Source organism: Rhea pennata, chromosome 4 (genome assembly GCF_028389875.1).
Source record: "Rhea pennata isolate bPtePen1 chromosome 4, bPtePen1.pri, whole genome shotgun sequence".
Taxonomy (NCBI): Eukaryota; Metazoa; Chordata; class Aves; order Rheiformes; family Rheidae; genus Rhea; species Rhea pennata.
In genome coordinates this window covers 17,192,716-17,481,073 of record NC_084666.1, presented here as the reverse complement: position 1 = coordinate 17,481,073, position 288,358 = coordinate 17,192,716, and the positions used below count along the sequence as shown (strand labels likewise).

Genomic DNA, 288,358 nt, shown 5'->3' with positions numbered 1-288,358 from the left:
TTTACAGAGAAACATCTATTTGTTAGAGGACAAAAGAATAGGCTTGGTGGAGAGAATGTGATATGTCTCAACCACAATAAAATATGGCTCATGTTTATAGAACATTCTTCACACAAAAAGTTATACATGCACACATAAATTCTCTCACTATAAACTTTCCTTTCCTCCCTGAAAACAATAAGAAATTAAAACACATTTTTCTATGAAAGAGTTTTAAATGAATGTTTCATACAAGGGAAACAATCTTTGCAATTTTCTTTGTCATATTACTGACTGCAGATGCCCTTTATTCGGCTCTATTTTTATCATTGTTTGGGGAGTTCTGCCTTTCACTTTAATACTTAGGCTCATCCCATTTCCAAGCGGATTAGAAGGGGCACATCCATTTTCACAGCACAGTCCCACATTGCTTCAGAAAACCCTCCACCACCCTGCAGAGTCCTCCACAGACTAGCAACACATGGGGAGAAAAACGAAGAAATGGGACTGTCTGGCCCAGTAGTGCTCAGCTAAGTCATTTGTCAGGATTTTCAAGGAAGTAGCAGTTATAAAATATAACAAATGACAAAGGGCACTAACCCGGAAACTTTGACCTCAGGAGGCCTACTTGCATGAGTAAGGATTGGGCACCACAGAAAGAATTTTTCAGTTAATATTTAAACTATCTGCAATGTGTCACCTTAAAATAAGAGTCTGTGTTGCCAGTTGTCATTTATCTTCTCTAAGATATAAGTTTGTTTGTTTGTTCTCCATATTATCCTTGGGTAATGACCCCTTGGAGATGATCTCCTTTCAGCACCATCTGCTCCCAAAAAAGCACGTTCATATATGTATGCTTTTTCCAGTCTTCACACGCAGCTAATGCTTTCCTTTGGCATGATAATAGGGTCCACAGACAGGACTGATCATGCTCAGAAAGGAGAGAATCCATAATCTGGTGAATTTATTGTTGGGTATTTGAATATTGGCTGGTAGTAAAGAAGCACTCACTGTGTTTTATGCAATATTTAAAATTAGTGGTTCAACTATATTATTTTTTAAAATGCTATCCAGGAACCTATATCCACCCTCCTAAGTTTTAAAATTCTGTGTAAATAATACTGATGTAATGTATTTGAGAAAATAATATTTGTCTGGAGAGCAACCTACTAATTTTGCCACCTTTACAATTGCTAGTGCCACACTTTGATTGAAATATCTGTCTAATTTAAAGAGGAGCATTTCACAGCAGAAGCTGACATTCAGGAGAAGCAAAACACATGAATATGACCTAAGGAACATACTTAGCTAAAAACTGATCTTGTTCCCAAGGAATGACTTCATTAACAGCAGGTTTGGAAAGCAGGACCCCCTATTTGACTTTATTTGCTTCTTTCAAACTTGCAGGCAAAGTCTTGTAATTCCTTCCAGGTATACACACCTTTCGTAAGTCAGCTTTTTGTTTCGGTGTATCACAGCTATTTCAGGTACCATGGAAATTACAGAGCTCTACTGCAATTATATCAATTTAAGAACAAAAGCTGTTTTCAAACTGACATATTTAAAAAGTAACACTTTGTGTAATTAACAAAGCTGTGAATTAACTACAAGTTATTTTTCTTCTTTGAACTAAATTATAGCTTCAGATAACTGTATACTGTTTCCACTTAGTTCCATAAAGTACATTTATATACGTGAGTGTACTGTCTGGAGTTTTAGTAGCAGCCATGTCTCATGCTCTTCATGGTGTTTGGGCATGATCTTGAGATTATGTTCCAAAGTCACTCTTTCTGTCGGATTACTGCGTATCTTCAAGATATTCAGCAGACTGGCAGTGAAGTCACCACCTCATCTTTTCTCTTTGTTCTGTTAGCTCAGGTATTCCAAAATTAACACAGAGGAGGCGGAAAAAAAGAAATCTCTAAAACAATGGAATCAGTTTGCCAAAGCACAAAATGGAAAATTACGGTTAAAAGGAAAAAAGTTTAAAACCACCATGACTCATTTTTCTCTCTCATCCCACGATTCATTCTCATATCTATGTGTGGTCTACAGAGACCACAGAAGAGTTCCTGCCTACACTCATGTTTGCTCATGTAAAATGTGGAAAACCCAACTCTCTCTCCTTACTGTTGTAATACAGTATAATAAAATATTAATATCTTGTGACTGTGGAGCACTAATCATCAGCAAACTTGGAAGCATTGTGTGTAGGAAGGAAGAAAAAACCACTACCGCCACTGGAAAATTTGTTATAATTGGCCTAGCTTTGAGCCGGCACCCCAGGAGTGGACAACCCCGCTCCCGAAAAGCCTGCAAGTTTCCATCCTCCCCCCCTCGTGAGTCAGACCCAGAATCTGTGCAGCCCCAAGTGACTGACCAACACGAAAGCACAACACGGTTTTGCAGGGTTGGTGTTCTGCCATATGAGCCTGTTGAAGCAGTTTGCCCTGCAGCTGCACAGCTGTAATATCCGATAAAAGGAAGGGGCCTGAGAGAGATGGAGGGACTGGGACTGCCCCACTGCAAGATGGACCTACAACATGAAATCCCACCCTGAGATATAAGAGCTACAAGGTATGACTTAGTAGTAGTACCCAAAGCAGAACCTCCTGGGTGCTGGTCCAGATCTCCAGCTTCATGTCCAAGCTGTTTGGAGAAGAAACTACAACATATATCATTCTAAGGGAGAAGAAGGCCAGATCAAGTCTGCTGTAATTTAGGCAACTAGGTCCTTTGCTGAGAAGGCATGTGCTTGCTATTTAAATGCTTTCCTGACTGCAGCCTGGATGAACTTCAAAGACAATAAGCTATCATGGGAAAGGAAGTTGAGAAGGAAGGTGCAAAAAGAAATGGTGATGTGGAAAGAGCCATAAAAGTCATTCTATCTCTGATCTTCCTCCACAAGGGAAGAGAGAGAAAAAACAATTCAGGTTCCCCCATTTATTGCTAGTCTTTGAATCTAACTGCAATGTTTTATCACACTTTTTAATCTGCCGTGAATGCTTTTTAAACCCCAGTAAAATACTCAGCCAACAAAAGTGAGTCTGTTCTTCCTCCCTTTGCAGACCAGAGTGTGCAAAGCGAATGAACACCGTGCACCATGCTTCTTTGTCTTTCCGCAAAAACTCAGTGAGGTGGTGTGGAACAAGTGCGTGACCTTCCTTCCTTTCTGCCGTTCACTTCAAGTGATTTGCAGCTCTGTACTGGCATAACTGTTGCTCCTGGACCTCATGGAGCAGAAAACTCTATTGTTCATAGAATTAGAGTAGCCACTATTTTTTTTCTGCTCTAATTATGTGCTTTGTTTTCCTCTGCCTCTCATCCTCCTCCTCACCAGATCATGCATATTGTCTTGTACCAGTTGAAATTACTGGAACACAAAATACTAGCAGACATTTCACAAAATTATACATTTACAGTATATGTCCCAGCTTTTTAGCATGGGTGACAATGATGTACTTTAGTTACAATCAAGAACATCAACAGATTGTATTACAATCTGTCACACATTCTCAGGAGGGAGAAATTGGCAACTCGCTACACTGAAGAAGAGTAATCAAGCATCTGGAATATTACAGTACAAGTAGATTTTATATGATCTGACTAGTTGAAGCAATTTATAATAATGACTTTTTAAAAATGAGCTTGCCAACAAGAGGTCTCTGTAACAAGCTTATGTTCGTATTGACACCAGAATATTTAATGCATGTGTCTCTCTAATCAATAGCATCTCTTGTCTGCTTTACTAATGACAGTATTCTAAATTACTTGCACCCAAAATAGATGCACATTACAGGCAAAAAGTATATATATATTTGTGCTACTCAACAGTAATACCTTATTTTTGTAGGTGCCTAATGCTAGAGAAGAACTTTAAGAATGCTCGGTAAGCAAAACATTTGTGTCATTTTCTGCACCATTGGCAAGCAAACCCTAATTCCTTTCTCTCATGTGAGGAAAATGATATACTGAACAATATGGCAAAAATAGAAAGGCTGTCAAAAATAATCCAGAGAGGAAAAGAATGTCCTCTGGTCTCTTATCGCTCTGAGCTTGGACCATTACAACAGTTTCTTTTGTTCAAAGAGAAGCGATGAGAAAAGAATCAAAGAAAATATGAATATGATGTTTAGTTCCTGAAAGCACAAGTTACTAATGTTCTGACTGAGGTGTAAAGCTCAATATAGTAGTCTATACTGACAGGGATCCCAGGCAAAAAAAACTTCGCTAAGCTGCTTCTAAAGCTTGTATCCATCAATCAATTGCTCAGAAGAAAGAAAGGAAAAAGCTGAAGAGAATGCTATGATTGTCTCTAAAGACAAAAATATTTTAAAAGGGAGGCAAAATCAAATTCAAATTACTCTATAAAATGGTCTAAACATATAGCTATGGACAATTAGAATTATTTAAATAAAATTAAAATTATTTCTATCTTCCAATCTTCCAGTCCTGAAAATATGTATATAAAGTGGAGACTTGAAATAGAAATTTCAGAGTGGTCTTTAAAAAGTATATAGTTCATGATTAAGATCTAAGTATATAGTTCATGATTAAGATCTATGACTAAGAATTAAGGTCTAAGTCACTTTAAACCTAAAAAACTGTGAAATGTATAAGATGAATTAAACAGTTTCAATTCGTTACTAGGCTTAAAGGTAGATATCTATCTTAAAGCCACAGTCTGGCTCATATCTCACAACCAAGGACACCCGCACAGCCTTAGGACTGGGAAGAGCAGAGAATTAGCTAAATGAAGGATCTGGAATAGTCATATACCTCCTACAATGTTCTTGCTCCTAGTCTGCCTTATTCTTCTTGGCCCCCGAAACAACTTCATCCCAAAACAATCATCAAAATCCTTGCTGGGATGAAGACATGAAGACAGAGCTGCTATACTCTCCTCCTCTGTGTCTAATCAATTGAATTGTAGTATTCCATTACTTCTGTTGGTCAGTCAAGCAGAAGGAGAGGACTTGCTGAGGGATACTGATTTCTTTTTCCCCACACTTTGGAGTGGAAAAGCTGGAAACAGACACACACACACACATACTACAAGATTACAGAACTTTACTGGGTCTTGGGGTAAAAAAAAAAAAAAAAAAAAAAAAAAAAAAAAAAAAAAAAAAAACATCCTGACAAGGAAATCTTCATGTTCATGCCTGCTGTAATATATTCACAACTCACTAGAGAGGGAGACCCAGGAGGGAGGAGGTTCCTCTGATCAACAGCCAGACTTTCATTCAGTGCTTTCACTCCTACCATACGTCCTGCATCCTGCAGATCCTTTCATAGTTACCATCCAGCATGTGTGTGTTGGTTCCTCCCAAAATCACTGCACCAGTCTCATCAAGAGCTACAGATTTAATTTATGTTTCTGAATTCCTCTTCTGCCTTTCTTGGAGGTGTCTCAGTACTGCTAGAGTAGGTGCAGCTTAAGAAGCACCATGGTCCTCAGGTGAAACCACCACTGTCCCCTTTTAGATTGCCCAAACTCCACCTTCTTTCTTGGATGAGTTTCGTTAGGCCTGTTCCTATGAGCAGATGATCCCAAAGAGGCAATGGAAACCCTAAAAGGCTGCTATCTGTGGGTTATCAGGCTGAAGGAGGGAGACTTCAGCCGTAACACTGAGTTTAACACAAGCTACTGCTGTGATATTTAGGTACAAAGAAGCACAGGCTCTTTTGCTGTCTCACGCAAAGACTAAAGATCAGAGCAGGATCTTTCCAGAGCCCCTTGGAGTTATCCAGAGGGAATGACTCACGAACAAGGGTTAAAATCCACTCTTAGGATTTAAGTGTATTGATCAAGGATAACTGGTCCTTAAGCTAGCAAAGTAACATCCTTCGGACCATTCTTTTTAAAACCAGTTGTTATCTGCTAACATTGGCAAGCAGTCTGGCTAACCTGCAGGCGCATTCCTTCTCCAGTGCTTTTCTCTAATGTTTGTTAGTTTGCCTATTGTTCTATTTAAAAATTTGACACAGCTGCCAGTTCTGACTCAGACCACTGACTGCCTACTCAGACGTAGAGCTCTCACCACCTACAGACCAATTTGGGGCAGTTTGCAGAAGATTAGGGAGGAGGAAAAGAACAGCAAAAGCACAAGGATTAAAACATCTGTGCTGAACGAGAAGCGTGTGGAGAAAGGAGGTTCAACGCAGCATGCTTGGGAAGAGTAGGCTTCAAAGTGACTGGGTATGGATGCCAGTATGAACAGTGACAGTCTCAGCGATTTGCCAGAAGAACTGACACAAGCCAAGGGGAATAATGAGAGGGATCATGCAATGCCTAGGACATCTGTGTCTCATGTGAAGGCTGCAGTGAAGCCTGCCCCCAGGAAAAAGGACGAGATACTGAAGTCCTGACAGAGGGAGATTACTTTTTTATCAAAAGATCAAGCTACAGTAGCTCATCTTTTTATTTGTACAGTCGGAAGGGCTCCCCAGGGATAATTCCTGCTCTGCACCGTTGCCAAGGAGGAAGCCCAGCACACATGACCCTCTAATGAACGTTCCTCCCCCACTGTTAGGGAAATGTGGAAGAACACCAGTCAGGTCACGATAGCTCCAGAGGCAGAAGTAACACCTATACACACATGAAGGAGCCTGGCAGCTCTCTAGAAGAAAAAGCTTTCGTTATGGAGGGAAGCGTGGGTAGCTGCCTGAAAGGCAGAAGGTCACAGCATAGGGTAAAACGCAACTTCTGCATGGAACAGCTTAGGCATGACTGATAGGGCTGTGTCAACAACGACAGATACAGGTGAAGTTTTATCTGCCGCTGCACTGCTTTGGAAGCATCAGGACAACAAGCTATCAACAAGCTACTTGCATTTACTCAGAGGGAAAAAAAGAATGAACACCTCAAATACAGGGGCCAAAGAATGGAGGGAAATCTTGGGCTGAAGGGCAAAAAGGCAAGATGTGGAGCTCTTAGGATACCGAGAGCAGTAGTAGAAGAGTTAGATGAGCCCTTTTGTTTTGAGGCTGGGAACAGAACACAACAAAAGGGCTGAGATGTGATGGGGTAACACTAAAACCTACAAAGTAACTTTAAAATCTGACTACAAAATATTATTTGTGTGAATTTTATGATGTTTTCTTTCAGATGAAAATGAGAATGAGGGGTGTTTGATTTGATTTTGAGCAGGTCTCACAGCTATTAATGAAACTCTGCTGTTCAGTATACTGGAACCAACTTAAATATTCTGATACCTCACAATTTACATAAATATTTCCAAAACCACTTTATTAGAGTTTGGAGAAAAAGCATAATACATAAGCATAAATTCATTTAATTTCATGATTAGTTCCATAATACTCTTTCAGTAAATGTCCTCTAAAATATTTTATGTATACAATGAATTCTTCCTAAAAAAGACTTGACTGCAGCATGATGTTTGTTATTAAATATTTGCAAAGAAGAGAAAAGCTGTTTTTTTAATGTAGAGGTTGGTAAAGTGTGAAAATGAAAGATTCAGCCCTATGAATGTGTGTTGTATAAGTTTTTATGGAAGGGAAAGGAAAATCTTCTAACAATGTATTGTTCAAGAAATCTACCAAAGCATTTCATCTTTTGGTCATTTTAGGATATATTACTTGATATAGCAGCAAAACTGCAGAAAGGTAGATTTGTTAACATCTTTCACGCAGTTTTATCAAAATCTAAATGCTGAATATTGTAACAGTTTTTCCACGATATGTGAAGGTGTAGAAAAACTGTAATAAAGTCTCGTTATTTACAGAGTAGCTCAGCAGTCCTGCTTACCTAAGGTATTTTCATCTTATTCCATTTTTTAACAGTTGCAAATATAGTGCTGATTTTGTAGCTGATATAGCAAAGGACAAGTCCTCTTCAGCATTATGTCAGCTAGTTGCACTTAAACTCATTGAGAATGTATGTTCAATCTGAGTGTATTCTTGATTATTACCAGAACTTGTGCCTTTCTACACTGACTGCAAAATCACACCCAGCTCTGTCAGCTAACGAGTATTAAAAATCTCATTTAGGGAGGATAATATTTCTGCTCTTTCAAGTTACATTTCTTTTACCCAAACAGAAATTCCTTGTTGGGTTTCAAAAATCAAGCATATTCTGATATTTTATGAAGAAATTTCAGGTACAGGAAGATACTACCACATCTCTGCGAGACGTGAACTTGTGTTATTTTTGCTTAAAATAAATTCTTTCACTTTGCTACATTAATTCTCTGTATTAATTGAGAATTAATTAATTGCAAATCAAAACAATAGAGCTACCTCATTGTCCCTGCAGCATTTCATTGCAAGTTCTTCCCTCCTCTGTGATCACATATTCCCAATGAAGTATCTGAATGAGGGATGTGACTGCTGGGTCAAAAGCTCAGTGCTAACTAAGTCCTGATGGCCACATGCTTATGCAAGCACGGACATTTTCTCTGTCTTCATCTGTTACGCTCATACATCATGCTGAGGACATCAAGCCCAAATCTGTTCTTAGAGACACCAGGGTGAATCTGAAGCTGTTGTTCAACATTCAGCCACCATGCTGCATGAGCTGGCTCCCATTATTGCCATTCCTGCTACTCATTCTCAGCTGGGCATCACCCCTGCAATGAAGAGGGGCAGGGGGACCAGGTAATGACTTGTAGGGCTGTTGCTCACCATCTAGGTGCCCAGGTAACTTCATAGGTACATCTGTGATTCACCCCAGAACTGCTTCAAGATAGCAGAACAGCAGTAAGATCCATTTTAGCTGCTACAACACCTAAGACACTTAGACAACTGAATAATCTATCTTTCACCTTTCTGAAACAAAGCCATGGTTCCTCACTAAGGATAAGAGCAAAGCAAGTATCTGGAGCTGTGGCTCCCAAACACTTTAATAACAGATCATGCTCTAAATACTTTTAAGGACTTTTACCTACACTTCTCATATTTTATATTGAAAATAACATGAATACACAGTAAGGTTGCTGTTGCCAGTACTTGCATTAGTGGTCCCCATAGGACATTCTGAAAATCCATACAAAACCTTACTGAAGAAAAGAATGAAACTTTCCAAGAAACACAGATTTTTTTCGTTCCTCTTGCTTTCTTTTTCAAACTTGCCAAAAATTCTATGTTCAAAAGCAAAATTTCAGAGAGGTTTTCCTGGTACTGATGAATTTCATTGGGAGGTTTCAAATTTCTATTGGTAATGAGAAGATCACTCTGCACTTAATTACAGAGGTTAGAATGCATATAAAACAGATAGCAAATAGGTGTAATAGCTTTTGTCTCTGCTGCAAGAACAGCCTTTAAAAACAGAGTATTGGAAATCCTTCAATTATATACATTTAATCAGAAAATGCTTATTCATTTGAATCAGGAAAGAACTGTCTTTGGAAGATCTGACTGGAAAATTACATGCAAAAAGTTTAGGAAGCATCAAAATATTTCATCCTGATACTTTGAATGTTTAAAATTTTCCTGACCTAAAAAAAGTTTAGGCCTATAATCATTATAAAAGATTTTTATTTACAACATAACTGAAGTCAAGTCAGGTAAAGGAGAAACATCTGAACTTATTAAAATAAAATATTACAATTGACTTGATCTGACTATTTTCCAGATTTTTGAGGGTGAATATTTTCGGAGATTTTGGTATTTCATTCCTTTCTTAAATAGGACATATTTGAGGCTCCAAAAATTTCACAGGAAACAGGCAAGCAAACAAAAATCACTTTCTATCCAGCAGCAATGAAAATTCATATCTTAGGGAAAAAACTTTATAGATGTTTCTCCTTGGCCTGGTGAAGGACTACCAAAATGCTGTGTCAAGCTCCATTTTACTGTGGCACAAAAGCATTGCGAACACTCCAGCTGTCCCTGGCACTCATTGTTGTGTGTTGATACTGTAAAGCGCTCCGATTTTTTGTTCAAGACTACTTTAAAAAGCAATTATAAAGAATACTATTTTTGTGCTTTGAGTAGTCTTCCATCAATGAAAGTTAAGATTTTTTTTTTTTCTTTTTAACATGGATGCTATGCAAAAGGGCTGACCTTGCTGCTTCATAGCTCTGGAAACAATAGATTTGCTAGTTCTCTTTGAAAGAATAAACTAGCTATAGCAAACACGGACTTCAAGAGGCTTGGGTACAATCAGCCATTATGCATGCTAGCTACTGTGGGTGCTTCTGAGGTCCCCAGTGCCACAATATACAAGAGTCTTGTGATGTTTAATGTGTTTATTGTTTAAACAAACATCCTAGTGAAGACAAGAAATAGAATTACAAGAGGCTAAGGTGCAGACTGACAGAGATAAAAATGCATATGAACAACCTGGGTGATTTACTGAGGCCCCTAAGAAGATGAGGTTTCTAAATCTATTGATTTCAAAGGGATTGGGTACCTGAATTTGCTGAAACTATCTATCAGTAACTATATTCACAAAGGTATTTAAACAGTTTAAACAGTCTTGTTTAAATTCCTGACTCTCACTTCTTTTAGAGGGGATTTCAGACTAGATTATGCACCTTGCTGCAGCTTTTTGGTAGACGCTAAAATAGGCCTAAGCAATTTGCCCAGGACCCAGGGCGAATGGCTGACCTGGCCCGTAAGTTTTGTGTGAGGGTTCCCAGCCATCGTTCACCCCTACACAAGTCCCTTTTTAACAGAGATGTCCATGGAGCAATGGATTAAGCTAAACTATTTGAAAATGTACACAAGAAGAACGTGGCAGAAGATCCTAGAAGACCACTGTATTTGGTATGTGATAATCTGGCTCACTGCATAAAAAGGGACACCAAGAATTGCTGGCCAGGGCAGCTTTTGCAATAAGAGAAATCAGATTAAATTGGCAGAAAGACTTGGCTGATATAACTACAGTTTTCAGCTGAGTGCTTGCTGCAATTAGGATAAGACTCCATGGCAGATAATATGCAAATAATTTAACACATTGTTTATTTAGTTTGATTTTCACAGATTCATACAGAGATTGTCCTTTTTCTTAAAGAAAAAGAAGGAAAATGTTGATTTTTTTAATGATTTTATGTTCTGGCGAGCATATATGTTAGATATATATAACAAGTTCAAGCACTGTCTCATTTACAGGTAGACATAACAATTCTGTATTCAAGAATTTTTTACATTAATCACTGCATATGTTAAACTGGAAGTTGTGTCGGATTCACTTTGTGAAGTTGATTCAAAGAAGTAAAAACACATTGCTTGCAGTAATTGTTACTCTTAAACAGATCACTAAAACTGGGGCTAAGAGGGACTATTCACGTACCAGAGAATCAAAAACCTCTGGGATTTTTTTTTTTTCTTACTGAGTGCTTCTTTCTAGGATCATCTGGAAATGTTTAAATGTAAACATCCTGTTTGCTAATGCAGGAACAAAAGACATTGGAAATGCCTACAGTCCTTTCTGCTCTCTTCCTGTGGCACATGTTAGCCAAGACTTTCATCTTTAATTGCAAAGCTTGTGTTTGTAATAGGCTGCAGAAGTGGCTGCTGGCCCGCGGGATACACAGCGTAGGCAGCGCGTGGAGTGGATGACACTGTAGACCTTTCAAACTTGCCCTGGTTGCTCCGGATGGCAGGGCAGGATGATCACCTGTCTGTCGACCCAGGTCATCATTCCCAGGCCTCTATGCATGGGCACTTCCCACTTCACGTTTGATTGTGAACTGAATATTCTCGCATCTCTCTCACTTGTGGAAGAGATGGCTCCTCACACAGCGCTTTCCTCAATCTTAGCGCTCAAGCACTCGTCAGTGAAGATCTTCATTACAGCTGCTAGACCAGCTTTTTACTTTTTTTTTTTTCTACAGTGACTGCTCTCACAGCCCCTGAAATCAAAGAGCATTTCTTCATTTTCTTCAGTAGCAGCTGATGCAGGACATTTGAATTTGATTCTCCAAAATGCTGAACAGACTAGCCCTACTCTGGCAATTCATATAAATACCTGTTTAACTCCAAACCTGTTTATAGTCACAGACCTCAAAGAAAACTTTTTTCTTCATACGAATAAAACCCATGATATTCATTCATTTCAGTAAGAGCTGCATATTTTAGTGAGAGTATTCATGTAGTGTGCTAAAAGCCTGTAATACTCCTATAAGTACAGCACTATAAATCTTGGTGATCATGCCAACTCAATGAATAGCCTCATGCAAAAAATGAAAAAAAAAATGCTCATTTACTTAAACTAGTGGATCTCAGTCAAGTTCAAGACCTAATTGGTTTCCTGTATCTTGAACTTCATTACATTGTGTACATTCTGTTTTTCAGTTCTTCAACCTCTGGAAATTAAAAAGTAGCATTCAGTTTAAAATAGTGTGCTTGTAAAAGAAATGTGACATGTCACTGCTACATCTTCACATATTTACAGGCTATATCTGTAGCTTTCCCAACTTAATTCTTGGAAAAATAGGAAGATATTGGTCAAAATGTATTTTTAAAATTTATTTGCTAATTTTGCCCTGTGAAGCATTTCATTCCGCTGCCTGTCTTCCCTAAGTACAGAGGAGAATTAATAGTATGCTGACTAATAAATTGGTAAGATTTTTTTATAGTATATATAAATATAAGGAAAAATATACTGGGGTTCCAAAGAAGCCTGCAGCGATGTAACACTTCTGTCAGGGCACACACATCCTCTTCCATCTATCAGATTAAAAAGTATATGCTAGCTATGTAAAAAGAAATCTTCCTCTGCATCCTAGAAAGAGAGCTTTGCCATAGAAGCTTTCTGCTTTTTTGACAGCTTAACCCAAATTTATGTGAACTTTTTGCTTCAGTGACTGCTTAGAAGTGTGGGAAATATATTCGAGCAATGATCAGAAACTATGTATGCTTGCTTAGAGTAAATTCTATCAATGATGTCAGGAATTCTTTTGTTTGGTGCATTCCCAAAGATTCCTATCACCTTGCTAAGTTTCTGTCTAAACTCTATTTTTAACTTCTTTAAAGGTGGCAATTGTAGCTTGTTACCAATGAAACCCTTTGGACATAAGAATCTGTATTTGTGTGCAGTTTTCGAGAGAACTGCGTTTGACAGAAATATGTGGAATTTGTAACTGCAAACTTCACGTTCAGCTCAATTAAAACATAACATATCTAAGGGAAAAATACATGTAAGCAGATGTCATAAAAATTAAAATGCCTTTCAAAGGGAACGTCCTCTGCATAAATTCAGGTAACCCTTGAGAATAAAACAATCCGCATTTCCTAAGTGGAATGACAGCAATAACAGTATAGCTACCAAAGTTTCCATTTTTGAATGATTTTTGGTGAAGAAGAAAAGAAATCTGATAACATAGAGCATGCAGTAATTATGGATTCTGTTCTATAAAATGCAATTATAAAACAATAAAATATATTTACATGTTCATTTTTAAAATCATAAGCCAAATTTTTCAAAAACTGAAATATATTGAATTCAGTAAATTTCAAAGTCCTTAACACAGAGTCAACTGTATGCAAAGGCTAATATTTCTACAGAGATACAATGGCATAATAATAAATAAAAACTACAACCAACTATCATGTATCAAGTCAAAAATTACTTCCTTTGATTATTTTTCAACAAGTATAAAAGCTTTGAACAAACTTGTTAACCTCAGGAGACATTATCTTTCATGAAATTCTCTCAGCTTCCCTGTTAAACTTTAGATAAAATCTTTTCTCATCCCCCTCCTACTTGCCTTTTACAAAAATGACACATCTCTTCACACCTTTGCCTACCCATTTTTCCCACAAACCCAGTCTTTGATAAGAATTACTGTTTAAGTATCACGTTACAGACACAGAAAAGTCATCAGCTTTACCACTCATCAAGAGTCAGTAAGGCGCTGATCTTTGGGAACGCTATGACCACCTTGACCTGATTCACTTGGGATTTTCCCAGTGTGTTTATAATCCCCATGTGTAAATTTCTATTCAGATTCCTCCTAATACAAATGACTAAAAAAATTGTTTAGCTCCATCTTCTCTCCTTTTAGTCAGACAGTTCAGGTTATTTTGGACAAAAGGGAGGAACAGCTCTAAATTATTCTTTCAGCAATCATTTTCTTCATCATCTGAAATCCAAACAGATTCCTTATAGGGGTTGGCAGGAGTGTGCTAGCAACACGTTGTAAACCAAAGCTTAGTGTTGGAGCCAAAAAAACTTCTTTATCTCAGTTATATGAATCTGAAGCTGTCAAAACAAAAATATTTCCTCTCAAGAGACATAGAAAGTAAAAAACGCTTTCTGACTTCTCCATCCCCTAATGATTTAGAAGCATGAGAAGATATTCTTTCATTCACAGACTTCTGCAACTGTTAATTTTCAACATCTATTGGTCACTGTACTCAATACAAATAGTCTTTGAATATTCTCTTTCTTTCATCTTCAGGCCCTGCATGAACACATTTCTGCAGGTTAGGTCTTTTTACAGATGGTTATAGCTTCTTCCCATTTTTCCCCTCTGCCAAGTAGTGCGTAGAACAAGGACTGTGTAAAGGCTCACTGAATTGATTACCTAATTAAATGGTCTGACATACAGTTTGCGTTCCTACATGAGCCATAGACAATATTTAAATTACTGCCAACTTGGAGGCAAATCTGGTAGGGTCTCAAGGTGGAACATACAAGTTGCCTACATTGAATCTCCAGAGTCTGTGATTAATAAGAATGGATTTATATAAATCATAGCAGAGCAAAGTCTTATTTTTCAGCCAACTTAACAACAAATTGCTAAGAGCAATACTACTGCCTTTCCTTTTTTCTTTTTTTCTTGTGTGCGTGTGTGTGTGTGGGCGGGGGGTTGTTCTCCCTTGCTGGAAGTTACCAAGGCCTTACTCACACCTGGTGGGACTCTCACAGCCCCATACCCTCACCAACCATCCCTTCTGCAGCTAAGCATCCGTCGCAGCCAGTGGTGAGGGAACCAGCAGGAGCCCTCCTCCTGCCTCCTTGTGTCTCTCAGGACCTGCCCAGCCCACAGCGAGACTGCAGCTGCTGGCACCTTCCAAAATAGCTGTAAACTTGGAAGTGTCATAAAAAGTTGGTATGGAGGATGTGGTCAGTTAGAACGAAGCAAAGCTATCTCTGTTATTACCTCTACTGATACAGATGGGAAAAACAAGAAGTTTGCATGCACATGTATCTTTCTTCTATTAAAACTGAGATCCAATGTCTATTATAAATTCAACCAAACAGTGTTGAACTTGTCTTTGGGTACCATATGAATTTGATACCCATTTGGTACCATCTGGGTACCATAAGAATTTGCTCCAAACATTCATCATTCTGAAAAATTGAGTCATTAACACCTCAGCATTTTGTACCTTCTAACGTACCTTCTACTTTCTTCCTTAAATCAGCCCTCACTTAAACACAGAATTATAAACCAATAATCTCAAATACTTTCCAGATATATCTCAAATTAGCATTGTATTTTCCCCAAAACTGCACATAATATTAGATGGTCTCCAGCTAAAAGGAAGAATCAAGAGCAGCTGTGATTTGGACAATGAATGAATCTAACGCACTTGTTTCTAACAGATGCCAGTTAACTCAGGCAGAGGAAGTTAGCTAGGAAGCTGTGATTTTAGAAGTGTGAGAAGTTCTATATTGTCACATTAAAAACAAAACACATAAATGAAATGTACAGTTCACAAAAGTGGAAAACAATATTTTTTACTGATTCAAAACTGAAAAGCTAATATTGCAATTGTAGGAGATTGATGTTTTGCTAAAATAACAGATCATGTCTAGTTTTTGGGATATAAAATCTGCAGAATGAGAGTTTCAGAATTAACCCTAAAACAGTAATTGGAACTCGCCAAGCAAAATCACCCAATCCAAGGTAAAGTTTATGCAGGCCAAATAATATGCTGACATTATGGGTACTATCAAGTGCCCAAAAGACTATAGGAAATGAATCTTGAAGCACACAAGCAGACTTACTTCAATTACAGACCTACTTCAATTGAATCCTCAAGAAGAGCATGAAAGCCACTTGGCCAAACCATACAAACCAAATTAAGGTCCAGTATTTGGCAGAAGATGCAAGGCTGTACAGACAATGAGAAGCTCAAAGATCACTTCATTGGCACAAAGTGCAGTATTGCAGCAGCAGAGGACAGTACTGACAGTCTAGCTGCACATGAAACATCAACTTTAAATCGGTGCATGACCCAGTACGGTGCATGACACAACATGCTGCCAAAGGTAGGCACATTAGTGTCAAAAAAGCATAAATTTTAGAAGATAAATAGATAGCACTCAGCACTAGCTGAATACTAGCCAGGTTAAGAAACTCAGTAAATGTAATCTGTGAGTAAATAAATCAGAAAAGATGTAATTTGAAGTAGTACTCAAAGGGAAAGTATCTACTAGTATATTTAAAAATGAGTAAATTGACTGAAGGAAAAGTGGGCTAAAACAGCCTGGGAAAGTTTAAAGGTATCTTCCAGGAGGACCTTCTTCTTCTTGGTGTACAGAACACAGGTAATAGAGCCCAAACTTTCCCTAATTTGTGTCCCTTGATCCCAAGGGGAAAGAATATGAGAGGAGGCTCATTGTTTTAGGAACCAAGGAGCAGATAAAAAAAACAGTGAAATATTTGCATGTGCTGGAAAAATAATAGAATAAAAAGACAGACTGCATTGCTTAAGTTAAAGAGTAACGTCATTTAGGAGTATTTTCTGCTACTTATGAGATATCTTTCGAGAGATGGCTAAGGTTAATTTTTTTCTGTAAGAGCTGCATTGTGTATGTGCTAGTAGCTCCATTTTCAGAAATGCTGTGTACATTTGTGTATATTCAGTTTTTTGGGGGTCACTCACACTGCCATCTGTATTGGGCACAGCAGCCAATAGGCTGAAAGTTCAAGAGATACATACATATATGTATGTACACATATACGCACATATGTATACATACCTACATACATATATATACTTACATATATATTTGGCTATGTACATTTTATGATATAGGTGGCACTAAGATTCTCACAAAGTATATTTTTCTCAAATAAAACATGAGAGAATATAGCCAAAAGATCTGAACATCAATGAAAAGGATCAGAATTGTTGGGTTATAGTGTAGAAACAAAAGCGTAGGCTCCATGTTGGGGAAGAAATTCGCACAGCAAAGCATACAGGTAAGATTGAAACTGTGAGGAGTAACCTGCACCATTTTACAGACTAAAGTCTTATCTTCTTGCCTAAATTCTCAGTTCACTGATAAACACTGTGACATACAGTACTTTTGAAACATTTTTTACTTGAGTAGCTCCAACTAATCAAGCAATTCAGATTTGTCTTAAATGACTGCCAAAGCTTAAGAGTTGTTTACATCTCCATCAATCTTGTGTCATCCATACATTCTATCATCAATTTTACATTTACTCCCTCATATCATTGCTGAAATGTTGAAAAACATTGTGCCTAATACCAGTCTGTGTAGTACCTCACTAGGAAATCCACCATTTGATGATGATTCACCATTGGCAGGCATTTGAAATCTGTCATTTGCCTAAATCTCAGTCCACTTATCAAGTGCATTTTTACTATAAGTTAATTTTTCACCAGAGTATTGTTCACTGTACTTATTGTAAAAGTCCTTCCATACTGTCTAACTACAATAAACTTTATGTACTAAACTTCATATTCAACGCAACAAATAAATTAGACTTATTTGAAATTATTTATTTTCTTAAAGCTGTATTAACCAACTAATTTGTATTCCTATTCTTTAATGTTTTTATGTTTTATCTTTAATGTTTTTAGATGAGGTTCTTCACATCATTTCACTTGGATTTGATTTCAGGACAACCAGAATATAGTTACATACCTATCTCTTTTGCCCTTTTGAATTACTGGCACAAATGGTGTCTTTCAGCTGTGTGGAACTTCCCCAGTATTCAAATATTTATTAAAATTACCCCTAACAGGCTAGATATCTTAGACAATTCTTTCCAAACTCTAGATTCAAATTATTGAGGTCAACAACAGTATCATCTCTACTTATTTCTGTGAGAAGGCTAGAAAGTTCTTCCTTGTTTTGGTGTGATACCTGCATATCATCTTTTCCAAACAGAGAGTGGGAACAGTTGTTGAACATTTCCTGAGTAATTATTTTCACCTTAACCATGTCCTATTTTGTAATGGTCTCTTCCATTAATAGGATCTCCTTTGTTCCTAATGTATTTGAACACATTGTTTCTATTATGCTTTTTATTGGCAGACATGACTTTCTTGTGATATCTTTAGTTTCTTACCAATTTTCTAAGCACTAGATTGAAGATCATTTCTATCTGTTTTGCCTTTCTTCTGTTTTCATAGATTGTTTTTCTACTTCTAATTGTTATCTTCATTACATCACTGAATCAGGGTGAGCTTTTAAGCAAATTAGTCTCTTTTCTAATATAGAGTTACGGCTTGTAAGATTTTTCTAATGATTCTCTAGACAGCAGAATGCATATTTTCTAACAAATCTTCTTAAAAGAGCCACATCTTTATTTAACTTCCAGTTCAGCCAATTTTATCCAGCAAAATGATATCAAGGTAGAGGTGCTTCATGGTGAATTCATGTGTTAGAAAATTACTGCATTTGATTTTTAAAACCTCTGACAGTAGTTAGAAGTTCTGGCTTCATAAATTCTCCTATACCTGCTTTTAAAACTAAGCATTCTTCTTCCTCACCATGCTTTACAGTCAGGTGTTCTCTGTTGGTCTGTAAGAGATTTCCTTCTGTGGGTATATTTGTTGGCCTTTATGTGGAGTCCTCAGTCTTCAGTCCTATGCTAGAGATACACCAAAATGTGCCTATTTACTCAAATAGTAATTTAAGTGGCAAATGGAAAGGAAGGGGTTGCATGCAAAAGCTCAGTAGACGCTCTTGAAAGTGTTTATTACTGTAAACTATGTCACTGTGCTATGGTTTTCAGATATGGATGCCTAAAGTCTGGCTCAGTAATAAAGCATGTAAAAAGAGCTATAACCAAGAGATACGATATCTTGGAAGGACTGATCATTAACAGAGCATGTTTTTTTTCAGGTGCCTAGGCATGGTTTACTATGCTTATTTTGGGGGGAGTTGAGTTTGAAAGTTGTAAGCAGTCATTATTCTCTTCACTTCAAGACTCTAAAATTAGTCAAGCACTTGTAAATATTGCATGTTTCCTAATGCAAAACAGAAAACTCAAAGTGTCAATGGACTTGAAATACCAATGATCCCATGTGTTTTGGCACTCCTCAAAAGGATTACCTTTGTCACGTTCTCACTCAACATCAGCAATTCCTTCTGCAGGGTAACCAAGATCACGGCAATGTCACTGAGTTCAGAGCCTGGCCTTGTCCATGCTTACCCTGAGAAATGAATGTAGCAATTGTGATTTTCAGAATAAGAGCAAGGGTCTATGACTCTTCTGACAGAAGTCCTGGTGCCACAGACTGCATGCAGCTAAACTGGATGGCCTTTAAAGGCACTTACCCAAATCATAGAATCAATAAGGTTGGAAGGGACCTCTGGAGATAATCTCGTCCAACCTCCCTGCTCAGCAGGGTGACCTAGAGCATGGTAGACAGGGTTGCATCCAGGCAGGCCTTGAATATCTCAGGGGTACATGCATTTCTCCTAGTTTTCTGCTTTCTTAATGGAGGGAGGACCTACTTATTTTGAGTACTATGAGAATCTTAGGACAAAAAATTTCTGTACTCAGAAAAGGGGGAAATACATTGCTCAGTTAAATAACTGAGCTATAACTTCCTTATATCTCAGGGGGAGGGGTCCATATTATAAAAATACATTTTCAATATTGTCAAAGAACCTTTAGCACAGCTTGTTCTGCCCGACAGTTATTTGTCATTAATTTTAAATATCACTTAAGTTACAAATCATGTACAGAATAGCAGAATAACACAGAATAGAAGCTCATAAGAAACATGTTCCTCCTTAGCCGGCGGGGGGGGGAGAAACTGTGTGTGTCACTTCACTGCCTGTAAAACTGATGTAAAACAAGTGCAGAGAGAATCAGATATCCTATTAACAGATCATGTGCAAAAACAGAGTATATCAATGTTAATTACATTTTTATTTCACATTTGTATTTTTGAGGTGTCTTTCTGACACCTCCCACTGATGTAAGATGTTGTTCATCATTTGCAGGAGAGTACAGAGTTTTTATTCTTTCTTCACCTCTTGGCCTTGCCAAAATGTACAAATAATCATGCCAAAAAATGATGATCTCATGGAAGACCAAAACCTTTTTTTTTTTAAATAAAAGTGGATATTGTATATAGTTTTCTTTTTACTTGTTTATTAAAAACTGAACATACAGATAAAAGGAATGATGAAGGACTCATACATACTTATTTTTCAAGTTTTCACCTGCCTGATTTCAGCTATTAATTTGATCTCAGCAAAACAGCAAGTCTTTGGCAAATATAACACACAATTAAACTGTATGACCTATTTGTAACAGCATTCTTGCATACTTGCATTTTATTTCAATTAGTTATTTAGAGTTATAAATAAATGGCATGTCTTCTCCTCTCACCCCAGGCAATCAGGTAAACAAAATCTAAGGCTAATTATGCTGTGTTTTCCTCCCTCATGCAAACTCTTTTAATTGCTCCCATTCCAAACTCAGTAAAGTGCAACCAAATACTAGCATTAGAACAAACCAACCAATAAGAAAAAATACTCTCGCTGTTACATTCTGCGCTCTGTTTTTCACCTGGCCATTTCATCATCTTTTGAGTGTGAATCCTTGTAAGTATATAAACAGCCTGAATTTGTACTCAAAGGTGACCAAAAGTATAAGCTCCTGTAGTCTGCATTTTAAACATGATTACACAAACTCCACTTATGCTATTTAGTGTCAAAAAAGGATGAGATCATGCTGTAGTTTAATGTAATATAGTTAAAAAGTCAATTAACTAAAAGATACAAACTCATCAGAAATCAGGCTTCATTAGTCCCACTGTTCACAGAATTACTTATTTAAACATACAGTCAACTGTCATTTATCCATGAACGCTTTATCCAGATTACGAGTTTATTGTGCCATGAATAAAAAGCTAGCTTGATCTGATAGAACTTCTTAGTTCAACCACAGCAACAACCAAACAGAGACACATTAATCCCAGGACAACTCTCAGAGATACTTCAGCTCCTTTTACATGATATCGGCACAGAGGCTGTAAACTCGGCAGCCCTGAGTCGGCTCCTGGAGAATCATTTCAGTGCTCCAGCATCGCACTTCTCAGCACTTCAATTCCAGCATAGCTTCTACATGTGCTTCATAGTAGCATGTGAATGCATGGAGCAAGCTCCAGCCCAGCAGCCAGGGTACCAAGGGATATGATGAAACAACACCTGATAAACAAAGCCAGTATGCACCCAGAGCAGGGAATGTCAAACTAGAGCTAAATAACCATTGCTGAAACCAACCTAAGGCCCAAGTGACTCCAAACACATTGTGCTTTTCAGTCAGTTCCATAATATCCATAATATCTAGCTATTTCCACTAGCCTAAGGCTTCCTAGCCACTCTTCTCTAGCATAATACAGACTTGACTATGGCCAAAACACAAAAAGCCCAAAGTCCCTTACTATGTTAATTGTTAGTTGTAGGTGTTAAAATCACAAATAGTGATGTATATTTCTATTCTGTATTTGTAATGAAGCAGAAGGACATGTTACATCCCATATGATGTTAAGGATGCAACAGAGAGTTTACCATCTGTTGACAAAGAAAGATGTGAGGGAGCGTTTGCTAAAATTAATTATTTCAGACAAAGCTGGATAACTTGCATCCAAGATCCTTGCAGTAAGTAGTCGAGGTGCTCACGGGAATATTATTTTTAAGGGACCCTGGGTTATTCTAAAGAGCTGGAAGATTCTGAAGTTCCAACATGAGCAAGCTTGAGGGGAAATTGGGGACTCCAACCAGGAATCCTCTCCTACAGGGCAGGAGGGCTCCCGCACCCAGTGTTTGACAGCACACGTTGCCAGCGGGGTGTAAGCAGGGGGTTATACGGAAGGGCAGCACCAGGACTGGTGCAATGCCTCTGCTGGGCTGTCTCCGCACTTCAGCTTCTCACCTGTTTTGGGGGTTGGCAAGGGAGCAGCAGACAGGCAGATCCTCCTGCAATGCTGCTTCCAGGAACTGGAAGGAGGCCAAAGCGATGTGCGTGGATCTGTGACGGGAAATGAATGAGAGGAATGAGACTTAGGAACGAGAGCCTGGGCTCACTTTAGCCGCTGGCAAATCCACACCTATCATGCATAAAGAGAACTGGAGAACAGTAATGCCAGTCCAGCTTTCACGTAGTGTTTATTTATTAAAACACATGCTTCGGAGATTCAGTCACCTTCTTAATGGCATTAGAAAGATTTCTCTTACTTTCCCCTGCAATACACAACTAACAGACACGTTCAAAGGGGCAATAAGCTTTCTTTTAAGATATATGATATTGGCCAACAGCAGATGGGACACGGGGCAGGTATACCTGTTCCCTTTCCTACCATACAATACACTCTTTCTTAGCATGTCTGACAGAAGTATTCAGCTTACATGATCATATTTTTATTACTAGATTTGGAAGGTGTGAACTTCCTCTGCTGCTTGCAACAGGTCATCCAGGCCTGCCAGTATCAAGAAATGAAGCCTTGAGTATGGATAACATCTGTTGTCCTTCCCTTTACCAGTACCATTGGTAACACCATTGTTCAGTCTTCTGAGGTCTGGAATGATTTTCTCCAACTGAAGTCTTTGGATTAGAGAGGGAGATCAGTGTGCAGTATAAAGGCTTTGATATAAAGGAAGACACAGTAGATAATTAAATGCTATTCAGGCTGATCACCTGAAAAATCTGACTTGCATATTCCTTACATGAAGGGAGATATAAGAACTCGAATTTAGAAGAAAAATAAGATAGAAATACACTCCCCATTGGGACTATGCCATGGACTCAGAGACAGAATGAGTGAGTATTTCATAGATTGAATATTATGGATCCCTAGACCACTAACAGAAGATATTCTACAGAAAAAATGCTAATTCACCAGGTAAGCATTTTTCTAAATAGTAGACAGAGTGGGAGAAATTCATCCACCTAAACGTAGGTGCCAATTTTAGTGCCATTTTTAGATGTTCTACAGATTTAACACTTGACTGGCTGGTAGATCCTTACCCTTCTGGAGTTGTAGCTAAAAGCAACAGGGAATCTAAAATGAAAAACAAGTCCAGGCACACGGATCCCAATAAGCAGGAAAAGTCCATTTAACAATCATAAAGAGTTTTGGCTCTTAAATATTCCAGTTATTCCTCAGAGACAAGCATGGATTTCCTGTATGCTAGAAATGAAAGGGACAAAGTTGTCTTTGAAATACTTTTTTTGTGTTCTTTTCCACAATTTTTGTAGGAGTTTCATATTGAAAATCAAATGGCTAATTTAGAAGGTGAAATCTATGTCTTGGAAAATTGCAATGGGCTACCTAAATTATGCCAGTGGGTTAGGTAAATGGCCCAGTTTTAATTGAGATAAATCAGTCAGACATCACAGGACATGGAATTAAAATTGACTGATACAGACAAAGCAAGGAATAGTATTTTGTTGTAGTTGTTGTTGTTGTTGTTGTTGCATTGCCTTGCATCTGCTTATAAAGCCAAATGTGGTATGAAAATAAGTGATGATACTGTACAGGACAGAGTAGATTAAAGCAAAAGACAGTATTTTCAAGAATATAATATGCATCTACAAGTAATTCTTCACTGCTCCTGGAAGCGTAAAGCACTGGGTTAGTCAGGAGGCAACAAAAATAAGCCCCCAGCAGCAAGCTATGCCTTAAGTTATCCTTTTTCATTTTTGCTATTCTAATAATTTAGAATAGCCCTGAGAAAACACAGCTACCACACACGCCAGAGTGAAAGCACAATATCATAAACATTGAACAAGACAGAAACAGCAAAGTTTGATTGAAAAAATAGTAGGTTTGATAGAGAAGGAAGATACAGGGCAATCCATTACTTGCTGTATCGCTATCTTGTTCCTTACCTTCCACTTATGAGGAAGAGGACAGATAAGCAAGTCAAGTCTGACAAGTCATCAAGCAGACCATTCGCCAGATTCACTCTTTTCTACAATTCTGGCTGCAGGTTTGTGAATGAGTAAGAAAAGACTACCTGAACTGTTTTGTTTCACACCTCCATTCCTCACGTGTTCTCCTTCTATGGTGTTGCAGAGCTCAACAGCAAAGCAATTTTCTTTCCCCTGTGGAGCTCGGTAGTGAAATCTTGTTTGGTATGTCTGGATTCTACAGGACAGAAATATTCCTGCTTTTAATTTGCTTTCTCCTCTTCCTGCCTTCTGTCAATAATGGGAGCCCCTCAAGACCCCCTGAGCTCCAGAAGGACGAGGAGTGTGCACAGAGTAGCATTGCCGCGGTGCTTCCAGAACAGAAGAGGAGCACCGTCTCTTTTACCATCTTGGCCCTACTGTTGCACAACCAACAAGCGAACAGGGGAAGGATGTTGTTGATTCAAGTGGTCTATATTAGCATATCACATGCAGTACAAAATCATACTTTCTGGCCAATATGCGCATTAGCTTTTCTTCCAGTAAAAATGTGTCAAAACAAGAATAGGGATCATCTAAACTGTGATTATGGAAAATAATTCTCCATATGATACGATTAAACCTCCCATTCAAATATTAATTATTTAATGACAACAGTAAAATTTCAGGTATGTTTCTAAAACCTAATTAACATATTTCATGTCCTCTGAACTACAGTTTACTTTGTAAATATTTGCTAATCTAACAAACATGTACTGCCAGTCTCATGTCATAATTCATACAGATAGTAAAGGGGACTTCACGCAATTTTGTACTGTGACTTCCGCATTTAATTAACTCCTTTAATCCGTCAGAATCCGAAAGGTTTTTCCCTAGCTCTTGTGTTTTTGCTTGTGTGACTAGAAGGCTCTGTGTACCATTCAGCACAGGTCAGCTTACTCCCTCTCTCATAGCAACCAAATCCTGGCTACCTCTGAAGTGGATATGCAAAATGGGAGGGATTACACATCATCTCTCACCTCTTTAGCTTACATGCACAGAATGCCACAGTTCTACTCAGAATATTTTTTTCAGTGCTGACTGTTTTTAGTGTGAGGTTAGTCAATTTGCTGTTAGTGACCGTATCTATTCAGTAATAAAAATACAACAGTAATATAACTAGCCTATTTCACCTTATTCTTTCCTATTTCAGTAAATGTCATCTGGTATTTTTTCCCCAAATTCTAAATTTTCCAGAAGCTATGCTGAAAGAGTACAAACTTTTAAAAATCTAAGTACTATTCTATATTCTATTTCTTAAATAAGAAAGCCACGTTCTTACCTACATGCTTTACTTTGAAACAGCCTTGATGCTAGCAGTTTCCTGCACTGATATATTAAACATTATGTTGTATGTGGTGGCCACTTTTTCTGATACAACATAACACTTTTTGCTAACATAAGGTCCAGTTCTGCAACCCTGATTTGAGCTGTCCTCATGGGAATCTTCTCACTAATTTCAGCAAGTCTATTTGCACTGGTGCTATTCAATATTCCACTCTGGGTTGCTGAATCAGACCATTAGCAAAGATGTACAGATGTATGCCATTCAGCCATAGGCAACTTGAACTTCTATATTTCTAAATTAATGAGAATATCCTGCATCATAAATAGCTCTTATCTTCCAGAAAGCTATAAAACAATGAGTACCATCAAGATTCAAACTCTTCCTCTTTCATTATGGAGTCCATAGTTTCTCATTACACATTACTAAATTTTGTCGGGTGTCCTACAGTCAGAATGTTTTGTCACGAAGTTCGGTGGTAGTAGGATCAGCACGTCTACAAGACACAGCTGAAATATCTCCTCAACAGTCTGGAGGTTCTGAGCTCTCTTCATTTCTAACAAAGTAGCATTAGCTAGCAGTGGTGAAGCGTTCACCAGCTCCCAGTAGCTCTTAGTCAGTGAGACTATTTATGACAGCAGAGCGAAATGCGAGCATAAGCATGTGCAGGACGAGAGCTTTTGCAAGAGGCTGTGCAAAGAGCACTCCTGACGTAACATCTCACTCCTCAGGGCAGAGGAAGGCAAGGTCACCTGCACTGTGGGCCAAGCTGTAATGGAAACACTAGGAAAATAATTGAAGTCAGTGGTTCTTTGACCTAATGGTAAAAGGAAAAATTAAATAAATGAGCCAGTTTGGGGTAGTAATATTGCCAAAGCCAGTTTCCTGCATTTCCGCTCGTCTGCATGGCTGCAGTGATGTTTCTCTTCTTTTATCTAAGTAAAAATTCCAGTTTGATAGCTTTGCTGGAAGGAGAATATGAGAAACAGGAGGCCCGCTGCAGCTGAAGGGAGAAGGAAAGATCAGGACCTTCGGTCTGATTACAACGTGCATTGCCTGAATTTTCCTTTCCCTCTCCTTGGACAAATAAGAGTGCTTCTAGTCTAGGTTACCATAGTTTCCAGTTTCCTTAGAAACCCCTTTGAGAGCATTCATGTGTTTGTGTCAGCAGGAAGGGGTACGAGGGGCACTAAAATGGAATAAAAGCCTCTCTGATTTGGGGAGTGAAAAATCCCAGATTGTCTCATTAATCAACAAAACAAAAACAAGCTTAAAACAAGCAAGGTCCCACTGGAGATCAGCTGAAGTAATTATGACTGGGCACAATTTAAATCATGATACGACCAAAAGACAAATTTGTTCTCAAGCCAGGACCATTTAGAGTCTCCAGGGTAAACCTGGAAGCTGAAAAGAAGAAAAATACACTTCTATTTTCCTTGGTATGTGCATTTGGAGCAATGAACCCTGCCTTGCAAGGACGCTTCCTTTCTAGAGCTTTGGTGTGTGGTGGTTACAAAGAAAGTTGTTACCCACTGGCAGAGCCCTGCTAGTGCAGGGAAACGAGATCAGCAACTATAGCACTGGTATTAAATGAATCTATTCTTCTAGCAGCAACTTTGGTGATGATAGGATTTCCAATTTGTAGAAGCTGAAAGAATGAGAAGTTACAGTTGGAAGAGTTTCAGTTTTTGTATGATAAAACTTACAGCTCTTTGTATATAAAAAATAGTAGAGAGATGGAAAACAGGTGCATAGATGAGAGTAACGCAAAGAGTCCAAAGCCATTAGAAGGAGACTAACAAAAGCATTTATGAATTTGTTTGGTCATATTTCCCATTGCTGTTCCTACACTGTCACTTACCTGTGCTGCTGATGGCTTGTTGGACTGTTAAAGGCCGTAATGGCAAAGCTCTGGATACAGTTTTTCTAATTTTTGGCTCCTGTGCCAATGGCTTTTAACTTACATAAGAACAGGTTGCAAAATACATTCTTTGAGGCTTCTCTGTTATTTAGAAAAATCTAACTGATTTTTCAAAATGAAAATAAAAAAGAATGACATTGAATGGTTAAATATCTTTAATTGGGTTAGTAGTTTCTGTAGGTGACTCATAATCAGCCTTTTTCTACATTTCAGAGGTGATTTATTGATTGGATTTCCCTTAATTCTCCAGCAGAGCTACACATGCCGATATTGGCCAGTGTATTGCCCTTAAACTGTTCTTTGATCTTACTTTTGTCTGATGCTTCACTGCCTTGAATCTTGTAGAATATTTTCTTCAGTAAAAAGTAAGAGGAAAATCAGAACACCAACACTGCATATCATCTGTTTTGCTGAGAGGAAAATAACTACCTATTCCACATCAAAACACAGTCAGGTCCTTTCCATTTAGACAAGTGCCACTAACAAACACATGAGATCACAGGGCATCACTTGAAAGTCTGATTCAAACCTTAGTAAAGGCAGTGGGAGTCTTTCTATTTAATTTAATAAACTTTAGATCAGAGCCTGAATAGCCATGGCTTTTGTACAGTCAAGATCTAAACCAACTTCTGTTGAAGTCAAAGAAATCTCTTAATTAAGAGGCAGAAGTGACTCCTCAGTGACTTCCAACATTGTTCTTGAAGAGTAAAAAACTGTAAAAATGAGACTGCAGAGTAACACAGAAATAAATGAAAACACCATTACTGCAGTTTATTTCTTATTTACTGACCACAAATTCTAAAATTCAGCTCAAATGTAAAAAAAAAAAAAACCCTTTCCTATAAGTACTGTAGTTTGTCTGTGTGTAGACTGCTAGGAAAATTGCCCTCTTCACATCTAAACAGTCTGGAGTGTAAGGACTGTTTATAGTTTGTGTATCATTCTTGTTTCATAGACTGAAAAAACTCATGAATTAAGTAGGTTTCTTTTAACATAAAATATTAGTATAAGACAGTGTTATAGCTAAGACTATAATATTTTTAGAAGGGTATGTATTGTTGCATATTAATAAATTATCTTCTTAGTAAAGCGGGTTTGTGATCTTGATGTTTGCTACTTAATAAGATAAAACTAGTGTTACTATTTTCTTCCATCTTCTCATTCCTTCTTTTAATACAGACTTTTAGGTTTCATATGAAAAAAATACTGATCATTCTTTATCAGACAAAAATAACATCACTGAAGTGCTATTACTGATTAAGAACTAGCCCATAATAAAAATAGTCTTGCATAAAAATTAGTAAAGAATCATGAATTAGATATCATGCTTATAACATAGTAATACCACTTACAATACATACATTGTATTCATCAAAGCCACAAAATCATATATAAAGTATCCAATGCTGTACATCACCAGAATGCCTCTCTTACACAGGTAAGACTGTATTTCAAACATCTTTCCTTAAAATATGTTTCCATAAAGCCTTCAATCAGAGGATTAGTAAATCCATGCCTACATTTTCACTTATAGGTATGCGATTCCAGTGCCAAAAGACTGTGGTTATCAAAACATCTGATGGCATTTGATAAGTCACATAGTCCAGGTCTCATTGCAGCTTCTAGCAAGTGACGATGCCCCCACAACACACGAGATGCTAATGACCACACTTAGTGACAACCCCAGCTAAAGGATCTGGAGTAATAGAGGCTTAAATAATATCTCAGCACTCAGGATGTTACCTCAAGCCAAGGCTTAGGCGAAGTGATATGGGGAAGTTTTCATCAGCATCATCGAGCCTTGAAATTTGACCATAACAATATCACATCATCATGAAAAGGAGCCCAGGGGATAGTCTTCCTTGGTACATGATTGCTATTTTTAACAGTTCTTATTTTTGAGTGCTAGGTGCTGGTACAGGGAATCACTACTAATCTGCAGTGATGAAGTCAAAACAGCAACTTTGTGTGATACTGATATGAGCAGAAGCTGCCTGGTAAAATCATTGAGCACCCGGTCGGAAAGGTGTCTCTTCTTGGTCAAACGACTTGTTTTCAGTAACTCATGTGATTTGTTCAGGTTCAGAAACAACGAGGGAAATTAGGGAAGAAATTAGAAACCCATAGGCTCTGTGTGCTTCCTCTCTCTTAGAATGAGAAGCGCTGAGCTTCCAAGATGGTATTAAATAGAGGCATTGGCAGTAGCACTAAAAAAATCCCTACTCCTATACAGTTAATTAGACTTATTACATTAATTGAAAAGCATTCAGAACTTTGATCTGAATAAAGGGCCACCTGGGAAAGTGGCCAGCCAGGGTACCGGAGAGGGACCCACAGCGCGCCTCTCCTCGGCCCGCTGGAGGCAACGGGCGCTACCTTCACAGAGCGGCGGATCAGTGAAAAGTTGTCAAAAAGTGTTGCTGAGGAGCCTTCTACCTATTTTAAGTAATCGTACGCAGTAGCAGTAATAACTATGAAACAGGTGGAAAGGGAAACCCTTCTAAAGGACTTTCAACAATTAAGAAGCAAGTAAAATACCTTCTTCCAAATATGAGGGTGTTCAAGGGGCAGTTTGATAATGGCTAAATGCTCTTCAGGAACCAACTGTGCCCTCTTGCATGCGTTTGCAATGCTCAGAACACTTTTAATATTCAGTTATTTAAAGAACAAAGCTGGGAAGAAAAAAGAGAATAAAAAAAGAATAATGATATATAACAAATAAAAAATAGAACTAATTTTCAAAATAGAACACATATAGAATCTGATGTTCTATCCACACGATGAAACTGACCTCTACGATGTAGCAAACAGAAAGAAATAGGACTAGAATGAAAACATTTTTGATAACTGGATCGTTGAATGTAAAGACATGTTTGCTCAGCTTTTCCTGGGATTCCACACTAGAGGAAAAGATGAGAAAGAATAATGAAGTACCATGTGAAGACCTACTCTTACTAAAATGCAAAAATAGAGAAAATCTAGAATTACGAGTGCTGAAAGAGAAATTAGAAATTTTTCATTTGGATTCAAGAAAACATCTAGTTTATAGAAAATTGAATTACAATGTGCTTGTCTTAAGGAATATAAATGTATTTGAATCAGAAATTATGATTATCAGTTTAAATATCAGGGTACAAATGTAGATTATGCAAGTATCTTGGTAAGCCAAGGTATTTTGGAGGTGATAACAGAATTCATACTCCTAAATAGCTCTGGCATATTTTGACATTTTTTTCAGTACAAGTTGATCCAAAGTTGACTGTACATTGAAAGTTAACAGCAGCACTTAGTCATCTGACAAATATATAGTTCTTTCATAGCATAGTTCTCTTCAAAGCATTTGTTTTCTGGCATAAGTTGATAAACTGCTGGAGAAGATTCAGTTCTTCTGGGAAACACTTTGAAATAGGAGATAGTGTTGAAAGTGTGTGAAAAACAAAAACGTGAACCTGAAGGTTCTAGTTTTATCATGTATTGGTCAATCTAGTGAAGCTATCTTTCCATAAAACATTCCCTTTTTTACAGCATTACATACTACAGAGTTTGTTCCAATGTTCTGAATTCTGTCAGATAAGATAATATAGCAACTGAGACTGTCAATAAATGCCATAATTCATTATTATAGTGTATTTGCTCTGTTTTTACTCCTTTTTTCCTCCCATATGTATGTCACAAATTAGTCTAATTATAGATATCTTATAATAGGCATCCTTATCGATTCATGTGTATTATCTTTGCCTTCTTGCTACTACAACTTTTCTCTTTCATAACTACAGATAGTTTTATGACCTGTGCTCTTTTTGAAATAATGGAAAAAATTGGAATGCATGCATTTTTCAAAAACTGATGTTTGAATTATTAAATAGAACTCTATTCCCATATGAGTTGAAAGACAAGAAGAAAATGGAAGCAGTCTATAATTTAATTATAGTACATACAATAATAATCAGTTGTTATTAGCACCACGATTTTTATTATGATCTGCAAATAAAGAAATGCCCCGTTCACTACAGTCAGGCATTGTGTGACTCACAGAGCAGGACTGGGTCCTTCTTGTTTGTGTAAAATTGGTGCTTTTTTTATTTCAAGTACTTAAATCTGGTGATACTGTGGCACTAAAATTCTTGTATCTGCACATGACAAATATGTGGCACTAACAGGTACTCTAATTTAAAGAATCTCTAATTTACAAATAATTTATTTTTAATCACAATTGCTGAATGTTTCCTAGTAAGGAATCAGAAACAGTATTTTATTTCTAAGTGATTCTTGTTTAATTTGTAAGCTTGTGCCGTTATGTTGAAATTAAACACCATAATCTCAGCTCTCTAGTGATGGAAATTTGCTGATGATTACAGATCTTTAGACAGCACTCAGACAATTAGAGAAGTAGATTGGTCACACAAACCTTTACAAACTAGAAAAAATAAATTCTGCTCTCAGTTACAGATGCTTTGAAATACAAGAGTTGAACTCCAGTAGCATCAGACTGAGGACTGTGCTAAGCACTGCACATATATATAGTGAGAAGTCTCCATCTCAGCCATCTTATCTCCCAAGCAAAGTCTAACAGCTACCTGAAGATTCCCATTGACAAGATGAATGTTCTGGTGACCATAAGCAAGGGGTGCTAACACCCTTTAGTGCTAAATACCCCTATGAAATTTTGAAAAATATAAAGCTTAACTATTGTAGCTGTAAATTAAAGTAATGGCAGCTGAAGAATACAGCAGATAAGTAGAAAAGCAATGACTGGTAAGAAAGATGTCCCCACTCTGCTGAAGGGCAAATAAAAGTCTACTTGTGGCTCTGCGTGGAGAAAGATACGCAGCTTGGGAAATAGCAATAACAGCTTCCAAACATATAGCTGGATCTGAACATGTGGTGCCACTAACGCCTAGAGCTTATGTACATGATTAGCATATGAATAAAGTAATTAACCAATTAAAAGGGTATATGATGGATATGATAATCTATAGGATTATGTCTAAGGGACTGGTTAAATATATATGAAGGAGAGATGTAATTTAGACTCAAGTTGCTGGACAATTGACACTGTAATGTCAATGATGATCAAGCAGCAAACCACTACTATGCTTTTCAGTTGCAATACAACCCTAATAAAGAAAAACAAGTGATGAATCAGATGTTAAGTCAGTTTTTGTAGGTGGGCAAGGCTGAGCAACTCTGATCCCTAAAAGAGGTGGGATCAAAAGTAGACTTAGCCCCTGGGCAGTCAGTAATAGTCTCTCACAGAGCCCATGAGCCCTGTAGGACTGGGCAAGTCAGGATAACCAGCAGCAGTGGTCAGAGGCAGGTGTGGACACATTCAGTGCCTCTTTTTCACTCATCACCAAACCCAGGGAATTTCTGAAGAAAAACATCTTCATATCCTAGACTGTATACTCTTTTTTGCAATTTTCACATCCAGAAGAGGACCCAATTCTACATACTGAAAATAGCTGCCAGCTGCCACTGGAATTGGAAGAGATACTACTTTTCAGATAAGATAAAGTTTCCTTTTCAGTTAAAGAAACTCAGTGAAGGGTACCTGAGCCATATGTGAGAACAAACTCCAGATTTGAGTCTGCACTCCACTGCTAATATACAGCAGGAATTACAAAGCTGCTAGCATAGCAGCTAGGTTACTGATTCACTGTAACTCATGCTACAAGTCCTACTGCTTTCAGTAAAATAGCTTTTCTTAAGGCTTTAGCTCTCAAGCTGATGAGACAAAATGAGACTTGCACCTTTCCTATAACCAAAACAATGATCTCAAGCTCTCATAGTTGCAGAGTCATTCTTGAAAACATGACTCAGGTGCACCTTGTGGGTTCAGAAAACATAGTGTAGGCCAGTCATTTACAGAGCTGCTCTGCAGCTGCAGAACCATTGGAAGAGTCCACCCTAACACCAGCATAATATCCCCAATGCTTTTTTCTCTTCCTCATCAGACAAAAACTGCAATTTGATCCATTGCTAACTTAAAGAATTCCATACTGGTCAGAATAAACCCTCCTACCTTGTCTCTAGCAGGGACCAGCACACTCTATTCAAGCTTGGCATCAGCAAGCACACATATAGAAATGCTCCTATTCCTTATTTTTATGTTCTGGATTTGCTGATAGTATTTGTCTACAGAATTATACATTTAAGCTATGCTATCATAAATTAAAAAAATACAACTATTTCTAATTTCTTCAACTTTCTTCCATTAAAATTATATTGCCAATCTAAATGCTTTCAGTAACATAGAAGTTTTAAATTACTTTGAGTAAGATCGCAGTTAATCTCTGTATGCAGAAACTGAGCTCTGTATCACCACTATTCCACATCTTGTAGGCACTCTGTCAATAGACTCATGATTATTCCTTCATTGTGAACAAGAACATTTACAGAAATGAAAATTAGAGTTTCTCTGCTTAAAAAGAAGAAAGTATTCTCTAGCTAAAAAAAAAAAAAAAAAAAAAAAGTGAGCATTTCACCCCTGGAAAAATATGCATTTCAGGATACGGTCTTAATAACAAGCCTAGCCCCTTTCATCTAAACATTTGTTTTTACACCTGTCATACAGGACTAAATATAGCCTAATTCAGTTCTCTGCCACCATATGCTGCCGGTTTCTGAGCGCAGCAAAAATGTTTTATTTTTAAGAGGTTCTATGCAAATTCCAGCTGCTAATAGCACTCATTTTTATATTCAAAAAGGGCTTACTGCTTTATGTAGATGTTTAATTTCTACTTGTAGTTACTTAAAGTATATTCAGACATCAAATGGCACTTGTCTAAATCTTATATGGTATATTCATCCTGTACACCTGTGAAAGGCTCTTGAGAAGAATAAGGTACAGCTAGCTAGTCACAGAAAATGTTTAGTTCATACTAAGCAATAAATTGTGAAAACATGTGAGCCACTGCTAAAATTCAGAGCCTCCATATATTCGATCCTTACTGATTATGCCTCCTCAAATAAAGTAAAAATTATGGTCTTCTATTGCACAGTTCCACAGGCAAAACAGAGCATCCTGGAAGTGGGTTATGGGATGCATGCCTCTCAGCACTCAGGACAAGACTCTTACTCCTAACCTGTACCAGCAACCACCTTTTGGGAGGAACAAAGTAAATCCGTAAGTGGACACCCCTCTGCATGTAAGCCAATACAGTAACTTCAGAAGAGCAAGCCTCCAGTCAGCCCCCCAGAGCAGCAGTACTGTGGAGAGTTAAACATGCCAGACCCCAGCAATAACATAGCACTAACACAGTGTTCAAGGTCTCTCACCCCACTACTCCCTGCAGGAAAAGATACAGCCCTTTGATGCCTTTACGCTTGCTCATGCCTGTTATGAGCTCAGTAAAGGGCCAAATCCTAATTTAAGTCATTTATCTCCATTCTGATTCAGCCCAGCTGTTTTGTGGGTCAAACACTTTCACTGAGGCTCTCAACTCAGTCCAGATATTGCCTAATCTCAAGTTTTCAGATCTGGCTTGTGTCACCTCACAGACTTTCCCCAGCATCAATGCAGTCTTTTTCTCCAAGGAAGTTTAGACCAAGTAGAAAAGCTAAGTTGGTTTTCTGTGCGTAGAAAAAGAGGGTAGGAGAAATGTTGACACTGCTATATCCCATAAAAAAATATTTCATTCATTTTGCCTCAGCTCATCTCCAGTAGGTCTTCACAAAACATTTAATATTTAATGACCTCTCAGACAATTGTCTTTTTTTTTTACTAATAGACCCTGAATCAGGAAAACTTTTTACTTCCTGCCCAAGCTCATGCCTATTTTAAAGAGTGCCTTTGTACCCTTCTGGAATACAGAGTTTTCTCCAAAACAGTGGCCATCACAACAAAGAGGACTTGGAAGATCAGCGTGACCATCTGATAATTTATAATCTAGGCAGGGATGGTACTTCTCTATAAACTGGAAAGAAACACCTGAACATATGGTAATTCAAATTCATAATACTGCTTGGCATTTCAAAATCCTGATTAATCATTTTCTTCAGTAATGTGGAAGCCATTAGTACCCCAGCTGAAAGTGACACTGCAGCTACGACGCTTCGTCAAACCCACACCTCTGTTCTTCCCCCTAAAAGACAATCAGCTGAACGAACAGAAAAAACACAGAAAGCTTAGAAAACCCAAAGAAAAGAAGTTCAAAAACTTTTGGGTCTGTGCTTTATCTACAGGAGCCCAACTTGAAATATTTCAGTGGGTTTTGATTTTCAGCATGCTCTGACTTCCCTTTCTAACGACCAGCTCTCGTAGGGCAAGGCACACCGCACAGTCACCATCCATTAGTTATTTTCAGAACTCCTGTCCAGCGATGGTTTAGGTTTTCTTAGCTGTGTGGCTAAGCTAACGATCACCCCGCAGGAGTCGGCTGGTCTTCTAAAGAGATGCATTGCAGGATGATTTCAGATTGTCTCTGCTTGAAATTCAGATCAGGCGTCAGCAATCAATTATATAAAACTGTTAATCCAAAGCTTGTATAACTAATGTGTAACCATTAACTTGTGTAACTTATGGAACAGTTACATCATCCTATTTTGCATTCATATTTTTCTACTTTATGTAATTATAGAAAGTGACACAAAAAGACCATCAAGTAGGTACAAGATACACAAAGATATGTGCTGGTATAAAAAGGTTTTATTGGCACAATTCTGGGAAGACTACATTACTCACAGAAAAGTTACAAAAGTCTTTCTTAGAAGTCCCAATAAAATCTTCTTTTCTCTCCTTCCCCACCCTTTCCCATATACTTGCTAGTACAAAATTTTTATGCTGTATTTTGGAAGGGTATATTTTATTACCTTTTCAGTTTGGGCTTATTCGTCATTCACCTAGTTTACCCATTATTCTATATCTGTGAAAGGCTTTCAACAGCTCTGTATACATACATACATATATAAATATAGGTTATTTCTTCAACATATCCCTCCTTTATGTGTCAGATAAAAAGCTAAGGATTTTTAAATATTTTAGTTCAGTTCTGAAAATATTTATTGCCAGGTCGTGCTGTTCTGAATATATTATCTTGTAAAACAGAATAGCTGGAAATACATAGCTTATTGCATTGGACTACTGGGATTCCAGACTCTCGCAAAACTAAAGCATTTGCACTAACCATCCTTGTTAGAGAGTCATCAGTCATACAATCAAAACATGCTTTTATAAAGATAATCCTTTTGATCCATTTTGAAGTTTTGCATCTTACAATAGAGAGCATGGGGTGATCTAGCGAGTGGGCAGAACATGAACAGCCAAATGGTGCTGCAGAGTTTGCCATGAATTTCTTGGGACCAACCAGCCAGACCAAAAAGACAATCAGGAGGTCTGTGGAGCTCATTACAACAGCTGTCTACAACAGTTCAAGAAAGAATTAGATATTTGGGGATAAAGCTTCAAATTTATAATAATTAAAGATATTTGAAAACTTTTAAATAAAAAATTAGGAAAAAAAAACAGATACTCAGGGTTTAAGCCAATCATTATATATTAGAAGTTAGGATGGCACTTCCATGTGGGAAGTTTTTCATTTATTGGAGAGTTTGTTGTACTCAATCTATATTACCAGCCCCTAGATATTGGAAAAGCTGGGTTACAGGTTTGATCCAGGGTGCGCATTCCACTATATATGTTTTGTTATTTATTACCTTCACAAAGTATCATAGCTTTAAAGACTGAAAATACAAAAGTGATGCCTAAACCACCTAGCAAAGCTAAAAAAAAATCATAAACAGTATTTCTTAGTTATACTGTTGGGTTATGTGCGGTACAGACGAATTCTTCCAAGACGGCTCATAGGTCTCAGGCAAAGACTTTGCCTCCTATAAAACTGCAGGTGCCGCCTTCAGTAAATATTAATAACAGCGCTGGAGAGGGTGCCACAAGCACTGGGAGCTCAGTTACTCCCACCCTCCCAATACAACACAACCTTCCCTGTCACATCTCCTCCATATCGTTTGTTCTGAAAGCTTCTTACAAGATGCAAAGGACTTTATATGTGAACGCCACAATAACACAGGCAGAGCAGAGTGTGGTTACTCCCTTCTTGCTGCTTGCTTTCTGGACAGACGCAGTATTTTTCACAGCCATCAGGAAAGCTTCTGCATGCTTCTGAGCACTCGCCACGACCGACCTTGCTCAGGCCACATCCCCACAGCTGCTCTCCTTCCACTGCCCTCTGCAAAGCCCTTGCCAACCACAAACTACATGATGGCAGCCACCTTTACTCCTAGGAATAATTAAAAAAAAAAAAAAAAAAAAGTGGAACTTCTCAATTGTTACAGAAGGCTCCAGGTCAAATTCTGCAGCGAAACGGGGCTCAGGCACCACTTCCCCAGGAAATGCCAGCAAGTGCTCAGCACCGGAGTGCACAAAGCCGGACCCAGGCTACTTTTTTGCTGTTCTGTCATTTTAAAACATCTTGTGAGCACCAACAGCCTCAAAAACTTAGCTTAACAGAGGCAGAAACCGTGCACGAGGGTGCCCGTTCCCCATGCAAACCCAGCGCAGATCGGGGACTGTTCATTTATCCCGAGCGATGGTCTGGGTCCCCATCCTGGCGGGCGATACCCACATCAGCACACCCAACGTGGCATCTGCCAATAAGCGCACAAAGCCGGGCAGGGGCACGGGACCGGGACCGGGACCGGGACCGGAGCAGGTCGGAGCCCGGCTGCCTTGAGCACACACAGGGCGCAATTACTTAAGGACAGCGATTCAGCAGCGTTACACTTTGCACTGCCTGAGAAATATCCCTTGCAACAGTGGAAACAAATCAAGCCTGAAGTGGTTATTCAGCACAGAAAAAAATCAGAGCTATTTCTTCTAGCATGGAAAATCAAGGCATTTATTTCAGCACCTAATTAAGGGTTTGGATACCCTGCTCTAAGTAGATTTGTTGAAAAGTTTGGAACGGTGATCCCTTTAAATAACCAGGAGTTAGGGATTTAACTGCCTTTGCTTCTTCCAGGTATTATCTTGCCACCGGATTGTTTTCAATGATCGTTCACCATATGCCATTAGTCCTCCAACTGTGAGAGCTATTGCTTTGCGCTGTTTTCCTGAGCAACCTTGCTAATTCCCTACCGAAAGATCGCACACGGGAGCAGGGCTAGTGACGCCGGCCGAAGTCTCTCAGGTCGCAAAGGGAAGACATTAAGGAAGAAAAGGGCTGTGGAAACCTCTCAAGGCCAGATTAATAGCTGCGCCTTTCCACGTGAAACCAGAGATTTTGAGATTTCCATTAACACCAACTGTAACATGAACTTATAGACAGAAAAAATATGAAGATTTTTATATTTAAAGTCACTTGAAGGGAAGAGACAAAATCATTTGATTTGAGAGGTAATAAACTAGCAACACGATCTCTAAAATAACATCAGCAGTGTACAGAGGGGAAATTCTATATATTTTTCCCTGCTGCTTATGTGTAACTGTAGTGACGATTTCTTAGAGTAATAGGAAATGAATGAGATTCAAAATGCAAAAGAATCAATTAATAAAGTTAGGAGGTTTATTTTTGACTAAAAATGTTATTAGCCCAATACCAAAGGTTTTTACAGTTGAATAGTTTGTAAGCCGAAAAAAATAGAACTCTATCACTGCTTTCTGACCTAGTTTCCATGGTCATGGCTAATTCGATCTTGCCTTTCATATCTCTCTGTCTCTGCCAACAGACAGATGAGCAGTGGAAGAACAGAAGAGGCAGGTTGGGTTAAGAGGCCAGATCAAGGCAAATCATGGCAAATAAGAGACTGGAAGATTTCAGAGGCCTAGTCACTAAATAAGCAGATGATTACTCTTATTAAGATGAAGTCAAAGGACATTATTATCACAAACATAATATGTCTCATAAATTGCCCCAAAGTGTCCAAGTAAATGATTACATGGATAATGTAATGTCTGGAACAATTATTATACCATTTACAATATCAAATCTAAATTCTACAGAAAGTTAATCAAGACAATTGAATAAATATTTTCTAAAATGTGAATAAAAACGTGAATAACAATGCAAATAAATATGTTGAAAATGACACTTCAGCCCTAATATGGAAAAAACTGAGTATGTCGGAATATTTTAACATTTTCTAAAAGAATTTTTGTTACTTTTTGCTTAAGAATTATGGATTTGTTATGAAACAGAAGCAGTTTTTCGGATGTAAAATAGTCCAGAAAACATATATTTAATTTCTATTCCATTGAAATATTTTGTCTGAACAGCATAAATAAAATTTCAAGTTATCACCATTTTTTCCCCAAAGAAACTCCTTTCCCCATTCCTACCATAAGCCCTCCCACACCAATTTTATTCTGACTTCTTTGTAAGCGGATGAGGTTTATGTAATGGCACTGTTAATTGTCTTCCCTCTTTGTCTTCCAACTTTTCATGCCATTGATGAATTTCAAAGTTATATGAAGGTACAAATTTCTGCAACTCTGAGAATCACGAGCTGCTTGGAGGAGAGACACCCAAACTAGTGTCCTCCTTTAAGGCATGACAGCATAACTCCAGCAGTTTCTTGCTGGCCAGCCAACACAGATAGTCTAAGCCAGCCCCTGCATTAGCTGCTACAAACCCAATCAAAAAGGTAGGTTGCATAGAAATGGTTTAGGAGTTAGAAAAATAAAGGGGAGGACAGGATTTTAGCACATCAGGATGGTCTGTGAGGTGAGAGGATAGAAGGGATTTAAGACACAGATCAGTAGGAACTGGTCTCCATTAGTTCACATCCCCTTTTCCCCCCTATTCAGCCCCCAAACTGAAGCAGTCTTTATCTGCACACTTCTAATTAAATCTTGACAAATTGTTATGTGCAAACTACATGCAAGAGGCCCAGAGTCAAGCCTTTGAATAATTAGATGGTCTGAAAGAGGTATATCTGACATCTAATTACTTTGCCCCGACTCTGAGGCTCTGCATACAGTGACTTTGGCCCAGGTATAAAGGGAGCAGGAATCTGCAGGAATCCACGGCACCAGTAATGGGTTCCTACAGCTTGGTCTGCACGGTGCAGAAGGTGTGAGCTCCACCTAGCTCCTGCGTCTTGGCTGTTTGATTGCCCAGGTCACACAAACGTGGCTGGACCACACCATGGCCCCTTCGCAACCAGCCAGGCTCTGGGAAGGGACCCGGATGGGGTGCAGGGACAGATGCTCCCACATCTGGAAGCGCTTCTGGATCCTACAAGAGCTTACAAGTCACTTGTGACACTCAATCCCAGTGGCCAAGGGGAACAGCAGAGCTTTCTACCTGTTAAGCTTCTGCCATGCTCCATCTTTGCCTCATTCTTTTAAGGAACATGTTGATGTTTTTAGTCTTTGAGGCACTAACTGAATTTTGTGCATTTCAGTCATGACTGCAGGAAGCTACAAAACATGCTCTAATCAACTGCCCCAAGTCCTGCTCTCCTATGCTGAGATTTCAAGGGGAGATGTGAGAATCTGACCCATAACCATGAAATATTAGCATCCATACTATTATTCTTTGTAGTTTTGCCGAAATCAGTTTATGTTTATTTCTTCTTGCCTGCAAGCCTGTCTTTCAGAAAACTGTCAGTCTTGAAAATAACAAGCAGTCCTAAGGATTCCTTTCTCTAATTTACTATATTCCTTTAACAAAGGAATTGCTCCCTTAGCAAAAAATACGGATAAAAATACTAAGTTCTTACTTTTTAATGGAGCTATTGAAAAGGTGACTAATTTTCATGAAAAATATTTTTCTAGGGGATATACTATGATGGCAATTTTTTAGCCAGCTCCTGACGCCAAAAAAAGAAAGAGGAAATAACAGAGGTATTGCCCAGCTCCACAGTTAAGGTTGTATTCAAAAGTTAGATCTTCACCTAAATTATACATACTTGTTTTCACAAATTAATAATCACAAATTTGAAAAAAAATAGTTCTTCAGATGATGACAGAATTAGCTATACAATTCTTAATTTAAACAATAATCATTCATTCCTGTGGCCATTCTTTTGACCACACAGAGAAAATAAAAAGTGGGTGTTCATTTCAATGCTGCATTCAGTTTCAAGGTTGCTAATAAAATGTATTTCTTTGAATGCAAGAACTGGAGCCATTATTTGTTTTGTCTAACTCTGACATAGATTTACCTTTAATAAATATTTCATTATAAAAGAAAACATAAATAACTGGAAGGAATTTTGGAAATTTATAGGAAAATATAATTAACAGAATTTCCTATAAAACAGAATTTTCTATAAAACCCTTTAGGACTGCATTTTTTAAAAAATATTTTTTCTTTTTTATGCTATACTTCATTATTTAGGTGTTGAAACTTCCTTAGACATCCAGGAAATCTGATTTAATATTAGGGTTTTGTTTTTGTTTTTGTTTTTTTTTTTTTTATCTATGGCTATCCAAAGGTAGAAGTGTGCAGGACACCAGTGAAATACATAGTTACAGCTAATGTACAGAGCTTGCAAACACTTACACATGAATAACTTTACCTATACTTAGCAATTCAATTGATATTAAAGTGAATTAGTCAATGTGAGTAAAGTTGTTCATACACTTTTGCATAATACCAGCTTACAGCATTTTCATCTACTTCAAATATGCTTTTGAAAGCAGGTTCAGCTAGGGAAAATATGAAACAAATATAGCAGAAAGAAAGTTTGCCTTTGGAAAAAAATCAGTGTCTTTCACAGTCCTTCTTAAACCAAAGAGATTAAAGTTGCTACTGTCTGTTATTGAGGAAAAAATAATTATTTTATAGTTTTCTGCTTCTGTACCTTTATCTGAACAGCTTTGAAGCTGTTCTTTTTTAAGGAAAGAAAAGAACATTTTCCCTCTCTCAGGACAACTGGAAGAAATTTCTGTTGCCTAACAAAGTACAAAGCTCAAGCTCAGAAATATTAGATAGATATTTATTAATAATTTTTAACTTCTACTTTACATAAGATATCAGTATCCTCAGAGATCATGTCATCTTTGTAAACAATAGAAATTTTTCATATATTTCGGTATTGCTGGAATGGTCTATTGAAAAAAAAATGTTTTATAAGTTCTCTTATACAGAATATGTGTCATTTTCAACTATACAGATATAATAAAACATTTATTGCAAAAATCTATAGTTCTTCACTGAAGGGAATTATGAATCTTGAAAGGTCAGCTATAAATATCTTTTCTAATGCCTTTGTGACCGAGAAGAGCTTCATAATAATGACTGCAATCCTTGTCTGTCCAGACTTTCTTTTTCAAGGAAATCACAAATTGGTAATTTCTATGTGTTAAATTGATTCCTTTAATTCCCTTCTTTACAGGTGCTCTGCAATATTCTTTCTGAATAGCAAAAGGAAAAAAGTAAATAAATTGTTTATTATGCTGCCTCCTATAAAAGCAGTACCTGGCATCAGCGCAACGTAGACTGAAGGACTTTATTAAATTCTTCAGGAAAAAAAACAGTTTTGCTTCAACATGTGAAAAAAAAAAGTGAAATATTTCTGGATTAGTATGGAGAAACACAGGAAAAACAGATAAACAGGTAAGATTGCTATTTTCTTTGCTTCCTTTCATAGGCCTCACCCATGAAATGTGGTTTCCAGCACCAGAACAGAAGTAAAACAAGTCCTGAAGGGAAAACAGGACTTGTTTATGTACCTTGCAAAGCCACAGTCTTCAGTGTTTTTTATATGAAATCCACAATAATATCAACAGATAGTGAAGCTGAAGGCATGACGGAGTTCTAGTGCAAGCGTATCTCATCTGACATTTTAAGAGATACAGGCAGCTCCTAGGGAGTATGGTTTTCTCTGCTTATTTGGAGCTCCCCTTAAAGTTGCTAACCAAGCAAGGCGCTGAAGCGTGGAGCCTGGTAAAGCAGTGCAAGGCTCACACAGAGTATGAGAACGTCATCGAATTCCCAATACCTAGGTTTTGGGGTTGGTTGGGGATTTCTAATTATCGTCCTTTCAGTCTGGAGTGTAAAAACATCACTCATTTCATGGTAACCAGCAGAAAGAAATAAAGTGACCTCAGTGGAATGAAAAGCTGTGCTGTTCACAGTTCTTGGATTTCAGGTGTGCATAGCAATGCACGCCACCAGGTCTACCACCAACTCTTTCATATCTCCTGAAAGACAGCTTGTGAAAAGCAAGTTTGTGGGAGAGGAAGGGAGGATGGAGAGAAGATACCAGCAATCAAACACTAATGGTTAAGACATTAGGAGATTTGAAACACCATATCCTGAAAAAGAAGGCTGTCTAGCCAAACAAACCCCAAAACCCAAAGGGAAAAAAGGGTACTGGAATAGTGTTTGAAGGAGCCACCAGTAAGGACGACCTCTGTGAGGGCTGAGTGATCGTTGACCACCTGTGATGCCAGAAACAAAAAGGAAACTCCATTTATAAAGGTACTGTCTCCAACCGGAGCTGGCATTCTGGACATGTGAAAACGACCAAGGAAGTACAAAATAGCACTATGGCTTGTAAGTAGAAGCAACAGGAACTACAAAAAAGCCATTAACTCTTACCCTTTTATCATAGATGGTTTTGAGGCATTTGGTGCATGCTGCTCTGTTATAGAAATCTGAGGGTTATTTCATGCCCAGGAACTGTAAAAGGGTCCTCATTTTAAGAGAGTCCTAAATACTGAACTTTCCAGTGCTCAGGCTGATGCAGCAATCATTCATCCTGCGCTACAGCAGCCGGGAGCGCAGTACAATGTTTCATGTCATGACTCCACAATTAGCTTAACCCAGTAGATTGGCACTACTGCCTGAACGGGTTTAGGTCCCCTCCCTTGAGCCAGCACTAGTGCTCAGAGGACATGCAGTGAACCACACAGACGTCTCACCCGACATGCAAATTACATTTGGGGGGGCCAGTTTAGTTACTACCTAGGTCAGTGTCAGACCCAGTTCACCTTGCAGCTGTAGAACTGGTGATGTCTACTCGGGAGAAGGGGCAAGAGGGAGCAGCTCAGGTTGAGCCCTTCAGTAGCAATGCTGGTTTATGCCAGATTAAATTCCTGGTAGATCCTTAGGTAATGGTTGCCACAGAAAACCTTAAAATCGGGAGAACAGACTGACATCTACTGCAGCTTTGCGTAGGATCAGTGACAGCGATTCCTCAGCCATCCCTGGCAGCTTCTTTCCCTGCTTGACACTTTCTGTATTTTTTCCTGTTATTTAATCTACTCAGTTGCAGTAATAAGACTTATTCCAGCCTCATCAGTTAATGAGAATTATTGCCCATTGTCATCTTTATTAAATCTCTCCCTTTTTCTAAAAAACAGTCGTGCTTCTTACTTCCTTCCCCAGAGTTGAATAGGGCTAGCTGATATCCATTGTGTTTGCAAGAATAGGACATTGGCTTGATAATTATGGATGAAATCCCTGCCCAAATTAAATCAAAAGCATCTCTCTCTTTCCACTGCTTTGCCATTTCGATTAACCTGTCGTCATTTCAACACAAGCGCTCTGCAAAAGGCACGCCGAGGCTCGACTGCTCTCCGTGGAGCAGGCGCCACGGCTCTTTGGGCCGTGAATTCCCCTAGTCACTGAGGATTTGTGCAGCGCCCCCGCCCCACCACCCCGCGGGCACACCCGTGGTCCCTCTTGCCCTTAGACCAATTTAAAGACACATGGAGAATTTGGCAGACTATTCCAGTGAAGTGAGTGCAACCACGGGAGCTCGTAAGGGCTTCGTGAGCCCGTATTCCAAAGTCATAATACAAACATACAATTAATTAACTAAACGATGAAGAGGAAACATAAGAACAGTTTCCTATGCCTGGGGAGTTAAAGAGCCGAAGGCTCAAATGGTAGCTTTAACTAAGCATTTCTTTGTTTTTGTTAAGACAGGTTGTTTTATTTTAATATACTTTCTATATTAAAATTAATTATAATGTACATTGGATTCTGTGCTTATAATTTGTATTTGCTGCTTTATGTGTCACTCACTCATTAGTTTCCTAAATAACAGGGAACACACTTAGTCAGTTGGCATTTTCCAGTGTTTTAATTGCCTGCTGTGATATAATTATTGTGACATTTTGGGATGTTTTTAACATCCTGAATTAAACATTCTGACATCCCACAGAGCACTTCATGAAAACAGTCCAACTGTATTCAACTCATTAGGAGTCTACAGTTGTCCTTTAATATTAAAAATATTTTTGACACAAAAAATGCAGGTAAAATTAAAGTATTTAACAACTTATATCTTATGTCAGTTTTCATTCTTAAAAGAACATAGTGGTATTAAATATAATGCAAAAATGCACAGCTCTCAATCCTATTTATGGCATGAGTTTGTAGAACCGACTCACTGCATGAGCACATAGATCAGATTTCATACGTAATTTTCTTGGATAGCTACTTAAAAAATAAAGTGAAAATAAAATACAAAGCTCGGTATCTGGTGAATTCTGCTACATCTGTTTTAAACTATCAGTTAAAATAATGTGCTCGTTTCTCTTTAACGAAAGTTATGAAATACTGTACATTTATATCTTTCAAAATCTAACATTTCACAGAAAAAATAATTCATGACATCTAATATAAAATGCTTTGACTTAAAGATGAGAATTCAATTGCTCAAACAGTAACTGTTTAGGGGGTAAAACAGGGCGAACGACACCTGCCAAATAAAGTTTTGTGAGTTAGCTCCAAAGCGGGCGTAAGGAGGAGTCCGACAGATCTAGACAAGAAACAGCCATCCCTCCGCCTCGTTCTCCTCAGCCCCTTTCCGCCAGCGCCCTGGAAGTTTCCCAGCCCGTGCTAGGGGAGCGCGGACGCGGCAGCCTCGGGCCAGCGCGGCGCCCCGAGGTCCGCCCCAGCCCGCCAGCGCCCGCGCGGCTCTCGCCAAGGCGCCGAGAGCGGCCGCGATCCTGCGCCCCGGCAAACCCCCGTCGCTGCCTGCTCCCCGCAGAGCCGTACACGAGTTCGTGCGCATTTCTAGGCCTGAATAACTATTTTTCTGTCTTTACTGCAGATTGAGTTAGTCTACAACACTAAAAAATTGGAATTCAACAGGTTTTTGTTACAGGCAAAGTCTGACAATTAGAAATAGAGGCAACACTAATCCTGAAGTACTAGGCTACAAATCTTATTCATAATCATACATATTTATACCAAAAATGCACTGGACTATTGAGTGAACAAGATACCATCTGCGCAAGATGAGTGATGGAATTAAGACCTACAGTTTTTGTGGCAAGCCAGTACTTGCTAAATACCAGAACTGAAACCACAAGTAAGGAAGCAACAGTAAACAACTCTGTATTTTGTTGGTAGCAATTTGATAGTAAGAATATAAGAATATAAGAAGTAAAGGCCTTCCTATTTCTTAATCATAGCACAGGAAAATCTTTTAAATCAAATCCATTATCTGACACATGTGAAGAAGATGACGTTATTACCGAGAGCAGCGTGTGCAAAATTAATGTCCATCATAGCCACGGCTAGAAGCTGGAGGGAGAGATAATGGGGTTATGGCCAGGGGACGAATGTGCAGCAAGGATGTTACTTTTATGTATACGATTAACTGTCTCCTCCATGAGTTACAGCTTTACTTACATAAGTACTCACTTACTTTATATCTTATGGATCGTAAACAAATGATTCATATTGACTTGAGCACGCCTTAGTGTATTTACTGCAATAAAAGGCCTGAAATAATCCCAATGATATGATCAAAATCTTCAATAACCAACTGACATTTAGTGCTGACACTCCATCCTCATGACAAGCCTCTGTGCAGACCTGAGAAAGGAGGCAAGCAAAACTTTCTGTTGTTGAAAATTAAGTCTACACCTTTCCTATGTCTTTAAAAGATTTTTTAATGACTTAATTACAACTCCAAATAGTAGATATGGGCTTTAGCAGCCATAGGATTTGTGCTAATAGCAAATACCCTGTTAACTTAGATAAAACCAGTTTTCTTATGGAGCAGCTTGTATTTTGAACCAAAAAAACCCAAAATTACTACAAATAATACCGATAAACTCACATAAATACAGTCTACATTTATAGTCAGGAGCAGATCTGCACTGGTCTGAATGTATCTCAGTTCTGAGTCCATTTTCGAATGTGTTACAAGAACAGCGTAAGTGTCCAAAGAAATATTGACCCTACCGAAGCTAAAAGTCCTACTACTTCATCATAGCTCCTGTTTGGCCAGACATCCGAGCTAAGTGCACTAACCCTCCCCCCATTCAACACAGTGCTCGAGCACATGCTTCATGTGGCTGAATCTAATGTAGACTTAAGCACCCCCTTACAGCGAGATTGCTGATATGCTGTCCCAAATTTGCTTCCCCTTCTGCTTGTAACTGTTGCCAGGCAGGAAGATGGTGACAGATCACTGGAAACAGCAAAAGATTACTCAGAACATCTGATTCAACTGTGCATTTTTAACCACAAAATCTGAGGGGATTGAGGTTTTTAATTTGAAATATGATCAGCTGACACTGCACTCTGTTGTGGTGTAATATTAAAAACCAAAGGATACATCAAAGAGCTGGTAAGTGCCAGGAACAAAACTCCTTAAAAAGGCTTTCCAAATGTTTCAGGATATCTATTTTGTAGGAATATCTATTAGAAAAATTATTTTTTGTGCTTATGTATCTGAGAAGATGCTAAACAACTATCTTTTTGCTCTCTTAGAAAATGAACACCTATCTATCTAACACAAAGCCAAGTGTTCTGGCAATTTCATTCATGACTTGTTCTGAGATGCTATGGAATTACTGTTATATCCTTACTTGCATAGTTCGTTCAGATATATTGAAGTGATACCTGAGGTCATGAGTAAAATTTCTCTCATACGTCAACGTTTTCAGTTGAAGTACTTCACTATTAATAAATTGGAATTGGATCATTATCTTTACTGAAGGAAAATTACACTGGGAGCACCTACATTAGCATTTAGTTCAATCAAAAAATAGTGTTTTCAGGCAAGTCTCCCACGCATCCCATGTACCATGCTTCAGTTCATGTTATAGAGTGGAACAGTATAGCTGTTTAGAGTGGAAAAGTGTGGGGTTTATTTTCAGATAAAAATAAGCTAAGAGATAAGCCTCAGAATCGTATGTAATGTGGTCTGGCCAGGAGCAGATGCTCAGTCCACAGAGCCAGCAAATCCAAAGTAAACCTCCAGAAAACATGAATAATGAGGACATCAGACCAGACCACTGACTGTATAACTCTGCCAGCCCCACGAGTCAGGTCACACTTGCTGATGTGGACATAGCCATTCTGTCCTGAAAAATGTCATGCAAGGCTTGATATTTAAATGTACAAATCACTGAAAAAATAAGACTTTTAAGAGAAATCATAAGTGTTATGGTGACTGAAACCAATGGCAGTATGTTCTTCTCTTCTTACACACTAAGTAAGCATTTAAGGGAGGATCTCTTCCTCCCTTGCTAGTGGTTCACCTCCTAACTCTGTGGGTTTCCCAAAATATCCGATGATAAGCCATTCATGAGATTTAAGCTTCCTTGTTATCTCTGACAAATCCTTCCTGCTTCTTGCCAACGTGTCTTCACTTCTTAAATAACCAACCCAACAAGGTGAGGCAGACTCCACTGCAGGGGTTTAACCCTCTCCCTCTCAAGAAATATCTACAACACGAAAAGAGTGAGTAATTTGTGGGGAAAAGAGTTCTCCATCCCTCCTACCGATGCTGTGACACCATGCAGAAAAGCATTTATGATAAATTGGATAGGAAAGGGAGAACTCAACTCTGAATTATTGGTCAGGACGTTTCTGTTAAAGAAGGGAATACTTCATGACAGTCCATGGGTAGGGAGTTCCAGCTCCTATAGCAGAAAGAGTGATCCCTTGCGTTGGTTTCAAAAAAAAAAAAAAAAAAATACAACTACATTTTGCCAGGGGCCTAATCCTGTGGTAAATGTTAGGTATGCTCTGTGAATGCCTCCAGATCAAGCTGCTTAGAGGATTCGGTAGAGAAACAGTTCCCAGCTTGCTGCCAGACTGAAGCAGGACACAGGCAAGCTCTGAGCAGCCTTGGACGTTCACAAAAGCAAAAGTCCAGCAAACTGGACCTTTAAAGTCAAAGAGGCAAAGAAAATAAAGTGTATCTAGAAAGAAATGGCTACTGAGCAAGGTCTTTTTGACTCTTATTTTAGGGTCCATGATCATACACCATTTATTCGAGCTAGAATCCGGGTCCTCTGGTTTTGGAGTATATTACTACTTTCTCTATAAAAGAAACAGCAAGGCCTTGGGGAAGTAAGCGGAGGCAAGTCCTCTGCCGAAACTAGAGCAGAAGGCGCACGCTGCGGCCGCGTTACTCGGCTGGCTCTATCGGAGGCAGCTCGAGCGCTGGAAGCAAGGCGGCGAAATCCCTCGAGCGGCCGGCGGCGGCTGCGCTTACGGGCTGAGCGCAGGTCCTCCGCGAGCTGGTGTGAAACCGGCTCCGAGGGCGCGGGGCTCCGCCGCAGCCAGCAGGCGCAACGACGGAAAGCCGGCCCGCGGAGCAACTTCAGGTACGCGCTTAAGTTCACTTCTGATTAGGCAAGCGGGTAAGTGGCTGCTCAAAGTTAATCACCTACTTAAGTGCTTGCCTGAATCACAGCCACAGACTGGTGTAATAGACGACTGTATCTTTATTTAGACTCCATTTTAAAATGCTATACAGAAGCAGGGAAGGAAAGTATTCAGATTAAAGCAAGGGGGATGAAGCTGAGTAAATTCTACCCATGCTAGCATCATGGGCTTTCTTAATGTTGTCATGCCAGTTTGACCTTTATTTAAAAAATTGTTTCGTTTTGCCATTTGAGATTAATACGCTGAGCTATAAACTATTTTTGAAAGGAAAACATTTCTTCCTTTCCTCTTCCCCCCCATCACACTATAACAATAGATAAAGTTGTTAGATTTGCAGTAACTCTGACCATAACTGTTCGGTATATATGACATTTTTCTCCTGTGCCCTCATCCTGGTGAAGCAGCCTTCTAAGGCAAATTTTAATAGAGAAATAATTTAAGTACAGTTTACTTAAAATGTTCATTTTTAATAATGAGAACTGCATTAGGATGAAACAATTAAATCAAATGAAAAAAGCAAAAAAAAAAAAGTAAGTCAGAATCATTACAACCCTATTGATCATTATAAACAATGGAACATTTATTTCTGAAAACTAGGTTAAACACAGAACATTTTATGTTTATTGAATTCACAAAAAAGCTGGTCCCTACCTTTGCATTTACTAAACATTCCCCAGTATACATCATAAAAGGTAGAAATAATATTGTTAACTATTCTGAATAAATCCCTGGTTTTAGTAGCTAAAGTTTATTCTGCTCACAGGAGAACCCTGAAATCCTGAATCAAGCCAGACACAGTTACAACAAGAGCAACTACTAGTTCAAAGTTTGAGCTTCACTCTCTGACTTTTGCTCAGGTTGTTAAATACTTGCTGTATTTCACGACACAGGTAGCAAAACCACCCCTGTGTAGACTGCGCATCAAATGATTGCATGTGGGTCTTTTTTTTCCTGTTAGGCCAAAAGACACCATACAGTGCCTCAGTCTTCCATATTTTAAACCAAGCTTTACTGAAAATTCACTTGTGAAAGAATCCCAAGAAATGCTTAGAGGATTACAGCTTAAACAATTATTTTGTAGATGTAGATCAGAGCAATGACACAAGGGCACAGATATCTTTACTCTTTACCTATATGAATTTATTTGCAATCAGGCAGCCTAGGACGAAATTTTTGGCAGAACACTAGAAGGAGCAAGTGCTTGTCCCTATAAATGCCTTGCAGAATCAAGGCCTAAGCTTACTCAATAAAGAACCCAGATTCGGCCAGAACCTTAAAGTCAGGCTAGTTTCATCATTCGTAAACATACGCACATCCCAAGTCCTATAGGTTTATAATCCCTAGAAATGGGTTTCATTACATGAAAAAATAATAGAGTAGAACAAACTAATTATGTAGCTAGGAATTAAATTCCAAAATACTCACATTCAGAAATATTAAGATATATTTTTAAAAAATGATTTGAGAACAAATCTGTCCTGCAGACCATTTTTCTTACTTACTCAGTTGAATAAACTCTGCATACTCACACGAAGAAAGCTATCTTCTTTTCATTGCCTCTAAGTCTTGACTTTGTGTGAGTGTTCGCACTGCTGCATGTTAACCACAGCTCTTTTACAAATTTGTTTCTAGCTGTGCATGCACTGTGCCTTCTTCCTCAAATTAATCTCATTCTCCTAAAAAGAAAGACATCTATTTTATCCATTTTATAGTGAAAAAATTATTTCTTGCCTTAATCTTTCATTTCTAAATTTTTTCCCAGTTAAGAATATTTAACTGCTCTTAGAGAAATTATCTCTCTCCCCCCCTGTGGCTTTCACCTGACCAGAGGATAACAGCTGGACAGTATAAATAGGCAGCTATCATGTCTGTCCTCAGTTAGAGCCTTATTAGTAAAACATAATTTAGGATAAGATATGAACAAAAGATTTTATTGACTGTGATTGTAGGTCTAATTATAACTCTAAACTTGGGTTATCAGGTTAGGTCAAACTCCAAGATTTGTTTATTTTCCTGATTTGTGTCCTATCTCCTCTGCTAAAATGTGTATCTCTTAGAAGAAGGAAGTACACTCTTACAGTGCACTTGTAAGTGCTCTGTATCACTCATTTGGGGAATGATTAGCTTGTGTTTCACATTAGTAAGTGCTCTTACTTGGTAAGTAATTGAATATATTCTCTCTCTCTCTGGTTCTTTTCTATGATGGTATGTTAAAATTTTTAGGGTCTGTATTTTTTCTTAGCAAAGATCTCCTGATTTTGCCTCCAAAGCCCATAGGATGTGCTGGAGATGGGAGCACTGGCCCTGTTAGAGAGAAGCTAGCAGCAGTGCAAGCAACCTCTCCAAAGGTACCATGTTGATACATGCTCCTCCTCCTCTTGAGAGAAGCAAGAAGCCTCCAGAACACCGCATATTTGAGGAAAGGTGATTTCTAGTCATCTCTTCTCAAGCAATTTTGTTGAAATGAAATGAAATATTACTAAAGTGAAACCTTGAGAAGCTTAAGTAACTTGGGAGTTTGTGTAGCTTGTACCAAGAGATCTCCTCATGGCCTCCTCCTCCTGTCATTTCCACAAAGAAGCAAACCTTGTTCTCAATTTATAGCAAAAACACCTTGTCAGAATGACCCTTACTTTCACATGCTTTGGTTGAATTGGTAAGATCTACAATCATCTACCTCTTTAATTCTTTCATTGCTGTAAGAAGCAATACTGCTGGCGGGGGGGAGAAGTGTTTAATAACCTGTTTCAATGTTTCTTTCTTTTGGCTTTCATTTCCACACTGATCCACACTGGTTTGTGTATATGTGTGTGTATGTATATGTGCATATATATATGTATATTTATACACACTGCTTTGTTTCTGAGAGAGAAAAATTACCTGCAGGTTATCTGGATTCTGCATGGAGGTGAACTGCTTATGCACCTCTAAGGGCTATGTTTTTGGTGTTATATAAACCAGCATTTTAAAGGAGCATATTGTCATGAGAAGACTTGTTTTAATGAAGTTCTTTGCCCTAAGGCATATTATTGCTTGATTAAATACCTCTAACAAAGAGAAAATATCTTTCCGGATGACCAAAAGGAAAGAAAACATCTGTTTTCACATGTCTAAAATCACTACTGTCATTTAAGCTTATCTTTTTAGATAAATCTATTTGATCATCTTTTCTGCTTCTTGTGGGAGAAGCAGATGTGATCCCAACTGAAAATTTTAGTAGTAGATGGTAGAGTAAATTCCCATGTTGGTTAAAACGGTTGCTTCAGATGCTGTATGAAGGGTCACAGTGAAGCATACAAGAGAAAAACAAAATCAGGTTAGACATGATGTCTCAAACATTTCAGGTACATCATAAGTTTTTGAGAGGTAGAAAATGAAACAAGGGGGAGAATACATAACTTTAACTGAAAAAAAAGTCCTTAACAAATACTGAATTTCTGATGTTCTGTCTAAGTTTAATCATATAATATTACTAAATTCAGAAGCCCAGGCTTTCAATGGTAAGTGAAATTCCATGCGTTTTTTATTAAGCATTTTCCACTCTACCTTTTACATTTTGGAAACAAATTTAATGCTCTATTTAGTTACTGCTCTGCATACATTAAACTATATATAAAGTTATTGGTTGTTGAAATAATGAGGGAACAACTTATAAGTTATGGCATTATATAATCTTGTATTTGACTTAGTGTTGAATGATGTTTTATAAAAAATATAGTACAAATTTTTAATCCTCATTTGAAGATGTGAAGCAGTTGACAAACAAAGTGGTTAATAGGGAATCACCATTAAATAAAGATGTTTAATAGGCCTCAGTAGGGGTTGATAGAAGACTTAACAGTACTTGATGTTTTCAGAAATGGGTTGCTAAACTGATATTTTCCTTAATGACCTGAAACTAAACAGAAAATCACAAAGATGAAAACTTGCATCTGATGCAAAGATTGCCGGAGCTGTAAATAATGGGGAGAACAGGCTTATTATATGGGGCCCAGCTTAATAAATGTGGGTCTCTGTATAGAAAAGTGGAAAACTAATCTTCTAGAGGAAGAAAAGAAATGCACGCGGTTTCTACAGAGTGGGAAACTCTGCTCTAGGCAACAGGAATCAAAAAAAAGCCAGGGATAACAGCACAGAACAAACAAGTTCCTGCAGGAAGGCTAATGGGATCCAAGCACAGTTATATTCAAGCAAGGCTTTAACCAAAATAGCTTTACTTCCATTAACTCACCATTGAGATTTTTTTTCTGCTTGCTCTTATTCTTCCTTTTTATTTTTTTAAGGGCAGAGAGAAGCTTTGAAAGACATTGAGACAGGCCAGCAAGAATCGCCCAAAAACAAACAAACGAACAAAACCTCAAACTGAAGAATGTCTTAATTTGTGACTCTAATGTATAAATACCTCTTTACTCTCTCTCCTATTTATCAGAGGATTAGTACTATATCCAAAATATTTCTGATGTATTGTATCTAACCTGATTTTTTTTGTCTCATCCACTTAATAAATTTACTTCGTGTTGAAGCTTATTTCCTAGAAGAAAGTTGCCATTGTTTATCTGCTTAAAAAAAAAAAAAATCTGAAGACTAGCTGAAAACCCTGACAAATTTTGATCATAATCATCAGATATTTTTGGATCAAGAGTGATGCTCCTGAAATGAGGCCTTTATGTCCTCGTAACAAGGGCTGGGGAACAGGGGGTGGGAGGGGAAGGAGCAGCTCTGCCAGCTGGTAGTGTTTTCCTTCCAAAATAGTCTTGGACGTTCACCCAGAGAGCTGGACACATTATTCTGCTTCCTGGGGCAGAGGCTACGCACCTCCAAGTGCCGAGGAGCACCTGGTCGCTGTCATGCCACGGGGGGCTTAGAGTGGCATGCGCTGGTCTGCCTGCCCACTTGGTACGGGTTAGTTAGATCTTCTCACTGTACCGATGACTAGCTGTGCATCCCTGCAAGCAGGGCCCTGTGGTGGGGGCTGATCTTAGCTCAGACTTCTGCTCCATTTTCCTGCTCCGTTTGTTTCTCTGGTTTCTTCTAGGCTTTCTGTCCTCTACTGCATGGATGATTACCATCTTATCTTGGACTTGTTTCTTGTATGGTATCTACTGCATCGCTTACATCAGTATTATTTGATTAGCAAACTAAGATTTCATTTCTGTGAAAGAAATAAAATGCATCCCAAATCATCTGTTCTGCACAGAATGATATAGGTAGTATAATACTAACATTTAATTTTGAACTCTTTTTATATCAAGATGTCCTTAGGCAATATTGATTTGTTTTCTGAGTCGCATATATACGACTTTGTGGTAATTTTAATCAGAAGCATACTCAGGTACTCAAATTTAACAATCAGGCCACAGATGGCAGTTAATCTAGTCTTTGACCAAATTAATTGCTTTCATAATTGGGTACACATGGAGCTGTTTAAACATTAAGCACAGTGTTCTTAGGTATCTTTAACAAAAGAAAGTATGGATGCTTTAACCAAAAGCTTTGAGCAACTGGGAATAACAGGAGCGTGTGTATCATCAGAAGAAACAGTGCTGTGGTTGCATTTAGCTCTGCAGAGAAAAGAAACGGCAGGATTTGAATTGACATGTTTGGCTATATTTGAGAAATGTTTTGTAACTGCACAGAGGTAGGAAACTTGTTACTAGTATTACTTCATTAGGCATTAAGAATTAGCTTAAATGTTTGGGAGATAACATGTTTTATGAGCTGATTGTGCCTATGTGGAAATAAAGGAAAAGGTGCTCTAGTTACCGCTCGCACAACCTTCCTGGTGCAGAAGTCTGCAAACTCTGCCGAAGCTCTGAAAAACTGAGCCAGGAGGTTTAGTGGGGAGGAATCTGATAACCAGGGTGATAACTTGACAGCTGTGCTGTGGGGGATCTGTTAACCACTCAGGCACCAGAGCGGTGGGTTTGTGCTGCTGAGTTTGTACATTTATGTAGCACTCTGCAGAAGTTGTATGTGTATCGTAGCAAGTCGTGCTGACCTCGACCAGTTTCTACCTGACAGGCCGGTTCTGTCTTAGCTTAGTTTGGGGGACATCAATTTTCGCGTACACACTAGCTAGCTACAGCCCTAGGCAGCAATTCCCTAGCAGCAGCCCCAGCTTTTGTCTCACAGGTCGTGCCTTGGAAGGACACGCTGCCAAAGAGAGAAGCATTTCCACTGGAAATCCTAACAGCTCCAAAAGCACAGTAAAAGCTGAGTTGCTTCATGGGCTTCTGGTGCCGATGTTCGAGGTGGGAGCAGTTAGGGGGTTCTTATGCCAGGACCCTTTATTTCTCGGAGGAAGGCACTTGACAGAAAAGCATCTGAAATCAAAGTGGCTATGAAAGAGGCTATAGAACAAATTGACCAAATAAACAGTGAAGAGTAAATCACCAAGATTTAAGTATTCATGTGAGTTCTAAAAGAATTCTGAATTTAAACAGCTGGATCGCTAGAGGAGGTGGAAAACCTCTCACATAACTTCCCTGGAACCTGAGGACTGGAGAGAGCAAATCACCAGTAGTGTTATTTTGAAAATAAATAAAAGTAATTGAGACCAAAATCAAGATTGAAATTGCTTTGGATTTTACAAGCTTACAGGATTTCTGAAGCTGAGCTTTTAAAGTGAATTTAGTATTTGTAACTAATTCTATTCCAGGCTGTTGGTCTTGTAAACGGTGAATAGTGATAAAAGGTCACAGAGCTGATTTTAACCAAGTCACATGTTAGCTGTACTTGTCCAAAATATGTGACTTTCATTTTGTATCCTATTAACTAAAGATATTACCAGCATCTCCTTTGGCTTTCTAATCTGAATGACTAGTCAAATCGCAATGGAATATATTTTATAGCTGTAACACCAGGCTGATAAATGTTGAGAGAAGCTGATGACAAGAATGCCTAAATGTCTAAGAATTAAGGAACTGAGCTCTGCGGGGGCAAGGAGGAGGCTTATTGTGCTGCTATGAAAGTACTTAATAGTGGGAAACCCTGTCAACCAAATCTGATGAAGCAGTGATAGGTAATTGGCTTGAAAAAAATATTAATTTCTGTAATACTTAAGTCTGTGGTTATTTTGGGTTTTGTTCTGCTTTTTTTTTTTTTTTTTTAATAATGTAACGCTACAGTTAAGATACAGTCCCTGCCTTAAAGAACAAAGTATCGCCAGCTTTTTGAGAGAGATTACAAATTCCATTATTTCTTTAAGCCAAAGATTGTGGAAGTGAAGACACGAGGCTCTTGGCTTTGAAAGAAACTCTAGCTGTAACAGTGCAGAAAAGCTTGAAAACATACCTTGGTTTGACCCTAAGCTGAAAGGCAAGAAAAAGTGCACAACAGAAACAAGTACAATAGAAAAAACTGTTCACAACTCACTTATTTTCGCTTTCTTCCTTCAAACTATATTAGATCTGGTGGGTTTTCTGGTAATATTTAGTGGGAGAGCACAGATTCATTTCTCAAAATCCGAATCACCCCCTGCAGTTGTCTTACGTCTGGATTAGAGCCTTGAGGGCTGATAAGGGGGAGAGGAGGTGATGCAACAGCCAAGCAGGTGAGACCTAAACAGGCTTCAGCCTGCAGCAAAACTTTAAGGCTAATAAGCAAATATTGCTATCAAATATTACAGTATTTCTTGGAACTTAGTTTAAATCTTCTTTAATATATCTAACTGTCAGGTATACATGTATTAAGTTGTGAAACAGTCTCTCAAGGCAAATGGTGGAACTCTAAACAGTTCAATTTTAAACACAAGGAGGGAAGGGAAGGAAACAAATGTTTGCTCTTTCTGAGGAAATGGACTTGCATAAGATAGAGAACGAAAATATTAATTCCACAAGCATCTGAACAAATGAATAGTTGAGAGAAGAAAGGCCATCCAGGGATGATCAAATTACAGGAAAGGACAAGAGCAGCTTTACAATTTTTCTAATGATGATCTGCAGTAGATCTACTCTGCCGTCTGCCTATGTCAGCAGGATCCAACGAGGAACTGTTCAGTCTGTCATATTCTGCCTACTGTGACTTGCTTTTGCATTAGCTGAGAGGATTATTTGATATAGTTCCAAAAAGGAATACTTAATGTGAATCTATAATTGTTATGTTAATTTGTTTGAATTACCTAATACAAAAATAGTCTTTAAAAATTAAGTTGAGAAGCTGTATGGTCAGACAAATTATAAAATCAAGTTTTAAAAATTCTACTTGAGAAATGGCTTGAAAAAAATCATTCTGTATATTTGATTTGAAAATCTAAGCATGAAGGACAGGTACAATAAGAAAATATCTCAGTTACACTGAATCTATTAGCAGCATTTGCAAAATAGAAATCTTATTTTCAGTCTTTTCTCAGCACTACTAAGGCTGATTAAAATCACATGAGAATATACCGACTGCGAATGAACAAAAATAAAACGAGCATAAGGCCAGAGCACAGTAAACTCAACATCGCTGTGATCTAGTGAATGAAATAGTTTAACCAGGTTCTTATTTTCAAAATATTTTGGGTTTGAGATATTGGATTGCTTTCTCCTTAAATTTACTGTATGGGTGGTGAATTTCATCCACAATATTTCTCCTTTCTTTTTCTTCTACCTTTTTCAATTTGAGATGCATAACTTGAAAATGAAAGAGAATTAATTGGTGGCAAAGGAGGGAGAAGGGAGCTGGGTGGAGATTCAGAAGATAACATAACCTAAATGTGGATAATTCAGCTAAAAGACATGTAATACATAAAAATGAAGAAGCTTATCAAAATAATAAAAATATTTGTCCTAAATCAAACCAGGAAGAGCTCTGCTTTCAGAGGTAATAACTCTGCAAGGGATGTTGCAGGAAACTGCTTTACTCAAGTGACCGGTGAGCCATTCAGCCTAATTTCCTGCCACTTCTTCTGGTGGATGCTGCTTAGACTGGCTATAAAATAGCAGCCACAGCTGGAAACAGGTGCGGAGAGGCCTCCACATCACGAATGTGCGCGGTAGAGGATACAAAATCCGATTACGGGAGCAGCCCTTCCTCCTCACGCAGCCTCCCTAAATGCTAATTAATCTGTGGTCCGCAGCAGCAGAACCAGCAGCCCTGGTAGCGCTTAGCTTTAGCTAGTACTTAGCTAGCGCAATTGCAAATGTCATTTGTGATGACAGTAAACAGTTCTTTGTCTCTTTAATTATAACATAAGTTTGGATTACAGGCGCATGCTCTGACGACTGGCTCAGTATTTCATGTCTATCTCTAATATTAAGCTGCAATTAGTGATCTATTCTCTGTGGGTTTAATGGCAGTATATTTTCAGCTGCAGAGTTGCTCTGGTGATGGCATACTTAAATTACTTAGCCACTTGGGAAACTTTAGAGAGAGTGAGTGAGTGACATTACTCAGCTATGTGGAACGTAGGATAACAGTTTAAATGGTAGGAAAAAAAGAGCCAGATTTGATAGATAGAGCTATGGAGATGTCACTTAGGGCTACATATAGGATTTTTCCTTCCCTCTAAATTTAATTGTGATAGTGAAATAATGACATGTTAAAAGAGCAGTCTAATCTACAGAAGACTAATTTCTTATTTTTTTGGCATTTGAAGCTGGGTGCCTTCATTTACACACCTTTTTCTGCCAGGCTGGCACTGAAACATATATCATCTTCAGAAGAACACTTAAAGAATAATAAATGTTTTAAACTAGCGCTGATCATGAATTATATTTCTAGTTGCAAAGTGTTGTTTTAAAGGATTTTGTAAAATCAAGCCCTAGAACGTTGTATGTAGTTTGTATGTCAGCAATTTAATTTCATCTTACAAGCCTGTCTTGTGTTGTTTAAGCAGATATAAAACCTTATTTTTCCATCCTTAATCTTCACTAAAGCACATGTCTGTTTTTAAAAGTGATTCTGTAAAGTACCATTTTGGATTCCATTCTCATCATGGTGCTCAGCTCACCAAAAAAGGTGTATTTTTTTCCAGCTCTATTGGGCTTATTCAAATGTATTGCAGCCCCCATACACATGTCCACTTGCTCAGTAAAACATGTGGGTGAGGAGACCAAGACCCTTCTGCCACGTCCATGCAGTGTGGCATAGACTGGGCCACTAAAGCCGAATTCATACAGCCTGCAGCCCACTCTCTAGGGATGTTGAAGGGGAAGTTTTAGGCCATATGTTATATAATGCTCTACTGTGCTGTATTCTGGCTGCAGCTTGCAAGCACCTTGGTGCTATGCTGTCAGATTCATAAAAGAAGGGAACGCTACCACTGGATGAGAACGCAACTTCTTTTTTTGTTCAGGAGCCCACAAAGTGCTTCCCACTCCTGTAAAAAGAAAACTGTGGAACTGGGTGATAAGAGGCTTTGTTATGAATCCTCTGGCCTCCTGCAATGTTCTGCAAACAGTTCTAGTCCAACCTTGGCTAACTGCCTAAGGAGTTATTTATTTTAAATGCGTTTGGAGGAAGGGATTTAGGAAACGGAGAACTTACCATGGCATACTCAGACCTATGAATAAAAGAAGTAGAATATCAAAATGCCAACTGTAACTTTGTAATGCAGAAATAATGTGAGGTATTTCCTCTTCCTTTGCAAGCATTCCTACCTCTGAAGAATAATCTATTACAACAGGAGTCTGAGCATGAATCTATTCCAGAAAGCAAGAATAAAGCGCACACAATATCATTGTAGAGATAAAAAGTGAGGTATACAGTTCAAATAGAGGAGGAATGAAAATGGAGAAACTTGGAAAGCAAAAGGATAGTAGGAAATATTTGGAACATGTTCAGAATGACACCAAAAAGCTCTGAGCAGTGCAAGTTCTTGCACGGGCATGGGAAGGTGCAAAACACAGCAAAGATATTCCACAAATCCGTGTCACTCTACTTCTGTCTTTAGCTGCCTGCAGCAGTTTGAAGGCAGAATAGCTGGTTGGTCTTTGGGCCCTGGAAAACCTTTTAAAAAAAAAATCTGCTGGGGAAAGAAGTACAAACCAACCTTTCTCATGCAGTATGTCAATGCATCACAGTGGAAGAGAAAACAATAGGAGACTTACAGCCAAGAAGGGTTGCTATGTTGTATGCATTTCTCTAGCTTGTGTTTTACTAGCAAAATTTTACTTCATTTGGTGTATTTAATATTTTGTAAAGAACATTTACTTCTTGATAGTTAATAGGTCTAATGCTGTTCTGAAATCTCGGCTTGAGTGTGTTTATTGAAAGTATGTGCATGTTTAAACACTGCTCATTGGCTGCTTAACTGTAAGAAAAGAGGAACTGCAGCTATACCTAGCAGATTTATTTAAGTATTTTAAGACTAGAATAAATGAATAAGGTAACACCCAGTCTCCCCAGAGCAGCTAACACTGTTATATTCTGGCACTAGTTCAGGGGGTTCTTTTGGAGGCAGAATCCTCTTTTTTTCAACCCTCTAGATGAACTTTCCACTATCATGCTACAATTAAAAACAGATTAATTTTCTATACAGTTCCTTGGCAGAGCACAGTATCACCAGACACTTAACCTCTAAACAATAGTGATAAACTAAGATCTGAAAATAAACTATGAAAATTTCACTGTATACTTTGAAGTCCTATAAACTGAAAACTCTATTCATGCTATAGTGAATCATGTAAAACAGAGTGTGCCTATTTTAGAGCTGTTTACCACAGATTTTTTTTATAATGCTTGCTTGCTACAAGCAAGGCTAGTTTGATGCGCGGAAGTGGTATCTCTATTAAATGAACTAGTATAGTTGAAGCAGACAAGACATGAAGAATATTGGTGTTCTTGAAAGCTTGGCTGCTTTTTTCCAAGTTAATTAGATGGCCTGATAAAAAAGACATCTGCTCATATAAACTTTGTTTTACCTATTTAGATCCTCACAGCTTTAAGAGTGCTACTGCTAGAACATATGATAAAAAGCATTTTCCCCCTCTTTTTTTAACTTCCCTTAACAAGGGATAAAGATGTTTGGGGAAAGCAGTCGGCTGCCTGCAATAATCAGGTTTCTTGTACTCTAGGTCAATAACGTGGGCTCACGCATAGCACGGACTTTGTGCTGCCGTTCTGCTTGGGGTAAACGTCATGAATTTCCTGGTACTTTTCCCTAGAAGGAGATTCAAGGGGATGTTTTTGATTTAAAAATGTTAATGTGCACTTATAAATTCACCTTGGCTCTATTTCTTTTAATCTGTGCACATATGCTGAAAGGCCCCAGAATCAGCCAGCACTGGAGAGATTCACAAAAGCCATTCCCTGTAACCGAGAGCACGATTTCTGATGTAAACAAGTCCCTTTTCTATCTTTGCCTGTAAGATATATGATCTTAAGTTACAACCTATATGGACATCATCATTTGTGAATTATTTTGCATTTTAAAGCTGGAGCACAGGAAGATGAAAGGCCTGACGCTCCTGGACCTGGAAGGCTTGCAACTCCTAGCTCTTCCCGGCCACCCCAAAGCCAACGAGTAGACCTGAAGTTGCCTGGCTTTTCCACTCTGCTCCAAAGACCATCCTTCCAGCCATGTGTGAAATGGATTTTTTTTTATTGTTAGTACGTAGCTATCTTTTTCCCTATTAGAGCTAATGACAGTACAAGGAACTATGTTCAGGTATACGACTTTAGGCATAAGTTTCAAGGTACAGTGAGCCCCTAGCCTGGATCTCTGCAACTAAGTAAAAAGGTTTTTTAGCTTTTTTTTTTTTTTTTTTTTTTTTTTTTTTTTTTTAAGAAACTCTGGTTTTTAAAGAATTGAATCACATTGATTGTGGTTGTTATGCAATTTTAACTGTAATCTTTTCACTTGAGCTGAGCTGCTTGCCACCACAGGCAGGTAAGCAGTAAATAAAGAGCAGTCCCTCTAACAGAGCATTTCTGTTGTATTGCTCTACAGCTTTGGTTTAGTTTCCTTTGCTGGAGGTTACTTTCCCCCTTCATTAGGGGAAAAAGAATAGGCTGTATATCGCACTAGGAATAGCGTAGGTGTCTGCTGGCAGCAGGTGAAATAGTAGATGCAGTGGCAATGCTGCCTGAAACTATACAAATCCAGCCGCAGTGGCAAAAGATTTATTGTTCCTCGCTGTCTACCCTTATCTCCCTTTTGGAGGTTGCCATCCTTCAGTGGTAGTGGCAGAAGTCAACTTGCACTGGCTATTTAGCCATGGCATTTCACACTACGGTGTGCCAGTCTAAACCTCTGTTCATGGTATTTTTGCCTGTGAGCCTGTGCTTTTCTGCATCTTGCCAGAGTCCCACAAAGCTGCTATCTGTGCTGGCTATCTGTTCACCATAGCCTGAAGGTAGGCATGAGATGATGTCTGAAAAAGCCTGTTGCTTTTGAATAGGTCTACTCTTTTAGCACCTGGATTCTAACTTCTCTTTGGGCAAGCAGCTCTAGAGCAACTTAAATATGAGTACAAATTCTTATTAAATACGAATATGCATGTGACTATAGAAATGACCACGAGAATTCAAAATACGCCTTCGAAGTATGAATAAGCATATTTACATCTCTGAAGAAAGCTGGAGGGTTTGCTTCTCAGAGCTCCTCTTACAGAAGTTATGTTTTAAGTCTGTTAAGGCCTCAGTGATTAGTGAGGAAAAAAAATTACAATTTTAGAAAAAATAGAAAAACAGACTATATCATTGATTACGTAAAAAGGACACTTTTCCTCCATTTGACCCTATTAAAGAAAGTGGCATATCTCATGAGCATCTCTGAATTCTTTATAATGTACTACGTCATTGGAAAATGGATATTGCAAACAGGTTTAAGTAGTCACATATTGGCAACCTACTGCCTGCAGTGATTGTTAAATAACCCTTGTTCAGTTTGGCTAGATCCAGTGTCTAAATGATCACATTAGCGTCTATGGTGAAACCTCTTCTACTAATATTTTTTTACCCTTTTATTTTCTGCTGTGATATATCTTCTAAGTATGTATAATCATCTGTAATATTGAATTTTAAAGCTATCAAACAACTCACTATTTAACCCTTTTCATTTTAGAAGAAACGTTGAAAATTTCTACATGTACAAATTGCATTCCTGTGAGAGGGCGAGCTCATCGTTTCACTTCAAGATAGCAGCCTGCAAAAGGCTTCCTACAGGGCTCTGAGTGTTCAAGTTAGACTGTTTTAATTACACTTCATCCCCACCCCCAGTTTCCACGAAGCAGTACTTATGCGACAAAGAGCCAGGCAAAGCTGTCTGTACAGGAGTGAATTTCACCTTTGGGGATTAATTATAAAGAGGTTTTGGTGATGAACAGTTTTGCAATGTTTCAATAAGATAGTTAAATCTCCCCAATGTGCATTTTAAAAAATTAATTCAAAATGTCAAATTTTGATGGGGATGTGGTATCAAACCATAAGCTTCTGTGAGTACTTTATTTTCTCTTTACCCCAAATTAAAATATCATAGATGAAATATACCATAAAGACCACCAGTAATAATTCCTGTGGCTTCAGACAAAATTATACTAGGCAATGCCCTCAGAACCATTTCTAAGGAACCGACACTCCGATCCCACAAAAGCTAGCAAGGACAGGCAGCTCAAGTGAACTAAATCAGAATTACTTCTCACTGCCCAAGCTTCTCGTATATATCAGTCTTGGAGTCCTGATCCAACTCTTGTGCAGATAAATGCAATCACTTTAAAAAATCAAGTACCAATCATGTACAATCAAGTACTGGAACTGGCAAATCATTTTAATAGAGAAGAAGGAAAACCAGTACAACTAATCTAAAAATAATACCCCTGGTGGTTGACTAAGCATGATCCTTGGTTTGCCTGGCTTCATTCTGCATTTGGAAGAGTAAAAAATCTAAAAGAGTTATTCAAAACCCAGTCTCTATCACTTGTCTGATATCTGGCAGTATTTTCAGAAGCCCAGGAATTCAAAATCTGTTCAACTATAAAAATTCATTTTGAAACTCATCTCCCTCTTTCCTTCTCTTCCCTCAAATCTGCCCAACTTTGTTAGCCATGTTTGTTTATTTTTTCTTTGATGCATAGAAAAAGTCTCAAATGTAGGAACTGTGAAACGAAAAGTATGCCAAATGAAAAACAAGAAAGTTTTTTTAATTCTCCTTTCTTTTAAATAGGAACATTTTTGTGTCCCTATGAAACTACGATATAAGAAACTAAGGGATTCAGTTAGATGGATAGTATTTAAAATTATACTATGTGTTGATTTTATGAAACTCAACTATTTGTTTTACAGAGGTGGTGGTGTTTATTTTGGTGAAAATTCTTCACAAAAAAGATGTGACCTAACATTTATTACAAAACTTGTTTTCCACTACAGTGGAAGCAAAACCGATCTTTATGGCTGTGCTCTAGCGGCAGTCCCTGAATATGCCCTTCACACACAACATTACTTTTAAGAAATTCGAAGGGAATATCCACAAAGGCTTGCATGAGAAGCAAGTGTACTACAAATTTTGTTGCATATCTTGCAACAAAAATATTTTTTATAACTTTTTCTTTACAGAACATTGTTAGTTTAAAACTGAAGCATTTTATCCAAATAAGGTTATGTTTTATTTTGTGTAGGTTTTTACCATGCCTTACCGTGGTTTTCTAAGGTTTTGCTGCCTCTCTTTGAGGCAAGGCTGGGGGCTGTGTTGCTGTTTTGAAGATCAGTGCAAATAAGAGTGCCAAGGTATTCACAACAGATCGGGGGTGAAGAAAGAGGAAGCAAGGCGACTGCCAAGCTGCTGCTTGCTATTTATCAGAGCTGGCTGCTCTGATGAAAAGCTGGAAGAAGCAATAGGCTGTCTTTTTGCCTGCACTTCTAATCTTGTCTTTCTCCTGAAATACTCCATTAAAAGCTTGTAAGGGCTCCATTCCCAAATAGCCCTACTTCTGCTTTCACCTTGTTTCTCCGTAGCTATGCAGACGGCTGAATCAGTGGGGAATAATTTCCAGTTCCTTGTTCAAAGTTGCGATCTATTTGCATTTGCGATGCAGTGTCACTACAGCCCCACTCACTTATCCTCTAGCACAAGAAAAAAAAAGCGTGTCTAGATAGGGGTGGCACATTGGGGGGAAGGAGGGAAACAAGGGCGTTTCCTGCTTCCTACGGCCTTATTAAATCCTGGTTGATATCGCATGTGTCACGTGCGAATAGGCACAGGATACACCATTTTTTGCTGAAACACCAGGCAGGAGGGTTCTGAGGAAGGGGGTGCGGGGGAGGAAGAAGCTCTCAAAGATGCACCAGCATCTGAGAAAACGGCGAGATCTTGATTTTCTGTCTAGGGAATTCAAGACTGCTAATTGCTCTCTTGCAAGCATGGATAGCAGTTGTCACATTAGCATGGTACCGAGTGATGTCTCGTGCAGGAGTCTGGAGGCACAGACTGAGGATGACTATCTTTGCAACACAGTGAAACCGACGGTCCAAATGGCTGTCAAATGTTTGGAGTAATCCTATTTGACATTTGTGTGTTAACTTTCTTGCGGTTATCTTAATCTGACTTTATTTCTAAAGTAATTCTTGAGTTGACAGTAAGCTTTCTCATGCACGAGTGCAGGTACAGAACTAAGCTGGCTGACTTCTAGGATTCATGCTGGTCTTTTCCAAACAGGGGGTGGGAAATAACCTTGTTCCACACGACATCCTTTCTCACGTCCTCTCCATTTTTGACTCTAGGTAATCAATGAAAAATAGGCTAACGGCATACTCGCAGCAAATGGTCTGGTGAACTGAGCAGAGTAGCCTAGACAACTTTTGAGGATCTCCCTTTGAGTAACTTTGGCAGGGTGACCGAGAAGGCAGAGCGTTACACCTTTGCTCGTGATTTAAGTCAAATCGCTGCGGGCGGCAGCGCAGTGGAGAGCGGTTCCTGCAGCACGGTACCTGGCTAAGAGCTGGCTACTAGCGAGGCGAAGTATCTTCCTCCGGGAGCCCAGTGGAAGTCCCTGAATAATTAAGGGCGGAAAGGCGCGTTTTCTTTGTTTAGTTTTGTATTTTTAAGGCGTAAGTTGGCAGCAGTGGCGCCCCGGCGGCGGGACCGGGGGGCCGCCGGAGCCGCGCCCGCCTGCCGCCAGGCCAGGTGCGGTGCGCAGGAGGCCCCGGCCCGCAGGTCGGTAGGTGACGGGGCCGGGGTGGGACGGTGCCCGCTTTTCGCCCCGGGGCCGCGCGGTGCCTGGGACCGGGCTGCAGCGCTGGGAGCGGCAGGGCGAGAGCCGCGCGGCGGCGGCGGCGCTCCGCTGCCGGGGCGCCTCGGACGGCCGGCGGCCCCCGCCCGGCGGGGGAGGCTGCGGCCGCGGAGGCGAAACGAGCGGCGCGGCGCGGACTGCAGCTCCCGGCATGCCCCGCTGCCGCCTGCCCCGCCGGGCCGCGGCGCGCCGCCCTGCGGGGCTTGTAGGCCCAGGGACACCCCCGAGAAGGGCCGGCGCGGGGGGAGACGCCTTTCGCCCGCTGATGGAACCGGCCCAGCGGCTTGGGGCGAAGTTTTTAACGCGGAAGGCGCAGCCGCTCGGCCGCGCCGCCTTCCTCGGGAGGCTGCGGGGGCGCCCCGTCCCCGCCCGCCGCCGGGGCGGGGGGGGGGGGCAGGGAGCGGGCGCGGGCCGCCGCCGCGGCGGCGGGGGACACGTGTCGGCCGCCCCGCGAGCCGCGCGCGCGCTCCCCGCGCCGGATGCTGAGGGGGGCGCGCGGGCGCGCGCTCGGCGGGGCGGAGGGAGCGGCGCCGGGAGAGCGCGCGGCTCTTCTGGGTGGCGCGCGCGCTCGTATGTAAATGAGCGGGCGTGAGGTCAGAGGCAGATGGAAAAGGGAACAGACAGAATGGCCGCCGCGGCTCCCGCTCCTCCTGCCGCCGCCGCCTCCCAGTGCCGGAGCCCCCGCTGCACGGCGGAGCGCAGGGGAGTCCGCCGAGAACTCGACTCCTGGCGGCACCGGCTCATGCACTGTGTGGGTAAGCGAGGGGAGGGAGTCGGGGCGCGCTGGCGGCGGGGGGAGGGGGAGAGCCGCGGGGCGCGCGGGTGCCGGAGCGGGGCTCGAGGGAAGCGGGGCGGCGAGCGGGGTCTCCGCGGGCGGACGAGGGGGGCGGGCGAGGCCTCCTGCGGCCGGGTCTCTCGGGAGGGCGGAGGGGGCCGTGGGGATGGAGGAGCGGTTCCGTGGCCCTCTTGGAGCGGCGGGGAGCGGGTGTGCGGGGAGAGCGACGGTCCGAAGCCGCCCCCGGCTCGCGGAGGGCGGCTGGTGCGGGTTCAGTTAGGGCGCCTCGATGCCTGCCTTCGCCGCCGACCTAGACCCTTTCTGGGCTCGGGTCCTTTTGTCTCGGCTCCTCGTCGCTTGCGCGACGAGTGCCGGTGGCTGCCCCCCTTCTCCCCCCCTCCATCGCGAGCGCCTGGGGGGCGGGGGGGGACGGGGGAAGGGAATCCGTGCGTGTGTGTGTGTGCGTGCGCCTTTAAGAGGGAGCCGCTCCTGCACTGACGGTTGGGATTTGAAGTTTTCCCTCCCCCCGCCTGGAAGTTGTCATGGCGACGGCAGTTCTCCCCTCACTCCCCCTCCGCCCTCCTCCCGCGGGGGTGCCCCGGCGGGTCTCGGGCCGCGAGGTTCCGCCGGGTCACGTGGCCGCCCCGCGCGCTCGGGCGGTCCCGCGCGGGAGCGCCCGGCCGCGGCACGCGGCCCCCGCGCGCCGGCGGTACCTGTGCCGCCGCAGGCCTTGTTCCGCAGCCTGGCCGCTGCGGGAGGGGGCAGCGCTCCCCGCAACGACTCTGCCCTCGCTTTTCCTCCCCCTTCCTTCAGCAGGGACGGCAGGCTGTCTTTACGGAGTGCTGGCATTTGTTACACGCTCTGTCGCTGCGTTGCGAGCCGAAATCGTTTCTTGCTTTGGGCTTTTTTTTTTTTTTTTTTTTTTTTTTTTGTCGAACACTTCAGTATGTAGAACTACTTATTTTCATCGTTTCAACACACGCTTCCCTTCTTAGGGGAAAAAAAAACCCTCCTTAAAAAAAAACCCTCCATCTTCAAATAGTATTCTAGTCTCAATGCTGATCTTCTCTGATGGCTGAGCCGTGAAAACATACTTAGATTGCTGCTTATCCTCTCAGTTACATCTGTTTAGTGTTCCTGGGTGAGCTTGAGAAAGATCTAAGTAAGAATATCTAACAAGTAGGTATGTTTATGGTTACAGGGGTTTAACTTTGTTTATGGCATTTTCATGCTTGGTAGCTGCTTCATGCACATATGCTTGTTTTTGTGATGTTTTTAAAACACCTGTCATAACACCTGTGTATATGTTATGGTACCTGTGTATGCTTGCAGTGTCTTTTTAATCCTTAAAGTTGTGAATCTGGTTAGGAAGAAAATGTTTTTCTGTATACTCAGATGTGATGTAATACCTTTTGTGTAAAGAATGCAAGTTAATTAGAATGTTTGGGGCGGGGGACGACTAGTTCATTGGCATAGATGCTGTGATAAACTCTTAAATCTGACGGACTAATGTCTCTCACAAATTATGTAAAGACAAGCTTTCTTATAGTTCTGGTTTCCTCTTATTTAATGATGTTTCATTTTCTAATTTAAAATGTTGACTGCTTGAGAGTTTATGACTTAAGGGACTTTCAGGTGGTAATCATATGCCAACAGTTGTACTACAGGAACACAGTTCCATAGCATGACCAACACAGAGACTGCAAAGCATTGTAATCAAGGCTCTGTAAGATGGAACTTCATCATACACTAGATCCCCTGCTCAGCAGATCTATTATATTTAGCAAACTTCTTTGAATTTGTTTCTTGGATTGGTTTTTTAACTGAGATTTGTGAAGTGTAAAATCAGAACATAATTACTTAGGTTTTAAATGGGTTCCACTATGTTCTTACTTTATGCTTTGTTTCCTATTGTATATTCCTATTGTGGAATAAGTTATTTAGGATATGACCTCTTTGTATCTCTGTTAAGCAAAGTGCAATTAATAGAAAGGAGCCTCATATATATGATTAGAATCTGCTGAGGAGGAAGAACATTTGTTATGGTTTAATAGCTAGTTGAGACCTATCTCAATTGAGAACTGTTGCTTGGTATGCCTGTTGAGCAGCCCTTATCTGAGAGAAAGTGTAAACAAAGTGGCAAGTGGGTAGTTAGGATAATGGAAGGAGTGTGTTTATGATTTTTTTTTTCTGTGCTCCTTTGAAACTCCTGTAGTACTAACTTCTGTAAAATAACCTTATTAGCTCAAGTAACCATTTCCACTTTGGAAGTTAACACAAACTTTGACTTTTCAAATCTTAGATGACTGAAAGCAGTTAAATGGAGAGTCTTAAAAGTTTCACTAGTTGATGTCTGAATTTGGAGGGGTGTGAATATGAGGGTTTTGGTGTAACTTCTTTTTCCATCCTTCTCCAGAGTCGTACTTCTATAGCAAAGCGAAAAAATGTGGTCAAGTAGTAGAAGTCCCAAAACTTATCAGTCTTTTTTTTAAAAAAAAAAAAAAAAAACTCATCATTCTACTCTTAATTTTAGAAAATGCCTCTTTTAATTTGAAAAACATTTAAAAAGTGGTATGGTTCTGTTATCTGTAATTTGTCAAGCATTATGTTAAAAGAATGAAGCAAAAAAGTTAGGATGTGTTATATTGTTTCTGCTGACACTTTGGATGGATGAACTGTATTTTAATGTCTTATTGGTACTAAACTTGATATTTGTATTTCTGTGGTATAGTATCACATGAGCACCTCAACACTTTCTGTGAAGGATTCCTCATTCATTTACTTTATAGAAACGATAAATTGAGCCAGATAGAATCTCTCAAAGATGGTGATTGCACAGCTTGAGGCTCATAGGCAGCAGATTGTTCATATCCACAATAGTGAGACTGAAGACACCTGAGTATGATTTCTGTTTGCTGTATGCTTGAGGATCAGTGAAGGTAAGGGACTTCTGTTCTAAGGGCTTGACTTGTGCTGAGAAGTGTCTATAGTGTGTTTGGTTAAAATCTGTTTGCAGACTTTGATATCTATATGGGCTTAAGAATTAAAAGTTTGGTTTTTTTGCCAACCTATTATGTTAATTAGTGACCTGCAAAATATGATTTAGTCCCAAGAAAAATGTTCATACATCTAAAGAGTTCGAGAGAGGAGCAGTGATTTCCATTGGAATTGCTGATAACTTAATTACTTGGTGTCTAAATGTATTTGAAGGCTTCAGGCTATATTTGAATACCTATTCAAGATTTTTGTAAATACATCTCATTCAATACGAAATAGCTGTTCAGATGGTAATCTTTGTGTGTGTGTTATGTTGTGCACTACTGTTCCCAAGATGCCTAGGGTCCAGCTTATGGATGTACTTTAATGCTGAGGACCTAGCTTTTCACATGACTCTGACCAGAATTTAAAAACTAGATGCTCTTTGAAATCATCTGAAGAGCTTGATTCTGTTGGTATTCTTACAGCATGCATAATATGTGCCAGCAACTATTATTTACAGCAATGTTTGCTGGTATGTTTTGTCCTAGGTACTATCTCTGTTATTTCACTAACAGCAACAAAATACCCTGATTCTAGACTCTGTTTATGAGAGAGTCTCTAAAACCTCAGGGTTTAAGTACCTCACTTCCCAGCAACCAAGTTGCACAGTGTTTTAAATTTCAAGATATTTTGGAGATGAATATCAGAATAGCTGAAAATAGTGTTACTTTTTGATTTAAAATTTACATTGTAAAATTGTCAAATGCATTCTATGGTACAGAGCTATAAAAAGGTAGTCTAGCTTTATTCTCTCTCCAGCCTTAAGAAGCAGTGTTTGTGTGGTCTGACTGTGTTCTTCCAACCTCACCAATTTGCCTGAACTTTACAGGTAAAGTATTGTCAAATATATTAAGTCCTTATAACTTTCATGAAATGAACTTAGACAGAGTTGGGGCATAAGAAGTCTTCAGTGTGAACTTGCACTTTTTATTATACTAGCAGAGTGTCTTATGAGTGAAGATTGGCACAGCAACTTGACTTTTTAGTGAAAAGTGCAGATGACTTCAGTCATCTTAGTTGAAATTTTCTTTTTAGGGCTTTGCATTGTGCTGAAGTATTTTCAGAAATAAAGGGTTTAAATAACATCTCAAATACTTTTTAAAAAAGTAAATACATCATTACTTGGTAGGTTGTTTTTTTGTGTGGGGGGTGAGGTTTTCTGTGGGGTGTGGTTTTTTTAGTGTTTATTTCAGATCAAGGGCATCCATTTGATAGGAAGTAGCCTTGATATTACTTTCTTGTGAAAAATAGATCCTAATTTTGATCAAATTTGAGTTTTCACATGCTTGAGAAACCATGCTGTCTCCTATACTTTTCATGTCATTTCTCTGTCTTTTTTTCCTCTAAATTAGAATAAACAGGTGTGTTCAGTTCTCTGTTTTGGCAGATCTAGACCTTGGGCTTTCATGTAAGGGCAATCTGTGCATTGGTTTCTTTTTTTTGTAGAGCATTGCACTAAGACTGTGGGCTGGCTTTGAAAATATCTTCTGCTCCAGCTTACTGTTCTTGAACAAATTATCCCTCAAGTTTACTTTCCAGGAAAAGCAATTCACACCAAACAAAAGATTCATCATATCTACTGCGTTTGATATCACCTCCACGCTTACAATGCTCCTGTGTTAATTGCTTCATATCTTTATTCCCACAATATGCACAGGTATTCTTACTTTCACTGTGGCTGCACTGCAGCAGGTTACTGTAATTTTGGTCATGCTACTGCAATTATAGACAATATCCTGTAGCTGCCACAGTGCTAGTAGCAGAGCTTGTTATTTCACTTTAAATCTATGATGCTCTTGTCTATCTTCCAATGATTATGTTGGCTCAGTGCTTTATCTCTCAAGCCACTAACAGACTGTATGCAAGAATGATGTGAAAATGATGCTTACTTGAACTCTTTTTGCTTCCCTGGCACTTCAGCTTCTTAGCTGAAGCAAGCAAGCAAGCTTACTATTGCCGTAGTATGCAACAGGATGGGCAGTAATACTGGTTTAAGGTATTCCTATGCTGCTGGTATGTGTTGAGTTGCAATATGAAACTCTTCCTGTGACTCCAGCATGAAACAGATTGTGGAAGTAATCTGAGTGTTACTACAAGTATGGTGCTGTTGGGAAGAGGAACAGGAATTAAATTTGGATCAGAGTCATAGCAAAGCTTCACAAGCAGTTATTGATGCAGGGAGGAAGATGCTATTGTTTGGGGGGATAGCTTAAACTGGTATTGCAGAAGCTGATATTCAAGCCAGAATTATTGTTGAACATGTATTATGAAACCACAGTTTAAGGGGAGTGTTGTCTTGCAGCATCATCAAGTCTAATACAACTGTTATCAGAATGGAGAAATCACAATCTTGGCAGTATGTGCCTTCTGTTCATATGCTTACGTTGGCACTCATCAGACTCCTCTCTGATCTACTTTAACTCAGTAACTGGTCAGATGGTTCTTTGTTGTTGAGGAGTTAGTGGCTTGCAAAATAACCTGATTGATTCTAGTATTAGTGCAAGGAAAGGGATGAGATGCATGGCAGGAGCATGATGAACAATAGCAGAAATATAAACCTTTCAACTGTTTTAGCTGTCTATGGCACTATTTGGCTGATAGGAGCAGAAAACACAGTCCTAAATATGTAATTCTTTTTTTCCTCTGAACTGGCTTGGTAAACAAAATAGAAACAATGGTCCAACTACTGTGTGTATACATAAATATGTATGTTGCTGGAAGTTGCTGGAGCCTAGCACATTGACTGTCTCCAGGTCAAAAGAGAAAATGCATAGGATTTGTTTTGTTTCACTTAATATTATCTTTGTTTCAAATACGTAGTATTAGAACAACTTCTTTTCAATGCTCTCACAATTCTTTTTGTCTCACCAGCTTCCCTCTCAAGAAGTGGTAATGGCCTGCTGCTCTCAGATTGTTTTTGAAGGATTATCTTATGTTTATGTTTGTATTTGAATCTTGAAAGGATTTTTTTTTTTTAGCTCAGAAAATAGTGCAGGAAAAATAGAATAATGACATACAGAGACTTAGTTTAAAAAGGAAAAAAATTCTATATGTATAGCAGTTAAAGTTCACTGATCTCTTGGAAATTTGCAATTATAAGGATGTATGGACCGTTATCCTATGAAAGGCAAAACTGCTAACAGAAATCCATGGACTATGCAGGATGCAAGGAAACTTTTTTGAATTCTTTGTTGGAATAGAAACTTGTTGCAAGTGTACAAGTAAATGTACATGTTTTCAGTAGTGTGGGTAAAACTTGTGATTATCTCTTTGGTGCTTCATATGTCTACATATTAGTACATAATAGAAGCTGTTCAACTTTTGTTTCAGGAACTGCTGTAACTTTTGTCAATATTAGATGTAGATGGAACTTTTTTATTGTAAAAAGTAAGCAGCTATCCTGTAAGAAGGTACTTTTTATGACTGGCAGTGATCTGAGAAACAGTCTTTTTTCATGGTAGACACTGTAGGATCTCCTTAAGCTGAAATGTCTGTCAACCGGAAGAAGTGGAGTTGAGGTATTTGTTGCAACTTGCTCTCCATTATTTCCTTCGGTTGACGCTGAGTAACTCTATACTAACCATTGAACTGTGTAACTTTGCACAACACAATTCTATTCAATTTTTCTTTCTGAACTTGCTGTACCTTTGTGATCCCTGTAGATTGGCATGATCATTCATTCACTGAACTGCCTAAACTGGATTGTAAAACTAATTAGCTTAAAACTAACCTGGAAAACAGGAAGGAAACATAGCAGGAGGAAAAACAGGAAAGAAAAGGTTAGGTCTAGTTTAACTTGGATCAGTTTCCTAATCAGGTTTACTACACACCATTTTTTTTCTCCTGATGAGTGAGGTATGAGCAGCTTCGCTAACGAGACTTGTTTTTAGCAACTCTGCCTCTTTTAGCAGCAGCGTTTTGTAGGTTCAAAGTCAGCTGAAAACTAAGTTGGCTGAATAGGATCCTAGTAATCCTGTCATCAATAAATGTTTTCACTTGTTCATCTCTTGCAGTGAAACTTGCAGTGATCCAATAGTGAACCGCTTTTCTGTTTTAAGTTTTTTCTGGGGGCCAGCTGTGGTGTTTCTGGGACTTTTTGGTGGCCTATGTTTTCTGTTAGCTGAGTCTCCTGAACTGACTTGCTATGGTAATAAGCAGTAATAGTTGTGTAAAGGAACATGTCGTGCTGGTCAATGTATTGGATCCATTTATGCCATTGAGGAGCTGTGTTCCAGCTACCAGAAAGTAGCCAGGGCTTGTGCAACCTACAGCTGGAACAGGAAAAATTAGTTTGTCTTTCTCTTCTCCCTTCCCTCCACTTTTTTTTTTTACTAACCACATTATATTAGTGTTCTGAGTAGTTACAATGGATCCCTTCTTCTTAAATATGACTGAAGTATCAGTTGTAAACAAGGTTGTTATTTTAACCTTTAGAATTCAATGTATTTATGTAGAGTGTAGAAGTCAGCCAGAGCTTTAAAGACTTCACTAACTTGTGATTCTTTATGCTAGTTAGGACCACTGTCTTTCATGTTGCTCTTGAACCTTGTTCTCCTCCTTGCGTTTGGAGGGAACTTTGATAAGATAGGTTGAAACACTGATAGAGGAAGCAAAACTTAATTTTTTGTGATTAACATCTCTGGTATCAAACATCTGAAAAATAGGTAGGGAGTTGTAAATTTATGCTACCATATATATTCCAGAAGAGATTGAAGGAGTGCTAATTAATTCAATATATTTTTTAAAAATCTTTTTTTTTTAAGAGACTAAAGCTATTATGTGACGTATCTCTTTGTCATTATTAATCTACCACTTTATCCTATTGTAGTTGTCCTATCTACTAAAGGTGTGGAAAAGCCAGGAAGATGGTAGAAGAGGCTGGGGAAGACTTGACAGTAATGGCTCATCTGTTTGAGACCATAAGGGGCACAGATGTGTTGCAGAGAGTAGGGGACTCTGGGTGTGTTTCTGTAGCTTCAGAGGAAAAGGTGCAGTTTCTTTCTACATGGTGTGATCAAGTGAATTTAACTTCGTTAATCAAAGACCTGTGCTTCAGGTCATCTTTTCTTGTTGCCATTTCCACTTTTGACACAGACCTTGTACATGTGTAATATCTTAGGAAGCTGGATTAGCCCCTTCTTAGATGTTTGATTCTGCTCAAAATTCTGCTGACCTCTCAGCTACTGCTTTTAATTACATTGGGTTCTCAACATCCTTCCAGACCTGTGTCACCATAGCACCGCTTGATTATTATTGAAGTGTGTATTGGGCAAATGTCACTAGATGTGAATATATATGTCTGCTGATAGAAGGAAACTCACAATTTCCAGCTTCTTTAAATCATCTTATTTAAAGGCTAGTTAAAATCCTATATATAAATATTAGTTTTCACTGTCATAATTCCACTGCTTTACAAAACTAGCTAGAGTGCATTTCTAGTCTGCTGAGCCACAAATAGGTCAGAGGGCAGTAATTAGACTAAAGCTGAATATACTGCTGCTTTTTGTACCTCCTGTTAAAAAGCTTTGCAGATGGTACTTTAGTATGTTTTTAAAACTTAAAATTTAAGAACTTAACAATTTTATGCCAGGTTAGAAGTTTTGCACCAGTAGTATTCTGGACACTTTATGGTTAATAATTAACTAATATTCTTGCCATATATAATGTTGATTACAGAAAACTACTTTAAAGAACTCCAGTTTGTGATCTTAGCTGTCAGGTTAGCTGACAGTAATAGAGGGCTTGTCACAACAAGGGCAGGTTAAATGTGAAGATTTGACTAAGTGTAGCCATTAAACCCCTAACCTGAGGCGGAGAGTGGATTATCAGATGACTACTGCTTTATGACCTGTAAGTTGGATGCAAGTCATTCTGGTGTTATGCATCCCTTTGATGCAGGAAATTAAAAATAGGTCTACGTAGGATCTACTATTGCCCTAGAGTGTCCTGTATTAAGACACCAGTGCCAACTATGCCAAATTCAGTCTCAGTATTTTGCTTTACTGTCAGCTGAATAATTCTGTGACTGTGGACTTTCCTCTGATTCTATTCCTTCATTTTCCTTATACCGCCTAAACCACCCTATCTTACCATCCTTCAAGTTTCATAAGCGGTCATTTCCTATCTGAGTCTGAAAGCTTCCTGTTTGTCTTTGCTTCTAAACTTTTCCTCTTATTTATTGTCAATGACTCTAATTTTGACAGCTCTCCATCTGTCTCTACGAAGAATTTTCTCTCAGCTTTTATTCTTCTGTATTTCTGTCTTGAGGGCCACCAAGAACATATTTGCCAAGGCAAGTTGTACCCTCCATCTCTGAGTCCAAGAGACTTCTGTGATCTTCCTCTAAGTGTCTAATCTCCTCTGTTTCTTTGTTTATATATTCCTGCTAGATATCCCTTTGGTGCTTGAGAGAAAGGAGTGTGATCATTTATACCACCTTAATCTGGACATTCATTCCCTTATGATCTTGTCAAGTCAAGAAATCTCTTCCTCCCTTATAGACTTCCAAATAACTGTTCTATAGTCATATAGAAAGACCTGGTTTTTGTTTCTAACGCTTCTTTTTTGGAAATGTTTCCAAAACTCACTCTGGTTAGAAGTATTAGAATTTCTAGCCGAATTTTATCCTCACTTTTTTATGCTGTTGCAACATTGCCATTTATCTTTTTTTTTTTGTTTTATTTTGTTATTTATTCCTGTTTAGGTATTCTCTGCTATTTCATATAGCAAAAACTTAGCATTACTGAGTAATAAGCAGTAATGATTCCAATCCAAATGGATGGATTTGTATTAAAACAATTAGTTCAAAAAACAAGTGGAAAAAATACAAGCCAGTGCAGACTGTTAGTACCTGATATTGTGCCAAGTTAAGGTATGCCCTATGGTACAATCCCAGCTGCAGAGACAACTCTGCAGCTATAGTAAGTTCTCTTTTCCTGTTGTCTGTTTGAGTAGTCTTTCCTTTGCTCCTGTTCCAGTTTGAGTGGATTCCATGGTATCATTCTAAATACTATTTCAAATATAGTCAGGACCATGTTTGATAGAAATCATAATAATCTCTCTCTGTATCATCAGAAGAGTCCTATGGGATCAAAGCAAATGTCTATCTAGTTTAGCATCTTTTGTCAGCAGCTAGTGGTGAAAACTTGGGGGGAAAAATGACTAATACATAGTATTTTTGAAGTATTTCTGTGTTTTAATGACTCTGTTCTTCATTTTGGGGAGAAAAACATTTTTTTTACCTGATAACTGATTTCCTGGATTATTCTTCCATAAATAATAATTCAGCTATATCTGGAGTGAGAAACCCTAGCCAACACTTCTGCAGTGATACTGAGAGAGAAAACTGAAAGGGAAACCCTTGCTTTGGTGTACCTTGAGGAAACTTACTTATTTAATGTCTGGTATTTCTTAATGTCAGTTACTAAAATTTATGGTTTTATATGTTTGAATATGTCTCTCAACTTGTCCACTGGCTCAGGGAGGAGGTTTGCTAGCCTGAGCTCATCTTTATGTAAGGACTTTCCTTATTTTGCTGCACGTAACGTTGTTTTGAAGGTTGATATTTGCAGTGACTTGAAGTTGTTCTTGGCTCTTCTGTATTTTCTAAGGAGATGACAGCATCTTTTGAGAATCTCTTCTCTGAGGGATCAAACCATTTTTTAGAAAACTGGTATTAGCCAAATCTCTTGGACTGTAGAGCAACTACTTGTGTTATCAAGGACTTCTGTCTATTTCCTAGGTATGAACAGCGGATCATTTACCTTCTGCTCACCTTGTCTGCTTCAGTCAACCACCACAGCAATTTTTTGCTGTCGCAAACTTGGAAGAGCCAAAGCAGCATCTATTCAATAATAGTTGAATGCAACTCCTTTTAGAGGCTTGGAAGGTGTACTCGAAGAGTTGTAAACTGGCCCTTCCTTTTGGTGTAGTGTTGCACTTCTCCCCAGCAAGAGGGAAGTTTCTTTTAACAACCAACTGACTTGATTGTGTGTGATACAGAACAATTATAAGCTGGAAATGAGATGGACTTCTTAGTAGTACATCTATATGGTACTCTGCTGTTTTTCTCTTCCTCCTCCTCATCCTTACAGATCAGGAATAAAAGCTGCATTGCTGTTTGCATGGGGTATGAGTAACTTTAACATACAAAACTGGTCAAGAAGTTCAGTACTCAGTAAGTTCCTTCATATGGCATTGGCAGAACTGCGGAATGCAGATTTATGTGGTTCCTGCAGGAGTTTTCCTCTTACTTGAAATAAAAAATTGTATTCACACCTTTCTTAAAAATCATATTCCTCTGGTTTCTTGACCTTGCAGTTCAACTGGCTTCCCTGAGTGGTTTCTATTGGCTTTCTAAATTGTTCATGATTTGGGGGGGGGGGGGAAGGGGGCAGTGAACAGAATCCTACTTTCCTACTTGCAGATTTGATCAAGGTAGCGAAGTTTCCTGTTTTGTCTTGCTTGAGACTTGTCAGAAGCAATAGGATATTCTTGAATCAAAGAAACACACTAGGTTATAAGTGGATTAGTGAAATCTGAAGATTCTGCGTTTTCTTACAATTTGTGGTCTTCCAGACTTTTTTGGATGGGGGGGAGCTGCTTAAATTGAGTACAGGATTTGCAACGAAGTGGTTGTTCTAAGGCGCAGAATAGGTGCATAACTATTCCTTTTCTAAACAATATAAAATGAAAAAGTATCTACTTCTTTAGAAGAGTCACAAATTTAGGACTCAATTTAGGATCAATGTCTTTGTCTGGAAATACACTTTCAAAGCAAAGGAGGAGGTAGTGCTGGAATACAGGAGGAATGGATTGTTTCTAAATCAGGATAGCCTGCTGTATTTAAACCTATCAGTCTTGTGCAGGAGCTCTTGTCTATGTCTCCCCATGTATTTAGAGTCCTGTCACCAGGTACTTGAAATATCTGGTTTTCCTCTGTCTGCCTCTCCCCCAAATTTAGGTTGGACAGTTATTAATGTGAGTTTTATGGAAAGTAATTAGAAATTAATTACAGTAAAATTAATAATTTGATTACAGAATATTTCAGTAAGTGTGTAAGAGGTATAGGGTTTCATTTTCGGACTACATGAATTCTGTTCCACTCCAGATGCAAATTTGAGTCCAGAACATTGAAACTGACCATTTGGTGTTTTCTTGCCATCTAATGACTGGGAAGATGTTGATCAAAAGTTTATACAGATATGTGCTAATGACCTTAAAATTCTTTGTTGAAGTACATCCAAAGCTAAAAGCAAAAATGAGACGAATTTGTTTTCCTTTTTCTTTTCTGTTTGACATCTATTATCTGATAAGAATGCCTAAAATTTTTTCACAGTTCTCCTTGTTCAGTCTTCAGTGGAAAATAAGGAGATCTAGCACTTCTAATAAAATACTGAATGTTTAAAAACTCATATACATGAGTACATGTTCCTGTTAGCCAGGTTATGCCATGTTCAACAGAAATAACTGAATTTCTAAGATACAAGTTGCAGGTTGATTGTCCATGACATGTAAGTACGTACCACGCCTCCACTTACATGCATTGGGCATATTTAAGAACAGATCTGAAATCACAGTTTACCTGAATTTGGGATTCTTCCAATCCAACTAAAGTATTTAAGGCAGCACATATTTCTATTCTGAATCCTAAGAAAGAGTCTTACAGAAAAAGTGTGGTTAATATTTCTTCCTTCAAGGAAAGCTATTGCATAGGTATGAGCAATTCGGTTTTGTTGACCTAGTTGACAGTGCCAGCTTTGATTTGACTCATTTGCTGAACCAAATGGGAGTAGCATGTCTGGCTTTTTTTAACCAGTCATTCTTAAAATAAGCTTTAGGTTAAAGTGGAAGTATATGGTTTAAGTATCATAAAATGCAGAAAAATAAACTTTAAAAAAACCCTATCAAATTAACTGTCAGTTTGAAAGGTACACTGCATTCATCTCCTGATGAAGTTGTGGTGTGTCCAAGCTTACTAAAAATGCTTTTTGATAAACTGTTTCATAGTTTGTATGTATTAATAACATTTTTTGGCAGTAAATACATTTCAAGTCTAGTATTAATAAAGGATGAGCATATAAAGCTTCAGTTTGTTTATAGGATTGATAGTTTGTTTACTAAGTGATGTTTTGGCATCCAGATACCAAGATACTGATTCTGTAGCTTCAGTAGATGTGGAATAAGTATTGATTTCAGTGAACTGCCATATGAGTGCAGTCTAGTTGCAGGTTTGAAATCCTGTAGTTACTGTTTTATAATGGAGACTGACAAATAATCCCTCAAAATAAAGGAGTCGGATCTGCTGGGGGATAAGAATAGTTTGTTTGTTTGTTTTAACTGCATAATTTCTGAAACAACTTGTGTTTTGGAGGAGAAACAAGCCCTCTGAAATGATTATTAACAACAAAAAAAAAAAACCTCCTGAAAATTTACATGAAGTTGAAAGTCAGTCTCTTCAGAAAGTCCATTTTCTTGTAACTGATGCCTGACAATAAATTTAACATGGAAAGCTTCTGAAACCTTGAAGGATCCTAAGCTTCAGTTTCTCAAAAGCTCATCAGACTTGGAATGTTTTGAATTAAATATTTTTTTGGCTCAGTGAGCTGGCATTTTCTGATAACTGTATTTTCTCCAACAGCTTCCAGCCAGCTTCTCTTCCTTAGCAGAAGGCTTCATGTTCTTTAATTCTGATAATTCAGGAAGCATGCCAGACCTATTTATTCATTAGTTTACTGCTAAACTTCTTTCCAGATGCTGGTAAGATGTGTGGTAGTAAAGTGATGTTGTGACCTATTTATTTTTACAGATTTGCTTATGGACTTCACAGAAAAGTGAAGAATAAGTGATCATTTGATTAGGCCTTCATGAAGAAAAGAAGCTTTTGTCTAGCAACCCTGAGCTTTTTAGGTAAAATAGGTGAACTTTTTGGTCCTCTTTTGTACCCTAAAATCGTGATTAAGAAACGTGTGGTTGCTTCTCTTTTAGTCTGGGGAATAGCTTTCCTTATGCTGTGTAAGGACATATCAAGCGTTTTTTCAAGATGGATGGTAGCTTATTAACACTGACTTATTTTGTCTGGATTTTCTTCACTAAGGGTACAAACTATAAACTTGTAACCAGCCCAAGTTGTTACTAGAACAGTTCAGAGCAACATATGGTATCAAGATAGTATTTTGATGTAGTGCTTTGAACAAAGAAAGGTTGGGTAATCTTCAGTGGCTGAAGAATTTCTAACCAACACTCACATGAAACATACTTAAGGTGCCTTGGAGCCATTAGCAGCCTGTGGTCAATTCTGTGTTCTGCTGCAAGGCTGGCCAGCTTAAGAAGACCCAAGAAATGGTGAACACAGAGGTAGAAGTGACAAAAGACAGTTCAGCTGGGTATAGGTGCCTTCTGTAAGGACATTTTTCTGAGATCACTGTAAGGGCCTGATGCATCTGATTTACTTGGACTTGAATTTGATCAACTTTTTCCTGAGTAGTTCTAACTTTTATCAAGGAATAAAGCCATGTGTCATGTAACAGGCAGAATTCTCTCAGAGAAGAATGTTTGCTGCTTTGATGCTGGTCACCGCAAGCAGCAACAGAAAGTCGTACTCCCTTTGTTGACTTGCAGATACGTAAAGGTTAATCTTGATGTCCAGTAAGATGCATACTAACTTCACGTGAAGGTAACTTTCCCTGCGTGACAACTGGGATTATACCACTGTTCAAAGAAAGATTTTTTTTTTTTTTTAAGAGAAAACTGGAATTAAATTCTACTAATTGTCACTTAAGCGCTTTCCTTTTCCTTTACCCAACAGCAAACTATATTTGGTGTTTTGCTTATGCTTCTCAAATTACAGATAATGCCTGCATCTTACCAAATATCTTATGCCATTTTCCAGATTAGATCTAACTTTAATTTTAGCTAGAAGCTACAGTAAAAGGTGTTAATGCCCTCCCTCTCCTTATTTACAGGGCCACAAGGGCAGTAATTCTTATTGGCCCAGAAGATTACTGGAAGTGTAGAGATGCTTTGTTTTTTAATGAATCTCATCTTTTTTACTGTGGTTTACAAGTACCTGAAAAGTTGACGTAATCTCTGATTTAATGCTAATTTTGGTCTCAATTTACGAATCTTAATGTTTCTGTCGGCTGCCACACTTCTCTTTAAAATAAACAAGTGAAGGGGGAGAGGGTGGGGAACAGGACATTTCCTCTTTTTGTTTTGCCTCTGAGGTATGGCCAATGCCAGTCTCCCAGCACTGGAGGATTATTCCGTCTTTGCATTCTACTGAACTGCTTAATGATCTAACTGGTTCTTTTGTCATATATACTCTTTTTGAAAGCTATATACGTTCATCATTTGCACCTCCTGAAGACAGCACCATGTGGAGGGTTGAAAGCAAGAGTTTTTTTTGTAACTGAAAAGCAGCCTATTAGAACTGAAATTGTTCTGTAGTCCCGTTTCACATCTCATTGGCAAGTGTGTGCAAGTTCTGGTTGTCTAATCTCTCTTTGCTGGCAGCAGCAGCAGTGTCCTCAATTAGATTAACTTTTGGAGTCAAGATTTGCATTAGAGGAGGACAAATATCTTTTTTAGCTATGATTCTGAATTTGTGCTGGAGTCTAAATAGAGGATTTCCTCCCTTTCACATTGGAATCTCTGGTATGTTGGTTCCTGTTTGCTTAGGGTTCTGAATCAATACAGTAAAGAAAACGAGTGTATTGAGGTAAATGTTTTGGAACTTTCTATTCTGTGAATGCTTTCTTTGGTGCTGTAGACAAAAAGTAGATACAAGTTGGATGAGTATCCCTATACAGCCTTCTTGCTATTACATCCCCTGTGCAAAAGGTGTCCTGAATTATATATGTTCTTGCAAGGGAAATGGACTATTTCTTAACTGAGAATATGTCCAGATAAGTGTCCTTGCTTCTGTTGCCATGATCTGTGTCTTGCTGTTCAGAATATCCAAGTTAGCTTATTTTTTGTTACTGTTTGTATGAATGGCAAAGTTCATTTGCTTTTTTAACTCAACACCTCAGTGGCTTCATAACATTTATAAAAAATCTACTAAAGCAACAATAAAAGTTTGGAAGGAATCTAAGAGGTTAGTTGTGGACTTGATAGTTACATAAATAAGTAAACAAAACCAGACTTAAGATATGAATACATCTTCCCCCTTTGTGTGTGTGGTGGTGGGGGGGGGCAGGGAGAAGGAGAACAGAGGTAGAAGAAACTTGAGTATCAGCATCTCGAGCTACTGTCAGATGTTCTGCTCTTTACTTACAAAATACGAAAATAACTCTCCTATACAAAGTTTTCTCCTTTAACAAATAAGGGAGCTGCTGTTTGTATCCTAATGAGAAACAGATAGATAGATGTAATAAGAGTAGAAGACTGATGTAAAATTTTTGAAAATGTCCAATAGTTAAGTTAGTGCTACAGAAAATTTATGGAATGCTTGCTAAGTCAATTGGGAATAGTCTGACATACCAAATTAACTTGATGATGGACAAATAATAAATGTATCTATTCTTAAGAGGTTTCAAAGTTTCTGATGTAGATTTTTTTTTTCTGCGTAGTCATTTAGAAGCAGAAGACCACTTTTTTTTTTTAGAAAAGTGTCCCTCTGTAGTGTTGAACAAATGGAATACAAGGAACACCTGTAAAATAGCTGGGGGGTTATAACTTGGGAGGTTGTAATTTTATATAATTAGAAATAAAAAAATGATAAAACGTATGTTCTAAGCCCCATTCTCATGAAAGCAGTAATCTGTAAAAAAAAAAAAAAAAAAAAAAAAAAAAAAAAGAACTTCTTTCTTTGTGCCTTTCTAGAAAGCCTAAACAAAATGCTTCTTCCTGCTCTTGTGTAGTAACTTCAGCATTGTTGGCACAAGGAGAGTTTCAGAGTACTGTTATCAGTGAAGGTTTCAGCTGGTATTGTACCTTGCTGTGAAGTTATTACTACTTAAATAAAAGCATATGGGACAAAGGAGGCTAGTCATTAAGGAGAAGGTTAACCTATTGTCTAGGACACTAGTGTTCATAGGGCCTGTCGTCTTATCCTTGCTTGTCCATAATTGATTTCCAATGTGACTTTAGTTTCTGAGCCTCCTTCTACAGTTTGTGTGATATTTATAGGTCAGGAAGTACTCCTTAAAATAATAGGTTGCGGGGTGTGATTTCAGAATGGGAACAAAATTTATATGAAGACTACGTAGTAGTGTTTCCATGGCCAAAGGAAAATGCAGAAGCATGGATTAAACTTCTAGCTGTACTCCAGTTTCTTTAGCACTGAGTGAAGTAACAATACCATAATAGAACACCAAAAAATAAGTTTCTTTTTAATGCTGTGTCTGGCAGTAATGAGCACAATCTCATTAAGCTTAATCCTATTCTCTGGATTTTCCTAATTACATTTTAAAGACCATTTGTTAAATTTTACAGTCCTCTAAGAATTGAAATCAGCAATTATGAACCTATTTTAACATTACAGCTTTGATTCAGAAGGCAACATTAGTGTGCTAAACTTCATATTGCCTACAATGTGCAGACTTTTTTCTCCTGTAACTTTTTGTTCCATTTACTTTGTTTAGAATATTGAACACAAGAACTCAAAACCCAGCGGCAGATGTAGATTTTCCTTGATGATGCATGTTATTTAACAGCTCCTTTTTTGTTAAACTGGGGAACAATGATGCCTTATTTTATTTAAAAAGCTAATAACTTATTTGCACTTTAAACAACTGACCTTAACTCACCTAATAAAGTCAGCAAATCATGTGTTGTAATCTTCAGAACTTGCTGCTGTCTAAAAATTAACTTCTTACCAGAACTTCCATCTCTTCCACTTCATGGCTTGCTATATTATGAATTATATTTGAATTTTTAAATATACAAAGATCTTACAGAGCTTCAAGATCCTTTCTTTCCCCCCTTCATTGCCACAAGAGGCTGCAATTTTTTAACATAATCTTGTTTCAATATAGTAAATAAAATATTCATACATGTGTCCATCAAAGCAGTGTATAGCACTCTTACACTTTGTCTTGAATGAGAATATGCTGAAGAATGGGAAAAAATGGAATTTGATTTGCAAACACTAGCTATGTACCAAACTCTACACATAATGTACAAGAGCAATGTGTATTTTCTAATGGGGAACCTTTCAGAATTAAGGTGAAAAATAAGTATGAATCAGATAAGCAATATTGTTACTCATGCATCTCTTCCATTTGAATTTTGTATGTCTATATAAATGACACCTATCATCTCTGCATCTGGAGATCTGAACAGAACATTGTCTTTGTGATCTCGATAAATACCAAATCAAAAAGTGAATGTATTCATAAATATTTTCACTGAAAGCATTTTATCAGTCCATTTGCTTTTTATCTTCCTAAACTGTAAAAAGCTACAGCGAACAGGGGACAAGTATAAATGATGGGTTTTCCGTGGTAACTTATGCCAGTTGTATGACTTGAAGTTGAATTACAGGATTTTTCCTCACCAGTATTTCTGCTTTTCTCTGTGGCAAAAGTGTAGTAGGTAGTTACATGGATTTCAAATTATCCTGTTCCAAGTGATGTAGAAAAGTATCAGTTGTAATTATTGTTTGCCTGAGTCTTGTGAGTCTCTCTTTCTTGAGATTATTTAGTAGTAGTGTTATGTCTTAGCACTGAATAAAAGAGAAATAGGCATACATTCTTGTATTTTTGCTTTTGATGCTTTTAATAAAAAAGGATTAAGTTAATTTTTACTATTTTAAATAAAATGACTTTTAAAAAAATAGCTAAAGCACTGAAATTGGATTGCTACTGAAACGTAGAACATATAAATGAAAAAAGAAAAAGGTGACTTGCAAAGCACTGAGTTGAGGGAGGATGGAAATGTATCTGCTTTTATTAAGTGGACATTTATTTGAGAAAGAAGATATAAATACATGAATTAATATGGCCATAAACAATACTAGGAGAACCAGAAATGAATTTAGTGAAGAAGGTACCAAATCAAGCATTTTAATTTAACCTACATATACTACTGTCTTCTTTCCAACTGTATAATAATCACCTCCCCTATCTTCTGATCAGCCAGCTGATGCTTTTGAAAGCAATACTCAAATGTCAGCTTCAATTTATTATGTGACATTTGTTCTTTTTGGCTGTTCTTGTAACATATGGTCTGAGTTGTTTGAAGAAATTTGTTGAAAACATTTGCAATCTCAGTTGTGATCACCTACACGATAGGAAGAGGGACGAAGGAGAATACAGTTTGACATGGAATTAATTTGGGATTTACCAGGAGGTTAAAATAACTGTTTCCTCTCTAAATGCTATCATGGAAGTTCAACTTGTGGAAAAACAATTGCTAATGTACAACTGAACTCTTATACTTTTTATTTTTGACCTCAATCTGTAAATATGGAACATTGTAATTTAGCAATTTTACAAAAGTTTACCTAGGCCAGTCATTGTATTAAAAATACTAAGCCTACAGTTGTGTGATTATTTCTCTCTAGACTTGGTGCAAAGTGTTTTTGGCCGGAAAAAAAAAATAATAGATGGATAGCTCCCACAGTGGCAAATACAGCTCAGCTGTACTTTACTAGCCTCTAGATTAAACAGGGGGAGTAGCCTTCATAGTAATAGCCACACTATGTAAAGAGTAGGTGAAAGATGGTTGTAGTTTGATCATGCAGTGAGGGACAGTTCTCAGGTTCCTTGAATACCTCTCTAAAAGTCTGTACAACCTGCGCCACCTGGGAAACTTACATGGAATGCATCAGTTTAACCATTACTCTGTTTTTCATAACAGAGAATTTTACAGCCTGTACTTCATACTTCTATCACATACACTTTCTATTAGATACACTTTTAAGATGTGGCAGGTACTACATAGTTGACAGTAATAAAATGATATAGAAAGCTGAAATAGATTGTGTCGCTCTGTGAGCACTTGAAAGCTAGTTTTTCATTAAGACTTTAAACAAAAAGAATCTAAGGATTTTTATTTTGGATTTAATAATTCTGTTTAATGTATGGAGTTTTTTTTTTCTATGCAAACTGGCAGAAGAGAGGCTCAACAGAATATTAAGTAAGATAGCGGAATACTTCACGGAGTAACTATGGCTGAATTGCTCAATAATGGTAGTTACTCTTACCCTTGCAGTTTCTTTGACTTTGTAAAGAGTTAGTACAATAGCTTACCTGAAACAGGACCTTGCCATAAACCCTGGCCCAGTTTAAAACTTCAGGTTTAGGCAAGGTAGTAAAACAGCCCTACCTCTAGCTTTATCATGCCTTAACCCCTGCACTATGCCCTCTTCCTCCCCCCCCCCCCCCCCCAATGTATACAGTAGAAAGAAAGAGGTAAACAGCAGGTCCTGATTTTGGCCCACTCCTTTGTGAGCAGCAACTGTGAGAACAGTTGGTCAAATGTCTCTGCTGGTTAATAGGTATACCAGCAGCCCGGAGCATGTTCCACATGGGTCCTAAGTGAGCCTGATGCCCTGTTAAGTGTTTTTTGACATTAATAGTAGTAATAGACTTTTATCCCAAGCTGTTAATTCCGCTTCCCTCTTTTTCATGAGGCTGCATTAACAGTGGATTTTGCAGCTGCTCTGTGCTGAATGGTAAACTTAGATTAGTTATTGGCTCCTGGGTAAGACAAAGACATCTTTATATGAAGTAAGTTTGTGTACTGCTACTAGTTAATACTGCTGGGCCCCCTGGCCTTTCTCTTACTGAACCAGTTGAACAGAAGATTACACTGTCATGTCAATACAGACAGAAGCAAGCCATGAGATTTTTGTCTTTTTAATCACTTGGGAATTTTCTGTGTTCTGACAGTTGTTTAAAGATGATAGATAGTTGCTTTACAGTGATAACAGCTAGTACCCTTACATGCCATCCCATCTTCTCCTATGGACTTCTGCATGCAGTTCGCTCAACTGGTCCACACCTTGGTTTTCCCCTTGCAGGGATAGTACTTCATGCCCTCCAGAGTTTGTCACTAGTCACAGTGGCATGGGATGCCTGAGAGCAGACCTTTGCCAATATAAATCATTGGAAGAGAAAGCACAAAGTACTTCACTCTTTGTCATGGATGTCCTACCTCATTCAACAGTGGGATTTCCTCTTGCTTAGTCATCTTCTTGCATCTGCTGTACCCGCAGAAGCCTTTTTACTCTCCACATTCCCTCACCAGTTTCAATTCCAGTTGATCCTCGACTTTCCTAATTTCATCCCTGTATATTCAGGCAATGTTTCTGTTCCAGCTCCTGTATACTTCCTTACTGACTTTGAGTTTGTACAGGAGTCTCCTGTTCAGCCAGACTGACGTGCTGCTTGCTTCATGCACATCACAGTGCAGTTTTGTGCTCTGAGGAGACTCTCCAACAGTGAGTCAGATCTCCTGAGCCTCAGATTCTTCCTTGCCTCTTCCACTAGACCTCCCCCCCTACCCCACCCTCCAAGAGCTTACCTACTAGTTTCTTGAACAACCAAAGTCTGCTCTCCTGAAGCACAAGCTAATTATTCAGCTACTCACCTTCTTCACTTTTCACAGGATGTTAAACTATTGTCTCATGGCTTTTGCAGGTAATAGTGCTGTCAGCTGTCATGTCCCTGCTCAGTTCTTCCTTATTAATGAGTAGCAGGTGCAGCAGAATGCTTTCCCTATTCAGCTTCTCTACCACTGTCATCAAAAGCTGTCCTTGAAGTACCTCAGATATCTCCACAGTTGCTTATGTCCTTATGTTCTTTTTCAGTAGATGTCACAGTAATTGATACTCCTCGTGAGAATTATGGCCCGTGATTTTGTAACGTTTTCCTGGTTTTAGAAGGCTTCATCCATTCCCTGTTGATTTAAAAGTCAGTAGCAAATACTCACCATGATATTCCTCTTGTTGCTGCCCCCTCCCCCGATCCTGATCCATAAATTCTCAACTATCTTACTGCCTATTCTATAGAAAAGCTCCATTCATTCAAGCCCTCCACATAAATTGTAAACCATGCCCTCTTGCCTTCCCAGTTTATTTCTTCCTAAAGAATCTGTATCTGTTCATTGCCGTGCTCCAGTTGTGTGAACTATCTCACTGCATCTCTGTAATACCAGTGAGGTCAGTTATGTATTTTGACTTCCTTGTGCTTGCTGCTCTGCTGCGTACATTCATATAGGCTATTTGGGATAGGTCCCTGCTTATGCAAATTTCTCAAGGGGTATGTAGGAGACTCTGTGTTGTGCTGTCCTGTACGTATACCTTCGCAGTCTCCACTTCCTCATAAACCATGTTTGAAGCCCACCTGACTAGGTTAGCAAGCCTGTTAAAAATTATGATTTGCTTTACTGAATGGATTCTGTCACTCACTATCAGTCCTTGTTAGGCAGAGAGTATCCTGTTGTCATAAAAGCTGAAGTCCTGCCTGCAGCTGTGTAGCCAGTTGTTCACCCTCAGGATGTGTTTGGTGCTTTCAGAGCTTTTCCCCTTGATCTACATCTGGGCCCTAGAACCTTTCACCATTGTCCCTGCTGCCCTGTAGTTAGCTTCGATCTACTGAAGCTGTGCCCTGGCATGGTTGCCATATACATGAGTGTCAAATAGTGTTACTACAATTGCCAGGTGAACCTTAAAAGTCTTTCTGTACCATCCCAGGTCTGGGCTCTGTGCAAGCAGCATACCTTTTAAGACAGCAAGTCTGGCTGATGGGGAGGTGCCTCTGTTCCCCACACACAGGAGTCTCCAACCATTATCAGCTAATGCTTTCTTTTAGTGACATGGGTGACAATCCATTGGCTCAGATGCCAAACCTGATGCAACTTGTTCCTCCTCACTTATTGCCTGGGCTGTATAGCTTTTCTGCACTCTAATGTCTATCGGCGGAAGAAGAGAGACCCCTTCCTATTACTGGAAGTCACAGCTTCTAGCCTCCCTCATCCTCTAAGGAAAGCAATAGATTTAATAAAGGAGGATTGTAAGAGATGAGTTTTAGGGCTCTAAATGTCATCAATCCTGCTGAAAAAAGGAGCAGAGGAACTTAGACCTTGTAGAAAACTGTACAAAGTGGAAAAAGAATACATTTTTGCTGGGAAAACTTTAGAATAAGCACTGGAAAAAGGCTCTGTGTTTTGAAGTCATATAAATAAAATTTAAAAGAAAGGATCTAGTATCCAAGGAGAAAAAAGTAAATATTCATGGTGAGTAAGTCTAAATCATAATGTCAGGGGTAAGTTCTGGGAGAATTTGTAGGAGTATTTTCACTTTGGATAGGTGAGATGAAACTAAATTTGGTAAATTAGCGGTGAAGCGGATTGGTGTGTCCTTTGTTCAGAAGGGGGAAAAATATGCTAATTGTCATCCTTAATACAAGCTGTATAGAGATCTGAAAATAGCAGTTTCTTTAAGGAAAGCTTCACAGAGCTGGATTTTGTGTACTGATGTTTGTGCATAGACAGAAACGGGCAGTAGGACAAGCAAGTAGTAAAATAAAGGCAGAAACAAGAAACGTCTTCTAACCCCTCAAAAAAAAAAAAAAAAAAAAAAGAAGGAAAAAACAGTACAGCTGTTAAGAGGTACAGGGAGTTTTTTCAGTGCTGACTGGAATTGTAAACAAATTCTCTATTTGGTTTATAAAGTGCAGAGTAGTAGGAGTTGGTATATGTTCCTTTGGAATCAGAACTGTCTCCAAGAGATTCTTCACACCAATGGTGTTTTTACCCAGTGATAATAACTTGCAAGAGCCTAAATATTGGCTAACTGCTCACTAACATGGCTTGCAGTATAATGTTAATGAAACCAATTACACATATAGCGTATTTTGTTTTGTCACACCTGTGTTTTAGAAAAAATTGTTTTTTTTTTTTTTTTTTTTTTTTTTTTTTTTTTTTTTTACTTCAAACTTAATCTCTTTTGCTTTTGTGTTGTCCATAATTGTTTGAAGCCGGAAGAATGGAGAATTTGTGCAATGCTAGTAGGTGAATTTGTATTAATGTTGTGTCTAACATTGATGGATAGTATCTTAAGGCAACTTTTCGTGTACACTTGTCTTGAATTTTTGCTTTTGATTTTTGAAGGTTGTATTTTCAAAAATCTGTGAAAGGACAGCATTTCTGTCAATTAATTTGTGTTTCTGTTCCTGCATAGTACATTTATTAAAAAGAAAAGAGAAAAAAAATCTATACTTACAGTGCAAATCATAGATTCATAATAATTACAAAATATTGAATGTAATTGTGTAATGTGAAATAATGTATTAATACCACTATAATTGTATGAATGCAAAATGGAAAGGCTAATTTTTAAGGCAGTATGACTAATCAAGCTAAACAGCTCTTCTGTGTTAAGATAACTTATCTGCTTTAGGATTTTAACATATATAACATGTTAATTAGAGTATGGTAGATATTTATTCCTCATACTAGTATATACGATCTAAAACAGTAAGTTCAATGTCATTTTGTGATACAACAGCAGTACATTGTGTTGTTAGAGGGCATCACAGCTGATGAGCAAATTTATAATTCCAGGAGTTTTTTGTTGATGGTAATTGTTTCCTGAAGATGCTGTCTGTTTTATGTAGCGGAATGATAAAGCAGGCTCACAAAGTACTATGAAATAACTACATCTTTAATATAGATAGGTCTTGAATATAAACAATGAGAACATCTGAATGCTGCTTTGAATTATCCTCTTAGTTGAAAATAGGCTTATTATTTGGAAGTCTGTAGGAGAAAAGAGAGGACAGTTGGAAAATGTCTCTATATTGAACTAAACTTCCTTTTTATTATATTGAAGATGTTGTAAATTCTCACTATATTTCATCAAATCACTTGGATCTCCTCTTCAGTTTTATTTATCCATTGGTTTGATCTATCTTTTCCCTGGCTGCAGTGATTTTTCCCAAATACCTAACACAGACTAGCTGGTAAATCTGGAAAATAATTGGATTTATCTAATCCTCAATTTTAAAACGTTTTTGTACAGATATTCAGGACTAAAGAGAGAACTGTTATGACGTAGAAAGCAAAATAAGCTTTCTTTTTTACATTTATAGAACTATTAGCCTATTCAGATTGTGCTGGTAATCTAAAATGAGAAGTTTTTGCTTTCAAAGTTTTTTGTTTTGTAATATATGATCCTACTTCTCAATGTAGGAAAGACTATCTCACTTGAGTAGAGCTATGAGGTTAATCCTTCCACCTTTAAGATTCTGTGGCAGTTATTTTAAGTCTAATGAGGTTGTTGGGGCATGGCTTAATAGGCTGATTCTGTGCAGATGGCAGTTACTTGTCGTGTGTTTATCTTCTAATTCTGTTGAACAGTACTATAGAAGAAGAAATAAATATTTGTGTGATAAGTGCAACAATTAACTACTGCAGAATTTCAAAATATTTGCTGCCAGTGTTCTCTAATTTGCTTTCTTTTAAGAAACTTTTGTTTTACTATTTTAAATGTTTCTTTTGTTTTCAGGTTTTGAAAGTATTTTAGAAGGGCTTTATGGACCAAGGCTACGAAGAGACCTCAGTTTATTTGAAGGTAAATAAGCCAGCTTTTAGTGCAATGAGCTTTGTTTTACTAGCTCTTCTTTTAGTTAGTTTTCAGTTAGAATTCAGCATGTACTGAATTCTGAAAAGGAAATCTTCGGTTGTTTTCTTTCTTACTTGTTTTTCATATACGACCATATATTGTTCTTGTCCGTATTGTGCATGTACAAGGTAAAATTGTAACTAGGTGGTATTCTCATGCAAGGAAATTTTGAATAAACTAAGCATGCCTGAGTAGGTGCATGGAAAGATGTACTTTTCTGGAATATTGCATCCCCTGCTAACAACTCTTACTGGACAATCCTTAGAAAGGGAGGACAAGAGGTTCAGCTTACTTTCAACATTAATCAGGAAAAGGAAAGTTATGAATGTTACTTTGTTGTTGTAGTTGTCTAGAAAATTAGGGGTTTTTTTGCCCTTTTCTTTCTTTTTCTTTCTTTTTCTTTTTTTCTTCTTTTGCTTTTTTTTGCTTTTTTTGCCTTTTTTTTGCTTTTTTTTTTGCTTTTTTTTTTGCTTTTTTTTTTTTTTTTGCTTTTTCTACCACCCATGTACACCTATCCTTATCCTATATGTTTTTGGTTTTGCTGAAATAACTGCTAATAACACCTGACTCTTTAATTAATTAAATTAAGTATGAGATGACTTATTAGCCATTGACAAAAAATTGCCTTGAAGTGTTAAAAGGAGGCGTGCTGTCAAGTTCACTTTCATAGCTTATAAGAATTTTCCTTCTATTATCAGAATGTCCCTTTGCCTACCTTTTCATTTCTTCATGATTTATTTTTTGATAGTATGGTTTTGTAGAGCTTGTAACTTGTATACTGCTGGTACATGAGACAGTGGCAAATACAGTATCTGTTTGCTTGAAATAGCTTTGGCATGGTTTCTTTAACTTAATTACTGTTTTATCCACTTCTCATTATGCAAGTTCCTTGGCCTGTCTCATGTGCTTAACACAATATTTTCAAGGGAAAGGGGAGAACTTGAAATGCTATTTTACTAGAATTTTAAGAATATGTTTCTGCCAGTTACAAAGCTAAGCATGCCAATAGAGACTTCTAAAGCATTAAAGATATGTGTAAATGTGGGCTGAAGTTTATTTTCATGAATAGTACTCCCATCTGCTGTGATTGAAACAAGCATGTTTTTGCTTTGGAAAGGGAACAGGGCATTCTTAATCTTGTAATAGTGTACAGTATCTTTTTTTTTTCCTGTTTGTAATTCCAGTGGATTGCAAAGTTTTAAGCTTTACATCAATTACTGATTAAAGTTTAATTATTCCTTGATATCAAGAGGTATAATTTTGAAAGAAAATTAAGGGTGTTTTCTGTCTCTTATACTGTAAGGCTGAAAGCAGTTTGGAGATTTAGGATGCTAATGACCAGAATACAAATGTTAAAGTCTGATAGTGCATAATACAGTGTTATATTACTTCTTTGCAGTTGTTGCATGTATATATTTGAGCTGTCTTCCGGGAAAAGTTTTAGTTTAGTTAGTATTCGTTATTGAAGAATTCTTGTGACATTCTATCTTTCATCTCCATTGTTCTATATATGTTGCCCAAGTGACTTTGGACTGCGCTGTTGACTTTTATACTACAAGTATAAACTTATGTTAATCTAAAATGTAAAGTATTAAAACTATTTTTTTCTCCTGTTTGCAAAAATGCCAGTAATGTGTCTGAATTTCTGAGCAGTTGAAGCCTATGTCCATATGTTTGACAGATCTGTTGCATTTATTTTTCTTCTGGAGCAACTTGAGAAAAGAGGAAGGAAGAGTGTTAGGGTGCCCTCTTTGCCTCACTACTTTTGATTCATGTTTGTAGATAGAGTATTTATAACAGTACAGAGCCATCTTGGAAGAGATTGTTAGGTTTTGTACAAATACGAGCAGAGGTAGTCCTTATAGGATGTGAGACTATTTCTAAATAGATATCTGAAGTGCATTATGAAGACTTAACAAGACTCTTAAGTAAAATTGTTAATCTTCCCCTGTTGTAATTTAAGTGCCATCTTTCCATTTTACAGATGGTGAAACTAAGAGACAAAGTAAATAATAGTGCTTCAGTTAAGAAAATGCATGGTTGGTAGAATCAGAACTAGAACTTTAGACTCTTAGCATCATGTCCAAATCACTACATCTAGTAAGGTCTCTGTTTTGCTTATCATAACCACTGAACAAGTACTATCAACATGCAGTGTTAATGCCTCGTCAGCAAGAATATCTGCTTCTTTAAATAAACCTATGACGAATTATATATTTTTCTTACATAGAGCCATGCAAGAATAGGAAATTGGCTGAAATACTGGCCCCTTAGCTACAATAGCATTTTTCCTCTTACATTGTTGATTTTATTTATTGTTCATAACATAGTAAAAAAAAGATTAAAGGATGTGAAATTTAACATGTCTGTGTATTAATTGCTGTTTCCTCTTTAGTTTTGTCCTGAAGTAGTTTGATCTATAGATGAAATTATTGTGCTTAAAGATGCTTGAAAGAAAATAAATTGTAATGACAAACCCAAATGCTAAAAGGTGCACTTCACTTTTACTAGGTTGGGTTTTTCTTTTGTTTATTTGTTTTACTTTTGAATAAAAAATATCTTGTGAACTCTATAAGCTATTTTACTGAGAGCAAATGAATTTAATCAGGAATTTAAACAGCCAGCTATGACAGCAAATAGTTACCTGAAGATGGCACGATTTTTTCATTATCTCAAAGTTTTTATATAATGTGTATGTAGGACTAAGTTGTGCTTGCTTAACTATTCTCATCACCTGCATTATTCAGTATCAGCTTCTCCCTGAGTGTTTTGTCAGTGCAGCTTCTGGTTGCAGTGGTGTCAAGTTCTATATCCTGGCATGTGTCCTTGGTCATGCTCTGAACTAGCTTTTATGTCATTGAATCCTTAGGGCTTCCAGATTCTTTGTTTATACCCATTTTTGACTAAGTGGATTCACATGTAAATTATTATTTTTATATTCTACTTCTAGGTATTTAACTAAATTGTCAGAAAGCTTCTCCTCTAATCATCTGGCATGTGTGTAATTTATCTTTTGGGTAAGATTTGGGGAAGGAGGTATTGTGTTCTATTACTGACAGAAGGAAAACAGAATGATGTAGAGAAAAGCAATGTTCTTACTTTTACCATATTCCCTCTGCCAGGAAAAAATAATTCTTTAGAGAAGATAAAAGGTTTATTTTGCAGAGAGGAATGATTTTTTTTTTCTTAGGTTGTTCTGTAGCAGGTATTAACATATAAGGTAATAGTGTGAAAATTTCTATTAAGAACCCATCTTTAATATTGTTCAAGTTTTTTATGAAATTAAAAAGATGAAGGAAAGTGCAAAGCACCTCAGGAATTCTAATGTGCTTATTAGGAATCAGCAGTGCCATATAAAAAGGAAGGGGATGGTTTGTTTGGAATTGTGACAGATAGCTGGATAATTTTGGGGAGGTTAAGTTGTAATAACGTAGAAAGTGTTGCAAAGTGTGAGGGTAGGATTTTTTTTTAACTGTCTTACATTTAGATTTATTTGACAATTATTTCCTATTTTAAGAGGTAAACGTGGAAGCTCTTCAGTGCTACAGGTATCTCTATTAATTTGTGTAATTCAGGTTGGAAGGGACCTCTAGAGATCATCTAGTCCAGCCTCCCTGCTCAGCAGGGTCACTTAGAGCATGTTAGACAGGGTTGCGTCCAGGCGGGCCTTGAAGATCTCCAGAGAAGGAGGCTCCACAAACTCTCTGGGCAACCTGGTCTGGTGCTCTGTCACTCTCACAGTGAAGAAATTGCCCCTCACATTCAGGTGGAACTTCCTGTGCTTCAATTTCTGCCCATTGCCTCTTGTCCTGTCACATGGGACAACTGAAAAGAGTTTGGCCCCGTCCCCTTGACACCCTCCCTTCAGGTACTTGTACACATTGCTAAGATCCCCCCTCAGTCTTCTCTTCCCCAGGCTGAAGAGGCCCAGCTCTCGCAGCTGTTCCTCATAGGGCAGATGTTCCAGCCCTCTGATCATCTCGTAGCCCTACGCTGGACTCTCTCCAGTAGCTCCATGTCTCTCTTGGACTGGGGAGCCCAGAACTGGACACAGCACTCAAGATGAGGCCTCCCCAGGGCTGAGTAGAGGGGCAGGATCACCTCCCTCCACCTGCTGGCAACACCTCCTAATGCACCCCAGGAGACCATTGGCCTTCCTGGCCACAAGGGCACATTGCTGGCTCATGGTCAACTTGTCATCCACCAGCACTCCCAGGTCTTTCTCTGCAGAGCTGCTCTCCAGCAGGTCAGCCCCCAGCTTGTAGTGGTGCCTAGGGTTATTTTTCCCTAGGTGCAGGACTCTGCACTTGCCCTTTTTGAACCTCATGAGGTTCCTCTCTACCCAGCTCAACAATTCAACAGGACTGCTTGAGGAAAAAATGGGTTGGGGAAACAAAGGATTGAATAGCTTAAGAAATGATAACAGAATGCCAATTTTGTCAAACTTCACCATCTTATTTTTAAAAATGGAAATAATTTTAACAGCCTTGTATTAAAAGACATTGATTTCAAGCAATCCAAACCATGCTAACCACTAAATGCTCTTTGCACAGTCTGTAATAACTTCTTTTGATGGACTGACTAGTGTTTGAGGATGTTAGCATAATTTTTATCAGCTGACCCTAATGCAAGGTAAAATGCTGAGAAGAGGGAAATCACCATGATCCTAAATTAAATGCAACTAATAGAAAGTGTATTTTGCTTAAGGAGCTATCTCTGCCTCCAGTTTTCATGAGAGTATGGTTGTCAGTCTGTTATCTGACTAATGTTGGTGGCCTCTGTGGTGTATTTCCTGTGATGCTGACCTGAGACTGTTGGATGCCTGTAGTTTGGCATATTTGGTATATCTGATATATCAAGCAGTAATCCTGGCACTTATCTTTAGGAATTTGCTTTTTTCCTTGGGTAAACACTGACTTCAGGTGAGGAAGAAGGTTTTCTGAGGGTAGCCTTTCAAAAGAGATTTGTGGTACCTAAAGTCAGTTGCAGTGAGTCTAGGTCTTAAAGCTGATGTATAAAACTAGCTAAGGACTGAATACAGAGGCCAACATGGGTAAGGTTTTTCTTTTTTTTGTTTTCCCCTCATGTCAGTGAACCAGAAGAAACAGCGCTTGTGCACAAGGACTTATTTGACTTCCTGTGCTGCTGCTGAAACTCTGCAGAGGTGAAGGAAGATGTGTACTGAGAGGACAATTTGAAGTAATTTTGTTAGGGCAAAGAGCTAAGCCTTTCTTCTTTCTCTTCTGTTTCTCCTGTAACCTTTGACTGCTAGGGGACAATCCCTTACAAAATGTTTAGGCTTTCTCTTTTAGTCAAAGTATTACAGTAACCACTGGAGGAGTGATATAACTGCTCTTTTTACAGGTAACAGCAATTGTTCTTTTCTCTCCATCTTCCCCATCTTCCAAATATTCTTTGGCTATGATCCATCACCTTTATATTTTGCACTTTTATTCTGGCAATCTTGCTTAACCCCCCAGGCATTCTTAATATGTTATCGTATGTTATTTACAGTTCTTTGAATAAATTTATTTTCATACAGAGCTGACAGTTATCAAATGTCGCTTGTATGCTGACACAGAAGGATTGCTCATCACTTAGATTCTTAATAGTAGAACCGAGTGTACTTCAGAATTCCAAGGCAAAAGAATTTCTGTCTGAATCTGAAACCTGTCTTGGAGCTATGCTCAGAATCCCAACACTCATAAATGGATTTATTGTGGTTGCAAAGAAAACTATGAAAACATGAACTCATTATGAAACAGTGTTTTTTTTTTTCCTTTTTTCCTTTTTTCTTTTCCCAGACTGCAGACATCCTGAAACAATAGCTCTGACGGTCAGAGACAGCTAGATTAATTCAACAAAAATAATTCATTATTGTTCTTACTGTACAATCAAGAAAATCCTGTGTCTGTTTTTCTTGATCATCAACTGTCAAACCTGTCAAAACCTTCAGTTTGCATCCCTGGGAGTATGTAACAGGTTGTTAATACAGAATTCTGTTTTAAGTTAATATTTTGGAGCTGAGTAAACTAGATTTGAGTAATAACAGATGTATTCAATGCAGAGTTACTTGGGTTATGTTCGTGTTTAGCTTAGGAACTTACTCCCCTGCCCAGTTTCATTTTATTTCACGTGGAAAGTGCAGTTAGATGGAGTTTTGCTTTGTTGTCTTGATTCTCCTTGCCAGTGTGCATATCTGGGCATTCGTGACTACGTTTGTGTTGTGGTTGATTTTTGTCTTTGTACTTTGCATATGGAAGTCTGTGACCTTATTAATTAAAATGTGTTGTTGACATGGATACTGATGTGATTAAATAAGATTGCCCTTGAATGCTTCCTTTATTGAGATTGCAGAGGATATTTTTGTGTAATTGCTTCCCTCATATAGGAGCTTTTATGAGAGATTTACAATATGCATATTATTCCCTTAGGAAGTTTAGATTGGAAGGTATCATAATGGTGTAATATAAGTATTGCATACATTTTTCTGCACTTAATGTGGGCAGCTTAACTAGCAGCTGCTCAAGACAGGGGTGTGCAGGAAAACTAATAGAGTATCAGATACTCGTATCTAGAGTAGTGTGAATTTGGAAAGAAACACATACAAGCAGGTTTGGATTATTTAGAGTTTGGTGAGTTATCCTGCCTTCATGTGCTGTGTGGATTGTTTTAGGTGAAAAGCATGTACTACTGATAAGCTGGCAAAAGCTCGTTCTCTCAGGAAGTGGCCTCACAACTTTAGCTGTGATTGAAATAAAGCATGCTGCAGTTATTTGAAGCTACTAAATTGGAATCTGTCACTAGTTTCCTGCAGAGAATAAGCTTTACCTTGATTCCATAAATCACACTATCTACCAGTGGATTTTCAGGTAAAATTCTGATGCAACCCTGCAAGTTTTATCCCTTTAAAAGTCCTTAACCCTTCTCTCCTTAACAATATCCTTAATGACTGGGTTACAAACATGTAGGTATATGCTGGTAAAATTGTCTGATACTAAGCTGCGTGGTGTTACCAATGGAGAGAAAACTATGATGTTGTTTTGAAAGTAGATGACCTCAAGAACCTCCCTAACAGAACAGTGATTGTAATTTAGTGATACAAAAAAGAAGGAAACGTATTTGGGGATTACCAAGGAAAGAATATTTAAAAGCTGTAAGCATAGGAAGTAGAAATGACTGGGATGGAGAGAGACCTTGGTGTTTTAGTTAATTAGGTTCATATAGGTACTGTAAGAAAGGTATTGCCAGAGCTTTAAGAAAGCTTTATGCCACTGTAAAAGTAAAAGCAGTAAAAGAAAGACATCATCTTGAGACCTGGTTAGCTGTGTTGAGGAAACAGAAATTCAAATGGGAAGAGTGCAGAGAAGATGAAGACAGTGGTGATTGTATCGCACAAGAGAGAGAGAGGTGGACTGGATTGGCCTTGCAACATGAAGGGTAAAGAAGGGATAATGGTATTCTCTTTAAATACATCAAGATGCTAGATACTTAGGAGTGATAGCTATTTAGGTGTAAGAACAATGTTGTTACAAGAGCAAAATGGAATAATTTGTCATGAGTAAATTTTAAACAAGAAATTAGAAGATGAATTTTAACTACTAGCACAGTCTGTTTAGGAATATCTTTACAATGATTGTTGGTTTGGGAAGACTGGAGTATGTGGTGGCAACACTGATTTCTTTTAAAAGGGAGCTTGATAACTTGATTAAAGAAAATATATTGGTGGGCAGGTTTAGCTCAGTTGAGTAGAGCATGGTGCTGCTAATGCCAAGGTCATGGGTTCAATCCCTGTATGGGCTACGCTGAGGGTTGGACTAGATGATCTCCAGAGGTCCCTTCCAACCTTGCCATTCTATGGTTCTATATGATGTGCCTTTTACAATAGGAGGAGACTGGACGTCATCTAGGTGATGTCGTTAAGTCCTGTATTCTCACTAGGTTAAAATCTGCCTTCTGATGCAACATATAATGTATTTTAAAGTTATCTGAACAAATCAAGTTTTACAAGTGAACATAAGAGTTTTGCTTATTTATAGAGATGGTACAAAATAAATTAAAATATTTTAAGTACAACACAGGCAGCATAAATAGCAAAGAGACTGTATCCTAATTCTATTTTAGCTTGCTCATAGGCTTGCAAACTTTTGTTGAAAGCAATAATAACTGGTATTCAGAGCTTTATATGCTGTGTTCAGAAACTGCCTCCAGTAACTGTGATAGGCAATCAATCAAAAGATATGGCTTTACTTTCATTTTAAGGCAGATGCCTTCTCCTGTTTGAAAAGTGAGCTGCATGAACCAAATTAGAAGTTGGAAATATCTGAAGAATTTCGTATTGTACAAATAAATGCATGTCAGATTACTTTTTAATACAGTTAAGAGAATTATAGGATGTATATTTTGTTCTCAAAATCTATTTTTGCTTGTTTAAAACATCTAGTTTTTTTTTCTTCTTTTAAGACTGTGAGCCAGAAGAGCTAACTGACTGGTCTATGGATGAGAAATGTTCGTTTTGTAATTTACACAAAGAAACAGTCAGTGTAAGTATGAATGTGCTATCAAGCATAACTCCTATCACCAAGTTTTTGGTCTGAAAGTAAAAATTAGAGATTTGAATTTTGCAAATAGGCTGATATTGCATTTTGGCTCTAGAAAGTTTGGTTATGAGAGGTTTTTTTTTTTTTTTTTTCTCAGTAAAGAGGTGTAATTTTCATGTTTTCTAGGATCGTGCATCAGTTATCGGTTCTTCACAGTCAACGCCTACGGAGGAACTGTCATCTCAGGGCCAGTCCAACACTGATAAGATTGAATGCCAAGCAGAAAATTATCTAAATGCACTCTTTCGAAAGAAAGGTAATAAAAGCATGTCTTTTACGTTGCTATCTGGCAAATCTATACGAATGAAATGATTTAGAGCTGATTTTCATTTTTAACTAATTCTTATTAATCTACTGAATGCAATTTCTTTTTTTCGTTCTTTATTTCTTTATTTTTTCTGAGAATTTTTATCATCTTTAGCTTCAGCAAATGAAGCACTACTTATCTCTTCCTTATTGTCGTTGCTGTTAGTCCTATTGCATTCTATTTATTATTCTCTTGAATTCCTATTTGTTTTTTCCCATGAGCTACACTTTTCTCTTGACATCAATTTCAGATGCCTTTCTCTGGAATTCTTTAGCATTTAAACATTTTTTGTTCCTAAACTGCTTTCACTTTTAGTTTTCAACAAGAAAAGTTTTTTAGATGAAACCATGTGCCTTACAGATTTTATAAAGGAATTTTGAATCTTCTCATTTCTAAGTTCCTATTTCAGATACATGCAAGTCAGTGACTGAAACTTCTTGTCTAAAAGTAGTCAAGGAAAACGCAGAGTTACTGAATTCTGTGCTCATTCTTGGTGCTCTCTAAGTTATTGCAGCACATGAACCAAGCAGACTTGTCATCTACTCTCATTTAGGTCACTTGGCAATAAACTAGTCACTGTCAACAAAGGTTAAAATACTCATTCTCTACAATAAATTTCTGTGTGAGAAATGTGAATGTGGTGGTACTCAGTACTAATTCAACTTTCACGAGTTTTTTTTGATCTAGTAGGTATATTTGGATGTCAAAATAGATAAGTAAGACTTAAGTGTGGCAGTTCTCTCTTGTTCTAACTTCAAGTAGAGAGAATCAGTTATATTCTCTTTCCCCTCATAGATGGAGGGAAAGGAGAAGATATTTTTTCCTTTTGCCTAGGTGTAGTATGAAGAGTGTACTGTGCCCTTGAAGCTTGAGTGAGTAGAATCTTTTTCTGTGTAGGGCATGAGTCTGTTCAGTCTAGAATTTGTTTAGGGCTTAAAAAAACATTTAAATGGAGCATTTTGAGTCTATGTTCTTCAGTTTTACGTCCAGTTAATTTCCATTTGAAATACAATGTTCAGTTAAGTTGCTACCTCAGTACTTCAGAAACTTTTATTATACTTTAATCAAGGACCCAGTTGCATGGCATCTCCATAGGGAATATTTTAATAGGTTCAAATTTCTCCTTTCTTAGCTTTTTTTCCTGATCTTTTGACATACAGAATTTTTCATGATTGGCTAGTTTCATGCTTTGAGTGAAGATTCTGTTGAGGTGTGGTATTAACACATATGCTGTTGTTTGACTCTACTTGAAAGGAGCTTTTATCATGGGAGAAATGAACCTTAGTATAACCACATCTTGTCCAGACTGAGTTATTTATGTGAAATTTCTCAGCAAAAGGGTTTATTTTTTACATCTTTCTTGTGTGTTTGAGTCAGAAAGGTTTTGTCCATTAAAAAACAAATAAGAAAGTCTTTTCAGGTTGTTTTTGTTGTCTTCTGAAGGACTTGTGAATTCTTGGGTAAGTGGTAGTTTGCTGAAGAGTTTTGTAGGGTTATTACTTCAGGTTAAGTTTCAGCAAAGTCTCGTAAGTTGTTCAAATATTGGAAGGTGAAGAGGAAAAAATTGTTGTATCAGTAAAGAGCATGTGAAGCCAATTTTTGAGGTGTTTAGTAATAGTAATTGTCCTGGCTTTGCAGGAGGAAGATGAAGAGCTTTATTAGTTGCAGGGAGTTAACTCTTTGTGTTCTTTGTGCTTTTTGAATTTTATATAGACTTTTGAGACCAGATTCTTAGGAAAAAATGTATTAAAAATTTTCTTGAAATAATTGTTTAACTAAGGAATTGTTATTGTATCTGGCACTATAACAGATACCATTTCAGTCTTCAAAAAATTAAGTTCATGGTTTGTCATCTTTGAAATAGAAGTAATACTTTCTTTCATTTCTTTTGATTGTAAATTCTTCAGGATCATATACTGTCTCCTGGTGTCATAACCAGCGCAGTTTCATCCAGGGCCTCTAAGACCAGCTTCTAAGACTAGTGAATGAATTTGTGAATTGCATTTATTGGTCTCATTTTAATTATTTTTTTATTTTCAGAACAAGTTAATATATTGTTGGGTTTTTTAATGTGCAGATTGTTTTTCTGACATCATGAAGTTAGTGCAGAAGATCTCCAGACATGCAGCAGTGTTGTAAATATTGTTGTCTACTGAATACAGTCTTCAGGCATTCATAAATGAGAATTGTCTGTAGAATCCCAGACAGAGATAATTGATCTTTCCTTTGACGGGGATGATACAATTACTGCCAAGATGGGTGAAACTGTTGACAGGGTAGAGGTAGTCTGGAGAGAGATCATTGGATCCAAATATGTCTAATGTGTGCAAGTTATTTTATGTTTGTGAAAGACTAGTTTGGTAGGTAGTTTTTTGCAGGAAGTTCTATCCTCAGCAGAAACTTCAGTAAAGCTGCAGTAATTTTTGTTACCTTCTGTAGCATCTGATACACTGGTTGTTTTTGTTAAACAATGTATCTGAAAACCAGCTGTTTTCTGCATAGGTATGCCATCCCTCTTAAACCACTTGGGTGCTGTAAGCAGAGTTCATTATTAGAATTTTCTACTTACTTAAAGTCTATCCATTTTCTTTTGTTGAAGAGTCAGTTAAAAGAAAAACTATAATATGCTTTAAAAAAACCTTTTTCTTCTTTGTGAACATTATCAAATGTGGCATATATGATCATCATTACATGGCAGAGCTAAAGTTGTTTAAGAGCTTTATCAGATATTTTGGTGATTGAATTTTATTTTTCTGGGTTTCCAATGATATATACTATATGTTCTTGGAAGTTTCTTTTTTTCTGTGTGATATTAATGTGATCTCTTAAACCCAAAAAGTCATTTCACATTTCACATTGGTGAATCAGTTTACACCTTCAGGACATGATCCATCAGGAAGAGATAGAAACATGAAAAGCTTTTGTATAAATTAAGGAGCTGATTTACAGAAGGAAGGGGATAAAGTAAACTTGGATCTGCCTAGAGAATCTAGGAAACTTTTCAGATAGTATCATGTTACTAACAACACAATTATTTCCCTTTAAGGTTTTTGAAGTTTTTCCTTGTTTCTAAATGTCTCCCTCATGTTCCAGAATATTTCAGTTCATACCTATGGCATTTCTTATTCCATGGAATATAATTGCATTTGCTACTGAGAGTCCTATTCTTTGCTTACGCTGTATCTCAGAGGTACAGAGGTGTCAAGACCTGGTTATGATTCCTGGGCAGTATATCCATTTGACAAGCCTGTGAAAAGCCAGTCTTGCAAACAAGATTAAAATCTAATGATCACATATAGTGTTAATGTACAGTATAGTAAAGAACATGGATTTGAATAGTTGTGAGATGATGTAGTACATAAACTGAGGAATTACTGAATTGTAATCAATCATTACTTTTAGTCATAATAACTTCAAAGCAACTTTATTATTGCCTTGTCTTGCATTCTGACTGGAATCTTTACAGCATCACAGGCAGAAATCTCAGGTCATAGCATGCAAATGCTTCACTTAGCCTTTTCTGATTTTAGTAATATCAGGAGGCTCTGCGTTGTTCTGAGAAGAACTAGAGGGAAGCAGGGCTATCTTTACTCCAAATCCTTAAAGATTATTTTACAGGGTATGAAATAGTGTGAATGTACACACATGATCCCTGGAGTAAATTTAGCTGCCTTGTGGTGTAAAATAACTATGTGAAAAATAGAAGTTCAAACAGATGTAGGTATATAGATTTTAAAAATTGTAATACACTTTGAATCATGATCAGAGCTATCTGGTGCCATCTGCTGATAGTCAAGAAAAAATATTTGCTAATGATATCAAATTCAGAGACCTAATAATTTTCTTCCATTAAAGTATATTAAATTACATTTACAAATTTTATAGTACTAATTAAATATTTACAATGTGCAGTAAAAGACTATCACTGTGAACTTAAAATTACTGATCTCTATGTGTTTTGATCACATACTTGTCTAATAATATACACTTACAAGCTGTATAGTACAACCAAGTGTGTATATACTATTCTGACCCCTTAGGAATCTTCTATTGAAACGATAAAATATTGTATAAAGTTGTATTTACCTCTAAGAACACTAATTTTTCTTTTCAAAAATGGCATATATGTTTTAAAAATATAAAAACTATGACCTTTTATTATTTCCTTTTAATGTATAGCATTTCTCACGTTTCTGTTCTGTATCATTTGGAAATATGTGGGAAATTAATTTTAATCTCAAAATACTCAGATTTACTTCTTTGCTTCCTCCTCATAATACAAGATATGTATCTATAGGTTCGTCTGCATTAGGAAGCAACACAGAATTCGTAAGAATGAATTAATAGCATCTTTTCAGCACCACTGAGGAGGTTATCTAGAGGACAGAGTCAAGCTCTTTACAATAGTGCATAGCAGGATAATGGGCGATTACAGAAGTAATTTGAAACACGAGACATTCTAACTGGATATAAGAGAAAACTTCCACCGTGAGAGAGTCGAGCAGTGGAACTGATTGCTCAGAGAGAATGTGCAGTCTACTTCTGTGGAAGTTTTCAAGATCCAACTGAATAAAGCAACCTGGTTTGATGCTGTAGTTGACCCTGCTTTGAGTAGGAGGTTAGACTAGAGACCACCTGAGCACTCTTCCAAAATCTGTGATGACTTAATGTGTTATAAAATGAAGCAGTTGGTGCTGAGGATGTGATAGCCACACTATTTGAATTTTTGGCAGTTAAGCTTAGACTAACTTTGGTTTAATTCTATGGATTGATAGCCATTATCAGGTAAAATGTTAGCAGTTTTGTCCCTGGGGCATGTCTTTAAGATTATTTCATCTGAAAGGAATACAGTTTTTGTGCTCTTAAGATATGTTTCTCATGGTGTTGCCTTCTATAGTAAATTAGCTTAATCTACAAGTGAGCAGTAGTTGTAGCAATTGGAAATGTAAGAAATGTTATTGTATTTATTTTTCAATAGGGAATATAGTATTTGAAAATGATTAGAAAAGAGTTAAAATACTTGGTCCTAAAGAAAATATTAAAGGACAAAAAAAAAAAAAAAAAAAAAAAACTAAACCTTTGTTACTCCAACTAGATTAAAAGATGTCCTTTTTGTTTTGGAAAAGCAGACTTTTCCTGTGAATGTCTAAAAGCAGGTCATGTTTAGATATTACCAATGTGAAGAATCTGGAATGGAAAGGGAATAGAAACTTGGCAGTTCTGAAGAAATTTTGTCTTGTAATATTATAATAATTGATGTTGGTTAATAATGATAAGCAGATATTTGTTCCTGTGTTTCCTGCACTTTTGTGTTTTCTGGCTAATGGCAGACACACCCCATGTTCTATGATCTTTTTGTTTTTAAAGGCACAGACCACATCAGGATGTGAAATAACCATGTTTTCCATTTGCTGTGATGGTTACCTGTTTTCCAATATTCTTAATTTTTTTTTTATTGGCTGCATGCATCAAAGTGACTTCTTATATAAGCAGGGTAACTCCAACCCTGTTACCTCGTAGACTGTTCAGTTTTAAGGATATTTCATATATATTTTGTTTTTAGTTGCTTGATTACTTACTGTCAGTTTGTTTGTTTTTGTTTCGTTTCTAACTGAGGTACTCATCAGTAATTTCTTCACTTCCTATGGAAACTCTAAGATTTCCCCCTCCATCAACAGGCTCTCATTTCTGTTCCTGGATTTTTTGGTTTTCTGTTTCTGCCTCCTCCAAAAACTCTTACAGGTATTAGAAACTGAGGTAGAGATCTAGTTGAAAGAGTTTCAGAGCGTAGGCTTTCAACCATAAGCCATCTTGTTTTGTAATGCCCTACGTAATTTCTCTTGAAGGCGAAATGTCTAGCATATGCTCAGTCTTTGAAATGCTGGAGCTTCAGATTGTCTGATTAAGCATTACTAAAAAGCCAGCCAATAAGTATTGACAAAAACATCTAAACAGTCAGCTGCTCTCTTGCATACTCTTAACAGGACATCCTATTCTTACTGTGTAGCTATGTTTGCAGTCCTTGCAATAACTTCCTGGTAAAAATGAAAACTCCAAACACTCAAATTCTGTTTTGAGTAAGCCTCAAAAAGAATCTCGTACTCATTTATCTTATCGTGAGCATTTCTTGGTCTGTTTTAGCAGTTGCTTTCTAGCTGATAGATTTATAAAGCTTTATTACCATAAAGTGCTTGAGCAAACATACTCTGTGATCCTGCCATACTCCAAACTATTTATTTACAATTATTCATGAAAATGTCTGGCTGACTGAAATATCCCCAAGATCCAGTCCTTTAGGTTTCTCCATCTCCATGAAAACAAAACTTGATTGTTATTTATCTGTTTCAGGCTTAAGTTAAGCAACCTAGTAGCTGCCATCACATCCTTTGGCATTTCTTTCAGGCAGTCAGGACATAGCTAAAAGCTGATTCTTCTGCATCACTTGCACATTTTTTTAAAGCTTTAAATGCCTGTCAAACTTCTGATGAAATCTATTTTTAGCTGCTTATTGTCTATGGACTCAAGAAAGAACAGATGTTAAATAAAACTTTGGAAGGGATGTCAATGTTTTATAAATGTGTAGAGTTGAAGGAAATAAGAAGATAGAGTGGGATAGTGAAATGAATAATACTACTACAGATCTTTGAGCATAGGGAAATTGTGCCCCTCTTGAGAAATGATATATTGCAGTCTTGTGATTGCATTGATACATAAGTAATACTGCTCACTTTCTTTAATAAGTTGCTTAATTGTTGTTTATGCTAAAGTACGGATTGTTTTTTATTTTGGTAATATTTTAGTATTTCTCCTTATAGAGTAATTTTACTTCAGTGATTCTCAAATGCAGTTTTAGTTACACTTATAATGAGGTTTTGCTTTCCTTTTTTAACAGTTTTCAAATAATTATTTTTGTTGTGGTTGTTCATTGGAATCAATTATTACACTATTTTTAATCAAAATTCTTTATCATCCAAACTGAAAATGAGTCTACAAATGAAAATTCAACTTATTTACATGTGATAAGTACAGTTTCTAACACAGATATTTACATTATTTATCTTCTTTCCCGTGTAGTTTAATTGACTTGCATGCTGTGACAGTGGAATAAGGTAAAAACTACTGATATGTATGAAACATGCTCTTAAAAATGTCCTCCAGTTCGGAATACTATCGGCAAAACTTACTAGACATTTAATTTAATGTGTTTGATTCATTGTGCTTATGAGAAATATTTACTTAAAGAAAATTAATTACATATTGTCTTCTTAATAGATCTGTTGCCTGTGTGTTTGTTTTTTGCTTTTTATTCCTAGATCTTCCTCAGAACTGTGATCCTAACATTCCCCTAGTTGCTCAGGAATTAATGAAAAAGATGATCCGTCAGTTTGCGATTGAGTACATTTCTAAAAGTAGCAAAATTCAAGAGAATAGAAATGGTTCATCATTTGAACCAGGTCTGATATGTAAAAGTATCCAAATGAACCAAACGGAAAACTCCCTTCAGGAAGAACAGGATAGCCCTCTAGACCTCACTGTGAATCGAACTCAAGAACAGAATACTCAGCAAGGTAAATTTCTCTATCTGCTTATTTAATACAAAATCATACTGCTGTACCTTAGTACTTCTTACTACTGTATTCTGTCTTAATTATCTTTAAAAGAATGTATCTGTCTGCCAAATATTTATAAATTTTGTCAATTCAAAGTCATAATAGTACATAGAAATAAAATTATTATCCTATTTGATTAAATTTGAGGGAAAATTATTATTGCATCAACTTAACACTTAAGAGAAATTAATACATTTTCCTTTATGCACCAATAAAAAATTACATGAGAACTGTGAAAACATTCTTTCTGAAAGAACTTTTCATATTGTGTGTGTTAAAAGATAAATATCCTCACTTCCGGATGCATGCCTTCAGTTATTGGCACAAAAATTTCTCAATTTTAAAATACTGAATCTAAATCAACTCGCCTGTGGCTAATATGGGCCTGCTATAGTGTTTCTTTTTTTATTTGTTTTTTGTACCATGAATAAAAGAGAGGTTTCCTTCCTGTTGGAGATCAGTATTCTAATTCAAGAGAAAATTGTTGCCAGCAGGGCCAGAGGAAAACAGTGACTGAAGATTTTGTTGAAGAAATAGCTGTTAAGAAACCTTGTGAGGATAAACAGATAGAAGATACTGAATGTTCCAATATCAAACTTCATTCTGGCTGTATCAACCCTTAGACACTTTGTGATTCTTTAAATCTAGACTGTTTGGAGTGATAGAAAGAGAAAATTAGTTTGTGATGAAACTTTCCTACTTAGTGCCTTACTGATTAGAGGTCAGTGAAACTTACTTAAGTAAGAGTAAAACAAGGAAAAGAAAAATTAATTGTGTCTCCATTGTCACTTACAAAAATGAAATATATTTCCTTGCTTTGATGAACATGGCTATTGAAAACTAATAATAGTATAATCACAAGAGTGCTTTGGACTTTGAGCTTAATTTGGATCAGCAGCAATTCTGAGGGACAATAGCGACTGTCCTATGCAACTGAGGTGTATTCATAGTGATGCCATCTGTAATTAGATGACATGTATTTTAAAAAACATTTTTGATGTAGATATACCTTGCTAAACATGCCTATTCTAGATGAAAGTTAAACCCACTTTCTTTTTGACAGTAGAAGCTTTAAGAAATTGTGAAATTCTTACTTTTTTGTGTGATCAGCAGAGACCAGTTCATATCTAGGTAGAGAAATACCTTGTGCTCTTTAAATCATGAGAAAATGTGTCCAGTGTGCTTTGACATATGCCAGCTATGCATGAATTATAGATTTTAGAGACTTACAATTATCCAGATTAATGCAGGGTTATTTCTGAGGGCAACAAAAGCTATTTTTCTGATATCAACACCATAGCCTGTTGCTTACTTCAACAACTGGTTATTAAAAATAACCAGTTTCAGCACTAAAGCATCCATGGGGGGGGATTAAGTCCCTGGAGACATGTTCAGCTCCTCACTGAGCTGTATATAAATCTGAGTAATTAAGAGAAGGCAGAAGATGAATGGGGTGGAGATGGGAAGAAAATTCTGCAGCCGTCCTCAGTTATTTTGAAAGTCCATTGATCCTTTATCCAAAAATACGGAAGCATTGAGAGATTTTTGAAGTACTGTAATACTTTTTTTTAACATTTAAATCTTTCTCATACTGAGGGTAAACAGCAAGTTTAGAATCATGCGATTCAAGCACAACATCTGAGGCTGAAAATAGTTGCTTGGCGTGCTTTTATTAGGTTGTAATTTACACTTTTTGTATTGTGTAAGGTACTGCAGATTCTCAAACCTTACACTACTGTGTTTGCTGGAGTGTTTTGCGGGTGTTAAACAAACTAGTCCTGCTGTGAAGTTCAGTGGTGCAGCAGTGACTTGTAGTACTAGAAAAAGACTGTAGCTGGAAAATGGTTTCATATCTTATGTGCTGGCAACACAAAAAAAATAAGATCAAGATGGAAGAAAGCCTGCTTTTTTTTTTTTTTTTTTTTAATCTGTGCTCTGTTCTAGGTGATGATTCATGAAAAATAGTTCTTTGAAATATCTATTGTAAGAGCCTGTGTGTTGTTCTAGCTCCTCCTCATTTCTACTGTCTTCCTGAAGAAAGCTTAGAGGTAGTATGGTGTTCTATGGCTAAAGCAGGGAATTTTGAAAATTTGGGTTACTCAAATCTTGCTGGAGTTTATTTTATAATCTCAGAACAGCTTTTCAGTGGTACACTAGAATGACTTAGTCTCTAGACCTTATATAAACCTAACCTTTACACACAGAGTTATGAAATTGTTTAAGGCTTTCAGCCTTTAATTGAAGTGTAAAGAAAAATGTTACTCTGTTCCTAAAGTACTTTTTTCTTCTTTAGGAGGTGGCAAAAACACAGTAGGAAGTCCACATTTCTACATTACTCTGTTGATAGATCCTCAGTGTTTAAATCTTTTGAACTCAAATCCTGTCTCTCCTGTGAAACAGATAATGGCCTCAATATAGATACTTTAGGTTCCTTTTTTATTTAGACAAGTGCTTTGTATTTACAGCAGTCATTTTTAAAATGTTTTAAGTGCTAGTCCAAGACCCAAAGCAAATTCTGCCTCTGAAGATAACTAGATGATCTCATCTTCACTTCAAGAAGTTTTTTACTTTCCTCTGGTATCCATGGGCACATGACTTGCTCACTTCCTGAATCAGTCAATACTGAACATTTAAGCAATGGCATCCAGGTACCTATAACTGGTACCTGACATTAATAATGGAGTCCCAGGGTTATGTTCTGCTTTCTTCCACAGGCAGAAATTGGGAGTTTAACAGTATACTTAATTCCTATGCAGCTTGCTGGTAACTGGTCAAACAGAGTTATGTTACTGTCTTTCAGTTAGAAATATCTATGTCCAGAAACATCTGCATCTCGCTTTTCATTCCTGATCCACGTAACTCTAAGGCAGTGCAGGATTCGGAAAGAATAATCTTCATGGCAGAATAAAATATGTTTTGCCTGCACTGTCTCTGGAAAAAAAGTAGGGAATTATTGCTTTTTTTTTTCCAATATTTCTTGTCCTCCAAACAAAATAAAGCATGAAGCACATGGGAGGAACAGTCTTGGAATGTCCTAGAGCAACTTACTATTTTCTTTTGCAGTCATGATGCTAAGCTCTTTGGGGAGTGTATCCCAGTGGTAGCTACTTTGATGCAGAGGGTTCTTTTCTTTGATAGATATAGAAGAGCTGATCACCCCCAAAACTGCCAAGCAAAGCGACTATCAAGAGGCACAACTATATGCTATACCAATACATAATTTTCATCAAAGACTGTTAGCTTAGCTATACAAACATATTTTGGTTGCCATATCTTCTAGAAACAATGCTAGGCTGTAAACTTAGCAAAGAGAGAATGCAAGAGAATTTGCAGAGATTCCTTGGTATCTTTTTGATCTGTCATAAACTGGAACAAATAGTAAATGGAAGACGGCTGAAAGGAGCCAGCAACCTGTGGAAGAAATTCAGTGTGTCTTGTTAGAAACACCTTAATGAGACCAGGAGCAGAGATTTAAGTCCTGTCCAGAATTCCTGCCTAAATCATTTGTTTTGAGTGGCCTAATAGGAATAATAGAAAGTCTAGCTGGATTTAGAAAGAACTATTCCTGCCTTGCAAATAATAAAGGTTTTTCAGGTTCATTGTTGACCTATGTGATCTGGTTTTTGTCCCCTAATACTAGAATGACTTGGGTCCTGTATTAGTGCAAGAACTGAAGGATTGGTTGCAGCTTCTCCATTCTTTGTCTTGTGCAGTAATGCACCAGGGAGTACAAGGGACAAGCATAATCTCGGTATACTCTGCTGTTCAAACACATTCTAATCTATCATGCAGAAGATGTGTGCATAAAATTATCAGTTTGCATGAACATCCCATCATAAAATAACTTTTGCAAGCTGAGGAGAGTAAACATTTCTTGCTAAAAACAGTACATTTGTACATTAATTCTGTTGTCATTTATACTAGATTGCAAATGATCTTATAGGAACATTTTTAGGAAGAAGGAATATCTTTCACAAGTGGCATATTTACAAATAAGTTTCCCCTTATACTGAGAACAGTTATTGTGCTACTTTCTTTCTTTGGCCTTTTTCAAGCTGGAAAAGTTAGGAAAAAAAACCAATTCATTCCAAAACAAATAACTGTATTTACTTGTAACACACAATTCTTATTTATTTGATAGCAAACAAGGTCACCCTCATGATTTTTTTATGAGCGCTCATTTGAGTAGTGGCATTTGGAAAATTCAACTAATGTTTCATTCTGTATTTGAGACTGTGGGAAAATATATGCTATTGATTGATATTTTAGAAAAAATTTATGATAATATGAAAATGATAATGTAAAAAAGGCTAGCATAAAGTTGCCTGTAGAGTTGCATGTTAAATTTTGAATTTGATTTACAGTTTGAAACTCAAAATTGAATTCTTAGAGCTCAGGCACACAAAATAGTTTAGATTTGAAATGGATCACCAAGGAAGGCAGATATGACATGAAATATACCTAAGGGATTTTTATTTATTCATTTATTTATTTATTTTACAACTTCAGTGTGATTTTTAAAACACTTAAACTAGACAGTGTTTCAGTTTTTTTTTTTTTTTTTTTTTTTTCTTCCTCATTTTCAGGGTTTGGAAATACAGTTTTTTTTATTATAGTTTTCTGTTTCAATATGACATAGATTACATTCAAGATTTAGTCTGCTATTGAAAAATTTGTCAGTGACTTTTTAGGCCTCTTCTGTCTTCTATTACTGTTATATTACTACATTTAGTAGTGGTGGAATATTTATAAACAAACTGCTAGCACCTTTGATGATATAGGTCCTGAATGTTTAAACTGTCTTGACTTTATAGCTCTTTCCAGTTACTGGGGTTCTGTTCTTTTCTCATCCATAACTTGGTCTGACCTTGCAGCTGACCCTACTTGAGCAGGAGGTTGGGCTAGAAACCTCTTGAGGTCCCTCATCACATTATTCTGTGATTCGGTTATGTATGTTTTAATTTTAGTCTAGGTTTGATTGTTTATGATATCATTGTATAATAATATGAAGGCAAGTTTTGGTTGCTTTGAAAATAAAAGGTGCAATATCTAAGCATCCCCTTTTTTTTTTTTTTTTGAAAGTGGTTATGATGTTAAGATAAATTCTTTCAGATTTGATTGTTTCTGTATAAGTTTATCTTTTCTTAATTTTAAAAAATTTTGTTACAAATCAAATTTATAAAATGCAGTGGACATTGTTAAAGGAATAAGATGTCAAAAATTTTCCAAGATAAGTTAGCTACTTAAAAATTGTGCCATAGATGCAAACATTTGCTAAGAAAATTTCTTAGATCATCCTTAAACAACAGCTGTCATCACTACTCATTTGTTGCAGGGGATGGAGTGCTAGATCTCTCTACAAAGAAAAACGCAAGGTTGGAAGAATCAAAATACGATCCATCGTGTTCTGAAAACTCAGTGTCTGGGTAAGCAACATTTAGGACTCTCTTCAGCTTACGTAAAAGGATATAAATCCAAGTCTCTCTTACTTCTCTTCAGTCAGGTTTTACGTTCATAACATATTTGTAATGTATATACTGACACACACATGTGGTTTTATATTTTGCTTTTGAAAAAATTTTTGTCACTCATAAATGTGTGTCTATGTATATATCATGTTTCATTTGTCTTTTTTCCTTTTTTTCTGTTTAAAGAAAAGTTATCAGAACAATCACCAAACTTTAGTTCATGTTACTAAAAATGAACTGAAAATTAATTAAATAGCACAATAAAAGCAGTAGGATGGTAAAGGAAATGTGGATATATTCTTCAAGAGTTTATGTAGGAAACTTTGATTTTGGACAAAAAGTGCAATGTTGATATTTAGATTTAAAATACTCTTCAACTAACATGAACATGTTAAATGGCTATTCTCTATAACATTCCTTAATACAAGAGGGAGGGAAAGAGAGAGAGAGAGAGAGAGAGAGAGCTCTTAATTGTCATACTTACATCATGGTTCTGGCTATGGCATGTGGTGGCAAATTGCTAAATTTTTTCATTCAGCAATAGGAATGGTATTGCATCTGCTGAAAGCTACCACAAAATTAGTGAAACACATTGTTTTGTTGGATCTTGTTATAATTTTGGCATCCTCCCAACCGCTAGCCATAGCAGGACCTTTTTTGTCACCTGTACGTATTACAGAATTACTTACTACAAATAGGATTACAAACACAGTATTTGTTGAATGATGTAAAATTGCATTTTATTAATTTGCTGATATGAAGACTTTTAATATGACTTTGTAATTGGAAAGCTATAAATAGTGGCCAGAAGTTTTTTAAACTGCGTTTATATTGCCAAGATGGACTTGATTGTTAATTACAGCGCTTTACCTTATTGTTGTAGAAAGCCTAGTTTTGTGCAAATCTGGGATGTTTGTGTGTAGTTTTGTACTTATTGCTGCAAATTTTCTATGAGGGGGTTGACTCTTTTATTACTTGTTTAGCGGTAACGTCACGTTTCTACTAACAAAAACTCCTTCAGGATTTGGGTATTTAACGGCACGTTAATTGTGTAATTAAAATTATAACAGTGTTGCTCTGCAAGCATGTGAACAAGGGAGTATAGCAAGCACATGAGAATATTATCAAATACTGAGCTAGGATATAAAGTTCTTGGAAGGGCTGCTGTAGAAGCCATCGTATGATTTTGACGCACTGTCCTACCAGAACTGTAACATTTTGCTAGGATAATCATTTAACTACCACATCTCAAAGGCTTAAAAGTATCAGAAGCAGTGATGTTACCGAAGCAAGGAGTATAATAAAGGAGTGGACCCTTCCCTTCCATAGCTGTGTGAGAGTCTCTCATACATCAGTTTACCATCGTTTCATTCCATCCATCCAGGAGACTACACAGACACAGAGAGGACTATGTGGAAAGAAGTGCTGAGTTTGCAGATGGTTTGCTCTCAAAAGCTTTGAAAGACATTCAGTCTGGAGCACTGGACATAAATAAAGCAGGCATACTTTATGGCATACCTCAAAAAACTTTACTTCTCCACTTAGAAGCCTTACCAGCAGGAAAGCCTGCACCTTTTAAAAACAAAACTCGAGATTTCAATGATAGTTATTCATTTAAAGACAGTAAAGAAACTTGTGCAGTCCTACAAAAAGTAGCCTTGTGGGCAAGAGCTCAAGCAGAGCGCACAGAAAAAAGTAAACTCAGTCTACTTGAAACCTCAGAATTAAAATTCCCAACAGCTTCCAGTTACCTCCACCAGTTAACTCTACAGAGAATGGTCACTCAATTTAAAGAAAAAAGTGAAAATCTTCAATATGAAACTTCAAGTCCTACTGTACAATTAAAAATTCCTCAGCTAAGAGTAAGTTCTGTATCCAAACCACAGTCTGATACTGCTGGTCTTCTGGATGTTATGTACCACGTTTCTAAAACCTCCTCAGTCTTAGAAGGATCAGCTCTTCAAAAATTGAAAAATATACTCCCTAAACAGAACAAAATTGAATGTTCTGGAGCTGTAACTCACTCAAGTGTTGATTCCTACTTTCTGCATGGGGACCTCTCTCCTTTGTGTCTTAATGCTAAGAATGGAACAGTAGATGGAACCTCAGAAAATACAGAAGATAGTTTGGATCGTAAAGATAATAAGCAGCCAAGGAAAAAACGTGGCCGCTATCGGCAGTATGATCATGAAATAATGGAAGAAGCAATTGCAATGGTAATGAGTGGGAAAATGAGTGTTTCCAAAGCACAAGGAATTTATGGGGTACCTCACAGCACTTTAGAATATAAAGTAAAAGAAAGATCTGGAACATTGAAGACTCCGCCGAAGAAGAAACTCCGATTACCAGATACTGGCTTATTTAATATGACAGATTCAGGGACTGGCAGCTGCAAAAATAGTAGCAAGCCTGTGTAGAATAATTGTTAGCGAATTGTTTTGTGTGTGTGTGTGTATGTATGTCTGTATACACACACTGTGTGAGAAATACATATGCTCACTCTGACAGAAGACATGAAATTATACAGTTCAAAAACCACATACATGCCTTTTGAAAAATAGTTTTATTCAGGGTTTTCACTGTGGACAGAATTAGAGTTGCTCACTTAATTCTGATAGTGTGTATTTAATATAATCCTTGTATAAATAGGTGAAAAGATTCAGGTTTTATTTAGTAGTCAATAGCATAAAGATGTTTTGGGAAAACAAGTATTTGTCATGTGAAACCTAATTTTTAATTGGTGAAGAACCACTCTACCCATTCAATTAACCATCTTATTACAGAAATAAATGATCAATGGTTTGCAAACTTTTATACTTCACAGAATACTTGCAATATATTGTAAGTAACTCAGATTATACAAATCAAGGGATTTTTTAAAAGAGCTAGTTCCTTACAAGGAAGTGGATTTGTGAAGTATTAGTAGGATATAGTACATTCTGTGAAAGAAAAAAATTCATCATTACTTAAATATCCAATACAAGTAAGAAATAAACATTTCATTAATAAAAATGTATGTTAGCAGGCATAAACTGCATTTTTTATCATTTTAAGAGAATTTTGTTGTTGTTTTAGCAAGAAATTGGTGTTTACAAAATGTACACTTACGAAACCTGAGAAATTACTGTAGTTATAGAATTATTAAATATGAAATAAGATGGAATACTAAGAGCATAAAATAATTTAAACTTTATTAACATGATTTTCCTTTTTAGTTTGAAAAACAAGGTAATTTGTAAGGTTTAAGAAGAAAGTTGGAATGCAACTTAGAGCATGTTCATAATGTGCACAGAATGAGCTTGAGAATGGTTTTTTTGGTTTAAACGTGCTGGTTAGTTGATGTTATGACTACTTAAAATTTATTTAAGGATTGTGTCACACTCCTATTGAAAAACCTCACTGTAACTGTAATGTATTTGCTGCTGTGACATTTCAAAACATTTTCAGTTTATCAAAATGAATACCAACTTACATTATCATTTTGCTAATAACCAAATTTGCAGTTCAGGGTCTTGATAGAAATACAGATATTAAACAGTAAAGCTGTTTTGAACTTTCAATAATATAAATTCTTTATAAATTTGGTAGTTAGAAGTTAGGCAGTTCACTTTAAATATGTAACTTTTAATAGAATTTAAGGGAGACCAATTACCTTCATATTAAAGTTTTTAAATGCATTTCAAAGTAGTCACATTGGACTTACATATAAAATTTTGTGTAATATCACAAAGCATATGTCTACATCTGAAGAATGAGGATGTATGCTACATACATTCAATATTGAACATAAATGCCCTTTCCCTCTGAAAATGTAATTATGTCTGTATACATCTAATGTGGCTTAGAAAAAAAAAATTCCAACTTTTATACATTTTTTTTGCACGTGCATACATTGTCAAATGTGTTTTTTCACTTAAATTTGCATGTGTGTATGTCAATTATATACATAAAGTGGGACATTAGATACATTTGGGCCACACCAGTTAATTTGATTTTTAGGTAAATTTGCCACTAAGTTCAGCGGAGAACGTATTTGCAATACTGATGGCAAAATCTATCCCGTATTTTTAACCTTATGAAAAGATAACAACTTACATTTTCAAATAGAGTAAATGCTTAAGAATTTAAGTGAAACTGCACAACCAGTGTATTAGTTCTTTGGTCTCTCAGATCTATACTGAATATTCTTCAGTGATTAAGGTTTACTTGCATATTACAAAATGAATCCTTATTTTAGACAGAACTATACCTAATACAAGCAGGTCACAAAACAGCAGATGTCAGGGTCATCTTTCATTATAAAATAATTAAGCCATATTTTGTGAGGGCCAGAAGGATTAATTTGTTAATGTATCCCCACTGGAAAATGAAGTTGAAAAAAGCTAAATGTTTCAAGATCTGTCTTTATACAGTTTTACTTGCAAAATTTAGGGCTTCAATACACTGCCTAATATTTGTACCGTACTGATGTTTTCTACTCCTCAAATAATGCTATAAACTTGAGTCAGAAGTTTATATTGAAGGCAAGTTACAGTACTCTTTTTATATCATTTAAAAGATGACCTGACCAAAAAATTGACAGGATTCATAAAATCAGGGATCATTTTACTATTGACTTAACAGTACTCAGTAGTTTTGTATGTAATATTATAATTAATTTTCAACATTTTAGTACTTGTATTTATTTTTTGGTCAGAAATAGTATATTAAAATATTTTTTGATAGTTTATAGATGATATTCAACCTGTAAGTGTTTAAAAGGAACAGAATTATTTGTTTCTAATTATTAGGCTAACCTTTGATTACACAACTAAGGAAAGGCAGGGAAATGTGTAAATTCTCCTTCCCCAACCCCTGTGTATTCCATTAAATGTCATTTAAATTATACTTTTAAGACTGTTTTATAAATTCAGTTACCAGTCACTACTTAGTAATTGACAATTTCTGAAAATTCATGTTTCAACAGAATTTTAAATGAAGGCGAAAGCAAGCCCTACATGCTTTCTACTTATTTGAATGTTTCTCAAGTATTTTATATTAAAAAACAGTGCCTCTGTTTTTAGAACTACTGCTCAGTAAAGCTGTTTAAACCATTTCTGGTAGCTAATGACAATTTTATATTAAATTGTATATTAACTTTAGTGAGACTGATTTTTTTAGTTGTTTACAGTACAAAACTTGTATTTGTTTTTTAATTGCAGTATTTCCATTGTCGCAGTAATTTAGTAAAACTCTGTGGCTGCCTTGATTTTTGACAGATTTTGTTAACAACTGATTTCTAGGCAATTAGTTATATTTATGCATAAATCAATTGCACTATAATTCATGAATTATTTATTACAATATTTTCTAATGAATTCCATGTATTTGTCTTGTGTTGTAAATGTACTGTAATTCTGTTTCTTCTTTGTGTTGTTATATTCCTAAATCTGATTGTATGAATTTAATTGTTTAGTTAACGTGTTTCTACGTTGTAATTTGTAGTAAAGCACTTCAATGCTTTTGCACATAAATTTACAACACTGATGTGTGATTGATTTGCTCATTCAGTAAAACAAAAAAAAAAAAAGGAAAAAAGAAAAGGAAAAGCTGTACACTGACTCATTTGACTTACTCTGAGGCACAAGGTTAATAGCAGTGGCATAAGATCAAAACCTGTTCAAATTAAGCATTTAGTGGCTATGAGAACATTTATAAAACAGAAATAGATGTTTTGAAGAAGGAATTTTTCTCAGAAATTATGCATTACTCATAAATGAGAAGAAATTCAGAAAACTAAAGGATGTATATATTAAAATATTTTTGAATCTGAAAATTAGTAAAAGCAGAATATTTAAATGGAACTGAATGTTCATTTTCCTAATGCGGTTATCTATGCCTCTAATTATATTTGCTTTTTGGTGGAGATTTATTTATTAGTAAAGCCAGAAAATGAACATTTCAGTAAGTACAAATTTATATTTCTGTTCTATTTTTTCCATATGCGTATTTGACAGCACATTTTGTTCTCAGTTACACTGTTCTAAGGCTTTAGTGAAGTTGCTGTATTGATCTAAAGTTGTCTGTGGCTGAGGAAACAGAAGATAGAACTCTAGGGAAGGAAATCCTTTGGCAGCCCTCTAATAGAGTCCTTTCCTCTCCAGAAAACTGTTAGGAGGAGAAGGCAAAGTTTACTCCCCCCCCGCCCCCCCGCCCCCAAGCATAAAATAATATGCTGAAAAGATAGTTCTTAACCTTAAGACATCTCAGCCCTAGTGCCAATTTAGGATTCCAGTAAATCCCCACTCCTTGGTATTGACTGCCCGTGACCTCCCGCAGGGATATAATACAATTCCATGCTTAACCCTTGTCTCCAGAGATCCCGAGCCCAATGGAAACTGGGGACGCAGCATGTATTGGTGCTCTCCCTTCTTAACCCCTGCATTTCCTACCCGCTCTCTCTGAACATCTTTTGTGTGATTTGTGTGAAGTGCAAGATAGTTATGTGAAGGAAGCATGCAACTGTGAGAGTGATAATCCATCCTTCTTTATTTGACATTAATGTTAGAGCTTTTCTCCTGACTAATTTAGACTGTGACTACAGAAACTTAAGAGTTATAGGAAGGAATTGCAGGGAACATTGAAGCTTTAATTTGTTTGCATATTAAGCCCCACTCCCAAATTGCGACTAGGTCAGGAGTTGGTGTATTTCACGAACGTGGGGGAACATTTAGTGTGGTACCATTACAATAGATGAAGTTGCCTATCAGCTGAAAAAATAACGCACATCAAGGAAAAGCAGATTATAAACATATTATGCAAGGGTAGATGACCAGGAAAGGGATCATATTAGGAAATCCCAAAGATCTTCGTGTAGCCAATTCAAAGTAGTTTTGAGGCATTTGGAAAGCTTGCTTGGTAGCTTTGAAAAGCTTTCAGAGTTCTGTAAGTTTCTTTGACCAGTGTGCATATATTAAATAAAAATTATTCATACTTTGGTTATAAGTGGTCTACAATTAAAGATCTTGAGTGAAATTCTATTAGATGTAGCTTATAAGCTTAGAAAGACAAATATCTGCCTGTTTAGAGACTTCAGTCTACAGAAGGAGGTACTATAGCCATCATTTTAGCAAGTTAGTACTTAACAAATTTACTGCGATTTACAAACAAAATATTGAAAACTTAGTGCTTTATTCATTTTTTTTTCTATGTAACTTTTGTTCAAAACATTATTTCATTAAAGTCATGGTAGTGAGGAGGGCAATTAATTTTTATGCGTAATTGAATTACTAGAATAAACTTTCTTTTCACAAGTGATACATTTTGACATCTCATGACTCTTGAATTTGTAGGACAATCTGTAACAAAATGGACCCAAGTTAAATCGGAGGAATAATGTTCAAATTCTTGTCAATGTAGTGGCATTTCAAAGAACAGTTAAATCTTGAAAAAACATGCCCTTGAGTGATGTTCTTTTTATTTTATTTTGCAAGATTTTTCTTCTTCTTCTAACATCATCAGTTACTTCCGTTTAAATTCTGACAATTTCAACCAATAATAGCAGGATTATTTTAGGTTTTTATGAGCTCTAAACTTTAAAATTCAGGGGGGACAATGAAAATAAAAAGTTATATGTATATAATTTTCAGTGAGAAAGCTAAAGCAAAAAGTTATTGTTTACACTAATTACACTGAATATAAACTAATAAATTAATAGGTAACTTTATATAAATATGTTAATTTTTAAAAATGTTTATTCCTTGATCAATATGGTTGTAAAACTAATTAAAATGAAGTTTTTCTAAAGTATAGATTAAATGCAAAAAATTACATGAGATCATATTAGAGTGAAAAGTTAGTGTCATGTTCAGAGTTTGGTGATATGTTTAAACAATATATACTTTTCTAAAACAGAATTCTTACAATACTTTCTGCTTGTGCAATTGGTTTCATTAAAACATTTGAATTAGATGGTAACTATCTGATGATAGTTGCTATCCAAGATACGGATTTTGTATTTAGTTGGAGAGATCTATATTAATTTCTACCATGGAAAAATTTCAGCTTTTCAATATAAATGATTTATTAGGTAAGTAGTGATGCTAGTTTTAATAATTGATGAGAAATGAATTAAATAGTTAAGGTAATATTTCATAAGTGATTTTATTCTGAGTGAATATCTTTGAGAACAACTGCTTTAAAGTCTTATTTAGATAAAGACTTACCCTGTGTTTGAGATTTAAACGATTTTAATCTTTGACACAGAATTTACTTATTTCAGTGGTGATTATCTCTGTTTCTGTATTATTAAGGAATCCATGTGTGTTGTGCATGTGTGCGCACATGTAATATATTGCAATGAAAAGCCTGTTACATCCTGCAGTGTATTTAAAAATGGAAAGGAAAGCTTGTGTCTAAAAAGAACAGTTTTTAAAACTTTTCATTAGGCTGATAAGATTCAGTCTCCTTTGAAAAATAAATCCTAAAAAGGATTTTTAAATAGTATGCTGAAGAGCATTTAATATACAATGGTACATGTTAGGGTTATAGATGGTCGTGTTGAAGCTTGTGGCTGGGATGCAGGAGAGATGGATCTATTACTGCCTCTGCCACAAGTTTCAAATAAGACCTTCGGCAAGGCCCTTAACCTGTCTGTGCCTCAACACTGAGTTTGCAGAATGGGAGCAATGCTAATTCCCAAGCTCGTGGTGAGGCTTTGCTTTGCTAATGAGAGTAGTTTGAAACATCAGGAACTTAATGTTGAAATTACTTTTAGATACGAGAAACTATGTTTCATAGTATTGGTTTTGTCCATTAATTTCTTTCTAGTTATTTCACTTCTTACTATGGTAGGACTATCACCGCTCTGTATAAGATATACATCATTTCAGGTGAAATTTGCAAAGATGAATGAATTGTACAAATAGAATAGAAGCTGCTTTGCAAACTTCAGGGTTTTAGTCTTGAGTTTAACCATTATAACAGGCATTATATATGGTATTTTACTGTAATTTATGTTTTGTTTTGATTTGTTTTCATTTCCAGTTCAAGTTCAACAGCTGATGCAAAATCAGAGGAAACAACTAATTTGGAAAAAGGAAAATCAACATTAAACAAAGTTTTGGAGACTTTTTGTTCATATCACTGGCAACAGACTTTGGCTATGTTAAAATTTTTAATACAAGATGAAAATGTTTCTATAGTTTGCAGTTGCAGGCAAACACGTTTTGTCCACTCTGAAACTCCCAGTTCACTCACTGAAGAGGATGTTCACATTTCATTTTGCAATTGCAATGGACATCTGCTGACAAAAAGGTGCTGTTTACAAAATCAAAGACCAAATACTTGTTTACCACCTCTGTCTGTCTGTATTAAAGATTTCCATTGTTTGTCATGCCAAGCTGTAGCAATTGGATGTATTAAGACAGTGGTAAACAAAACATGTAGTTCTCATAGGTACTGCACTGAACAATTAGAAAACAGGCATTCTGTGAAAGCGGCAGCATGTACATCTTCCTCTAAGGACTGCGATGTGCTGAACAGCATTAAAAATTCCAGTAGATCTCGCAGCCCATCACCACCTCCGCTGTCACCTGTACAGAGTAAAGAATTTGAAACATTGGAAGGAGCAGTTACAGATTTTCCAACTTTAGACAACAACAGACCTGAAATACCCATCAACCAGCCTCCATCCCTCTTGCCAGCTGAAGAAAGCAATGGAAGGTTTGAACATGAAAGTAAAACATGCAGAGGAAAAGTGACTGAGTATTCAGATGGAACATTGTTATCAACAGATCAAGAAGGCAGCAATTACTGTATAAATTCTGAGAAGTTTGAGACAGGTGAGCATTCTGCTATTTTTCAAGATTTAATGGACCGTATTAATGAAAAATTAAAATCAATAGAAACTACAGATATAGCAACAAATCTTGTAAAATTTTCTAGCAGTGACAGGGCACCAGAAAATGATGTGAAGTTGGGGAACTTCATAACGTCTCTCTTGCATAATGCTAAGGCAAGTGATTACAGCTTTATGGAATTACTTAGCCAACATGATAAACAAATGGAAAATAAAATTATCCAAACAAGATTTCGCAGGCGTCAGGAAACTTTATTTGCAATGTATAATTCTCCTGATTCACCATTCATTCGACGACAGTCTTTGCAAATCAAGAGGGAACTTGCAAGCCTTGATGAAACTCTTATAAGGAAAAGGTCCAGTTCTGAGAGAAATGCAAAGAAATCTACAAAAAAATTTGATAAGATATACCCAAACAAAAGACGCAGCTTTACTGTGTTAGAAGATAAAGCTTTGCAAAATCTTGACAGTAATCCATGTATGAATTGCCAAAGCCAACCAGTGTGCTTTCCAATACACCAAGCAGAATCTTTCAAACTACCTCTTGCTGATTTTCAAAGCAGCTCTGGCTTTCTGTCTCTTTCAGAAAACAACCCTATTGCAGGCAATCAAATTAACTTTTCAAAAACACAAGGAGATTTTGCAACTATAAAAGAGACTGATCAGATGTCTCTGAATGAGGAAGGCAAGAGAATTTTGGGCAAAACTAAACGGAACATTGTGCCGCCTGGATGGTACTCTGTGTATGTAACAAACAATATTGTATTTGAAAAATCGTCTAAAGCAAAAAAGCCTTTGGAAAGCATGGAAAAAATGAAAATAAAGAAAGACGTTCACACTGAAAGATGTAGCGACAGAAATGTAAGCAAAATTGTGAGAAATACAAATCTACAAGTTGTTGTAGAGCGTTTAGAAGATACAATAAACTTAGCCAAAAAGACTAACAATCCATTGTTGGATAATTACAAAATAAGCCAAAAAATAAAAGATTGTGCTTATGAGCATGTTATGAGCCCAGCTGTTAGGAGTGGCTTACCTTTCAGTCTGAGTGAAACAAGATGCATAGGACAAAATTTCCTTCCACATCCACGTGGGCCGAGCACCGGTAAAACCACAACTGTGTGTGTAGCCACAAGTAAGCAAGAAGTGGGTACAGATGAAGAAATGAATGACATCGTTTTGAAATCTTCATCCTTTGATTCATCCAGTTCAACTTCCAGTAATGGGGACTTGCATACAACTTGTGAAGCTGGAGAGATCTCATCTGCCTTAAACTACTCTAGCCCTATTAAGCTTATGTTTGTTTCAGAGGTTAATAGTAGTGATGGAATCAAATACACTTTGACATCTGCAACTGCATCTTCTAAAGCAAATACAGAGAGTTGTTTGTTGCAGGGGCAAACAAACACTGTGTTGGAAGAACAGGCCACAAGAGACCTTTCTCATTCGATCCATATCAAGGATTGTAATCACAATGAAAATGGCACTAAGGAGGAATCAAGTTGCATTTATGCTGAAGCAAATGCAAGTTCTGGTGCTGTTGGTCAAACTAACTCAAATAATTCTAAACAAAATGAAGAAACTGTGGAGAAATCAAGCAGTAGCAGTGAATTGGTTTTAAAAAGAAAACCTGGTAGACCAAAGAAAATAGGTCCTCAAGTGGTTAAGCAGATTAAGAGACCTATTGGACGACCTCCTAAGCCAAAAGCAGACCTAACTGAAAGTAGAGAACATAGAACTGAACTTAGCAGTGGTGGGAAAAGTACCAAATCTGATGCAGCAATAATGGAAGAAGTTGACAGTAACAAAAATATTATTGTAACAGTTGTTTTTGGAAGGTCAAGAAGAACTAAAAGACATGTTTCTGAAGGTAATCTAAATGTAATCAGTGTTCTGCCTACACATCATGTTGATTCCAATTTTGCCAGCGATCATAGTAAAGCAAGGCAAAAGGCAGAAACTGAAAATGCTTTGACTGAAATAGTAAAAGCCTTACAGAATTCTACTACTGAAAATGAGGTCTCTGGTTATGACTATATTAGACCTATCAAGAGTAACCCAGCGTCACCACATCCTTGCAACAATATTATACGGACAGTTAAGAAACCTTTAACCACCATTCGAAAACCTGGTAGACCAGCAAAAGTAAAAATCTCTGGCATATCGGTGACTGTTAATAGATTTTCACCTCAGGAAAGAAAAGTGAGTATTAGCAACTGTTTGCCTCCTTTGCAACAACAGAACGTGTTAGAAAAAAACATACCACAGGAGAAAAGCAATCCGCTGTGCAATAAAGTGGGTCAAGTAAAGAGCATTCAGAAAGATTCTAGAAAGGATGGATCAGACAAAGTTATTACAACAGCATCAAGAAAATGTGGAACTCCATTGAGACATTCTGTCAGAGACAGAAAACCCTCGCTCCACTTTTTACATTCGTTAGCATCTTCTAGTGCGTTCACTTGTAGAAGTGCCTTGCTACATAAATCTTACAAACTCCACTTGAGAAAAGCTAAAGATCAAAAGGATAAACGTAGGCAATCAAATCAGAGCATAGCATCCAAAGATACCTCAGAAATGAGAAATTCAGGGAATGCAAAAAAGGGTCCTGAGGATGATGAGTTCAGGCCCATTAATGAAATGTCATCAGATCCCATTTTTTCATCAAAGCCGTCTCTCAGGTGGTGGGCTACTTCCACTTCAAACGACACTTTGTTGGAAGAACTAAATAATAGATTTGAACAGATAACGAATACCTGGTTGCGAGTGGGGGGAAATGAGTTTGATAAATGGGTGTGTGAAAAAAGGGATCCCATTGAACGAGACTGTAACACTGAAATGTCAAACCCTTTAGACTCCTGCCTTGTAGAACTTGAAACATCACCTATAAAAATGCTTTTTCAGAAAAAATGTAATATGAATGAACTCTGTGCCTGGTTTATGCAAACTACAGAAACACAGTCTCTCTCTCTAGTGAGAAAGGCAAATGCTCGCAATCCTTTAGAAGTAGTTAATACCAGAGAGATAAAGATGGAAACTAAACAATCTGATCTTAGTACTTGCCCTTTCAGAAAGCACTTTAAAAAGTTTGCACTATCTTCTCCTTCAAAACCAGCAGGGAAATTACAAATATTACATAATGTGGTCAGCTCTCCAGTCTTAAGCATGAAAAGTAATTTCACGTTAGCCAGATTAAAAAGAAGTGAATTTAGCAAGTTACAACATGATAGGTGGGGACAAACAAAAAAGCTATATAACCAGGCTCCAGGAGGCTGGAAATCGAAAAAGAAAAATTTACAGTTCTTCTGCCAAAGCCAGTTGTTTAAAAGTGCAAGTGAGGAAACCAGTGATGAAATGTCCAAGCTCCAGGAAAAAAATACTGTAGAAATCCAGACCACTGAAACTATGATGGAATCTCAGAGTAGTGTCTTGCCAACTGGAAATGAAGCCAGAGGTGCATTTGCCCAACAGATGATGGGATCTTCTGACTTTAACCCACATCCTGGTTTAGCAAACATACTTAAACCACATGCTGAGACAAATGGAACAATATGTAGCCAACAAAATGTTAGAAAAGAACAAAGCCAAGATAAACTGTTTCAAAATGCATGGAAAGCCAAAACCTTTAGAGATTGTAGAATATTTCTGAGAAAAATCAACCATATTGAGCAGCACAATTCATTTAAGTTAAATAATATCATTTATTCTCCTGAAGGTGTTGAAAGTAAAAGCAGTCAGGCCTATATGGAAGAAAAAAGACATCCTCTTGTAAGGTCCCATTCCACTAAACAAAATGCATTAAAGAAACAAGAAAATGAAATGGAAACGTCCATAGAAACTAATTCTTCTAAAGTGACTGAAAGGCTGGATGACCAGTTTCACAGCAGAAAATTAAGTAGTGGTGTAAACCATGATGATAATCCTGCTAGTAATTCTGAAGTTCTTATCAGAATAAACAAAAGAAAAAGTCCACAATGGGAGACAACAGATACAAATATAAGGAAAAGGCATAAGAGACAATCATGCAATAGTGGACAAATGGCAACTTATTATCCCAAGTACGAACTTGGTAAGTTCTTATTCCCCCCTTCACCTTAACACTGTAAACTTAAAGAATTGGATAAATCAAATAACTAGACACTTTGAATATTTTTTGTTGCATGATATTCATTTTAATTTCAGAAAAATAATAAAATTAACATTTTATAGCATCAGAATAGTACAGAAAATACAATTTTAAAATGTATATAGTAATTTACAATGTAGTCTTTCAACTACAATAGGTATATTACAATCTATTATGGCTATTAATAGCATACCAAGATGGAAGAAAAAGAGCTAGCTAATATAATTCAGACAGACAACAAATTAAATTCTGACATATCTTAAGTTAGGGGCAGCTGATTATTGATTTCAACAGGAACAGAATTTCATTCTACTGTGTAGTTTCTAATATTATGAGAAAAGGTATTAACCTATAAAATGAAGAAGAAAAACTTTTTTTTGACATTTAATGTTTTCTAGTGTAAATCTCTAATGGATTTATAATTAAAGTAACAAATAGTACTATATACTTCTGAGAAGTATTCATTCAATCTGTTTCAGTGTCAGTTCAATGCCAAATGAAATTTGCTCACTCTAAGGGGTTTGTTGTATTGACTCCCTGCAGAACAATTTTAAATATGAAATTATTCTAGTCAAGAATAACATAAAATTATCATACTAAGTGTATTTGTTCAGAATATTTTTAGGCTAGTCTGAAATTAAATCCATTTTTTAAAGCAGGATATTTACAACACATTTGTATACAACTGGAAATATCTCAGAAAGTCCGTTTAAAAGAGATCTACTCGTGAAATTATTTTTTCTTTTAAATGAAGAGAACTTCTTGAACAGAAGTTCTAGCTCATTTTCATAAAATAAGTAAGGTATTAAGTACTCACCAAAGCAGAAGAAGGTTTTGCAATAGGAATTATTTTACTGCAGAAGTACTAATTTATAGAAACAATATTGTATTATCTAATCTGAATATATCGCCTAGAGAATAAAAAAAAAATCAAAACATCGTAACAAAATCTGATGTCCCTCTTTGTATTCTATAACGAAGAAAACTATCCATGAAGGTGAACTAATGATTAATTTAAGTTGTAATGTAAACAATATTATAGTTACTACAATATAATATACTTCATGTCTTTTGTGCTTCATGCAATGTATGAAATTCTTTGTATTAAGCTCATTCAGTATAATCCTACTTTTCCAAAAGTACATTTTTAAAAAATATATATTTATGCTATTATTTTGTATTTTAATTCACTGATTTCAGGCCAAACGCAACATAAAAATTTGTTTTTAAAAAGTTCAAACCCTAACACAGGATTGCTATAAAAAAGCTAGAACTAGAAAAGGGAAAGGGTAACATATATCCATTTTTTGCAAATCAAGAAAGAGCTCTCTCATACTTAATTTATTTCATAATTTTGACTATAGTCAAGAAAATTTTGCATTCAAGTTATATTCATCTTAAACTTTTTTTTTTTTTTTTTTTTTTTTTTTTTACTATAAAAATGTAAGAACTGTTACTGTAATATGGACTCATGTTAGTTCTAATTGGGACTCATATCTTTACCTGATAACTTTCCTCCTTCAGTTTTGACTCTTTAGGAAATCTGATAACTATTTTAAGATTTTACATTATTTCATTTTCAATTTTTGTTAGTTTCCCTTTTTACTCATAGCCTCTCACATCAGTTGTTGCCTTTAGAAAGGATATGACAGGAAGTTCACTGATGAAAGAAATGTTAAACCTAGAGAACTGTGATTCCAGAACTTTGTCCAAGCTTGTGAACCCAAAGCTTTTTGGGGTACTGTTGCAGTATCAGGGGATTGTCTGATACAGAAAAGGTGTCTTCTCTTGGCATGTTGATTCACCTTTGTGTACTGTCTGCACTAGCCAAGGAAATCATATAAACATTTTTAGTCAAGCATACAGTTACTGGCTAAAAAGGAAGAATATGATTTCTAATTGTGCATGCATGCATTTCAAAATGTAACTCCTGCATCTGGAAGTTTTATGCACATGAAAACATCATTATTCATTCCTATGTTCTTTGGATGGCATTTTTGTTGATGTTTGATGATAATTTATGTCATTGTTCTGTTGCCACATTTGAAATGCTATTATACACACATTTATGATAAAACGTGAAGAAGAACTAAATATTGATCTGGGTGTCTTGCCAAATATTGTTGAAAGGTGTTGTGATGCTGTTTTGCTATGAAGCGCTGAGGCAAGTAGGGAGAATGTTATCGAATTGTTGTGCATACCCATTTGTTAAAACTGTACAAGCAGAATAGAGTCAATGGAATTCTTGAGACTAAGACAGTTCTAAGCAACTAGAACTAGCCATGCATTCAGTCTAGCAACGGAAGAGATTTGATTGCTTTTTTAAATTGTTTTTTTTTAAGGTAAGGTGGTTGTTAGATACACTGGTGCATGTTTTTAACACTACTTGGCTTGTAAACTGTTGCTTCAACAATGTATTCAATTTGCTGAGGGCGGTTCCCTTTCACTGTAAATCTGTTATGACCGTGTTAATTATTTTCTTTGGGAATAGTGAAACATTATTTACTGCCTATGGTAGCAAAGAAAATCACTTAAGCCTGCTTTTAGCCTCATTCCATGAGGATGGTTCAGTGTGTTTCCCTTAGTATTGCTGAAGACCACGTTCAGATGCTTTGGATTTGGCCAAAGTAGACACAAAAAGGCTTCAAGAGAGCCAAGCTAAAACAAGAGAAACTGTTTTCCGGTGAAAAATAGGGCATGCTAAAATACTCCATTTTAGGAACTTAACATATAACAAATATTTTTATTATTTCTTTCAGGAGTAGATGTAGATTTATCGGAATCACAAAAGGAGCTGTGGACATACCACAGCAGCAGGCAGTTATCACACGCTTTGATTATATGATAAACTTTATCTTGACCCTTCTTATTAGGGTGGGAGCCCACATGAAAAAGCTTCTAAAAATCAATTCTGGTCACTTGAAGCTGGAATATTTTCTTCATTTAATAGGAACTTTTCCATTTTCTCTCTTATAATGTGGCTGTTAGACAAGTAGTCTAGAGTTTTTTTAAAAAAGTCTATTTGTTGGCAGAGGATTTAAAATTTCAATTTTAGTTTTTTTACTATGTTTGATTGCTATTTTTAAATGCTATCTTAATGAGATAAAGTTAGCTTAGTGCTTGAAATGAGAATTTGCTAATCTATATAGTTGTTTCAAAGCTGAATACAAAATTAAGGAATCTAACTGCAAACAGGACATTGTATTTTTAGGAGTCTGGACTGCTGATTTTGCATGTAAAAGTAGTATCTATTTTAAACTTTCCTCAAACTTTACTTGCCTTACCTGAAATATTCTTAAAATTGAAAGGGTATATTTGCACCTTTTGTAGATACATAGTAGTATGGTACTAATATTCCAGCGTTGTTGCTTGCTTCTTTTACGCTAGAGCAACCCAGTTGAGATAAGCTTCTACAAAGTGAATCACTTTACATCTACAGTGGAAGAAGACATTAGTCCCACACCAAAGATCTAATGACAAAACCAAGTTTTTTAGCAAATCTCTCAAGCTTTTTAGTTCCTGAAGGAACACATTCTACTCTCCTGCTGTGGGACAAATTAAAATGCTAAGTCAGTTAAAATGCAAAAGAGACATACTGAAACAGTCATTAAATCTGTTGCTTTTGAGAAAACCTTTTCAACAGCCATGTCTTAGATCTCTTCTCAAAGGCTTTTCACCAGAAGTGTTTCTTGGCTTCAGAATAAGGTTCACTTGTGATGGAGAGTAGGCAGATGGAGCTTTTTATAACTCATTGTCAGCAAGGAAGTAACTTTTTTGCAGAGAACCATAAAACAAACTAAGCAAATTAATAGAAAACATATAGAAAAAAATATTGACATTCTCAGTAAGGGGAGCTTTTTAATGCAGAGCTATAAAAGCAGAAATGTAAACTTACATATGTTTAGTTAACTATATACTAATACATCCAGTCTCATGTAATAAACTCAGTGGTCTCTGCATCAATTCCCCTTAATACAGCTGTAGCAGATCTACCACAGTCAAATACTCTGGTGTCTTTTTTAACACTCTGGAATTCCACATGCCGAGTGCAATGATCCTCCCCTTGTGTTTCCTCCCCCATCATGTAATCTAGTGTACTAGGTCAGTAAAAAGTTAAAAGGTGTATACATTTGGGATGCTCTTTTGTTTTAAATAGGGCTGGTTTACATGTTGCTTTGAGGTATGCTGTTCCTTACATTATCATGAGGATTTGGAGCTAAGGATTTTTAATTTAACTTATCTGAACTATAGACTGCTTTTAAAGAACACAACTCTGAAGTCTTTCTGTAGTTCAGTGACACATTCATTAAGCTTTTGTATATGAATTATATACCCAAGGTTATATATAAGGGTTCTTTTTCATCATTTTATTCAGTATTATCTCATCTTTTTTTTTAGTTGATATGCTAACAAGTGATTTCCAGAAAAACTGAGAAACTCATTCTCATCCTTTCCTACGTGCCCTGAGTTGTGAGAAAATAATTGTTCAACTTTGTAGCTTTCTTTAGGAAATTGATAACACTATATAAACATGGTTTCTATATTTTTGCTTAAATCTTCCTCCAGAAGAGAAAATAGGAGTATTTGCAGCCCTCTATAGTGATTTTGAAAATGTAGCAAGTGCGTACCCCTTCTAAAATGCTGTCTTCTGTTAAGAGTTTGGTGCTCTAAAGAGTTGCAGTTCATGTTAGATGCTCAGGAAAAGGAGAAAGATCAAACAATAGTCTGTGATGGCAGAACTTGTTTGTACAAAGTATATTCTTAAGTCTTGATTGTACACGTCAGCATAGATTTTGCTATAATTCTGCTAGTTACAGGTCACAAGTTGTAAAATAAAAAATAGTCATCTTTCTTTGAAACTAATTTGATAAAGAATGTTTCAGAAAGAAAAAAATATTTAAGTATCTTTAACTCTCGGTCAGCAAAATGCATGAGTAGGTTCATGAAGTCACTGCAGCTATCCACATGTAAGCTGATCTGCTAAGCCAGGTTTCTTATGAAAATATGAAAAATTTGTATGAAAATAGTGTAGATCTGTATAAAATACTGCTTCGTTACAAAGGAAGCAGTGTATCCTTAAGTGTATCCTTAAGAAAACAGTTTTAAATTAATGGTGCAACATTTTCATATAATTAATATCAACTGGAATGAATAGCAAAGAAATACATGAAAATTTCTATGGACATGATAAATTATACAGAAAAAGAAAATTGTATATTTCTTTAATACTGTCGGTACAGTATTACGTAGTCTGACCATCATCAGGAATACTGATGGTACGGATGACACGATCAGGAATACTTACTGAGACAATTCCACATTACTGTGTCTTGCTGTGGGAAAATATTCCTGTTCAGGAAAGATACTTTAATCCGTAGAAGCATGTATGCTTTGCATCTATTGCGCATTCCTGTATTGCTTATAAACACTAGCGTTGTTCTTCTTGCACTTAATTTTTGTAAAGTGTCTTAAACTAGAATCCTTGTTTAATTACCTTCCAAAAGTACAGTCTAGTTCAATAATGCGAGGTGAAGATTTCTAACAGTGCTGAGAAGACTGGGCTGCTCTTTGCATGTATTCGTGGCCAGATTGTTTTCCTTCCTTAATTCCTCTTTCCGCCAGTCAAAAGACAGTGTTAGATTGTGCATTCTTTGAGGTTCAGACACCTTCTTCAGATCTCAAGCCAAATATACTGCTGTATTTATTAACTGCTTATCCTTTTGCTAACACTGTCCTTTAATTTTGCTGTAATTAGACATTTTAGTACAAGTTTAATGCAAATTTAAATACAAATTTTGGCAATATTTTAAGAATGGTACTTATTATAAGGCTTCCCATAGTGAACAGGAAGAATAAAGACACTCTACCCTTTAAAATGCCTTTGAGTCTTGAGTGTTCCCTAGGTTATCAAGTGTTTCAAAAAGCTTTCGATAGCCTTTAGATTCCAGTTAAACCTGATATTTTTGCAGTGACCTACAACTATTTGGATATATCTGAATGGAAGCTGTTTTATAGGGAAAACCCAACATTATAAGAGCCGCATTTCGCATTTGCATACACACAGCACTTGCAACATCACTGTTGACGTTTTTGCCCTTAAGCAGTATAATTGAGTTAGTATGGTGGTCTGTGGCCTTAATGTAATGTGAAACATGATGGTGTGCTTGTGCTTGTAGCTGGCAGAGAACACTTACGCATTCTTCACTAACAAAGCTGACTACTTAGTTATTTGAAAGATACTATTAGGTGTTTTAAAACAAACAGGTCAGAATAAAGATTATTTTTGCTAACCCAAGATATGCTTTTTAACAGATAAATCTATGGTTTTACCGATACGTATCTCCATATGTAGGCTATGTGCCCACCTTAAATGTACCATTTTAAGAAAAAATCCCTTTCTTGAAATACTACAAATGGAACTTGGAGAGAAGTCCCAATTTAGAAGTTAATTGGCATTATTAATTATTTTCTGTTGTTAGCAAGTGAATTTTATAGTGCCTATTAAGATGTTAGAGAGTCCGCAATGTTTTTTAAAAAGTTATTTGAGTAGCAGTGAAACAACTTCTATTTTATTTTCTAACAACTCTGCAATAATTATAATATATTCCATACATTTTTGTCAGGTTCCTAACCAAGCTACAACTCAAATAAAATACTTTTTTGATTGGTGGCAGTGTACCTTGATAAGGTAATGTCTACTCTTCAGAAGCGTCTCTTCATCTTCTCATTTCAACCTCATAAGGTGTACTTTGAATTACTTCAGTTTTCATAGTTCCTCCATCTGTTCTTCTTCTTAATTGTTAGATTGCCAGCTTTCAGCTGACTGACTTAGCTACTTTCTGTACTTGTCTTGTCTTGTCATCTAATGTTCACTTTCTGTTTTTTCCTCAATATTCGATTTTGTCAACATTACTTTTTTGTTCTACTCCCTTTAAGTTAGACTAGCTATGTTTTCCCTGCACCTTCCTACCCTTTTTTCCACTCTTACAGATTCAGGGAAAATGTGCCCACATTTTCGGAAAGGTTGATGGGCCCAAACGGTTCTGCCTGATGATTTCTTGAAAATGTTTAGCTCCCATAATGAAGATTATGCCATTTTCAGTGCTATCTGTTCCAGTATTAGTTATCCCACTGCTTTTTATATATCATATTTATTTGTATTTTTACAGTAATATAACCTTGTTGAATTAATATGTTATGCTTAATATGTGATTCTTTAAAGCTCTCCACTCCTTCGTTAAAGAACTGTGTATGTGTATGATTGCTTATTCCCCCCGTGGCACTGTACTTTGCCAGGGTCCCTGCCATTCACTCTGGAAGTCACTCCACATTCATCTGCATTCTCTCTTCTTTCCTGCTACAGCTCATTCCACAAAGCATCGTCATTTTTAACAAAAGTACATCTCAGTTCTAAATAACTTTCTATAGCTGCTTTAAATAATTATAACTATCCTAAACTTTAACTATCCTCAAAGTTGACAGCATAGGTTTAAATCTGTCCTGTATTTTGGGGAACTATCAGGGTAGAGTTTCATTTTTCTACAGCTTTGCAAGTTTAATATATATATTTTTTTCTTTTGGTAAATACTGGTTTCCGGTCCAGATTCTTGCTTTGAAATTGCTATTTAGACTTTCTAAGTTGCCTAAAATGTTATGTTTAAAGGAGGGAAACAGTTTTTTATAGATAACTGGTTTGGAGGAAGAAATGATTTCTGAGAGTGCACTCTGAAACTATGTTGTATTCCATTTACCACACTTTTATTTGAAAATGCATAATATGTGGTGTTTAGTGGTATTTTCTTTGAAGATGGACCTGACTGAGAGGTGCAACATACATGCACTGCTATATAACTTTGTCTCTGTGCAAGTTTAACTAGCGATTGAACAGAGGGTGGCTATTTCAATGCATGTCTTCAGAAAATAGTCAGCTTCTTTTACCGATATGACACCAGTGCTCAGCAAATCCCTGCCAGCCTTTTATATTCCATATTCTTATTATTTCCTTTATTTTTAAACAGCCTTTTATTGTTGTCCTCACTCTTTTTTTTCCTCAAGCCAAGAAAACTTTTCTCAGTTAAATGTGTGAAGAGAGAGAAAAAAAAAATCTATCTGGTACTATAACCCATTCTGACTTCTTATCATGTCTTTCTGTCTCCACTCAGTTCACCTTCATCTCTGTCTTGTTTATGGTTTTATTTTTCTTAGTGCTTCAGCTGTGCTAAAACCAAGTTTTCTAATTTTTGAAAGACTCCCTGGATATTGTCTGTCTCAACTCCCTTAGATCTAGTTGAGTATGGCAGCTATTTCCAGGGCACTTCTTTCTCTTAGATTCCCAAATATGGTTCCATCCACTCATATGAAAAATATTACTTCATATTACACTGAGAACCTATCTGATAAGTGGAAGTGAGGTATACAAAGATTTTTGTAGATTTCTTTTATTTTATGACCTTATCATTTAGTCGATAGTGGTTGACTTAGCAGTTGTATGCACCTGAGCTAGCCACACTCTTTTTTAAAACTTTGTCATTTGCATACAGTAGGTGTCTGTTCCTCTGTTTGTCTTGAGAAATGAAGTTCCAAACTATATAAAAAATAAGAAGCCTAAAGAACATTATTCTCTTGTTGTGCTCGGCAGCCTATTATTTCCTCTCACCTCCTATTATTAAAAATCGTAATTCTATTATTAAACTTGATTGTTTAGGTAAAACTAAAGTATTAAAAGAACAACAATTTCAGAAAGAAATACTTGTATTCTAGTAGTTTCAAATGGGAATATGGAAAAGAACAAAGATTTTAAATCTTAGCAGTATTGAAAGGCCCCTTGTTGCCTATTTTAGTAGAAGATTGAATTCAAAACCCTTTCTATTTAATTCCTTTTGCTTTAATGGTAGGAGTGGCTTTTAGCAGCAAGAGGGAAGCCTTTTAGCTTCCAGCAGCTTGGAGACTGTAATCACACACATAGGGTGATCCCACATAAGGTCTGCGTGGCCAAAGGAGATGAGATAAGACCTTAGAGGCCATCGGGATTATTCTCTCTTGGCTGCTATCATTTATTTGAATAACATAGGCCATTGTTCCTTTCCTGAATTCATAGATGAGGCAGTAATACCGATTTGGGAATTGAGGTTCACAATTCAAGAAATAGATCTTGGAGTCATCACTGACAAGTTTCTAGAATCACTGGCTTCATGTGCAGTAGCAGCCAGAAAAAGCCAGCAAAATGTGAGGTATCATGCTATTGTATTGACAAGACAGTGGGCGTGTTATTTTTGTCACTGTAGAAACCCTGGATGTGTCCGCGTCCTCAGTACTCTGTGTAGTCGTGTTTGCACCTCACAAAGAACAGTGGCGTTCGTTAGTTAGAGTTGGGCAATGAAAGCGATTACAGGGCTGGAGCAGCTCCCTTACTAAGGAAAGCTAAATATAAAGGCTAGGACTATTCATTTTGGAGAGAAGAATGAAGGTTGATTTAAGTTGTGCTTGAGGTGTAGATGGTGAATGGGGTGATAGCAGAATTACTTGTTTTCCATATCTCACACACTGAAACTAATAGGAAATAAATAAAAGAAGGGACTTTCAGTTAGCATTGTGAGTGTCTGTAGCTGCTACAGGACGTTGTGGAGACATACATGTGATGTCAGTGGGTACAAAAAGGGCTTGGAAAACTTCCCAGCCAACAGGACCAAGTCAGACAGTAAGGACAGAGTGGGCAGGAATGTACCCTCTGCCATCCCTAACCCTGTGATAGCAGCTGCTGGCAGAGCAAGAGGAGTGGAGTCTGCCACCCCTGGGGACAGAGTGAACCATCATTTTTGGATAGCTCAAATTGCGATGCAGTACTGCAGTGCCACAGCTACAAGAGATATAAACTAAACGGTTAAGCCAGAGGTGGCAGTGGCTGTGGGCCCTGCCTTGCCCAGGTGGGTGGGCTGGATGTTACACAGAAAGATGTGGTGCTTTGCTCTTCCCTGCCCCACAGTGCAGCCTCCAGCATGCTGATACTGAAACACCCTCGATGAGGCAGAGACAAGATGCAAACTATTTAGATATTTCTTTCCTTGTTCCTCCTCCTTTTCCACTTCTTCATATACACACATGCACATTTTGTAAGCCACAGAGCAATGATATAGTACATACTAAGAGAGTGCAGAAGCACACAATTTAGTTCCTTGAATTGTATTTTTTAAAAAGTATTATTTTAGATCAAAAAATAGGAACAGTCTCATTTCCTGTACATATATATATGCATACACACACACACACACACACACACACATGACTTTGTCCTTCTGAGAAACAAGAAGGATATGATCCAGTTACTTTACCCTCTGAAATATGAAATCTCTAATTTTAAAGAGTTAATCAGGAACTATTTCTGCTGTAACTGTTTTACCAGCAGTCCCAGGGTAGTCAGAAGACTACGACAGTGTAATTTAAAAAAAAAAATCAAGAAACTTCAGTTTTTTTTTTAAACACTCTTTATTTGTATGATGAATTAACACATTTTCTTTTTCACTGCTCTTTTAACCCTATTGCACTGTCTTCAAATCCCCTAGTAAAAGCAGATCTATTGAATATCCCATGGCTGAAATTCAAGTGCTGTTTCACTTCCAAAATCAACTCAAATTAATTGAGTCAGTCTCAAATAAATAAAAACCAAATACCTATTTACTGCTGTAAACAGATGGCTTCAGAATGGGCAGTTTATAATGACAGCCTCTAAAAATGTTTAGATCAGTAAGTAAGTGCCTATTGGCTAGAAAGTCACATGGAGTCCAAGCCCTGGAAGCACTGCGCACTAGGAGAATGCAGAGAGGAGACAGATACTCTGCAGCCCAATTCCTAGTGCTGCCAAAGGACGTCACATCACTTCTGGTAGCATCATGCTGTAACCAGCAGTTCTCCTCCTCGCAGAAGGATTGTCCTACAAAGGCGTTTATTTCTTTTACTGGGAATGCTTCATATACAGTTAACCCTTCATACAGAGAACAGCATAAAATTTGGAATCGAATCTACTGCTAGAGAAATTCAGCTACTTCTATGTTATTATACACTTTAATGCTATTACTTACTTTAAAAACACTATTTAAATATATCCTTTTTCATAGCTTTAGAAAATACCTTTAACTAAATCAACAGCTAAAAAATAAATCAGTACTGGTAGAGAAAGAAAAGTGAGTTGAAAAACTGTCCTTATTGGTTAAATATATTAATGTAGATCTCTAACCTTATTTAGTCCCACTTTGTATGTGTTGGGTTTTTTTGTTTGTTTGTTTTTGGGTTTTTTTGCCTTTTTTGGAGGTGGGGGGGGTAGCATAATTACCAGCATATATTCTGGCTCTAGCTTTGCCAATTCACTCCTGCTTACACTTTGTACAGAAATTTGTACAAAAACTAAAATTTAAAGCTTACAGTAATCCTGAAGAATGGTGTCAGTCTGAACATTTTCAGTCTTATGCTTTCAAATTGTTGCTTTCAGTTACTCATTAAGAACAGCTAGTCTGTTATAGCTTTCTCCCAGAGTTTGATTTCTCAGTCAGCGAGGAATCCATAGAAGTATAAACAATTCCTAGCCTGCAGAGAAGTGAAAACGGTTAGCTCACAGCAACAGTCAGCTTTGCCCCTTCTCCGTCAATGGAATGTGAAAATACTCCTGATGCAAAGGAGCTTGGCTGCTTCAGAGCAATTTAAGATTTCCTGGATAACACACACATTCCGAATGAAACATATGCGGTTTGTTTGAGGGACAGAATGGGACATAGCCCCATTAAATGGACTAATGCTTTAAGACCAGGGTGTTGTTGCTGCCAGACAGTGACTCACATTTACTTTGGGCTTTTATATCTCTGCAACCTAAGCAAAGCATTTGGCATAGCTATGGTTGTTGTGAACATTACTTGATAAATACTATGACAGTTCCTTGGAGAGGGAAATGATTATAGAGGTCTATTTGTATACTGTGGTCTGACAATATTATAGCATTTTGCATTGTGATTTGCAGTCCAAGCTAACAATAAGAATTCTCTTCAGAATTATACCAAATCTTAGTATACAGTCTGTTATTGCTAATAGTATTGGTTAGAGAATGGGACATACCTACTTAGTGCATTTTTCTAGTTTATATATGAAAGTAATATGCCAAATCATGTGAGAAGCCTGAACCTGGAGTTTTTTTGCTGTCTAGCACTTGCCCAGCGTTAATCAGGGCTTGCACATCTACTGCTTTAAGAAAACAGAAAGTCACTCTGCATACACACTCTTCATAGTTTATTACTGCTTGTAATCTGGACTCTAAAGGTCTTATGTTCCTTGTGGATCACAGAAAAAGCACACAGGCACTACCACTTCACTTAGTGATGAACAGAAATAATCAATAGCTAATAGTTCATGTTTTGCTACCTGGGAAAGCGTGGGAAGTAGTAGGGGTAGCAGGGATAAGGAAAGCTGCAAGACTTCTGAGGTCAGCCCTAGTACCATATCATATAAACTTAATCCCATAGTCAGGAAGGGAACAAGCCACTTGAAAAAGATTTCAGCTTTCCTCACAGCAACTGAGAGCAGTTTCAAATCTGAAGAGGTTACAAATTGAAGAAATTAACCTTGCTAACTAAAGTCTTCTCTGTGCCATCTAAACTTGCACTCAGTATAACCTTGTTTCCTACAACAAGGAAAAGACCAGAACAACACAGAGACTGAAAATCAGAAAAAGCAATAAAGGAATAAGGTACAAAGTCAGAAGGACAGAAACAGAAAAATGAGGAAAATACAGGAAATAAATACAGGTTAGAGGAAGGGAGTATTAGAGTATATCCTAATTATGAGGGATAGGAGCTACTGTTAGTAAACAAGAAACGTCCAGCCTCTTTTACTAATATGTTAAAAAGGCTCTTGTCATTCTAGGTATCTTGTATAAAAATTTAAAAGCATAAAAATCATGCTGCTGACAGTATATGAAAAATATTGGTGAACTGTCGCTTTTTAACTGTTATACAAGTTGTCTTCCCCTCTTGCTGTGAAGTCAGTTTAATCAAAAAAAATCAATCAATAATATTTGAGCAATACAAAGTAATCTTATTCTAGGTCATAGTCTGTAACTTCCTTAAATTAGACTCAATTAGACTGTTTACCCATGTTATAAGCACTTTTGCATAGGTCTTCATATGTACAAGATTAATTACATATAGTTAAATAATTGATAAAGTTAACATTATACTTGAGCAGATTAGATCCTTGATAATTTGCACCTAGTTCACATAGCAGACTTGTATTCCTGAAATTTAGCAAGTAAAAGCCATTAAAAGATAGTCATGCTGCTTAAAGACCCCTTTAACAGCAGAAACTGTGTGTACAGGTATTTTATAGCACAAATATCACTTCCTGCCCTTAATTGCAATACATATACTAAAAATAAAATTCTAAGTAATTAGAAATATTTCCAACTTGAATTGTTCTTCCAGCTCTTGAAACCCTTGAAAAGGATGCTGACTGTGAATTGCAGCTAATACAGCTATAGATGTCTGCACATGGTAGGCAGTAAGAAAGAGATTAGACATAAATAGGTTTGAAATAATTTTTAAGTGATAAGAGAGTATTCCAAACTTTTCCTTTTTGTCTAAGTGTATAAAATTACATGCTTTATTTGGCAGTGATAAGCATGAATCAATCCACATTTACATGCCAGTTTGCTTAGTGATCCCCATACAGGCTGGTTTCTTTTCCTTCCTGTATTACTTATTTTCCTAGATTTGAAACGAAGTAATAAATACAGCCATAAAAGGATTAATACATGCATAGTTTTTTTAACAGTAACTTGGGGGGGGGGAGAGGAAGGGAGTTCTTTCTCAATTCCTGCCCAGGGGTTTACTGTGATCAATTCCTATCATTTGGGCATTGATTTAGGCCAGTCCACAGAATACTAGTGCTCCAATGCAAAGCAACTGCGCTAGCAGAAGACTGACTTACACCAACAGCTGACACAAATTAACAGGACTCGAGCTACTCCTACCCATAAACAAGCCCCCTCTACCTTTACACCGCAGGCAGCCTCACGCAGTCAGGTCCTGCTCTCAGCTGGCGTTTCTGCAGTGTACTGCGATAAGAAATCAATATACTTGATCAACCACCGCCTCATTTTGCATCTTTTCAGTATGCCTGTATGCTTGGGGGGAGGGGGGAGGAATTAAATTCTTCCCATTCTTTTCTCTTACTCAACTCCACTTCTTTTCTTACAGCACACTACAAGTGAAAGTCTCGGAGCCGCAGAATTCAGTAGACATGAACACAGAAAACGAACATTTGAAGTCCATAAAGATGTGCCTTAATCAGCCCACTGAGTGGAATCTGAGTTTTGCAGCAGCATCTCTTGCCAGCTGTAAAGTTTTTAACCAAAATCTCAAAACTGATGAGAACAAGTAGATTGCAGCTGTTCTTGCACTATTATTTTGTACATTGTTCTTGATTTTTTTTCTGCTGAATAATAAGCATTTATTACATTGATCTTGAAATGATCTTGTGTGATTTGGCTTTATATTACTATTAGCATTATTCATTTTGATGTACTTTTTTAAAAACATGAAGTTTCACATCTGACCATCATGAAATTTTTGCAGTACAAGTCTGTATCAGAATCAGATGTTCCCCTTTAGGAGTATTGTGATTTTCTATGCTCTTTAAGTTTATTACTTTCCAGTTTTATTTTTGTGCACGAAAATTAATATATTATGTAATTTGTGACATAGGTCACCATGTAAAGATTTATGGTAATAACAATTCAAACAACTCTGCAACAGGTGAAGATTGACTACCTCCAAGCAAAGCAGTAAAAAGAGAAGATAATTTATCTAAGGAGATCTCCTTCATAAACAGTTTGAAACATATTGAACAACCATGTATTTCTGCAGTGTACTATCATCTTCATTTATCTGGAGGACTTTTGTGTGCCAGTGTTTACTGACTATAATGTCTGAATGAAAGGCCAACTCTACAGGAGACTCTCTTGAAAGATTATCATTCAACAAATCTGTATCTGCACTTTTTTGAGGTTTCTGCTAAATGGTCTTTCTTCCCCTTTTGTTTTTATAAATTTATGCCGACCACCAATTAAAATGGATGTAAATGCTCTTCCTATTTCATTTTTTCTTGTACTTTGGAAACTTAATGTAAATATCAAATTTCCAAAATTATTCAGAAAAGGTATGGTTGTAGTTGACTACATCATAGACATTTCAAGTCTAAATCAGCTTTAGTAAAATTAATGTGCTTCATTCATCAAAACTTTATTATAGCTATAACAAAAATGTTAGAATAAAACTGTACTAGATCTCTCTCTTTTCTGGAGTCATACATTCAACAACTAGTGTAGAGATTCCTTAATTCAATAAATTGTATATCCTTTACTTGCCAAGAGCCAGTTTTCGAGCAGAAAATTTCCTTGGAAGACATTGTATTCTATATAACAAGGGGTTTGAGTATTCACTTTAAATTGTCCTATTTAATAAAATGAAGATACGAGTCTTCTTTCTAAAAGTTTGTTAGTTGCAGATACAATCCAGTTATTAGATTCCTGTGAATTCAGGTAAGTCTGACAAGTTCCCACAAGGATATTAAGTCATTGAAATGTCAGACAGGCAGAACAAAATTACTAATAAACACTCATCACCAAGCCACACTGTCTAGATGGTCTTTAATGTGTTTGGATTCCATGGGGAAAGCAAGCCAAAGAGAGAGTGAAACTTCCTGGGGGACAGGCTCTGGAATGGAGCACAACCAAAGCACAATGAACAGCAAGTAATCTGGGCTAGCCAAAAAGGTACATTAAAACAGTCTTACAAGCTGGTTTGTAAGCTTGTACAAAACCAGCTTTTGCACTGAACTAATGAGGTCTGTGTCCTGACTCACATGTTTCAAGGAAGAGATGCCATGAGGTTTTTCTCCATGTCAAACAAACTGAGTACACAGAATAGCTTTTTCATTACAGGGGTGTCTCACCTCAAAAACACTATATTATTGTCGTAGCACTCACCATTCAAATTTCAGTAGTGACCAAAGGAAAATCTTGAAAAAAGAAAATACTGAGTTTGTCTGAAGAGGTTGATTAAGCAAACAACAATGCTAAATCTGGTGTTAAGAAACAAAGATTAGTGGGGAATAAATAAATGTTGGAGGATCACTAAGTTTGTAAGAGACCACTGCTAGCTTATAATTCTTTCACGTGCAAGCAAGTTCTGTAATTCAGGTCCAGTTTGGCTCTTGCACTCAAGACGTTCCACCTAACTCACTCCCATTGCTCCACACAAAAAATAGTTTTAAGAAGGTAGACAAGAAAAACCCACAAAAGCCTTGATATATCATGTCCTCCAAAAGCAAAACCAGCATTCAAAAATACCAAAGGAAAAACCCTGTTGTCTTTAGCCAGGAGAGAACATGAGAGCAAGAGAATGAGTGCAAGCGAGCGTGAGATAAAAATCAGTAACATTATTTTATAGCTATAAATAGTAGTGCATACCAAATCTTTTGCCTCCAGGTTGTAAGCTACTTCTGAATTTGGCTCCTTATCTCCTTTGAACATACCCAATTACAATTGTATGGGACACTGAGAAATTCAACTGCATATATTTAAACTTTGATTATTGCCAATACCGACTGCCAAATGCCTTTTTGTTGTTTTTCACATGCATTAAATCATGCTCACCTGTAATTTAGCAGCTATCTCTTCTCAAAAGAAGAAGTAATTTTGCAAGAGCATATCCCTTGTAGTAAAAACCCTTCTCAGGCTAGGGGGCAGAGAAGGGTTGGAAATCACCTGCCAGTTCCTGGTCAACTTTCCGGTGTGAAACAGAATCACAGGATAACTTGGGTTGGAAGGGATCTCCAGAGAGCTGTAGCCCAACATCCTGCCTAAAGTAGGGACAATTTTGAAGACCAGGTTGCTCAAGGCTTGGATCAGTTGAGTCTTGAAAACGTTTTAAGTCAGAGACTGCGCAACCTCTCTGGGCAACCTGTTCCGCTGCTTGTTTTTCCTCATACCAATCTGCCCCCATAGTGTTTCAGCTTAGGCCCACTGCCTTTTGTTCTCCCACCTTGTGCCACTGTGTGGAGCCTGTCTCCATCTCCTCAAACACCTTGTTGTAGGAACCAGGAGCTGCAGTTAGGTCCTCCAGAAGCCACCTTTTCTCCAGATGGACCAAGCCCCACTCCCCCAGGTTCACGTCAAAGGGAAGCACTCCGGATCCCAACCAGCTGGGAGTCCTCAAATGAACCTGGTCCAGTTTGTCAATACTTTTATTAACAGATACTAGTGAAGCCACATCCACAGCACAGACATCCACTGATTAACACAGGTGACTGATGGGGAGCCTGATCTTTCCATACAATAGCATACCTGAAGAGAGCACAGGGAGACAGCCTGCAGCGTGGCCAGGCACGATGGGGCAGCAAGAAGGCAAAACTCAAGGTCTCCATCTTATTTGGAACTACATTTCCAGAGAAGCCTTTTAAAACTGTTATTGTTCCTGCTTTTCCTAGAAACTCATTTGGACCAAAAGAACAAAGGGAAAGGGTTGTTGAAAGCCTATTAGTGGTAGAAGAGTGAGCCACTCATTCCTTCCTGGAGAGAGAAGAGAAAAGCAAAGACAGGAAACTTTTAACTGAATAATAAAGAATAAAAACAGCCTAAACTTTAAAGCACAGGGGAAGGTCTGATTGACAGACAGCTGGGAAAAAACGAAGGATATACTTCACCCTTTTGAACTACGTTCAGGAAGCGTTCAAGGGCACAGGCAATGACTGATCTCAAGTGGTCGCACACACAAACTCACACTAGGAATACAAATTAGAATAAGCATTTGAAGGAGAAAAAATTAACAGAGGAAGGAGCTCAAAGCTTCAAAATTCTGTCTAAAGTTATAATAAAAACACTTAAAGTTATATAAGCTTCTTAATAGCAAATATTACTGCACAAAGAATGTTTCATAGTATTTCATGGTCTAAAAGATTTCTGGCAAAAACTGAAAGGATGAAAAGCAACACAATCCAGTCTCCATTTTCTATATATAAATCTGAAAACAGCGTAGTACTTTGGGCATAGCATGTTGGGGACACTACTTATTCACTAGCATCTCCAATACATCTCTGAAAATTCCTGAAGATCGCCTGCAATATGTTTATTTTAGATGGAACTTCCCTAGAAAGCTGCATTCAACATAAGTAGGTAACATGTCCACGTCAAGTAATCAACATGAGTTTTTGCTGATCAGCTTGGAAATTATACAAATGTAACAAGGACGTAATTGATAGAGGGTTTCCATACCAAAAACTGTCTCAAATAGCCAACTACACTATTTTGATTTTATTTAAAATAAAGTAGACACATACACCTGCAGTAAGCATAATGCACAATTCAGATCGATTGTATTTTATGTTAACATGAACCATAAAATATCCCTTGACAGTCACCAGACATGCAGGCCAACAAATAGAGAAAGTAGGTGCATTAAAGGCAGGTATATTCAAAGGTGCTGCAATCAAGAGCACTCACTCCATGTCAAATATTATCTTTGAATAATGTGGTTTTTTTTTAAATTCACTTTAAATATGTAACTCTTGATAAACAAAACTATACTTACCACCAATAACAATCTTCATTTGAAGATTAAAAAAAATTCTTTACTGTAAAGTAAAACAAAAAACTAGAGTTTTGTTCCGGTTATATTTTAAGAATAAGATTTTTATTACATAAATGATGCACTTAATTTGGGATATATTATCAAAAAAGTATTAAAAAAATAAAAGAGTTCCTAGAAAAATCTACAATTTTAAATGATCATAATTATAGAAGTTAAATTGACCAACAACAAAACAAAGCTTATTTTTCAAGCCTGCTATTAACTATTAGCATTGGAACACTTTCACTACTTTTGTCTTCATTCATCTGCTTCTCTATTCAGAAGGCTTGAAAGATTCATTCTTGTTTTTTCCAGTGCTGCTGTTTTCGCTCGTCTTGAAGGCCTTGAACTTGACATTGGGACTGGTTCTGGAATTTCATCACCACTGAAATATAAAATATTTTAAGTTAAGGCTAGAAAGACCATAAGAAAAATTAAAAGTATTTATATTAACAAACTTAAAGCCATGCATAATAAAAACAGTCTTGAAGAGTAAAACACTTCTTACTAATTATGTACTTGACATTTTTAGAGAATAATGTACTTATGTTTAAGTGATATAGCTGTATCAGAAAAGATAATCAAGTGTTTATAGTTGCAAAATATGCAAAAAAAAAAAAAAAAAAACCCACAAAAAGATCAGGTGGTGAATGGATCAAAGTGAATACATTGAATAAGCAAACTGGAAAGGTTGACCCTGACCTAAGGTCCATGGGTTATTTGCATGAGAAAGAGTGAGTACAACGGAAAATTTTAACGATAATGGCTTTTTAACACTTACGGCCTATGTGATCTAAAGGGAAGGAATGTATTGTATTTGTTTATCTCATTCCCATAAGCTTATCAATTAAATGTTGAAAAAACGAGAAAAAAGCAGCAGCCAAATGTGAAAAATACCAGATTCTTCTGCACAGCAGTTATTAAATCAAAAAATGGAAAAAGTAAACATTAGAAAAAGTTAACCGAAGTCAGAAATCTAAGTTGAATAGAACATAATTTATGTACCAAACATGCAAAAATGAATGACATGTTCTTAGGCACTGATAATAAAACATGAAGTTGTCAAACCTGCCATTATCATTCCTCATCAGTTCAAATAAATAATTTTTCTTAAATATTCTTCTCCATGTTAGGAGCAGAGGATAAAGATACAAGTTTGGGGGAGGAAAAATATTTGAATTAATTTCTTTTGCTAGAATTGACATCACACTTGCAAGGGTGGAAGAGGAGGGATTTACCTGTCACTGGCACAGGTTACAGTTGTGCGATTTTTTCTTCTGCTCACAGACCTAGCTTCTGCTGCTACTTTTCGCTGTCCTAAGTGTAAGCAAAAGTCACTTTTTACATCATGGAACTACTTCTTTTCTTAAAACAGTTTTGCATCTTAAAACTATATTGAAGAAATATACAAACCTGCTTTATTTTGTTCTGATGTTTCACTTAAAAATATAATACTTAGTTATCACATTAGATAGAATTTATTAAACACACAAAAATCCACAGTCTACTTGTATTCATATTAAAAAATCTTCTACATTACTGTAAATGACTTGAAATTATCCTAAAAACCTGTAGCCAGAGAGGGGTTTTTTTTTTTTTTTTTTTTTCCTTATCAACTGTGGCGTTGGGAGCGGCTAATGGCATATTATCAAAAACTTAATTATTTATACATAATTTTGTGTAAGAAATCACATTTAAGCTGAATTTCTCCATTAACATCTACAGAAGTGTAGTGATATTTAACTAAACAATTAAGCCACTTTTTAATCACTATCACTAATGATATCTGTGTATTTTTATGAATTTAAGGTAGCGTAGGTTTAATCTGGGTATTTAGCGTATTTACAAGCCTCCACTACAAACTAAGAAATAAAAGTGGTGCTTCAGGGATTGAATCTTTATTCAGCTACAGATGCCTACATACCCTTTCCTCTCAACATATTTGTGAGAGAGAAACTATTTGCTCTGTTTCAAACTTATTAAAAAATACTTCTCGTTTACAGTTTGAAGCAGTATGTTTCATATCAGAATTTATCCTGCAGTAAATACCAGGGCAATACTTACAAGGTATCAAAGATAACCAGCAGGGCCTAGCAAGCCACACTTTCCAACTTTTAAAGCAACTGGGGAAAATATTTTCATTACACATAAGTTAAATGCACAGAGAAGACGCTTCTCTTAGGAAGTATGGATCTTTAACGCACCATTTTAAACATCTGAATTCAAACAGATTCCTTGCCACAGGAAATCTGTAAATTACATTTTAAATTTCATGCTTCACTGTAATTACTCTGCAGTTGGCTCCTATGTTTTTAAAGGAATTCATGACAGCAGCAAGACAGAATGACTGTCTAGCATTTCCCTGATTCTGAAATAACATTAAGCATACAGTCAGAGCCAGTCTCTTCTCAGTGGTGCCCAGTGACATGACAAGAGGCAATGAGCACAAACCGAAACAGAGGAAGTTCTATTTGAATACAAGAAACACCTTTTTTACTGTGAGAGTGACTGCACACTGGAACAGGTTGCCCAGAGAGGTTGTGGAGAGATGCTCAGAAGCATGTAGGCAGTCCAGAGCAACCTGCTGTAGGTGACTGTAGTTGAGCAGAGGTGTTGGACCTCTCTAGAGGTCCCTTCCAACCTTAACCATTCTGTGATTTATACTGCTCCAAAAGATTCCACAAGAGAGTCTATCTTTTAACAAATTAGTTTTTAAAAACTACAACACAGTATGAAGACTGCATTATTTTTACATGTATAGGTTTATAAAACCTAGTAACTAATTCTTTAATAAAAAATCCTGTTATTATAGTCAGAAAAGGATAATGCATACCTCTACCAGTTTTGTTTCTTGTTGATTTTGATTTTGCAGTTGCTTTACTTTTAAATTCATTGACTGGAGTATGATCAGCTTCTTCATTATTTTCTGTTAAATACAACAGTGCAGAAAGAAATCATAGATGATCAAGTTTTACTTTACCAAAATACTAGTACTTAAAATTTTTGCTGTTATATAAAAAGCCATACAATCTTACACATACTTTTTCTGTAAATTAGATAAGGCTAAAAGGAAGCTTAACATGTCATTATAGCTATATCCCTACCCTAAATTAGATAAGTAAAATCTAAATTATTTTTAGCTTCCTCTTAAAAATTTTAAGAATTATAGGAAGTTTCTCTCTTACAGAATCTATGTTATTCCTAGGAAGTTTTTCCTAACCTCTGATATAGATCTCACCTATTGCAACTGAAGGACAAAAAGTAATGGTTGTTTCCCTTTCTGCTTCACAGCTATCTCATACATTTTTGAAGTAGTAAATGTTCCTTTACTTTCAATGATCCCAAATGTATGAGTAGCAAGGGAGAGAGAACAACATTTTCTCCTACAGGATGCAAGGACAGTCTGCTTAAAAAGAGTGCTCAAAATTCATTCTTCATGAGAAATTCACACCAAAAAGTAACTGCTTTCTGCTAACAGCTAATAGTAAACTAGAAATAGGAAGCTGTGTTTTCTCAGAAGCATGCCTCCAGTTCCCCATCCAATAAATATTTAAACAAATAAATATAGAAGATATAATTAGACACTTCCAGAAACACACTAAAGCTTTGAAGTAATCCACTAGAAAAGAAATAAATGCAAATAAAAAAGTAGCCTCTGCTTCAGACAGTTGCATATCAAGATCTTTGCTTTAAGAAAAAGCTAATTAAGTTTCATCTCATTGCTTTTCTACCAAAAACATTAGACTGCCTATGCCACCAGCAGAAAGGACACTACTAAGGCATTTGAAACTGCACAAGCTGTGCAAAAGGTAAAGTCTTCTGGCTTCCTCCACTTCAAGCTCTTAAAATAGCAATACAAATAAAAATACATAAATGAATAAAAACTCTGCCTCCAATATATGAACTAGCAACACGGAAAGGCATCAGTATCACACTCCAGACACTACAGATATCAACTACTTATTGCTGTAATAGAATACTGCCTGCACAAAGCAGGTCTGGCAAAGAAAACACAAAGTAATTGATTCCTTCTCTTGAATTAGTGAGTCACATTCTCAATGGGAGTTTGCAATCACTAGTATTTAGCAGGCAGGTAAGTGTGCCAAACTGCTACAAAAAAGTCTACTTTAATATTGCCTTTGTTGAAAAGGAAGAATTGCAGTGCAGACCTCAAAATACAACAATACAAGTATACAAAGTTTTATATACAAAATACAACACTGGCTGTGTACTAGAGTAATATGCAAAATGAGAAAAAAAAATTGATCAAAAAGCAATAGAAAATATTCATATTGAAGTATTTTCCATTTCAAAAAGCATGTGTATTTAACAAATATTACCTTTTCCCCTTGTTTTCAAAAAGTAGATTCATTTAATAGAGGAAAAAATAAGACTTCTTGTAACAAAGATGTGCATAAGTCACCCACTTGTATACCTCCTACTAAATAACTGTTCTGCTGAATTACCTTGACTATTATTTTGAGAAAATGTGATGCTAGTTTCCTGTGTCCTTTCAGAGCAGCCCGTTTCCTCTGTCCTTTTAGAGCGGTCTTTGCTCCTATTAGCATCTTTGTTTAAGTTTATCTTGATCTTCTCAATAGCTCTTTGGCACAATTTGTCTTTCACTTTCTGGGGAAGACAGATTTAAATGTTAAACATTTATACATTTATTTATTTTTATAAATTTCTTTTATCCTTTAAGTTACTAATCATATCATTCTTTTGGTAAATTTAGCTAATTCTATGTGTCATGTGCAGATGACTACTTAAAATGAAAAGAGAAGCACTTTCTCCATCAACATCAAGCACTGAAACCCCAAAAGAAGTTATCTGAGACAAGAAGAAACATTAAAAAATAAAGTGACTGAACCTTTCCAGGCAAGTGTTGGAACATTCCTACTTCTAGATGATAGGCTCACAATGGACTGGAATTCTTTCTGACATTTCTACACAACAGTGTCTTCCCCTGTTCCACTCCCAAATTTTACTGCAACTTAGATATTAATAAAAGCAACAGCAAGATCTGGTAATCCCTTCATCTCAAACAAAGCACCCTTCTCCTGTTGCCCAATGATCTTAAAGATCAGTTTAGGTATAAACATTTTGGCTGTTAATAATTAACAAAAGATAAGCTATCCAGAATGTAAATTTTGTAAATTTTTTTGGATTTAATACTGAATGCAAAAAGAAAGAATAAACTACATGACAGCTACCAAAATTCAATCATATCAAGTTGCACATACTGCTTCCACTATTTTTATTATCTGTGATAACTGAAATATTTAAATTATACACAAAACTCGGTTCAGATTTTTGTAAATACCTCATCAAAAGTGAATTTTCAATAAAGACTCTTGCTAAAAGAGATTCTGGTCATATTATCAGAGTAAACAAAAGGCACATTGTTTTTTAGCACATCAGAATATTAGACTGCTAGCAATTAAAACAGCAACAGCCATGTTATTTATGTACTACCTCAAGAATCTCATCCAGCAGAAGTAGAAGATTCTCTTTGGAAGAATTACTGAGTTCTAATGAATTTAAAGCTCTTGCATAAATACGGACATCTGGTGCAGTCGGGTCCATCAAAATTTCATTGCAAATTTTCATTGCCAAACTATCATGCACTGTTAAGTCCTATAAAGAAAAGAAATTGGTATTTCTGAAATTTTGTTGGAAGTTATTTACAAAAAACAAGATCATTCTGATTTAAGCAGCTAATGAATAATTTTATATAGTAAATATTTTCTTAAAATGCAGTATTTTGAGTACATGTACCATCTGATCTTTATAAATACTTTCCCCAGTCAAGATAATTAGGGTTGGTGCAAGTTCCTACTAGCACTATGTAACTGTAACAGGGAATGGAAATGAGGAAAAAAAAAAAAAAAAAAAAGACATTGAAAAAAGTAATTCCCTGTACTGCCACTTGCTTAAGTCCAGCCTCTGACTCACACATGCAGGCCACAAGAGAAGCCCAGACAATCAGCTAATGGTAAGGAAATAGGGTCGATTCTTAATCTCTAGACACAAACATCAAAGCACCTTCTCCACTTCACTCCATTGCTGTATACCTGATACTCTTCCGACTTTTTGGCCTGAAGCTTGAGTCCACTTGGTCTGGTCAGGTCCACTAACAGTTCAGAAACATTACTGGTATCTATTTCAGCCAAAGGTGAAGTGGCAGGAGCATTTAACAATGTTCGCAGAGTTGGAAGATAAGCTTCCTCAAAGCATTCCTGGTTAGACCTGTTTCAATTAAGTCACAGATTAGTAGCATAATAAGACAAAATTAAACTTTAATTCATCCCTAAATTCTCTTCTACAATCAAATTTTACAAACCTATTACAATACCTTTAAGCTCTCAAAGCAGAGTGAACAGCGAGCCCTAAAGACAGCCAGCAGGATCAAAATAACATCAAGATTTCCTCATAGAACCAATTTCCTTTCCAGCAAGTTTTTAAGTAATGCTTCCTACCTCAGAATAGTTTGAAAGTTCATCCTTACTACTGGAAAAAAATCTAAGTAATAGCTAGCTAGCTATGACTAGCTATATTATTAGCTAGCTATAGATAGATTGCCTCTCAGGGGACAGAAACACAATTCCACACATTATTTTTCTCCTGTTCATTCCTTCTTTCTGCTAGTATCTTTCTTCAGGAATACTTCTTCCTGTGTAAGAAAGTAAGGAAGCCTGGCAAAACACTGTGGCAGTTAACAAGACTTTGGAAGAAATACTTGTGCTTTCTTTTCTTAGAAAAGGTAATTACAACTGTCGAGCTAGGCTAAACATCACATTGCACTTAAAAAGATTCTGCAACAAGTTAATGTAAAGGTGTAGTTCCACAAGATAAGTCAAAACAATTTAATAGGTAACTACCGGCAAAAGAACAAGGCTTCACTTCACCAAGTACTGACTCTGGTACTTATTAGCCAGTTTGAACCAATTTAACTACAGAAGAAAACTAATAAAATAAAAAAAGAATTAAAAGGGGGGGGGGGGGCAGGGGGGAGCACAGACACAGCTGAACTGTTGAGTGAAATCAGCTGACTGAAAGACCTTTTGAGTACTACAGCTGGGGCAAGAAAGAGCAGAAGCAAGAGCTCTCCCTTTCTACAGATTTAAGCACAACTAAAGTATATTCAGATTTTCTGCAAATTAAAAAGAATCCAATAGCATTGAGGCACAAGGCAGATTAAAGTTTTAGGCTTTAGGCCCCTGAGGTTGCCTGAGAGACTATTACTCTTAAAAAAAAAAAAAAAAAAAGTATATATGGGTATATGTATATATGAATTAGAATTGACCACTGGTTATAAAATCCTGTCCCTGTTATTAATGTGCTATGACATTCTATTGGCACGACAAAATACCAATCACAGAAGTCAGCGTTAACATTTATTTCTCAAAGTTCAAATGTTTCATTTCAAAAAGTAACCCTCTTAACTATAATCAGCCATAGAGGTTGACGGAGCAACATCCAGAAAATAAACTGAATCAGTAAGTTTGGTGAGAAGTCAGTATCAAAATTAGATTTCAACCCCAGAAACTAATTACTCAAGTTTTCCTTTACTAAATGGAAACCTTGCAGACAGCTTTGAATCAGTTGCCATACAAGCTAATAGCTCTCTTGAAGATACATTACTGGTAACTGGAGATACTCTGTGATGCATCTTACTGTGAACCATTTGTGATCCAAAACGTAGATAATGTTCAAGACTGAGGTTTAATTAAAGGTTTAACTAAACAATGATTCTGAATTAGTCAGCCAGACTAAGATTTAGGATTTTTTCCTCCTTTAAGACAAAAAAGTGAAAAAAAAATCATACTGAGCTTTTCTTTTCAAGTAAAAGGACAGAAGATTTTCTCTAAGGTGCTAGAAAACATTGCTTCTGTGTATTTCAAGGTCATTTGCAAGAGAATTACTTTGTTGAGCCTTGGTAGGACAAGCACTCAAACTCTTGAGAGGGAATCATAGGGTCAAAAGACATCTGTAGGCAAAAGAAATCATCAGTGCTAAAAGCTTAAGGTCATTATTCAATATTAAAGCATATTAAATTAGTTTTTCTACTAATTTTCAACAGAATTTAAATGGGGAAGAAAATAATCTGGAGGAGACTTTATATTTTTCCTATTGCTTTTTTGACAACAGCAAAGACATTTTTCAAACTAAATCCCCTTTGAAATACTACTCTCACTGTGGCATTAAAAAAAATTTTGAAAAATAGATAAGGGATCATATAATATTAAAGTTAAAATTTAACATTAAAAAAAACCCAGCAAGTTCAAATTGGTCAACACCACTAGCAGCAGCTCAAAGATAAAGTCAAACCTTTTTTAAGCAAGTGAAAGGAGAATTACTATTTATGCTCCTGCCTGCTTGCAAAAGTCCTTCTCTTCCTCTGTCTACTCCCAAAACAAACAGGAAATTTTGAATCTGGTGTGAATTTAGTTTGGAATGTTGTTTTTTTTTTAAACAAAAAAAAAACAAAAACACAGACACACACAAAAAAACACACACAAAAAAACACACACACAAAAAAAAAAACCACACAGCCTAACTGCTTCTTTTATATCTGTTTGATACTATTCCCTCTTGAAGCATTACTGCTAGGTTCTCTTCAGTGAGGCTTCAAAGTCTAGCTGTAGTGCTCAATAGAATAGTAAAGCCTTTTTAATTTCTTTTTTTTTTTAATTTAATACCTTGAGGAAGTTTCAATCATAGGTGCGAAACAGAAGAAAAATGGAATGCCAATATTATTTAGAAATTTTCAGAACAGTCATAGGTTGAGTTTATGCACATTCAAAAGTAATATGTATAGGAGATTGAATTAGACCTTTAGATCTAAATGGATGAATCTGAAAATCAAAGAGGGCTAAGAGCTAAATAAATGGTTAAAAGCTTAATAAAGGACACAGGAACTGTAGCTGCTGAACTCCAGGGATTAAGTCAAATTAGTATTAGTCAAGTGTCCAGGTTTGTTACCCTCAAGTTCAAAAAATCCCAGACTTTCTTTTGCTACTGTCCCACAACAAACTCATTTCCACTTTGTGCAAGACCAAAAAAGGGTTCCTAAAGCTGCCAGTCCAACGTATGTTTTTACATAATATTTTACAAAGGCCATACCTATTTGCATAAGCAAATAAAGGGAAAAAAACTCCCAGACAATGTCTAAGACGAGCATCCTCTTCAGTCACAGGATTATACCACAACAAAACAAGACGAGAAAGAAGCTTGGCACTAATTAGCCTCCCAGAGAACATCAGTTTGGCTATGCCTTCTGCAGCTTCTGTCCTAAGTTCTGAAAACTAAAAAGAAGAGTTGATTGTATATACACACAAACATCACAGCATTTTTCACTAATATATCATTATAGTCTATATCTTACTTTGCCAATCACCTCTGTATATTTACATATTTGCACCCGCTCAGATTTCAGAGCTGGCCTAATAACAACGTTCTGTATCAGTGATAAAGTTGTGATAACTTTCTAGGGCAATTATTTTAACATTAGTTCATTCACCTCATTTCTGCATCTTGTAATGTTAGTTGCAACCTGGTCCAACAGAAAACCTTAAAAAAAAAAAAAAAGTATTTCTTACCTCACTGTCTAAGAAACCAGACAGAAGCTGTAGGAGACTGTGAATCGTAGCAGTCTCTTCTTCTTCGTCTGTTACTTTAGTTTCTTCCTCACAATTTTCAGTTGTAATTTGTACATCTTCACTTTGAGATTCATTGCCTCTTCTAGTTTTGAATGGCTCAATCCCAAACAACATTAGTTGATCAAAGATTGCTTTTAATGCACTTAGCTTAACCTTGATGTCATCTATTTGTAAAACCTAGTTTTAATAAAGAAAATATATACAGAATGTATTATATAAATATAAAGAAGTACTCTTATATTCCCAACTTCCTTGCCTTGCTAATAGGGTTAAAAAAAAAAAGTTAAATTTCTGATGGTATCAGTTCCTTCCATCCATCCATCTGCTTATGCTAGCAGTAAAGTAGAAAGAGGAGCGTACATGCATAAGCATAAGGGATGCAGTCTTACTGTGTTAACTTCCAAATAGACATAATAGCACAAACAAACATAACAAAATTAATTGATTAAAGCAACTCCATAGTGCTAAGCACTACACAAAAAACATGGCAAGACATCTGCTCTGAAATACTGTATAGCTTAATTAAAGATAAGTACGCAGAAAGGCAAGATGGGTATAATAAATTCAAAGGTGCCTAGGTTACCATATATTATACTTCAAATTAACATTCAAATAAAGTCAGACATAGCAGGCAAGTCTAGCGATCTATTTAGCCCCGTGTTCTGTTTTGGCAGTGGCCAACACAAAGAATATGGGGTTTTGGTATCAATAAAACCTAATTGCTTAAATCTCACCATTTCCTAAAACAACATCAATCCTAAGTAAACAGACTGATTTTAATGAGGTATACTTGTTATGCAGATTAGAAACAATACTACTTGCTAACTTTCTACAAACCAGAAGTTCTGCCACCTCAGTGGCTGAAGTCTCTATCATCTTGTCTGAGCCTAGTATACCACATCAATACGTTTTCCAAATCTCATCCTTTCCAGAAGTCAGTCACACACTGTCCCTTGTGCATCAGTTCTCTTGAGCACTTTCACCAGTATCCTACATACACACACACACACATAAGTGTGGTTACCACATACACTTCCCTCAAAGCCAGAGTTAGAAAGTTAATGATAGTGCCATCTTATATATAATTAGCTCAGCATCAAAACATTTACTACAAAGGTCGGAGGTTATGCCCTCGTCAGTTTGATTTGAGCCCAATCAGTATCTTCCACATCTCTGGAAAGTAACCTAACTACTAAACATTGGCTAATTCAGGCAAGAAATTTTTCTGCTTGCCCTGCAGCGACTGGATCATAGCATAACCAGAAAGGTGATGTTTCCTGAACATTGCAAAGTATGAAACCCATAGTATAATGATATGAACTTGAGGAGAGAAAGTGTGCTTACCATAAAAAATTAAAAAATAATATTAATAAAAAAATCCACTACTGGATGTTTGACTGTACTATACTATCAGCCAGATTTCTTTTGCTGGCTTGGATACTGCCTTATCCTCCAACAACTGTTAATTAAGTCATACAAAATTAATAATGCAGCAATTAACTCATATACTCAAGACCACAGGCAAGTATGTAACAGAATTGGAGGGGGGAAAAAAAGTCACTTTTCTTTAAGTATGGTTTCCCAAGGAGGCAAGGATTACAGAATCCTACAGCTTTTCTTTCCTACATAGCAATAACTTAAATGTTTGACTGACTTCCGTCAAGTTTGAAAGAGGAAGAGAGCTCTTAAGGATAAAGAATTCCTAAAAAAATTTCAAGAAAACACGTGATCTTCCAAAGGAAAGGCATGCTACTACCAGGATGCAATATAAGCTTGATTATTAGACATCAGAAAAAAACCCACACGAGATTACACCCTCCAGATCTAGATATACAGAATATGAGGCATCACTGGTCCTCTGCTAACATAAATATATAGGATAATTTATTATAGATACAAGACTAGTTTTATTTGCTAAGTAACAGAGATCACCATTCCATTTCTCAGTCATTTTTACCTGTAACAGCAATGCAAGGTGTTGTCGGGCAAATTCTTTGTTCTGAAGGGCACAGCAACCCAAACACAAAACTGCCATGTTTCTCACAGCTGGATGGACATTAGTTATTCCAGGAAGTATCTGAAAATAATTTTAGACTCTGTAGTTGAAATACATAAATTTAAAATAAAATATTGACTATACTGTGTAAAATGTGCTTACTCTGAAACTAAATTAGTTAGATAAGGGATTGTACAGTGGCAAATACTGCATATTCTGCTTACCTTGATATAAACAAACACATTTTGAGCATCTTAGTTGAAATTAACAATAAAATAATAGCCAAATGAGTGTATTGCCCTGTGCTTGTTTTTAATATTTAAACTCAGAACATTTGTTTTCAAACAAAATTGAGTTGAACACTCATTGTGTACTAAAAAACAAACCTACATGTTTCTTCATAAAAATATTATCATTCTTGCAGATAAAGAATATTCAATTCCAAGTTACAAAATACAGAAGCTACTTAACTCTCATGTGCTTGGAATAGTTTTGAGAAGACAATAGTATAAATGCACTCTAAAGAAGAGCCAAGCTATAGAGAGGGTGAATGCTATGCCAAGATCATGTTCTACTTGAGCTCTCTAGTGAATGTGAAAGAAACCAACAACAAATAAGATGCCCCAAAACATATTTGAAGTGAAAATTCAGCAGGAACAATAATATGGAAGGGGGATGTTGGAAAAAAAAAAAAAAAAAAAAAAGAAAAAACAAATATAAAACTAAAGAAATACCCAGTAGAGAAGGTTTGGGGTAAGAGCATATCAATACTAATTATGTATAATGCTATTGCACCAGAAAGAAATCAAGAGAGGTACTACAATATTTAAGGAAATCAAGTTGGTGTTGCAATTTCTCTCTAGTTTGAGCTCAAAGAAGGCTTATATCAAGTCAGATCATCCAGCCCACTGTCCTGTTATCAACAGAGGTCAAAACTAATTTTTTTTTCAGAGTATTACATAAACAAATCAAATTTATACTTCCCAGCAGTTCTTGCTGATGTCCTAACAATTTGCATCTGAGAGACATCAGAGATAGCAGATTGCTCCTATCTACTCAATTACTCCACAAGATTTATTCTTCTTGAACTTGTTCAGTGTTCTCTAAAATTTATTTAAGTGTTCAGCATGCAAACACCCTCTGGCAAGGAAGTCCACAGATTACATACTTTGTGAAGAAGCTCATATCATTTGCTTTGAGCTTGCTACTTCCTATCTTCACTTGATGTCTCTAATATTTACAGAGGACCACAATCAGCCAATCCTTATTCACTTTCTCTACTCATGCATGTCTCAAATGAAAAGTGTTTTGTAAATCTCTATAATAAAGTCCTCTCTTCTCCAAGTTAGAAAGAGATAGCCTATTTATTTTGTCTGGAAGCTGTTCCATACCTCTACAATCCTTGCTGCCCTTCTCTAAACTACTTCTAATACATTCTTTCTGGATAACACGGGATTGGGTAAGAATTGCACGCATTATTCAGATATGAGCGCACCCTGCATTCATACAGTAGTATACTTTTTTTTCCATTTTGTTCTCTGTTACCCAGCCATGAGAGAGTTTAAATTGTCTTGAAGGAACACAATCAGTGATAGTTAAGAGCCTGTAATACTTAGTATGGAATTTCAAGATGAATGTTTCTTCATTACTAAAATACTCTTCAATACTAAAACTGAGAAGTACAGTTAGTAGACTATAAAAGGCCTATATTGCCACTGCCTTGATTTTGCAATACAGAAATGTCTTGGTCTTCAAAAGTGGTAAGAGCAGAAAAAAAAAACCTCTACAACAAAGCACCTTTGCTTGTACTAAGAGATGAAAGGTCTTTATGAGCTTCAGTCGCTTCCAGATAAGTTTTTGGCTAGTTCTAAAAACAAAACAAAACAAAAAAACCACCCAAAATAAATCTAATACCTTCAGCTAAAAGAAAATTCAAGTAGTAAGTGTCAGAAAGGGCAGTAAGCAGATGCCCAAGCATTGCATTTAGTACAGTGCAACTCAGCATTGTCAAACACTACAATACATTAGTCATACATTATTCCAGTATTATTTTGGTATCTCTCTGCAGCAGTTCCGAGCTCAGGATAATATATTAACTGCACATCCAAGCCATTAGGTTCTGGGAAAGCTTAAGAGTTCCATGGAAGCATACAGATACAGCAAAATGGTTCTGAAATAATCATGAACCACCCTACCAGCAACTCAGCACCAGCTATGCTATACCCATCTTTATTATATGGAAAACAGTGTTTATTACTACCTACCAGAGATTCAACTATTTCATTCATGGTTGGGCCAATTCCTTTAGAAAGGGACATCACCTTGAGAAGCTCATAACACATCATCAGACACTTCAACAGTGTTTCAGGATCGTTCTTCAAGGAGGGTCAGGAAAAAGAAAAACATTATTACAATTCTCTGCCCAAATAAACTTACTCGAAATACATTCTCTCTCCACTGTACATTTGTTATGTAAAAGTGTTAAACAAAATCCATTCATTAGCAATGATAAAGAGAGATTCAAGTTCATCTCAGTTAAAGTTAAAAGCAGTAAGGGTTTTTTATAATTCCTTTTTATAATTCCTTAGGTATTCAAGGACAAAAGCATAGTTTAACTGCAATGCATTTTTGCTACAGCACACCAACACCTTCTATACATACAGAAGGAAAAAACTAACAACTTAAAAGAAAGTGTAATTTGACTTCATATCATCTAGATTTTTAAAAACAATGAATAAATGTCAAAACACAACAAACATTTGGTTACAGAGAAAGGGAAAAGGAGACCTTTTCGATACGTATTTCTTTCATTTCAGGTTGTTCTCCTTCTTTTATCAGGTCATTTTTTGTGTGTTCCAGCTCAGTTATTTTCTCTTTTAATATTGATGCTTGATTAAAATCCTGCAGAGTAATGCATTCTTCCAAAGCTGCTTTTGCTTCAAAAATTTTCACTTTAATTTCAGCCAACTAAAATAAAAAATACAAATAAAATGAAAATTGCAACATTATAACCTACTTGGTATTAGTTAACAACAGAATCACAGAATGGTTGAGGTTAGAAGGGATCTCCGGAGATCATCTAGTCCAACACCCCTGCTAAAGGAAGGTCACCTAAAAGCACATTGCATAGGATCACATCCAGGTGGATTTTGAATATCTCCAGAAAAGGAGACTCCACAACCTCTCTGGGCAACCTGTTCCAGTGAATTGACAATATTGACACTGGACAACACACTACCATAAAACACTACTATTTGCCACGTATGTTTAAAAAAAACAGGATGACAGCTATTTTTCTTCAGTTAACTAAAATTTACTCACCTTAAGCTGTCGCTTTCTTATTTCAGCAACATCAACAGGCTGGTCAACAGTAACAATTGGCTCACGAACTTCTGAGATAATTTCTGCTATCTATTGTTACAAACAGAATGTTACTGCCATTAATTTCAGTTCAAAGTGTCAGATCTTAAATACTACTTAACTTTTTCAACTTTAAAGCACCATCCTTCTGAAGCACTGAACATCTATGCCATCTTCCTCAATATTTCAGTCACTGCAAAAAATCTTCAAAGAATAACACTGCTATTTGACAACACACAGTCTAACTATGAAAGTCTAGTGTCTTCTATTCTTTAGCACGATAAGCAAAAAAGTATGGTCTTTTATCTTTTACTACTTTAATCAAAATAGAACTAATAACATTGTAATTTAAAGATCTATATATCACCATGTGTAGTATAATGAGCCATATGACTAGTAATTTAATTCCAAGCATAAACACATGTATAAAAGTGGAAACAGAACTAGCCTATTTTTTTTTCCAGTTAGTTAGGGGCTCTGTTTCAAGTCAGGTCAATTACACCAACAAAAGATTAAATGAAATAAGGTAAATTAAAGAGAGAACGAGACACTAGAGTCTTACTCTAATTTTTCTTGTGCCAGATAATTTTAACTTCCTCTCAAGCTCTACTCAATCAAGAAAACATACTAAAACAATGTATTTTGCTAAGATTAAAATAGAAATGCGTACATTTATTAGCACTACAGTACTATTACAGTACTATAATACTACTACTATACTGCTATTACCATCACTCTATCATAATCCTGTTACAAGCCCATATCCTAGCCTTATCCACTGGACTGAGTTTTCTAAAAGGAACTTCCATCCATTAGTTTAGAATTTGCTTAAAATATTTGAGTAAAAGCAGTAGCCCATTTTGGCCTTAAGTTTTAAAAATCCTATTCTGTGTAAGAACTGTATTAAATAAAATACTTTTCCTATAAGGGTTTCTAGTACCAGTCTCAGCTAAAATCAGCGATGAGAACTTGGAAATTTGCAAATGTACAGGATCCTTATTTTGAATATTCTAGTCAAACTGTTTGAATTTAATATGGCAAAGGAGTTTGAAATGGGTTATTAATGTCTAATATTTCCCTATTTTTTTGATTATATTTACAGCATCAGCCAATCACTTCAAAAATAGACACATCTCTTCAGGTAACCACAAAATGAGGCTATGCTGAAAGAAGAAGAAAAAGAAAGGAAAGGAAGAAGAATGTAAGTCTGGAGAAGTATTTAATTCTTGACATTTTTGTTACAATACTTTCAAAGACTGTTTGAGACAGAAGGGGAGGTGGGGTCCAGAAAACAATCACTCTTTAGAATTACTTACAGTTTGAATTCTTCCATCATCATCTTTGATGATGCTGAGTAATCTTTCTACAAGCAGAGATATAAGGGCTGATGAAGTGGTAGGCAGAATAAGAATCTTTTGTAAAACAGCTAACAGATGCTTCCTTCATTAAAAAGGAAAAATAAAATAATCCATTTACTTTTTTTTTTTTTTTAAGAAAATGAGAGAGAGTTAAGAGCTAATATATTATCCACTATGTGTTAGTCTGATGAATACCTTACAAGAGAAACTTCTCTTTGGTTTTAACTAGTTAAGTGCTGTTAGCAAGTTAGTTCTTATCTAGTAATGTTTGCCTTTTCCAGATTTTACTTGATTTCTCCAGATCAATTTTTCTTTCCCTCTAATCAAATGCAAATGTAACATAAACGAAGGTCCTTTTAGCAGAAAACAGTCAAGAGTATTGACAGGGTAAAATGCCTTCATATAAATCATTTGGCTAGAAACTAAAAAACAAGGAGTACAAGTTTAACTATCCTGATAGTCTAGAATTATCAATTACTTCACATCAAAAAATGTTCAAGCTGCAGGAAGATCTTTTGAATGACTCAATTAACAATGCAGTTCAGCTTGGCATGTAAAACATTTGTACCTCTTTAAGCCTTGGCACAACACACAGGATACTTGCCGCAAGTCAGTAAATTATCCATTTATCTCCTTTAATGTCAATATATTGAGTTCCAAAGAAACAGTCTTGTAATGTCCCAATTTCAATTGTTTTCCTAAAGAATTACTGAATTTGGTCTCACCAAGCAACATAGAGTCTGCATTAAAACTCATTTTTTGCATAAAACCAAGCAGATAGTACTTGGTACAATATTGGGAACATTTCCATTAGGAGGACACTACTGGTTTTTCAGCTAGCATAGAACTGTTTTGTTTGTTTGACCAGATTATTTTCCCAGTAGAAACTCCATGCCTGTTCACATCTATGAAGTGACTGACTTAAAAAAAACTTAAATCTTAAGTTTACCTTCCTCCCTCTTCAGTAGTATCCATGCAGCCTATAATGTGGATCAGCTGCTGACCTACAAATTCTTTTGTCATCAGGTTTTCAAAACAGGAAAAGTCTTCTCTTTGTTCTTCACTAAGAACTGGCATATTTTGAAGGTAACTGAATCCAAATAGAAGAAAGGTAATTACATTCAACATCACTGTTGGAATGTCAAAAAAAAAAAAAAAAAAAAAAAAAAAAGAACAAAATCTTTCATGCCCCATATGGTTACAGAATTACAGAATAGGTAATGTTGGAAGGGACCTCTGGAGATCATTTAGTCCAACCTCCCTGCTCAAGCAGGGTAAGTAATTACTACCCTAATTACAAACCTTTAAAATCATTTTTGCGTTCTTTTTGTAGGCAAATAGCTCCATAAAGTTATTTATGACAAATAAAGTATGGTTTAAAAATAATGTGCTTCTTAAAAAAAGAAGCTTTTTTTTGCTTTTGAGAAAGCAAAATACTAAGAAACATAAAATGCAAGTTATGAGTCCATGTGCAAGCTTAGCTCTGTACCCCCTTTAAGCATCACCTTAAAAATAAATCTGTACCATTTTTCATAATCATTGAAGTGTACAGTAAATCATTTTAAATTATATATCTGATCAACATCAGAGGAACAACAAAAATCTGTTGTCATATACACAAAGCCAGGTAGCCTACAAAGCATAATCAGTTTGTACTATTTCTTCATTTTTTTACTGAGATTTTATCCATTAGCTAGTGCGCACACACACAGAAGATCTGGTGTGATGCATACCCTGTATAAAATTCGAATACTTACATGAGCTGCAAAAAAGTTATTTTCACTATAGCATGATAACTACTTTTCAGCAACAGCTCAGAAAATTTAGCAAATATTAAGAATTTCTTCAAAATTAGGAAAAATACTTTGCATGTAGCTACATCTTAAGACTATCTGCACTTACAACAATATAGGCAGCAGCTGCAGATCATTTAACACTAATAATCTGCACTAGGTAACAGTGAAGTTTACAGGGCTGCATCTGCTCTTAGGACTCAGCATCTTGTGGTTTCCTGCTCTTTCTAAATAGCAGTCTCACAGCACAATAAATCCAAGACCTTGATTGTACAATTTCAAATCTTACTTGAAACAACTGTTAAAACAGCTCACCAATGAATAGTTTTATAGCTCACATTACAACCAAATACCAACAAATCTAATTAGTCTTCCCCAGTCTCTTCCTGAAGCAGGAGATAATTGAAAGCATTTGAAATAAGATTGGATGGAAGAAAGAAAAACACCTTTTTTTTTTTTAAAAAAAAAGAACAAATATTTTATGGACTCTTAGAATAAATATGAATGAATAAATTTATAGCTGCCATACCGAATTCACATTTCTACATTAAAGAAGCACGGACACTTAATAAACTATATGTTTATGAAACGTGTTAGCACATTTTACACAAAACATGCAATGATTTGTACGAATACTACAGTATACTCTGCCTACTGAAGAAAGAAAAGAATATGTATAATTTTTATAGAAAGCATTCATCAAAACAAAGCATTTTTCCTCTAGATCTAATCTCATTTCAGGAAGCTTCACTCTACATTTCAATGCTTAACTGAGCAATGCCGCAGTTAAGATTCCTCAGCAGTCTCCACATTAAGGGTATTGCTCATAAATATGAATTCTGTTAACCCTTTAGGTTAAGATTCAAACTTTTCAGGATGAATATCCAACTGAGACAAAAACAATTTCCTTTCCTTCATTACAGTAAAAGCCTGACTTAACAAAACATTCACTGTCTTTTGCCTAGTTAAACATTCTATAATTGTCTCATTTAGCTCTACCACTGCTTTAGAACAGAAATTTTTGTGAGGCATGCCTATCTGAACCGGGAAAGAAAAAGGAATGAATTGTCTGTTTCAAAAACACTTTGGGACAGCAGCCAAATTTCTGTGAATTTTCTTTAAGTATAACAACAAAAAAAGTACCATTTTCCGAAAGCTCTAAAACTTTCTGCAGGTTCTTTGCCAAACACACTACAATCTACATATTGATAGATGGACAAAGGATAGCTGTTTATTATAGAACAATTATTCTATTATTTTAAATGGCATAGAATTATATGCTATAGATCTACAAGTCCATCTTGCTGATAATCCATGAGAAAAAAAGACTTCAAAATAGCTTCCACATTATCATTTTGTTCTTTATATTTATTTATTTTAAGTAGTAAATGCTCTCAAACATCTTAAAAAAAAAATTGAGAAGTTTAGTGTTCAAAAGTTAGGAACTGCCAGAACTAAAGCTGCCTAAACTTTCTTGTATTTCTGCAATTCTGAAGGTACTGCAGCTCACATTCATTATCAAATTACCAATTATCAATTAAATTATAGCAAGTATATGAATGTTCTTGATTTAACAGAATTGTAAACTACATGAACTTACCTTGCAATTTACCTCACTGAAATATGATCACCGAATAGTTCTACCTATGCTATACTCCAGCAACATCCACGTGCTATTACCATGTCAAGTAACTGCAGTGAAGTGTAAAAACTTTAACCAGACTAGAGTGAAGGGTAAAATGTTCTTACATCCAACATCTGTTAAATACATGCCTGCATGAATAATATAATTCTTAGTCATTCTCATTCATCAGTGCATCCTCAGCTGCACTACCTCCTGCTTTACTTTCAACTTTTCCAAAAGTTTGAGTATTTGACTCTAATCCTGATAATCCTCAAAATAAAATTGGCTTTGGAAGAAACCTAAACTGTTGAAGTAAAATATTCTCTATTTTTTTAAAACCCAATTTAGTGGTATTTAAGAGGTTTGTTTTTAAATGTGATGTACCTTAACAAATAGTCTGCATATATAGCAGGTTCTGGCAACATCTGTTCTAGTAAATCTTCACCTTCTTCGCCTTTTGATTTTAGATATTCACAAAGAGATCTCCAATATAAAACATTCTCAGGTGTTAAGTCTTCCCATGGAATCAGTTTCCTTAATCAAAAATAAATAAATAAATAAATAAATATAATAGTGACAAAGTCAAACACACAGAAGTAGATTGTTAAGATTAAAAAAGTGTTAAAAATATTCTCCACAAAAGTACTTCAAGACTGAAAAAATAATTTCCTCTTAATAAATGAGCTCTGAGCCTCTCACTACATTGTGCTTTCCTATATTGTAAGTCAGGGGTGTCCATTACCAGTTTGCAGAAAGATTCTGTTCAGACCTCCAGTATTCCTAGAACAACCACGTATAATCAAGTACTTTAGTTTTATAAAACATTTTCGTAACTTCATTATTTAGTACTACTTCTCAAACACACTTGTTCAGTTGATGAATTTACTCCCCCCTCTTGAACACTAAAGACTGTGATTTTGGGGAGGTCTTTGTAAACAAAAAGTCAAAGACATTTTACATTCTTTTCTTCTTGCTTGATTTGGCAGAGTGATTTTCAGCTGCTGAACACAGAGATTAAAAAAAAAATCCAGAACACAAAGACACAAACACTGGGAGACATCATGCCTTATGCCACAACATCTGTCTTCTAATTACAAGTAATAGTTACCCTACAGTGATCTATTTGGATAAAACTTTTAATTTAATAGTCTTATGATACAAAATATTCATCTTTTAGAATGAAAGCTGATCTGCATACCTGCTGTCAAGATTTTTACAATTCTGAACAAAGTCATTAAGCGGAGATAATGAAAATATCGCATTTAGTACTGGGATAGCCACGTCAATGCAGTTTTCCACGTCTAGTCGATGAAGGAGTTCTAAAACATCCCCCTCAGTTAATTGCAGCCAGGCTTGAAGCAGTTTCTTCTTCACTACCTCTTTAACAGCATCTAATAGTGTAGGAGTTTGAACAGTTCAAAACATTAAAAAGGACAAAAAATACTAAGTTTTTAACATACTTTCACAAATCATTTATTTTTTATGTCATTTTTAGAATGAAATTATACAGTTGATTTTGTTATCTTAAAAAAAGAAAAGAGTTGAACAAGAACAATCTATTGAGCACTACTTTAAAAGCAAGCAGTTGCTTATCTTACAGTAACTGTAAGTAAACATAGGCCTTCCTAATAGTTTTCCCTGTATGGAATTTACTTGTGGTGTACACATACCTTTTGCATACACAACTGGAATCTTTTGAGTAATAAGCAGCTAACAATCTGTACTCTAAAGTGTCTTCTGATATCCCAAAAGAGGTCACTTAAAAAGCCAGATCAAATCATCTTTTAGTGCCCTCACTCACTCAGAATCTCAAAAATAAAACTTCAAAATGAGTAAGAGCAAAATGAAAAAATTAGCTCGATGAAACTAGCTTGATGAAACATCTTGAGGGTATAAAAAAAAACACTGAACTTAAGCAGCTTTTTTTTCTTTTAATACTTTTCCATGTAAACTTACTTAAATGGCTAATTAGCTAGCTGTTTTCAAATAAGCATACCCAGACTCCTAGTTACAGGAAACTAAACAAACTCTTCATTCCTCAACTTGCTCCATTTACCAAATCTGCAGTTATCGCTGTTTGGTATGGGCACTAGCTGAACACTGGCTTATGCATTTTTGAGACAACACCATTTTTTCCCCATTGGGACTAGAAAAAAACCTCCATCAAAAATCATTACAACTACAAATACCAGCTTGACCCAAGAAATCCCTGATCCACAAACTCATGTTGCGCAAGGAAATATTCTAGGGAAGCACTGCTATAAACTTGTCCTGTTTTAGGCATCTAGGCTTTGCCCATTTCTGGAGGAAGGGGCACTAGTATAGACTTGTAGTCTGATCTGTCACACATAATTCTTATGTTTAACTCAATTATCTAATTAGATTGTGAAATTTCATCAAGGTATTTTATATTCCCTCCTCCTCATTACCACAATGAAAACATTTTCTGGATAACTAGAGTAAGACTTCAAGGAGAAAAGTATTTCTGGAGACATCTAGAATACATCATACATAGAGAGAATACATAGATATAAGCAAGGAAACAAAGGCTAATAGTTTGACATAAGAAAAAACAGATAAATATATCGGGGGAAAAATTTTAAGTAGGGTCTCAGGACTTTGTAGAAAACAGTATCAAAGGCAAAGGGAAACCGTAAAGTCTGCGCATAGTGGCAACATTCATCTTTCCTGTTTTATATAATTCACGACTATACCTTTAAGAGTTCAAAGCTGTATAGGCCTTGAAAAGAACTAAATTAAGATCCTCAGAATGAGAAAACCTTTTGAAGAGGAAAGGCATGAACTAATAGTAGAATGAAACAGAATGAGACTGAGAACTGCCAGCTGAAACTACCATTGAATGTACTGTAAAAAAAAAATCAAACTAAGCAGAATTTGGATTGGTTTTCTAGATGAAGATTAACTATAAACCCTTATTCTGAAGCTGACATGTAAAGATATCCCAAATTTTTACCTAGTAATCTTGAATGAGCAGATTCCTCTTCTGTTCATTTGGGAGTTGTTCAGTGAGCAAGTTCAATAAAGATATGCACATTCAAGGCCAGAGAATTTGTAAAACAGATCACAAATGAGGGAAACTAGCAGATATATATAGATAGATAAATATAAATGCAGCTAATCCAGACACAAGCTTCTTTTGCCTAGCAAAGAGTATAGGATATTGACACCAAGCCTGAAGGAGCAGGATTGTTCCTCCTGTGTGGAGGTAGCGCCGACAACTTGTTGAGTTTGACAAATAAAGGGAGTCCATCTTATTCTGTCCTTGAGTAGAACAGATATAAGACTTTCTGCTGGCTGTAACATTTTTCATACAATTAAATATTGCGGAACCGGGCCAAGAGTGAATAGAGCACACGTGAGAAACAAGTTCAACTAAAGGACATGGTGACGAAGACTACTGACAACCACCAAAGGACCTTAAAAGGCCAAAGAGGGCAGGAACGCACATGCGTGAAAGACTGTTACATGTCTTTTACATATGATAATGAAGTTCTTGGATAAGTAATGAATATGTTGATAAATTCCCAGAAAAAATGATGAATATGTATGCATTAGTTGTGTTTAATCTCTAAAGCTAGACACCTCGGCGCACAGCAGGTTGACAGATCCCCTGCGCATCCAGTGTCATCCTCATAAAGAATGCCTGCTTTCTAACGCTCCAAAATTGAGTCTTAGAGAGTTTCATTTGCTGACTTACAGTAACAATATCAACGGGATCAGTGAGGCAACATAACCTGGCAGATATTTCTCCTTGCAATTCTAGGTATCAGAAAAAAGAGCAAGTCCTCAGTAGATGGGATGCAGAATCATCCTAAATGAGGTATCGATGCCACAGAGGATGTATCTGCTATGGCTCAGAAGAGAAGGCAGTTCTTTATGTCAAACTATATCTTTTTGGTGAGGGAATACAGCAAACATTTTCCTAACACAAAGAATTGGAGAACTAACAGAAGTTGTATCCTCTCCTGCCCAACTTGGACAGATTCCTAAAACAGAAACTGATTAAGAAAAGAATCACCTATCAAGATCAAGTGCTGTTATTTTCTGGGGGAGGAACTGCAGACAAGAAGTGGGTAGCGAAGTCAAACAGCAAAACTAATATGCTGATAAGAGATTAATAGTAATCCAGAACATCGGCTTCTCAGTACTGCACTTGGGGAAAAAAAATGACAAGCTCCATTAGATTATTATAGAACAATTCAAGAGGGAGTAGGAAAAAAAGTGCTACTTAATACTTATTTTACAGAAGAATGATTTCTTTTTAAGTGTAGCTCTAGAGGGCATAAGAGATCACTCAGCTGATCCTCTCCTGCTTTGCCATCAAGACCATACTAACATGATTCCTAACTAACCAGAAGGAAAGTTAAATCAAAATATATACATACGCTACACAGCTCTAAGAGTTTCAGTTCCCAATGGATAAAGTATTTTTGTGTGTTCAAACACTTGGCTAGATTTCTCACAGTTCACAAGCAGTGTATTTTTAAGCAAAGAAAATACTCAGTCAAATCCAATAGGGCTTAGTATAGTCCTTCCAAAACTTACAAATACAGTAATGCTTAGTAAAACTAGCGGCTCTTATTGTAAAATTCGTGTTTGCTACTAATGCAAAAATAAGTCATGTTCTATTTTGGTAAGAATAAAATGACTCTCAGATGCGTACGACCTTTTGATCTTTTTTGACAACAGACATAATTATGAATACATTCTGAATGGCACTTTATATGTAAAAATGATAGTACAGAAGACTTCAAAAAGAGAATAAAACTGCCTCATGATGAAATGAATGAGAATCAACCAAAAATTTGTAAGACAGAGAAAATTCAAGCTAGCTTGAAACAAATCACCCAAGATGATTTTTCTCAGAAAATACACAGGAAATATTTTCAAATTATTTCCAAATTATATTAGCGTTAGATTTCAATTTTTCAAAATAGGTACCATTTACAAACAAAAAATTTGAAATGAAGTATCTTTGCTTCAAAATACACAGAATTAAATAATTACACTTTTTCCACTTCTGTGTTAAATAACATTCTCATTTTCTAATGTTAATATTATTTTGCTTCTTCCAGAGCTCAGTGGCTTTCAAATTTTTTGGAAGTACCATCCTTTTATGGTTTATCCACTATCAGGGTGGATTCAAAGCAGCAGGCAGAATTTCTTATGCTTAAATGTTTCCTAATAACTCACGACTCCCTTTGAGCTCCTGCTATCACAGGTTCTCCATACATGATCCCACAACATTAAAAAGTCTTGTTCCTTAAGCATTTGGTTTATTTAAAAAGATGATCTCTTACCTGATCTGTCACTAAGTCCTTGTTGTAACAACTTTACTCTCTGTGCTATTGACAGAGCTCTCATGTGAACTTTTTCTGCCAAAACCTTAAAAAGAAAAAGTAAAATACATTCTAAAAATTAGAACAATTGATTTTGTAAACTATTTGCAGTGTTCTCCATACACAGAAACCGTAAGTCAATAACAGCCTGAATACCTCTACCCTCAATACTGTACCAGAAAGTTAAGTAGATTCTTGTGTATGAAAAAAAGTAAAATAAACCTAGAAAATTGTCTAGAAATTTGGCTGCTCAGTTTGTTCCCACATCCTGCTGTTGCACACAGTTTTATCTCCTTAAAAATTTCAAGAGCCCTGACTACCAGCAGTGAGACCAGTGAGGTACATGCTTAAAGACCACTAACACAGATTCAGTTCAAAATGAGAAGTTAATCTAAATCATGAAAGAACGGAAGATGGTCCTGTGCATATAAAAGACTATATATATTGTTTGAAGAGTTGATCTTATCCTTCAATTTCTAGGCTGCTTGCACAAGAATATACAAATAAGTAATGCTGATACTTCATAGAAACAGAATATAAAGAATACACAACATTTTACATTAGTACTACTGCAATCTTAGTTTTACATAGTTCTCTATTAAACAACAACAGAGAAGAAAAACATCATCTAATGTGTGTGTAATAAATTAACAGACTGCATAAATTATCTTTCTTTTTACTTTCTGATCCTGATAACCCAAGTTCTATCATATAAATACTTTCAAGAGAGTTCTACAGTAGAATTCAGGGGTTTTACCTTGACGACTTGCATTAAATAACTCTCATAAAAAAAAGAAAAAAAATCTGGTAAGGGAAAATAAGTTATTTTAAACCAATCCTATCACTTAATGAAAAAACAATAAAAGCATTAAGTTATTAATGTTTTAATAATATTAAAATATGGTGTTTATTTTTCCTTAGTTTTTGAAATTAAATATTTAAGTGATATGATTTACCTCATATGCCAGCTTTCTGACAGCTTCCTTTACATCCATAGTGCGACCTACAATCTTTGGCAAAGTCCTTGCCGATGGAGCAATACATGACAGCACCGCACGCCTCACTTCTGAATTTGAGTCATTTTCAAGCAATATGTTGTAAACTGAAATTTAAAGTCACAATAATGTTTAAGAGCTCGAAACAGCCATACCATAGAAAAACTGGGAAAAAAAGATAATAATAAAAAAAACAATAGATGTTACCAAAAATCTCTCTGCACAATGCTCATCCAAATTTAGGGAACAGTTTAGGGTCACAACCCCAAAAGTTTATGGCAATTATATTTAATCACAGAATACTTGACTTAGCCTTCTTTCTGTGTGACTATCTTAATTCACCATGACATTTATATGCTCCTAGATAAGCAAATTATCAAAGAACACTTTGAAAATGTAATTTCAAATAACATACCCTAGCAAAAAAAAAAAATTACTCTTTTCACAATAAACAGCACGTAAAGTTTAGTCAGCACATACTATACATAAGAACAGCTGTGCAGATACAGACCTACAGTCCATCCACAATAGTATTGTTTCCTGACAAGGGGAGTAGAGGTTTAATCGACAATCTATAGCTATAGATTATATAACCTATAACCCATAGCTAAACTCATAAATAGCAAAGAAACATGTATTTCAGAGGTATTTTCCTTTAAAGGAGCTTATCTGTGAGCAACACGAGATTTTCAAAGAAAAGTTTAAGTCAACAATAACAAGTTTGCCTCAGACAGAAAAGACGTATCATTTGAGACACAAAACCAGTTGTCATCTGTATCCCTACAGGCATTTTTATAAAAATACAATCCAACCAATAGTATGAAAGCAGGTCTTAGAGAGTAAGAAAAGGGCAAGCAGCTCATCTGCATTCCATCCCCCCCAATATTTACACCATCCTTCAGCTACGTTCAGTTCAAGGAACGCCCTGTGCACAGTATGGTTTGTCGATTATGCAGTCCCCAAAAGATCTCTCTTCCGAGCACTTCCATCTTCTCAGCTTGAACATATGCAACTTCTGCATCTATAATATCCTCAGGCAAGAAGCTCTGCAGGTTGATAACCTACTGCAGGACAAATCTCCTCTAAGATTTGGTTACTCAATGATTTAAGAACAATTAAGTAAAGTCAACAAATCTTGCTCTAAACAAAACCGAAAAAAAAGCAGTACTACTTACTATTAACAACAGGACAGTTTTCATCCTTAGGATCTTGAAGTCTCGACAGAGCCAGGACAGCTTGAATTCTCACATTTGAAAATTTGTCTTTAAGTCTAATCAGCATAGCCTCGTTAATTTTATCAAATAAATCATCATCAATCTGGGCATTCTCTGGCATATTTCCCAAAAGCTTGTTAATAAGCTGGCATGCTCGAAATCTAACTGCATGGCTGTTTGCATCATGAGACTTGTGGCAGGGGAAGAAAGGGGGGGAAGGAAAAGTACTCTTAAAACCACATTTCCAATATAAGGTCATCAAAATGCACATACGAGTAGTTAACATTCTACGCAGTACATGAAACGTGTCTTTCTATATTTCTAAAGCTCTCCCTATTTCCAAGTTTTTTGATAAGATTAAAAAGTCACAGACCTGAAAAAAATAGTCCATCAGCTATATCACTGATTTTCACAAAAAAATAAGCAATATGCTCACCACTCAATGCAGACTGCACTGCAATGCAGCACTGGCTAACTTACTTCTCTGCCTCCATAAACATTCAAAAAAAGCGTTAGCAATAATGACTGGTGGTATTATCCTAAACAAGTATTTTTCCATGTTAAAATACTAGTCTAGGAAAATGTCATTTAACTTGTGTTTTTGTGCTATTAGAATTGTCAATCTTCATTATGTGTATAACATACGTAATAAACAAAATGAGGAATAGGTATACCAATCGTATTTGTATGAGAAATCTTCCATTAATTTTACTTCTCAAAAAAACAGTATCAATTCATCTCCACAGCTCTTTCACAGTCTCGCAGTTGTAAATGCAACTACAGTAAAGCCTTTAATGACACTTGCATCAGTCAAATAAGAAAATTCCTGTTTTTCCATAAGCTTAACTTTAAAATCTAGTTTTTTTACTGGTAAAACATTAGCCTTGTTTTGCTTTCATTTTGTAGGTTCTGTTTTCCAAATATCAGTGCAAGTGCCAGCCAGTTTTCTCCTGTGTGCAGTTTTCATTTATCACATTACAGATGCTATAACAACTATCACTATACCTCAAGCAGAAAGTTGAACACATAATTCAGAAGAAAATTTTCCTCTTCTCCTTCCTCAGTACTAACGTCCTTCTCCACTTCATAAAATGAAGTAACAAATTTAGCCACAAAATTGATCAGTTGTTCCACTGCTTGTTCCCGTTTGTAGATTATCATAGCATACTTAAGAAAATGGATGAATTTTTCATGGAAATCTGTCTTATCTTCCAACTGAAAAAGCATCAGATCACAACAAACGATAACCACCAAGTAAAACAGAAAACCAAAATAAGTAGTTTTATAATTGACAGCTACTGTTTAAATATTTGAAGCGCTAACCCCGGCAGCAAGGGCACACCCGCTGCTGGACACCCTCCCGTGAATATTCCGCCTTAGCTGCCCCTGTCGCACGGATCTCCCGGGCTGGGCTCCGGGCCAGAGCTTACCTTTACCTGCGAACGCGTCTGAGCACCACAGCCGACACCTCCAGCCCGCCAGTATCACACCGATAGCTTACAGCAGTATCACTGCTGCAGGCCGCGGGTAGCTTTCACATGGAGCGTAACAGGCTTTTTTTTTCTTTGTTGTTGTTGTTGTTGTTGTTTTAAAGTTGCAGGGCTTTCCTGAGGGGGTGCTTGCTCGACAAGGCCCACCCCCCTTCCCCTCTCTCCGTCCGAAGGGGAGGCAGAGCCGCGGCGGCCGCCGGAGCCCTCGCTTCCCCCCGGCCTGCGGCGCGGACACCCCCGTCCCCGCCGCTGGCACGCCCCGAGGGCCGGCTCACCTGGCTGTAGGTGCTCTTCAAGGCCACAACGAGCTTCGCGTGGTTCTGGTGCGGCTTCTGGGCCAGCTGAAAGGCTTCTTTCATTTGCAGAGGCTTCTTGCCCGCCCCCATGGCGGCCGCTCGGCAGCCCTGCCCTCGGCCCCCGGGCTTCGGCCGCCCGGCCAAGGGCCAGAGCCGCTGTTCCCGCACAGAGCCCTGCAGCGACCAGGCCGCTCGTTGGAAAGCGGCGGGGAGGGCAGCGACCGCGAGCGGAGCGCGGCTCCTGCCGAGCCGCGCGCAGAACGACGCCGACGCCGCGCGGGAGGCAGCAACGGCCGCGGCTCCCGCGCCCCCAGCTTCAAACCAGGCGCGAGCGCCGCCCCAAGTCTCGCGAGAACACCGGGGTGTGTGTTGGGGGGCAGGTGGGAGTCCGCGTCCGCGCGCCTGCGGGGCGGGGCAATGGCGGGCGCGCGGCGGGGCGGCCGTTGGGGCGGTGCTCTGCGTCGGGGGCGTGCGGAGCGGCGGCGGCGTTTAACCAGCCTCAGTCTCTTTCTTACTGCGGCTGTGGAGAAACGTTGAGCGAGGAGATTTCCGGAGGCTCTAGAGGAGAAAATAAACAGCAAGAAAGGCTTTAAAATCGGCAGGAGCCGGCGCAGAGGAGCCTTGCCCCGGGAGCGGCAGAGCTTGGCAATGCCCGGCTGTGACTAGGGGGCGGGAGACGGGCGAGGGGGCCCGCACAGTCCCCGCCGAGGGGCCGAGCTCTGCGAACCGAGGAGAGTTTATTTTCAGTGGTTGAATGCGTGAAGAACAACAGTAGTCACGAGCAAGTCTACCAAATCGGTAGTACCCTTAGTAAGTCTCAAAGGCCTGTCCAAGAATGATCATCTGGAAATAAAAACACATAGTGGCATTTTGTAAACTGGAGCCTTAAACTAAAGCAAAGGGGGGGGGGGCAGCCTCACCCCCAAAATCGTACAAGCCATTTGGAGGGCGATTATTTATTGAGAATCACCAAAAATATACAACTTCTGTATTTAGAGCCATACTTCTGTCTATTTAAAGTTCAGAAGAGAATTAAGTAAAAAAAGGAATTAAGTTAACTAAATAATGTTACTTATTTTCCTGAGTGAACTAAGGAGGCTGAATCCAAGTTGCAGGCTGCGTGCTTCTTTCTGAAACATCTTTCTGTTCCATATCCCCTATAAAAAGCGCTGAAAAGATGAAGTATGGGTAACTGATCGTTGCTGGACTGCACATTTCTGGTTTTTTTCCCAATATCAAGTTTTTATTTGCATAAGCTTTCCCTTGAATTTTCAAGCATTCGTGGTGAAACTAATGCAGAAATCCTTTAACTTGAGAATACTAAGAAAATATGTGTCTCATAGAAAAGTGGAAGGTTAAATAAGCTCAAACTACAGAGACTTGATTATAGATTCTTCACGGTGAGCTGGAGACTGGTATTTTATGCCAACTGTGTACAGGTAGGAATGACTGCCTCAAAACAAAGCCGTGGCTGATTAGCTGAGTGGAAATGTGAGCATCTAATTATAGATTATAGACAAAATTCAAAAATGTGGGCAAAAACATTTAACTGTGCACTCTAGGAACATAAAATATTTAACACATGTATTTTGACTTTTTTTCTTAAGTGTCTACTGTAGCTCAAGCAACAGTACTTATTCCTGAAGGACAAGTGACATACCATCAAAAAAAAGTAAGTCGAATACATAGAACCCTTCCTGAAGAAGGGTCGTTTTTGTCCTTCCAACAGAAAACATCTAACAAATAAAATAGATAAACGCTAGGGGTCAGTCTTGTTTCAGATTTGGATCAACCCAGTATTTAAGCAGTGGAATTGTATCCACAAAATAATCAAATATTTTTTTCTTTACAATTCTGTCAAGGATTATGGGATAGATGATCTATATGTGGAGAATGGAGAGCAGCAGCCATATAGAAAAAGAGAAATGCATTTTGTAGATTAAATTTAAAAATCACTCATGACGGGGAGATTTATGTATTGTACAACCACACATTTGTGTATGTTTAAAACAGATACCTACTTCTTAAAGATGTCATGTATTTTTTTTTATTAACTTGCCAAAACTATGAATTTGGCCTGATACCCTTCTGCTGCTCCAAGAGAATATGGAGTGGCATCCATATGCTCAGATCAGTAGTAACATATCATTGTAGATATTAAACAACTTTTTTCTAAATAAAGAGTGAAATTGATCTTGTGTTAGAGACTCACAAAAGTACTATCATTAGCTGCAAATCCTTGATTTTTTTCAAGATCATATTTTCTAAGGAACTTACTTGGACCTATAAATAACAATCCTTCTTAAAAATTGGAGATATGTTTTTTCAAGAATATAATGTATAACTATCTTTCTATTTAAGATAAATGTACAGGAAAATTAACTTCAGTCAGCTTTTGTCCACAGCAGAAGTCTGTTTATGGAGACAAGGATGGAAACAGGAAGAAGAAAAACAGGTAAAACTTCATGATTTTCATGACTTAACAAACCCAACTAATAATGGAAACTCAATTATTTTTGGCCTGCATATGTTTGACAGTCCGGTTGTTCCTGCCTGCATCTCACATCTGTAGATGAAGATTTTCCCTGGTGAATACCTGGCAGTCCCTATGATGGATTTAATCCTGATTTTCAGATTTATTTCTTCTAGTTACTTTAGATATTTCTGCTAGACTTTGCATTTCTAGGTAGAAATATAATCAGATTTCTGCTGTGGTTAATTGAAGTCTAACCCTGTTAGACATGCTAGTTTTCAGGGTAAATATGACACAGGAATCACAATTCTCAATATCCTGTTGATATTTTATGAGTAGGTTTATAACATACTGAATTAGGATCACAGATATGGAACAGGGCCTGAATGGTCAACATAAAGTATAACAGCCTCCTTGTGATACCAGATACATGCTTTGTTTAACTGATAGAGTGGTTTGCTGTCAGGGTCCTGAGTGCACTGACAGTCGTTACTGGCCCTGATAAATCTCAGCCAGGGCTTCCACCCAAACCTCTGTGCCTGGGCCCAGGAGCCACATTTCAGGTCCAGCAGCTGGGCCTGAGCGAACTCAAACTAAGGGTCAGCAACTCCCTGAGGGACAGAGAGTTGAGGGGGATATCAGGGCTGGCAGGGTGCAGGTCTCGCCTGCCAGGGCCCAGCTTTAGAGTGCCTGAGCGAGGTGAGCTGGACAGACCTCGAGATCGTGGCTGGTAGGGTTTCACAGTTCTCCCTGAGAAGAAAAGGAATGATAGAAATCAAAATCTTGGGGGCTGTTGCAGACTGTGGAGGGAAGTGTGCACTAGTAAATCAAGATTTTCTCCTTGTCCTTGACAGTGACCTCATCTGCTAATACCATCTTTCTAGCTGTATCTCACCTTACTTCTGACCCACTGTTCTGCATTTGTTCTCTTTTCTTTTTGAGTGCAGTTGTGTGTGTAAACAAACTGCTGCAGACTAAGATAAACTTGCAGCATGCCATTTACTCAGTGGTAATTTCAGATACAAGTCACTGAGTAAAAACCAGTTTTAAAATGGAAAATTGTTGCTATCCTATTTAGTATGTATTCCAGGGCTTCTGCAACTAATGCATCTGGTGGGCTCCTGTTACCGTTCTCACATTAAAAATATAAGCTCATAATACTACGTACATAATCAGGCCATCATTGTGCAATAGCCATTAGAGGTTCTGTTCATCACGTTCCTCCAAAACTAGTGGCTGTAAAAAGGCAACTATAGAATTGTATGTACATTTTGGAAAAGTTAGTATTTTCAGTCAGTGAGGAAATCAGTAGCATTTTTGGTAGTCTTTGAATTGAACTCTCAAATCCTGTTTGCTTTACAAGGTGGGGGGGAATGAAAATTATGAAACATATATAAACCCATCATCATAATTACCCAAGATGTACCAGTAGCAGAACCACTTGCCATTTTTCTTATATTCAAATATAAACAGGCTTTGTTGGAAATCTATTGGACTGGAAGTCTATTGGACTTCCATGAGACAATATTGGACTTCCAATAGACTTCCAAAGCAGCAGTAGAGTCTAATTTGGGGGATCAGTTTAACTTTATCCTCAGACATATTAAAAAAAAATTCCCACCAACTTCAGTGATACTGTCTTTCAGATAAATAATGGAAAAACTGGGCTCTGCATCAATTGTCCTTTTGGAAAACTGTGTGAAATACATGCATCAACAGGAGAGCAAAAATACATTAAATATTTACAACAAAAATACCTTCTTTGTATCTTGGAATACAGGATGTGAGGATCTTTTAATAGTAGCTAATCTTATCTCGTATGTAGCAAAAAGATTTTTATGTGTAGATAATGCTGGGTTGATGGACTTTTCTGTCAACTGAGATGGTGAGATAAACTGGCTGAGTTTGATCTAGGTGGGTCAGGACATCACTCAAGTTACACTAATGTTTAAATCATGCAGGTTGTTTAGAATTTGATACAGGTTTTAGGAAAGCCTACCTAAAATTTGTTTCAGTCATTTAAGCATTTGTTTGTTTGATGGGAAGGATTTTATAACTGTGTCCTGACTTTCTCCCATTTGCTAATCCTGATGATGTTGATTTAGAAGCTCTTTTAAAGATTTATTGACATTGACTGATGAACTATCAGAGAATGTTTCTTATCTCGGAATCAGTCTTACAGACTTAAATGTGTAACAGGACAAAGCATTATTATGTTAACCCAGCAATGATAAATTGCTTTAGTACTGTATTATAATGGTAAGAACTAAAAAGTTATTTATTTTGCATGGAGGTTTTGGGTCAAGTGTTTCTTTGCTTTGATAGAGAGAGAATGACATTATAAAAGCATTACAGAAGGGGGAAAGTCATTTGATATTTTTGAATCTATGTCAAAGCTTATCAAAAATGGTATTGATTTCTTCATCAACTGAGCTCAGTGAATATTCCCCCCAAAATATTATTGAAAAACAGACTTAAACCCAAGTTTTGGAGGAATATGATAAATAGTATGTTTTTGTTGTACAATGATGGCCTAATCCTCCATCAGAGTAAGAGAAAGAACATCCTATCATGTAATGACGTTCATGTTATGATTTTCCAAATTCAAAGACTGAGAAATCCGAAGTTCATAGAATAAACTAAAAATAGAATAAAGGATTCTAAACTGTAGTATGCATACCACAAGGTCTAGTTGGAAAGACTGCAAAGAAGGATGTGAAGTTTTCACAAGCGATATAGTCTGAATATTCAGCAAGCAGCAGATAGTGAAAATGGAAGGCATATACTCATGTATTCATATATGGCTTACTTCTGCCAATAAAAATGTAAATTACTTAATTGTACCTAAGCTGTAAAGCTATAGACCCATATAAAGATGCTCATACAGTTACAAGCCAATAGGGCCAGAACTAGTTTCTCTTCTAATTTTCTTAAGACGATGCAGCAATAATAATTCAAACAGAAGTTTGTGTGCACATTTTCTGTTTAGACTATTTAATTTGTATTTTAATCTGTATCTTTACACATACTGCTTCAAGTTCAAGAACAGTTTTGTAATCTACCTATGTGTTTGACATGCCTCTCAAAATCTACACTTACGTAGCACACACTTAGATTATACTTTGTGAAGTCTTTGCTTTGTCCTCTTTTCTAGTCCATGAGTGATCCCTAGATCAGTTAAGGGTGGGGGGGGAAGTAGGTCAAATTCTCATTGAAAAGCTCTGGCATTAGCTGCTGAAATTCTGTCAATGGAAGTAAGTATTTTCCTGAGTAGTAGAACTAACAAAACATTGAATCTCTTAGGAATTTATATCCTGTGGTTGCATTTTCTGGTGCGTGAACTCCGACCGAAGCTTTTCCAGTGTTTGAAGTATACTGACAATTCTTTCATGACATTTTTTGCCTGTCTAGCAAAGAGTTGATCTCATACTGCAGCCTTTGCCAAGGGGAATACATGCATGGGAAGTTCATCCTCTAAATGCTACCTAGCTTCACAATAGAAACTTGATTATCCTTAACTTTTCTTCCTCTCTCAATCAGGACTGAACAGGTCAATTGGTTAAAAACTGATTGAGAATACAAGCATTTACATGCAAAATTTAAAAAGGAGTACCTCAAAATAAATCAGTGTGCAGAATAGCTATAGTTATCTAATATTTGTCTGAACTTAAGGATAAGAATAATTTATCAATGACAAATTATGCTCTGCTAGAACACCATGACACACTAAAGCCTCTTTCCTTGCCTCCCTCTGCCCCAAATATATCAACTGCCAGCTTGGGGAAGAAAAAAAAAAGTCATTTTCCTAGTGTATCTGAAAATCTGAGTTCTCTTTTCTGTCTCTCCAGTCTCCATCCAACTATGCGTTCAGGGCCAGGAATGTCTTCTGTCTTTCAGCCAAGGAAGCATAAACTTTGCTTATCTTACTTGTGTATTTGAGTGATAACATGGGTAACTTCTTAAAAGTACTTTTGAAGTGCTTTGCATTTTTCTTAATTTGATTTGTATTTTCACTCAGTTGTCTTCATTTTCCGCTGGAAAATGCTTATATAACTGCACTGTCCTTTTTTGTGTTCTCTTGATTGTCCTAATAAAGTTAACAATTTTATCAAAAATTTGACAGATAATTAAGTTATGAACACCTTTTTTCCCCCTCAAGCTGCTGACCAGGTGGAGAAGATACTAAACTACATTGACTGAATTAAACTTCACTATGAGTACACATCAGATAATTGACAGTGGAGTATCATTATTCCCGAATCACAGCAAAAGTTTCTTGGAGTGAAGCTTCTTTCTGCCTTCAGAGCTCGAGTCCCTCTTTTTCTTGCAGCAATTAAAGGGTTTGGTTTCTCTTTCCTAAGTTCTTTTTTTCTTATAACTTCTCACTCCCTCCTCTACTCCTGCCTGCAGGCATTCTTATTTTGCCAGATTTTTTTTCTTCTTCTTGGATTTTTTCTTAGCTGTGCCTTACCTCTTTTTGTCCTCACTGAGGATTTCCCATTTCAGTTTTTTTTTGCCCTGCTTTTAGCTGACCCTGGATAATCCTGCCAGTCCGACCCAATTCGGGTCGTTGTGAGAAGGCTCTTTTCACACCACAGCCCGCAAGGCTTCCCCGCGGTAGCCCGAGAAGGATGGGGATGGGAGTGCCCCGGCGGCAGCAGCAGCAGCTGCCGCCTTACCTGCACTGCGCGGGGGCCGCTGCCTGCTCGGGGGTCGCCCCTCTGCTGCGCTTCCCTGCTGGCTGCAGCCACACAAGGGGGTGCGGGGCAGCTCCCTGCATCTCTCCTCCCTGTGCATTCCCCCTTTCCTCTTCTCTCCCTGCCTTCACCCCTTCCCTACTTCACTTCTCCTTCCCATTTCTTCTATACTTGCTTGAACATGTCCCCTAACCATTTTCTTCTTGCATGGCCCTTTATTGAGTTTTTCTTTCTTTAAAATCATTTCATCTTAATAGCTTGGATTTTTAAAAACTTCTGACTTATGTGTGTTTTTTTCCCTTTTAGTAGATTTAGAAGCCTTATCCGTTGGAGCAGAGGGCAGGACTCGGGGGAGGCAGGACTAGAGGCAGTCCTGCTGCGAATAAGGAAAAAAATGCCCAGTAATCTAGACAGTATCCTTCCAGCACTTTTCCAACATGTTTTGTGCACCTGAGGGGGACTAACCAGTTTCTTGTGAAGACAGGCAGACTGCCTGGATCCTGTACATCTCTCCCAGGCTCACCAGTGTTCAGCTGTGTCCCTTAACTGGAAGAACCTCTTCATTCCACTTTCAGCAGAGCAGCAAAAATAGAACAAGATTCTCTTCATCACTTTGTTGGCCCATCCAGGCTCGGAGGTGCTGTGCCAGAAAAGCGGAGGTTACAAGAAGTGCCCAGACCGTCCCCTGTGGTGACCCGCCGCCGGCGCTCAGTCCTTTGGGCCGCCGAGGAGGCAGTGTGGTTTGATCTGCAGGCGGTCTCTGCGGGTGCCCGGGGACGGCTGCGCCGCTGGCTGCAGGGCTGGCGCAGCCTCTCCCGCGGGGAATTCGTAGCATCCAGCCGCTGTTATGTTCTCCCGGCAGAAGCTCAACCATTTGAGGAGAAGGGGAGGAAAAAAAATCCCGGTCAGGGTGTTTGCACAGGCTGGTCGCTGCCTCCTCGCCTGGGTGCTTTGCTGAAGGGCTGGGACATCGCCCGGAGGGAGGGAGGCGGCCGCTGCGGCTCGCCCCGCTGGCGCCGAAGTTGCCCCGGCGCGGCGGAGGCGGCGCTCGGAGCAGGCACGGACGGACTCCACTGAAATATTTCAAGCCTCATGGCCTCTGGCATAAGCAAGGTTCATCAGCCCGGGACTTGCAATGGATCTAGCGGCGCTCGCGGCAGCTCGGCGGGAGAATGCAACCAGGAGATTCAGGTGCAAATGTGCAAGAAGATCGCCCAGCTCACCAAGGTAGGTCCCGGCGGCGAGGGCACCTGCCCGCGGGGGCTCTCCCAAACTTCCTCCTCGGCTGATCCGTGCCTGCGAGGAGGGAAGGGGAGCCCGGGCTGCCTTACAAGGCAGTTCCTGGAAATACCGGTGCGCTGAACTTCCGTTCAGACAGCTCCCCTGCGGGTTGCTCCTTTGCTCTTGCGGCCAGCGAGCGACGGTTCGCAATTAACAGCGCTAATTAGCGCCCTCCCAGAGCGAAAAGAGCTCAAGCTCTACGAAGACAGGAGTTGACATTATCTAGCTTTTCGCCTAAGTTGCGAAATTTCATTTGTCTTTTATAGGTCTTCAAGTAATGTTGTTGCAAAGCTGGTACTGAACTGTGGTACTGAAGTGTAATATTGCTCGTTACCTTGTACTTGTTACTGGTGCGCATAAATAGAGCTATATAAAGTTTCCTCAGTAAAAGGCAGGAGCTGAAGAACAGACAGGACTGAATTACATACTATATTTTGCTAAAACTTTTAGTCAGTCATGAGCAATGCTAGTATTTTGAGCATCTTCTACACCATATTAAGAGCAAGAGAAAATCTGTAGCAGGTGGCAGGTATCTTCTGTGCTATTTTTTTGTGCTGCACCATTGTCAGTTGGGGGAAAAAGCTATTTTCTACGTGTTCCTTCATGTAAAATACCAGCTTTTCCATGTTCTATAAGCTTTCTAACAGTTGATCAAGACATTTCATTTGTTTCATAACCTCTCTCCTCTTCACTATAAATGAAAAAGCACGAACCATAAGTACAGGATGAAGGTAAAACAATAGCAAATCATTAAAAATATTGAAGATGGTGTGGCTTACTGCTTGTAACTGCCATTATTCTCATCTAATGGTAAGTGTATCTGATAAGATACATCATGTGTAGGAATACTTGCACAGGAATTACATATACTTACATGTGCAAGTGCTTAGCTTGTATTTATATATAATAATACTTGTACACAATCTAGTGCTTATTCTTTGCCCATGAATGCACATATTGCAGTTTAACGTACATTTGATTCTGTAATAATTGGAAACTGTCCAAATTCATGACAAATTTTTATTATGTCAAATATGATTATGTTTTAGTAATGAGTTCTATAAAAATTCATAGAGTGATGCATTGATTCTTAGAGCGATGATTATTGATATCATTCCTGGTTCCTCAGCCACAGTAAAATATATGTGAAGGACAACAGCAAATTAAGATTTCCTGAGTTGCCTCTTGTTTTTTATCTGTACACTGTCTTTGTTCATCTTTAGTCTTTAACTCATTTCCACCTACTCAAATTACGTTTCTTAGCATATAAAATTTGCTAAATTAATGTAGGTTCATCCTTAAGTATCACTTTTAAAAGTCCCCCTTTTATTAGGAAAGCAATAGCAATGCTTCTATTTTTTGATAGCTGATTGTATTTCACAGTAACAGGAGCTGGAGAATCACCAGCTTTCTCTTGCTGATGGATGACCCATTTCTCAACAGCAGCTTTAGAGCATACTGACAGATCTGTGCAAAGAAGCTTGTGTTTAGCTTCTCAAGTCTCAAGCTCAACTCCCTGAACTCATTCTCTGTAGAGATTTCTGGGCCTTCCTTTCTACATAAGATGAAGATTATTTTTAAAGCCTCTCTATATAATTGTATTATGAGGAGAAAATATAATTCACTTTGGATACATTATGTTAATTTATAAAGCTTCTCTTTACAGAGGGGAAAAAATATTCTGAGAGCTAGTTTATCAACAAAAAGGGGCGAAAAATAACTCCAGTGCAAAATATCCTGGCAAAATCTTATTAAGACCTTCATCAAATTATATACTTTTTTCCCCATAATTTTAAGCTGTATTTCTACTGTTAAAAGGTTAGAGGAATAGTGTCTTTACTTTCAAGAGAATTCATCCTCTGGATACTTCTAAGTAATCTAAAATAAAGATGATTTATATGATTTATACCGGAAGCTCAAAAAAAAAAAAAAAAAACTCTGAAAAAAAATCATCCTTTACAAGAATCAGTTTCCTTTACAATAAAAGCATGCTTATAGAGAACTCAGGACAGGAATGGAATTTTAATCATATGCTTTCCCTTTTAAATTCTGCTTAGGATAGTGCAATACCAGCAGTAAACATCCATACCAAAATTGAAAAAGCAAAATCTGGCTTAGCTGGAAGAAGAAAAAGGCTGAATGGAGAATTTGTTATAATAGATCATTTTTGGCCTAGGAGCTTTGAGGACTTGTTTTTGAATCAGTCTCTCTTCTTGATTATCTTGCAATTGGGATAATTTTAATTAAATTTTCCCTTAACATTATATTGCTTGTGGTGCTAACCTCTCCCTACTAGTGTGTAATACTGCTCTGTGTCCTGTAACTGTAACTTCCTGCTTTAGTGATGTCAGTTTTTCAGTGATGAGGAAATAATATTTTGTGAATGATCTGACTGCTTACCAACTCTGTATTGTGCCAGAAGAAGAAATGAATACAAAATGTTTAAATTAGATATAGGATACACAGACTGCTTGTCTGTATGTTTCTCTCTACCTGGTGGTCAGTAGTGGCCTCCACTTCCTACTATCAAAGACAAAGGAACAGTTTGGAAAGGCATCAACAGCAGAACCGAACTGGTAAGGCTGTAGCATCTTGCATGAAGTGCTGATTACATGATAAGGCATGGTTGGGATTCTCCGCAGATAATCAAGACCCTGAGGTCTTGAAAATTATATCAGTTCTACTGCCCTGCTATTTCTGTTTTGAGGAGGTAGATTATAGTACAATTTTCATACCTTTAGTCATGTGCAGGATTTTTTTTCTGTTCTGCACCTTTTTGGCTGTAGTTGAAAAAATACAAAACTTAAACATTTCTATTTTGGGCAGTAAACTACTGCTTTTTGTAGCCCATACAGAGGCCATTTATTGGTGGCTTCAGATCCTGGCTATTGTACTCTCAAAGATTGTTTTTTGAGTTGTTTTGTTTTTTTACTATTGACGGTTCACTGAGCCTATTCAGTCTGTTCATGTTCAGTGGGCCCAACATAGACACAGGAGCATCAAACCTAATCTGTCCAGAGCTGCTAGTGTTGATCAGTCCTTGTGTTGATGTCTTTGGAAGCCTTGGGATAAAAGGTAGTAGTAGTTATCCAGTAAACTGGAAGTACATCAATTTGAAAATGTGAAAATGCTTTAATTGCTATATAATAGATGTATAAGTGCTTGACATACTGGATTTTTTCATGGGCAGAGCTGATTTGAGGAGGGATTTATGCGTAGAACTTCAGTCTGGAAAAATAATTTGTGTACTGAGTACAGCATATTTGTAGGTTCATCATGCTGCCCTCTTCCACCCAAAAAAGAAAAAGTCAGATAGCCACTGTATTTCAAGGCAGGCCTTATTTTTTTGCCACTGGAGATCCAGCTTCCTACGTTTGAAATACACAAATGAAATCATGGCAGAGTTTTATTGTTCATTGTACTTTTTTTTTTTTGCTAAAGCTTCAGCTCACAATGCTAAATGAATATGTGAGACAGACATTTTTTGTTTGTAAAATGTATGCGTGTATGTATGTGTATATAAAAATATAAAATACATATAAACCAAGGGTTTTTTTTTTTCCTCCAGATGCAAATAGAACATTGAAAGCAGGAATTCTAGAGGCTATAAAGGAGATTAAAGTAATAAATATTTTTTAATACCTAAATTTGGCAATATTATGTATGTAATAATTTTGTTCCATGGATGTTTGGATACTTGATCTCTTAAGAGAAAGAACTAGGCAGATTAGTGGAGCCCTGGCAACTAGATCATGGCTTTGGTAAGGATTTTACTATCATCTCTTAGCAGCATGCAAGAAAGCGAAGTCTGAAGCTGATTTCTAGTTTCTATAAACATATGTCTACGGGCAAAGGTGGGATATGACTTTAACCTGCCTTGATTTGGTTGGATTGTCATCTTAAAATGTCTTAGCATGAGAATCTGGGGTAAGATGACTATATTGATTAGTCTTAGAAATGAGAGCAGAATTCAAGGTAAAAGGATCTCAGGATGAGACACAGCTAGAGAATCAAGTACAGACTGGAAGGTGTCGAGATGTGTCTCAGGTTATAATAAAAGAAGTCTTGAACATTCACTTGATGCTGACTTACTGAAACAGTCCTGCTTGACTCCACAGACTCTAGCTTTGCAAGTGCTGACCAGTCTGAAGAAGTCATAGTAGCCAGTATACTAAGAAAAGACTGGACCTGAGCATGGAACTCTTCTAATGAGAGTGGTCTTCACTGCAAACCTGAAATTTTAGCAAAGTTGTTCAGTCAGAAACTACATAAAAAGTTTTAAAGACCTAGAAAGATTAGTGAGATTGGGTGAGACCTTTCTAGGCCATCAGAATTTTGACCTTAAAATCAGATAACATTGCATCTATTTCCAGCTGAACTATTCTTTGAGTTTTCAGAAGAAAACTTTTAAGATTTATGAACTTACAGAAACTGAATCAGAAAAGTTCAGCTTGCAAATGGAAATATCCATCTATATCTGTGATTCACAGATACAAATAATACTGCTCAGATATTTTTCTACAGCCCTAGTGTGTTCAAATCAATAGGGACTTGAATTTAGTGATTTTCCTGATTGTAGCAGAATGCATGACTTTGTACTCGTAATTAAGTTTAGTCTTCGCCATCAGAAATTTCAGCCTTGGTACATTCAGTTTCATGCTTGCCAGTTCCTTGTATTTCTGATCTATTTAGCTGTTTTAAATGCATGGCAATTTTTACTAGAAACTTTGGGCTCACTGCTGCCTCATGCTATGGGTTTTTAACATCCACTGGGTATTATAGGATTTTCATGTGCTTATTGATTCTCAGGACAGTCCTTTTCACTTGAGATAGGATGAGAAATGCAAATGAACTCTCAAAGAAGAGTGCTGAGGAGAGTGAATCAGTTTTAATTTAAGAGGCAGTTCTGGCAGGGCTGGCAAAAACTAGATATATTGCAGGCATTCATGATATTCAGGCTTTTTTTCAAAGTGCCTGTGGGACTCAAACTAAACCTGCTGCTCTGGACTTCAGTCTCTGGAAGGAAGCCTAATTTAAATAGCTAGAGCAACAAGGTGGATGGTGACATTAAAAAGTGATCAGAAAACTGCCTTGGCCACAAGACAGTCCTTCATACTTCTGTTTTCTTCCTTGAGAGAAATTCCTGGAGACCAATGAAGGAATATTTTTAATGGGGGTAGATAGTTACTCTGAAACTCACTTTCCTTAGGGATCCATCTGACTCTGTACTGGTTATTTGGGAGCTTTATTGTAAGAAGCGCATTTTTAATTGCAATATTTCTGGTTAAGTAGAATACGTTAATCAAAAAATCAAGTGGCCTGGAACTAATTTTGTTTGTGTATGTTGAAAACTATGGGTCTAAACAAAAGGACAGAAAAAATGCTGACATGAGGAAAAGCAAATTGCTGATAAAACACAGTAAGATAAGAACTTTTTTTTTTTTTTTTCCTACAGGAGAAACGGAATGTTTCCTAGGCACACATATGCTCTTCTTCTAGAACAAGAAACATAGGCAGATGTTCTTTAATGACCAATTGGAGTAGCTGAAAAGGTTATATTCTCCAGCTACCTAATCCCCCCAGTCACCAGCTCAATCAGCAGAATAGAAAAATATGATAATAAGCTTCAGTGGGAAATCTGGCAGATAAGCAAAAAACACTTTCATTAGTTATTTAAAGAAAGACGTTTGACCTCTGCATGAAAGTGTATGAGGTATACTCTCAGAGTAAGTTCCGTTAGCTTCCCTCTATAAGTGGAAGTTTACAGAAGAATTAGCAAGTGGCCTGGGATGTGTGTGAGGGTGTAGACTATTTATTCCGCTCCAGTGTTTTGCAACATAGCTGTACGCCAGATCTTTTAACCTGTTTTGTTTTAGTGCCCAGAAAAATACCTGGTAGGTTTAGGGATGAAATGTGATTAAATTACAATGTTTTACTCTAGAAGTGCCTGTCAACTGTGCAACTAAACCTGTGTGAGTACTTCGAACATCTACTCATGTTTATAGATGAAATATGTTGCCTTTTCACAAAGTTTAAGCTAAATTCATTGATCTTATTTATTGTGATGCCTTAAAATACTCACTAATCATTTCTTAGTGTCTCAGCTGAAGTGCAGTTAGTTGTTTCACTAACAGTTCTGCTCTGAGGCTTTTTTGATCTCAGTTCTCCAGAAAGGTACTCAGTATTCTACAGAAATGAAGCAGAATGTAACAACATGAAAACTAGGATCATGCTTTTGGAGCAGCAGTATTTTTCCTTGGGCGAGCAATATAGATACAGATTTCCATGTAGACAAAGAAAGAGATCTTTTTGTAAAACTGCTTACACCATGTCCTGAAAAGACTAACCAAATCAGTTATTAATATTCCCATGTACTTTACTTGATTTTATGATTTTCACATACAATTTTCTTCTGGATTTTAAAACTAGCATTGTTTTTGCCTATCAGCTGACACAGGCATGCAAACTAACGGATGATCTCTCAACCTTATTGTCATTAGTATCTTTTTTGTAGAGAGCTAGAAGGGAACTCCTGGGTCATTAAGTCCGTGTGTTATGTCATATTATTTAACATACTGTGTTATTAAACTGGTCAAAAGCAGTATTAAAACCAATGTTCCTGTTAGAAAGCATTCTAGAATCTCATTATTTAGATAGCTAGAAATATTCCTTTGAATTTATAAATCTTACAATACCCATTTTTATTTTCACATACCATGAATTAATTTACTTTCTTCTTTTCCCCCCTTCTCAATTGTTTATTATTTTGATGTGTTTAGTTAATAATCATATCCTGTCTTAGCCTTTGCTTTACAAAGGTAACTAAGCAAAACCTCTCTGATACTGTCTCGTAAGAGTTCTGAGTATTCATTCTTTGCACATGTTCTAATCTGAATTCTTCTTCCTTAGCACTAATTGCAAGAACCATATATTAAAGATAAACATGGATTCTAATTAACTAACAAAGATCTCAGGGCAAGATCCAAAATGATGAAGAGGCACGGAAATATGGCAAAACTGGGCTGAAATAATACCTTTGAGTTACCAGATTCCTCAATATTTCAAAATACTTTAATATTTTAAAGAGCTAAAGCAGGATGTTTAGCAGTCTTGTTTTTCTGTTCTAAGAATGTAGGCATTCTGCCCCAAGCACACTGAAAAACAATAGTTTATCATGCTTGTATGTTGTATCTACTGCTAGGGACTGACATTCAAAAATGATGATGTTATACTTGTATATTCCAGTGTCACACCATAGGTGTGTGTGTGATAGCAAAGAATCTCAGCTTTCCTCTCATCCTCAGTTGTGGGCTGCAGTCTAAATATTTTCTATATCATTTTAGCTTTAAGCTGTTTTCTTGAAAATTATGAATAGTGATGGATATTCAGAATATATTGCCTTTCCTGTGGGTGTTCTTGGCATCTTTATGTATTAGAATTGCCTTTTTGCTATACAAATTCTTCAGAAGCTTCACCAGGTCTACAGAAAATCAGACTTCTGTAATAATTGACGACTAAAAGCTGCTTTTGTAACAGAAAATATGGACCAAATTCAAGCCACTGTTTCAAGAAACCCTACTTAAGTGTTTTTATATAAAATACCGTGCGTTTTATCAATATGTGCCTTACAGGCAAAAGGTAATAAAATATGTAGTGATCCATTAATTTCAGAAAAGAAAATTGTGTGGCTTTAGTCTTTTCATATTCTAGTTTTTCATCACTGCTGTACAAAGGTACCCTTTTTAGTGACTTTATAAAGTGTACCTCTCTACTAACAATTTCTTAAGCAGTATATTGATGCCAGCATTTTACAATTGAGACAATACCCAAATTAGAAGTCAACTCAGTTAGCTTAAGACATTCTCATGCCCTTAAATATTCTGGAGCAGTGGATTTAGATTTCTGAATGTGTTACTGTGTTATATATGGTGTATGAAATATTTTTGTCCATGCAGCATTGTGTTTTTTTTTCCTCATGTCTTTGTTAGGAAAGAGTGTTTACATTTTATTAATAACCATGTTGCACTGAAGTAGAACTACAAAGTGCCATGAGTATAGTGAGATCTTAATCACATTAGCAGTCTCACTGTAAAATGCACCTTTTTTTTTTCTTTCTTAGGCACACTCATCAACACAGGCTGTTTGGTTTCTCTGTGGCGCTGAACGGTATTTAAGGAGTGGAGAGTACTCAGCCCTTAGCCTGTGCTTTTAGAAGGAACATATATGCATGTAATTTTTCCCTACTTGTGCTTAAAGCAATTAGGAATTGTAGGGTGAATATTCTTAGTCCAGTGCCAAGACTGAGATAATTCATCCTACCCTCAGCAGGGCATGTTAGCTCAGGCTTAGCTGTGGTGATTCAGACTTGATGTTTTACTTTCTGTACGTTCACTTGTCTCTCAAAGGCTCAGGGGGTAGCAGAACATCACATAACCCTCTTACTCAGGAAACATTGCATTTAACTTATAAGGAAACTACAAATTGTCTGATATTGAGCAGGATTTTGTATTAAGTTAATGAACTGAATGAAATTTATTTGAAATAAGATCACACCTTTTTGGTGTAGTTGTCGTTCAGAATTTGTATGACTTGGCCTTATATCACTTAAACACAGTTTTGACTTAGAATGTATATGTGGTTGCGGGATATCAGTGAGCCAATTCGTATACTTCATTCCACTCATATGCTTGATTATTTTTCAAATTCAGAGTTTGAGACATTCATCTATGTCATAGTGCTGTATGTCTGTTTGCACATGTACTTTTAGGCTGAGTGATTTTTTTTCTTTCACTGTTGTTTTTGGATATACCTGCCATGCAGATTACAGGGGCTGGAATGCAATCATGTTAGCTTTGCAGCTGTGTGGATTTGCAGCACTGCATACACAAACATAACCACATCCAGCTACAGCATTCAGTGTTGTTTCTGGTTGTAACAGTTCAAATAACTTATCTGAGCAACATAGACAGCATACAGCAAGAATACAGCAGCTAGACATCTGGCTGCTAAATATCTTGCTAAATCTTTATTTTCAACTAAAATTTTCAGAAATAAATGAGTATCTTCCATTCAGGCTCCAAAATTGTGTCACCATTGTATGCTTTTTGATTTTCATATAGAATTCATAAGTCAAAGCTGTCACTCTCTCTGTCCATTCTTTAAGTTTTTCTGTCCTATTCCAAAAATAACATAAAAAGCTTTGGCCAGAGAAATCTTCTGTTTTAATTGCCTTTGGAAGTTAGAGCATTTGACTGAACATATCATAATCATAAGGACAACATGAATGCGATTCAGTTTGAGGTTAGAGTACTTTAATTTAGGGGTCTTAATGTGCACTGTATGTCCAAGCTGTCAGTGTAATCAGTAAAGTAGAGAGTAATCTAGCACAGCAACCATTACAGACTGGACTCCATTTCATGTATTACCTAAAACTGGTTCCATTTGAGATGTCCTGGCATACACTACAAGAAAGGCATAGTTCTCTGTAAAGCCTGTGGCGTATTTGACAACCTTGTGACAACCTTACGACAACCTGAGACATCTGTCTCAGGCAGCTATGGCACATTAGAACAAGTCCCCGAGTTTAGGCAACTGAATCGAGCCCATGATGTCTACTTCACAGTGAGCTGACTTGCTCTCAGATCTCTTCATGGCTGGGTCTCTACGGATTGGCAGTAAGAGGAGTATAAACAACTGGCGCACAAGCGAACACCTAAATGTAATTTTTTTAATCTCTAAACCAATATTAATGTATTTTCACTTCTCAGCTGCCTCTTTTTCAGGATCAGATCCCTGCTTTATTTTGTTATTTCTTGTGTAGAAGCTTTTCCGCAATTGATTATCTTTGTTTTTTTTTTAACATAGCTTTTTCCAGTTCTGTTATACTCTTGAAGAGGGAGGACTAAAACTGTATTCAAGATGTAGGTGTACGATGTGTCACTGCATATGGAAATTTAGAATCACTCTTTTAAAGTGCATTACTTTCCCTTTGTCTGCAGTAATTTTTAGTTTGGGAGGTTCTTTTCCAAATCTTATAGTCAACTTTTGCTTTTGATATTCCTTTCTTTTTCAAATTATTTATGAAGATATTCAATGCTATAGGTGTTAGTGCAGTTCCCTAGAGATTCCACTGGTGATCTTTATTGTGAGAACTTACTATTTACTCCTTTCTTTTTGTTCTTAACAGCTTAGTTTCTTCAAGGGACTTTGGTGGGGAGCTTTATTAAATGTCTGTTGGAAATCCAGGTAATTTACAACAACTGTATTTGCCTTGTCCAGACTCTTTGAAAGAACTCAAACAGGTTGTGAGGTGTGACTTCCCTTTACAAAAGCCATTTGGACACTTGTGTAATTGTAGCCTTATTAATCGGAGTTGCAATTTGTATAAATGAAAACAGTACAGGAAACTGCTCAGCATTTTTGATGCATAATGGAGCTCTTGTTTATGGGCTATGAACCAATAAGATCTCCTATAAGTTTTAGATACGAAACAAAAACAGATGGCTAAATTCTCAGTGTAATACATGGAAATAAGGCCTTTCTAGTTCCTTCTAGTAACAAAGTTGTTGATTTCACTTCTCTGCTAAAAATTCACCTACACTACAATGACCTTAAAACAGACAGATAGAGGATATAGATATAAATGTGACTTCTGTCCAAGAAATCTTTGATTTGCTGCATGCTAGCTATCTGAAACAACTTCATAAGATGGAACTGAACTCATCAAAGACTGTAAAAGCCAAAGATTTATGAGGATATTGGACTTATGCAAGAACTTCCCCAAGATCAAGAGATTATATAAGGTGAATAGAAAGCACTCTAGAATCTGATGACTTGGTCTTACTTCTGTGTGTCCACATATATTAAATATATTAACATTAAACATATTTACATATCAGTGTATTTATTTCATCAGTGATTAAGCATCATCTTTTCAATGTTTTCATATAGTTTAGCTAGTTTAAATTTTACTGAAAAATATTTTTTCAGTATATTCAGACAATATTTGAATACAAATTAATGTTATAAATACACCCTGGTTCAATTTGATTCACCACAGCCATAATAAAGAAGTAAAAATATATCTCATGTAAAGTCATACTAACTGATTTTTATTCTACTTTGCAGTTATACATAAAATATACAAAAAAATCTTATGTTTGTTATTTAGCTTTTGCAAAGTGATTTCAGAGTTACTAAGTTAAGGTTTTTGACAGATGATGTAAGATGATTCAGGAGCTGTAAGCAAAAGGTTTATAACACATCAGATTGTGGGGAGGCAGATGCTACAAAGATCTGGGTTAGAGCATGCCTTATTTCACATACTAATTAATGATGTGGAAGTAAAGATGAACAACGTTAAAATTCACAGATGATGCTAATTCAGGGGGAATTATAAACACCTAGGCAAGATGGAAAGAAGGAAAAATGAACATAGATAGAAAACAAAAGAAATTGTATTTAGGTTGGAGAAAGGCTAGCTTTTTCCAAAAAATTAAGGGAACAGAGAGAAAAAAAAAATACACTGAAAATGAATCATGAGGAGAAGCATAGAAAACGAAGTCTTGACTAAAATGCAGAGCACCAAAACAAATTACAGGTTTATAATGGTTAATGAGGAAATCCTGCATTAAAGTAGATGCATGTAATATCTTAATGCCCAATACTTGTTTTGGTTTTTGAAGTGTTTGTAAGACAACACAAAGTGGTTATATAGAAACAAAGGCAATATGAAGTGAAACATCAGTTCACAAAGGAGGAAAACCCAAGAGAGTGAAGAGCAGAGAGTATACAGAGTTCTTACCTCTCCAAATTCAAATTTACCTCTTTTAGTGAAAGGATGGGCTTTCCCCCAATTCTGTGTAAGAAAGAAGTGCTGGAAAGTTATATATGCAGAAGAAATAATGACCAACCAGTTAAACACTTGGACCAATTTATTACAGCTTTCATACCTATTTTAGACACCTGCATTGTGAAGGGAAATTTTGCTCTTTGGAGGCACTCAGCTGGCTAACCTAGATTAGATGTGTAATGATGAAACGCCTGATGGTCAGTGAGATGAATCCCATCTCTCGTATACAGAAAAGATGCTTCTGAGAAGGAGGAAATACATGGGGTTTGTTTTTCTTTGTTTCTTTGTTTCCTAATTACTAGTGACCTTATCTGACCTCCTTCTCTAGTACTTGTGTTTCACAACAGTTCTTGTCAGAATTAAAGGAATCTCTAATATTTCCTTGATTGTCTGGAAGACCTATTTCTTGAGATGCTGAGGCACTACATATACCCAGTCATAGTAGAAGGATTTCTGGCCTCTTCAAAAAAGAGGAAAAAAAGGGATTTAAAGTTGAGTAGACTTCATAGGACAGCCCCAGAAGATAATCTGCCTTCAGCAGGCAGGTAATGGACTGCATTCAAGTTTCCCAGCAGAAGATGCACTGTCTAGACTTAACTTCTGTGAATCCACAGTCTAGTTTTGCTTTCTTGGAAACTTGGAGTGCTATTTTAGTGCCTTTTTCATCACCTGTTCTGTTTGTGGAAACATTCATGCAATATATTTTTACTTTCCCAAGTTCTTAAATTGCCTGACAAATATTCTTGTCTACTGAAGAGACTACAAATACAAATGAAGGACAGCTGAATCAGAGGGACAGTCTCTTTAGTAAAATTTAAACTAGGGCTAATTTTATATTTGGTTGCAAATAGATCATTTGCAATACCTATATCACTACACTGAGGTTTTTATGTTCAGTATTCACCATACTAGATAGAAAAAGAAAAAAAAAAGTCTGATTTCCTTGTGTAAAATTTAAATTAAAAGACAAAAAACAAGGGAGGGGCAAAAGGAGGCAAGAGACATGCCAAAAGACATTAGCAATCTGTAGATATTTTATGCTTATGCTTTCTTGATACATTTTAGTATCTTGATTTATTTTATGACTTAATGGCATTCATGGCATATGTTGGCAAGAGGTCTTCATTCCCATTTCATTTCCAGATAATGAAGAATACAAATAATATGGATACGCTAGGGCATTCGGGAGAGTGAGACATTGCACGATGAGCTTCCGCTTGGCTGCTAGAGGTACCCTAGCGGATTTAAACACAAGCAGTTTTCATACAGGGCTGTTGGCTACTTCTATGCTGTTCTCTCTTTCCACCTTGCATCTGAAAGGGTTTATTATCTTTGTTTAAACGATAGATGAAATGAGTTAGGTTGAATGTGCACTGAAAGAGAATATCCTGAAGCAGAATCCATTTTAATGTGCTAATTAAGATTTGTTCTGGGGCAGTACACAAGCTATGCAGCTCTTCTAAAGGCAGAGGAGGTGGGGAGGGCAATGAAGAGCAAACAAGTGGCTCTATGGCAGCCAGCTTGGGTCGTTGGGGCAACACGGGTGAGAGTTGATGGAGCTGCCTGCACTTGAGCTCAGGCTGTGTGAAGCCTGTGTTTGCAACATGGTTCTGGGACACCTGATCTTGCTCTTTGTAGAACTCGTATCCTCAGAACTCATTAGAATCCAGTTTTAGTTTCTAGATTTAAAAGCAAACATACAGTTTTCAGAGAAAGGCCACTGTTATGAACTATAGCTGAGTTCCCAACTCTAACTCTGAGCTTGTAAACTCCATTGAACGTAAGTTGGCCCTGAACTCTCTGCATCTCTGACTTTGTTAACCTCTTATCCGTGCCCCCTGTGCATGGATAGACAGAAGATTGAGGGTCGAGAAATATTGTCAAAATACCTTTAATAACTTGCTGACAATAGAATGCTTGAAATAAGTTGTGTGTGATGTGGTTTATAACTGAAAGTCAATACCATTATGCTCTGTGTTGATTCAAGGTGTTTTAATGGACAGTGAGTGAATGAGTGAGCTCTGAACTGTTTATTTCTTACCAAAAGAATTGTGCTTTATAGCATTTTTCTCATAAATGGTATGGTAGCAACATACGCAGTCTGAAGGCTTACAAAAGAAATTTTTGATGGTCCCCTGTATAACTGCAGCTTTTGAAAACAAAGTTGTTTCAACCAGAACTGATCGTTTACTTCAGAGGAAAGTAAGTTTCTTTAGCCTGTGGTTTTGTGAGGTGCTGCAACCTCTTCTTTTAGAAGACTAAAAAAACATAAGGCAAAATAAAATACTATTTAAAAATATAAATAATATATAAACTATAAAATTTTCTGTAATTTTAAAAGTATTTTTTTAATTTAGGTTCTGAAACATTTCTGAATGCTTGGGGTGACATTCTCTCATACAAACATATAAATGGTAACATTATCAATAGTCACTAGAACGATCTGTGTGCATAAAACTATTTTTGTGCTTTCAGAAAGCTGTAGAAGACCCAATGAAAGATTTGAGACTTTTCTTGAGATCACTAGTCATATGTTACAGCAGTATCATTCAGTTAAAATCAGCATAGCCTTGGTGTAAAATTGAATCAGCACCATAGCTCATCATAGCTTAGATGGAGTGTGACTGATTAAAAGACTTTCTTTCTTCTTTGGCGTTAGAAAGGACGAAGATATCCATGTGAATTCTTACTAGAATTCATTAGGAAATTAATTTGTAATAATTAATTTGCCAGTCACACTTCTTTCTTTTTCTCATTCATTATCCCATGGAATTACGGCCTATTTTCATTGTGTTTCATTTTTCTTTTAGCTCTTTCCTCATCAGGAAGGGTTTGATGCATTGCTTTTGTCCACTAACCTGGGCCTGAAAGGAGAAAAATATTTTGGATCCTTTGCCTTTTTTTGATTCTTCTTATCAACAGCACTTCTCTCCATACCAAACTGTCTCACTTCTTATTCAGCTAATAAAACAGCTTGCTAGAGCCATTTTTCATAATGGTGGTCAGCTTCCTACAAGAACAGTGTTGGTAAAACTACTATTGGAAAATAGATCAGTCTTGTTCAGGATGAATCCTTTAGTTCTGTCTTCACTGATGAGGTACAGTTGATTCTTTTCTGTCTCTTTCTTTTTTTTTGGGGGGGGGGGGGGTTATATCACCATAAAGAAAAGCAGGAAGGAAATAAGATGCCACGACTAACAATATGAATTCATATTCATAGCATTGATAATTCCCCAGTGCATGTTGTGCAATAGCATTTCTACCAACCTGTCATACAATTCAGCTGCTGTAAAATCAGTATGTTTCCAAATGTACATATATCTTTGGAGAACTGTAAGGAGGTGGCAGCCACTGGTATTACGCTAGTAACTCGGGGAGTGATACCATGTCCTTTACATTTGAAGGCAGTTCTCTGTGCTGTCAAACTGACCAATTTTAGAGCTGCTTTTAGGCTCTCCAAGGCTTTTGCCCTGAAGAGGTTTATACCACAATACTCAGCAGAATGTATACTCTGCAAGGTATAATAGCTGAAATCATTCTTCAGTATTTTTCCTTCCAGCAGAATGCAAGACCCAGATTCATGACTTCAGTCTCTTAAATGAAGTACCTGGGATAGGAATATTGTAGTCCTGGGCATTTATATTAAATAGCAAATGAAAGGCATGCCTGAGAGACCTTAATTTCAGGAAGTAGTGAGTAGCAATCCTTTGAAAATTAAATCTTTTGGGAAGTTTAAGATACTGAGGAATTGGTTTCGGCAGTCAAGGCTGAAGATAAACTTTAAAGACCTGCATTTTTCATGTCAAAATTATTCTTTGTGGTTCTAACCACTATTAAATGGAAGCATAGGAATGATTGATAGAACAGGGAAACCAGTTTCTCCCAGTCTTGTAGCTAACTCCCCTAAGATTAACCATTAACATAGAAAGTCTCCAGTCTAATGTTTAGCACAATTTGGGAAATTTCTATCTATAATGAAGTCAGACTTTAGACAAACACAGCTTCCACTGTCGAACTGAATACAACATAATACGAGATAGGCAGTGCTAATACACTAGATAAATGCATCAGGAGTGGATGCTTTTGAATCATGAAAACCTGATGTTCTAATAATATATTTGTGTTTTGTTAATGGATAGAAACAAAGACATATTGTTGCCGACATTTGACTCTGCAAACTGAAGTCGCTTCAGCTAATTACTGGTCTTTCCAATGCTATGGGCAAAATTAATCCTCCTCCTTGTTTTTTTTTTATGGCATGAATAGTTAAAAGGGGTTCACACAATGATTTGTGTTGGAACTTCTGGAGAGAAGAAGTGTACTTAATATCCTGCAACTGTTTCTGTTTCCAAAAAAGGTAGGTTAAAAATAATAGAGGATAATTAACAAGATGTAATCTGAGTCCAAAGTGTATACAAATCTAAATGTAGACAATGACTTCTTCTCTGTTTGTCTTCTGGAACACGGTGCCATTGTTCTCGTTCTCGCATATTTATTCACAAGTGTACCCAGACTGTTTTTTGCATTTGTGAACTCTTTAAGGCTTCTATATTTATTTCATTACTAGCAGAACTGGAGTTTACTTTATGCAAGATGTATTTGTGTGCTTGCTTTTATTTATGGATGACTGAAATTCAATATGTTATGCAATATATAAATAGCACAAAAAATGCTTACATGTAGCTAAGCAAATTCAATAATTCTGAAGACATCCTCAGGGTGTATACAATGCAAGCTCCGGACTCGTGACACTTAAGTGTGGTATTAGGCCTAATGGCCTCTTAATTGAGGCCTTCCCTGAGGAAGGACTGAATTTTAGTAAAATCAAAAAAATTAGCTGTGATCTTCTTGCTAGGTTTATGTATTTAAAACTATTGTTTTCTCGAATATTGTCTAGAAATCTTTCCATTAACCTCTCTGGACTCAGGCCAGGCTCATAACAGCTGTTGTAACTTGTATGTAATTTCCAGACCTAGTTTTGTAGAGGAGTAAGTTGCATATGGAGGAAAAAAAAAGGGGGGGGGATCTCCATGGATATATTAATAATCAAAATGTTGTTCTTCTCAAATTAGATACCTATGTCTTTTCATACTACGATTTTGAATGAATGTGATTAATGGAACGGCTATTGAGGACTGAGTGATCCCTAAGTGATCTTGTGTGAAAAGGCTATCTTCTGTTTCTGATCGTGTCTTGTATCAGAAAGTATAGCTGTATCTTTTAATCAAGTAATTCAAAAAGGAAACTGCTAGTAAGCAATGAAAGCAAAAATCCGTAGGAAATGTGATCAGAAGTGTTAATATGACTCATATGGAAGTCAGTCATTTGAAGGGAGATATAGTGTTGGCTGACAGGAGAAAATGGATGGTAAATATCCGTACATCAGTTTCTGTTATGTATGTTGGTGGTTGCACAGTTCAGTACTAATTTTCAAGTATTTGGGAAAAAATTACCCACTAGCAAATTCATCTTGCTTGATCCTTTCCTCTGTCTAGTCACACTAATGAGTCCACCCATATATACATTGATAGAGAGCTTAAAACATGAGATTTTGAATACTCAAAAGTGTTGCACTGTAGCACTTTAAGCGCTTAGCACTTACCAGGGTGGATGGTATGAATGGCTTGAACATACATAATAATATGAAATAAAAATAAAGAAGTGTTTTATAAAAAAATTAGTTACAAATTTAAAATCTAATCCTTTATCCATAGGAACAGTAACAAATACCCATAACAAATACCCACTGACCTTGATAGAAACTGGATTAAGGCTTATGTCAAGGCAACTTCTATTTTTGGGATTATGTCTAATTGCCTTGTAAGTTCAACATGGAACTTCACAGGCTTAGACCGTGAGCTCTTCATTTCAGTACTATGGGCCTTTTTTAAAAAATCTTTTTAATAATATGTGCTTGTACAACAGCTTCTGTGAGAGGACATCAGTATAAGTTGAAGGCTTCTTGGAGGTAATAATTTTTCTTAAAATCATGAGAATTATTATTCTGCATTTTCTAGAACAAAATAAAGCTTCAAAAAGTTCAGATTAATTGTTTTTAAAAGTTGCCTGCTGTCATCAGAGGCTCTCCTTGAGTCCACTAAGCCCTGATTTCTAAGATATGTAGCCATTACCAAAACGTGCTACAAAACATTATCTGAATGAAACCAAAAGGTGCTTTCAATAGAGTAACAGCTATCTTGAAGTAGCAGCCCAAAAACTAACTTGCCAGGCATGTGACTTCTAAGAGTACATCTTCAGTGGTATTTTAGTTCCAATCAGGAGTGCACAATTTTACCCTTCTTCTGAACTTTGCCTTCATTCACATCACAGACTAATTTTGGTCCACATAAGCTGGATGTCAGGACCTCAGGATCTCAGGTTTCACTCTGCAGATCCCTAGTACTTGCTAAAGGCAAAGTGGCAGATGGTGCTACTGCACTGAAGGCTAAATAGAGCTCTAGGCTATAAATATGGAGTACGTTAGCTGGAAGAGGCCTTGTTTCATTCCTGTATTAGAAGTCAAACCAGGTGCATGAAGTGATGACTTGCCAGAAGCAAAAAGGAAATTGCTGACAAAATCTGAAAAAAATCTGCTTCTCACAGTATCATCCTTCCCTGTAAGTTTTTGCAATTTATAATTGATCTGTATGTTGCTAGTCAAAAAAATAGCAACAAAAAGTTAAGTGTAGTGATAATTCTCTAAAAGCATTTAAGACCTTGTAAATATAATAACTAAATTCATAACTACTAGTTACCAAATACTGTAATTTCCCATTCTTTTTCTTGATTTATAGGTGATATATGCTCTGAACACTAAGAATGATGAGCATGAGGCTAGTATACAGGCTCTGAAAGATGCGCATGAAGAAGAAATTCAGCACATTCTTGCTGAGACAAGGAAAACAGTTCTCCAGTATAAAAGTAAAGTGGAAGAAGAACAGTTGCTCAGAAAGCATATTCAAGTCCTCGAAGATGCAGTAGAACAGCACAAAAGACTAAAAGAAGAAGCCTTAGCAGAGTTAACCCTGTTCAAGAAGGAGGTGGAAGAAAGAGAGCTGAGAATAGAAGTAAAACAGTCACAGATGAACCTTTCCACAGACACAGTAGATACCAATGCAGACTTTGAAAACAAGCTTCCACCTTTAAATCTGGAGCACGAGGGCCTGTTAGATGAGTGCAAAGCATCTAGGAGAGAGAATTTAGATACAAAAGAGATTCTAGATGAAAAATGCAGTGTGGAAGAGCAAGCTCTGATTAATGAGGTGGACAGTCTGAAGAGTGAGAACCAGAGAGTCAGTGGAGAATGTACACAGAAAAACAGCCAACTGCAAGCTTCTTATGAGAGAGAAAAAGAGACTTTTAAAAAGACTATGCAGCAATCCATGGCAGAAAGGCAAAGAGAACTGGAGCAGACAAAATGCTTAGAGGCTCAGGAAGGTTTTTTGCTGCAGCAGGTAAAGAAGCTGGAGGTGGACCTAGAGGAGAGAACCTGGAAGATAAATGAGTGGAAGAAACACTCCCAGAAGGTGAAAGAAAGAATACAGGTAGAGTATGAGACTGATCCCTATTTGTGCCTCTTAAAGCACAAGTTATCACTTCTTCAAAGTTCTAAGGGGGGGGGGTCTTTTAAATGTCCAAGTCAAATGCTTTGTAAGAACTAAAACAGTTTAAGAGGCTTAGAAGAGAAAAAGGAAGAATATAGCGCTAGGGAGTTTTTAAAGAAAGAGTTAAGCTGATTAGTAACTCATGAGGAAAACTCTTTGAACACTAGACTTCCTATTCCCTGAAGGAGGTGAAACTCGTCTGTTGACTGAACAGAACTGTAAGTTTTTCTGTGCAGAACTGAGAACAGCAAGCAGGCACTAATGCTAGCAATCAGTATATACAGAGTATGTCCTCCTTCTGCATTGTGGCTGTTAGCAACTCAATGCGTTGATGTAAACAGGGTCAGGTAAGAGACCAGGCAGTGAGCTGGCAGGTTAGAAATCAAGTGCTTTATCTTATATGATTCTTAGAACAATAGCTTGTACCAAGTGATGTTTAATAAAGTATTCTGTAAACCTGTGAAGTTTCATGTGCCTAATCAAGAGACTTTCAGTTAGGTCTTCATGCTTTGCCTGTCTTCCCAAGCTGGTTTATCTCTCATGTATTTGCAGCACATTGTGTGTCAGGCACAGCTTGCCAAGGTTGGCCGATCATGGGCAATCTGCCAGGCAGCTGCATTTGGTACATAAGGTCGTGAAATGGGAGAGACATTGATGAACTGTGGTGAAGCTGAAGCACCCAGACATGTTTTGTACTCAGCAGAGTTCTGTGTCCATCTGATGTTGTACGTGCTTCCCATCACAGAAACTTAGCTGTGACCCTTTTCACCATCTGCTCTCGCATCTTGCCTGACAGCATCGCTCTGATGATGTTGCACAGCTGTGGACTTCATTGGGGATGATCTTTGAGAGAGTTCAGCCTTTAGTAGGGTCACTGCCTCTCTGCGAGTTCATGACATCATAGGGTGAATTGAATGTGCCATCCCCAGCATCATCCAGGCTCTGTTGTCTCAGTGCATAGATCTGTTGCAGATGGTTCTCCATTTCTGTAGAAAAAGTGGAGAGGATATAATGAATGGCAGAAATGCAGATAAGCCCGCTTATTGACTTGGAAAAATCCTTAAAATATGTTTCAATAAGGAAAGTGTATCAGCTCTATAGAAGTGATAAAGGGGAAGAGGGAAAAGTAAAATCCTGATTTCTTGTGGATTCTTTCAGTTAGATTCAGGAGAAATGAAAAATAGGGGCATGGAAATTCATGCAGGTGATTTATTATTTCTGCTTTATCATGTAAAAATGCAGTGTTTGGGGGATTAAATAATTTAAAACAAGTTAGAAAGTGGAAATAACAAGGTGGTCTCTTTAGAAATTTAATTTCTAAATTCAGTATCAGTTAGATAAAATCTTTTCTGAGGGATATATGCTCAACTACTTTAAAATTTAGATCCTCAAAATCAGTGGAATGATGCTGATTTATATACCAGCTGAAAATATTACCTTGAATGTTTAAAGAGATGCTCTCAGACTAGATTATAGCTGGAAGAAATAAAAAGTCAGATATATTTTTCTATGTTTTTCCAATTAAAAAAAAAATCTTTTGATGCCACCATTAAATATTACATTTTTTCATTATACTATGGACAATGGCAGACTGGGAAGGAGAAGCATTTCTTTAATCATTAATATATCTCATCATTAGTAACACTAGCAAGAAAAGCTATTAAAATGCATGAAAGATAAAAGGATTGGTATTTAAACAAGATGGTTTTTTTTCTTAGTGCATGCCAAGTGGTTTGAGACCTTTAGATGAAAGGCATCATATTGCTGCACATTTGTTATTACTATGTGTATTACTGTTACTATGGAACAGAACATATAAAGGAGGACAAGCCATTTTCAGAAAGTCTGATCCATTCAATCTAGTTTTGGAAGAATTTTGGCATATGAAAAGGTAAAAAACAAACAAAAAAAAAACCCAAAACCAAGCTTACCTTTAAATTTTCACTTACAGAGAATATCAAATAGAAGTTGGGTTTGACCATGAGGTTTTATTCAAATAACATTCATGTAGGAGCAAAGAGAAATTTTGTCTAAGTAAATATTGCAATGCTGTGTTAGCCTCTTGGAGACTAAGACTAGAGCCCCCAAAATAGAGCAAATAACAGTATGGACAAATTTTTGCCTTTAGTGATGGACAGACAATTCTCAGCAAAGTCAGTAGGAGCTGTTTTTCTATGTTTTTAGGCATCTCCATTATGTTACTGTACAAAATTATTGTACTTCAGCAATTAAAAAAAATTCACTAAGTTGTAGCACAGATTGTCATGAAATTAATGCAGGTATGTCATACTCCAAGTTTAGGATAGTCTCAGACATCTTTCTGATGGTATCTCTTGATGAGTTTATGCTTTACATGGATGCCTACTGCATCTGATAGAATGGCTCCATGTTGTGGTAGTAGGACAGTTTAAAGGCACAGAAGAGAAAGGGGTTCTTTTAAATTAGCTCTATAGGTAAAAGATTCATATCATGGAATTGTACTGAGAGAGAAAATGACCATTTACGTCATTATAAGTAATAAATGTAAAAGTAATGCCATGCATATTTTGGGATTTGGAAATATAGCTTAATTCTGGAATCAAAATGTATAGTGAAAAAAAACAGTGAAAGAGCTAAATGTAGCCAAAGACAGAAATGTGCTTCAGGAGAAGGAAATCTTGCAAAAAGGAGGTAAGGTGCTCATTAATGTCATTCTGAAATATTTCCCATGTCACTCATACTAGAAATTCCACAAGTTATTTATGCTACTTGAAATGTAAATTTTGCTGTAACAGAAGAGATGGAAACTATATTGAATTCCCAGAACAGAGCCATTAATGAAGTAGAGGAAATGAAGAGTCAAATAATACAGCTGCAGCAACTTCTACCAAACAGAGCCAAGGCAAGAGAGGCTGTGGAGACAGGTCGGGGTTTAAACAGGTATTTTGCTCTCAAACATTCAAAGGCATGGCATGCCAAAGAGTCTTAAATCAATGTCATTTGTATTCTGCCCTTGGGTCATTCTGTAGAATTCACCGACCTCTCGCCTCATCCAGTAGAATATTGACTTGTATTCAGAAACTCAAGTACGTGAGTTATTGCAATGACAGCAAAGAAACTACAAACATGCTAAAAGTACAGTTGTGCTAGCCTAGGGCAGGTTGTTCAAATTCTTCTATAACCAAGCCCTTTGAACAAGATCCGAAACAGACTTCCACTGTTGGGCTTAAGTTGACTTTTTTCTTAATTATTTCTAAATATAAAGACAGTTCTGTTCTCCTGAAAGGCATAACAGAAATAATGCCAAGAATAAACTCAGTACAGTGAGGAATGTATGCATCCTGAGAGATCACTCTGTATAGCAACTCCCCTTAATCAATTTTCCAGTCCAAACTCTTTTCAATACTTTTTTGTTCTCCTAGAAAATTGTTGTGGTAGTATTTTGGAAAATTAGACCTGGCATCAGAGATATAATAAGAAACAAATTTGTCCTTTGTACCCTTTCACAGAAGTTGTCCTTAAGGAAGCCTCCATGGTTGGAAGTGAGTCACACACCCAAAACCAAACCAAAACAGCAAAACAAAACAGCTCAGTTGGTTAGAGCGTGGTGCTGCTAGGATGCAGGTTCAATCCCCGTATGGGCTATGCTGAGGGTTGGGCTAGATGATCTCCAGAGGTCCCTTCCAACCTTACCATTCTATAATTCTGTGTAAACCAAAAAGCCTCGACTACAGAAGCACACAACCCTGAATTATTACAGTTCCACATTGTTAACTAAAATAAAGCCAGTATTTTTCAGTGGAGTATATCCACCTATATAGCATATTCCCTACAAAACAGATTACTAAGGCCCTAGAATTCTACCTTAGTTTTATCATATAATATATAGCTAGTGTGTTTTACAGCCTATAGAAGCTGTAGCTACTGAAAACAGGATAAGAATAAAAGACAGAAGGGACTTTGCAAGGGCAAGCATCAGTCCAGTGAGGAGAAAATATGTCTGAAGGAACAACTGGTGAAAGGGCTGGAAGACCTTGTAATGAAACATTCAAAGGAAATCAAATCAGTCTAAACCTTTGTGGAAATGGAAAGAAAAAAGATGCAGAAGGTAGGAATGTTCTTCTATTAATAAATGCTCTAATTCATCTGGTTTTAATCTTATTGGTCATAGTGACATCATTTGAATTATCCTCACTGGAGGCAAAATGAATTACCATAAAATGCAAGGATTTTCTCACTATGCTCTTACTGGAAGAAAAAAAAAGAAAAAAAAGAAAAGAAAAAGTCAAGCTGATTTATTTCTGTGAAAAGCTCCTCAGGCAGGAAGGTGAATTTATCCTTGATGTGATAAACTGCCTTCTTAGCAACACTTAGGCTTGCATGCCTTGCATGTAACATTTGGAGCAATTAATATAAGGTCCCTCCTGAAGAGTAATGTATTATAGTTATACTCCCATTTCTGACTTAAATTTCCATGGACCTATGCTGTGAAATACTCAAATATATTGATTTAATCAACATTTTGCATTATTTAGGCAAAGGAGCTAATTCTGCAAGGTAAGTTGATTTGGACTGCAGGTGTTTTCAGTGAAATGACCACTCGTTACTATAAATGAATACATGTGTATATATGTCCATATCTGGTTCAGTTGTGAAGAATGTTTGTCTTGTGGATTCAGATGGGTTACCTGTGTAATACCTGCTCTCAATATGTTTTAAATGTCCAAGCTTCAATTTTTGTTATTGATATGCCTTATCAGCAATGCCATCAAGTGGTGAAGGGGATTCTTCAAAGAATTTAACTTCTGTGAAAACAATTGTCTGTCGTAATTTTGCTTCTCTTGCCAAGTGGCATGAGTATTTTAGCTTCAAGAAATTTGCAGTCTATAATGTCTCTGTGCAGTAGAGAATCCGAATGTGAGTTGAAATCCATTCAAATGTAGGAAAACTTTGAAACATATGTTTGATTTTAAGTGCATACTTTAATACTTAGTGAAGCTCGCACCTCAGTCATGTCTAAGCAGTTTCCTAAAACTGGGGCATAAGCTAAGGAGGAATTTAGTCTTCCATCTCCTGAAGTACTTACGAGTTTGTTGGACATCTTAAGGACAAAAATATTTGATTAGAGCAGTTTGTGTGGCGATCAGACTTGTAGTCAAGTGTTCTTTAGATCCTTGTTACTAAGGGAGTCCTTATACTCATTTTTCCCAGCTTTAATGCTATTGCTATCAGAGTTCATCATCAATTTGAGAATAATCAAGGCTGTTGCTGACAAGTGAAGTCATAAAAAGCATGCAGCTCCTATCACTAAATGTTGATATTCATAGCACCTTCTGGATTTTGGAGACTAGAGTTTGTGTTAAGTGTTCTTCAGAAGCATTCATTTTCATCTATGAAATTACTGGAGTTTATGCATATATGCAGTCCTGTTTCTCAAGAAGGAATCTGTATGAGTAAATTATTTTACCTGATCATGAAAGTTTGTTCACTATGTTAAGATGTGGTGCTTGAGGGCATGCAGGGCACCCTATTAAATGTAAGCCTTATGAAAAGGACCCTCTATTTTACATAGTGTATTGTTTATGTGAACAGGTTTCTATGAGGTATACTTAAAATGATGCTAGGTTGAAGGTCTTCATGTGAACCAGATCAAACTTGAGTATCAGTTGCTTAGTTGCTTACTTCTCTTTTGGTGTAAAAAAAAAAAAAAAAAAAAAAAAGCCTTACGGTAGGCATTTATTACTTTTATAGGAGGCATTTATTGCTTTTAGGCTTTTAGGAAATAAATACTATTGCGTATAGCCATCTTTTCCTGAAGCGTCACAGAGGAATGTTCAAGTAAATAAGGAAAATTCTCAGTTAGTAAAACTTAAATAAAACAACAGTATTTTTCATAACTAGTGCTATTTATATCCTTTGATATATTTAAGTCCCATAGCAGATGTTTGAGAATTATTATATCTATTTTCCAAATTGAAAATTGAGTTGTAGAGATGCAATTGCCAGAGAAGGGAATGCTGCAAACACCTATTTTTCTGGTTGTAATTGCAAATACCATTATATCCTCTCATTTTCTTACAGGAAAAAGTAAAGCTAATTTCTCCCTTGCAGCATTCACATCTCTGTGTTTGATTCCATCCTTTAACTACTACCCAACCATTACCTTGGTTCTAAACTGTGAAATGCTAATATATTTTCCTTTATATATTTATGAATTGCAAGGAATACAAGTAAGTATTGTCTGCTCTAGTGGTTGCTAGTGTCATGCCATCCTTCCAACAACATAGCTTACCTTCAATAGATTTTTAGATTCTTTTTTCTGTTAATTTGAATTCTTCTTGAGTCATTGTGCTATAAAATGTAACGTTCCAATTGGTAGTTTTTCCCGTTTTCTCCATTTATAGTGTCTGAAAACATGCTAGAATTTATTACCATTAGCAAATTGATACAAGTAGGAGAAGCAAGCACACTAATGAGCTTGTAATACAAATAGCTTCGGGACATTTTTAGAAGTTGCTCATTTAAGTCTTTTTGCAGTAAAGAATTAAACATGTTTTGTCTAAAATGTCTGCACATAGACAGTGCAGGGATTTAGATAGCTCTTAAATAACTGGATATACAGTTATGTGAGCACTATGGAGTGTCTGCCTGGTAATGTGAGCTACTATCAGCTCACCAGTTGTGTTCTGCTCTGCAAATACCTTTCCTTGGTTTTCATGTTGAACCTAAGATCCTTGCCTCCAGAGTGCTCCAGGGCTTGCGTTTAGAATTTCTAAAAGCCTGCATAGAGCTATTGGATGAGAACTGTGGTCTTCTACGTATTTCCTCTGGCACAATAGCACATGACAAAGCTCTTCTTTGCAAGACGCAGAGCTTTGCTGTGTGCTTGTCTGTGAACAAGCCTGACTACCCTCCAATCCAAGTGTAAGGCATTTTTATTTTGACCTTGCCTTTTATTTTACACAACATATATAAAAAAGATCTGAAGAGAACTTCTTTCTTCACAGACTACTTTTCTTAGGAATGAGAGAATAATGAATAGAATTATAGAATAATGTAGGCTGGAAGGGAGAGCTGGAGGATTAATGTAGAAAAACATTCTTTCTTTTCATGAGGCATGTTTTGCTCAGCTATTGCGTTTTTTCCTTTTTTAAAACTTTAAGAGCTACAGATACAGTTAGAGGAATTAAAAAAAAACCCAAATCTAAGAGTGAAATAAAGCAACCAGAGAACGGGAAAGAAGCCCTAACTACAAAACGGCAAAAATTCCTCACTTGAGGTAAACTGGGCATAAATGTAATCCAGCAATAAGAAGGCTCTTCATTTTTCATCTCATCTGGAAGATTCTTAATTAGATTCATAATTATATTTGCTGTGGCTAGCATTTGAGGAAATCTGCAAGGACTATATACATATATATCTGAAATTACTGTTCCTAAACTTCTATGATGACTTTGACAAGGCTATTTATTTTGAAAAATTTCATACGGTATCACTCTTGGATGATATATTCTTTGGTGAGAAATTTGACTATATTAGGATTAGATAGTGACTTTGTTTGTCTGGACAAAGGGCTAAGTGTGATTAGAATCTTCCAGCATTTCTGTGGCTTTCTGAGTTTTTTATGCCTAGAGTTGTAAAAGCACCTGCTTGCTTACGCCTGTCAGCAGGAGAATTGGAAAGCAAGAGAAAGAGAAAAAAAAATGGCTAGATAATTGTTTTGTGTTCTGCCTACCTGGTGGTCAGGGCACCTGAAGCAGGTTGGAATGTTCAGTAATTTAGTATATACCATTAGTTAGGTTTAGTTATGCTCCCTGTATGTTCTCAAGATCAAGAAGGAAATAAAGAAAGCATTCTGCCCCAAAGTAACTTTGGGGATGAAATAACTTTTATACTATACCGTTCCTTGCTTAGGTTACACCTAAGTCACAATGCAAATCTAATTCTTTATTTTAATGATTGCATGCCTGGTCTAACATGGATTCATCTGGAAACAAAATAACTGAGATGTGTTCATACCAGATTATCCACCTGTAACAGCTGTTACGTATAGTTGCAGGCCAAGCAATGCAAATCTTCCAGAGGAGTACACTTTCTGAAATATTAATGCAGTGGAGTGTCATGATTCGAAAAGGCATGACTGCAAGTTAGGTAAATAATTGGCTGTCAAAACAAAAGCAGAACCTCTACAAGGCAATTAGTTACCTAGGTAAACAATGTATTTTCTAAGATTGCTGACAACAGTGACTGCTGACATTTTCTCTCTCAGGTGAATGTTTGTTCTTCAGACCATTTGTTTTTCAGGTCTCTTAAGCAAATGTTATCTGCTTAAAAACCTTCTGTACAGGTATTTCGTCTTCTTCAGTGTGCTCGTGTAAAGATTTTGCCTGTGATCATTCTAACGTATCATTTTACTGCATGGATAAGTAATGGCTTTAAGAAAACTGAAGTCAGTGCACTGGTGAAAAGTTCTGATGGTGCTTAGTGCTGCATTTATTTTTCCATCTCGATTATGTAATTGCATTTGCTATCTTTTCAAGAGCAATGAAGTGATTTGTGATTGTTAGTTCTGAGAGGTTATGGGTACATGGATACATTTGTATTGTAGGAATTTGTCATCCATTTTTTCCTGACGTTTAAGGGTTTGAGGCTCCAAGATTTTATCAAGCAAAATCAGGATATTCCCAAATGTACAAAATTTCTTCAGTCTAGCTCAAGAAAAAGTCATGAACGTAATAGGAGGTAGGTAGCTCATGTTATGGAACTATGGAATTATAGGTAGCTGCTGTTTCTAAGTGGCAGCCTAAAATTTCCATCACTTTGCATCTTTGCTGCTTCTAACTCACTTTGCTTCTAATAAGTTGGATGGTCAGTAGGAGCTTGCATTACAACAGCTCTGCAAAAGATGAAACCCTAGATCTTTCTCAGTTGGGGTCTGTAGACTCTGAGTGGCCATAATAAGCTGTCTTTGACTGTTCAAAGATAGGAGGACAGGTGCAGGCTTATCAGGGGGCTAAATAAAATATTGTCTCTCCTCTCCTGCCTGCTTCCACTTTCCCCTCCCATGTTGCTTGGTATGATGTGTATCAGCAGTCACGGAATGGGGTTGTGGTCATTTCCTATGTAACACCTGTTCTGTCCCCCATTCATGCAGTACAATTATACTAGTTCTGAATGCAAGCTGATCTTTTGCCTTTCATTTCTCTTGTAGAGCAGGCATTCTAGTATCAAACAATTGCATTCTCCCATTCCATCCATTTCCTAGTTAGAAATACAGATTCTACAGAAATATAGAAGAAAAATATCCTTGCATTTTTGGCTTTACTACACATTTCTGCGTGTTGCTGTTTCCCCCATTTTTCTTCACTGAGAGAATTTCTGGTCAAAGTTTTGTTGACCTGTCCAGTGTGACCTCTTCACACTTAATGCAAAACATAGGTACCCAGAAATCGGTCATCTTTATTTCATGCCAAAGTCTTCTAAAAATGCGTATTTGTACAAAAATACCTTAGTGCATTCAAAGCTGAAAACTTACCATGATGTTATTGGCATCCGTATGTAATGCCTGAAAGTTATGTTGATTTGGGGTGCGAGGGGAAGAGATGGAAGGCAGGGATACTGGCATTACTATGTGATGTCCTAATATTGCATATATGCTTGTCTGCCATGTATTCCATTGAAAGATCTCAAAGAAATAAAAAAGCTTATGATTTGAAGCATTATTGTTCAAGTTTTACAGCTGGAGGAACTAATGCAGTGAGCCATCAAATGACTTTTTTGAAGTCACATATTCAGGCCAGAAGAGGGGGAAGGAAGAAAAAAAAATCTGGCCCAACTCCCAGTCCTCTGATACTATGAGATAATGGTAAATGCAAGGGGTATTGGGGAATTATATTTGCCATATGGGTATATATAAAATAGTGTGTATCATGTTATATATTATAGTCCTAACACTATCATAAGGATGAACAGATATACTAAGAAACATCTTAATGTGTCTTAGAAAACATTTTATTGTATCTTAGAGTCTATCGGTTCTGCCAAAGGGGAGGAAATATTCCCTACTGGGGAGAAAGTGGTGTTTGCATTCTTCTTGGTACTTTGTAGGTTACTTTCTGAAGTCATTACTTGGCACTATTGCCAGGAAGGTGAAGTTGTTTAAAATTTTAATACTTTCCTTCTATAAATACATGAATATTCGTAGCCAGGAAACCACCATTTACTATACAACATCATATTTTGCTGATAGTATGATTCCCAACTGGGAACTTCACAATGGCTCAGCCTGGAGCTTCTGCCTCAAAGGTTAGGCAATGTGCTGTTACTAATCAAGTTCTAACCCAGATAAAATTGTAGATCTAAAAATAGGTTCCTTGACTGCATAAGGCATGTTTTTGGTTGGATTGAGCACTATTTGAGATCTAAAAATAGCTTCCTTGGCTGCACACAGCACTTTTTTGGTTGGGTTGACATGGCAAAAGCACTGTGCAGAGCAGAAAAAATAATTAGAATTTGATCTCTATTCAAAACAGCAGTATTTCTATATGATCGAGTTTTTTTTTTCTTTTCCCCTGGATAAATAAATTTGATTTCACCTATTTGGTCCCTTGGAAGGAAGGATCTGTGATCCTGTGTAGGTTGAATTCTAGTTCATTAGAGTCTTCCAGTATCTTGTTTTGCACTATGGGATCTCTTCCACGTGTGTTAAAGAGGATATTCTGGAATTGCAAGGCACGTAACATGGAAAGACAGATATCACCTTATCATGTTGTATCTTTGAACAATACTAATGCAGCAGTTACCAGAACCTTGATGAAGGTCCGTAGGTACCGCCATAGACCAGATAATCACAGCAGCAGTACAGGTATGCCTGGTGTGTTTACATCTGTCCCTCCTGTCAGGAATTGCCCTAAGTTTAGGAAATTACTTAACTGTGAACTTAATGGAAGTAACTGTGAAAGAAGGCTAGAGACAACAGTAAAATACAGTTTCATTATTTTGTTATTATTACTTCTTATAACATGTTACTGTTTTGATGTCAAAGGATCATACTATGAGTAAAACCATGTAGCATGTGGGTGCCTTATCTTGACTCTCTGAACAAACTCTCAAATGTGGTGACTCTTTGTAACACACTACAGGCAGTCTTAAGTCTTATGTGAAATCAGCCTCGAGCAATCTAACAGTGCATTGAGAAGTCAAAATATTCTCTCTGATTCTAACTTTAGATCTTGCCTTTGAGATTTCACACTTACGTAGAGGGGAGAGCAGACATAAGCTAGGCTTCAAGTATTCATAGTACTTGCAATCAGAGTGAATTAAAATAATCAAAGCAGAAGTCAAAAGGGAGAGACAAGTATGGGGGGGCGTGCACAGCATGATATTTGCCCAGGATTTTTGCCCATGGACTATCAGAGGCTGAGGGGTGCTGCTTCAAAAGAACGAAGCTACCTTTCGCTAGAGAAGGATAGTAATTATGGTTAGAAAAGAATAAAACTTGAGAGTTTTTTGAAATATTTAAAATCTTATTTGTCATCTATTAGTAATGGCTGTTCATTTTTTCCTTTACTTGGAAGACAGTGGTAGACAGAATTAGCCACCTTAAGAAAAGGCAAGTGCAAACATAACCCATAAGCATAACATAAATTTGAAAAGAATTCAGTAGTGCCTCCAAAAATACTGTTGCCTAGAGTTTATACTCTGGATAGATATTAGCTGCATCTTTAAGACCCCTTTATACAATTCTGGTAGGTGAAAGTGAACGAATAATGGTATTGGAGCTACAGTAGATACTGTTTTCAGAGGTTTTGTTTTGCAGCAGGAAGAAATTACAAAACAGAATCATACGATGTTGCTGTTTCTATGGCCTGTTAATAGTAAAATGAGCTAGATTAAATTCTTGACTGATATGACTTGGCATAGTTTCATTGGCTTAAATGTTAGTTTACTCATGTAAACTTTAGTAATGTAAATGTTTATTAATGTATTTTGAAGTAATGAACCGCAATAAAATGCCTGGATATTGCCAAATGTTCCAAAAAAAATTGCAGTGGTAGATTGGAAAGCCTTTCAGATTGAAAGAGAGGAGGAAGAAACCTGACAGGATGAAAAGTTTTGTTTCTTAACTTCTCACATGTTAGAAATAGCAGGATTCATGACAGAGAGTTTTATGCCTAGTATCTTTGTGAGGTCTTTCTCCTCACATTATTGAAAAATTAACATTTTTAGAAATACTTTTCCATCTGATTTTGCCTACACTATGTTCTCTTATGCTACCAATTTACAGCTCAATCTATTTCCAGTCAGTGTGATCTTGTACTTCATATTAGCAATGCTTTGAACCAGTAATTGTCTATAAAGAGAGTCTGGAAGATTAATAACATTGTGACTGCAGTTGACATTTATATATGCCTCTTTTCATTTTTCCCTGCCTAGATGAGTATTTAATTTTCGAAAGAACTATTCTGAGCAGGTTTTCTCCCTATTTCCAATTTTTCTTATTGGAAAAAATGCAGCCTACCATTTTGGCGCTTTCATTTTAAAGTCTATTCACCCATTTACTTTCAGAAAGTCCATAAAAAATACACTGTTGAATATAATAATGCTAGTCCGTATTACACCTGCTGATATAGGGGACCATGCAGCATTAACTGTTTTGCATCAAAGGTTAGTTTTGTAAGGAACTGTAGTGCCTGAAAAATTCAGCGTTCCCTTTTCTTTGTGTATGAAAACGTTGGCTTGCGCTCAATAGGGACTAAGAGGAAGTAAATACAACAGGTGGATATTTGATCAGATCACAAGATCTCACCGGTTATTTATTTTTCAGAAAATCATAAACAAAAATTGCAGCAGGTCTGGAAACCAAGGTATGGTTGGCAAGTGGCTGAAGAAAGGTTTTCTGGCATCTGCCTTTTCTGGAAGTGTATCCAGGCCACAGATAGATCCCATCACACAGAAGCATTGAAGACAAATAATACGCTTTTTACTAACAAAAATAGTTAGCAATTTTTCTTCAATTGTTCATTCAAGCAAATAATTTTCCTTATATTTAATTGGATGACACGAAGGAAAAAGCCAAGAAGCTATTGGAGACTGGACCATTATAATATTATGATTTAGATTGGAAGGGACCTCTGAAGACCATGTAGTTCAAACCCTTGCCTAAAGGGGAGCTAAATTCAAAACTAGATCACATTGTTTAGGGTCTTATGCAGGTCTTTCTTTGAATATCTGTATAGCACAGGCTATTAGGGTAAACAGAACTGAAAACGTGATTTCTGTATGGCTTTCAGTATCTTTTCCCGTTAGCTTTTCTGTGCTTTCACTTGAACGTAGTACTAGGAGTGTCCCACACACGCAGCGTATATTGTTTATGCTTAACTAAGGGACAATAATTTTAGGCTGTGCTTCTCTGTCTGCCTTTTGTTTCGCCGCGCTACGTGCAGCTGTCCTGAAGAAGCTAGCCGGAGACACCGTGTCAGCTTTTCCGAGGCAGGTCTGCGGCGGGCACACTGTGGGTGCAGGGACTGTGCAGCCCCCCTTGCCAAGGGCGCCGCACTCGGTAAACCCCACATCGTGCGCCTGGACAGTCTGCCCCAGCACAAGCCACCTATGGCGATTCGTAGGGCGGTCGGATTGTGGTGTGCTGTCACTACTATTCTCTCTTTGGCAAGGTCAAAAATTGAAAACTATTCCCTTCTGTCAGCCCCTTACCCAACCAACACTTCAGTTCCCCCAACGGATGAATCTTTGATACATTAGGCGAGTGGTAGAGGCCTGGTGACAAGACAGAGGGCTGAATTTATTTCCAGATTTCTCTAGGTATTTAATAAATACTGAGCTGGAAAAGTATGATATACATGTATAGATTTCAGCAATGTGAATGCAGTTTTTCTGCTTATATAAGCCCCTGATTGCTAATGCCTCCTTAGTGACAGAGTTGAGTTAGTGATTTCTAGTGATCATTTGTTAGTTTAAACTTGCCGTTTGGGGTAGCCCAAGCTGGTTGCTTTTTCAAAATTTGTTAATTCAAATCAATCTTACTGGAAACTTAAGTGAAAGTAAAAAATATTATGTTGATGTGAAATTGTTTGAGAAATGGCTAAACTAATATTTCCTTTTCTGTCACTTAAAGAACAAAATTAAGGATCTGATTCACAAAACGCTGGGTGGAGGAATGCTTGTTTTATTTTTATTTACCTACCTAGAATTCCCATGACATGTGGGAAACCTGAGCTTGATTTTATTTTTTTTTCCTTCTCCTAGCTTTCTCACCATTCAAGGAGTTACTTTGTCACTGGGTTACAGGTTATTAAAGAATGAGCTACTGTCTCCTGTTGCTATTTCTTCACTTGTGTGTTAAGTGTGTTCTGTTAATAAAACCATTTCTCTTTCAAAAATTGATGAAATAATTTAAGTTTTCGAAACATTGAATTAACCTGAAAGAAACACATTCTAATTTTTCATTTTGAAATGTATGTTCAGAAATGTTTCTTTTGGATTGATTTGAATAGAAGTTTTATTGATTGCTTGATTTGGCCAGCAAATAGTAAACAGTTAGCTGCCCCAGCTGGCAGCTCTGTTTAAAGCGTATTTTACCAAGATTTGTCTTTGCTTGCAGAGTTCTGTCATGTCTAAATTACAGATATTGTTGTAGATCACTGAACATGTGAGTTGTTAGTAATACTGCTGAGGAGCTTGGCGAGTTCAAACATAGCCTATTGCCCCATTTGGTAAAAATAAGCTACATTAGTTATAATACTAGTATGGCCCTTTGTGAGCAAGCCCATACAGGGGGGGTTCAGAGGGAACTGAAATACATTGTCAGTGATGATCAGTAACGGCCAGCACTGATTAGCTGGAGACAGGAGCCTGGCTTGTGTATTTGAACAGAAGGACAAAATTTATTTAAATGTGCAGTATATTGATTTGTGTGTAGGAACAGCAGTCCTGCGGCTGTAAACCTGCTCAAAGGTGGAACAGTTACTCTCTCCTGTAGCTGGCCTACAGAGGTGCAGAAACCAGACTTAGTAAAGAAAGTTATTTAATTCTCATGATACATGTGCTTGATCAAATAACAGGTTTTAAGTTATCTCCACAGCTAATGAAGTTTGTGATCATTCGTGCTTCACATGAATCTTCCTTGCACAGAAACAAAATATCTTCATCTTATATTCCTTGAACCCAAGTACTTCACTGAAAATAATACAAAACCCACAAACCAAATAGCATCTTTTAATGATGTTTTCTGGCCCTCATTTGGTTGCATATGACAGCACAAAAGGATATGGATAATGTAGAAATAACTCTTCCTAAGATGTGGGTATATCCAAAACGAAGTTTCCCATTCATTTTTCTTTTTTAATATCAGGATTTGTTTCTGGGACATACAGACTTTTATAAATTACAGAGAGAAGGGAGCAGATGCCAAGAAATTGTAAAAGCACAAAGCAAGACTAGAAGTGAAAACAAGTCAAGGTACAATGCAGTTGAAGGTTGTGGTCATAAAGTGCTACAGAATTTTCTTTCTCCAAAAGCTGCTGAAACCCTGGGAGTTGATGCTGGGCTCTGTGGGTTACAGCATTTTGAGCCTTCAGAGCACAGGTCTGTGCTTGCAACTTATGAGAACAGTATGGGCATAGAGAATAATTGGGTAAGAGCTGTGGCCCATCTGGGAGTGAGGAAGAGCCTGAGGGAGAGGGAAAGGAGCGCCTGCATCCCTTGAAGGGATGTCGACGTGCTTAGCCAATGTGAGAAAAAACTGAGCCATGACATACATGAGGGAGTACATTTAGCCATGAGGAGCTGGTTTTCCCGGTTGCTCGGGGGATCTGGCAGAGCGTATTAGCATCCCCCTTTGGCTAGTGCAATGCCAGTTGCAGCCATGATGTTAACGAGAGGCTTTGCACAGCTTTTCTGTTGCGTAGCACAGAATATACTGGAAGGTACTGCGAAAATGAAACATGGAAGAAAATAGATGCCTTAGCCCATTTAGTAAATCTGCATCCGGCTTTTGTGGAGCTGCATGAGAAAGAGCAAGTGTGCAGCTGAATCTACATGCAGCTATGTAGCTAGCTACAAATTATAATGCTTCTTCAGCTGACAAGTATTTGAAATTATCTGCAGTTAGCATGAAAAGTGAAGGCGACACTGAAAAAGAGGGGAAAAACGTGTGTTAGTGTAGAGGCAAAAATAGGATAGAGCCGCAGGTTCCATCCTGTGAGAGGTGTGTAGCCTCATTTAAATCATTTATAATGCCATATGGAATTGTAAGGAAGCAAACATCTCCCTTTCATAGTTTGAATTCTGTCTCTCTAAGGCTGGAAAATACAAGTGTATCAAAAATGGAAGACATGCCATCCTCTCTCACATGCTCACAAAAAGAAAAGGCAAGAGACATAAAGACTTTGCAAGAGGAATGGCACAGCCAAAAGGCAGACTTAGATACCCAGGTACAGCAGCAACAACCCTACTTGACCTTATAAAGTATGCATGCACCTTTGATGCAGAAGGCAGTTTCTTAGCAGTTCACAGTTATGATATTTAGAATGGTAAATTTAACAAGAATGTAAAATTTAAATTTGTGCTGAAAATTTAGAAAACCTAGCAAATAATAAAGGGAATGGACTCATTCCTCACCTCCCACCAAAAAAGCTTCCCAAAACAAAAAAAAAAATTCTTATAAAGAGATACTTGTGGTTCCTTTTGCGATAGCTATTATAGAAGTATCTACTGTGTTTAGTAATTATGTTAAGAGGCGTAAGAATAAAACAGCAGCCTGAGGAGCGATGTGCAGAATTCCTGTTTTCCATAGTTCTAGTATACTGCTTTATAAATGGACTCTGCAGTGTTATAGCTCCAGTATGACAAAAAGTCTTAAACCTGCCTCCTCGTCTGTGCCTGCCTACTGTGCAAGCTGAACTCTGAACTGTACATATGAGATGGAGATGATTTGAAAAGAAATATTTTAAGAAAATTACTTGATGGACAACAGGCAGTATATGCAAAAGGGATGTCATTGTTTCGCCAGATTCTCTCTGGAAGGATGTTTGCATCCCAAAAGAAATGTAAAACTGCTATATTTTTCTTGCTTCTAATACTTCAAAATATTGTGTAGTAGGAGCTATTTTTCTAGTCAATCATTTGAAATAATCATTAGAGATGTGCAAATAACTGAATTTTTGTTCAGTAATCAAAGAGAAAGAGAAAGGCTAAAGAAAATTCAAGAGAACCTTTAAATGATAGATTTTAATCAATATTAAATGTTTAATTGGAGGGCTTTTTGCCATTTTAAAAATTAATTCAAGTTAAATCTCGAAATGTTAAAATGTTTTAACATTGCTTAATGTTTAAAGCAAGAATTCAAAGCTTCTTGCTTTAAAATGTCACCATGAATAATTTTAGTTTTAAAAATTAATTTATTAATAATTTCAGTTGACTAAAACCATTCTGAGCATATACATTAGCTATCCGAATGTATTAGCTATTCTTCATTGAAACAAAGGGCTCTTTGTGTAAAACAAGCATCTTACCTGTTTTTCATAGAGCAGCACAGGTTCATAAAATGTACTCAAATGTATGTAGTTCCTCTTTGCTGTGAGTGTAACCATTAATCCTATCTTGCTAACTTACTTTTCTGGAAGGTGGCTCAGCTGAAGCAAATATTAGACCAACAAGCAAATAATTTCAAAGAGTCTCTGAAGAAACATGAGCTACAGTCCAACAAAGAAAAAGAGAAGCTTTTGCAGGATCTTCACAACACCATTAAAGAAAACCAGAATGTTAAACTTCAGCTGGAGTCATCACATCAAAAAATCTTAAAAATATTGGAGAAAAGTAAAAATCAGGAACTCAAGGTCAGTTTACAAGCTACTGGTTAAAAAAAATCTTAGATGTGGGATAAATCATCTTAGCTAAGAGCTGATTTTCAAAATTCAGTTATTTCCAGTTATCTTAATGATGAGTTGCCATTGTTGAAAATAATAAATTATCCTGTGGTTTTGAGAGGTCATCATCTTCAGGATTTTTTAAATAATTATTAATTTTTTGAATTTATACCACAGTTTGGATGAAATAGTTGGATCGAATAATATAGGCTGCCTTATGCAGTTAGGCTGAGATGAATACAAGCTCTTCTATCTGCTCGCTTGTTTCAGAAATACAAGAGGATGCCTAAATGTACTACTAACAAGACTCTTTTTTTTTCTTTATCATACTTTATTCATTTATGCCTAGAATAGTTTACATGAAGTATAATACACATGTATAATGATGTATATTAGCTTAAAGATACCTTCAAGAAATCAATTCTGTAAATGGATAACCAAAGCTTTTAAAGGTTCAAATGGATTTATCTCAATGAAAAAATGTTAATGTAATATATTGAGGTTCTTGCTGTATGTTCTTCTAAAGGAAGTAGCTCTTTCAAGGAAAAAAATCAATTAAAAGAGTCTATGTGTGATTGTGACTTGAAGTTCACATGTCCATGTTGAAATCATGCATCCTCGGAAAAACCTCCTTTTAAAATGTATGTAGTAAAACCACCCTAACAATAATTGAATCTTTTGTTTATATATTCAGAAGAAAATCCTGAATTTAAACTCATAAAACCATACTGAAGGCAGTAAGCTGGTGGTAATAAAACAGAGGATCAGAGTTTACTTACAAAGCAACCATAAGGTTGCCCTGTGTTTTATACTGTATGAGCATTTCTGCAGACAATGGAAGATTTACACAAGAAAGATAAAGGAAAGATGAAGGCATTTGTCTGACATAAAGTGATAATTAATGACATACAGGTCAAATCTGGGGCTTTGTGTGCTGAATAATAAAATATCTTAATAATGCCAAATAGTGCATAAATGTCAACATTATTATTTCATGATATACAACAAATCTAGTGGATTTGGGAGAATTCCTGCATGTTAAGTTTTATTTTCTTATTTCAGCTTGGTTTTTGTTCTTGTCTTGATGAAATGTCATGTAAAGTGATGGTGAAAAAAAATCAAAGTTCTACAATGAAAGGCCAGATTCAACCTGACATTAAAATACCAAAATGATAAATAGGCTCCAACTCCTTTGTTTTCTGGGGGGAGGTTTGCTTACAGGAGGCAGAAGAGCATTTGAAAAAGGAATTTAATGAGACTTTCAAGATCCAACATCAGTCTCATAAGCTGGAAATGCAAACCTTGGAAGAGAAAGCAAAAAAAGAATTACAAGATGAACTGGAGCAGATACAGAAAGAGCAAACTCTGTTGCTAGGTATAATGTCTCATGTCATACGCATCTCCTACTGCTTGATTATATGCTGATAAGGACTGACTTTTATCCCATTCATTTTCTTCCCCCACTTCTGGGAACTCAGCTCTGTGGAAATCTCCTTTCTCATACTCTACAATTTCAGCAGCACACACTTGTTACTCTTTGTTAACCTAGCTCTCAGCTGTCAGCAGCAGAGAGCTGCTGAAAGAGTAGTCAAGTACACAGTATGCACTAACAGATACATTGAATTGGAATATCATAGTCAGAATATATGTCTTTTCTTTCTTTTTTTCCTGTATGAAGAATTACTATATATGGATGAAGTCTAAGCTACTGAGTCCTGTAGTGGAGATCAGTAACCCCATACATATTGTTTATTTGGTTTACAAAGAATGAAGTTCCCTAACCTGTTCAGATCTGAATAGAACACTGCACTACTAGGACCTGTAATATCTCCAGGCTTGAACTCATGTTATTAAAGCTCATTTATATTTTTTTTAAAATTAAAAATTATAATGCAAAAGTACTTTAAATATAAACTAGATTCTGCTGAGCGATGTAACCGTGACTTTTCTTAGTAATTCAAATTTGCTAGAAAGATCTGTTGCTACCTAAAGTTTTTATGTTCAACAGACAAATTATATTCTGCTTCCTCAAGAGAAGCTGCTGAAAGAATCAGAGAGAAAGCCCTGTTTCACCTTCTACCTGATCCATCTCCAAACTTGTACCAATTATACGCATACAGTGTGTATATGTATATCTCTGTATGTGACAGAGATCTGTTTGCCGAAGTGCTGCATTTCTCTGACATGGGCAGAGCTTTACAGAGTCTGCCTTATGGCCTTCTGTGAACCACCAGTGGTCTTGGCAAGGAAAGGTGTAGGTGCTCCAGTAAAGGTCAAGCTTAGAAGAAGCAATTATTATTTAGTCTGCAAAACAATGGACAGAATTTCCCCTCTGATTCCTGTTCTGAGCCCAGTATCTGGTTACTGTTGCTCCAATTAGTTATTTGACTAGTAACAGAAGACCTATATTTTACCAGAGATCTTGTGAATTTCTTTTTTTTTTCACAATTATATTTATTATACTCAATAGCAAAAGAATTGAGGGTCAAAGCAAAATGTAATGTATTAGTGTCTTCATCTACTTTGTCTACATTTACCCTTCCATCCATCCATCTGGCCTTTGACTTCTTTGACGGTAGTCTGTCTTACTGTTATTAGGATCTCTAAGGATGGAACTTTCTGAGCAGCAGACATCGTGCGCTAGTCTCAAAAAACAAATAGAAGATCTCCAAGCAGAGCTGAGGAGTGTGAGAACACTGAAGAAGCAACAGGCAAGTCTCCAATTTCTGCTTCTTTGTCGTGTAGTGCTAAGATACAGATGCTCTTACAGAAATGGAAAGGGTTTCTATCTGTTATATCACACTTTAAAATGTTAGCATTGTTTATGAACTTCTGCATATGGGTAGATTTTTTTTTCCATTTAAAGATCATAATCTACCTCACAAGTAAATGAATGAATGTTACCCTAAAATATATTTTATGGAGAATATAAAACATGTTGAGGACATACTGATCACATATTTTGGCTTGCAGATAGAATTGCAAATCAGTTATGCACAGAAGTCCAATGCATTCTTCTAGTTAAATAATAAGGGCCTGTGAATAATCAAATTTGGCCTTTTTCTTAGGAAGGAAGTAGCCAGAGCCAGATCAGATCTCTTCATGAGGAACTGGAAAAAAGTCAGCATGAAGTTTCTGGTCTTAAGAAAGAGAATTTACTTCTGAAGCATGCAATGGAACTACTCAGTGCAGAGCTGGAGTCACAGAAGCAAGAAGCTGCACAGCTTCAGGACAGGGAGAAGCAGCACAGAAGGTTTGCCTTAAATTCCCACTTTTACAGTACTGTCTAGAGAGTTACTAACAGTGACAGCACCAGAGGTATTCTAAATGTGACGAGTGGCAGAATCTGTTTTTTCTACAGATAATCATTTTAAAGGTTGTGAGTTTTTCAGAAGCGGTAGTATCACATTTCTTTCTCCAGCCATAATAAGTGTTTGAACTAAACTGCTCAGTTACGTATCACAGACAAATATGTCCAGTGAAATATGTCCCACAGGACTTACCTGAAAAAAGCTACTTAATGTCCGCCTTATTTGAAAGGGATTGGAAAAGAAAAACAAACTCAAAATACACTGAAGAGCTACTAAAAAAATGTAGATCTCTCTGAGAATAGATACCAGCTGTTTAAACCCACTGTCCGTAGCTGAAAGCAGTGGGTTGTTGACTCTAAAAGGGACCCCTGAGGATGCCACAGACGTACTCAGTGGGACTCTGTGATAGCTTTAACAGCCAGGGCCATGATACCAGCTACTGTCGGGCAATATGCCTCCAGCTGATGGAAGTCTAGAGCTTAGAATTACATATTTTAAAAACCTGAAGAGGTAAACAGATTATTTTTTGTGAAAAATTACAATTGTTAATTGCTGCTGACTTTCACATCTGTATGGGCTCTTTGTAGCAAGTTCTCCAGAGTTCAACAAAACATTAGCAAACAAAAGGCAGCAAGCTCGTAATGATTTCTCAGTAAATGCCCATTGGTTTGGGGGTTTATATCAGAAAGCAAAGTTATGGCTAGACTCACAAAAGGTCCGACATTTTTTAATTTTCAGTTGGCTGTGTTAATTAAATGTCATATCTTTCAAAATGTGTTGTCTGCTTAAGACAAATGTTGTACTTAAAGGCATTGTTACAGGCTTTGTTACATATGTTTTTTAATATTTATTTTTAGGATGGTAGATAAGTGGAGTGCTGTGATGTCATGAAAAATAGCATCAGAGAGCCTTATCTTAAAATCCCAGAGATTTCAAAATAATGTTGCCTAGTATAAGTAAGTTCCCACAATACATTGTCACATTTGACCATCAAGATTAACGTACAAACTAGATAATAGCACCATATAAAACAGACCCTCTATTTCCTAAAGGTTGAAGGACAAGCATTTCTTGTCCAAGTAACTTCCCCTTCCTTTCTGTTAGTGTGATTCTGCTTCAGACTGCAACTCAAGTGTCAAAGTTAAACCAGCAAGCAGATGCCTGAAGCTTAGCCCAGTTAACTGCCTTTGTTGTGAATAAAAGACTTCAAAACTGCATGCTTTGATCAATGATAATAAACTAATACTAAAGCATTTGAGAATTCAGACCTATTTTAATACCAATCTGAAAGGCTACTGATAGAAGACCTCAAAGTCAAGCATAAAAAAGAACTTGACATACTGAAACAAGAACACCAGAAGGAAATCGAAAATACGTTATCTGATTTCAGCAGCACTCAGGCACATCTTCAAGCAAAGATTTTCTCCTTAGAGACTGAGTAAGTCATTTAAATAAGCTGTGGCTTGTATTTGCAATGATGAGTTTTGTTTGTAATTATTGTCCTTACTATATTTGATATATATATATATATTTTATTACATGGTGGGATATCATAAATGCTGAAATAGAAGTGCACAAGTATTTCCTTTGCAAACATAACAGGGCCCAGATATATGTTAATAAACTGTGAAAATTGTTTAATGTAAAGCAATATACAGTTTATTTAATGCCAAACTATACCCTGCACTTATGTTCAGTTTTATAAAATATATAATCATCTCTGTCACAGATGATATCAGAGTCCTTAATCCATGATGTTGGACCTAATTCTGTTCAGCTGAGTAGCACCTTTGAGGTTAAGCTCTTGCTTATTCTCACTCCCTTGCAAATATCCCAGGGTATTCCCAACTACAACCACCACTAACTCAGGAAAATAGATGCACTTTGCAGCATTCTTTGGAGGTTAGTCATTCTGAGGTGCTTCAGACGGTACAGGAATCCTTGTTTTCAGTCTTCTCCTTTCCTCTTACCCCAACTGTGCAGCATATCCCTGGAAAAGAAACCTCTTTGCATGTAGGCAGATCTCAGACCATTCAAATGCTTTTATCTTTTTATCTGAATTCTGAGATAGATACACTAAATCAAGATTGAGAGGATTTTTTTTCTCTTGAAAATGTTTCCCTCACCAAAAAGCCTTGTGTTTCATATTCTGTAATACACTTCTGAGTATGGCAGCTGAACTTCATAGCACTCAGGGTCTCACCCAGCAGAATTCTCAAACTCAGCTGATGAAATAACAACTTGCTTTCTCATGTGGCAACACTGTCATCTCTAAGAAGGTCTAAGTTCTTCCCCCCGCCTCCCCGGATTAAAGCATTTAAAGAGCCGGACTTGCAGAGCAGGTTTTGCCTCAGAGGCTTCACTAAAGCAGCCTCTCCAAGCAGTCCATTCAAGCCTCTCTTTTCATAAAGGCTACAGTAATTTAGTGTCTCTGAAGCCTCTATCAAATATAGTTTAAATTAGCCTGTGGATTCTAAACTTACTGAGTCAGAGAAGAGAACAGACAGGATTACAGACATGCACAGATAGTGTGACATATGTCTTTTTACCTTAGGAAACCAGACTAGCAATATGATGTGCAAGCTTGTTAATATTTTACACCAGAGGCTAGATTTTTCACTAGGCAGGCAATTTATTTTGGAATTCTGCAGCAGTCTACACTTCTGTGTTTTTTATATATACATATACATATATAATGCCCATTTTTAAAAAATATTGTTTTATCAAAAAGGCTTGACTATGTCCCTATATTTTTGAATTTATAATAATATTTTTGAATTTATGTTAGCGTGTGGCCCAGGTATCTCTTGAACCTGGTCTGAGGAAGTTTTCCTGGCTTGCATTCTTTCTTCGGCACAGACTTAAAGGATTAAAAGACAAGCCAAGAAGGCAAGAGTCCAGACAAGAAGATATACACCTTATAAGCTGCCTGCAAGATAAAATAAGTGAGAGAGAAAAGATTATCAAGCAGCTGGTGGTGAGATTTTTCTTTTATATATAAATGCATATACAGGCTCCATTCACTGTTTATGATTGGTAATTTCGTTCTGCTTTGGAATATTTTGACAAATGTATATTTCTATAGCAAGGAGACACATACAGCTTTATCTCCCCTCAGGAAGGAAGAAAATTTCAGCATTCACTTTCAGCCAACACTGAATCTTACAGGAATCGATCATTTTCTTTCAACCCTAATCTGGGATGTTTGACTCCTTCCATGAAGGTAAGACAGACAATTCAATTATAATTGCAAATCATGATATTTTATTGCTATTTCAATCATACAGATATCATTTTCATGATAATAAAGGTCCTCTTCATTTTATATGATGATGAATTCAGAAGAATTCTTTCCAGTAAACAAACCCACAATCAAGTGCTGAATGTAATATAAATTCAGTAGAAATCTATAAGCAGATGCTCAGGAGTATGTAAGCAGTTATAAAACACTAGACCCCCTCAAAAGAGCTTGGTCTTTCACTGGGATAACCACAGCTATTGCTTGTAGATAATTGGGAGTTGCTATTTGGGGTATTGCATGCATCAAACAAAATTATGAATTGAATTTGGGCTGCCCAGGATTTGCTTCTTGTCATTCCAGTCCCACTGGATAGTATTATACTGTCTATAAGGAGTCAAGGAAAAAGGTGAGGGCAAGCTGGTGGAAATTCAGCTCTCAGTACCACTGCAAAGCTATCAGCTTTGATGCATTTATAACCTTAACACAACTTGTTTGAACTGGACCCACCTAATTCATTGATGCTCACAGCATACCCTGAGAGAGGATTTATTTTAAATGCCTATAGAAAAAATGTGAACCTTCATTTTTGGATGTTCCTCACAGGATGTCTAGGAATGAAATACTGTTGAATTTTTATAGTGTTAAGTGTGAGAAAATGCATGTGTAATGCAGTTTATTGTAATGATAAAATGCAGCAGAAGAAAATGGATGAGGTGCCCAGCCGTGTCGTCAGTGTTCCGAATTTAGCTTCCTACGCAAAGAGCTTCTTCAACTGTGACTTGAGATCGAAAAGAAGTGTTCCTCAAATACCAAAATCTACAAGCTTAGACCAGAGTCCTGGCTGCTTCAGAATGGGCTATCTGGCAGCACAGTCTATCAGCAGTGCCACCGCGAGGTACTTGTCCATTTTGAGTGACTTGAAGATGATAAACTAATTAGCACTTAGAATTTTTTAGGTATTCAAGTATGTTTAATATTTGGAAATAAAAAATGATGTAGGTTCCTGGCCTGCAATGAATCCCACATACTCAGTTCTCTGCAGATAGACCCAGATCTTACTGCAGAAGTAGGCAGTAATCACTGACTCTTCAAGACAGTTAAAAATTTACGTGATTAACAACATTATGCAAAGTTATAATGGTAAATGTGAAAACATTACCACTCTGCTTCAAGACAAAAGCGTGTCCTCTCGCGTAGCTCCTAGTGGAGATAAGTTATCCTGTAAATTGCATGCTGCTAAGCTCTTTCCATGAAGGCAGGCAGTGCCAGCTGCTCGCAGGGACAGTGCCCAGGACACTGGCTTTGATCCTGTTTGACACTTCCTACATCTTAAAGATAAAAGCATTCTGTCGCACGCCGGATGACTGCCAAGGCAAGTCAGGGTTGTATCTTAAAGGGAAATGTGCAGGGGCATTGAGCAGCTGGGCTGATACTTACTCTTTTAAATAAATAATAAGTGAAACTATGAATTAGCCCTATAATCTAACCAAAATTAATATAAAAGAGGATCAGAGTGCTGAAAAATCAGGGAATAGGTTATAGGATAAATTATAAAACCAGTTAATATTTAGATAAATCTTTTAGTTTCAAATAAAACTTTTTATCCAGATTTTTAATCCACACTTCATGTACTATGTACTTAAGATTGAATGGCAGTTGGGTTTTTAATTCACATTCTTGAAGCATCCATTTATTTTTTGAGAAACCAAATGAAGAACTATGTCCAAATACTTCTCCATAGCTGCTTAGCCCCACTTCATACTTTCCTTTGTGTTACACCAGTACTGTTAGTCTAGTTACCTGGTTAACTCAGATGCCAGTAGGAACTGCAGTGGGCTCCTTTTGGCATCATCCAGCTCACATAAGCACAAATCCATGGATTTGTGGCTTTTTTCCAGGGGTGGGGTGGGGCAGGAAATATATTAAACGTTAGTAAGATTATAAATGATACTAATGCTTATTTGTCTGCACAGGACACACAACAATGAAGCACTGCAAACCAAAGATGACCAAAAGCGAATCCCTCAGCATCAAGAATGGTTTACTAAATACTTTTCCTTTTAAAACAAGGAATGTATGTTCCTATAGTACTCAGAATTACTAAAAAAGATGTTTCCTTTTCCTCTTAGGAAATGATAGTCCAATATATGATTTAGAAGAAAAAAATATGTAATTTCAAAATATATTATTAGGAACAACTGTACTCTCTTACATCTAATTACCATGAAATTACAGGCATGGATGTTGTAAAAAAGGCAGTTTTTTTAACATCCTGTATAAAAAATGCAGGAAGTGCAAAATTGTAGATATTGTTATCAGATTTTATTATCAACAGAACATGACCCTCACAATTACATTAAATATGTGATTTGTTCTCAGATACTTCCTGTCTGTCAGTCTGGCTCCAGCTGAAGAAACACCTTACGTCTGTAGGTGATTTCTCTAAGTTTACACATTTGTTTCATCAGCTGTCTAAAATCATTTCAGCTTATGTAAGTTTTTTGCTTGAATAGTTGTTAAACTGATTTTATGCTGTACAGCATGTGGTATACCTCCAAGAATAGCATGTTTATAGCAGGCTGTTTAAGAAATATTTTCTAGTTAGATTAATAAAACTATTTCCTTGTTTTATATAGTGTTGCAAAGCAAGATTCCTGTTGTGTTTCAATGCATGTAAAAATCATCCTGATAAATCAGGATAATATGTAAGTATGAATATTAAAACTTGCTTGTAAATTCCCCTTTGTATGTTTGCAAAATAGTGCTGTAATGCTGAAGTCTGAGTCAGACTGATACTTTTAGAGTTCCAAATTCATGGAAGCTGCATATTTGGACATTTAATCTCAGTATTGTTCTTATGCTTTCCTAAATTCAAAGTGAGTGAAGGACTAGCTTTGTTACATCATGCTTGCCAACTCAGTGCTAGGGAGGAATGGTGCTAAAAGAAGATATGCATAAATAAATTACCTTAGGCAATCTGTCAACATTTGTTGTCAATAAGACCTCCAGAATCTGTATTACTAGTAGTGCTCCATAATAGAAAGATTCTGTAGACTGAAACAGTGCTGATGACCGAACATCCACACTTAGTAATCTTTTGTGGCGAGAGGGGAAAGAAAACTGTATTTTGCACCAACTCTACCCTAGCTTGACATCAACAGACCACCGCTAACATTGGGAGTGCATTACATAACCTCCAGGGTGCATTTTGCGGTTTTACTTCATCCAAAAAGAATCAAGTTTTCATAGCCCAAGACCCCTTCACAATATAAGTGAGAGCCCATGGGAAACAACTGACTCATTCAAAAAAAGCACACTCTTGAGCTGAGCTGAACAGACAAATAAAAGGATGCTCTTGCTGTGTTATTTAAGGATGATTTTACAGTATTTTTCCAGGATCACAAAATGATGATAATCTTTGCAAGTATTTGCAACATACTAGCAAAATCCAGTTAGAGGAAAGCTGGGGTCACCCTTTCAAGAAAGGACAGGATGCATTCTGGGAAACATTCTGCAAGAAAACATAAAAGCTCTGCATGCTTTCCATTTAAATATAAAATCAATCCATATTTTTGCAAAAAGGATAATTTATTTGGTTCAGTTCTCTGTCTTAACTATTTATATCTGCAGTACAAATTACATTATACAAAAATGAGAAAAAGTAGAAATGGCAACACCACTTTGCACTGTTCAAAATATTCTTCAGATACGTAAAGGTCACGTTTGCTTCATTGGAGCAGGAATATTAGCAGATGCCTGTTCTAGGTAAGCTAATGGACCTTGAGGTATTTCTGCAGGTTTTTTGTGTTGTACACTGATATCTTCCAGGACCTGTTGCCAGTGTCGTAGTTTACCTAAATGCTTCTGAATTAATGCTTCTTTTCTCTGCAATTCATTTCTTAATTCTGAAACATCCTATGGATGAAAAAATACGCATTAGTAAATAGACAGTATTCATAATAACCACCTCATATAAAGACCCTGTCATGTTTTTAGTCCAAGTTCTTAAACTAATCTCATGGGGATTCTAACAGTGAAAAAGCAAGCACTTAAACAGAGATAAAGCATCATGAATGCACTAGGTCCCATAGATCACAAGTTTCAGAGAGATTATAACTTTTGGCAAAATTAGACTAACTAGTTAGTTGATCTGAAGAAACAAACATTATTCATCTTTGTGTTCCAAGAAGAGCATGTATCCAGCTTCTTCAGGTTGATGGTGAGAGCTATGTTAACATAGAAACCCAAAATTAAGGTGAATGAGGCGATCTAACTGTTCTGGTACAGCAGCTTATCTGGTACAACACAGACAAATTAATTTAAACTTACCTCTTTAATTACTTGCTCTGGTTTCTGGACAGATAGCTGCAGTCTTTTTTGTAGGAAAAAACACTCTGTTTGTCTTGCAACATCCAAAAATTTCTGGATACACTGATCAACACCTAAACATGCAGTAGCAAAATTGAAAGAGATTCCAGAAAAGAAGTTATCAGGCTGCTATAAGTAGTTTTGTGCATGTTATTAAAAATATTTTTCTTCTAGAAAGAAAACCATAAGGTTTACTAAAATTAATTTTCATGGTACGTGTTCTTCTAAAAACAGAATATATATTAGGTGTTTGTATAAAATGTTGCTCTGCAAACTTTTAGAACTTTTTTAAAGGTGCAAGAAAACATTTTTTCCCCTATAAAAGTTTTCTTACAGCTTTTACAACAATAAAGACCAATAAAACATTTTGTGGGACTTGGCTAAACAAAGCATTTCACCACTTGCCTGAACAACAAACTCACTGTACAGTTCTCAAATGTGGACATATTTAGAAAACTATTCTACCTTTCTAAATTATGCATTCTGGCTTTGATTAAGAAAAAAAAAAAAAGTCCCACTCCAGCATATGAATATAATCCAGCATACAGAATAAAGTAGCCTTCACAAGCATTTATGCTGCTTTTGAATGGGAACCTAAGAGTCAGGCCGGAGATATTTTTCAGGAAAAGGTACGCTTCCAAGAGTATTCATAAGTAAGTTTTTAAAAAAAAAAAACAAAAAACAAAAAAAAACCCAAACCCCCCACACCTTTCCATTATATCAACCCTGTGTTAGTTGCATCTCCCACACATGTACGTGTCCCACAAGTTTTCAAGCACAGCTGCCGAACTGTCTAGGTCTTCCCCCGCCGACCTCTCACCAGCGCTCCTCCCGCACCGCTTCGTGGTCGCGTCCCGGCGCTCGCACCGAGCGCTGACACAACCTCCCGCACGGCACAAACCACAGCCCGGGCCGCCGCCGCCGCCCCCCGCCCGCCCCCGGGCTCCGGCCGCCGCCGCCGCCCCAACCCCCCGGGGCGCGCGCGCCGCAGCCGCACCGGTGCGGATCTCCTCCTGGTCCGTCCCGTTCACGTAGTCCTGGCTCACGAGCGAGGCGAAGCAGGCCTAGGAGAGAGACCGAGCGCCGTGAGGCGCAGCGGGGCCGCGGCCGGGGCCGGGCCGGGCCGGGGCCGCCGCCAGGCCCCGCGCCGCCCAGGGCCGCGCCCGCCCCCCCGCACCTCGAAGGATGCTTCCAGCTCGTCCACGAGCGTGTTGTTGGGGTTGCTGCGCGGCCCCGGCGGCGGCGGGATGAGGCCGGGCGGCCCCGGCCCGCCGGGCGGCCCCGGCGGCGGCGGCGGCCCCGGCGGCTGGTTCGCGAACATGCCGCTCAGCGCGCCCGCCATGGCGCCGCGCTGCGGCCGGGCGGCGGCCACGCATGCGCCGGCCGGGGGGGCGGGGCGGCGGCCGGGGCGGCGGCCACGCATGCGCCGGCCGGGGGGGCGGGGCGGCGGCCAGGGCGGGGCGGGGCTTCCCAACACAGCTCTCCAAGAGAAGCCTGCCCGCTGCTTTCATACATTTCCGAACTATTTCATTTGCTCTGAACCCAACAGATTGACCCTCGTGAAAGAGCAGCAGTAGGATGACAGGAAAACGTTTTCCCCATGCTCTGACACCGCCCGCGACCCCCCCCCCCCCCATTCAGGATACACTTGCAGTGTTCCCAGCCCTCACCCCAGGTGGATTCCCATACAAGTAAGGTTACTTTTCCCACCACCCGTGAGTCACCCAAACATCAGCACAGCTACCCTTTCTACCTACTCCTATTTCTTTAAGACAAATAAAATTCAAGAACAGGCACACACACAAAGAGAGGTTTATTGTCTGCAATAATTACGCTTACTTTACATATAAATCGGAGTTCAGATGGTTTCAGTGATCATGTTTTGGTATTAAGTATCTCAAATAATCTGTTTAAATTATTTTAAACTGAACAACATGGGAAGACACATCTCTCAGTGTGAGATGCTCTTTCCCAGTAATGGTTTTAAAAGTATTTTCACTTCATTGAGATAGTGAAGACATGTTCAGGCATTCACCTGTTAATACACTGGAAGTATTTTTGGTTTTTTAAGGCAGTGTGGAAAATTTTAGAACTATGATTTTATTTGGCATTTTGATTGTCTTGACTTAATCGAGCTGCAAACTCTACTAGTGTTCTCGTGGGCCGTCCTGCCATGCCTTTTCGAAGATAGGGCACCTCGTCTTTATTGGACATCACACCAGCTATATCTAGATGAGCCCAGTGAGAGGCAGTCACAAATTCTTTCAGGAACGCGGCAGCTGTGCACGCTCCTCCAGCTCTGTGGGGAGGGAAGCAGAAAAACTGTGTTGCTTCTAAAGCAATACCCACAGCACAAGCACTAGGCTACTGCACCAACAGGAAAGGGTACGTGAAAGATCTTGGTACATTACCTGCTGTATTTTCCAATGTTGCTCAGATCTGCAAGAGGACACTCTGTTACTTGTTTCGTGTAATGTTCGAAGAGAGGCATTCTCCAAACTCGGTCTCCTGTCAAAATGCTGGCCTGAAAAAGAAATAGCAATAGCTTCAGCAAAATTCACTCTGGTTTTCATTTTTAATTGCACTCAGAAACACCATCATAGTGTGTGCTTATTTTTGTTTAGCTTTGATCAACCTGTCTAAAAATCTGGAGCCCAAGATAGTATTAGGTGTTTAGAACTACGCTGCAAGATAAAACACTAAATCTTACTTTTCAAACTCTTTAGATTTTGCCTTTGCAGTATCATTTTCTTCCTGCTTATGCAAATTTGCACAGATCCTTCCCTTCAGAGACTTCCCTTTAGCGGTCATAGTTCAGCCATTCATAAGGCTTCTTTGAATTTCACGTTTGGTATTGTTAAGGATGACAATTGTCTTTCTAGCAAAAACTAATTATGATCAGTAAAATAGAGTTCCTGTGCATACACAGTAAGTTCTCAGAGAATGCATAACCTTGAGACAATGATGCATGCTTTCTCCTATATGATACTAAACCATAATAAAGGGCTAGCAATTAACAGTCATCACTTCTGTAGTTTTCAATTAAATGCAATACTAAGGCCTACCTCATAAAGGTGAGTCCAAAGCCAAGATGAATTTGTGAATACTCCAGTCGCAGCAGACCCTAATGCTACATCCATGGCACCTACAGAAACACACCTTCAAGGTTACACAAGGAAGGCAAACGATGACTTGAGCTATTCCTCCACATCTTAACCTCCCACAGTATGTTTAATGTCTTAATTCTTATTACCTGTAACTTCTGAAGTATTCCAAAATCAAAGGTTTTAGTACACCTGCATTTATTTTAAAAAGTTTATTAACAATCTGATACTTTATGTGAATGAGTATGTACCAAGTATGGGTACACAAATCATGTCCTTTTCCTCATGGTCTGCAGGGCATTAGTAACAAAATCCAAGACTTTTACAAACTGATAGAATTCCTCCCTTCTAACAATGTGTTAGACAACTACTAGTTGTCTGATGGGACAAAGCAGCAGCTGAAGATACAGCTTAAATATCCCTGCTATCCTCTGAAACAACTTATATTGCATAATTCCTATGTCTGATTCCATAATCTACAGGCAGCAATACAGAAGTAATAGAAAATGAAATTTACGGTCCTTCCTTTCCCAGTAGCTTCTCTCTCCCTCTCCCTCCCTCCCTCTCTCTTCCTTCTTCCCCCTTCTCTCTCCCCTCAAGTATTTTGTCACCAGAGATGGCTATCTGGCTGTTAGCACCTCTTACAAATACCTTCGTACTGCACCTGTGTCTGCCTGTGATGAGTATCTATAGAGATTCAAGTGTGTCATCAGAGAACTCAACACAAATCACAAATACTCTGATCTTTTGCTTCTTACACTCTTCTTGACACAAGCCTTAAGCACAAAATGGACCTCTGTTACTATTATCCGGCCAATTCAAGAGACAGTGTCAGATACAGGAAGCAGAAAAATAATTTTTTTTTTTCACCTCGATGTTTCCTAGCATTTTTAGTGTGTATATGTGTGTGTTGTATATAAACATACACAAACATACTCAGCAATAACAGTATCTTACTGAAAAAATACAAATTTTCATACATCTTCCATATACTGATAATTTGTCATATGTAAGAGTATTTATTTTTTACTGAAATTCAAAACTTCTGCTAGTTCTTTTCCTAAACCACATAAAAGCATCTCAGTTGCTTTTGAACTCAGGCTGGCTTTGTATACATGGTACAGTTAATGCGACTAACAAAGAGTACGCAAAATGAAGCGAGGAAGAGATATTGGTTACCTGTTAATGTTGCTGCATTCACGATAGCCCTTGCATTGAAATTGTGGGCATAACAGAGCGCATCAGCTAATAGCAGTCTTCCTTCTGCATCTGTGTTATCAACCTTCAGGTACAACATTACAAAAGAATAAAAAACAATTACTGAGGACACCCCTTTAACTGATGTCTCACATTCTCTCAAATAGCCAGTTAGCTTGTGACTGCTCTGTCACCTAGGATCTTAAGATAATTAAAATTTACCCAGAATAGGAACTGAAAAAGAAAAGTAGCTGATGAACACTTATGTTCATAACATTAAAAGCATACTTGTAGCTGAAGGCAGTTACCCTTCAGCACTGCAACCTACTCTACATGCTGGGCCTCTGTGCTCACTTCCTTGTTCATCTACTGAAAAGAAAGCCTTTTGGACCTTTCTCCTTTTAGAAAAAATTTATAATGAATTACAGTGTTCTCTGAGTCACTAGCACTTTCTTACAGATTTCTTCTCGGTGATTTCCCTTAACATCTAGTGCTACTGAACTCAGCATCAAGGGGAAGAACTTCAAGGAACTGAAAGGTTCAGCAGGTCAAAGACGGCAGAATCACAGAAATCCAGAGAGACTGAGCCATATTCTTCTGCAAAAAATTAGCAGTCCTCTGCATGATGGCTTTTGCTACTATTTAGTTTATTGAATTATTACAGCATGGTTTGGATTAAATAAAATAGGCGTTTGGGGCACCCACTTGGCAAAGTACTTGTGAACAGACAGACCCTATGACTCAGAGTTCTGCCTGAGCAGAGCAGCTGGCAAGGTAAAGATCTTGATTATGTCAGCAGGAAGCTAATACTCTTATATCTTATTCTAGAGAGCAGGGAAAGTGTCCTGAAAGGTCTCTGTGAAGTAATTATATTCATTCTGACTGAGAACATATATTTATAAGCATTATAACCTCTTGTGCTGACACAAGGTTTTCTAGTGTGTTCAGTAAGTGACTACACTTTTCAGCTTTTCCTGGTAATTTTTAATACATCTAATCTCTTAAAAGTGTATTTATATTTGAAAGAATGCTGTGATAACAAGTTCTAATTAAAAACATGCTTCTTACATTTATGAGAACAGTACATTTGCACTGAGTATCTTTTTAATGCTTTTTTCAAACAGGTACTCAGACTGCAGTCAGGTAACTTGACTGACAAAAACCAATTCACTAAAAATACCCAGAATCCAAGTTTCACATGCATACCTGTATTGTTTTTCCATTCTTGGCTCTAACTACATCCCCAGGCTTGTTCGCCTTACCACTGGGCATATTTTCACAGAGGGGTGCCAAACCTCAGAGGGAAAAATAAAATATTAAGTGTTACTAGTTTATCACTCAGAAAAGATATAGAAAAATACTTAAGGGAAAAGTCTTTAAAAAGTAGTAGTATTCTCATCTTCATTTTATACTCAGTACTTAAATTTTCCTGGTTAGCAAAAGACGTAGTCCAGTTCTCAATCAGTGAAATTTCAATGCATGTTGCACCACTGTATTCTCTCATCTACTCCATTTTAACGCTAGGATTTACTTTTAATTTATGCCTCTGAAAGTGAGATTAGAGGCACTTTAAAACTTACCAAGGCTTCTGCCAACAAATATTGTTATACATCTTCCATACGTGAATAATTTGTCACATGTAAGAGTATTTATTTCTTACTGAATTCAGAACTTCAAATTACCTCTCTGAGCCATTCAAGTTCTTGTCATTGCAAATAAACATTACATGATCTCAAGAGAAGGCCAAGAATTGCCATAAAGCTCCAAAACCACGAAGAACAAAAAAGGACGGCAAAAAGTGAGAGCCCACTACTCCCAGGAAAGCTCTGCTCCTGTGTTCCAGCCAGAGCATAAGCAACTAGACAATTATGGGCTGCTAGTTTTCAGCCAAATTACATACACAGACTTTTGCTGCGCTGCTTTCTACTTAGTACTTGAATCATCTCATACTTTCAAACAAGGAATCTCTTGAGGATGTGTATCTTTCACTGCCCTCTACCGGCTGAGGCACAAAAGACCCACTAAAATAGTTTCCTTAAAGTTGAGGTTTCTCAAATATTTTAAATTTACCATAGAATAGATGGTAACTGTTTTTGCTGTGATTCCTATATAAACTCATTTAGTTCTAGCTGTGCAACATTTTTTCGGGACTATAAAAACATTGCTCATATTCAAAAATAATTTCAGTAAAATTTTTTCTTTAATTTCTGCCGAGATATTCACCTAAAGAAATGAGCTGATCTCTCTTCCTGCTCAGCGGGGGCAAGCAGTGCAAAGGAAGTAGCTCAGCTAACTCCCTTTCATTTCTAACTGCTTTTACAGACACCCACATTCCTCCTTGTAATGAAGGACCAGGACTCCAGCAAAACTCACTGAAAATGAGAGTTTCTAGACAACAGAGACTCCTGAAATCTAAGAATCATGCCCTCAAAATTTTAATTGTCTTGTAATATTTTACTGAAGAGAAGCTAGTAATTTGACAATCAAGTACAAATGAAAGAGAGGTTGAGCAAGGGAGTGAGAGACACAGGTCTGGAAGAGTGCATGATGTTTCTGTAAGATAGTTACCACTACTGAGACTCAGAAATAACTTTGTCTAAAAAAGACACTGTAAAATTAAAATGTCCCAATTCTCACATACACATACTTACCAATTATGTTAAGAGGTAGATTTAAGGCTGCTGCTGCCACAATGGCTGAACACACAGTTGCTGCTCCTCCCATATCTGCTCTCATTGCATCCATACCTGATGAAGGCTTCAGTGAAATGCCACCACTGGAATAAGCATAACAAGTATCATCCAACATCTAGGAGTCAGGCATTACATACCTTGATAATATTCTTTCCATCCATATGTTTTTAGCACCAAATATCAGCAAACACTAGAGTCAGTGTTTTCACATGCTCTTGCAACACCCTAGTAAGCATACCAAAAAGCAACATATCTAGGTTTTCGTTTCAGGTGAAACATGTCCCTGAGTTATTTCCTTATAATTAGGATACCTTAAGACATCCAGATAACCTGCAATACACTAACTAAATAAACAAGTTTTTTCAATGGCCATCATAATATCAGAAGAGTACAAAAGAACAGAGTAGTAGATTTTAAATCACTATATAGACAGGAAAAAGACTGAAATTCCTCAGTAATTATATATGTGGAATGAAAAGGAGGTATAAGGAACTACTTCAAAGAATGAACTATTTTCACTTTGCCTAAGCATAACTGATGTCCAGGGACAAACTGCAATTCTGAACATGTAAATTCTTCATCATGAGATTTGCTCTGGCCAAAGAAGAAAAAAACAGCTCTTTGTATTCCATGGATTTCCATTTCCCTCTTACAAGCCAAGGGCATACCAATTCTACTTTGTCCAGTCATTCAAGCTTCACTTCAAGCTTGTCTTATCCCCAGGGAAGGCAGCACAATCTACTAGATAGTTCACTGGAATGACATTGAAAGATGTGCTGAGCAAAGAAAAAAGCATCTCCCTGATGAACATGAACAGCAGAAAGGCATGAGCAAGGCTTTATTTCTGTTTTTAATGGGATTACAGTTAAAAGTGCTTGTCTCTTGGCCAAGTTCCAAAATTAGCCCATCTAAGCTCCATCCCTTAGCAACTGGATCATAGCTTTTTTTCCCCTTCCCTTTTAGTCATTAAAACATTAACAGACGTACCTGTCAAATGTAACTCCTTTTCCTACAAACACCAGTGGAGAGTCATTTGTATTAGTAGCACCTAAATAGTGGATCTCCAGGAAGATGGGAGGTTCAGCTGAACCCTTAGCTACACTCAGGAATGCTCCCATCTGTTGTGTTGCTATCCAAGACTCCGGTCTGGAATAAAAACATTTATTTTTAAATAACCAAATTAGTTTTTTTTTCCTAAAGATCACAGTTCTTGAAGGATTGTGGACAATACTATAAATAATTCTGTTTTTCTTTATTATTTTGCAACTTGTCACTTAAATCCCACCATTATTACTTCTTTGTAAAACAGAAAAACGCTACCTCAAAGCTGCTGCTTGAGGGAATTATTTCTTAACTGTTATTCTATACTTTCTGCACCAAAAACATTTAAGCCTATGGCCTAATGTGCAAGTGACGTCTTTGAAGGTATATGGAATAATAATGCTGCAGTAAGCTAGAGTCTAGTTTTTTGTTGTCAAATAGATAACAAGATGCAAAGTTGATTTCTGTGCATCTTTTACTTTTCATCAAAATAGCCTAAAATCACTTACACAGCCAGTTAGCCCATTTTCACTGAAGGTCAGTAACTCGAAATTCAGATGCAAGAAGCATTAGCTGCTCAAAATCAGCTGCAAAAGCTTTCATGACTCCATCTCATCATTTTAGAAAGTTAAAAACCCCAGGAATAGCCATAAATAGCCAGGGAGAAGATATCTAGTGTTTGCAGTCTATTCACTGATTCCTCATTACGCCTCCTCTCTCACAGCATTTGTGTCAATTAAGTGATTAATAATTTTGCTGTGTCGCAGCATCTTGCTTATTCTGCTAACTTAAAGCTCCCCTTACCCTTCAAGAGAGGATAACTAAGGCACACCCTCATACCTGTTTTGCCAAACACTCCCTCTGTTTTTGTCATTTAGAATGGCAGAGTGAAAATGAGAACACACTACAGATTTGAATAATGTCCAGCACATGTTATCTTATCCTATACAGGAATCATTTTACTAGAGCTTACCGTATGTGGACCTTCACATTGCTGCTGAAACGTCTTAGCTTCTGTTCAATACACTCAGCAAATTTGATGGGCGTTATAAAATTAGCTGGAGCCTCCATAAGGTACCGAGCGAGGTTCTGACCCTCAGCATAGATAACGCCTTTTTGCCAGGCTTCATCTTCACCACTAAACAGTATCGTATAATAATCACCATAAACACTTCCAAAAGTAAAATATTGTCAGCATTCATCTATTCTCTCCAGTTTGAAAATGCAGTATCATTAAGTTAGGGCAATTAAGAATGTAATTTTACCCCTACTACAAGGAATTTAGGAATTACATGTTGGTTGAGATCCAATGTCTGCCTAGTCCAGTGTCTCATCTCTGATCACAGGTAGTGCCAAATGCTTCAGAGGAAGCTAGAAAAATCCTGGAGTAGACAGATGTGAAATTATCTGTCTAATACATTACATCTTGCTCTAATCCTTACTAGTCAGAGATTGGCTTAAATCCTTTTAAATTAGGCACAAGGTTTAATATCCCTTCCAAAATTTGCAATTGTATTAGTTATAACTGCCCTGAAAATTCTTACTTACCATATAAAGCCTCCAATTCTGTTCACCTTGCTGAAATATGATTATGGGATAAGAGTGGATTTGGATCTCAATTCACACGCGTTCAAGATATTTTACTAACAAAGACAGAGCAAACATTCATATAGCTGCCTGCACGGGAAATGGGGATGCCTCTGACTCCTTTGCAACATGATCAGTAGAAAATTTCTCATTTTACTTAGATAGAATCAAAAAGCTTTGCCTTAAAAAATTTCACACAGTGGGTAATCAATCTGGATTCCACTTTGCAAAAGAGCAACACAGTGAAGAGGAAAGCCAGGAGGAATATAGAAACATTGCTTAGGTATATAGGGACAGAATGAAAAAAGCCAAATCTCAGCTGATGCTGAAAATGGCAAGGAATGTTGAAGGCTTCTTCATGCCTTTCACAGGTACAGCAGCAGCAAAAGGAAGATCAGGAATAACACTTTCCCCTCGCTAAACGGCATAGGAAACCTAACCATAAAGGACAGAAAAGGTTGAGCTTCTCAATGCCTGCTTTGCATCAGTCTTCCTTAGTAAGGTTTGCTTCCAGGTCCCCCAGTTCCTTGTGCTTAGTAACAGAGTTTGGGGAAGAAAACAGAGGGACACTCATTCAGGACTACTTGAGCAAATCGGATATATACAAGTCCATGGACTTAGGTGGGACGTATCTGGTGGTGCCGAGGGAGCTGGCTGCTGTCATTGCAATGCTGCTCTCTATCTGTCTGAAAGGCCATGGTAACTGCAGGAGGTCCCTGACAACTGGAAAAGGCAACTGCTATAATCACCTTCAAGACCAGCAAGGAGGAAGCTAAGGGGAACTACAAGCCAGTCATCCTAAACTCTGTCCCCAGAAAGATTATGGAGTAATCTCTTTTACATCACAACTCATTTCAAGTAATTTCTTACTTTTATCTTGGGCCTTTTCTAGAAAGCAGCATTTAGTTAACATTATCCTCGGAAGATGGCATGCTAACAAGGTATACGGAGCAAACACTGTAAACATGAAGTGGAAAACATTTCAGGATGTTCAAGGAAGCAGTAGAAGCTGAGAGAGAGATTGCTGATACATCTATTATTTCCATTTCTCTTCATAAACACAGTTTTACAAAAAACAGATAAGCTTTCCTTTCGCCATCACCTTCCATGAAGCTGAGGAGTAACTACAGGTTTCTTCTTTTGCTTCAGCTCATTGTACTCGTGCAGTCCAAGTACAGCACCTTCTGCAGCTGCCTGAGCATCTCCACAAGGGTCCACTTCAACATGAGGGATCTCCAAATCTTGGATTTGCCTACATCCAGCTGGAAAATACAGTAAAGCACTAATAAGACTACTGCATAGAATGAGTACTGCATAACAGCAAAACAACAACAGCAAAATCTGTTTCTGAGGTGATCAATGTAAAATTTAGAGGAAAAAATGACGTAGTTTTACTGAAAGTATCTATTTATAAGTAAATCAACTGAAAAGATCATGCAGCAAAATAACTAAAACTAGCTGTTAATGACTATCTATTGACAAATTTTGATCAAAAAAAGATCACTTGGTAGGTTTTAAGGATTAAATCATTTAGCAGGAATTGTTACACAGTTGTTACAATTCCCTAAGATCACCTCACATCAAAGAAAAACTACCATTCTAGAGCATTATGGGTTATAAATATTTACAGGTATCAGAAATTCGCTGCAATATAGTTTTTGATATCTTTTCTTTCAAGTTATATTATACATGCTTTTATAAACATTAAGCAATATTAATAATATATTCTATTAATTTTATTTTGTACCCAAATAATTTAACAGTAGGCTGGTAAATGAGACAATAAGGCCTAGCAGTTTGAACACACCTCTTTCAAATATGTGTGACTGACCTCCTCTCTCATACTCAGATTATAAAGTCTATGGCAAGGACTCTTTTTATTCTTTGTTTATACAAACTTAGACATGATGCAGCACTCATCCTTGACTAAGAGAGCCTCTAGACAGTATATTATTAAAAATAACTGGTTTGCTTATAAGGAGAATAAGATGGGTTCTTATTGTATCTCTGCAAATTGAAATTCCTGAAAGTATTTATCAAATTATGGAGCACCTCAGTCACATCTTAATGCACATGTATCACAACTGCAGTAACACAGAGAAAGAAAAGGCCTCCTGTGCCTGTAACAGATAAGGCATCACCCTATGTACCGACTGTGCTCTTTTTCACAATGCAATACAAACATCTCAGTTACAAACTAGAGGGGCAAAAGTAAATACATGTGCATAGCTAAGTACAGTGTAAGCATAAACTGAATCAGCTTCAAATAGTAGTAATTAATGAAGCAAGTATATTTTTCAGTATCACACTCTGAATGGATTGATTTACATTTGGCCTGGTATCTTCATAAAGATCAGATTTCAATGAAGGATGCATTCTTGCAAAATGGATACCCTTAACTCCTTCCTCACTAAGGAAAAGCTTGATGAATGTCAGTGAGAAGAGAATAGTTGTCCTGGATCATGCAGCAAGTCTTGCATTTCAAAACAAAAGAGTATCTAGATGGACTTATCAAAAATGGAACATGCTGCATCCTGCCAAGTTTCATAGACAAAATACTTCAAAATAACAACAATAATAAAAAAATAATAATTAACCTGCAACAGCTGCCCGAATGTTTTCTTTGTCTTCATTCCAGTTTTCCTGGTCATTTACTCCAGCATTCTTCTTACCCAAACCAACTACAACCACACTTGGAAAGTCCTACACAAAGCCAACGCACAAACAGATTCACTTTCTTCATTGTTACAGCCACAGCAGAGAGCTGTTATGAAAACTTTTCAAATCAAATCCAACATTAAATATCGTACTCTCCACATAAAGCATGTTTCTACACAAGAGCGATGGGATGGTGCCATTCTTGTACTCTGTCATTTGCCACATGAATACAATCAGCTGTTCTGTTGTCCTGTTAATTATTTGCATTGCAGCTGACAGGTTTTTATGCTCAACACACAGCAAACTTGACACTCCCAAGGAGAAGCTTAAGAGTTCTCTGAAAGCAGATCCAACTCTTGCTGCAGAACAGAGGCTTTCTGTACTGGGAAAGTGTAACCATTGTAGCACAGTACTGTGTTTAAGCTAATAAATTCACGTGTTAGGGCTCCTCAAATGGCAGCAAAAGCCTAACTTTAAGCTGGTGAATCCTATTTCATAGCCCTGTGATATACCATGTTTGTGCAGACAAGAGTTCTGCCTAAATAACAGTCCCACTTCTTGTTTTCATCTTCAGAATTTTAAAATATTTAAAACTACAAGACTTTAAGACATCTGATGTCTATCAGTCTATAGTGGGACTGGCCATTACCTTGTGTTAAAGCTGCCATGTTTGCAAGTTCTCTGATCCAAAACCATCATGCTTTAGCTAGTTCAGTAAGCCCTGGTGAAGAGTACACTACCTTCAGAGCAGGACTTGTATACAACTTCTCATCTTGCAGCAAAGTGAAGGAGCACAGGACTGCACAAAAGACCATGCAAATATGGGGAGCACAGAACAGGGGAAGGGTTTCAATACAAATCACACTTTTTGCTGAGGGAGGTGAGAGGGAGAAGGGCAGAGCTGTCTCATTCATACTAGCACAACCCCAGCTTAAAATAAGATGCAATGGCAGATCTCATACATTACTAGATATGAACATAAAAAGCCATATTCATACCTGATGTAAACCGTGGAATATGCGTGTTTTGCCTTTCTTCAAAGGTGGCCCACAACTAGAACACAAAAAGTTTCTTTCAACAAATGTAAGCGCTATGGGAATACGTTTTACGGTAAGACATTCATTCCATAACCACACAGCATTCCTCTACATTGCACTAGGACGCTGGGCTCAATCCTGCTTCACAGAAAATGACATTCTCCACAAGCATTTTGCACCTATTGCCTCCGTGCGTGTGATTTTTCACAGGACTCTCCCTCCCAGCTGCTGGGCCTGGCAGAGGCAGACACCAGCCCTAAAGGCAGTACAGATACCAATGCCAACAGCAAGGGCCCCAAATGCCGTTCCGGGTACGCGAGCGCACGTCCGGAGCTCCTGCGGCACTTACAGCGACAGCAGCTCTCGCAGCCTGCCGGATACGAGTCTATCGAAAGCATCTCCCGCGCTCGTGAGCTGGGGAGCGCCTTCATCCTTCCCACTTGAGTAGGTTCCCAGAACAAGGCCCTGGAGAGGGATACACGTTAATGCAGAAAACTCCACAAAACTTAGAGAACTACCCGAAAGACAGCAAGCACACAGCGTTTAGACGGCGCCTACTCGAGTCGCTCTACGCGCTCCTCCCAAGGTTACCGAGCGCTTTCGTAAGGCGGCATAAACCGCTCCCACTTCAAGCGCGGATGAGAGGCGAGACGGAGCGCGGCTGCAGCAGCAGCATTTTGCTCCACACGGGCACGGACACACGCACACTCCCGCGGCGCGGCGCGGCGCGGCGCGGCCCCCACCCCGGCGCCACGAGCTGCCGCCGCCGCGGCGGGCCCGCGGGGCTCGGGCGCCGGGCCGGGCCCGCCCGCGGCCCCCGCAGCCGGCCCCCGCAGCCGGCCCGCCCCCGCGGCCCCTCACCTGCGCGCCCGCCCGGCGGCTGCAGCCCCGCGTCGCGCAGCCGCCGGCCCGCGGCAGCTCGCGGCCCAAGCGCCGCGCCGCCGCCAGCAACATGGCGGCCGGGGCGGGCCGCGGCGCGCTCCCGCCTCATCAGGCGGCGCCGCGCGGGGCGGGGCGGGGGCCGCGGCCTGCGGCGGGGCGAGGTGGATCGGGGATTGCGGAGGGCATCGCGGTGAGCGCGCCCGCACGGTCTAGCTCGCGAACCGAGAGGCAGGTCGCGGCGAGCGGCTCGCTGCCCGCTGCCCGCTGCCGGCGCGGGGCGGCGTGCGGTCGCGCAGGTCCCCTGCCTGCCCGGGCGGGCTGGCCAGACTTTGAGAGAGTCTCAGCGTGAGAAGATGTAGTAGCTGAAAATAAAATAAACAGCCAGTGAAAATGACTGCGGTAAGGTTTCCTCAGGAAAATCCACGCCCGCATACGCGGTCAGCGGTGGGAGAGCAGAGGTCGGTCGTGCTGGTGTGGCAGGAGTGGGGAGTGGCTGGCACCGCCTGCGCTGCCAGGGTGCAGCGCGCTGCCGGCGCTCACGGAGCTCGGTAAGGTCCCGCTCGGCCTCCTGACGGGCGCCGCCGCGCTGAGTGCTGTGCTTTGGGGCTGCTTCGTAAACTAAAAGCACTTCTTAAGTAGAATTTTACAACAGTAAAACTGTTTTTATAAGACTACTGAATGGAAATGGCATTTACTACACAAAACAGCAGTTGTCATTGGTCTCTAGATAAAAAACAAAGGAAAAAGAGCACAAAAAATAAGTATTTGAGCCAAAGTTGTTAAACTCAGAGGCTTAAGGTGAGGTACAAGTCCTTATGTTATTGTCTAAATAAGTGGCCTAGTCAGCAAATGTGCTGAATATCTGCTTACTCTAGTAACTTAGTAATACTGGGTGTTCTGCACATTTCAGTGATAAAAGTTATTTGGATACATAAAAATATGGTTATAGGCACTTCTGAAAATACAAGGCCTTTATAATATTATTTTTGTGAAGAGATATTTTCAGATTAACATGAAGGAATTTTTATATGTCCTGATATGTTCCTTTAACACTTTAGATCTCTCCTAAAAGATGTAATTACTTTTCAAAGAGTGTTTCACAACAATAGTTATAAAACCTCACGGTTGACTATGAGTAATTGACTGCAGAATAATTTCTTATCATTAATTTAGATGATGGTATGTGTTCACTATGGTAGTTACATTCTAAAAATGACATATTTAAATGCATATTCTTTTCACCAAAATATTCGTTACTTGTGACCTGAAAATTGTTTGAATGTTTGTGAGGATTCTGATACTTCATAACAAAGTAACTTTTCCATCCATTTAACCATTTTAATTTTTGTTTTCATTTTAGTACTGTTCCATTATACATTCTTTTTACTTGACTTCAGATAGAAGCAAGATTTGGCAGAGGCAGACTATTAATCTGTCATAATATTATTTTTCAGGTGATCTGAAAGAACTACTGCTTGGATTGTTTCCTTTCAGAGGCTGGAGTGAAACCTTCATCTTGCAGGTAATCATTTTTTTTCATCTACTGGCATCCTATAAACTTCACTTTTCTCACTTCTTTACCTTCTGGGGTTTGATAATTTCTGTTTTAACACCATTTCACACATACTTAGCCCTGTGTTTCGCCTAAAGTTTAGCTTCATGGATATTGAAGTTCTCTTTTCCATTACTGTAGTACATTATCAACCATATCTTATGTGGTCCTCTCAATTTTTCCAGATAATTTTGAGAAAGTAATTGGCAAATGTCCATTCTTTCTGTTTTGAAATAAATCTATATTGTCAAAGACTTATGATACATATATCTCTTTCTAAACAAAAAAGATATTTCACCACAGTTTTTAAAAATATCTCAGATGCAAATTTTGTAAAAACTACAGTGGATAGCATATATTCACTGCATATATTGGTCTGTAGGTATTTCAGAACTATTGGTATAGTTTTGAAAATAATGATATTTCTAGCATTTCTTTTTCCCACACTCAACATTAATTGCTGGTATTGTAGACAACTTTAAAAAATACCGAAGATTTTTGCAGGTGGCATCTGTACTGATGATGGCACCAAAATTGTCCATCCAAATCAAAGCTGAAGAGCCAACGAGCTGTTTCTGTTGTGACAGTTCACTTCATCAAAGTACTTTTATGTAGATTTCTTAGTACATGATATCTTCTGGTGCAACGTTTGCTTCCTCTGTTTTAGTCTTAATTTTAGGAAAATTAATCCCACTTACGGCTATTAGCAACAAATTTACTGCGTGTGCTGTGGCACTTGCCACACAGAGCCAAAAACAGTCTTCAAACTGTTCTTCTAAGATTACAAACTGAAAGACATTTTCCCGAAAATTGGCAATTCTTTCGGTGAGGTGATGAAGTTTTACAGCAGCCGTAAAGTTGGTGACTGCAAGTACAATAAATCCACCTGCAATAAAATGAGAAAGCATTCATCATTGTTGTCAAAACAAGCCAGACATTTTGGTTGTGCTTCAGAAAAGCTTATTAAATATGTAAGTATTATACAGAATAGGGACAGACTTAAGGCATGGCTTACACACTTTCAAAATGCTTAGTCTTTACTATGTGACTAAACATTATAGCAGTGCTTATAATAAAGTCCTTTTATAGTGATTTGGAGGCTAAAGACTGTCATTGCAGCTCCTGTAAAACGTTGACAATAGAGGCTGAAACACAATCTAACAGTTCTGTTTTGATAAATGAGAATTCACCGCTGACTTCATTTTATTTCGAAGCAAGGAGGTACATTATAAGGCAAGAGAAGTAAGTTTTACTTTTAAAATTTTATATGAATGTGACTGGTGGAAAAAATATTTGTAAATGATTTTACCTGCAAGGAAATTCCAAAGGCATACTCCTGCTGGACCTTTAATAGCCCGGTAGGGAACTCTGATTACATTAAGAATGCAGAATCCAAAACTGACCAGAGAAAAGAAAAGGGCCACACAAAGGAACATTATAATCATCACATGCAGGCCTGTATTCAGCTTTTTCACCATATGTGGGAAAACTGGCAAGAAAAGAAATAATTTACTCAGCATGTATTTTTTCTTGACAACAGTAAACATCACACTATGCTCATGCTATAAACTCAGATTATCCACAAATGAGTTTTTACAGATGCAATCAATTCAGGTTGTTATACACATTTTAGTTCACAGGGCTTTAATTTATTTGTCACTACATCAAAGAAGGATGTTCTACCGCAGGAACAATCCTTTGCATAGGATCTGTGAGTGAGGAATGAAGATTCATTCCCTTCTGTTCTTATTTTCTCATGTGATCCTCCTTCTCTCTCTTCCTTTCTTTAATTCTGGCTCCAGTGAGATCTAGTGTGTATTCATAATCATATTTCCTAATCCCACAGTTTTCCATTTTCAAGTTCCCTTCTTGGTTTCTCATCCAGTGTTTGCACCCCTTCAGTGCTCATCTGGGCACCTGATGGTGCTTTAGTTACATTTGTCTGAAGTTTGCCAAATACTGTAGGCAGGGCTGGCTTTAGGTTCTGTGAGGTGTTATGTTCACGTATTTTGGTATGCACAAGCTCCTTCTCAGCTGCCTGTTGCTTGCCTGTCCCTAGGAAAGGCAACTTTCTTAATCTGGTTTTGTTTTTGTAGCCAGAGTTGCTTAGCTGGAGGGCCAACTCAGCCAGCGGCAGGGAGCTGTCGAGCACCAGAGCATTCCGTTTATCCTGCAGCTCCTCAGTAACAAAACCAGAGGAAACATGAGCAGGAATCGGAGCTGACATGCTGACAGGAAAGACACAAGCTGATCAAGAAGAGTGATCAGAGAGTTAAGCCTCGCACACTCATAAATGTTTTGAAGGCCTAACTATGAAGGCCTAATTATATTACTAAAAAGAAGATACATCATGTTATAAACAAATAAAACAGATCTGAGTTCTAGCAGATTATTCAGGAAGCTTCATGCTGTACAAACTTCATGCAAAAATTCAAGATGATACCTCACTCTACGGTAATAGTGAGCGAGGGTAGCGAGATGAACCTATGGGAAACTAACTGATTTTCTGTAGGTAATTTTTTTCAGCCAGCTTGACTTCCTGAGCTACTCCAACACACGGCTACATGCCAGTGCTGCTGCAAAGGATGGGGCAAGACAGCATAGCTGAGGGTCTGGGAGAGGATGAGGCTTAACTTATTATAGTGGTTTAAGGTTCTGTGGATTGCCCCGCCAAACTACAGATCTTCAATGCAAAATATTATTTTCAGTACAGCACAGGATATGTGAAAACTCAAAGTCATCCAAAGTACAGATCAAAATCTGAGTACCTTTGAGATGTTAGGACAGCTAGAGAAATGCATAAATGAGACCAGCTGAATATACCTCTAGGTCTTGGGGGGCAGGAGAGGGGAGCTTAACAAAATCAAGGACAGAGGGGCAGAGATCTTGCTCAGAATGCTTGGCATGGGAAGGATTCAGGTAAGGAGAAATTATGACTTATGAGGGCATCTCCAAGTCATACTTCCTCCTATACCTCTGACTGGGATAGATATAATGAGCTCCACTCATTCCAAAAGACTAAAAGGAAACCCTCTGTTTAGCCATAGGGATTATTTTTATCTTGATTCCAGGACTGCATCTGAGAATATAACTGAAAAAAAATCTAGCCTGTAAAGATGTAGATTTTACATTCACACTCAGATCCTAAACCATAAAGACTACAAGTGAGCAAAAAATACACATTTAATAATAATGATTTGCATTCTACAAGTTCTGTAAACACAAAGCATAGGGTGCTTTTAAAGTTGAACTAGACATTAGACTAAAGATGCAACCAAAATTGTACTTACTTGTGAATTTGGAGCGACGCCCACCCAACCCACACTGGCGGATCTTGCCGCCCTGAAAGAGTCCATAGTAAATTTCTCCAATGAACTTCACCAGCTCTGGATCTGTGGCATTGACTAAATCAACTCCTGTTTTGCAAAGCATCTTTCCAGTCATCCACTTTTGGTTCCCCATTGCAACAACAATCAAGATAAAAGATGCAAAACTTATTATAGAAGCCAAGGCAAATAAAGTCTTTTTAAAACAGCCAGGCATCCTAGTGGTTTCAAGGAATCACCTCCAAGGCCTCTCCGCAGTAATTAGGTATGTTTCCCATTTGTTCTGATGCTCAAAAATCCACAAATGAATAGTAAGTGTTTCAAAATACACCTCATTGTATTTTGAAGCTGCAGAAATTAAATTGAACAGGTAAAAACCAAGTCCAAAAATGTATTTTGCTGTGGTATCTTGAAACGGTTGCAACTAGCAGCTGTGTTGCGCCGCAGCGTGGCGGTGCTTGTTTCTGAAGGAAGTAATCCTATCTCGAACGCACGACTAACGTTTCATCGGAGGTTTAATGGTCCTGCTCAAATTACATCAACTTCTTTACCATAACCACTTGGAAAGAAAACTAGGCGCAGAATCAAATTTTTGATTATTATTAAAAAGGTGGCTTAACCACTGTGCCTAAGGGACGAGGCATTACAGTATCTACGTAATTTGGCATCAGAGCCGTGCTGGCACCTCAGCTGTACCCGGTTACCCTCCCTCGCTGCTCCCCTCGCCCCGTCTCTAGATACCGCTGCTCGTAAACCCCCCCGTCCCGCGGGGCGCCGTGGCTCCCGCGGCGGCCCCGCGGCTCTGAGCGGCTCCGCGGAGCAGCCCGCGCGGGCGAGGCCGGCGGCAAGGGCGCATCTACAGCTGCCGCCGCCCGAGGCCGGCGGACATCGCTGCAAGCGGCTCGCTCGCTGACGGCGGCGGCAGCTCCGCGAGGCCGGTAGCGCGACGCGCCGAAGCGCCGAAGCGCGAGGGGGCGGCGGGAGGCGCCGCCGTGAGGCGCCGCGAGGCCGGTAGCGCGACGCGCCGAAGCGCGAGGGGGCGGCGGGAGGCGCCGCCGTGAGGCGCCGCGAGGCCGGTAGCGCGACGCGCCGAAGCGCGAGGGGGCGGCGGGAGGCGGCGGCGGGAGGCGCCGCGAGGCCGGTAGCGCGACGCGCCGAAGCGCGAGGGGGCGGCGGGAGGCGGCGGCGGGAGGCGCCGCGAGGCCGGTAGCGCGACGCGCCGAAGCGCGAGGGGGCGGCGGGAGGCGCCGCCGTGTCCGCGCGCGCCCCGCCCCGCCGCGGCGGCCGCGCTGGGGGCGGCCGCGCTGGGGGCATGCGCGGCCGCGGGGCGGGCGGGCGCGGAGCGGAGCGAGCATGGCGGTGGCGGGCAGGGTGCTGGTGTACGGGGGCAGAGGCGCCCTGGGGTCGCAGTGCGTGCAGTACTTCACGTCCCGGAACTGGGTAACGGAGCGGGCCCGGAGCGGTGCGGGCCGCGCGGCGGGGCGCCCTTCGCGGAGCCGCGGCGAGGGCGGGTGGGGAGGGGGCGAGGGCGGCGGCGGAGCGGCCCCCGCGTGCGGGCCGGCTGACGCGCCCTTCTCTCGCCGCCTCAGTGGGTGGCCAGCATCGACCTGGCGGCGAACGAGGAGGCGAGCGCCAGCGTGGTGGTGCGGGTGACGGACTCCTTCCCCGAGCAGGCCGAGCAGGTGGGTGCGGGAGGCGCGGGCTGGCGCGGGGTTCGTCTGCGCGCCTCGGGGGTGCCCGGTGCGCTCCTCCTCGGGTGCGTCTTCAGCTGCGCCTGCAGCCGCTTCTCGAGGCGTAGGTCTGCGGTGTGCGGTGTTCCCCCAGCACTGCAGACCCGCGTCGGTGTCCTAGTCAGTGTTTCCCACGGGGATGAACGTGGCAAAGTCGGGGCTTGGACGTTGTTTTGCTTTATTCTCGGCAGGTCAGCTAATCTTCGACTTCTGCACTTGTTGCTCTTACTGATAAAGGAAGCGTTTCGGCGACTGGCTGAGTTCGTGTCCACACGGCTCTGGTGCCAGATTGATGCCACACACTTCATAGGCTTCTGAAGCGTCATCTAGAATGTTTCTAATGTACTTTACATTGGTGAACCAACCAGTGAAAGCCAGCGGACTTTTTTTTTCCCCTTTAAGAGAGATGGACTGCTTACTTTTTTTTTTTTTTTTTTTTTTTTTTTTTACTGTGACAGAGAAAATTCATTACCAACTGTGAAGTCTCTAATTTAGAATAGGAAAAAGATACTGGCTGGCTGTGTGACTCAGTCACTACTTGCTGCCATTTAGATAGAAGCATCATCGATAAGGAGGCTATTCTTTAGTTGTTCATTTCCTGTACCATCATCAAAAAGGTCATAGAAATAGTTCTGGTCAGACATGAGTTTCATTTCCCATGTTCTTAAATAGCACAGTACCTAGAGAAGAACCTGTCAAAAAGTAAGTCAAAAGTAAATATTTTTTGATGACATAGTAAGGATTAGATCTTTCAGTCCCGTTTAAATCAGTTATTTCCACTGACAGCACACACTGTATGCTCAGACATTCAACTGTAGTTGTTTTTTTAACATTATTATTTTGTTTTGTTTTGGATTGGTAGTTCAAAAATGTTAATTTTCTGCAGCTGTTTAAATTGCATGTGTTGTGTTAGCTACATAAATAGAAAAAAAACCTTTAAAGGCAGCCTTGATATGTAATCCTTTATCAGTCCGGTATTTTCAAAATGTTTTTATTCTCTGTATTGAAGGTGACAGGAGAAGTTGGAAAACTTCTTGGTGAAGAAAAGGTGGACGCAATCTTGTGTGTAGCAGGAGGATGGGCTGGAGGCAGTGCCAAAGCTAAATGTAAGCCTTTGATATATGCATACTAGTGAACATGGGAATGAAATCTGAGAGGAATCCTTAAAAATCATGGCAATAAAGATCTTTTCAGAGCACAGAAGAGGATGTGAGCCTAATAGTACAAAGCAGCTCAGTCACCATGTTTCTTAGTGCTCTGAGAATCATAACAGTTTGTTAAATTTACAGAGCACTTGGCATTGCCAGTTATACTTTTTAATGCCCCATTTTTCATCAGGGGGTCTTGAAGCGTTTTTTAAAGGAGCTTACTATCTATGAACTAACTTCTGCAAAGGTTTTCTATGACAGGCAAGTTAACATAAGACAGTGGCTGAGTAGAACATTGTTTTGTTTCCTAATTCACTGCTTTATCCACGAGGCCTCCTGCAGTTGCATCCTGCAGTTCTGTGAGCTGTTACTGTACAACACAGTGTTACAGGAGCTATGTAATGACCTGAGATTTTGTTAGGAAAAAAAAGTCCTATGTTTAATAAAGCTTTTAAATACATAGCATACAGAATAGAATTTTATACCTTACCATTAATGAAGAGACACAAATACATAGTCTCGCTTTCCATCTGGAATAAATCCAGTAAAATTTATCCTTTTCCTTTCCCAATTCAGACATTCCAGGCAAGGATTTCTTTTTAAAGAGAGACAATGGGAAGACAGACACACAGCAGTGAATATGTTTGTGTAATTGTATTATAGTGGATTGGTATTCATATGCATGTTATTTTGAATAAGGCAATTTATTATAACAGTAATTTATAATAATGGTAGGATAGCAGGATATCTTGGGATCAGGTGGTCAGCTTGTCTGCTTCATGTTATTGAATTAGATACTTGTGCTTACTCCATGTTTGTTAAGAAAATGTTCCTCTTAAGTGCTAAAACCTTTGACATGCCTAAGCATTGCTTTTCCTCTTTCCCTGTGACTACTGATAATAAAAACAATATGACAAAAACAAATTGACACTCAGACAAATGACTGTTCGTATTTTACTTATGTTTGAATTTACTGTGTTGTTATTGTTTTAATTTTTGGTAGTGAGAAGGCAAGTGATTATCAAAAATATATGCTGCAGAGCAAGGACTCAAAGCCTAAATTGGAGGGAGATGTGAGATAAATGAAATTATACTTTACCTGAAGCGGAAGTAGAAAATCGTAGAAAGCATGTTTTAACAGTAGTGTTGAACTCACTGTGATAGGAAATTAAAGTTAGAAAACTTCTATATTGTAGTTACTTTTTGCTACTTCTCTTCTTAATCAGCATTATACAAAAATTGTGATTTGATGTGGAAACAGAGTGTTTGGACATCCACTATTTCCAGTCATCTAGCCACAAAACATTTGAAAGAAGGAGGCCTCTTGACTTTGACGGGAGCACAAGCTGCTTTATCTGGAACCCCAGGTAAAATGCAGTACATCAACTTCTGGGACATCAGCAGTGGTTGCTACATGCTAGTCTATGAGCATTCTTGTTAAACTCTTAAGTACAATTTTACAATGGCAGTATCAAATCTACTGAAACTAGAGTGCAAACCAAAAAAAAAAAAAAAAGAAGATCAGTGTTTGAATTCCAGTTGATATGCATTGGTGAAATGTACTTGGCTACTATATGATACAGTGAAAAATGTTTGAAAAATAAGAAAGAATAAGCACACTGAACACTGCAATTGCAGTGCTTAGATGACGGTAAATCTTGTATTTGCTGTTGTGAAGGGCAGAGTCCTTAATTGCCTAATTTTTCGTAAGTGATGACTCGGCTGATTCTTTTAAGTATATTTGTCCTGTTTAAGTTCTGATTCCAGTCCAACTTTGATTCAGACATAGATAAGCTTGTTGACCTTCAGCTTTGCCCTCTACTAGCTCCAGTACCAAATTCATACAGATTTTTCATCTCACCCCTTTTTTGTGTTGCTCTGAATGGAGGAAGAAATCTGGGAGCAATTAAAAAAAAAAAATTCACAGGCATTAGTAATGAAGGAGAAGGGTTCTAAGATGAACGCTCTTCTTTTTTTCCCAATATTTTACATTAGTGTGACTTTGCCAATTTTTTGATGATAGGAATATTCATAAATTTGTTTATAACAGCTGTGTCTAAAGCCTTTCAGTTCTTGAAGCTTTCTACTATGTTCAGGGAAGTATGCTGTATTTTCTAGTTAATGATTTATCTTCTATACTGACATATTTACAGCTACATCTGACATAGTCCGAAGATAAAAGGCTTGTTTTATGAGAATAAGCAGATGAATAATTTACTGTGTACTACTGACTGACCATACAAAAATGAAAACATGTGAACCTCTAGCAAACTCTCATGATGTTTTTTGGTGTTTTTTGGGGAAGTAGGAACAACAACACAGAAATCAAAATGATTTACTTTCATGTTTTGAACTGGCTGGTTTAAGTAAGTCTGAATTTTCTTTAAAAACACCATAGTGCTTTAGGCAAACACATGGAACTTATTAACATCAAGAAGAATTGGGAAAGATTTGTTACTCAACTTCTGCAAATGAGACTTTTTAGGCTTGTTATTACCAGCCATTATGGAAGCAATCATCTTTTTCTTGTCTTTTGTTACTTGATTTTTCTTTTTCTGTGTAAAAATGTTGACCAAGTAGGATTTGCCTAATGCAAATTGTAGAAAACTGCAGAGGCTATAATATAGATACGGAGGCAGTCTGACAGTGATAGCAAAGAAATGCATGAAAAGGATTAGGAAGACTTAGGCTGAAAAGAGGGGAACATCACAAGATACAAATATTTTATAGTAACAAGAAAATGCGTTAGCCACCTCTGCCTGTGCTTTTGTCTAATAAAAAGCGATGTTATACAGCATGTTTGATTATAATAGAAACAGTTCTACAAAGAAAAATTACCATTTTCCCTTTGCTATAAATAGTTCTTCAGGAGCATTAAAAAGGGCTTGTGTAGTTATATATGAGTAGAAATGCATTCAGTTATAGTAGGAAAAAACACATTTGTCTTTCTTTTGCGGTCGGTCTGTCTCTAGGCTGCTTGGTAGATATATACCGTGAGACAGCCCAGACCTATAGTACCTTGCCCATCTGGATCTTCTGCCTGGCCAGTGGTTCTCTTATGCTCTTATTTCTGTGGCAGTTTTGCTGCTAAACATTGGCTAGCTAGTAAACAGTAGCAGTTAGGAAAAAGTTGGTTTTACGTGAAGATTTTTTAGTAAGTTTCTACAGTGAGCTTTCTTGCACTTTTCTCCAAAGTGCCTGTTAGAATTAGGGCGTTGAGAAGGTGAATTACTGTTCTTGTGAGGTGTTAGATGTATCTGTTTAGGTCCAAACTGGAAAATATCTTTGTCAAATATTCAGAACTAACAAACAGTTGCCTTATTAAAGTTCATGAGCCACTTCACGCTTAAAGTTATGTAAGGTTAGCCCTGTCAGTCCCATCCTTCAGAGTGTATTTGAAGCATAGTTAAGCATTTAACTTGGTAAGCTTCTTATTTCTGTAAGTAAACTGAGTACAGTGGTATCTCCTGGATGTCTAGTAAGTTTTCTTTCTCTTTTCTCTTTTTTCCCCTCCTTTCAATATGTATTTTGCTATGTTTTAAAAGCCTGATTCTGTTATCAGTCTGTGGTGAGTGGTGTTAAACCTACATTTCATCAAATAACATGAGTTTCTATCATGTTACTGACGATATTGAGAGCTGCCTTTTTTGTACTCTAACTTGCCTGTTTTTAATTGTTAGGGATGATTGGCTATGGCATGGCCAAAGGAGCAGTGCACCAACTTTGTCAGAGTTTAGCTGGTGCCAATAGCGGCTTGCCATCTGGTTCTGCTGCTGTTGCTGTTTTACCGTAAGTGGTTGCATGGTTACCTCTGCTGCTGATTTTTTTTCATTTAATTACTGCTGTAACCTAGAGTGGCTTTGGATATGTTTGCCATGTTACATCCACACTGCACAAACAGCTTATTAGACCTACTTATAGTTTGACAGAGAAAAGAACTGTCTTGGGTGTATGAACACAATGATGTGCAAGTTACCCTAAAAATGATAAAAATAGATTTTTTTTCTTTACTTTGCAGAGAAGTATTGCAGAGCAGTAGGATTAAAACTTGGTTCACTTTTAACTAGTTTAACCATAACCATGTATTAACATGCTATTTTCAGTCTAGAGAAAAATTATAAAAGTGAGATGAGCTATTCTGCACATCTCTTATGATTTAGCTGTGTGATAATAGTAAAGCAAAGGATTAGATTATAGTTAGCTAAAGGTGCTTCTGTGCAAAGTGTTGCATATCAATTTCCTTGATCAGTATATTGGGTTACTTTGAGGACCATGAGAAGAAAGTGTAGTTTGTCTTTCCCCATCACAGTTTTTCTTTTGATTTGAGGCAAATCTGGTAGATCTCAGTGTCTAAATCTAGTGATTCTGTTGCTAGAATTTAGGTATTTTTCTTGCCAGGTTCATATCAAGTACAGGAGTCGAAACTTAAGACTGAAGAGTTCTGAAAAGGGATTCAGAACTGCACATTTTCCTGAATTCTGACTGCACATTTTCCTGTTGCATGCGCTCTTACACACACTTTTTTCAGTGAAAGAGCAACAGCATTAAGAGTGTTTGAATAATTAACACCATCTTCTCCAGAGTTTTATTGAACTCTGTGATTTCTTCTGGCCATTCTGGACTTGCACAGAGCTTTTGCAAAACTGTTCTTGACTGGACTTCTGAGAGAATGATTATGCCTTGGATTTTCAACAGCATCTGATTTAACAGATCTGAGGCAGTTCTGAGAAGTTTGCTCTTTATTATCATTGTATATAGTATAAATATGTACTAACAAAGTGAAAGCTTCCTTTACTTGTGCACTTAATCTCTGCCTTTGCAGCTGGTCTGAGGCTACTTTAAAGCCTGTGTATAGTACATATGTGCTGTGAGATACATGTGAACAAACATATTACTGCTGTTTCCTCTCTGCATCTGAGAGGCTGTTAGGAAGAGAGGCTGGAAGGGAGCTGTGGGCTGGCTGATTTGCCCTAAAGAGCTCTGTTGTCAGCAGGTTAGACAACTAGGAGGTATAGGCTGGGAACCTTTGATGCACACTGAAAGTGATGGTTATATACTGTTAAATGTGTAGACGATGCAAGGGAAATCCATGCCCTGTGGTATAAAAGTCAAGCAGGTGTTTCAGCAGTGAGTAGGAGCAGCTGACTTTCATTGGAAACATGATGTATAAATAAAAGGTTTATCTTTCTCAATCACAGAGTTACCTTGGATACGCCAGCGAACAGGAAATCGATGCCTGATGCAGATTTCAGCTCCTGGACATCCTTAGAATTCATTGCTGAGTATGTGTGTGATGACTAAGCAGTAACTCAACTGTCCCTTTTGCTGCTACATCTTTTTTCCTGTCCTTTCTTAACGTCTATGTTGAATTTGGGTATTTTCTCATCATCCCCTTATTCTGTTTGCCTATAAATTGGGTTAAACTTATTGCACAAGCTCGTTAACTGGCGTATATTGGAACAACTCCATCAATTTTAGTATCTCTACACCAGTTACTCTTGTCTAAAGGAGATAATCTCATAAAGCCTATAGACAAATGAAAATGCAGACAGCAGATGTAGGCATCAGCAGTCTGGTTTAAAGGTAAACTGCAGAGAGGCGTGTGTGATTTTTTTTTTCTTTTTTCCCCCACCTTTCTTGCTTTCTTTACCTCCTTTGCTGCTCAGTTTATGTTGTGTTAATTCACTTCTTTCACATGGCTAAATTTCTGCTCTATCTTCTCTAGAAAAATTTAGTCCATTTTTTTTCCCATATTCAGAAAAGTTTGTCCTGAATGTTGTTGTAAAATGCTGAAACTTGAGCTGCAGCTTATTTAACAGCAGGCTTGGATTTAAAGGCTTATTATTTCTAATTCCTCTCAGTTAAAGGTAGTGAAGGTGAAGCATAACACTGCCTTCTGTGATGTGGGGGAGAGCAGATCTTTGAACAGTCCTGCTGAGGGCGATCTGTCTAAAAGAGAAAAACATGGACACAATGTTTTTGCTCCTTTTAGGAGAAAGGCAAAAAAGGATCTACCCTGAGACACTGTAAAGGACATAAGATTTTTCTGTATCTTTGCAAATTTAATTGGCTTTAGAACTGATGCTGAAACTGCATTTATCAATTGCTATTGTTATGAGAGTAGTTTAGTTTTGACATCTGATTTTCCTTGCCTTGTTGGATTTTCTTAAGTTGAATGTCAGATTGAGAAATGTTTTTTGCTGTGAGAAGCCTATGCAACTGCTTGATGTGGCTTTTTAAAAGGGCTCCATCAATTTAATTTAGTTGACCTAAAAAAGGTCAAAAAATGTTTTTATTGTGCTCCAGAGACTGCTCAGCCAGATGTTGTGGTTTTACAAATTTATTTGTAACTTTAAATTTTAAAATATCTTTTCTTTATAGGCGAGTTAGGTTCATTCTTTTGTGTCTTAGTTTCTAACTCCCTGAACTTAAAATCCATCTTTGAAAAATGAAATTCTCACTAATGCTGGAAGAAACCAATATTGTTAAAGTTGGTAACATAATTTTCTTTCTCTTCAGAAGGATGCAGGAACTTTCTTCTAATATGACACTTGCATTCTGAAGTCTGTTGTGCCCCAGAAACCATTATATCAGATTGCATGACCTTTTAAAATGGCAGCTGTAAAATATGCAATATTGGAAGGGTTGATGGACTCCAAAAATATTCTGCACTTTGGTCCCCTGTTACAGGACAAGAGGCAATGGGCACAAACTGAAACACAGGAAACTCCACTTGAATACAAAAAAACACCTTTTCACTGTGAGGGTGGTTAAACACTGGAAGAGGTTGTGGAGTCTCCGTCCTCAGAGATATTTGAAACCCAACTGGATGTGGTCATGGGCAACCTGCTACCACTGACTCTGCTGAAGCAGGGGGATTGGACCAGATCTCCAGAGGTCCCTTCCCATTTCAAATATTCTGTGATTTCTGGATTATACTGTTATACATAATGCATGAGTTAGGCATAGGGAATGTGGCCTGCTGCATAGGATGACATAGCGTCTTCTGTGCTTCTATCAAGACCACATTCACAGTTAAATATTTAATATCTGTTGGCAGAGCACAGATGGAAGAATGAGGAAGAAATAAGAATGAATAGGTTTAGAAGGAATGACATGGAAGAAAGGTGAGAACTTGGTTAGGCTCTAAGGCAACAGTAGGGGAGAAAGAGAATGGGAATAGAGAACAAAAGTATGGGAAAAAGAGTAATTATTCAACTTATGTTTTAAAAACTCGATTGTAGCGATACATTTGCATTTCTGATTTATTTGATAAAGATTTCTTAAATACTTACCACTTAGACATTTTAAGTTCTTGGTATTTTCCTTTGAGATGTTCTGAAAATGCTACCTGTGTGCTGTAAAGCCCTTCTGATTTGTTTAAGCCTCCACCTAGCAATAAAGGTCTGAATCCAGTTATCACATTGCAAGTTTAGGACATGGATGAAATCTCCGAAGGATAAGCAGGAAAAGCAATAGGCTTTCGTTTTACACCTCCTGTTAATATACGTAATACTTCTTTTTTTTTTTTCTCCTTCTCATTTCTCTTTTTATTTTGAAACAGAACTTTTCATGACTGGATAACAGGAAAGAACCGACCAAACTCAGGGAGTCTAATCCAAGTGATAACTACAGGAGGGAAGACTGAACTAGTTGCAGCACATCTTTGATGTCAGTCACTTACGAGACTGAGCTTCAGCAAAGGAGACTCTGAGATTGGGATTCTTCACCTATGGAAGATGTCTGCTAGTATTATTTTGGATGATTTTCTGTATCCAGTGATTGTTAATTATGTCACTTGTGGAACCAGACTCCAAATACTATTTCTGTGCTGTCAGTTGCTAGCTATCAGCATTTATTTACTAAATATTTATCTCTAAATGAAAGTTGCAGGTTTTAAAGTTCTAATCCTGAGCATTATATAACAACTTACCTCTTTTCTCTGAAATGGGAATTGCGCTTTAGTATGTCATGTAATCCCGTATATAATGGTCAGATTCTTTTCTCTGTTAGTAAGTCTTTTGGCAACTTTTTGTAAATGTCTCAACAGTCTTTATGTGGGAATGTAACCACACCATTCTGTATTGTGTTGGCAGTAACTATAGGAATCATTGGAGTCATATAATGTCCTAGTTGTGTAAACTTTTTCATGTGAACATTCTACTGGAGTTGGTGGAACTGTATAGGGATTAATCCTTTGAGAAGGAGTTCCAAATTTGCCTTACAGTTTATAAACTGCTATCAGGTCTACAGTTGTAGGATAACACACTCGTTTTGCCAGAGGGTTAGGTATGTCTTTGTATTACTCATGATGGTTCTTTACTTTTTGAAAAAGCAAAGTGCCCTAAAGAACTACAACAAAAAACATACATGTTTCAACGTGGAGTATTTCTGTGCTAAATAAATATATATGGTTTTATGTGTTGGACTAGCAGCTTCATTGTAATCCAAACATATGTGGAGAATCCAAACATATCAGATTTGTTTAGTACTGTCAAAATAACAATCAGTTCTGTGGCTTACACTTAATGGAGACAAAGGACTTCTCACAATCTTGTATTAATTTCCTTGTGATGGTGTTGTGGAAAATACTATACGTTTCTGCGGTAGAGATGTGGAAGGCGAGCCTTTGGCTGGAGTAAATGTTTCCTTTGGTCGTGCTGTCATGTGGAACTATGGCCTGGTTGAAGAATCAAAGTTTTGCTGTTTCTTAGCATAGGCACACATTGAGACCAATGATGTCAGTTTTTTGGAAGGTCTTGAATACACAAAGTATTCAGTTCTTAAATTCTCGATAGTCACCTTTTTTTTTTTTTTTTCTTTCTTAAATACCAGGGTAGTGTGGGGTGTGAATTTACTGCTATGGGTCACGAGACCTTTCCCCTCTTCCCACTAGCAGAAGCTATGGGTATGTCTGCCCATGTCAATTTAACATGGTAATACTGCTGTATAATTGCCTTCTTTGTATGACCATTCTTCCACTTTATATTGTCTTGAGGGATGCAAAGGTGTAGAAGAAAAACTTTTATGTCCTGTCAGTGAGCAGTCAAGAACTGTCAATGTGTGGCAAGCAGCTTTTAAATGGAAGACTAGCAACTATACTGTTAGCCTGGAGCAATTGCTCCTACAGTACAGACAAAAACTGTGAGGCACTACTAAGGACTAAAACTGTAAGGTCTTACCCAATTGCACTGGGAAAGGGAAGAGGCATCACATTACAAGCTTACATTGATTTGAAGTCTTCCCTTTGCCAAGCTAGCCAAATTTCCCAAAGTTGCACTCAAAGTGGTTGTGTTGTGTCTTCTTGCAAATATCTATTGAATCAGTTCTCAGAAGCTCTCTGAAGAACAGATCAAGCTTTTATAGTGGGCAGAGAGGACAGATGAGATTTCAGATGTGCAATTATACAGCTGTGTAAAAAGCCACAGGGCCAAGGGCTCGCAGGCTCTATGGCTCACATGGGATATTTTGGTAGAAAAAAATGTGGCAGAGGAAGATGGCACGATAAAAAACAGTAGGATATGGCAAGAGAATCTTATTTGCTAAGGGCTACAGGGCTCTTTGAAGTATTTTTGTAAAGCAGGTACATGTACTTTTTTAGTAATAACTTGTGAAAGAAGGGCAATGGCTGTGGTCACATAGAATTTAGTTGAAGGTTGTAACTAACCATGAGATTATAGAGCGGGGGAGAGGAGAAAACAGGTTTAAATTTTGGTAAAAAGAACAAAAGATCAAAAAGAAAATGTGATGGGATCCATGCATTTCAGAAGCTAGATTAATTCCTTCCTCTCCGTTAGAGAGACCTGGTGGTCCTGATGAACAGGTAAATCTTGTTTTGACCTAGGTGTCTCAGGTACGTAACTACTGCTAGGGCCTGAAGAACAGGGCATGTGCCTATGCTATGCTATGGAGGGGTCGCTAAGCTTGTGGAAACATAACCTGATTGATTCTCCCCGAGTAATACTGTGTGAATATACCAATTGAGAAGCAGAACAGCTGTGTTAGAACAGTGTTGAACATGAACGAACCAGTGTTATCTGCCACTCTGTGATGCTGTACATGTGCAGCTCTAGCTAATAGTGCTGATTCAAAGCTTGATGTGGGTCTGCTGTGCATATACTGTCTACCCTCTCACCTAGCCAGTTAAATGAAAGGCTATGGTTAAGGTAAGAGATTAGATATATAAGCTCATGAGATGGAAGAAATCCATGTTAAGTGGAGTGAGATTGTAATAACAGGCACGTTGTCCTGAACTGAGCTTCCCTTTTTCCACTCGTGCTTGAAGAGAATGTGAGAGATTTCTGTCTTGCATAAAAGGCATATACCTCTGTGTCCTCAGTCAATTTGTAGTGGTGCCTACTAGACACGAAGGGGTAAAGCAGTTGTTGGAACAAATAGTCTGTTGGTAATATTACTCTGCAATATTAAGAGTGATGAAATGCCTAACTATGAAACAGTGAATACTAGTAAACATAACTGTGAATGGAAAACTGTTGACTAGATTATTAACATTTGCAGGAAGGTAAAAAGATATAATAAAAATGGCATCATTTAGCTTGAGAGCAGGAGCGAAGGTGTTGGCAGGTGATACATCAATCTTGCTGCTAGAAGGACCTGGGTAGTTTGATGGAAAAGATGCTTTACATGACCAATCTCATCCTCTCTCTACAACCTTTACTCAGTTAACTAGTGTTGATGTCTCATGTAGAAAAAAAAAGCCACCTTGACACTGCAAACATATGCTGGGTTCTCTGGCTCCTTCAGCAGCTTCAGAATTCTGTTGATGCTGTAATAAGAAGCGGAAGTGATTCAGTCTGTGTGAATTTTAGGGAATTAATTCCTACTAAAACTGCCACTGTAGTGTTCTGAACCCCTGATTTGTTCATATTTTACCATTTATATGACACCATTAACAACAATATAATACTGAAGAATCACGTAGTTTATCCTCCTTAATTTAAAGAATGCAACATTATTCATTTCTTCTATACATCAAACAGATGAATTTACCAACTTTAGTACTCTACAACTGGGGTCATATTAAAAAATCCACATGCATACAGCTGATTTAGTAAGACACTTCTCCATACAGTCCTCTTTTGAAGGTGCATATTACTGTACAATAAGGAGATCTCTGAAGTCTGAGGAAAAACAAAATGTGAACTATACCAAGCAGATCAGTCCTTGATCTTATACTCCAATCCATCTGTGCTGGGCATTCTGGTTTCTACAGATGTAACAGTCTACCCTTGTTCTTATAAAAGGGATGTTTCTAGTCTTGAGCCAAAGTGCTTTTGAAAAGACTATGCAATTACACAGTGCACCTGAACAGGAATAGATAAAATTACCCCAAACTCTGGCAGGCTGCTGTACAGCAGCATCAGATATAAACGTGCAGCAATAAAATACGACTTCGCCAAAATGCTATGGCAGCAGAGACAGTCCATTCTATGTGATTATTTTTTTCCTTCTACTAATTAATAGAACAAGGATTTTAATAAAGCACAAGTAAATATAAAATAGAGAGTACAGAAGAGTATCATTTCTAGCATAAGAAGGTGGAAATGTGAGCTGCCGTTCAAATTGTATCCTGCAAAGCTTCATCCATGTACTGCATTTAATGCTCAGTCCTGTTGCTTTGCAAAACCTTTGGTAAAACATGCTCCTATGCATGACTAAGCATTGCAGGGCTGAGTGGGCTATGTCTTCAGATTTCACTGTAAAGTGGTTTTGGTGATGAAGAATATTAAGAATTTACCTATCTTACCAACAGGTTTAATGAGTTTTTCAGAGTTACACTTTTACTGGAAAATTAGCTTTCAACCAATTAGCTAATAGAAAATGGTCACAGACTGAAGGTTTAAAATGATACTTTGCACCCAAAGAAAACAGACACACTGTTAATATCATGGAATGGTTGCGAAGTATGATAGTATCTAAGTCATGCAGCAGTTGCTGTTCTAAATTAAACCAAAATTGCATTTTGAAGTCTTTTATTGAACTAATTCATTATGCTAAGCAACCACAGAATTTGTATAGTGCAATGAAAATCACCACAACAAAAGGAACTTTTATTTTCTTGTTTCTTCTTCCTTATATTCGCTCACTGGAAGAAAACAGATGGGAACTGTAATAGTATGTGGAGATGCTTCATACTAATCCTCGTAGTATAGAACAAGGTGAGAAGTAGACAGACATCTGGAAAGCATTTCAGAAGTCAATAGCAAATGTCGCTTGAGATTTAGATCCCTGTCAGACGCTGTCATTCCTACACTTCCTGAAACACCGTGTTCTGAAGGATTTGCTTTATACATATGGCCAGTCTCTCGAACACTATCTACGATGACTCCTCTGGGATGTAATCATAGGCTCCCACAGCTGAGTTGTGGCTAATCCTCAGGGAAGCCAGTAGAGGGCAGAAACTTCCAATACATTGGGGAGATTTCTTTATTCTAGGAGCATGTAACTGTATGTCAAATATTCTTTTTGGCAGCAAGGATATTAATTGTGCCAAAGTCTCGACTAAGAGGTTCATTTTCCTTTCTTGGTTTATTCCCCATAATCTAAGATTTCTGGCCTTCTGTGCACCTTAATCCAAGGGCATATAATCTATTGCATATACTCCTTTCATATACGTTCGTTTAAAACAAAATAAGAAATGACTGCAACCCGAAGGATGGTCAGGAAGTTAAGGCTGTGAGGGGAGTCCCACAGCAGGGTGTAACATTACTGTTGACATGTTCTGGCCAACCTCATTGTCAATCAGTATTCTGTCACACAGTTTTAAGGGTTTAAACACAACAGAACTGGAAGGGGAGCGTTTAACTCCTGTACTGCATGTAAGGAGTAGAAGATGCTACAGGATTTCATACCTAGCCCAAGCAGAAGAACCAGTTTCGTTTTTGGATAAGACTAGTACTAATGCAGTGGTGGAATATGAAGACTTAAGAACTAATTATTATGAGGTTTTAAATGTGAAAGATTTAAATCCTTTGCCTGTGTTACGAAGAAATAATAATATAAAAACAGTATTACTTAGGAGGGAACAAACTGTAGCAAGCCATATGACTGCCAACTGTAGAGTTTAATATTCATTACCTGGGGCTTCCCATAGATATGAACTACACTGCTACTCACACTATTTGCCTTTTTTAACTTTCCTCTTAAACACTGTTATCGAATAGGTGTTAAGGAGTGCTGGAAAATGGAAAGTGGACAAAAACCTTCAGACTGGAACACCTGATCTCTATTCCTACTTTGGCTACTGGCCTACTGAACACATCCTTGCTTCTGTGCCTCCATTTCCTCAACTCCCAAATAGACCTAAGACCATTTTAAAGTGCTTTCAGATCTACTGATGAAAATTAGTACATATGAGTGAAATACAATACTCCGTCCATGAGCGCAATAATAAAAGTTCAAAATACCCTTTTTGCAATTGGCTTCATTGTGGGAAGAGAAATTAACGTAGAATTGTGAGCACAAGCCACAGTCATATCACTTTACTCTAAGCCATTCTCAATGATTTGCAAAAGTACTATGCCAAAGATTACCTCAGCCAGGTAGCCTGGATGTCACCATTTCCTCTTCCTCTAAACAGAGAGAAAATTGTGTATTTAGTAGTAGTAGGCAGCAGTCATGTCTATCTGGCACAGCATGCCTTCATTTTTTTGTGACTGTCACAGTTGGAATTTAAAAACTCAGTGTGGCTTTTTATTTTGAAGGAACCAATTACTCTTTCTACTAGTGTATAATTACAGCTTAGTGAGACAGCGCTGAATAAAGAGTACAAATGAGGTCTCTACTAGATTCTGGATCCATGTAAGTTAATGTGAAACTACTTTCTTTTATGTAAGACCATACACAAACATCACACATATGAAGAATCTCTCTGACCCCCAAGAACACACCTTTTCCAGATTATTAAAATCAGACTCTCAGACTCTCAGGATTTTCTTCATCCTCCATATGAAGAATAACAAGACTTTTAAAATGCCAGTTGCTAGTTATCAAAATCAATGCATGCTATCCCAGAGAGTAGGGAACAGCTGTGTACTTCCAAAATAAGTGCAACACTGGGCGAATGCCTCTCACAATACTGGTGACAGCCTTATGCATATACTACCACATGCATCAAAGGAAGCTGTCTGTAATCCAGCAGGTATTAAGGACCTATTTTTTCTACATTATCTGATAAACAGCTTTAACTTGAATAAATTTAGTAATAACAAATTTTGTTTCTCTTCACAAAAATAAAATGCTTCTTGTTTGCACATGTAGGCCTCACTTCTTCCAGTATGTTACCCCTGTGAACCTTTACACTTTCTGTATAGTTAGTATGTAGGGAAATCATACTATTAGCAAAAATGAGACTACACGTTTGGGTAAGGACTATTTCTTTGAGCTGAGTTTTTCAGGATCAAATTGTAGTCCTGTTTATATCCACAACTTTGTCTCTTACAAACAGGTTAGCAGCACTGTTTGTAGCTGCCGATTTCCAAATATATTTTCTTGACATGCTGGAATACCTGCTTTGAGAGCTCATCTCTTCTTCTTCCCAACACCTAAAAGTAAGTCAGAGTTTTAACACAACCAGATAGCATCGCTGGCTTCTTTTGGAAAAAAAAACAAAGCTGAGTCACTGGAAACAGAATTCCTTATCTTGCTTTTTTTTTTTTTAAAAAAAAAGGTTTAAATAGTCAGTGGGGGGACATCACAGTTGTATTTTTATGGAAGGCTAAAATGATAAACCCTGAGAGACTCAAAAGACAGGCCAAATATTCAGCCTTAGAAGCAATATGGCTGTTAAAACTGGAAAAGTCAAACCCACAAGGGCAACCTTACCCCTCAACCTAGATGTCATATAGCACTAAAAAGAGTTGCTTGACCCCAGGTTAACTCTCTTGAGGGTGGATACATGTTTGCAGCTGACAACTAGAAGTTATCTGTGCTGTTCAGTTTAGATCCCCTGGTACTATTACACAATTTTTCTAGCAAGTTAAGAAATTTTAGGTGTTAGACACGTAAGAAATATCAGCAAGCACTGTTATTCCTTTAAGCTGTAACTGATGCAGGAGAAAAGTTGGGGACATTGTGTGTGGCTTGGGAAGTAGTCTGACTGCCACTGTCCAATGCTGGTGTAACAGCCCCAGCTGTGCTGCTTCACTTTCCTGCTCTGTTCTATTATGATCAATAAATTTAAATTTCTTTTCTCAAACTATGCTTTGGGAGAAAAAGATGCTATTTCCTCATGTATAATTCTTCTTTCAGGTTTATCAGCTGAAGGTAAGGCATCCTTACAGGAAGCTCTGAGGAGGGCTTAGAAAGTTTCAAATTAAAACAGAAGGTTTCCTATCCTTTGGTTTCAGTAGTTGCTCTTGAACTCTATCATCTTTAGAAGATAATTTGCTTTTCTCTTCCGAACACCTTCCAAGGTACAATAAAGGTACAAACCTTTATCTAAGCTTTGTAGGAAGCAATGAGTCTTTTTCTTTGACTGAGGGCTGTTGCTGGCAAAAGAGTCTCCAGCTGAGGAATTTTACTTAATTTATCGCCACCAACACAAACTTCAGATCACTGACTGTGTATTAATAAATGGACAATTACACAAAGAAGTAAGAACTTCTATTCTCCCTCCTTCCCAGTCTCAACTTGCCTTATTTTTGCTGCTGCTTACAGCAGTCCGCATCCCTCCAGGGATTTGTCAGGTAGCGCAGGTAGGACACGCGTAACGGCCTTCTGCACGTCGCTTACTGGTTTTCCAGATGCATTTTGCTTCTCAGTAGTTTTCCTACAGCTGTGTTCACTAGTGCTCTGGCATGGGCGGCCCCCAGGCCACAGTCTCCCAGGGGTGTCCCCAGCCTGGTGTGGGCCACCCCCAGAGGGCAGCCCCTCAGGGCGGTCCCACAGGGTCCCATCCTCAGCGCTCCCTTCACGGAGGTACTTGGTCCTTTCGGCACACGGTGCCCCCCACGCCAGGCACCACCAGGCTCCTCCTTGAAGGTGTCGCAGCCAGGGCACCTGTGCTTCCCGGGCCCCTCGCAGCGTCCGCCCGCGGGCGCCTCAGCAGGCGCCAGAACCGGCTGGAACCGGTGCGGACCGGCCTGGGGCAGTGCGGGGCCTCGGCTGCGTGGCGGCCGAGCTCCTCGCTTGCCCTCCCGCTGAGGGACGAGGGGGAAAACAGGTCCTGGGCGAGAGTCAGAGAAGGAGAAACTTAGAGCTCTGCCAGGGGAAAAAGTAAAGAAGATGGGTGAGTATTGTAGTAAGCTTTTGCCACCTTCCCTCGGAGAGCGTTGAAAGATTTGCATGATGTGACTCTGCACCCACACACCAGGTTACCGGTTTGGAGGATTTTCTGTCTTCATTATGCTGGAATGGAGAAGGAGTGGAAGTCATATTTAGCAAGCAGACATTCCGCATGTTCTAGAAAAATCTTGAAGAGCATGTGCAACATAAATGGGGAAAAGTACCTGCTATTAACTTTGTGAGAGCTCTCTAGCTGGCATGCAGTCATATATTAATTTAAAACTTTTTTTTCTCCGTACTTATTAGCATCAGGAAGTGCAAAACAATGTTTACAGCAATGAGGTGGGACAAGATGCAGTTTGAAGGAACTTGGACAACTTACTAACTTCTTGTTGGCTGCTTGCCCGAGGCCATGTGGAGCTGCCAAAGCCTCCCCTCTCTTAAATTTCTAAAGGCAGACAGAGAGGTGTGTGTGTGCACAGTGCCGGCAGGCATCGCTGTGCCCTGCCGAGGGAATTGGGTGGGGTAACAGTTGGTCACCAGCGTATGTAAATTCAAAGCCACAGAGATGGATGGAGGTACCTCTATTTAAATGAACATCTTTTTCTTAACCCTTAGACTTTCAGTAAGTAACTTGCCAAATGCACTGGACCTCAGATAGGGGATGCTACTCCTGTTCTTTCTGCCTGCTAGTTCTGAAGTGGAAAAGTGGTTTTGGCCAGTACTTTGTCTTCTGAGACAGTCATTAGCTGTACCTGGTACAACAAAATGTCTTGGCTAGCACCTTCAGGAGAAAAAAAAACTTTTTAAAAGCTGCAGCAAATTTGAGTTATATTCCATCATATAACACATTAATACCTGAACTGCAGTCAGCAGGGAGCAGACTAAAACAGAACAATTGCTTTGTACACAGCTCCATTTCATGGATTTCATGCAGAGACTCTGAATGGAGCTAAACACATCATGATTAGGAAAATACTAAAAGTTTTTTCCTGTAATGGCTTTCACTGAAGGTAGCATTTACAAGGTAATTCTGAAATTCAGCAGGAAAAAAAGGGTATTGATCTTAAGTAGTTTTATTCCACTTACTCATTGTTAAACATTATTTGTCCTATTAATTGTTTGAGATCTCAATCAAAAACACTTTATGTGAGGATGAATAAAGCATGATTCCAATCACTTTGATTATAGGTTTCTTTGAATTGCTGAGCAAAGTGGAAATGTTAATGAGAGATGGTCTCTAGTGTGGGTTAACTAAGCTAGAGTTTTAGAGCACAGTGTATTCTGATGGAGAACAAGTAGGAACAGTACTAGAGGATGATGGGGATACTGAAGACTGGGATAGAACAGATGAGTAAAATGAGAAGGACAAACCCAGACCTGCGGGAGAGGGGGCTACTGTTTAAATTGAGGGTGAAAATACAAACCTGGAACACAGGTGTACAGCAAAAGACTGAGCTGCATAACCCCTGTATTTCCCTGGTGAGTAACAGAGCAAACTTGGGGCTATACTAGTAGCAATTGGCAGGTTTTGGTGTGAGAATATAGGATCACATGGAAGGGTAGAGAGAAGTTCTGGGTAAAGGTACAAGATGAATTTTGAGTTAAGAATTAGCTGAAACAGGCATGAATACTAGCAAGGCACTTTCTTTTCTTGTTTGATTCTTTTGATGTTAAAGCAACCAAGATTGTGCATTCTTTATGCAGTCATGAGAAAAACAAATAGGAGGTTCAATGTGAAATTTATTGGCTAGATTCGAGAAACAAGGTGTTTCAGTCAGAAAGGGTAATGTCTTAATTTGCAGTTTGCATTTCCTGAACAAATAAGACTATCAAATGTTGCTAATTGTAGAAATTCAACCCCTTTGTAGTGATGCGGAACACCCAAATGCACTTCACTACCTGTTTTTTGTATCTGAGCACATAATGCAGCATTTTAATGGGAACCTTCCCCAACCCTTCAAAACTAATGTTAAAACACAGTGCTGTCAAGTGCTCATTGGCTGCGCAAGTTGCTATTTGTGTGAGGTCTTCAAGGCAGCTACCGTTTTCAAAAGACAGGCTTCCATGTTGCAAGCGGGGGTCCTAAAAGCAGCAGGTTAGAAGTACTTCTGACCTCTTTAAGTTACATTTGATTAAATCATATGTTGGAACAGGTAACTTTAAAACAGAGAGAACTCAGATTTCCTAGCAGAAGGGCGATGAAACAAAAAGTGTTTTTTTGCTTTTGTTCTTTATCTTCCTGGATTGTGACTCTTATCTAGTTCCATTAAATCTCAGTGAGATTCTCCTCCTTTCCATTATTTGTCTGCTCTTATCCTGACCAGCCTGAACGTGCTCAGTTTTTCATGGGGAAGATGCAAATTCCCTCACGCTGCAGTAATTCACAGCAGCCAGGGTAAAGCTGTTATTTCCAGGTCTACTGTAATAATAGCAGCCTCCCCATTATGTCTCTTGCCCGGTTGCCGAGTTACCTCAAGTTCTCTGCCTCCATGTTTCATTTTAAGGAGTGTAAGCAATGAAGTTCAGCCTCCTTTCAGTTCTTCCTACCGTTCAGAAGACATGTAGATAACTTGTTACCATCAGTGTGAAGCAGAAGACATGGAGTGACTCTGAATGCAGCTGTGAATGCTTCAGTGCTTATAGGTGATGATGAAACTGCTATTTTGAGTTCTTAGCGTCCTGAGAGGAATATTCTCCACTGCCATTGGCTTAAAAGTTGATGTTGTGGAAGGTTTCATGGCAAGAGCAATAAAAATGAAACTACAGAAAGTCATGTTTATTGCTGCTGACAACCATTAGTCTTTTCATATCAAGAGTCTTGTCTATGTAGCTATTTGGAATAACTGTTTGAAAGGCAAATTGTCTTACATGTATTGAAAAAATAGTGTTGGAAAACTAAACGTTTCACTTAAACTGTAAATTTTCAGCTAATAGCATATTCTCAATTGTCAGTTAAACTAGTGTAAGGTAGAGAAAGTTGATTTTACATGTTTCCAAACAGATTTTAGCAATGTTAGTGTCAAAACTGTGATGCCATTTTAGCCAGTGGCACTAAGCTTGGGCATGCCAAATTGTTTTAAAATGTCTTTAAAAATGTATATTTCTGTTTATACAATAACGGAATTACCTGCAGAGTAACCTGAGTAAAGTTTTGCGGTTTGCACTATCGGCCAATCCAGCTGGGCATTTCAGACTAGAATACAGACTAGTTCTAAATTAGCCCAGGTATGGCAAAAGTGACCTCGTAGGTCAAAGCTCAGCCTGAGTTATTTGCTCTACTTAGAAAAAGTGGGTTTACATATATATATAAATATAGATATATATATATAATAACCCTGCTGTTGCAGTATTCTTCCATTAAAATGTTTGTCAGAGGCTTAGGCTGGTCAGGAAGGAATATAATCCAAGAAAATGTGTTTGTTTAATTTTTCATTGCTTTTGCAGTTGCAGAGTGTTTCAAGTTAGAATGCATGTTCTATGACAATTAGTATAACTCTGTTCTTCTAGCAGTTGATTCTTGAACTCTTTCCCAAAATGTTCAATACTGCTCACTATTGGAAACAAGGTGCCAAGACAGATGGACTTCAGTTCTTGTGCAGCGTGGTAGTTTTTACATTTTTGTGTTTTACATCTTGCCACTCAAATTACATAGATTGGATCTGGAAATTAGAATAAAGCGCTAGCCATTAGAGCGGTGAAATTTTGGAACAACCTCTCTAGTGGGACTGTCTGTTGTCCTGTCTTCAAGATGGATCTTGTTAAATATATAAAAAAAAATACTGCATGATGTGACTGTCTTTGATGTGTGAGGCAAGACTTGCTTGTGCGAGGAGCTTTCTTCATTCCAGTGTTTCTCATGCAAAAAACCTATGATTTGCTTTATAGAGGTACTTTTTGCACCTCTGGAACAGGAATAAAACTGTTTAAAGATGAGATGAGTGCTGGCAGTGGAGATAGCTGCAATCTGCCTCTCTCTTGAGGATAAAACAGGAAGATGTATTCATTCGATGGCAGATGTCAAGAGTCATGGAAATTACAGATTAAAAATCATTTATGTAGGAAACAGGATTTACATCTTTTGACTTCTATTCTGAAAGAGTGTCACATTGATGCACCATCATCAGAATGCATCATGGGAACAAAGGGTATGAAAAAGGCTCTGTACTGACAGTGACCTACATCCTGGGGCATACCAGAACCAAAGCAATGTCAGATAGGATCTTCAGATTGGCCATTTAGCTGTCAGCCATATGATTTGTAGTTGGATGGAGTAAGGACAAAAAAGCCAGTATTTCCATTAATATGCAGTAATTTAAGCCTGTATATATAGAGAGAGAAAAAAAATGAAGAAACTGGCAGCACTTAGAAAAAGATTTTATTCAAATTGTAACTTGAAAATGGGAACATCCCCCAAACACTACCCATTACTCCAGTTGGTGAACTGGTTGTGAGGAATGTTTCTTTTTTTTCCTTCTCTTCCTCTGGAGGGGGATAAATGGATATGAAATGGAGGTTCAAAATATATACCAAATAAAAGGGAATACAATAGATCTATTGACTGTAGACTGTCAACTGAAAAAGGCAGAGACTGACTCTGAGCTAAAGTGGGACTTGGAGCCTATGAAGTAGCCCTGACTCTTGAAAAACAAGACTGAGGTTTTAATTTAGGTCGGCATTTTTTGATTCTTTGAGTCTTTAAATTGTTTGAGGCACTTCCTTCCTACTCTCTTTGACCACATCAACATGTACCCTATTAATTGTAGCTTTCAGGTGTGCTCATTCAGATGCCACCTCCTTCAATTGGTTGTTTCTTGTGCTTCTGTCCTGTACCTCTTGGAGTTAAGTACTGGGAGTACTGGAGTACTGGGCTAAGGCTGCATAGAGATATTTCAGACTTTGCTGACAAAGATTGCTGTCTCCGCACTGAGGAGAGAGAAACTGGGGTATTGATATGATGTGTCATCATATCTGACATGCAATTGGTACCATTTTTCTCCTTTCAAAGAAAACCCATTCCATGTTCTAGGAGGGCTGAGGGTGGCTTTATGTCATTGGTGTGGGGGAAGACTGTTCAGGCGTGGAAGCAGAGAAAGCTATTATATTGGAGAGCTCCATGGGAGAACTTGTAAATCCCCAGTGCCATTGAATCAATCAGTTTGAGTAGATGATACATTCCTAAGTTCTTGCTGTGACTGCAGTATGGTAGTGCTGTTCATGTAGTTCCTGATTGTAATAGCACGTGGACTGTGCCCATTGAATAAGCAGCTATGTCATATATAGGTACTGTGCTCTGTATTTGTGGTCGACCTGGATGTTTTTCTAGGGTCAGGCAGGGTTTAGAAAATGGGGGGGGGGGGAGGGGGGACAGCAGTAGTTAGCAAAATCCCTTGTTTAGCAGATCTTCCTGCATTTCTCCATAAAACTGCTTACTGTTACTGGTGCTATGAATGATGGCTTACAGTCATGAAAAGAGCACGTTCACTTCAGGTATTTATATCACAGAAAAAGTGTGTGCAGCATCTCTCCACCTAGTCCTTAAAGCTAGAAGCTACTCTGTTACTTCGTTAGTAAACCTTTAACTCTCACTCCTATTATCAACAGCCTGAGAGACAGGCCAGCAACCTTTCTCGGCCCCGGCCATACACAGCCTTGTCAGACGCAGATAAATGTAAAATACAGTCTGTTCTGTGAGACTCAGGTTGCCCTCCAGCACAGCCCTACAGCCTTTATTCCTCCTCAAACTGAGATCCCTAAAGTGTATGAATGGAAATTAAATCGCCAAAGTGACAAAACCACAGCTCCAAATGGCCTTTATATTTACTTAATGGTCTAAAAATCTTGCTCATCATCTCTGCAGGTGAATAGAACTAGGGGTAGTATGAAGGCAGGATAAGCCAGTCTGAGGATGCATGAATTAGAGGAGTGTGGGAGGCATCACCAACAGCTCTGCAGTTTAATAATTGACTAGACATAGTTTCTTTTTATAGTAGAAAATGGAAACTCCTTACCTTGCTTCAGACTGATCCTTTCTAAAGCTGTTGGGTGGGAAAGAGTGGGGCTGGGGATCTGGGAATGAATAGGTGTTCATCTTAGACTTTGTTTTTTGGAACAAGGAAGCACTGTAGTCTCTATTTATGACATATTTTTTTCTTCTAGGCAGCTTTTGTAGTATTTACATGGAGTAGGTTTTGATTCTAGTCGTTCTTGAAATGAGGCAAAGAAGTTAAATCCTATTTTGGGTACAAATTCTTTGAAAGAAACACAAATTTTTCATTCTCGTCTTGCATGTGTAATTATTGATGACTTAAATGAGCTACCATTCTGATCTGTTGGCTCTGGCAGTAATAAGCCGGGTCTCCTCAATGTGTTCTAGTATGCTACTATGCAGCATAAGGAAGTTGCAGATCTAATCTGCTAGTGATGAGATCCCCCGAAGTGTCACCATGTAGGAATGTACTTATTACTTTCCTAAACAAGACACTAATTTATATATTGTGTGGCAGTAAAAATATGTGGAGAGATAAACAAAGCCGAGCAAGAGGCACTGAGTAGGTATTAAGTGGAAACTTTATTTATATGTTACTAAGATGAACATATTATATTTCTAAGCAGTTATTCATGATTGAAGATTCATTGATTATCTGCAAGTTAGCTGGAATCAAAGAAGAAGCTGTCCTTTCAAGATATCATAAAAGTCCAAGCCTGAGACAGAAGTCTTGACAATGACGTTGTCAGAACCTGTAGTAGAGATGTGGTTTTGCTATAGCTCCAAAGATCACCAATTGTCGTGTGAAATGCAGTTCACTAGGTGATTTGAGCATAATGTCAGAGTCTCAGGAGAACTGAAGGATTTCAGAAGTGAAATGAATCCATAGACATACATTGTCATGAAAGAATTTCAGGTTTTATTTTGGAGATTTGAGTACTTACCTTACAACTGTAAATGCATGATGCAGAAGCAGTGGATGTTCTGATTTGGACAACCCCTTTATCCAGTAATTCTGTAATTAGCTTAATCTATCAAACCTTCCTTTTCTTTTTAAAGGAATTACAACACTGACGATTTTAAGAAAGAGAGGAAGAGAAGGCATGAGTGATTTTTTTTTTAAAAAAACAAAATAATGTTTCATGGCATGATTTAAGGCAAGATTACTAGACATTCTAGAGTTTTTTTTTGCACTAAGGTAAGGAAATTTGATTTTTTTTTCTTATAGCTTAAACTATAATGCAGCGATTAAAGCTAATTGAAAGAGGTTAGGACATTAGGACTGCATTTTGTGAAATTAGAGAAAATGTATGGAAAACTTTCTGTATATCAAACACCTTTCAAAATCTGTTCTTTCAGGTGGGGGAAAAACTGTTCTCTTGCTTTACTTCCACCTAATGTTTTTTGGTGTGTGTATTGAAAAAAAAGTCTGGGAAAAGTATGTTGGACACCTTTTTCTTCCTTTATATTGGAAAGAAAATGTGGAAAATGCAATGAAAATCTGAAATAATTTATTTTAAAAGGGAACTTGATTGTGAGTGAATTTTTTTTTATAAGAAACATAGATGAAAAATTTCCATGTGTTTTACCAAGAAGTATTGAAACTTACTTTTGAAGCTAATTATTGATTCTGGAATAACTGAGAACAAGTTTATACACAGGCTTTTCTTTATTTCAAAAGATTAATAATCTTTAGAACGCAGTTCTCCCCCTTCCTGGAATAGGGGGAAGACTCTGACAGTGATTAATATATTTACACATGATCTAATTTTTCTTCCAGTTTGTATTTTTTTAGAAATGCATTCTATCTGAGTGTTGGAAATCCATAGATTGCTTAGAATAATGTGCATTTACAATCTATTTTGTATAAAAGACATAAGAACAAAAATACTGAGTACGTTTTATTTGTGCAATAAAAATATTGTGCAAAATTACAGCTAACTTAAGTCCTTTAGTTACAGTAGATAAAAGTATTGTTTTTCTTATATTCATGCAGCAGCAAAATGCTGTAGGATCTTAGTCTCTGTCTTCAAGATCTATCATCTTGTGTTACAACTCTGTACATGCTTTTTAATAATTTATACTTTTGACAGTGCTTTTATTAATCTTTTTCACTGTTACTAATGCTGGTGAAATTGTGTGAGTGGTAGCAAGATCAGCAATGTTAGTAGCAGAGTTCCTGGCATTCACTGAATTTACGTGCTTCTCTTGGCTCTTCAGTGTTAGTCATAAGCAAAGATTGTAGATCGTTGTTGCAGAGCTTTATGAAACAGGTCTTTTCTTCCACTGACTACAAGATCACATATATTCTTGTTGATTATTTTTGACTATCCAAAGAATTAAGGCTTAGGAACTCTGGAAGAAGAGAAGGGAGGAAAGAGTGGGTAAGAGTAGCAGCTTGGATATTAAGGGTAGCTTTTTCTTGTAAGAGGGATTAGTAGAGTAAAACCTGTTGTAAAATCTCCCTAGACAAAAAGGATTTATTCACATTATGCCACAAGATTTTTTTCCTCCAGACTTATGAATGTTCCTTAAATTTGCTTAAGAAACATTTTTTTTTGCTTTTCTCATGGTAGATATATGGAAATTTATGTATGGACACCATTGTTTTATGCTAAATTAAAAAAAAAAAACATTGGATTTTAGCTAGCCTTAATAAGCACCATTCAGGCAACAATAGAAGGGGGAGGCTCAGAATTTGAACAAAAATTCCTTGCAGGCTGTGCCTGTCTATCACTTTGCCACAAAATATGTGAGGGGCATGACGGGATCCTGCTTCGTTACGTAGTCTTGATCTTTCATTATCTTTCACTTCGATATAAAAACATTCTTGTACTTAAAGAGTGAGAGGTGTAAGTTGCTAAGGACCACATGGAGACACTATATTTTAGGGGATTAGAAAGCAGGAATTTTAACAGGTTTGCTAGTCAGCTACATTTTTTGCCTTATACAGTCCAAAATAATCTTGTCCCCTAAACATTTATAGGGAGAAAATAATTCCCTGAAAATATTTAATCAGGAGACTGTATTTTAATAAAAGTAAAACAAAATACTTACGATATTTTCTTTTTCCTCACAACCCATAGGCAATGTGCAAGTAATACACGACAGAATATTTAATTACTAGCATGTTAGAAAAAATTGAAACAGTAGAGCACAATGTGAGTGCTCTAACTGGTGTTTGAGCAAGAATTTTGTAGCAGTTTAATAGAGTGGACTAAAGCTTAATAGAGAGAATATACTGTTAGGACTCCCTCTTCAAGCCAACACTACCCTTGCTATTAAATAGTGTCATCCCTTTCCCTTTCCCATAACAGCCTGGCTCATAATTTGATATCACTGTGTTTGGATGTTTAGGTGAATCAGTCATACTGACTCCTCTTGAGAATTTGAGATAAGAAGAAAATTAATATTTATTAAAATATGGAGAGTAGGGTATGCCAAAACTGATTTGCTCTGTCATTTTTCAGTTTGTTCATTCATTCTTTTTTTTTTTTTTTTTTTTTTTGGAGGAAAGGGCAGAATTTTTTCTTCCTGGAAGAAGGAAAAGCCTTTTCTCTATAGAAACAATTTGTTCTAACATAGTACAGACTGTAGCTGTAGAGAGGAGAAAAATACGTGCAGTCTTCCTGTTGTTGAACCAAGGACAAAAGTCTTCCATGCTGAAAGCTCTAAAAACAGTTTCTCTAAAAATATAAGCTGTAGATATATTTCTCAAGGAGAAACCACTCTGTCCTTCATCTCCTACATAAAGGAGTCAAAATTAAGTAATTTTCAGGGTCCGCTAGGGTGTTAGTGATTTATGGAGGAAAAAAGTAGACCTTTAGGTCATATTCATATGCTACTGAGGAGGAACCGAGTTCAAGAAACACGGAGAGTGTAGATTATGAAAGACTGGACACAATTCTGTGTTCCCCAAGGCCTGATTTTTATCACTTTGTTCCCCATCAAAAAAATCCAGTATGTATTATTTCATCTTACATTCTAGAAACTTTGAAAATGTGTAATATTAAGGCGACTCGTGCTTTCTACAGTTTTACAATGAGGCCAAATACCAGTGAAAATCTGTGCAGTGAGTAATATGCAGGCCTGTTAACATCAATCCAAGAAGACTGCATTTCTTGCAATTTATAGCAGAGAAAATAATTAATAAACATTTATCATGTCACTCCAAAAGATAACACGTTTTACTTGTTTGTATGCAACATCTAGTACGTGTAGCTACAGAAATGTTACAATTCTTAATACTATTTCTGGTATTGAAATGTCATGAATGTATATTATACAATATTAAAAATTAGACATCCAAAAATAAAGTAAATGCATACAAACATGCACAAAAATAGAGAAATAAAGGCTCATCATACATCTTAATGTGCTAAAACATCCTTCCGAACTTTAATTGCATTTTTATACCAAGGGTATAATGTTTACTGAAGCAAATAAGGCTACCAGACACCTCTAAGCAATAAGTGGCAGTAAAATAGCATTGCTGATTAAATAAATGTGGGAAGGTTTAAGCTTGCTCTTTTCATTCTAGCTGTCACTTGAGCTAGTCTGCTCCTCATCTCAGTTGCTGAGTGTGTGCTGAGTTGCTAAAGTGCAGGCTGAGTCTAGTACCTAAATAATGTGAAATTCATTTTAACGTCTGATGGCTTGTAAGATAATTGCAAGAACAGGCATGTAGCGATCTGCTGGCTGTTGTTGCTGTAACCCATCCTTGGATCCTCCTGCTCATCCTGGCAGCCATGGAGGGCAGCCCACAGGAGGCTTATGAGTCTCAAGTCGGACCAGATGGTGGCAATCACAGATCACAGTTTTCTCAGTGCCATCTTAGCTCCTATCATGTTCAATAAGACAGTTCCAACTGAAAGTGATGGACATGACCCCCTTGCTTTCTTCCTTCAAATGCTGTAAGCCAGAGTGCATATATCTGATCCAAAAACTGGAAATGTGAGCTAGTCCTATCAATGCAATGACATTCTCCTCTGGTGGCTCATTGGCACCCTGTCACTCAGAGTCCTTAGTATTTGAATGTCTCCTATCCTGTTGATGTTAGATCCTGAGCTCTTAAACTAGTCAAGTGTCTGGTATTCTTACCTCTGGAACTACCAAAATGGATGTACAAAAATTCATTACCAAGTAATATTGTATCACCAAATGCTTTATCACTTTTTAACAGTTTCCTTTATCATATGGTTTCTAATACAGTGTCAGAAGTCTCCTTCTGTGACCAATGCGACCACTTTTTATATAGCATCACGAATGTTTGTTTTCCCTCTTAGGTATATTTCTGATTTGTAGTTTTCCAGTGTTATGTCAAAATTAGTTTAACAGAAGATACTTGCTGGATTTAGATTGCTTGGACTATACTCTTGTGATTTGACGTAAACAGACGTTCAAGACTGAAGCTGTTCAATCCTGCCATCACTGCAGGCTTCTACTGTACATGTAACAGTTTGAACTCATCTTTTAAGCATGTGTGCTTTCAGTTTCATGTATTACTGACAATTTACTAAGAAAGAAAGAAAATTGTGGACAAAATCATGGCAACTCATGTTGCCACAGGATAGAAAGAGCAGCCATACAAAACTTAAATTGTCACAGTATGTGGAAGAAAAATCTACGCAAATTTTCCTGAAACTGAAGAGCAGTGTCTTGCACAGTGTTACTTCTGGGCTAATGCTGAATTGAGCTTTGGAAAGTGAATCAATGAATAAAGGCTTAACGCACCAGATTTATGTATACTGTCAGTTTCTAGGCAATGTAATTATTGTCAGTTTTCTGCCTCTAGCTACTTCTTTTGCTTCTGGGAGTAATGAGAGAATGTGTTCAGCCATGTGACATTTTTTTTCTTTGCAGAACTAACCTCTGTTTCCCTCTTGGTGAATCTTGCATTTTAAAGAGCTCTCACACATTCTTGCTTGATACTTTTGTAAAATACCATATGACAAAAAATCATTTTACAGTTTTACAATATTGTAGCTGAAGTGGCTTTCCATTTGACATAGACAGCTGAGAAATCAATGTCAGGCTTGCACCCAAGGAAGGATCCTGGCTTAAATAAACTGGAAGTCAAAAGATGCAATACCTCAGCTTTATAGAATGCTGCAGAGTGACCATATGATTGATGGCTTTTGTTCATGAAGGTAATGCTCTATGTAGTCAAACCCTTCTGAAAATTATTTAATAAAGACTTTCTTGCTGCTTTCCTCTTTCTTACTTTCTTGCCTATTGTCCTGTCTTGTTGCAATTAGTCCAGTACGATCTCAAGCACTGCAATGTGAACAGCTTTCTCGTGCTGCGCAATCTTACCTCAAACTCTGAGAACTAGTAGAGTCAGAGCACTATCAAGCCTATAGATTAGCAGTTGTTTAGTGTTTAACCATTTCAGAAAAGCGAGACTTTTTTTCTGAATTCTCCTGACTTTGGTCAAGAGAACAGACATTTCCTAAACGTGATTTTTGTGTTTCTTTTAAATTAAACTACAGTAGTCTTGTTTTGTAACTCTGTGATGCTTTGAGAAACAGTTGATTAACTCCATGGCACTGTAAGTTGAATGCACAAAGTCATACAGGTTAAAGTAGTGCATACCTTTCATTACTGTTTATATGCTCTGTCTTCTCTTCCTTATAGGGCTATGAACTTTGGGTCAAAATAGCCACAGCATGGGTAATGCTTGTTTGTATTAGGAATAATATTCTGGCATGACTGTGTTAATTTCTAATAAGAAAGGAAAGGAGATGTACTTTGCAATCTGGGGTTTAGTGATCAGTAAGGGATGTGATTCAGTAATGTCTGAGATCAGACGGAGTGACTCCCTTTAGCTGCTTACTGTAGAATTAATGATTGGCCTGTTTTACGGGAGGGAGGCAGGGGAAAAAACCTTGTGTAGAAGAAGAGGAAAATTACTTGTTACCTGTAAGAACTTTGAGACATCTGAATAGCTTTTCTTCTTTGCATATACAAGAGGTTGATTGCACCTTTTTTATTGTTGCTAAGAAGTAACTCTGTTTTCTATTTTTTGGTAATCTGTGTTTATGCTACAAGCTAAAAATGTCATTAAAATTTCTCAGTAAATAGAAAAGTGATCTTAAAACTTTTTTTTGAATTTAATTAAAAAAAATACATATTAAGATTTTTATATACTTTAAGGAAATTTATAGGAAATTGTAATTTCTGTAAATGCTAAAAAATAAAGTGCTTAAAATATAGATATTTTCTAATAATTAAACATTAAAATGTTAGATCAAATCTCAGGCCAAGTATCTCAAAGACTTGGTTAAGTTTTAAGGTTATTGTCTATAAATCATATGTGCACAGAATTGTACAGTTTGTAGCCACATATTTTACCTTTGTGCTTCACAGGCTAAATAGAGAAGGTAATTGTTTCAACTATGATATACCTGGAATGCATTTACATTTGGGATGAAAATGTGACATCCGTGCTCAGAAATACTATGATAACTTAACACAGGAAAGTAAAACTACAGTGGCTGGTGTAACGTGTCATGTATGTGTTTGGTGTGATGGTAGATCAGTGCATCAGAGGTTAGCCCAGGTTCTTAATTCTGGTTTAGCTCTCAAGTGGAAATGAGGAAGGATTTGGCTGAAGGCCACACCTATTTCTGTATATCACAAAGTTATCAGAACCATTAATAGAATTTCTTTTCTTTAGTAAAAGGCTGTATTGAACCAAGATTAAAATGTGCTAGATAGAGTTATTTTATTTGTGCAGTCACTTTTCGAGCCATTATTAGAAATAATAGGATTAATAATAAAAGGATAAACTTAATTTTGTCAGAGGCGCAAGGTGAAACTTAGTCTTACCTGTTTCCATGGGAACTAGACAGATATTGCAAGGGACTATAAAACAACGGATATTTAGATGCCTACAGTAACAAGCAGTCAATGTACACTAGCAAAGCTCAAGAGGCATCTCATGGCTGTGGAAATAAATTCAGAAAGTATGTGAACTTGTTCATGTCAATGGGTTGTCTTCATTGGAAGAATATTTTTAGATCTATATATTTAGATTATTTTTAGAAGAAAAAAAAGAACATCAAACATCTAATATACCTTTGTCTCATAGAATATGTGGAATATATTTTTAGAATTTCTTTTTTTAAAAAAGAAACATGGGAAAACTGAGCAAAGGATGCTTCTATGAAGAGTTTTGATGTCAGCTCTGATACTGTGAACCTTTTTTACAGGTATTTTCACATACTGTAGTTATTTACAGCTGCTCTCTCAAGCTTCCAAATAAGATAATATTTAAGCATATGCTTAAAACCTTGAATTAAACTCCATCAATTTTAAGTGGATAAAAGCTTATGTTTAGATTGTGTTCTGCACAAAAAGATTTAATAAGATCTGAAATAATCGAGTTTGTGCAGATCATAGTGACCATGATTTCATGTTACAAAAATTTGGCAGCAGTACCAACATAAGACATTTCCATTCCTTATGACTTGCAGTGGTGCCATATGTGCTTTTGCTATAGATATGGGAAAACAAGTTTGTAAACCTGATCCAGTTTTAAAAAATAATGAAATCTTATTTGTTTCTTTGTTCCATTTTTTTTCAAGCTGGGATCAGTTTCCTGATTTAGTTTGAAGCAGGGCCCACAGAAGGTGATGCTGATTGAACTGAGATGGGGCATACACCAGATTGCAGGACAGGAGTATTTGAAATGATTACTGCTGCTCTGCTTTATGAAACTGTTGCCTAATATTCCCCCCCCATCTTCTCTTTGCTGCCTAATTTTGTAACATGAGCTGCTTTTCAGAATGTGCTAGACTAGAGCTACTTAGTGCCAAGCTCCACTGGTGGCTTTTATGGGGATATACTCGGCAGAAGACAGTGCACTGCCTCCAGCTCTACATGCTTCTTTTGTGGATAAGATTCAGCCAGTTCCTGGGAGGCAAGGGACATGGTAATAAATATGGGATCTCTCACTGAAATTAAAAATGCTGGGCCAGTTCAGATTCAGATAGGAGTAGCCTTGTGCTGGACTGTTTCAAATACTTCCCGTAACTAGTTTGAGATTGGCTGCTTAAAGCATGAGATGACAGAAATGTTAATGGCAAATGCAAAGGCTGATAAAGGCAGAGAATTAACTGAGCTTTACTTATAACTAAGCAATGATCTTCACTCTTCTCCCACATTACCATGGATAAGCTGAGAGGTGTCAGTATGCCAAAAAATAAGAAACTGAATAATCCTGTGATATAATCTCTGCCTTTACTAGTTCCTCTTCTCCTTTTTTAACATTTAAAGCTGTTAACCTCTGTAACTGTGCGGACTAACCAACCAATACTGTTTTCAAGTAGGTTTTTATGTGTTGTATTAAGACTGTAAAAAATTATTTGGAAGTTCTAAAATTCATGAAAGTTTATATTTTTAAAGTAAACTATTTTCAGTACCGTAAGCTTCTTTTAAACTTAAAACATTGAACACAAATGCAGCCATCTTAGAATCTGTTATTAAATCATAGCCTGATGTATTTTATTATAGAATACTATTTCACTATTACTGGTTATAACCTTTGTAATAGTACGTTCCATTAGTACTACCGGGAATCTTCTGCATGAATCTCATGTATCAATGCAAGATACTGTTATGTTTGTTTATTTCTGAAATGAAGAACTTGTAGATTATGATGTTGTCCTTCTGCAGTGCAATTTGCTCTTATTCATTTTTTGTCTAGTCATGCAACGTATTGGTTTTGATTTGAAAACCATATGCAAAGTGTTATGAGTGCCCCCAGAACTTTAACATTTGATTTCTTGATTACTTACCCACATAGGTTTAAATTTGCAACCACTTAGGCAGCTGTTACATTGTTTTTTTTAATTTATGACTATTTTCTTTAATCTTGCCATGATTGCAGTGGCTTCTAGCACCTACTGTGTATGTCAAAGTGCATTTGTAACAAACATTACAATCTATGATCTATGTAAGGAATACAAGTCTAACAGCATAATAGTGAAGTCTTGTAGTTTTTTCATTCTTTCTGGGCACAACACAGTGCATACCACATAGTTTCATAATGACCATGGTATCATATTTATCTGTTTTCATAGCAGAAAACATTGGATAGACTAAAAAATGCTGAAATACAGAACTCCTATGAAGAAAATTGAAAATTATCTACTTGAGTTTTTGTTAATTTTTGGTATTGTAAACATTAAAAATTAAAATTCATAGAATATTTTATCACATCCGCCATTGCCTCCTACATGGTCAGCAATAAATAAGAATATTAGATTGTTTTGAATACAGTCCTATTCTGAATAAATACATTCTCTTAAAAGATGCCAGCTTAATGTTTATACATTTTAGAAATGAAAGCTAAGAGTT

At 37.5% G+C, this 288,358-nt stretch overlaps 7 protein-coding genes across 12 annotated transcripts; 3 read left to right on the top strand and 4 right to left on the bottom strand.

The window, feature by feature from the left end:
• Positions 1–67,575: 67,575 nt before the first annotated feature.
• On the top strand, positions 67,576–144,835 carry LCORL (ligand dependent nuclear receptor corepressor like). Of its 5 annotated transcripts, XM_062575385.1 has the most exons (8): positions 67,576–67,726; positions 93,242–93,307; positions 101,822–101,901; positions 102,085–102,214; positions 109,579–109,833; positions 115,211–115,301; positions 124,374–129,247; positions 143,539–143,629. In XM_062575385.1, exons 1-8 carry the CDS (start codon positions 67,576–67,578, stop codon positions 143,550–143,552), a joined length of 5,661 nt encoding a protein of 1,886 aa, XP_062431369.1. In that variant the 3' UTR covers positions 143,553–143,629. The 5 variants fall into 5 exon arrangements, with proteins under 5 accessions (XP_062431369.1, XP_062431368.1, XP_062431366.1 ...); XM_062575384.1 differs by lacking the exon at positions 124,374–129,247 and having other exon boundaries at positions 143,539–144,835; XM_062575382.1 differs by lacking the exons at positions 124,374–129,247; positions 143,539–143,629 and adding an exon at positions 116,728–118,320.
• Positions 144,836–148,065: 3,230 nt separating this feature from the next.
• NCAPG (non-SMC condensin I complex subunit G) lies at positions 148,066–177,273 on the bottom strand. The gene is made up of 21 exons (XM_062574581.1): positions 177,097–177,273; positions 176,337–176,546; positions 175,293–175,521; positions 174,079–174,224; positions 173,084–173,168; positions 168,961–169,153; positions 168,147–168,296; positions 165,295–165,435; positions 164,304–164,427; positions 162,949–163,038; positions 162,415–162,594; positions 161,892–162,002; positions 159,589–159,708; positions 157,572–157,808; positions 157,096–157,277; positions 154,044–154,218; positions 153,445–153,606; positions 152,436–152,598; positions 150,803–150,895; positions 149,208–149,286; positions 148,066–148,354 (listed from the first exon to the last, which is right to left on the bottom strand). Exons 1-21 carry the CDS (start codon positions 177,205–177,207, stop codon positions 148,228–148,230), a joined length of 3,108 nt encoding a protein of 1,035 aa, XP_062430565.1. The 5' UTR covers positions 177,208–177,273; the 3' UTR covers positions 148,066–148,227.
• An 8,106-nt stretch (positions 177,274–185,379) lies between these two features.
• Positions 185,380–231,503, top strand: FAM184B (family with sequence similarity 184 member B). Its single transcript, XM_062574616.1, is given in 14 exon segments — positions 185,380–185,514; positions 204,214–204,963; position 205,365; positions 212,166–212,200; positions 212,203–212,265; positions 212,267–212,281; positions 222,645–222,857; positions 224,109–224,262; positions 225,486–225,598; positions 225,956–226,140; positions 229,058–229,175; positions 229,317–229,421; positions 230,135–230,334; positions 231,413–231,503. Coding segments are annotated over 14 exon segments (2,178 nt in total).
• A 1,505-nt stretch (positions 231,504–233,008) lies between these two features.
• Positions 233,009–235,149, bottom strand: MED28 (mediator complex subunit 28). Its single transcript, XM_062574580.1, has 4 exons — positions 234,985–235,149; positions 234,805–234,871; positions 233,769–233,881; positions 233,009–233,354 (listed from the first exon to the last, which is right to left on the bottom strand). The coding sequence occupies exons 1-4, from the start codon at positions 235,147–235,149 to the stop codon at positions 233,157–233,159; spliced, it is 543 nt and encodes a 180-aa protein (XP_062430564.1). The 3' UTR covers positions 233,009–233,156.
• A 454-nt stretch (positions 235,150–235,603) lies between these two features.
• LAP3 (leucine aminopeptidase 3) lies at positions 235,604–248,078 on the bottom strand. Its single transcript, XM_062574505.1, has 13 exons — positions 247,986–248,078; positions 247,474–247,589; positions 247,086–247,140; positions 246,027–246,132; positions 244,532–244,691; positions 242,816–242,980; positions 241,789–241,947; positions 240,760–240,884; positions 239,315–239,403; positions 238,091–238,193; positions 236,873–236,952; positions 236,219–236,331; positions 235,604–236,106 (listed from the first exon to the last, which is right to left on the bottom strand). The coding sequence occupies exons 1-13, from the start codon at positions 248,076–248,078 to the stop codon at positions 235,908–235,910; spliced, it is 1,563 nt and encodes a 520-aa protein (XP_062430489.1). The 3' UTR covers positions 235,604–235,907.
• Positions 248,079–250,035: 1,957 nt separating this feature from the next.
• On the bottom strand, positions 250,036–253,101 carry CLRN2 (clarin 2). The gene is made up of 3 exons (XM_062574737.1): positions 252,849–253,101; positions 250,868–251,047; positions 250,036–250,444 (listed from the first exon to the last, which is right to left on the bottom strand). Exons 1-3 carry the CDS (start codon positions 253,099–253,101, stop codon positions 250,179–250,181), a joined length of 699 nt encoding a protein of 232 aa, XP_062430721.1. The 3' UTR covers positions 250,036–250,178.
• Positions 253,102–254,214: 1,113 nt separating this feature from the next.
• Positions 254,215–264,181, top strand: QDPR (quinoid dihydropteridine reductase). Of its 2 annotated transcripts, XM_062574578.1 has the most exons (7): positions 254,215–254,324; positions 254,474–254,566; positions 255,624–255,720; positions 256,989–257,129; positions 259,443–259,551; positions 260,961–261,044; positions 263,327–264,181. In XM_062574578.1, exons 1-7 carry the CDS (start codon positions 254,238–254,240, stop codon positions 263,430–263,432), a joined length of 717 nt encoding a protein of 238 aa, XP_062430562.1. In that variant the 5' UTR covers positions 254,215–254,237; the 3' UTR covers positions 263,433–264,181. The 2 variants fall into 2 exon arrangements, with proteins under 2 accessions (XP_062430562.1, XP_062430563.1); XM_062574579.1 differs by lacking the exon at positions 254,474–254,566.
• Positions 264,182–288,358: the final 24,177 nt, after the last annotated feature.

Bases quoted from the DNA above. Each gene is read 5' to 3' on its own strand.
- LCORL (XM_062575385.1), top strand. From the start codon at position 67,576: ATGGAAAAGGGAACAGACAGAATGGCCGCCGCGGCTCCCGCTCCTCCT. The intron at 67,727-93,241 runs GTAAGCGAGGGG...TTTTGTTTTCAG, and splicing joins CCGGCTCATGCACTGTGTGG to GTTTTGAAAGTATTTTAGAA. The intron at 102,215-109,578 runs GTAATAAAAGCA...TTTTATTCCTAG, and splicing joins TGCACTCTTTCGAAAGAAAG to ATCTTCCTCAGAACTGTGAT.
- CLRN2 (XM_062574737.1), bottom strand. From the start codon at position 253,101: ATGCCTGGCTGTTTTAAAAAGACTTTATTTGCCTTGGCTTCTATAATA. The intron at 251,048-252,848 runs GTAAGTACAATT...TTTTCTTGCCAG, and splicing joins GCGTCGCTCCAAATTCACAA to TTTTCCCACATATGGTGAAA. The intron at 250,445-250,867 runs GTAAAATCATTT...ATTTTATTGCAG, and splicing joins CCTTTGGAATTTCCTTGCAG to GTGGATTTATTGTACTTGCA.
- NCAPG (XM_062574581.1), bottom strand. From the start codon at position 177,207: ATGGGGGCGGGCAAGAAGCCTCTGCAAATGAAAGAAGCCTTTCAGCTG. The intron at 175,522-176,336 runs GTATAGTGATAG...CCCTGCCACAAG, and splicing joins TGTTCAACTTTCTGCTTGAG to TCTCATGATGCAAACAGCCA. The intron at 157,809-159,588 runs GTAAAAATGACT...TATTAAAACTAG, and splicing joins ACCTTGCATTGCTGTTACAG to GTTTTACAAATAGATGACAT.
- QDPR (XM_062574578.1), top strand. From the start codon at position 254,238: ATGGCGGTGGCGGGCAGGGTGCTGGTGTACGGGGGCAGAGGCGCCCTG. The intron at 255,721-256,988 runs GTAAGCCTTTGA...CTTCTTAATCAG, and splicing joins AGGCAGTGCCAAAGCTAAAT to CATTATACAAAAATTGTGAT. The intron at 259,552-260,960 runs GTAAGTGGTTGC...TCTCAATCACAG, and splicing joins GCTGCTGTTGCTGTTTTACC to AGTTACCTTGGATACGCCAG.
- MED28 (XM_062574580.1), bottom strand. From the start codon at position 235,149: ATGGCGGGCGCGCTGAGCGGCATGTTCGCGAACCAGCCGCCGGGGCCG. The intron at 234,872-234,984 runs GTGCGGGGGGGC...TCTCTCTCCTAG, and splicing joins AGCTGGAAGCATCCTTCGAG to GCCTGCTTCGCCTCGCTCGT. The intron at 233,882-234,804 runs GTGCGGCTGCGG...CTGCATGTTTAG, and splicing joins CCAGGAGGAGATCCGCACCG to GTGTTGATCAGTGTATCCAG.
- LAP3 (XM_062574505.1), bottom strand. From the start codon at position 248,078: ATGTTGCTGGCGGCGGCGCGGCGCTTGGGCCGCGAGCTGCCGCGGGCC. The intron at 247,590-247,985 runs GTGAGGGGCCGC...ATCCCTCTCCAG, and splicing joins GCCGCCGGGCGGGCGCGCAG to GGCCTTGTTCTGGGAACCTA. The intron at 244,692-246,026 runs GTTAATTATTAT...TGTATTTTCCAG, and splicing joins CATTCGGGCAGCTGTTGCAG to CTGGATGTAGGCAAATCCAA.